A 235,997-nucleotide genomic window follows, 5' to 3' on the forward strand; every position below is an offset into this window, starting at 1 on the left:
ATGTCAGGACCCAGAGATGGTCCAGCTTATTTTTCTCTGCAGCTCTGCTTACCAATTTACAGGGTGGCAGAAGCCACAACTGAATGAATATTAAATTATATAATGCAGAACTTCTTAAAGTTTCCTCCCCGAAAAACACTCTTTTTGCCCAGACTGGATCCATTTTAGTTGCAGCTAAAACCGGACTCTGTCTCTCCCACCCACCCCTCTGTTATTAACCAGAAAGGAGCGTTTCATTTTCAATTTTTTTCTCTAGCAAATTTTTTAATCTTATATTTCTTTGGCTGCTACCAATTTTCAAACAGACAACTAATCAAGTAGCAAGTGAAGTCATTTTAGTTTTAAGCTTGAAGTATCTCTATTAACAGCCTTTTTAAAACGGGCTCACATTGTCAACGTTTTGAAAGGAATTTTGAAGCAAGCTTGCAAGCTAAGACTCCTGAGCTCTGAGTTAATGGCAAGTCCTTTATTCCTGTTGTTCAGGCCAAGAAACCTTAACGTCAGTCTTCACTCCTATTTCTTTTGCACACACAGGTAACCCATTAGCTCCAGCTGGCAAAATGAGCAGAAGCTGACACTTCTCACCACCTTCCCTGCCACCGCCCTGGCCCAAGCCACCATGCTTTCTCACGGGGATTGTGGCGAGGCTCCTCTACCTGGTTTCACTACTTCCCCAGGGCCCTTTACAATCTATTTCCGACCCGGCAAACAAAGGGATACCATTCCTCCTCCACGGCTCTACTTCTTGCTCTAGAATAAGACCTTCGGGTCTCCCCACCTTACCCCACACTCGCGCACACTATCCCCTACTTTCCTCACTGACCCGCTCTCTGCTCTCCAGCGCCCCCTGCAGGACCTTGCTTCAGCTGGAAAACCGACAGAAGTGTACATTAATCTTGTACTTTTTTATTTGCTTATCAGCTATCCATCTACCTCCTTTTGCGAAGTGTCTGGTCAAATATTTTGCCCATCTTTTATCACTTGTTTTCTTATTGTTCAGTTTTGGGAGTTCTTTTCACATTCTGGATGCAAGTTCTTAATCAGCTATGATTTGCAAATATGTTCTCCAGGTCTCATTCTCTTAATAATATCTTTTAAAGAGCAGAAATTTTTATTTTTGATAAAGTCCAACTTATCAATTTTTTCTTTTATAGATGGTGATTTTGATGTCATATCTAAGAAATATTTGCCCTACCCAAGATCACAAAGATTTCCTCTGATGATTTCTTCTACAAATTTTGTAATCTTAGGTTTTGGTCATATATCTACTGTGTGATAATGTGTAGACTGAATCCATGATTCTTTTTGAGCTAATTTTTACATCCAATGTGAGGTATGTGTCAAAGTTAATTTCTTGGCAAATGGATATATCCTATTGCTCCAACATCATTTGTTGAAAAGTCTCTGCTTTCTCTACTGAAATGCCTTTCCACCTTTGTCACAATCTGTAGTCCATAAGTGTATGGGTCTATTTCTGGACACTGGACTCTTCCATTGATCTATTTGGCTATCTCTATGCCAATACCACATTGCCTTGATTAGTGTAGCTTTATAATAAAATTTTTTTTTTTTTTTTTTTTTGGCCATGCCACACGGCTTGTGGGATCCTAGTTCCCTGACCAGGGATTGAACCCCGGGCCCTCGGCAGTGAAAGCGTGGAGTCCTAACCACTGGACCTCCAGGGAATTCTGTATAATGATCTTGAAATCAAGTAGTGTTAGTTCTCCAACTTTGTTCGTTTTCAAAGTTCTTCGCCTATTCTAGGTCCTCGGCATTTCCATATGAGTGCTAGAATTCGCTTGTGAAATTCTACAGAAAAGCCGTCTGGAATTTTGATAGAGATTGTGTTGAATCTGAGGATCAATTTAGCACAAGTTAAAATTTTAACAATATTGTCTTCCAATGTACGAAAAGGGCATCTCTCTCTCTTAGGTCTTCTTTAATTTTTCTCATCATTCTTTTGCAAGCTCTCAATATAGAGGTCTTGCATATCTTTTGTCAAATTTTTCTCTAAATATTTCTTATTGTTGGTGCTATTTTAAAAGATGTTTAATTTCAATTGTTATATCTCACCTAGAAAAACCCTTGCACAGATGCATTAAAGGATATGTATAAAGACCAAAAAAAAATGTAATTGTTGATTGGTGCTAGTATATAAACATATTTTGCATATTTATCCTGTGTCTTGCAACAATGATAAAATCCGTTATTAGTTTTAGTAGCTATTTTTAATGGTTTATTTCTGTGTTTGTGTATATATCTTCAATTATTTTTTAAAATTTATTTATTTATTTTTGGCTCTGTTGGGTCTTCGTTGCTGTGCAAGGGCTTTCCTCATTGCAGTTGCTTCTCTTGCTGCAGAGCATGGGCTCTAGGCGCACTGGCTTCAGTATTTGTGGCATGCGGGCTCAGTAGTTGTGGTACACAGCCTGAGTTGCTCCATGACATGTGGGATCTTCCCGGACCAGGGCTCGAATCTGTGTCCCTGCACTGAGAGGCAGATTCTTTTTTTTTTTTTAATTTATTTATTTTTGGCTCCGTTGGGTCTTCGTTGCTGCTCGAGGGCTTTCTCTAGTTGCGGTGAGCAGGGGCTACTCTTCGTTGCGGTGCACAGGCTTCTCATTGCGGTGGCTTCTCTTGTTGTGGAGCAGGGGCTCTAGGCGTGCGGGCTTCAATAGTTGTGGCACACGGGCTCAGTAGTTGTGGCACGTGGGCTCAGTAGTTGTGGCTCACAGACTCTAGAGCGCAGGCTCAGTAGTTGTAGCGCACGGGCTTAGTTGCTCCGCGGGCATGTGGGATCTTCCAGGACCAGGGCTTGAAACCATGTCCCCTGCATTGGCAGGTGGATTCTTAACCACTGCGCCACCAGGGAAGCCCTGGAAGGTGGATTCTTAACCACTGTACCACCAGGGAAGTCCAATTTAGTAGGTTTTGTTTTAAAAAATTGTAGATTCTATCATAGACAACCAAATCATCTGCAAATAAAAACAGTTTACTTTTTCTTTTCCAGTCTGGTAGTTTTTTATTTCTTTTTCTTGCTTGATTGAGCTGGATAGAATCTCCAGTACAATTCTGAATAGAAGTGGATAGAGGAGACATCTTGTTTTGTTACTAATCTTAGGAGTAAAGCAATTAGTGTTTCACAATTAATTATGATATAACCGCAGGTTATTCATAGACCCTCATTATCAGATTAAGAAAGTTCCCTTCTATTCTTAATTTGCTAAGAGTTTTTTTTTAAATCACAAATGGATGTTGGATTTTGTTAAATGATTTTCTGCCTCTATTGAGATGATCATAAGATTTTTCAATTTTAGTTTGTTAACATGGTAAATTACATTGATTGATTTTTGAATATTAAACCAAGCAAAAATTCCTTGAATGAATTCCCCTTAGTCATGATATGTTATCTTTTCTGCTAGGTGGTCAAATTTTGTTTATTAAAATTTTGTTTTGAATTTTTGCATCTATATTCATGTGGGATATTGATCTATAGTTTTCTTGTGATATCATTGTATGTTTTTGGTATTAGGGTAATGCTGGTCTCATAGGATAGATTGACAAGTATTCCTTTTTGAATTTCTGGAAAAACTTGTGTACAGTTTTCATTATTTCTTGCTTAAATATTTGGTAGAATGCATCAGTGAAAACACCTGGACCTGAAAATTGTATTGAGACAGTTTTAACTACAAATTCAATTTTAAAAACAGATATAAGGCTATTCAGGTTATTTATTTCTTCTTGAGTGAGTTTTGGTTTTATATGTCTTTCAAAGAATTTGTCCATTTCATCTAAGTTGCAGAATTTATAAGCATGAAGTTGTTCATAATACTGTAGTCTTTTATTATCTTTTTAATACCTGTTGACTCTGTAGTGCTGTCCCCTCTCTCACTGCTGATATTGGACTTTGTGTTTTTTCTTTTCTTTTTGCCCAATCAGTCTGGATAGATGTTTATCAGTTTTATTAATTTTCTCTGAGAACCAGCTTTTGGTTTCATTAGTTTTCTCTATTCTTTTACTGTTTTCTATTTCATTGATTTTGCCCTGATTTTTAAATTATTTTCTATTTTCTGCTTACTTTGGGTTTAATTTGCTCTTCTTTTTCTGGTTTCTTAAGATGCGATCTGAGGTCATTGATTTGAGACCTTATGTCCTTTTAAATATAGGTGTTCAGTGCTACAAATTTTCCTAGAAATACAGTTTTAATGTCACTCTACAGAATTTGGACTATTATGCTTTCATTTTCATTCAGTTCAAAATAATTCCTAACTTTCCTTTCAGTTTCTTCTTCATTGAATCATGGAATATTTAGAAATGTATTATTTAATTTCCAAATATTTGGGTATTTTCCAGTGATCTTTTTGTTATTGATTTCTAATTTAATTTCATTGTGATCAGAGAAAATACTTTGACTTGAAGTCTTTTAAATTTATCAAGACGTATTTTATGACACAGAATGTGACTATCTTGGTAAATGCTTTGTATACACTTTGTATACACAGGAACGTGTAGTCTGCTATTGTTGGGCAGAGTGTTCTAAAAATGACAATTAGGTCAGTTTGGTTGATAATGTTCATAATGAAAGGCTATAGTGCCTAAATAATATCATTTTGTTTCTGTTTACTTGTTCAATTATTGAGAAAGTACTACTTAAATCTCTACTATTATTGTAGATTTCTGTATTTCTCCTTCCACATCTATCCTTTTTCTTCATTTTTATTTTTTTGAAGTTCTATTGTTAGGTACATAAACTTTTAGGATCATTCTCTTGATAAGTTAACTCTTTATCTTATTGAAATTACCCTTTTACCTCTGGTAATATATATGCTCTATAATTTACTTTGTTTGATATTAATATCCACTCCAGCTTTTTTTTTGACTAGGGTTAGCAAATCACCCATACTTTTCCTTTTAACCAATTTTTTTCTTTATATATAGGGTGTGTTTCTTATAAGCAGCATTTAATTGGATTTTGCTTTATTTATGCACCCTGACAATCTGTGCCTTTTAACTGAGATCTTTAGATAATTTACATTTAATGTGATAATTTATATGACTAGATTTAAGTCTGTTACCTTGCTATTTATCCCATCTGTTTTTTATTCCCTTTTTCCTGTGTTCTCTCTTCTCTTGAATTAATTGCTTGTTGTTATTCCATTTAGTCTCTTTTGTTGACTTATTAGCTAAAACTTTTTGCTTTGCTATTTTGTGGTTGCTTTAGGGTTTATAATATACATATGTCAAGTGTTATTATATGACTTCCATATAGCATAAGCATGTACAATATTAGAACCCCTTGCTTTCATGCTATTGTTAATACACATTTTTACTTAAACTCCACATCTTGTAAAATCAACAATTTTTTTGTTGTTTGTTTAAAAGTTTTAAAAGTTAAAAAGTTTATTTTAAAAGTTAAAGATAAATTACTTTTGCTTAAAATGTCAATAATATTTTACACAGACTTAAATAATAAGATAACAGTTTTACATATTTACCAATGTAATATTATTATTGGTACCCTTTATTCCTTTCTCTACTGGGTGTAATTTTTGCCTCTTGGGACATTTGGCAATGTCTGGACACATTTTTTGGTTATCAACACTGAGGGAGGCTACTATTAAGCATCCAGAGGGTAGAGGCCAGGGATGTTGACAAACATCCTACAGTGCACAGGAAAGCTTCCCCACAACAAAGAATTATCCAGCTCCAAATGTCAACAGTGCCAAGCTTGAAAAGACACTGGTGTGAATCTGTATTTCCATTTGCTTTCACTTTCCTTTTGCCTGAAGAGATTTCATTAAAATTTCTCGTAATGTGGCTCTGAAGGTGAATTTTTCAACTTAGAATTTTTGTTTTAATTTTGCCTTCATTTTGGAAAGGCATTTTTTGGGAAATAGAATTTTAGCTTGAGGTTTTTTTTTTTCTCTTTCAGTCCAGGCATATCTCGTTTTATTGCTTTATTGTACTTTGCAGATACTGCAGGGGTTTTTTTGTTGTTGTTGTTTTGTTTTTGTTTTTTTGTTTTCTACAAATAGAAGGTTTGTGGCAACCCTATGTCAAGCAAGTCTATTGGCACCATTTTTCCAACAGCTTTTGCTCACTTCATGTCTGTGTGTCATATTTTTGTAATTCTCACAATATTTTAAATATTTTCATTATTATTATATTTGTTAGAGTCATCTGTGATCAGTGATCTTTAATGTTACTATTCAAAAAAGATTACAACTTGCTGAAGCCTTAGATGACAGCATTTTTTAGCAATAAAGTATTTTTTAATTAAGGTATGTACATTGTTCTTTTAGACTATTGCTATTGCACACTTAATAGATTACAATGTAGTGTAAACATAACATTTATATGCACCAGAAAACTGAAAAATTAGTGTGATTTGCTTTATTGTGGTGGTCTGGAACAGAATCTGCAATATCTCCTAGATGTGCCTGTACTTTGAAGATGTTGCTCCACTATCTTCTTGCTTGCACTGTTTCCAAAAAGAAATCTGCTGTCATCCTTACCTTTGCGCCTCTCTATATACACCATGTCTTTTTTCTCCAGCTGCTTTTCTGATTTTTTCTTTATCAGTGGCTTGTGAAATTTGATTATGAAGTAACCCAGTGTGATCTTTTTCATGTTTTGTGCTCAGGCATATTCGATCAAGCATTTTGGATCTATGGGTTTATACTCTTCACCAAATTTGGAAAAATATCATTCATTATTTCTTTAAAATAGTTTTTCTGGTGTCCCCCTTTATACTTTTCTTGCAAGACTCTAAATATACATATATTCGGTCATTTGAAGTCGTCCTATATTTTGCTGATGATTTTGTCATCTTTTTAAGGTTTTGTGGGGGGTTTTTTGTATTTTATTTTGGATAGCTTTTATCACTCTGTTTTCAAAGTCACTATCTTTTATTCTACAATGTCTAATCTGTTATTAATCACATCCCATATATTTCTATCTAATAATTGTAGTTTTGTCTCTAAATGTTTGATTTGGACATCTAGAATACAGTTATACCGTTATAATATTTCTTGAACATCTAAAATACAATTGTACAGGTATAATAACTGTTTTATGTCCTTGTTTGCTAATTCTAACATTTAATCAGTTCTGGGTTGGTTGTGATTGGTTGATTTTTCTCCTCATAGATATTGTCCTGTTTCTTTGCATGCTTGGTGAATTTTACTTTGTTTGGTGCTGAATATTTTTCCATATCTAAGTATTCTTGAGCTTTGTTTTGGGATGCAGTTAACTCACTTGGAAAAAGTTTCATCCTTTTAGGTCTTGCTTTAAGAATTTAGTTGAAACAGAGCAGCATTTAGTCTCAGGCTAATTATTCCACGTTACTGAAAAAATATGACTTTGAGTGTCCTACAAAATGACCCATTAATTATGATGCTTTCCTGTCTTGTTGTGGGGACAGGCACTCTTTCTCGCCCGGTGTGAGTAGCAGGCACCATTCTCACTCATCCTTTCAGACAGGTCTTTACCCAGCCTCACAGTTTCCTCATGTGCATGTGCCTAGCAGTACTCTGCTGCATTCTTGAGAGGACCTTCCATAGACCTCAGGAATTCTCTCTCCATGCGACTTTCCTTCTAGTATTTTATTCTGCAAACTCTAGGCACCCTGTTCTCCCATACTCTCAGCTCTGTTGATTTAATAGAGCTCTGTTGACTAAGGAAGTCCACTGGGCACCACCTGGATTCCCTGTTCCTGCACCATGGTCTGAAAACTCTCTCATGGCAGGAAGGTGGGGTCATCAGAGGGCTCACATGGCCTATTTCCCATCTCTTAGGATTACTATTCTTCACTGCCTGATGTTCAGTACCTTGAAAATGGTGGTTTGATGTGTTTTACTTGGTTTTTAATGATTGTTTCAGGCAGAAGGGTAAATCTCTTACTCCGTCTTGATCAGAAGCTGAAGTTACAAATTAACTAGATTTTATTTCCTTTTAACAAGCATGTATGCGTGTGGCTATGATTTTATATTGCATACATGCAATAAATATTTGCTGTAAGTAAAATTAATCCTGGTTTTATATTGGAGCTGAACAGATGAATAATCCATGGATGTTGTTTGCTAGGTAAGTCATACCTGCCAGGTACTGACGAAGTTGGAGAATCCTGCCCTCACTTATCTTCCTGTCACTGATGTGCGTTCAGGGACCTCTTGGCCTATCAAGGGAGTCATATCCCCTTCCCAATGAAGTCTTTTGCTCCCATCAAGTATCCACTTGAAGTTTGGTGAAGTTCACTCCTTCAAAATCCAGTTTTTGCCTCCTGAGAATTTTATGAACCAAACTTTCTTAAAGGGACCATGCCACATTTCTAGTTTTAAAATCTAAATCTAAAGTAATACACTTATAAGAATACACTTACCATGATGAGTTTCTTAAGCATAGAAGTATTGAGCTATTTTACATAGATGTTCGGAAAGTAAACAGTGGAATTTCCACACGAGGTGTTCCCATGTCTCTGATGGATGGGCACAGAGGTCTTGAAAGCAGAAATAAGAACAGTACAGCACACACCAACACAGAAATAGCCTGTTCTCTCTTGGAATGGAGAGCCAAGGCAAAGCCAGTGCATTTTAGGAAGGTGGAAACTTGTGCCAACAATTTTTTCCCAGTTTATTTTTGGCCTTTTTATTTTAAGGACTTTTAACCTACCAAGGTGCTCAAAACTCAAATAGATTTTTTTCTTTTACTTCTTCCATTGCTTTTATGCCTTGACTCTCATTACTGAGAGGGTATAAAGTTTTAAAATATGTGATTTTTATGGGGTTATCTTCCCTGTATTATCATTTAATTCATATGGAATTTATTAGGGATGTGAGTAAGAAGCCAACATTATTTTTTCCAAAATGTCAAGAAATTTTGCCAGCACCATTACTTTAAAAACTGTCCATCACCATTGATTTGTGATGCCACTTTCATAAAATATAGAGTTCTTATGTGTACTAAGAGCTGTTGTGGGTTCTTAGCTCTCTTCTGTTTATTTTTTCTGTTTATACTTCTATAAGCCTACTCTAAATCATAGAAAGGGTCTTCTGTAGATAAGACCTACACTATTCTTATTCACTGACTGTTCTTATTTATTCAGTCCATGTTCCAGATAAACTTTATGTTAACTTTTTCAAGTTCCAAAAAAAAATAAACAACCACCATTAAAATTTCCTTTGAGATCAAATAGAACGTCTCAATTCTTTGGGAGAAGAACTGCCAGTTTTACAGTACTTTAATCTCTTCAATCTTACCATCCAGAAATATTTTCTCTCTCAATTTATGCAACTCAATTATGTCACTCAGTAAATATGTAAATATTTACATATTTACTGAGATAGACATATATTCCCTGTGCATTTTTAATAAGTTTTTCCCCAAGTTATTTGTTTTTGTTGTTACTGACGTTGTGATGGGAACACCGGACTTTATAACTGAGTTTTGCTAGTTGATAGAAAAGATATTGATGTCTCTACACTTTCCATTGGTCTCTTTTAAATGTTTCCTGTAGTTTTCAGTTGGTTTGTATTTAAATCAATAGAAAGAGTTTCACTTGAAACTCTTAATATTCTCTTGATTATGATTCTGTTTAATGAATACCAGGAAGCGCTATGAAATGCTGAGTTGGGGAGGAAAGAACACTAATCCCACACTTTTAAGATATCCTCACTATCTAATGTATTTTGCTATAAAATTCTAGAATTCCTTAGAGATGAGTAGAACTTTAGGTGTAACAAATCTAATTCTTTCATGTACAGAGAATAAAACAGTCTCTGCTATGTCACTGTTGTAATGTTAGATGCTGTTGGAGAGGGGAAAGAAACATTCGTGACCATGTTATAATGAGCAGTCATCAATTTCAGTATTCTGCTAATTTTACACTTTCATTACCTGTCATTTTCCCCATAAGTGGTATCAGCATCGCTCCGTTTTGTTTCAAAATGGCACATTTTATATCATAGCAGAGGCAGAAAAGAACGCTCCACCCACTCCCCCAGGCTGTCTTTCTAAGCTGGTTTCTAAGCACACAGCAAGTCATGGGAAGAGGCATGCACTGGCCGCATCTCCGGAAGTGTGAATGGCCAATGCAAACAAACTGTGAACCTCCAAGTGGAAGCTCACTGCTTTAGAGTCTTGTGTATCTGGGGAGACGCAGGGATGCTTGGAACTCAGGGCAGCTCCACGGAGACAGACCCTGGTGGGAACTTGCATGCTTAAAGCCACCAAAAAATGCTTTAAGGAGCTCTGCAAACACACACCACTTATTTGCCTTGGAAGATGGGCCATTATCTAAATCCCCTGGAGGGAGCCAGCCCTCCATCAGAGGCTGATGCAACCCTGAAATCAGAGACAACACAGACCTTTCTCATCATTTGTCACCAGTCTGGAATAATCCTGCCCTGCCTCCTGCCATCTCTGCTTCTGTTGTGGCTGGAAAGCCCTCTGAGAGCAATTCCCCGGGGGAAGAAATGAGCTTGACGCCAAGGTCATGTGCAGCCAAGTTCCCTAGACAGCTGAGGACCACCCATTTTTGCAGCATCACCTCCAAAGCTCACTTCAAAGGGGATGGGGACCAAATCTCCAGCTTCATAGAAAACATTCATGAATTTAGTCAACAAATACAGAGGGAGTTTGTTGCGTGCCCAAGACTTTGAGTTACAAAGGCTGCTGAAGACCTGGTCTCAGCATCAGGGAGAGCATCACCTAAGTGTGGGTAGCAAGGAGGGAGAGACCCCCATGTCCAAGACAGTCTTTGCTATTTTCACCCACAAGAGTCAAGCATCACGCTGGATACGAAGCACATAGAATAGTTTGAAGGGAGTATATTGTAATGAGTACAGGGGCCCTTATATATATCGTGAAGTTATAAAGAGGCAAAAACCAATGGGACATATCAGAACACCAAGGCTGGAATCTCTGCTCTTACCACCCATATGATTTTGAACGCTCATGGCACATACAAACCACGTGCGTGCAATCCAAGAGGCCCTGACGGGTTATGTAAGGAGACCCAGGAAGACTTGCTGGAAGAGGTGGTTTCTGGGGTAGCTGAAAGGGGCAGAGCCAGTAGGAACCCTGAGACATAGACTCTCACCAGGTGCCTTTCTGTTTCCTTTTTGGGTAGCAACGCGAGCCCGCAGCCCTCCAGGGTGAAGTTGGCGTCCTGGTGACGGGCTTGTTACACAGGCATCAGGCACACAGGTGTTGCAGAAAGATCTACAGGTATATGGTCATCTGTGCCATTACCGGCTTCACTTGTTGAGCAGAGGGGAAAGAAAGTATTTTCCAATGAGAAAAAAAAACCCAAAATGTGAGTTTCAGTCACAACCAGTATTCAGCCCTTCTACCTACAAGTTTTAAAACTTTAGTGACTTGTCTCATAGAGGATCAGAAACCTGGCTTCAAGGGATCAAGGTCAAGGATTGGCTCCCCATTTAGGTCCGTTGGACTGGATTATTCCATAGCTACACTCTGTAGCCTCTAAAAGTTTTTTTAATGAATAGGTCAGTATTCCACATTAACAGGGAGGGGCATGCAAAGTGTGGGCTGTGCTCTTCTATCTGCACATCAATCAAGTATTTATTGGATACCCATGCCTTCTGTGTGCTCACCTCTCACTAGAACATGGACTCTCTAAGGACAAGGACGGTGTCTTATTTGTCTGTGGGAGCACAGTCCCCAGCACTGAGCTGAGTGTAGGGTAGATTTCAGTAAAAGTTTGAATGATTGAGAGAGCGAATCCCTAGCATGAGAAGAACATTGAAGAAATTCATAGCACATGCACTGTCCACTGTGAGCCGGTGAAGACAATTCATGCTGGCTACCACAGCTTTGCAAACTTGATCTGGGCTGATGGGCCAGTGGGACGGGACTCCCTGCCCCCCACTTTCTGGAGTGTGCTGAACGAGACAATCACGCTTGGCAGGGGGATTGCACTCAGTTTAGGGGCAGAGGTCCCGAAGATCCGCTCCCTGAGGGAGACTGAGTCGTTGACTCCACCTGGTGGTGTCTGCAGAGTATTCACCTACCTGATGCGAAGCAGAGAGGAGCCGGCAGCCCAGCGCCGGCCATTCAGGTGCGGCGGGGCTGGGGCTTGAATGAGCCCCTGGGAGCATCCGTGGGCTCCGAAAGCTGGGCTCCGAACCTCCCAGGCACGGTGGGCTCTGCTCCTGTCATCCCACCGCAGACAGCAGCAACCCTAGGCAGATGGCCTTATTTCTTACTCCCTGAAACAGGATAATAAAGTGTTCTGGGAAAATGCTGTCTGAATGCCCCTGGATGGTCCAACTGTGGAGCAGACAGCTGTGAGGTTGGCTCGTGAACCCCCATTTTCCCAGTGAGTAATCTGAGGTTCAGAGGGAGCTTCCGAGGGAGACATGTCACCCAGATCTCCCACCTCCCAGCCAACCCCTCATCTCTGCTACACACACGCTGCCTCTTGCCTTCCATGTACACGGGGCTCTGCCATTATGGAGCCCAGTCATATGTGACCTAGAACCTCACAGGCTGTCCAGTGAATACAGAAGAGGAGTGTCCTTGTCCATGACACAGGTGAGAAGGCAGACAGGTGAGGTCAGTAGCGAGTGAACAGCGGAGTGGCACTAGCCCAAGGCCAGCACGCTCTGCGCCCTCCACAGGGGCTGAACTCCCAGAATCCAGCGGTGCCTGCTGTTCTATGTCCCTGCAACCCCAGTGTCTGATTTGAGGAAAGACACCACGTATGACTGGTACAGCTCGCTCCATCTAGCAGACCATGAAGGGGAGCTTATTTCTGTCCACTTCGTGGTTTGACAGCCCATCTAGATTGATTGGAAAAAAGAAAAAGAAGAGACCTGAAGGTTTATTTGAGGTATTTCTAGAGCAAGCAAAGCACTTCCCACATCTCTGTAGGCCTGACAACACGGGAATTGAGAAGCCACAGCACCAAATGCGCAATGGATGTTCCAAAGAAAATGCAGGTTGTTCTTTTTCGAAACCAGGCTTTGGAGATGGTGTGTCTTTTCTTTCTTGAGGTGGTGTTGGACTGTTCATTCAATATGGGTATGTGGGTCTTCGTTATGAGAGAAGACAATTCCAAATGCATAGACTGAATTAGCTGAAACCAAAAAGTGTAAGGGAAAGAAAAGGAAGTGGGGAACTTCCCCACTGCGGGTGGGGAGATGAAATGTCTTGATGAAGCCACAGAACAGTATATGAGACAAAGAAATGATAGGGACAAACATATATACTCCATGAGAAGTGGAACTGTCGTGAAAAGACAGTTTGATCTCTGATCATTTGACCCCAAAGGGAAGAGGACTCTGTGTAGCATTTCATAAACATCCTGTTATCAGAGAGGATTACCCGAACCCATGTCATTTCCCAAGACTGGGTTAACCTAAAATGAAGCAACAGAATTGCTTTTGACTGGAATTAAGAAAACTCAGGAAACACACAACCCTATAAAAATATTTTTTTAAAGAGCAAGGGTCACCAAATGTCCTCAACAAGAAATTCAGAACAAGTCACAGTGGATGTTTGCTGCGACTGGGAACACACAGGATGATCGGTCTAGGCTTTTACATATACGTCCACAAACGTATACACACATACACATACATATACACACGTGTGCACACGTATATGTTCACACTGACATGGGCTGGATCAAGTCCCTCCCAAACTGCTAACCCTTAGTAGCTCAGGATGTGACTGTACTTGGAGACGGAGCCTTTAAAAAAGCAATGAAGTTAAAATGAGGCTGTTAGCATGGTCCCTAATCCAGTGTGACTGGTGTTCTCAGAAGAGGAAATTTGGACACTTAAAGAGAGTCCAGGGACGCGCATGCGTGCACATCTAGGGAAGACCATGCGAGGGAGGACCCAGCGAGAAGGCGGCCGTCTGCAAGTCCAGGAGAGGCCTCAGAGGGAAACCCACCCTGCCCACACCTTGACCTTGGACTTCTGACCCCCACAATTGCGAGAAAATAAGTCTGCGGTTTAAGCCACGCAGTCTGTGGAATTTTGCTTTGGCCGCTCCGGCAGATCGATACACACATTATTTTACATTAAGTGAATGACTGAAAGTTTTTTATCATTTTTAAGTTAGTCTTTTCCTTATTCTCCTTATGCTTGACTCCCTCTCTCTGCTCCTGGCTCCACCCAAGGTCACTGTGCACAACGTACTTCGTGGGAGTTCTTATTTCTCTCTGTACTCGTGTAGTCAAAGAGAGACACACGCACGTACAGAGGTGAGGGGCTGTCATGGCTCTACACAATTAGGATCATATTTCACGGGTTTTCAACGTCTTGCTTTGCATCACTCCTTAAATCTTATGGAAAAGTTGCAAGTACGATGCAAAATACCTGTTCATTATTTTTTTTTTGAACCTTTGATCCATTTGAGACAAAGTTGCCAACGTGATGTACCATCGGCTCTGAACACTTCGGAGTGTGCTTCCTTGTCATCTTTGGCAGGAATAGTACAGAAATGATGGGCTCTTCCCGTGGGAGCCTATCGGTGGTGCTCAGGTTCTACTCATCGTTGCTGATGACACACAGTTTGATGGCTGGTCAAGTGGTGCTGCCAGTATCTGTTTTAGCAGTCACTTTTTCTCCTTGTAGTTAATAAATAGTTGACACTATGCAAGCATCTTGTTCTTCAACTTTCAGTTCACTCATTTATTTATATTAGACGGACTCATAGATCCCTTTTGTATGTAATGGCTTATCATTTGTTAACTCTCATGATTGACTTTGATGTCCACGTCTGTGTCCTTTGGACATGTCCCCCTCATTATCTGAACACTTTCTTGCTTTCTGATACCCGATGTTACAGGCTCACCTGTGCTTTCCCTGCCCCGGCACTGGAATTGGCCATTTCTCTAAGGAGCTTCTCTTCCTTTTGCAGAGAATGATATTTAAAAGCCAAGATTCGGGCATTGGATGCACTCATTGCTATGGGGGGACGGCAAGGGCAGGAGGTGGCTGCTTTCAGTCAACAGAGTTACAGATTATACAGACATATGCACACACTCACATCTATACCCACGTACGCACACACATATATAACTACACCTACGTATACATATTCACACACATATGTATATACGTGTACACACGCATCTATACATACACACATCTGAATCTTTACTTATTACGTATATTGACAACCATGAATTCACACTGGTACCTCCCCTTCCCATTTAACCCCAAAGAGTTTATCCAAGTTCCGAGTTGTCCTTATCTGTACCTCCCACCTCTGACAGTGAGGCATCTGGGCTGTTCCCCCAGGCAGACTCCCCCTCAGCCCTCCTGGAATTCTCGCCTCACCCTGCCAGGGCTCTGAGCCCCAGCCCAGGCCCCCATAGGACCCTCCTCTCGGCTGGGCCTCTGATACCCCTCGCCGGGCATCCCCTCTAAGCAGATGCTCTCCTCGCTCACCCAGGCCCTGACCCTCCCCCTGGGCCAGCGTCCCTCTAGGCTTCCCCCTCCATGCCCTGCTCAGAATCTGACTTGTCCTGCAAGCTGCCCTCTCACCCTGACTGGCCCCAGCAGCCCGGGTGTGGCTGCCTGCCCTGCACACACAAAGTGGTTGAGTTCTTCTGGAAAGGACGAGAAGGGCAAGGGAAGGGAGGGCCATGTCTGCGACCCTCCCTGGGCAGGATCCCGGGCAAATCACTCCATGTCACTTCGTGGAGGTGGGCGTTCCCCCTTGCATGGCACGGGTGCGTCATAACAGCCCACGTGCCCCTCGTTGGCGTCCCTTTGTTTCGGTGTTTTACCGCCACAAACAAAGCTGCAATAAGCATCCTTGTGTGTGCCTGTGGACTGGGTTTTATGCTTATTTCTGTGGGACAGGGTTCCAGGGGTGGGATTGCTGGGTCAAAGGTAAAGACTTTAACAATGTCCAGCAACCCTGTGACAATTTCTGAGAAACTGTCTCTTGACACGAGGAAACCGAGGTGCTGAGAGGCATCTGACATCCTTGGTAGCCCTGGAGCCCTGGCGGGTTTCAGGTGAACCCAGGGAATGCAGGCGTATTCTTCTCGAGTAACCATACCAGTCAGGAAACTCCCTTTCAATCCTTGTAGGTCCCCATAAGGGGGCGGAGCGAACCCCGTCCCCTCAGCTTTCATAATTCAGCCCCTCCTCCCTCCTCATCGGGCTCCATGTTCAGCGGACTTGAATGCTGACTCGCTGCTGCCCCCGGGGTGCCGCCCGACAGCGCTCACGACCTAGTAGGGAGGTCGACCAGCAAGCCAGTCCTTGTCATCGCGTATGCCGAGAGCCCTGGGGACACAGGCAGGGGCGGTTCAGACGTGGGGGTGCGCAGGGAGGGAGGCGAGGCAAGGGCTTCCCAGAGGGGTGAGCTATGACCCTGGTCTCGGAGATCAGGTAGATCCCAGCCGGGCAAAGGAAAGGCAGGGCGTGTCCCACAAAGGAAACAGGTGACAGGGAGCGTGGCCCGTATGGGCAGTCAGAGAGCACACCCTCCACCGGGGATGCAGGGACCCCACCTGCTCCAGTAGCTCCCTCCGCCGGCCCGGCTCCTTCCAGCCTCGTGCTTTCCCTCCGGCACCACCCTCGCCCTTCTCCCGAGCAAAAGCCACCTTTCAAACGCCTGGTGTGTGCAGCGGTCCCTGGCTGCTGCAGCCACACTTATCTCTTGCCCTGGGAACAGCCAGGTGCCTAGCGCCTGACGCCTCGTGTGTGTCAAATCCCTGCAGCACTGAGCGCCGGAAACTTACCGCGTGCCTCAGCAATTGATCTTAGCCTGGGAAGTGGGTTTGGGGTTCCCCGCTCCCCCTGCTAGAGAGCAGCTCCCTAGGGGTCAGGTGTGCTGTACACAGATGGGGCTTAGCCGGGTGGGCACAGAGAGAAGGAGTAGCTTTGTTCCATTGTCTTTACACATCACAGAGGCCTCATTCCCTGAAAATCCTCCTCACCATCCTGGGGCTCCGCTGGGAATCTAGGTGCACAAGCAAAATCCTCCTATCTTCAGTTATTTGCAAAGTCATCCAGTGTCCAGCTTTCCCGTCAAGGGGGTGGGGTGAGCACTATGGCAGCCATGGGAAGGGGGGAGGAGATCTTCCTCATGCTTCCTCTTCCCATCAAGGCGGAGGGTGACTACATGTTGGCCAGCTGAGTAACCCCCATGTCTCATGGGCTCCTAAGGGTTTAGCTTAAGCAGTTGGCTCAGGGAGCTCTCAGGTGCAGCTGCGACATGTGATAAACGCCGCTGGTGGAATTGCACAGAGTGCGGACTAGTCACTGGAGGAAGGAGGGGTCATGAGCAACCTCACTGCCGGGGTCCTGTGGGTTCTAGCCCCTTCCCTGTGCTGTGAGGGCAGTGGCCGGGTATCCAGCATCTGACCAGCTGCTGACCACCACCCCCACCACCCCACCCCCAGCCAGCGATGGATGAGGACAGCTGAGACCCACTCACCCTGCAGAGACAGAGTCACACTGGCATTTTTGAGGTCTTTTCTTTGAAAGAGTTACTAAGTTCATCATTAAAGCTAATCTCTATTGGATCAGCTCGGTGCTTTGTGACCACCTAGAGGGGTGGGATAGGGAGGGTGGGAGAGAAACGCAAGAGGGAGGAGGTATGGGGATATATGTATATGTATATGTATAGCTGATTCAGTTTGTTATAAAGCAGAAACTGACACACTACTGTAAAACAATTATACTCCAATAAAGATGTTTAAAAAAAGTTAATCTCTAAAGACCAATTTTGATGTATTTTACAGTCTAAACAGAGTTGCACTTTATCTCAAATTGAAGTAACTAAAATAAAATCCATGTTTGGTGGTGGAAGTCAGAGCATATAAAGGGATAAGATGTTTACGGTGAGAAGTGTGTGCACCTGAGGCACTGTGGTTCAAAATAAGCGTGCTGACATGGATTAATGTGCTTCTGAAATTACTAGACATCAAAGTCCTATCTATAAGGCAGACCATTAACAGCTATGGAGTCGGGAGGGTTGTGATTTCAAGGTCTTAGCCAAGACCATGCCTTGGAAATGGCTAGTTCAGAGAGATATGATTAATTCTGGGCACAGCGATTTCTAGGAAACTGCTGTAGCCAATCTCTAAGAGAGCTCTTTATCTGAGTGCCAAGTGTCTCCTGGTTAGATTCTGAAATCAGCCAGTAAGCGTTAAGTTGATATTAAAGCCAGCAGAGGTTCTCCCAGGAATTCCTGATGGGATGGGGGTGTGGTCAATGTCACCGACCCTGACAGGAAGAGGCAGGAGGCTGTTCTTCCTGGAACCAGCTTTGTGACCTTGGGCAAGTCACTTAGCTGCCAAGACTTCTTCCAGTCCTAAATGCTCTGATTTATTAACTTTGGGGAGGTAGTTACAGGGTATTAGGTGGACAGAGGCTTTGCTGATGAGAAAAAGAGAAACACATGTTCAACAGTCTATGCTTTGTAATATGCATTGGAATCATTTCTCTGTGTTCATGCTATCAGGCTGTAATCACTTAGATTACAGTGACTGGAACAGGGTGGAACAATTCAGAAAATGTTTGTAAAGTAGGCAAGTCCTGAATTTAGAGGGAAAGGAGGAGCCTGACCCGGAACAGGAGGGATGTTCCAGGCAGGGATTAGCTTATCTGGTGCCTTGGAGGAGTGGTGGGTGGGATGAAGAGTGGGTGCTGGGGTTTGGGTGACAAGAGAAAGACTAAGAGGCTAAGGTCATGGTAAAAATGCTTTACTTGCTAAAATAGATACATGCAGACTTTTTGGAAACAAGAACTGTGGACTTGAACAAGAAATCTGCTTGTCTATCAGTTCCAGTTGGTTGTGCTTCATGGACCAAGAAAATAAATTTCAGAACTATGATGATTGACATAGTGTAGCTAGCAAGATACTCAAAAGCAAAAAACAAACCAAAGAAACAAGAACAAAATTATCTCCTATTAGTCTGATTTTAAAAAGGAAGATATGGCTACCAGAAATTGTTGGAATCATCTCAGAATTTAGACATAGAAAAAAGGTAGCTTTAAAAGAATTGAATAGGGCTTCCCTGGTGGCACAGTGGTTGAGAGTCCGCCTGCCGATGCAGGGGACACGGGTTCATGCCCCGGTCCGGGAAGATCTCACATGCCATGGAGCGGCTGGGCCCGTAAGCCATGGCTGCTGAGCCTGTGTGTCCGGAGCCTGTGCTCCACAACAGGAGAGGCCACAACAGTGAGAGGCCTGCGTACCGCCAAAAAAAAAAAAGAAAAAAAAAAAAGAATCGAATAGCATTGTTCTCATATCCCTTCCCCATTTTGACGCAAATCAGCAAAAGTTGTCATGTACCTGCACCGTGATTTAACTGACCCATTTTACAGACAGAGAGACTGAGCCCTGGGAGATAGAATCTAGAATCACAACATATGTTAACTTCCACGGGTTCTTCAGTAAACAGATCACTTTAGCAAGATCTATGAAAATAAAGTGATTTGTGTGTAAGCAGATAGGGTACGGAGTCTCTGGAGAAAGAGAACCAAGCATGGCTTTCTTGACATAAGAGAAGACATTTTTGGCCCAAGCCATTATGGGGTCTAAGCATGGCCACAATACTTGTCCTTGAACAGGTCTCAGTTATCATTGATCTTGAGGGAACAAAAGAATGAAGAAATGTACGACTGTCATCAGGCAAGGGAAGTAACAATAGCAAAGATAACATTATCAGTTGTAAAGGCTCCCAGTTCTGTTTCAATGATACAGATTAGCCGGAAGCACTCAACCACCAGATCCACTGGAACCTAGTGGATGACGATGTTGACCTTTTCTGACACTCATGACTTCAGTCAACTGAAGCCTGGACTTAGTCAGCCACCCAAGCTCCTTCATGAATGTGCGTATACCCTTCGCTTAAAGCTCCCCCAGTTTTGCTGTTCAGAGAAGCACTGCTTTGGGAAAGACCCCGGTGTTTCCCTTGGTTGTTGCAAGTAACAAATCCTTCCTTCTCCTGCTCTGTAGCTTGGTTGTGTCTTGGCTCTGACGCCGAAAGCTCAGCCTCTGTGCACCGGTGCCGAATCAAGTCTCAGAGACAGAGTTTTGGGTGAAGTAGAAAAGAATAGCTTTATTGCTTTGCCAGGCGAAGGGGGACAGAGCTGGCTCCTGCCCTCGAAAAACTATGTGTCCCAACTGGGGAGGATTTGATGAGGAGTTTTACAGCAACGGTTCAAGGGTGGGATGGCTGATAGGATTAGGGTGTGTGCAGGGCTTGCACTCCTCTATTCTGGTCTCAGGTAATCTTTTTTATAGAGTTTTTAAAAATTGTATTTTATTTATTTACTTTTGGCTGCGTTGGGTCTTCATTGCTGTGCACGGGCTTTCTCTAGTTGCGGTGAGCGGGGACAGCTCTTCGGTGCGGTGCGTGGGCTTCTCATTGCGGGGGCTTCTCTTGTTGCGGAGCATGGGCTCTAGGTGCGTGGGCTTTAGTAGTTGTGGCGTGTGGGCTCAGTAGTTGTGGCTCACAAGCTCTAGAGCATGGGCTCAGTAGTTGTGGCACACGGGCTTAGTTGCTCCACGGCATGTGAGATCTTCCTGGAACAGGGCTCGAACCCGTGTCCTCTGCATTGGCAGGTAGATTCTTAACCACTGCACTGCACCACCAGGGAAGTCCCTCAGGTAATCTTTTTTTTTTTTACGGTACGCGGGCCTCTCACTGTTGTGGCCTCTCCCATTGCAGAGCACAGGCTCCTGACGCGCAGGCTCAGTAGCTGTGGCCCACGGGCGCAGCCGCTCCACGGCATGTGGGATCTTCCCAGACGGGGGCACGAAGCCGTGTCCCCTGCATGGGCAGGCGGACTCTCAACCGCTGCGCCACCAGGGAAGTCCCAGGTAATCTTCTTGATGAGCTTCTCTGGTTACTTTAATGTAGCCTCAGGTGGTCTTTCTCTGGTATGAAGAATGCTGACATTTTAAAGAGCTTAAAGACATTGTTATGTGTATCCCTTGAGGCGAAACCAGGACTCTGCCCCAAGGCTGCACTATTGTTTCTTAGCTGCCCCTCCCTTGTCTTTGCATCCTTTCCCTTCCCAGGTTAGGGACTGTTTGAATCTGCCCTTTGGAACACAGGGAAGGTCATGGAGGCTGGAGTCAAGAAACAGGGGACAGAAAGGCTTCTGGCTTCCGTGCCCAGGAGCCCCACAGGGTCCTGCTGGGTTTCAGCTCGACACCCACCAAGAGGCAAACCAGTTTTTCGGGTAACATGTCTTGCTCTTATTTGCAGGGGGAGCTTTGGGGTTGGGGGTGGTGGTAGCAGGAGACCTTTGTGTTATACTTTCTTGCTAGATTTAAATCCTGAAATATACTCTAAGGTCTAGAACATTTAGGATTAGAATTGTAGAATTACAGAAACATGAAGTCTTCATGGATTTAGTCTTGTTCCCCAAAAACTGGGCTCACCTCTTGGTGGGTGTCGAGCCAAAAGGTTGGGAGACGGAAGGGTTTATTATTGATACTTGCAGCAAGTAAGGAGAACCCCAGGGATCTTCCCCAAAGCAGGGTCTCCCCGAACAGCAAAATTGGGGAATTTTTAAGCTAAGGGTACAAGCATATTCATGAAGGGGCTTGAGCAGAGCAGAATTCAGCATAGAACTGGGGCCAAGGTCGACGGAGTCCTAGCTTTAGTTGATTGAAGTCACAAGGGTCAACACTGTCATTCTATCCTCCTGGGTGCAGAGCTCAAAAACTGTATCCGATTGTCATGTATTTCCCTTGAGAAGGAACTAGGACTCTTTTATCACTGAACGATTGTTTCTTGACTGCTTTCCTTTGTTTCTGCACTTCCTTAACTTCCCTTAAGATCACTGATTAGTGAGACCTGTTCAAGGGCAGGCACCGTGGCCAAGCTGAGATCCCCAAATGGCTTAGGCCAAAAATGGCTTCTCTTATGTCAAGAAAGCCACGCCTGGTTCTCTTTTTTTTTTTTTTTTTTTGACATCTTTATTGGAGTATAATTGCTTTACAATGGTGTGTTAGTTTCTGCTTTATAACAACGCCTGGTTCTCTTTCTCTGGGGACCCCCTACCCTACAGTCTGTCTCCTCAGTTAACAGGTGAGTCAACTGAAGCCACAGAGACCCACATATGACTGATTCAGCTTGGTGACTAATAGGCAGCTGGACACGTATGCCCACAATGAAACTCTGAAGCCATGTGCTGACCACCAAGGTTGAAGGATGGCATTAACGTGGTCAGGCTGAATAATTGTGGGACTATCATTAATAACTGCGGGGAAGGGATACATATCTGATTGGAACTTTTCTATATAAATGTTTGTTGTAGAAATATAAGCAGATAAGGTAGGGGATCCCCAGAGGAAAAGAATCAGATAAAGCTTTTTGACATAAGAGAAGCCATTCTACATCTAGGCCACTTTGTGGTCTAAGGCAGGCCACAATCCTTGCCCTTGAACAGGTCTCAGTCATAATGATCTTAAGCGAACAAAGGAACAAACGACTCTTATCAGGCAAGAGAAGTAACAACAGCAAAGATAATAAATCAGTTGTAACTCCCAGTTCTGTATTAATGGTAAAGATTAGCCTGCAGCACTGTCTTGAGCTGTTTTGCAGAATTCAACACACACTCCCCCCCCCCACCCTGTCAAGCACTCACCTACCAGATCAACTGGAATCTAAAGGATGAGGGTGTGGACCTTCGTGACTTCAATCAACTAGAGCTTGAACTCTGTCGACCTAGGTCCCAATTCTATGCTGAATTCTCCTCCTCAAGTCCCCTCATGAATATGCATTTGCCCTTCCCTTAAAATTTCCCCCGTCTTGCTGTCTTTCCCACTACTTTGGGGAGGCTCCCCCGTGTTCTCCTTACTTGCTGCAAGTAATAAATCCTTGCTTCTCTTGATAGTTGGCTTGCTTGTGTCTTCTGGCTGAACACCCAGCAAGAGGCACACCCAGTGTTCGAGTTTTAGGGGAAAAGGAAGATGTTAAATCGGGGATAATTTAAAATTTTTTTTTCCCAAACAAACAACTCTTTATTGAAGTTTAGTTGATTTACAATGTTGTGTTAGTTTCAGGCATACAGCAAAATGATTCATTTATATACACACATACATATATATCTTCTTTTTCAGATTATTTTCCATTATAGGTTATTACAAGATATTGAGTATAGTTCCCTCTGCTATACAGCAGTCCTTGTTGTTTATCTAGTTTTTTAATTTAAATTTTTATTTTTTTATTAGGATATAGCTGTTTTACAATGCTGTGTTAGTTTCTACAGTACAGCGAAGTGGAGTTCCCTGTGCTATACAGCAGGTTCTTATTAGTTATCTATTTTATACATGTTACTGTATATATGTGAATCCCAATCTCCCAGTTCATCCCCCCTGACCTCCCCCCACCCCCGGAATTTAAAATTGTTGACAAAGCATATTGATATCTGTGGAAGAACTCTAAAACTTCCTGAAATAGCAACACTGTTCACTTTCTAACGGGGTTGGCCGAGGGTTAAGGAGAGAGGTGTGGGGAAGGCTGGACTCTCCTCGGCGGGGCTTGCCTGCTCTGTGTGTTCCTGTGGAGCGGAGAGGGGCAAAGGCAGGGGTGTCAGGCAGGGCATCTCCACCAGGCCCCCAGGCTGGGTCTGTTCAGCTTCTACAAGACAGGACACAGGAGCATCTTTCCAGGGCTCCGCAGACAGGCGATCCTTCCGCACATCACATGCTGCTAAAGGAAGCGCTGCCTTTAAAACAGGAAAGCTTAAAAAGAGCAGTCATGCCTCATGCCTGGAAAGTACCTCCGCTATGCCAAACACCATCACATCTGCCTTCTTATTTGACCTCCACAGTGAGCCAAAACAGATTACGTAGGACAAAATAAAAGATCAGTGAACTTGCCGATTGACTAATAAAAATGATAAATTCTGAAAAACAAAGAGAAACAGAATGAAAAGATATCGACTGGTAAGACAAGATCAAGCAATCTAAAAAGGTGTAATTGGAGTCCCAGAAGAAATAAAAAGAGGAAAATATGGCCAAAAATATTACTTAAAAAAATAATGATATAAGACTTCCCAAATTTGATGAAAAACCATAACCTTATAGATTCAAATAGTTCAGAAAACATATGTAAGACAAATACAATGAAACACACACCTTGGCATGTCATAATCCAACTGCTGAAAATCAAAGATAAAGAGAAAATCTTGGGAACAGGAAAACAAAAACAAAAAAGCCACAATGACTATAGAGAAGCAACAAGAAGAATAATAACTGACTTCATATCAGAAAATAAATAAATAAATAGGTGAGAATGCAGTGGAGTAACATCTTTAACGTACAGAAAGAGAATGCCTGCCAACCCAGTTCTTATTTATTTATTTAAAAACATTTAAATTGAGGCAACCCAGAATTCTATACCCAGCAAAAATATCCTTCAAAAATGAAGGGAAAGACCTTTTCAGATGTCTGAAAATTGGGAGAATCAATTACCAGCAGATCCACATTATAAGAAACAAAAATGTTCCTCAAGTGGAAGAGAATTGACTCCAAATGGAAAATTAGACCTACAAGGAAAAAAAAAAAAAAAAAGAGGACCAAGAGTAGTAAATATGTGGGCAAACATAAAAGATTACATATTTTTTATTCTCTTAATTTCTTTAAAAGACACAGTTCTGTGTAACACCGTATTGGGGATTTATAAAGTATGCAGATGTAATATGTATGACAACAGCAAAACTAAGTATGATGAGGAGTAGAACTCTATTGTTACAAGGTCCTTACATTTTCTGAGAAGTGATACCACATTAACTCTGCATAGATTGTGATAAATTAAGGATTCGTATTGTAATCCCTATAGGAACAATTAGAAGAATAGTGAAAAGAGATGAGCTGAAAGCCAGTCTTTCAGACTGATGGACATTGAGTTGTGCCTCTTAGATCCCCCTTCAAAAAAAGACTGGTTGCCCCAGCTGCTGGAGTGCCCTTGGCAGACAGCCTCCCACTGGCAGACCCTTCACGGGTTATGCTAGGTGCAGAGAACTGTCTTGCCCACCCCTCCTTGGGCAACTCAGGACAACCCTGAAGGACCATTGTAGGGGGCCTGTGGGGTTTCTGCGGGGTCTTCTGGGGCTATTGTTGAACCTACAGCACAGGTCAACTTCTCCCCCTGCCCCATTCTCCTTTCTCCTCCCTTCCCAAAGCTTTGCTCTCAAGGCCACGTCCTGACCAAGCACTGTGCATGCTTGAGTCCACCTCAGAGACTTCTCTGGGGAACCCAATCCACAGCACTTGGTAGCAAGACTGGGCTGAGAAAGCAGGTGAAAATATGGAGTTTGGGAGCCATCACACACACTTGACTGGCTGGTGACGAGGACCCCATCCCTGGTGACAGGTGGAGGTAGCCCCTGGTGCAAGGCAGTAGCCTAATGGCTTAAACGTTCTCTGGTGGTGAACCGGGATGGCCTAACGGGGCCAAGAGATGCGATGTGATAAAGCTGATGTGATACATCAGGTGCTTAAGAGAAAAAGAGAGCCTGAGATTGATGCTCAAGCAAGTGAAGGCCTCCTTGGTAGCATACAAAGATGCTCTCCTTTCCGGCAGAAGGAAGGAAAATAAAGCTGAGGATGACCCCAACTTATCGGTCAGAGTAGTCAAGCTCCAAAGGTTAAATGCCAACCAAGGCAGGTCGTGTTGCCAGAGTTGGGGCCCTTATGGGAAAGAATATGACCAGGACTCATGCAGTGGGGTCAACTGGGTCAGTGGTCTTCCAAATATGTATATAGTTAATATGTTCAAGATAAATTTCACCATCACAATGATTTTAAAGTCTGAAATTCAGTGGGTTTTAGTATATTCAAAATATCATGCAACCATTACCACTGTCTAATTCCAGAATTAGACAGTGGTACCATGTACCTCCCGATTTCCTCTTCCTCCAGGTCCTGGAAATCACTAATTTACTTTCTGCCTCTATCAATGTGCCTATTCCAGACATTTCATATAAATGGAATCTTACAAAGTGTGGTGTTTTGTATCTGGTTTCTGTCACGTAACATAAAGTTTTACAGGTTCATCCATGCCGGGTCATCCACGTGTCAGGTCACTAAGACTTACACTTTTGTTTCTTCTGAGAGTTTTATAGCCTAACTCTCATGTTTAGGTCTTTGCTTCATCGTGAGTTAAATTTTGTATATGGTGTGAAATAGGGAGCCAAAGTTAGTTTTTGCACGTGGCTATTCAGTTGTTCCCACACCATTTGCTGACAGACTATTCTTTTCTCCACTGAATCATGTTGGCACTCTTTTTTATTTTTTGTTCCACTGATTTATTTATCATTATGTTAAAATTACAGTTAAGTTACTGTAGTTTTTTTTTTTAACATCTTTATTGGAGTATAACTGCTTTACAATGGTGTGTTAGTTTCTGCTTTATAACAAAGTGAATCAGTTATACATATACGTATGTTCCCATATCTCTTCCCTCTTGCATCTCCCTTCCTCCCACCCTCCCTATCCCACCCCTCCAGGTGGTCACAGAGCACCCAGCTTATCTCCCTGTGCTATGCGGCTGCTTCCCACTAGCTATCTATTTTACGTTTGGTAGTGGATATATGTCCATGCCACTCTCTCACTTTATCACAGCTTACCCTTCCCCCTCCCCATATCCTCAAGTCCATTCTCTAGTAGGTCTGTGTCTTTATTCCTGTCTTACCCCTAGGTTCTTCATGACATTTTTTAAAATTAAATTCCATATATATGTGTTAGCATACTGTATTTGTCTTTCTCTTTCTGACTTACTTCACTCTGTATGACAGACTCTAGGTCTATCCACCTCATTACAAATAGCTCAATTTCGTTTCTTTTTATGGCTGAGTAATATTCCATTGTATATATCTTCTTTATCCATTTTTTCTTTATCCACATCTTCTTTATCCATTCATCTGACGATGGACACTTAGGTTGTTTCCATCTCCAGGCTATTGTAAATAGAGCTGCAATGAACATTTTGGTACATGACTCTTTTTGAATTATGGTTTTCTCAGGGTATATGCATGTTGGCACTCTTGACAAAAATCAATTGACCATAGATGGTCACTCCATTGTCCCAGCTGCTGCCACCATGTCTGCACTCCAGACAGCAAGAAGAAGAAAAATAAGGAAGAAAGGCACATCAACATCAACTCTCTTTCAAGGAGACTTCCCAAGGTTCTACCCAATCTACTAGCATCTCCTTGGATGGAACTGGGTCCATGGCTGCACATCTCTGCAGAGGAGGCTGAGGGATGCAGTCATTACTCCAGTTGTTAGAACTCACTGTGAATTTTAATTTTTCATTCATTTACCTCATTTATTGGGAGCTATTGATAGATTAATATAAAAGTGTAATTCTTCAATAAACTTAAAAGATATTAATATTAATTAAATATAAAACATGCATATAATATAGAGATGATCAACCAAGCTAAAAAAATTCTTTGAAGAATCTAATACAAATGGACAAAACTTGGGTTAGATTAATGAAGAAGAATAAAAGAAAGCACAAATCACTGATGTAGTCGATGAAAAGAGGGACAGAAGGACGGATGCTGCAGTGGAATTTCCTCCTGCCTTAGAGATGCAGGCAGCTCTGCATTCTGCCGTATTAACCTCCTAACATCACCCAAACCTGAGCCCTCTCCCATGCCCGGAGCCCCCTTTTCTCGGCCCTTCGTTAGTTTCATCTGTGCTCTTGCCCTGGCCCCTAACTGGACTCCCCACCCCTGCCCTCCTCCGTTCTACCTGAACCGTGCTCATCAGATGCCTGTGGCCTGCAGGAGAAATCTTCCACCAAGAACCTGGCATTCAAGCCCTTCTTCCTCTGGAGCTGATCTCTTTTCACCTCTGATTTCTCTACTTCAGTTAAAATATGCTCCGTTTTCTAAATTCACCCCTGTAACTTCCAACCTCCACAATCTCACTGATGCTTCTCCCTGCACTTTTCCTCTCCTCAGAGAGCCCAAATGTCACCCAGTAAAACTGCACTATTCCTATCAAGTCCCCAACTTGAAAACTGGACTTCTTCCACTCAACACTTTAATAATTTTGTGGATTTTTAAACTTTGATGTGGTTTCAGACATATAGAAAAGTTGCGAGAGTAATAAACAAGTCTGTGTACCATTTCTCACAGTTACTAACTACTAATATTTTGCACTATTTTCTCTCCCCCTCCGTACACACACACACACACACACACACACACACACACACACACACAGAAAGGAAGTTGGCGACGTGGTGCTTCCTATCCCTTAAATACTTCTGCATGTATTTCCTAATAACAAGGATATTTTCTTACACAACCACAGTGCAATTATCAAAATCTGAAAGTTCAACGTTGATGCAATACTATTATCTAACCCAAAGCCAGTATTCCAGTGTCTCATCAATTGTCCCGATAATGTCCTTCATAGCTGTTTTTTCCAGTCCAGGATCGGTCCAGGACCATGCCCTTCCCTTAGTTGTCACGTCTCTGGTCTCCTTTACGGTGGATCAGTTCCTCAGCATTTGTTCGTCTTCCTTCTAGGGCTGTGACCGAATGTGTCATACAGGGCTTAACAAATCGGCAACCCAGGAGCCATCTTTATGCCTTCCCCTCTTTCCCCCACTTACCTACCATCACCAGCTACTGTTGATTATAACCTCCTAAATATCTCTGGGGTCATCCATTTTTTCCATATATATCTCTCAGTCTATCCAGCTAGAACACCTGTCTCACCAGGACTCCTGGAAACCCTCCTAATTAATTGTTTTTCCTCCTCTCGTGATTGGCCCTCTCCAATCCATGCAGTACCTGGCAGCCGCTGTCATCTTTTCCAAATGAAAATTGGATCCTCTTACTCCCCCAATTAAAAGCATTTGATGGTTTCCCACTGTCCTCAAGGCAAAGGCTACAAAGCCCTAGGTGGTCCCTGCACCCCACTGCCTCTTCAGTCTCGTGCTGAACCGAGAAATCTCCCCTCGTGCTCCAGAGTCCAGCCTCACCAGCTCCCTTCAGCTCCTTCAAGCCTGTGTGCCTCCCAGTGGGAGAGACGTTGCTCAGCTTCCCCCTGCAACCCCGGGGAGCACCCTCATCTCCTTGCCCACTGCTCATCTCTGTCTCTGAGCTCTCAGCTCACAGAGCATTTCCTTCCAAGTTCTTTCCTGCCCGTCTGCTTGGGCGGGGTTTCATCATTATACCTGTGAAAAGACGAGTTTACCTTCCTCTCTCTCTTCTTCCTGAAGCCTGGCACCTTGTAGATTTAAAATAAGAGAAGGGCCCTTTTGCAACTCCAAGCCAGAAAGGAGATGGACAATCTTTTCACCTGGTGAAAGTACAGGAGATGTGCTGGCGGCAGGCTGACCTCCACAGCGCTGGGAATCTGACTGGTTTGTAGATGTTCCTCCTGGAGTTGGAGCCACTGTGGGGGAGGGCTTTCTCCAGTGTCTCAGCCTCGGGGATCTGCACCTCACACCCCCTTCCGGCAGCAGAGCGTGATGGAGAAGTAACAAGTGCCCACCCACGCTGGAGGCCACACAAAAAGAGGGGAGGCTTTGGGGATCCTGGAGTTGGAGCCACTGTGGGGGAGGGCTTTCTCCAGTGTCTCAGCCTCGGGGGTCTGCACCTCACACTCCCTTCCGGCAGCAGAGCGTGATGGAGAAGTAACAAGTGCCCACCCACGCTGGAGGCCACACAAAAGGAGGGGAGGCTTTGGGGACCAGGAAAGAATGAAGTGACTTAAAGATACAAGGGCTTTGACATATATACACTAATATGTATAAAATGGATAACTAATAAGAACTTGCTGTATAAAAAAATAAATTAAATAAAATTCCAAAATTCCAAAAAAAAAAAAAATGATCCGAGGGGCTGAGGGAAGATGGTATAAGAGGGAGGGTCCCCCCAAATCCAGAATTAAGGCATCTCTCTCTCCATGAGTGGTCTGTGCACTCAGGGCAAGTGCAGAGGATGGTGCATGGTGTAGAGAATCCAATCCCGAATTTCTATAATTGTCTCTGGGCCAAAGTATGGAATGACTGAACACTCTTGGCAACCCACACACGTGCTGCACTGGGCTTGTTCCGCCCCACTCCTGTGCCTTGACCTTCCTCCAGAGGATGACAGGGGTCAAAGAGCACATCCAGGCAGGAGAATGCTTTTGTTACTGACCTTGCCATCTTCCCTCTCCGATTGGAGGTTACATACATCCTCACGGTGCCCTGCCCGCTTGGCCACAGCTAACTGGACCAGGCGTGGATACCTGACTCATGACTCACAGATTCTCTTTTCTGCAAATCTGAAATTAGAGCTAGCAAGCTTTCTTTGATTTCTTGGTTTAGTAGGCCTTAGAGTTCAGGCAGACACATTTGCTGTGCGGATAAGGAAGGAACAAACCAGGTCTATAGAAAGTGAGAGAAGAATGGCCAGACACGCAAGAAACTCTGCATCTTCCAGGAAGGGAGACAGAATGAACAGACGCTTCAGTTGCTGCCACCTTTCCAGCTGCAGGCTTTACAGTGTTCAGCTCTAGTTTTGCATTTGGTCCCAGCGTTTCACCTGCCCTTGATCTCCATGAGCTACTCCTCTTTCTTCTGATAAAGTCTCCTTTCAACTCCAGCTAATTTAAGTGAACTTCTGTTTTTATAAATGAAATAATCTATTACTTAGAACCAATAATCTCTGAGTTGGTTTCCATTACTTATCACCAGTAATAATCTGAGATTTGTAGCCGACAATTTTATGATGTGTACTTAATTTTAATTGCTTGTAACCCATCAAAAACAACAAATTAAACAAACCAACAGACCCAGCTGGTGTGGTTAAGACAGAGCTGGAAGGTCGCTGTGCCAGGAATCTAAGAAGTCCTCAGGTTCAGTGTTGCTTTGGTGAGCAGAATCCTAAAGATACCCCAGGCTTCCCATCCCCTGGCTGTTCAATCAGACACTAATCTAGATAAGAACTTTGCCGGTGCAGTTACGGTTAGGCATCACTTGACTTGTAGATAAGATTATCCTGCATTACCAGGTGGGCCCAGTGTAATCACGTGAGTCCTTTAGAAGAAGAAGAGGCAGAAGGGGAAGGAAAGAGACATCCAAGCAGAAGAAGGACTCAATGCTCTATTTCTGGCTTTGAAGATGGAGGGGGCCACAAGCCCAGGAATGTGGGCAGCCTCCAGCAGGTGAGAACGACTCTCAGCTGACAGCCAGCAAGGAAAGGACCTTAGTCCTACAACCTCATTGGACTGAATTTGTCCAACAACACAAATGAGCCTAGAAGTGGATTCTTCAGATAAGAGGCCAAGCCAGTCGACTCCAGTGAGACCCTAAGCAGAGAACACAGTTGAGCCGCACTGTGCCCAGATTTCTGACCCACGGACCCTGTGACCTAATAGATGGGTCTTGTTTTAAGTTACTCTGTTTGTGGTACATATTATTACAGAAATAGAAAACTAATATGACTGTCATCTGTGGTACATCAGCACCACCTTGGGAATCCAACACACTCCAAGGCCAGAGGCCATCCTCTCTACCATCTGGTTCAGGTCTCTTGCTTGTAAATCAAACAAAGGGAAAAAGAAAAGGAAAAACAGAACTTTAGGCCAAGCCTTGCAGTCTCTCCTTGGGACCTCTTCATGTAGGTGTGGGCTGCATGTGCACATTAAGGAGGTTTTTTAAATCACAATAAATGATAAAGTAACTGATATCCTTAACTGAAGGTCAAAGTCGTCCTAATTCACGGGGCTAGGAATCTCCAATCGTGGAATTTATAATTAACCCTCCTCCCATGCAGGTTGGCAATACTATAAAAACAACCTCTCTCAGGATATTTTGGGAGTTATATTCCCAGTGAGAAATGAGAAATGCAGACCCACATGGAACTGGAAAGGCTATCAAGAGAAAATAACTTGCTAATCTTCATGGGGCTGGAAAGGGAGAGAGAGGATACGATCTCAGGCTTAACATGTTTAAAAAGAGAGAGAAAGGCTCAGGGGAGTCATTTGGGTATTAGACCCAGGCTCCCAGCTGTGGCCGGGAATCAGGGTGCGGACGTTCCGATCCCCACTCCTGGAGCTGGATGGGTCAGCAGAGCCCGGACTGGATTTATGTTGGTGGAGTTTATGGGGGTGCGAGAGGGGGAGTGTGAGAAAGTGAGTATTTTAGTGCTCCAAAAGGAGGAGACCAATGCCAGGGGTAGGGATGGTGCTTCTGCTATGAACGTGAGATTTGGAGCCCTGGGAAGGAAGGCGCAGCCCAAAGGCTGAAGGACCTCTGCTTGGAAGGCCTCTGCGTCTCTGAGCAGAAGCTTCACGGCCCAAGAAAACCCTCAGCAACACGGAGGCCGGCCTCACCCTCCCTCCAGCCCAGAGCCCCAGGGCCAGCTGCGCAGAGTGGGCAGCAAGAGGGTGAGCGGAGACACCTACTCACGGGGCTGCCGGCAGAAGGGTGATGGGGAAACGCCCGGTGAGCCAGAGCAGGGCCAGTCCGCAGGCTCATTTCCGAGGCGGGGGGAAGCCTCTGGGGTGGGGGACAGGCAGCACCAGGGGCCTGACTTAGCAGATAAGGTGCATGGCCTCAAAGCCCTCACCATTTAGGCAGAAATGCCAAGTGATGTCATTTGCTCCCAAAGGCTGGTGAGGCCAAGAATATTCAGTCTGCACCCTCATGCCCAAAACACGAGTGTGGGCTCCTTTAAGAGTCTGTGCCAAGATGGAAGACAGCTTTTTCCATTGAACAACAAAAGCAAAAAACCCCAACGTCCCTCAGAAGAAACCTGTGTCAAGGTGGAGCGGAGGGGCTTCTTTTAAACAGCCCTCCCTCCGGTCCCTGAACATCCCCAGGCATCTCCCCCAGGTCATAGAAAGCACAGTTCCACGAGGGCTAATCCCCATGCCCGCAGCCTCCCTCCAAGCCCCAACCTCAAAAAATTCTAAACACAGAAAATCAAGAACAACAACTCAGTTGAGCCCTGGTTTGGGCAAGAGATCCTGAGTTTGCCAGGGGAAGGCTACCTTCCCTGGCCTACTTTTAGAGCACAAAGTGGGGGTGGCGGGAAGGACTCGTCCTTCATTTTTATATCAACATGTATTTTTCCAGGTACAGGGTAGTGGGTTGAACGGTGGCCCCCCGCAAAAGACATGTCCTAAGCCCTGGACGTTGTGATTGTGACCTTGTTTGCAAAAAAGGTCTTTGCAGATGTAATTAAGGAAAGTGTCTCAAGATGAGATCATCCTGGATTGTCATCCCTAAATCCCACGACAAGTGTCCTGATAAGGGACGCACAGAGGCGAACCACAGGGCGCAGAGGACACGGCCACGAGAAGACAGAGACAGAGATTGGAGAGATGCTGCCACCAGCCAAGGGCTGCCTGCAACCCCCGAAGATGGAAGAGGTAAGGAATGGATTCTGCCCTACAGGGCAGCCTTAGGAGAGAGCCCAGCCCTGCCCACATCTTGGTTTTGGACTTCTGGTCTCCAGAACCACCAGAGAATAAATTTCTGCTGCTTTGAGCCCCTCAATTTGTGGTCATGTGTCACAGTAGCCATAGGAAATGGAGACACGCAGTTACAGGAATTAAGTCTACGTTTTAGCCTATACTCTCCACTCCTTCCCTTTCTGTCACTCTCAGTTCTGGTCAGGAGGCGGCAAAAAGCTTTCTGATGTCTTTATTTGTGACTGCCTCAAAGCTGGCCAGTGCAACAATTGAACATTGAAATAACAGTAACTGAAGGTACGGAGCATGATGTCAGAATCCTCACTATTTTGAATGCTGGCAGCCAATGCTAGGAAGACTTGATTGACAATGGACTTGCGAGGGGGACACCGAGGGTCCGCAAGATTTATCATGTGACTTAGGAATGATCTGTTTCATCGTCTACATCGGAGGTCTTATCACCTGTGACGGGGGAGGTGAAAAGGGTGGAAGATGAGGGATGAGGGATGCCAGTATTCTGCTATGGTTGAGTCAGGAGACACTTTCCAAGGTTGCTAGAATAAGAAATAAAGATTAAGGGCTTCCCTGGTGGCGCAGTGGTTGAGAGTCCGCCTGCCGATGCAGAGGACACGGGTTCGTGCCCCGGTCCGGGAAGATCCCACATGCCGTGGAGCGGCTGGGCCCGTGAGCCGTGGCCGCTGAGCCTGAGCGTCCTGAGCCTGTGCTCCGCAACGGGAGAGGCCACAACAGTGAGAGGCCCACGTACCGCAAAAATAAAAATAAAAAAAAGAAAGAAAGATTAATAACTTAATTTTTAAAAAGAAGAACTAAAAATTGTTCTGTGGTCATAAAATATGTAGAGGATTATGGGAAAGGAATGCTTACATTTTGTAGAAGAGTCACTAGACCCTATCAGGAGTTGCTAAACAAGAAATGGAGGGAGTTTCCTGGTGGTCTAGTGGTTAGGACTCTGCGCTTTCACTGCCACGGCCTGGGTTCAATCCCTGGTTGGGGAACTGAGATCCTGCAAGGTGAGCAACACGGCCAAAAAAAAAAGGCAGTTGAAAAAAAAAAAAAGAGAGAGAGAAATGGAAATAACATCCAGCAGGACTAAAGATGGAGAACAGTCAGCTCTGGGAAGTCCTGAGAATGGAATCATTACTAAACGGTTAGCTCCGGGAAGTGGCCCCAGGGACGTGGGCGGTTCATAGGGAGATTATTGACTTTCCACATTCCCGTCTGTATCTTTTTTTTTTTTTTCATGTGTATGTATTATTTTAAATTGATTTCTTAAATAAAATAATCCAATAATCCACCTTCTCTCTCCTTTGCAGTGTATTTCAAGGTAGAAGTTGGGGGCAGTGAAAAAGGAGGACAGAGGAGGCAGGGTAACCACGAAGTCGGGTCCCCTGTGGCCCTTTCTCCCACCCTGGGTATCAGGTGCCCCAGAAAGGACAACTTGTAATGAGCTCCAGAGTTCTTGGAAGGTCGCAGTGTCACGGAGGCCCTGGTTGGACTTAGGTCCCAGTGCCCACATTTCATGAAGTCAACTCTGGCAGCCCCAGGGTGCCTCTGTGCCACGCCTGGGCTGGGGTCACACATCTGTGAAGACAGAGAATAGCAGGGGAATTCAAAGATTGACGAAAGCAGCACTGAACACATCTGGGATGCTTCTTCTCCGGGAATAGCTATGCTGGCGTTGTACCACCGCTCCTGACTTCACGTGGAAGGTACCGTGAGCACTAATATCTGTGGCAAGTAACAGAGCATGTTGTCAGCACTCATGGGCTTGCAGGTCACCCAGAAGATCCTGGATAATTTTGGACTTGGGAGGGCTTTAAAATTTATTTAGAAAAGAGTCAGGATAAAGGAGTCAATTCCATCCAGTTCCACCCAGTTTTCTCTCCCTCTCTCCCACCTCCATTTAGAATTCAGTTCAAAGGTGGATTTGGGAGGCAATTTTAATTCTTTGGGGGCTATGCAGCTCTGCTTATCACAGACAGAAATTAGCGAGCCTTTTCACTAGGTACTGGAGAAGCCTGTGCTCAGAAATGCAAGGGGCGACCCGTCATCCAACACTTTTTTGGGGGGGAATCCTATTTTCTATGATCTGGACCATGTCGATTTCAGGCAGTCACCATTTACCATCTAGAGCAATAAGGAAGGCCTTTTCCATGACAGACATGGGAGCCAACAGGAGTGTGGATGGTGCCCACAGTGACCCATGGACATTCCTCGGGGTTCTGCCCAAGCCTCTTGGGCCACTGTTAACTGATTTGCAAATACAGAGTCAGGGACCTGGGAAAGTCAGCACTAAGGCTGGTAAAGACACGGAACAGGCAAATACAGAAAGGACTTAGAATCCTGGTTTTAGACTCAGAAACCGGAGTCTGAATCCCAGCTCGTTCTCTTGCTGATGGTCTATTTTTTCATGTCTGAACTTCAGTTTCCCTGAAAGAGAAAAAAGCAGCATGACCAGGTGAGAACCCCATCAGCTTTAGAATCTGACAGATTTCGAGCTGGATTCCATCCTTGCTGTACTTTGTATGAGTCAACTCTCTGCCAACCTTGGTTTTCTCTATTCAAAATGGGCATGAAGATTAAATGAGATGACGTGTGTTAAAGTGTCTGGGACATTCTAGTTTCTATTCCACTGAAAAAGGTAAGAGATGAGGAAGTTAAAAAGAAATTCTGCCTTCCACAATGAGGCAGGAAAAAGAGGCAGGGAAGTGGGGAGGACTGAGAATGGAGGCAATGGCAAGTTTGGGACCATGAGGTGAGAAGGCTCTGGTTGCTCCTTGAATGACAGAAAGAAGCCTCCATTAGCTTGGAGGCATATATAGGCTTGGGATCTATTTGCTATTAACTTTGAGGCATGTATTGTATATTCTTGGGGTACATTTGCTATTAACTTTGAGGCATATATTGTATATTCTTGGGGTACATTTGCTATTAACTTTGAGGCATATATTGTATACACTTGGGGTACATTTGCTATTAACTTTGAGGCATATATTGTATATTCTTGGGGTACATTTGCTATTAATTTTGAGGCATATATTGTATATACTTGGGGTACATTTGCTATTAACTTTGAGGCATATATTGTATATTCTTGGGGTACATTTGCTATTAACTTTGAGGCATATATTGTATATTCTTGGAGTACATTTGCTATTATATATTGTGTATACTGGGGGTACATTTGCTATTATATATTGTGTATACTGGGGGTACATTTGGCTACTAACTTTGAGGCCTGCATACACTTGGGGTACATTTGCTTCTGCAGCCACAACTACTCTCATAGTTGCCCAAGGAGAGTCTGTAGAATGAGAAGAAGAGAGTGATTTGGGCAGAACCTTGTTGAATGCCCACTTTGAGGCAGTGGTCAGAAGGAGAGAACCCACCAAGAGGTCTGAAGAGTGAGCGGGGGCCTCACAGAAGCCAAGGGAAGAAAGAGCTTCAACAAGGAGGAAAAGTCAAAGAAGAACTGTCTTACCAGTTGGATTTAGCCCAAAGGAGGTCTGTAGTGATCTTGTCCGGATAGTCTTAGAGGAGTGGTGGGTACCAGCTCCCCTGCAGAGGTTGAGGAGGGAGAGGGAGGGGGGCGGACACGGGCTCTCTGAGCAGGGTGGGTAGCGCCTGGAGGAGAAGTGTGGTTGCAGGAAGGTGTCTTTCTTTCTTCTTCCTCCTTTCCTTTCTTTCCTTTTATTCTATTCCCTTCATTCCTTCCTATCTCCCTCCCTTCTTTTCCTTCGATGAGTAGAAAGACATAAGCATGCTTAAATTCTAATGAAAGAGGAAATGGAAGCTACAGGCAAACAACTTCCAAAACTCTTATCTACTGCCCAGATGGCTTTCTCATAGAACCAGTAAATTGCCCATCAAACGCCTCCATCTGGATGTCCTTTGGGTCCCTGAAGTTCAATATTGTCTAAAACAGCTTCTTCTGTCCTTCCTCCCAGTGTTTGCTTCTTTTATCCTCTTGACAGGCACCACCATCCACCCTCCCAGTCACCCCAGTCAGGGACCTGTGGGTCACCATGGATTCTACCTTCGCTTTGTCACCCACCCAGTACGGTCCTGCTGTATCCTCAACATCCCTCACGTCCGTCAGGCTCTTCCATCCCCACTGTCCCTTCTTAGTGGAGTTGCCCACCTTCTCTCCCCTGGACCACTGAGAGTCTCCCGAAAGGCTACCTTGCCTCTAGTCTCATATCTTTGAAGCATCTTTCCTCATTAAGCAACCTCATCTTCAAAGGAATACTTTTCCTTCTGTAGGAGAAGTCTTGCATTCTTCCAACTGTGATATGTGGCTTCTTCGTCTTTACCTTTGCAGTTCATGCTCCTCCGTCTGGAATGCCACTTACTCCTTTGTCTCAGACTCAACTCAAGGGCTTGTCTGACTCTCAGACAGATCCGATGTCTCCAGTGTTCCAGCCTGACACCTCTGATGTGTTCTCATAGTCTCTCCCTAGACAGTAAGCTCTTTAAAGGCAAGGATAGTATTTTATTAATCTCTGTACTTCTAGTCCCCAGCACCATTGCAGGAACTGATTGAATGAATGAATGGCAATGAAAAAGACAGGGCTAAATGCAATTTCATGGAACCGATTCCTCATTACACTTTTTGGGTTCAGTCCTCTAACGAGTCATAAGCCGTCAAATCATATTATCCGTGTTCAGGCCACCCCACTCCTCTCAGTTACCCACAGGATATTGTCACAAACCTCATACAGCAATTTGCCGTGTTCCCTGTTTCCCAGAGTACGGCACCAGGAAATGTCAGTCCTTCAAGATGTTCTGGGACAGAAGGATTCCAAGGTCACAGTAAGTTTTGGACACAGTGCAAACCACCTTCTCCTTTTGGGGGTGCACCATGTAGCTTAAGGGCTTTGAGAAGTTGAACAGAAAAAACGTTGAATTTGGCTGTCAAGGCTTCCCAAACTTATCTGAACCTTTTCTTTCTTCAAGTCACACTTTGAAGCTTTAATATTTCTGAAAGTTGGCCTGTGGCAGTCCTTCGATTTACTCACAGTGGGGTTCTTCTAGTAACACGTGATGCTGGAATCCTACCTGATTCCTATGCAGTGACTTTTGATGCCATCTTTTGCCGACAAAATGGCCTATGGCCGTTTTAACGATGTCTGTTTCCCAAATAAGCAATGTATCTTGAGTTTATGACATGTTTTAGAGGGTAATGATTTTTCCTCAGTTAAGAAATTCTATGCCTATCTGAAAGATTCCATGTATCTTATGAGGTTTACTTTTTTTGTTTTGTTTTTGCTTTTTTGTAGAAAACTTTTTGTTCCACCTAACTGGGGATTAAAAATAAGATATACCCAAGTTACCCTTTTGATTCCTTAATTGAAACGTAAGTGAGTTACAGTGAGGTCTTGCTTCCTTTTAGGCTTCACTCCAGGGTGCTTAAGGGAAAGCAACACTGTTTTCTAACATGACCTGGATGGTGAGGTTCAAACCTGAAGATTTCATTGTTTTAAATTTGAGATTTCAGAGACAGAAACTTAGGGTGTATCGCTACATACATCCTAGACTAAAATCCAAACGTCTTGTTTAAAAGTGAATAGATACTTCATAAAAAAAAAATCCATCTGTCTAACTGACTTCTATAGCTCAGCTTGTACAGAGTGAAATGATATTTCTTTCTCTAACAGCACTTTGGATAGTTTAAGGGACGGTAGTGTGAGCAGGGAACACCGCCCAGCAGTTCATTCATGCGGCATCTGCAACAATTTCTGCCACTCACGTCCATTAGAGTTGCTTTTCCTGAAAGGATAATGTATACTAATCTCAAATCCTATTGCAGAGCTGGTATTTAAAAGCTCAACTTCACATTTTTTCCAAGCCAAATTTCCTAAATATTTGGATTAATTAATACTCTGGAGAAGGGACTTGCCACTGGAAAAATCGTACTTAGAATTATGATTCTGGGGTATTTGCATCATTTCATGTCTGGACGAGGATGATGCTAATAGTTTCAGACATCACATCTGCAAAACATTGTTTGATGTCCTCTAATGGAGATTTCTCAGTCATAAGATAGCCGAGTGGAAAGACTTTTAAAAAAATCGGTTTGTCTCCCCTGTATCTGGTGCATAAAACAGAATAAATGTCTGCCAACATCACGACCTGAGGATTTTTAGATCGTGTCTATATAATACCCGCAAGGGCAGGAAGGCATAAGTCACCCATTGCCCTGCCAAGTTTCCTTTGTAAACTTGTTGTGTTGGCATCACCAGCTCATGACAAGCACATCAGGGCACATCAGAAAACGTCAGTGGAGCAATAATTAGCAACTGCATCAGGCGCCTGGGCCCATTTTGATAATGTGAGATCATAGCTTTCTTGCTCTTGGATGAACAGGAAAGAATGGTTTCTGGAAGCCACAGAGCATCTAAATCAGTTTTCCCACTTGTATTTGGGGTAACGTATTAGACCAAAGCATTAAGAAAAAAGAGGTTCAGAATATATGAATATTTGAGACTGAGAACCAGATGAGTCACTGAGTTTCCCTAAAAGGACTCCGAGAGTTGATAGATATTGTAGACGATCTAGAAAAATGCCCAGTGTTACACTGGGAAGTACATAAAAGAGAAATACACAATGTAGTCCTGGTCGTCAATGACAAGGTTAAGAAGACAGAAATAACTTGTATGACACAAGTGGAAAGGAGTACCTCCTGCTACGTGCTGTGTTGCCGATCACAGAGTGATTTGATATGGGCGTAAGCACTCAGGAGTGAAGAGAAACAAGTCAAGTTTAGGCAAGAGGCATAGGGGAGGCATGATTGAGTGCAACTGGAAATGGAAAGAATTTTGCAAATAGTCAACGTTGATTGAGTCCTGCGAGTTTAATGCTCTTATTTATCCCCATTTTACTAATGAGGACACTGAGACTCAAAGGGGTAAGTGATGTGTCTAAGATGCACAGCAAATCAGTGGCAGAGGGGCAATTCCAGGGCAGCTTGCAGACCACTTAGCCACCTTGCTACAATAGCTAGCTCTGTTGTCATCAGAGACATGGGTATACATATGAATATGGATATAAATGCACACGTATGTATTCGATGTGGTGGAAGCAGAAGATGGTCACAGGGACCGCATTTCAGAGATGAGAGAAAGATTAAGTATAAAAGTAGGAACTGGCATGGATGTGAGGGGGTGGATGAAGATATATGACTATGGAAAGAAGGGCGTACCTCGGGAGGGTCGTGGAAGACCTCCGTGGGCAGGCTGGGGTTAGCAGGTAACAGGGAGGCTGGCTGGTCTGGAGCTGAGATTCAGGTGTGGACTGAATGGCCAATACTGACCACCATACTTTGTCTCTGTGCTTTGGGGGCAGAGAAAAAATATTTAAGGACAGATGCCCAGGCACGTCTTCTGATGTGACTGTAGCCCAAGAAACCCATGGTAAAGAGCTTGAACCCTGACTACATCTGGGGGTCAGACACATGCAGACTCAAAGGCGAGGAGCAACGGAAACCTGAGGGCTGAGGACGAAGGGAAGCCACATCCAGCCCCTTTGACCCCCACTCAACAGACACAGGTTCCCAGTGAGGGTGACTCTACTCTTCCCCGGCATTAGCAAGCCCCCCACGTGTACACACCACCATTCTCATCATACAGTTTCAAACAAGACGATGCTCCAGTTCATGCCCATCACTTCATCCGGTCCCTGCCCAGAGAAACCGTGATCTGTAATAGCTCCGGACCACTGAGAAGACTTTCAAGTAAGATTTTGGACCAAATACTCTTTTCTTTGTGTGCTCTGACTTGAAAACTTAACCCTTGAATGAGATATGATTCCACAGTGCACATGAGAGCCCCACCCACTATCATCTTAGATGTTCCTGGAAGGTACAAGAAGGAGAGGTGCAGGAAACTGTCCAAATGGATGTGGGGCACCCATAAAAGACAGTCCTGGGCATTCCCAGAGAAGCTTGGGTGTGAGAAGCCTGCAAGGGTTACAAGCCTTCCTGCAGGAGCAGAGCCGGGGCAGAGCTGCGGAGATGAACAAAGGGATCTTGAAGTGGCTGCATTTGTGAGCTTAAACTGGTGGCGTCCAGGAGAGCCACTTACCACATACAAACTGTTCCAGCGTGTCCTTAGGTGTGTTATGGAGTGTGCACACAAAGGGCACACTTTATCAAGCAAAGAAAGCACGTATTTTGCAGGAAGATCACGAACACCAATGATAGAAGCAATAACAGAGCAGAAGAAACACAGATCCTTTCTTTTCGGTCACAGCCTTCTGATCAGACTTTAGGGAAAAATGATTGATCACCATTCAGCAAATCTTCTTTGTTGCCCATCTAAAGATAAACGTTTATTTCGAGGCAGAAGAATTCCATAGCTTATGGCTTCAGTTAACTTGTCCTCTGTGCTAAACCCAAGGTCACACTCAAGACGGCACGCACACAGACGATCTCCAATTTACAAGTGGATGGGGCTCTGAGAGGACACTTATGAATTGGTTCTCTGGAGCACAGGAGCACCTCCCCATCGATTCTCAGGCCAACCCGTAAAACTCTCTGAACCCCCTGAGTTGCGAAGCTGGTTCCAAGAGCCGCCCCAGAGCAACTGTGAGACTGAGGGTGGAGCAGGGCCAGGGGGATGGGGCTGGACTTGGAGGGCGGGAACTGTCATGCCCTTGAAAGGAAGAGCTCAAAGTCACGGTGGTTTTGGGGACAAGTTTTCCAGGACTGGTTGTCATAGCAATATAGCATCACTTTTATTTCTTAAATAACTTCTTGCGAAACAGTTTAAGACTCACAAGAAGTTGCAAAAATAGTACAGATTCTGTGTATCCTTCACTCAGTTGCTTTAATAATCATCTCTTACCTAATCACGGTATATTGTCAAAACCAGAAAACCGACATTGGCAAGATACTCTTAACTCAGAGATTTGACCAGTTATCTTTTTTTCTCCCTAAACAAATATAGTGCTTTGGAATTATTAGATCATATTATTTTTCCAATGTTACGATGCTAAAAAAGTCTCAAGTTTTGCAACAAAATCTTCCATTCTTTACTATAAAATATTTAACTGATGGTGTTATTTGAGTGAAAACTGAGTAGGTTTTATATTTATACAAATCACTTTAATTTTGATATTAAAAGGCAAAGATTTTATTTTAAGTTTCTAGGCTATACAATATTTGTAGCCAAGAGAATAATTTATGAAATGACAACTTTAAAAATTAATCTAAGTCACTGTTTGATAAGTGTTTGGGCCTGGCTCCTGGACCTACTGGTGCTATAAACTGAGTGACCTCATTTTAGATGAGTTACTTGATCTCTTTGGTTCTTAATTACTTGATTGCAAAATAAGGAAATTAGACTACATGACTTCTGAAATTTTTTTCAGCTAAAAAAACCCCTATGGGACCCCCATGTCAAAAGTATCATACAGAGATTGTTATAGAAAGCATAAGATAGTTTTATGAAGAACAGACAAAACAAAAACAAAAACCAAACCCTAGAGCTAAAGCGAAAAGGGGAAAATACCTTGTATTCACCTAAAAGTTATGGAAAGAGTACAAAAGAACATTTGAGGGCAGCATCACTGTGGAGGGTGAGGACCACTGGCCTGCAGGTGGTCCTGAGGAGCAGACATGGTCTGAATTCCCCATAAACTACTTAAACTTGTGTGACATTTGGACCATCCCAAGCCTCAGTTTCCCCATCTGTAAAAGGATGATGGACACTGTTAGTGGGGCTCTGAGGAGGAAAAGGGATATGACAGGTAAGGCGCATGACAGTCTTGTCCCATGAATGTTAACAGAGCCCCTGAGTGTCACGTGTGAGTGGGAATAGAGCGCATGTTGCGTTAGATGGTATGAATGCAGTGCGGGTCCGCCTGCCTCTGACAGTGTGGGTAGCTTAAGCGGGGAGCCTCCACTTCCGGAGAACAAGTTATGGGGCTTAGATGTGGTTGTCACCCTGGGCACTTGTGAACTGAGAAGGCGGACAGGGTTTCCCCTGTGATGCGGAAGAGAGACCCCCGGTCTCAGTGGGGGGATCTGAACCGGCAGAAACGAGGAACACTAATTAGAGAGCATTCTATTTTGTTTTTAGGAAAAATAGATATGTCCCACATACTTTTTATCTCACTGTAAATTTGGGATTAGAATTTAGACTCTGGATTTCAGTCTAAGGCATCTTACTATGAAAATGAAAGAAAGATGTATTATTCTCTCCCCATCTTGCTACTCATACTAGTTTCTTATCTACAAATGCCTTCTCTTTCGCCTGGCCTTTTCTCCTATTTATAGCCATGTCTCAAACATAGCCTTCCAATTGCGATACTCAAGGTAAATGGGAAAATCATCTAGACCACAATCAATTCAATAAAAAGATAGAAAAAAATTCATTCAATAAAAAGACAAATATTTGTATGGACTCCGGTCCAGCAGCCATTTAACACTGCTATGTACATCAAAATTTCCTAGTGGGTATTCTTGTTCTCCTTATACTATTTCTTTGGGCCATATTTTTTAAAGTTTTCATTTTGAGTTTTTCAAAGAGCTTTCACCTTTTCATGTTTAAGACATAGCTTTAAAATCTTACAACATCGAATATTCTGTCTGCCAGCATTCTACAACCTGCATTAGAAAACCAGTGTTAATATATACATATATATACAAACTGCATGAAAACTGACCTGGATTACTGTAAGTTATACCTTTTATTTTTGTATTTAAAGGAAAAGAGAGCTTGAACTCATTGCATTTTACAGCCAGGAAATGGTCTAAATTATCTTAATTTCATTGTACTTTTAGAAATTATTGGCTCAACCAGAACTAGAAACTACTCTTTGACTCCAGTATAGACTGGGAAAGTAGACATTTGTAATTTGAAAAATACAAACAAAAATTAATTCCGGAAGGAAAGTAATCTACAAGCAGAACGCCTTGAAGCCATGAAATCAGCTAAGGACTCAAAGCCCCTTGGTGTGACTCTGCTAACCCGGGGCTCATCTCTCCAGACCACGTTTCATGCATAGACAGACTCTGGAAATCATTCATTGCCTACAGTGTCACAGCATCTGTTTGTGTCTGGGGTACAATAAAGAATTCTTACGGAGACATATGTTATTTTACAAAAAACAGGATTGCACAGGAGGCACTATTAGAGCCGGTCTGTGAATCCTTGTCCCCCGTCTGCAATTAGATAAGTGCAGAAATTGGCAGTAAGCACTTAGAAACTTTTATACCCATCTGGCATCGCCATGACATCCAAGCGTGTGACTGGTGTACAGGTCTCCCTGAATAGGATGGAGGCCAGTTCCGATGCTGCTGAATTCACCTTGGGGTTGTACGTGTCGTGAGCTGCAGTCTATTCGTGCCCAGTAAGACCCTATATTGATCTGCAATAGATCAAAACAGACAAAGAAACATGCCTCCTTTACCACTAATGGGTTGAGAGGCATTGATATCACACATAGTGTTTGAAACCTGTTTCTTTTACACATGTTGTGAGTATCACTCATTTCAGTAACTATGTCCATAAACCTTATTTTTAGTGAATGTGTTATCCTTCAGTGTTTAAGTTGGATTCATTGAGAGGTCACTCAAGTTTTCATCGGTGCCTGCAAATCTCCTAAGTCTGCCTTTTCCCATTTGAAGATGGCATTACTATGATTTAGGTACAATGGTACTAAGAGTCAGAAACAGTGGATCGCTCTAGAATGCTTTGCCCAGGGGGACCACTATCACACTACAGAAGGCACCTCACTAAAAGACAGTTTCATCCAGAACGAGGTCCAGCCCCAGAAACTTCTGGGCAATATTTTAGCAATTAATAGCATAGTGGCCTCTTCACCGAGACTTTCACGAATCCCCAAAGTAATAGATGTTTTAAGAGTTTTGGAGACCCACGGGGAATACTGTGTCTATTTGGGACTTCCCAGGCTACACTGACAGTAGCAGGGTGACCACTGTTTTACCCTCATACTCCTGTCCCCTTTCCTCTACCTGACATTCCTAATCAGCCATGGCCTAATTTCCACTCCACCTCAGAGTTACCCTCAACATGCTCTAGATGGCTCCTGACAGATGACAGGAGTGGGACGTAAGAAGAAACCCATTTACCATTCCTGCCCTAAACCATTTGTGATGAAAAGGTTTTCCAGGGAGGAAATGTGCTTCACCTTGCACTTGTTGTAATGGCACAAGCCTTGAAAGGAAAGTGGCAAAGGACTTGCTATTGTATATGTTCAGAGAGTAGAATACAAACTCTCAAATCTCTTAGGCTTGACTAGGTTTTTCTACTTTGTCAAAATTCAACTCTGGAATATTTTAGTGCTGTTTAGCATCTTCCTTCATGGCTACCATCTTCTCCAAAGATGTCTTTAAGTCTCATATCCTAGATGCTTCAAGTATAGGGAGCCTCTATTTCCAAAGGATAATAGTATCTGTAATATTTGTCCCCCAAACCAGAAACTTTCCTCTAAGGAAGTCCAAATTGTAATCAAGTAACGAGAGAATGGATCAGAGAAACAAATGAACATTGGTCCGTCTAAATCAATGTTAGGGTCCAGCATTCTGCCATATAATAATGGAAGTGCTCTGTGGCTTTTTTTACTATGTTCACATACTAAGGTAAAAAATAGCTACTCCGTGCCTAATAAGGTAAGAATGAGAGCGTTTCAAATACTCTTACCCATTTGTTAAAAAACAAAAAAGAAAATAAGATTCCTAGTTTTTCCCCTTAGACCTGAGCACAGGCCACGATTCACTTGCCAAATTTTCTCAGTGGATTGTTTTCAAAAGTTTTATTTCTAGATTTATTACAGCATTCCCAAGGAAACTAATCTTTTTTTGTGCTTTACAAACAGCACAAATGTCATTACGACGTATTTTGGTAACTCAGTATGTGGTGAATAAACCCTGATACCTGGTATATCCATTCCTAAATGCGAGAAAAAAAATACCAACTATAAAATTTTAGATGAATAAACCCAAGCAATTACCTTTTCAAAAAGAGTTAAAGTCAGCATGCTTCACAAAAGCTAAACGTTGTGGGCCAGTAGACTTTTATTGTTCTTATTCAACAATCATTTATTGGTCACTATGTGTGGACCAGCTCTGTCCAACAGAAATTCCTGTGGTGACGGAAATATTCTGAATGGACATAGTCCAATATGGTAGCCACCAGCCACATGTGGTTATTGAGCACTTGAAACGTGGCTCAGGAGAAACACAATCTTTCATTTCACTTAATTTTAATTCATTTAAATTTAAATAGCCACATGTGGCTAATGGCACCTTGCTGGATGGTGCAGATATAGAATAGATGTCAATGTTTTAAGATAGAAAGATGAGCATGATTTGGCTTTTCTCCCCAAAATCTACAGAGTAACAGGAAAAATAAAATGCATACATAATTTTACATAAAAATCCTGATCAAATTTATATGGAACTTAATAATAAGATAAAAGTTATATGGAAGAAAAAAGCCCCCAAATTGCCAGGGTAACTCTGAACAGGAGGAGGGTGAGGGGAGAGAAGAGGTGAGACTTGTCCTACCAGATACAAGAATCATCATAGAACTATCATGATTAATAGTAAAGTATTGTCACGGAGAGAGACAAATGAACAGCAGTAGAACAGCCCAGAAGCCTGTTTGTGCAGGATTTTTTTTTTTCTTTTTTGGCAAGAGGCAGAAAGCAGAAACTATAAAGAAAAATGATACATTTTACTATCAGAATTTAAACCTCTTGTAGTCACCAAGACAACATAAATACAGTTAAAAGACAAGCCACAGACTAAGGAGACAGAACATACACAGCTGACAAAGGAGCAGAATAAACACATATACGAATAACTTCCCAAAACGTCGGTAAGAAAAAACAAGTAACAAAGAGAACACAGCCAGAGGATATGAGAGGGTGATTCGCAAGAGATGAATCTGAAAGATGAATACGTGTCAAATGTCCTCAGTTACAGGAAATGAGCTAGATCCATATTTATCAAGGCTAATAGGTCTCAAAAATATAATGTGGGGACTTCCCTGGTGGCGCAGTAGTTAAGAATCCACCTGCCAATGCAGGGGACATGGGTTCGAGCCCTGGTCTGGGAAGATCCCACATGTCGCAGAGCAACTAAGCCTGCGAGCCACAACTACTGAGCCCACGCTCTAGAGCCTGCGAGCCACAACTACTGAGCCCACATGCTACAGCTACTGAAGCCCGCGTGCCTAGAGCCCGTGCTCTGCAACAAGAGAAGCCACCGCAATGAGAAGCCCGCGCATTGCAACAAAGACCCAACATAGCCAAAAATAAATAAATTCATTAAAATATATATATATATATATATATATATATAAAATGTGGAGTAAAAAAGAAAAGTGACAGAAAAATAGAGTATCGTACCACTTGTGCAAACTTCAAAGCACCCCAAGCACTGCAGAGGTTTCCCTCGCTGTCTGAAAGTAGAGCTTTTCTTACGAAAACTTTGCTAAGCCAAAATGGCAAAAAGCGAAGAAGCAGCTACCTGAGGACACACCTTGCTAACAGATGCAGAAAAATAAATTGCAATGAAGCACAGATGCTCAGAGATAGTTCAAAGCTATGCCGGCTTGAAGCTGAGGTGCTGCATGTAGTTTCTGGGGAAGGAGCTTGGCAGGGGTGAGCACTGCTTCTATAAGGACTTGCCGCAAAACAAGAGGTGAACGCTGTTTTCGATTTTCATCTTTTATCATAAAAGTGAAAACCTCTTTGATTTCTTACGGTTAGGAAAAACAGGTGCTAATGTAGGTCTTTCATAAAAGTAAAGTGGCATAAGGCAAACTTTTGTTTTTTATTTGTTTGTTTTGTTTTTGTTTTTTTGCGGTACGCGGGCCTCTCAGTGCTGTGGCCTCTCCCATTGCGGAGCACAGGCTCCGGATGCGCAGGCTCAGTGACCACGGCTCACGGGCCCAGCCGCTCCGCGGCATGTGGGATCTTCGCGGACCGGGGCACGAACCTGTGTCCCCTGCATCGGCAGGCAGACTCCCAACCACTGCGCCACCAGGGAAGCCCATAAGGCAAACTTTTGAAGAGCAAGGGACACTTGTCTAGTGTTTGTGTGTAGTACCTAGGTATAAAAAGGATTAAAACATGGAGGAGATGAATAACGACTTCATGATAACTATACCTGGGCAAGAGACGGCCTGAAACTTCATCAGAGGGGGCCACACTTTCGCCTCCCTCTCCCCTAGAGCCAAGGGCTTGTACCCACCTGAAGCCCATCCCCCTTCCCATCCTCCTGTCTCACACCAACACGCTGGGATCTGAGATCCCAGGTTTCCCTGCTCAATGGTCCTGAGCCCTCTTCCTGAGCCTGTGTGGCCTTTTCCCCAGGCCCACCTTCTGAAGAAAGGGTCTGGTAGCTGCTCTGGGAGGAAGGGAGGGGACAGGGGACAGGACCTGAAGGCATACGAAGGAGACTTCAGCTGTGTCTAGGAGTGTTAGTTCTTTATAACAATGTACCTAAAGCACGATAAATGACACTTGCTAATTCTGGGGAAGGGTGGTATTTTTGTACAACTCTCTTTATTAATAGTCAACTTACATATAGCATTTATCATGTTTCAAGTACTGTTTTAAGCGATTTGCATAAAAAATGAAAAGGTGTCATTGCTACTCAGTGTTACAGAAAAGGCTAAATAACTTGCCCAAGTCACTCACCATAAAGAGTAGAAGGGGATTTGAACATAGCAGGTCTGGCTCCAAATTCCATGATCTTAGCAACTGCTCTAGGTCTACTTGTCCAAATGCTCAGATTACTTCATTAAAAAAAAAAAAGGAATTAAAGTTAAAATAGCCTGACAACTGCAATACAAAGAAAAATGTAGTAAAATTCCTTCAGAAGGTTCTTAGATGTGTTAGGAGCACAGACAAGGACGGCAGACATGACTTGGGGAAGAAGGCCGTTTCGGCGGTTGGGGAGGGCTCGGCGGAGGGCATGCGGACTTTCGGCCCAGGCCTTGCTGGGCAGTGGCTGCGAGGGCAGGAGAGTGAAATGCCAGGAAGAGGAAACTTCTTTGTGTGGACAGGCACAGATTTAGGAAAGTTAAAGAAGGATTTGAGAATTAGCAAGTCGTGGTGTTTGGCTGTCACATGGGGGGACAACTTGGTGAGGGACATAGGTTGGGATCTTGAAAGGGAACGTGAGAAATGAGTATTTTATTTGGAAACCAAGGCAAGCCCTTGAAGGCAGCACCTCCGAGCTGCTCCGTGGGAAGACAACAGTGCAGCCTGGCTGCAAGGACAGCGGCCGCAGGTGAGGGGCCCCTAGGGTCACTGCGAACAAAGTTGGTTAACAAAGTTGGTGGACGAGGAGAGGAGGCCGTGCCTGTGGGGGGCAGGGGAGGAGGGAGGTGTCAGGAAGCATCCAGTTGTCCCACCATATTTATGGAGCACGTACTAGGTGGTGGCAATATAGAAATGAACAGAACAAAACTTTCTGTCCTCGTGAAACCTGCCTTCTTAGTGGAGGCGGGGGCAAAAGTAAGAAAAATAATAAATTTAGTAAACAAAGGGATAAAAATATGCATATGTCAGAGGGTGATAAGCACTTTGCAGACAGATAAAACAGGGAAGGGAGCTGGGGGCTTGCCTGTGTGTGTGTGTGTGTGTGTACTGGGGCAGGGGTGGTGGGGAGATGGCCAGGAGGGGTGAGCTGAGGGCACCTTTGAGTAAAGGCCTGAGGAGTGCTGGGTGTTGAGATGATATTGAGAGTCTGAGTCTTGGGGTGGGACCATGGTTACCCCAAAAGAGAGGGCAGAGGAGGAGTTGGGTGGGAGGAGGACAGATTGAGTCTGGGGTCCCAGGGGGCAGTCAATAATATGGACTACACCCTGGAGCTTCTGTACACACAGAAGTCGCTGCTAAGCAGGTGACAGATGAGCTTCAGTAGCTGGGAACAAGGATGATAGAACAGTGAGAACTCTCATTCAGTGAGCCCCTCATGTGTGCCCACCTGCCACCAGGTGTTTTATCCTTCCTAGTACCCAGGATCCTTAGGACATCCCTGCACAGTATTAACTCAGCAGCAAATAAGAACGACAGTAATAAGAGCTAACATGTGAAAGGGCAGACTGTGCGTCGGCAGGCACTTTATGTGTAATAATTCATTCAATCCTCACAGCGACCCCAGGAAGGTATCAGTCTCATTTGACAGATGAGAAGACTGGGCTGGCCCGGTAAGGTGCCCAAGGTCACAGCTGGTGAACGGAGGCAGCCTGGCTCCGGTCCTTGCTCTGGAAGGAGGAAAAGTCAGCCTGCGCTCTACCGGCCTCTCTACTCTCTGAGGAAAGTGAGCTAAGGGTAGAACGCTTTTCAGACGGCTGGGGTGGGGTTCTGGGCAGAAGAGCTGGAGAAATTCTCAGAAGATACGTCTTGACGGGGGAGGCTGGGCCAGGGCAGGGAGGGCGCTGTTAGGAGTGCAAGGTGAACAGCATAGCTGAAGGCTGCAGCCGCGAAGGGGCTTTTAACCCGGCCCGGGGAGGGCATCCGAGTGTGGACATGGACACAGCAGCCTGGACGCGGAGCAGAGGCCAGGACGCCAGATCGCACACAGCTCTGCGGATCTCTGGGAGCGAATAAGGGAGCTAAAAACAACGATTGAAACCAACCAACAAACACCCTTTCTGGGCGATTTCAGGGCCAAGAGCGAAAGAAACCTGTAAGGGGCTGAGGTCCGTTCTCACTTAGAACTCCAGGACTCTGAACAAGACGCCTCACACCCCTGTGGGTTGCCCAGCTGCTCTTTTGAAAAAGTTGGACGCTCTCTGAGATGTCGCCAAAATCTAATCCCCCGTGGTCCTAGCTCTGCAGTCGGTCCACTGCTCTGGGATCCGGCTGCCCGGCCCCAGGGGTGCGCCGGGCGGCTCTGCTCACCCAAGGGACGATAACTGGCGGGGTGTGGGGGGAAGGGGGCTCCCCCGGCACGGGCGCGGGACCCGGGGCGCGCGCGTCGTCGGTCCCCTAGGCGGCACCCCGGACCACCTAGAGACCGAGTCCCAGGAGCCTGGAAGTCGCTGGGTGGCCCTGGAACTTTCTTCTCTGGAGCCCGATCCGGGACCGCTCGCAGAACAGGCTGCTGGCAAGGACCAAATGGAGCTCCGCGCCAGGCCGGAGGCTATGCGCGTCACTCGCAGTCCCGGGCCGGGTCCGCGGCGCGCGGTGGCGCTCCGCCAGGCCGCGCCGCCCGCGCCCCGCCGCGCGCCCACCCCGACCCCGCGGCGGCGCCCCGGGGGAGCGCGGCCCGGGCCTCCGCGGGTGGCCCCGGACCGGAAGCGGGTGCGGCGGGCGGGGGCCCCGGGGCCGGAGGAGCGGCGGCCGCTGGCGCGGCGCCCAGGGGCGTGAGGCGGGTGCGCGGGGGAGGCGGCGGGGCGGAGGAGGCGGCCGGTCGGCCCGCGGGTCACTCGGAGGCCCGGGCGGCGGGCGACAGGACGCGCTCGGGGAGTCGGGCGGGCGGGCGGCGCGCACCATGCCCTCCTTCGACGAGGCGCTGCAGCGGGCCGGCGAGTTCGGGCGCTTCCAGCGGCGCGTGTTCCTGCTGCTGTGCCTGACGGGCGTCACCTTCGCCTTCCTCTTCGTCGGCGTGGTCTTCCTGGGCAGCCGGCCCGACCACTACTGGTGCCGCGGGCCGAGCGCCGCCGCGCTGGCCGAGCGCTGCGGCTGGAGCCCCGAGGAGGAGTGGAACCGCACGGCGCCCCCCCACCTCGGCCCCGCGCCCTCCGAGCGCCGCGGCGACGGCCGCTGCCAGCGCTACCTCCTGGAGGCGGCCAACGCCAGCGCCGCCGCCCCGGGCGCGCTCAGCTGCGCCGACCCGCTCGCCGCCTTCCCCAACCGCTCGGCGCCGCTCGTGCCGTGCCGGGGGGGCTGGCGGTACGCCCAGGCCCACTCGACCATCGTCAGCGAGGTAAGGGCCCGGGTCCGCGCCGGGCGCTCCCGCCCCGCCGGCGAAAGCCGGCCGGGAGCGGACGGCGCGCGGAGCCCTCGCGGACGCCGGGAGTCGGTGAAGCCGGCCGCCGGGAAGGTCCGCGGAGGCAGGGAGCTGTCGGTTACCTCTGGGGACCGACCGGGTTCATCCCGCGCTTGAAAGCGTGGTGCTGCGTCGTAACTGCCCTGGCGGTGCCTTTGCTTTATCTCTCTCTGCTAGTGAGGCAACGGAGTGGTGCTTCGGTTTAGGTGTAAACCAAAACCGCCCTGGAAGCCAAGTGCTAAGATGCTTCGCACACATCTCCTCAGGGATCGAAGCATCCTGTACGACGCTCGTTGACTGTGAGATGTGTGTGCGCAATAGTTGGAAATGACGGATGAACGCGGGTAGAGAACCTCAGTGTCTGGGGCGAGCGACGCTGAGCACGTCCGCGCCAGCTCGTGGTCCCCAGGGGGCGAAGGAAAGGAGAAACCAGCGTTTGAAGGCAGCGCCAACTGTCTGTAGTTGCCCAAATGATTATCTGAAATGCAAAAGTACAAAGGTCGAGGCTTTCCCGGGAGCATGATTTTGGCAAAACTGCTTTGGGGCAAAGAGCAACATTTGAGAGAAGTTGGGAAAGATGAGGTTTTGAATTAAAAAAAAAATTTTTTTTTTCCTGCTAATAAGTGACAGGAACGCAGCAGAAGAGGCTGTAAGGCATACATAGTGGACACCCCACTTATTGGGGGGGGTAGCTGCAGGGGTCGGGTGGGGACAGTCCCCACGGTTTTTTGGCTGCGTTTGAGCTCTCAGTGCCTTGGGGGTTAGGTGCCCTCACCTTTGGCGGCAGAACTGTTTCTGCGCTGCGCTGGGCTGGCGGTTTGCATCTTCATCTTGGTGAGTTCTGACTTTAGGGACTGCCTCCACTGAGCTTGCAGGGAAGGGATGAGCAGTTTTATTGAACTTTGCTGCAAGCATGGATCAATTTAATTTCTAACAAGGGATTGAATGTGCTCAGGCAAATTGGGAAAGAAAAATGTTTGTCTTTCATTTATTGTCATAAAGAATTTTTAAGCACCTACTTGAATAATGGGGGGAACACTGGCTTCTGAGTTCGCAGTGCCTCTTCTGCCTGTTAATGGTGTTCTTTGGTCTGGTGGTGACCTAGTCTCTCTGAAGCTGGGATTGTAGGTCTTTGAGGTTATGCATGTTCTGTGTGTTAGCACACTGGGTGTGGTCCTCTGCTAAGTGCTTTAGAGATCAAACCCCATGGCAGCCCAGAAAGGCCATGTGTATGGGTGTTTGGGGTACTTTAATTTCTACCTGATTTGAGGGTCATGATCGGGACTGCTTTATAAACTGTGGTGGTCTTGTTGTTAGGGGTGTCACTCTTGAAATGGATAAGGTGTGGGCTTGGGTGGGAGAGGGTGTTATCACTGGTATTTCCTTCGAGTTGTATCCATTAGGTGGCCGCTTAGTGCTACTTTCCAGGCAAACCAGAAGACGCTGCTCGGAGAGTAGATGCCTGATTTTTGAAGACGTACAGATCTCAGATGAAGAATCAAATGAACACACACTCCAGTGGGGTTTCCATGAGCAAGCATGATCCATAGACATCAGAGAGGGAGACATAAAAATCTCTAAGTTAGTGTCCAGACAGGTACTTTAAAAGCATTCTGGGGTTCCAGGGTTGTTTCAAGCATTCCAGGGTTATTTCAAAGGAGGGACAGTGGGTCTTATGAAGGTCTAACAGGCACTGTGGAAGGTGGGAGTTCCGGAGACCTGGTCCTGGCACGGTCTCCATCCAGCTGTGTGGCTTGGGTGGATAGCTTAACCCTTCTGGGCTTAGCTTTCTCATCTGTAGTATCAGGGCTTGGATTAAACCCTTTACAGTCCGACCAATGCCATCAGTGTCGTCACTGGATGGCTGTTCTCAGTGTGCTCAGAACAATGATAAAAATCTTCAAGGAAAAGTAAAGTGCTGTTCCGAATGCTCCCTTAAGGCCTCTGACAAGTTTTGGAAGTATATTGGAGAGAGGTTTTTTTGTTGTTGTTCTAAATTGTTTGCTTCTTCTGGTTTGTTGTTTTAATGTTTTGATTCTTGAGAGGAAACCCTCCATCTGTTCAGGAAGCTCAGCATCTAGAACAACTTCCCTCGCAGAGTTCTGCACAGCTAATATGTTACTGTCTTTGGTTTTGCATATGATCCAATTAGTGTTTGTTCTTTCATATGCTGTTAGCGTGACCCATCTCAGTGTGTTTTCAGAGACTTGAGACCTAACATATGAGTCACGGAAAGGGGGTGACTTGGGAGACTTCAGAACGCGGAAGGGGAGACCAGATTCCAGAATGGCAACATACGGCTGTTATATTTAATCCTTGCGCCATTGCTGGGGAGACAGCATTGTCCTGGCTTTTAGAATAGGAACCTGAGGCAGGAGATGCGAAGGGACCCACTAGCGTCCCAGACCTTTTATGTAGCCAAGGTGGGTTCAGATCCGGGGGTCTTGATTGTGAATCCGTCTCCTTTCCTCCAGGCAGTGCTCTAAGTCCTTGAAACAGGTCCACACAGCATGATACCAGATCACTCACACTTTAGAACCTGCAAGAAATCTAATTGAACCTTCCTGTTTACTTAGTTACTATCCTGGTCCTCTGGCCAGCGTGTCATTTTATTTCATTTCACGGTCCGGAACACGATCCGCTGCAGATGAGAGGCAGTCTGTACTCTCGGTGTGAGTGTTGCAGAATGGGCACTTAAACCTCATCCACCCTTTTTTCGTCTTACAAAGAGAAACAGCGCCAAGGAGTTAAGTCAGAAGTCAATGCGAAGTCAGGGCCCTTTCAGTCCAGCTCCCCCTCTGGTTTCTCCTGCTAAAGGGGATGCAGTGGATTTTTCACCTACATTTAATGACCTCAGCACAGACTTTTCTAACGTCTGAATCTCAGCCCTATGTGGTTGTCAGACATTGGGCAGAAGAAAGCATGATGTGGTGCAGAGAAGTCCAAGCCCTTACCACCCAGATGTTTCAATTCATTGCCCAGGGAGTGAGACTCTGAAATTAATGTTAAGACTTTGAAATGCTTGCTTGCGTACCATGGATGGGGAGATAAAAAAGCTCCTCACTCACTAGGAACCAGGCCTCAGAGCACCATTAAAAATAGACCGAATTGCCCTTTCTAGATAATTTTTCTCCCACACACAAAAAATGAAAGTCCATTTGAGGGAAGTGGCTGACCCATTGAAGAATGCGGAGGCTGCTTCGATCTCTGGGGCTGTCCCACTGCTTCTCATGTCTCTGCTTTGCTTCCTGCATGTCCAACCCACAACAGGAGGCCAACCCCAGACATTGTGTCATCAGCATCTGGTCCCTACTATTTGCTAAGCATGGAAACACACCGCCATGAATACTGGAGAAAGGAGTTCAGCCAGGCCCAAGTTTTGTTCTGGGCTGAGTCTCTGATTTGCTCTGAGCACTTGAGAAAGATCTTACTTTTATATTATTTTTATTTTTAATATTATTTGTGCTTTCCCTGGTTTTTGCTGAATCAACCTCACTAAGAGAACATCTGTTTTATTATTACTTCAAAGGACCAACTATGGTATTGTTCATTTTCTATTTCATTAGTTTGTCCTCTTTTTTTTTTAGTTTGCATTAGTTTTTTGAAGTATAGCTCAAAAAAAATTAGTTTATTTTATTGAAGTATAGTTGATTTACAGTGTTGTGTTAATTTCTGCTGTACAGCAAAGTGATTCAGTTATACATATATACATTCTTTTTCATATTCTTTTCCATTATGGTTTATCACAGGATATTGAATATAGTTCCCTGTGCTATACAGTAGGACCTTGTTTATCTTCCTGTTTATTATTTGTTCTGGTTTTTTGGATTTACTATGGGTGTGCTTTTTTTCCAATTTAAGTTAGCCGCTTAAGCTCAATTCTTTCCTGCCTTTCTTCTTTTCTAGTATAAATGTTTAAAGCTATAGATTTCCTTCTGCGTACCTTTTTTTGACTATACCCAGCAAGTTTTGAAATGCAGGTTTTAGTTATTATTCCATTCTTGGTTTTTTTTTTTTTTTTTTTTTTTGCGCGGTACGCAGGCCTCTCACTGTTGTGGCCTCTGCCATTGCGGAGCACAGGCTCCGGACGCGCAGGCTCAGCGGCCATGGCTCACGGGCCCAGCCGCTCCGCGGCATGTGGGATCTTCCCAGACCAGGGCACGATCCCGTGTCCCCTGCATCGGCAGGCGGACTCTCAACCACTGCGCCACCAGGGAAGCCCCATTCTTGGTATTTTTAATCTCCATTATTTCCTCTTTGACCCATGATTTATTTAGATATTGGTTTAAAATTTTTAAACATACATTGATTTTTAATCTTTTAATTGTTCTAATTTAACCTTGGAGTGGTAAGAGAAAGTGATCTGGATGATACTGATTCTTTTTTTTTTTATAATATTTGGCTTTATTTTCTAAGTATTCTATTGACCTTTTTATTTTTACCATTTACTTTTTAAGTCTCTCTCTTTTTTTTAATTTTATTTTTGGCTGTGTTGGGTCTTTGTTGCTGCTCGCAGGCTTTCTGTAGTTGAGGAGAGCAGGGGCTACTCTTCATTGTGGTGTGCGGGCCTCTCATTGCAGTGGCTTCTCATTGCGGAGCACAGGCTGTATGCGCGCGGGCTTCAGTAGTTATGGTGTGCAGGCTTCAGTAGTTGCAGCACACGGGCTCAGTAGTTGTGGCACGTGGGCTCTAGAGCGCAGGCTCAATAGTTGTTGTGCATAGGCTTAGTTGCTCCGCAGCACGTGGGCTCTTCCCGGACCAGGGATCGAACCCGTGTCGCCTACATTGGCAGGTGGATTCTTATCCACTGTACCACCAGGGAAGTCCCTGATACTGATTCTTTGAATTTTATTGGAACTTTCTTTTTGGCCTTCTAGGAGGTCAATTTTTATAAACATTCCATACATGCTTGAGAAGAGTGTGCAGTCTTTAGCTATTGGGTGTAGGGTTTTATAGATAGATGTCCAATATTTGAAGCTTGTCAGTTGTGTTGTTACAATATTCTATATTTTAATTAACTTTCCATCTGCTTGGTCTAGCAAGCATAGAGAGTATTGAAATTTACCATTATGTTGGGGGGTTTGTCATTTTCTCCCTATATTTCCAGCAGATTTTAAAAGTTGTACACATGAGATTGGATGCATGTACATACAAATTTAGAATTTTTAAAAATCTACATAGCGAATTGAACCTTTTATTATAGTGTTGGTACTCTGTCTAAAATCCATGATGTATATTGTCCCGAGGTCTACTTTGTATAATATTATTTAGCTACTCCAACTTTCTTTTGGTTAATATTTGCCTGCTATACGTTCTGTTATCCTTTACTTTCAAACTTCCTATATTCTAATAATTTAGATGGGTTTCTTATAAAGTGCATATAACTTGATTTTGCATTTAACTACTATGCTTAGCCTATTCACCATTTCTTGTGGTAATTGGTATATTGGGGCTTATTATACCACTTTTTTCTTTGTCTTGCTCTTTTTATGTTTTTTCCCTTCCTTTAAAAAATGATTTTAAATTTGTTTCTCTTATTCTATTTACTCCTTCCTTTATTTGTTTGGAATTTAGATTTTTTCCCCCAGCTTTTCTACCTTTTTTTTTTTTTGGAAGTATAGTCGATTTACAATGTTGTGCTAGTTTCAGGTGTACAGCAAAGTGATTCATTATATATATATATTTTTCAGATTCTTTTCCATTATAGTTTATTACAAAACATTGAATATAGTTCCCTGTGCTATATCGTAGGTCCTTGTTGTGGAATTTAGATTCTTTATTTCAATTCTTTTAGTGGTTACTCCTGAAATTTTGCTAAGGTTACTTAAAAAAACCTAAATTTAATACTCCAACCTCCTCCTAAACAATTTAAGATCTTAAACACTTTCATTCAGTCACTTCTCCTGTATTAGAGGCATTAATAGCCCATATTCTAGGTCTGTTCCTTTACTGTTAATTTATGGGTTTTGTGTAAATCCTGTATGCTTGGGTTTATACTTACACTTTATCTACTCATTATTCCCCCCCTTTCTTTTCCCCCCTTTTCTTTCCCCCCTTCCTTTCATATAGATCTTTAACATTTTTTCTTTAGTGTGTATCTCTAGGTGGTAAATGTTCTCAGTTTTTGTTTATATGGAAATGTCTTTATTTCACCATTATTCTTTAAGATTTTCTTTTGATGTGGACCATTTTTTAAGTCTTTATTGAATTTGTTACAATAGTGCTTCTGTTCTATGTTTTGGTTTTTTGGCCGCGAGGTATGTGGGATCCTAGCTCCCTGACCAGGGATTGAACCTGCCTCCCCTTCATTGGAAGGTGAAGTCTTAACCACTGGACTGCCAGGGACGTCCCCGCTATTATTCTTGAAAGATAGTTGTGCTAGGTAAATAGTTCTATGTTGCCAATTATTTTTCCTTAACCCTTTGAAGATGTTAGTTCTGCCTTGTAGCTCTCATTTTACTTTTGAAAAATCTGTCGTCAGTTTAACTGTCTTTTTCTCTTGGGTTGTGTCTAGATGGGTATTTCTTCTTTTTTTTTTTTCGTGGGTATTTCTTTTATTTATCCAGCTTGGTTTGCATTGCCTCTATAGGGTGTCTGACATATAGTAGGCACTCAATAAACAGCTGTTGAATGAACCAGTTGCGTTTCCTTTCCACTGTGAATTTTGGTTCTTTGGTAGGTTCTGGAAACTTCTCAGCCATTATCTTTTCATTTTCTGCTCTCTATTCTTTCCTTCTGAGATTCTACTTGGACATAAGTTGGACCTTCTTTTTCTGTCCTTCATGAGTCTTAACCTCTCTCTCGTATTTCTCATTTCAATATCTATATGATAGTTAAGATATTTTCTCAGACCTGTCTTCCAGATCACAATGTTTCTATTCAGCAGTATCAAGTCTGCTGTTTAATCCATTCATTGAAGTTTTAATTTCAGCAATTACCTTTTTCATTTATCAAAGTTATATTTGTTATCTTTCAGATATCTCTGGTCATTTATTGGTAGTCTCTTATTTTTTGCTCATTCTTGTGTTTCCATTTTTCAGTTTCTTTAAGGGTTTTACGTATGATTACTCTATATTTTATATCTGGTAATTACACTGCCTGAAGCCCTTGGTGTTTTGAATCTCTTATTTGTTGTTTGTTATGTGTTTGGCACTTGTTTGTTACATGTTGGTTGTGAGTTCCCAGCTGGTTGAGTGTCTCTGTGGGAAACCTGGCTGCCTGCAGAGAGGATTTGCACTTGCTTCTCTCTGAGCTTGGACACCCACGATCTGGAATCATTTTCTTCCTTCCAGACTTCCTGGTGCATCTACAACTGCTGAATCTGTCATTGTTGTTTGTTTTTATTAGAGGTGTATGATTTCCCCTTACTTTCTGAAACACCAACAATTCAACAAAAATTATGTTTTATGCTAAATCTCATTTTTTCAACAGGAGTCCCTTAAAATAACTAGTCCTTTCTGCTGATGACAAAAGTGTATTAATAGTTTAACAGATTTTTTTTAATGGAGTGAAAGCAAGACCTTAATGAGTGAGCAGTCACCCCACTAGGTGTCTGCTACTTGGTGTTGGCAGCAGGATGACCAGGCAGATCCATGCAGTGATGTGTGTATGAACCCCAGAGCCAAAAGGAACGAGACTATGAAAAAGCATCACCTGCTTCTTTCTGGCAACTGATTTATTAGATTATCAGCTACAGATCAATTAAAATTTCTTTAGCATTTGTTATATGCTAGGCACTGGGCTAGGCTGGTAATACAAAGGTAGATAAAATTGTCTGATGAGTTCTGGCAGAGAGACTTGCCCCGAGACAGTAATGTACTGAGAGTGGTAACAGGTGTGGTGAAGGGATGCCTTCTTATGATTGACTGGGGGTGAATCAAAGCAGAGTGTGCACTGACCTTGACCTCAGCCCCAGAGGAGAAGGAGGAGTCCAAGAGGAATATATGAGGAAAAGGATGTTCTATTCCCACATTCTCTCATCTTCAACATCATTTATTTGTAGCCATTTATTGACTGCCCTCTGGAGCAGTGGTTGATGTGTATTCCTTTGACCCACCCACACAGACATGGAATCAAAAGATCAGGGTGGGGTTCAGGAATCTTTGTTGTTCACAAGCGTGTAAAGCCCCTGCAGGCGGTCCCTAGACTACACCTGAGGAGTGTGACAAGATCATCACAAGTGGAACAGCCCATGTGTGGGTGAAGCAAGTACCACCTCCCCCAAACACACCCTGCAGACCTTGGGATGGAAGCCTCGTCCCTTTACCCAAGACAGGAGTCCCACATTTTTCTTTAAGATGAGAAGACAGCCCTCAGAATGGGAGAAAATATTTGCAAACGAATCAACAGACAAAGGATTAATCTCCAAAATATATAAACAGTTCATGCAGCTCAATATTAAAAAAAAACCCAATCCAAAAATGGGCAGAAGATCTAAACAGACATTTCTCCAAAGAAGACATCCAGATGGCCAAGAGGCACATGAAAAGCTGCTCAACATCACTAATCATTAGAGAAATGCAAATCACAACTACAATGAGGTACACCTCACACCAGTCAGAAGGGGCATCATCAGAAAATCTACAAACAACAAATGCTGGAGAGGGTGTGGAGAAAAGGGAACTTTCTTGCCCTGTTGGTGGGAATGTAAATTGATATAGCCACTCTGGAGAACAGTATGGAGGTTCCTTAAAAAACTAAAAATAGAATTACCATATGATCCAGCAATCCCACTACTGGGCATATACCCAGAGAAAACCATAATTCAGAAAGACACGTGCACCTGTACTTTTCCTCTGGGACACACAGCTAGGTTGTGTTTCCCAATGTCCCTTGCAGCTGGTGGGGGGCGGTCCTGTGATGTGTTCTGGTCAGTGATGTTGGGAGAAGCAACACACCTGGAGCCAGAATAACGTTTCTCCTCGCAATCCCCCTGCTTGCTTCCTTCCCTCATCTGCGGGCAGAGAGTCCTGAAGACCCCAAAGACAGCAAAGCCCTTAGCTGGAAGATCGGGGCTTGAAGCCTGCAGGGAGGGCACCCCCATCTTCCTCCCCTCCACCTCCTCTGCATGGGAACGTGAAATTAATGAAAAATAAACTTTCTTGTGTTAAACCGCTGAGATTTGGGGGGGTTTGTTACAGCTCTTACTGTGAGCCTACCCTGACAAATACACATTTTGGTGTGTTTCCTGGAGGCTACAGGCACCTGATGAAATGGTAGGGAAGCTGGTTCCATCGAGATAGTCCTCCCCTTGGTCTGCGCACAAGGTCACCATGACCTTGCCTGAGGCCCCTACGGGTCCCTGTCCTCTGCAGGCACCCCTGCTGCAGCCCTTCCAGGGCATGCCTGGCTGTCCTCCCTGGGCAGTGAGCGTGCTGTTTCCTCTTCTCCAAATACCTTTCCTCTTTCTTCTTGAGGATGTTCCATTTTTTTTCCCCTAAAGATGCAGCTAAGAGTTACCTATTCCAGAAATACCTTCCCTGTCCCGACTCTGGGGGTCTGCTTTCCTTCGTCTGCCCAGCCACCCTTTCTTTTTTTTTTTTTTGTGGTACGCGGGCCTCTCACTGTTGTGGCCTCTCCCGTTGCAGAGCACAGGCTCCGGACGCGCAGGCTCAGCGGCCATGGCTCACGGGGCCCAGCCACTCCGCGGCATGTGGGATCTTCCCAGACCGGGGCACGAACCCGTGTCCCCTGCATCGGCAGGCGGGCTCCCAACCACTGCGCCACCAGGGAAGCCCCCAGCCACCCTCTCTGTGTGCTGAGCCTATTACCTTCCTCATCAGACTGCAGCTTTCTTTCTTTTTTTTTTTTTTTTCAGTGTAAACCCCAACACAAATACACCAACATGATTTCGTGCATTTAGAGGGGAAATTTTTCTTGGTTAAGTGGAAAATTGTGCAGATGCCTTCCGGAAGACCTTCATTCTAAGCAGCTTTATAGTGAAACATGATATTTAGAAGTCTGGACCTTCTTTCTTCCATTTGCTGTAATCTACATTCACTGAGTAGAACTTGTACTGATCATTGGGACCCAGTGGGTTCCAGGGTTCTGGGTTATTCTTTCTGTCCCGGCTGACACCTGGATTGAACAAATGCCAGGCGCAGGTGTACAGCGCTGCGCCAGTACCTCCTGCTCCAATAAATACAAAGAGGGGGATCAAACTAGAATGCTTCTTGGCCTGACCGATGATCAGGCAGAGCGTGGTTGCGACAGAGGCCTTGAGTCCAAATGGAGAGAAAAACAAACCTGCAAGGCCCGAGACTAAATGCCTCCGCGCCGCGGAGGAGTGGACATCCAGGGTCACCCAGGACCTAGACTGCAGCTTTCTTGGGGGCAGAGACGGTTCAGTATATCTTTGTGATGAAATCACATGGCATTTAATAAATCCCGTGATTAAATTAATGAGTGAATGGGAAAGGGATTGAGTGAAATATTTGACCCCTTTTATAACTGGCTCAGCCAACCCTGAAATTGACCTTCGGAGACTCTAACAAGCTCTTTCCCCCTCAACAGTGCTGCTTTAGTTTTGCATTAATTCTGTATATTAATTTAGAGAAAATGGCCATTTTAACAATTCTGATTTTTTGAACATGGTGTATTTGATGTAATTTGAACGTGATGTGTTGCGGCATTTTCTTAGGCGTAATTCAGTCTCTCTCACAGTGTTTTGTAGTTTTCAGTATGGAGGTGTTACAGAAATTTCACAGGTTTTATTCTTAGGTGTCTGTTTTATTGATAACCTTGTACAGTGTTGCTTCTTCATAACTTAGCCAGCAAGGGCTTTTCTTCCTCCCCTTCACACCAACGGGCTCTGACAGATCACCGGGGGGGGGGGGGGGGCCACGGCCACGGCCCTGCAGAAAGTGGCTCTAGGCCTCTGGAGCAGGGGGACAGCCGCCACCGCCCGACCCCTGTCTACATGGGGACTCTGTCGTCCTCAGATCCTAATTGGGGGATGCGACCTGGAACGTGAAAGGGAAGGAGCCGGACGGCTGGCTCTTTGGGGCCATTATTTTTATGTGCTGACGTCCATTGTGCAGAAAAGGCCTTTCTCAGCTGTCCTGGCACTTTTGGCCGCGTCTGTGTCATCAGCCGAGCTGGGCTCCGGGAGCAGCAGGGCACAGGTGCAGGGCACAGGTCAGCGAGGGGCACATGGGCGCCTGGCTGGCAGCAGTTCAAGGGTGCAGTACTGAGCCCTCCAAGGCCATTGGGGGCGGGGTGGGGAGACACTGCCTACATTTCAAAACAAACTAAAACCTCTCCAATTTTTCCTCATTTTTTTTCTTAAACTATAACCAAGAAAGGAAGTTTATTTCTATTCTGTGAGGAAATAGCAAAGTTCCTTAAGGTTCTTGGTGTAGCTTTCTAGAATGGCAATGACGCAAGCATGGCCAATGACAGTTAATGCCTTTTTATGTGGGTGAGAGATCAGCAACGCGGCTGTTTAAGGATTGCTGTGCTCTAACTTCTCTGTGCTTGTAACAAAGCAAAGTAACTTCGGGGCTGGTGCTTGTGTAACACTAGCGGAAAACCACGGGGGATGCAGTGTAGGGGCTCATACGAAGGTGAATAAATAAATGTGATTAAAAAGAAGAAAATCTTGCGTTTAACTTGTATGGCTAGTACGGGCCCAGCCAAGCACGTCCCTCGAAGTGTGTGACTGATTTAGAATTTAACTTTAAAAGCTGTGTTCAGGGAAATTAAAAATGAAAGTCAGAAAATGAGTGTGGTGATTACCGTTGAATATCTTCCGAAAGCTTGGATCCTAGTCTCCGATTAATCAGTGAAGCAGACGTTGTAGTGGAAAGGGTGCTGATCCGAGATGTGGGAACCCTGGCACAGGTCGCTATGAGTGACTGGGAGTGACAGGGAACATCCCTGGACCACTGTTTCCTTATTTGAGTGGAGTAGTCAACTGTCAATGGATTTCCAAGGTTCCTCTACCTCTATCATTCTGCAGCCAAGTTCATTTTCAGGTATTTAATTCCTGACCCTGAACTTGGGGTTACCATATCCATACAACAGTGGGAAAGTGGCTTGGGATGAAGCTAACTTAAAAGCTGGAGGTGTTCAGTTCCGGAAATCAGGATGGATTCTTCCCCAGGACACCTTACTTCCTGGCGGGCGTGCTGTGAACCGTGTGGACAGAGGAGAGGGTGATGGCACGGGTGTGGCCACATTCTAGAGCAGGTGCCCGTCCCCGCCCTCTGTAGCATCTGCTGTACACCCTAGAGTTTCATGGGGAATCTGAGGAGGGGACACGCCCTGGGCCACCTACACAGTGGAAACCACCCGAGGGAGGCAGGATGGGGACAAGCTTGGACTTCAGAAACGAAGGTGATTATTCTGCTGTGAAACCCAGTCTTCTGAGACAGGGGACCTCCCTGTTGGAGGGTTATAGGCCAGAGCAGGAGAGATGAGCGAGTGACAGGTGAGGCTCTGGATTTGCATTTTAATGGCCACCACTGGGACCAGAAAGTTGAGACACTCATGAGGAAATACAAACCGGAGCCTCACAAGCCTGTCCACACTCACCCGCTCTGGCCTCAGTTATCTGATTATTAACAATTTAACATTAAACTTAACATTTAACTTAAGTGTCAAGACATTTAAGTATTTGAAAGTAATTCTGACAAGACTGTGTCTGTTTAGGGAGTATATAACCTTTCTTTTATGGGTTTTCTTGTTAACTTGTGTTGTATTGATTGGTCATAAAATCTACAAATAAGTGTGGGAGACTGTGTTTTCTTGTTTCTTAGAAAATAGTTCAGGGAGGAAATTTGGAGGCTTCAAATAAGGTGAGAAGTGAGACACGTGCCTCCTGACCGGTGATTCTGGTTCCTGTGCAGGAAACCGCAAACCATCTGTCTTGCTCTCCTCCCCCAAATGATGGGAGACATTTTCCTCTTGGGTGGATGTCAGCTATTTTAGCAGTTGTTGGAATATAATTGTTTAATTTTTCTTGGCTTCATAATGCAGACATGAGAGTTTCACTTGTCAGACGAATTTGTATATCATTGCCTGGAACGCAGTTTTATTTTTTATGCAGTGAAAAGTTAATTTTATTACTGCCTGTATAACACGGGGGCAGCTTTGGTAAAATGGTGATTTTCTATGAAATGCCTTCAGCACAGCGGTGTCCAGTGTGAGAGACCCAAGTGAGGCCATCCTAGTCGGACGGAGCTAGGGCCGCCGCAGGCCCTGCTGCCCAGAGGAAAGAACATTGTCTTGATTCTTAGGACAGGGGGACCTGTGAGACAGTTTGGTATTGGTGACTTCTGAGGGCTTTGAAAACTTTTGCCGTTGGTGTTGTGAAGTCTCTGGAGCCCACCTCCTCAGGGGGCTGGGGGTACTGCGCCCCTTCTGAGAGATGACAGAGCATCCGTTGTCTGGACGGCGCTCATGTGAAGCGGGTGAACCCACTCCCAGGTGTGTGATGAAGGCGTCCCCCTGGAGAACAGCAAACACCCTCTCATCATCCTGTCTGCTCGATAGCGTCACGTCTCAGATGCCTTTCCCAGAGGTGGCTTATGCCCCTCGGACGCACAGGGTGGCTCTGATTTCACGGGCTTCTGCCAGCTGGAAGCGTCGTGCGGCCGCCGACAGCACAAGATGAAAGACGACATGTGTGTCTCTTGCCCCCAGGGAGGGATGCTGTAAGCTGATGCCTGTCAGACATAAACAGAGGGGCCTAGGCACCAGAACCTCTTATTCTGAAGATTGATGGTAGCACATTTATGGGAATCCAAGGACCGTGGAGAAGACAGTGTGGGCTTTTAATATGGATAATTCTTTAAGAGCAATGCTTTGGAGACATTTATTGAGATGAGTGCCCTTTCATTGCCCTCAGATGAGGGTTTCAAAGCAAACCCTCATAGGGAAGTCACGTGGACAATTGACAGCCTTAAGTATCCAGGGCAGAGGAGAAAATTAAATGGAAAGTAATTAATATTAATTTGGCATCGACTTCAAAAAAATCAAATAAAGAGATAAATTTCAGAGTTTCTGTAGTGTAAAGGAAATTGTTCCAAGAACCTTTCCCACAGAGAATCTTGCTCTTTCTGTGTCTCAGCTACTTGGTAATAATGGTAATAACACCTTTACCTAAGGCCTCCATTTGTCCGCCAGCCAGCATCCCTGTCAGATGGCTGCGCTCCCCTATCCAGTGTGTATGTCTATAGGGCACTTCCAGAAGAATTTTAAATCAAACCAAGTGCATTACAGAACAACATAAAACTACCTATGTCTTTATCCACTATATAGATAATTAGATAATGACCTTGATTGTTGCAAAGTACCGTGAAGAAATGATCAACTTGTAGATAACTCGTTCATTGTGCCTATCTGTAAGGCGAGTGAGTGGCTAAGAACACAGGATTACTAGTTGTGTGAACACGGGCAGATTTCTTAGTTTGAGACTGTTCCGAGCTCAGGTTCTTACCGCAGGGGAATAATCGCTGCTGGGTGGAGCTGATGGGAAGCTTATGTACGTAACGCATGCAAAGTGCATATCCAGTTGTCTGCCCAACCTAAGTGCTACGTGACTGGTGATATTGCCGTTGTTGGTCACAGATATTGTGGAAGTCCACTCAGAGAGGCAGCTTGGGTCTGGGAATTAGGGGCAAACCCCTAGAAGCTTTTGTTGGGCAGAACACTGAGATTCCAGCCCCAAGGGACATGGCAGGGATCACCTCCCTAGAGCTGGTACATCTGCAGCCCAGTAATAAAGACTAAGAAAAGACCCAGAATAGATTCTCACAGCTACAAGCTTTGGCAGGAAGTCCCGAGCTTCCATTTCTTCACCCCCCTCGGGCCCCTATGGATCTGGGCGGGGTTACGGTCCACAGTTGCTCAGAGGCAGACTGACAGTTCTGCCCACTGCCTCCTCTCCAGCCCCAGTTTGATTGAGAGATTGTGAAAAGAACTAAAACATCATTCTAACGTGAAGCTGCCTCCATTGCATGTTTTATTCACAAGCACAAGAAATCCTTCAGTAAATCTGGAAAGCAAAAGTTTCTCTAAAGATGCTGTGGTTAGAAAACCACCGATGTGGCTCACGCCTATGTTCTAGTTGGGTCAGTTACACAAATTTGCTTCACATTTTGGGGCAGTTTGCAATGGCCATATCATGTCACAGTTTGCTTGGCCTGTCATGAGAATCTGGCCTTAGAGAAAAGACCGAAAGACTCCCCTCTGCCCCTGAAATCTATGAAATGAACACAGGGCAGTGATGGTGGGGCAGGAATTATGAATACTGAGATTCGGTTTGGGGTTGAGATAAATTTGGGCTTAGTTGTTCTATGCATTAAGCAACCCAGTTCTCGTGACACTGAATAGACACTACAGTGTAATCCATGAAAGTAGCTTAATACCCAGTAGGCACAGAAAGCCATACTATAATATACTACATGTAACCTGTTATTGACACACTTTCCTGCTTAGAAACCTGACTGTCTTTTTAATTACCGGATGACATTTAAACATAATGTTTTATGTTTTAACTAGCTAAACTATTTAAAACATAATGAACTCATTTAATCGTCACACACGCTGTGAGGCGTGGGCTGTTATCCCTGTTTTGTAGAGAAGGAAAGGAAGGTGCAGAGAGATTAAGTAATTTGCCCCAAGTCAGGCGTTACAGGATGGAAGAATTGGAAAAGATATTTTTGATGTCTGAACCAACAAGAGATTAATTGATAGCTCTAGAATATGAAAGGGACTTCCATAAATCACCAAGGAAAAGATAGCAAGCCTTGTAGCAAAATTGACAAAGGATGTAGACAGTTTTCATGAAAGGAAACCCAAAAGGCCATTCAGCATAGGAAGCCCATGCAGATTCATCATCAGAGAAATGCAGATACAAACAAGATAGTACCTTACCCTTGTTAGGCTGGTTAGAAACCAAAAAGCCCCGTGGTACCAACTGTTGGTAGATTTCAGATCTACTGCTGGAGGGCAGGTGGAGCTGTTCTCAAGAACAATCTGAAACTACTGATACAAATTAGGTGTCTACAAACATATACTGTGACACAGCAATTCCACTCCCATGCGTGAGTCCCAAAGTAACATCTCAAATCTATCAGGAGGCAGGTATGTTCACTGCAGCGTTATTTGGGCAGCAAGGAGTTGGAGACAAACCTACGCATACGTTGACTTTCAAAGGTGTTTTGTTGTATACTGAAATTTAACAAAAAGAGGCTGAACAAGCATCAGGAAAGTTGTGCGTTTTACATGAAATTAAAAATATGTAGATTCTGCAAGAATGCAAACAAAAGATATACCTTGACACATCAGGATGGTTCATTTGTGGGGATGGGATGGGAGTCGGAATAGGGACAAAATAGAATAAATAAAATAAGATATGGGTCTTTTATAACCAATGATTATAATACATTATAGTTAACCCAACCTTCTGCCCTTGAGGTTCAGAAGAGACAAAGGGGTAAAAGGAAGGAAATGGATTTTTCTACCCAAGACACTTAATGGGTCTTGCAAGATGCCTTAGAAATTACCCCAGGCCCTGGCCTATTGAATGAATTGACCTATAACCTAGAAATGTAGTTAGGATCTAGGTTAGTGGATTTCAGACTGTTTTGGTGACCCTAGACATTGCAACGCCTGCCCCCTTCAGGAAAGTAATCTTACTTTTATCAGTTTTATTTTGGTGTTAAGATTCTGTTTTTTTAAAAAATTCTTTTCTGTTTTGTTTTTAAGAGGGGAAATAGAGTTCCGCTTCTAAAATAATGTTTGAAAAGATACAGGATCAATATTCCCCAGGATCCCTTCCAGATCCAAAATTCTATATTTTAATCAAAACAACCAACTTAACAAAAATGTTTTCAAGCTCAGAAGTTGGAGTGTCAGCATCCCTTATGATTGTATATAAGATACTTTCTTGGGAAGGTGTTGGGAGCGTCTTTTCCTGAGTCTTGTTCAGCTTCTTTGTGTTAAATTTCAGTACACAACCAAACATCTTTGAAAGTCAAAGTATGAGTAGATTTGTACTTTAGAGACTGAATGCATCTGATGGTACTGAGCCTGCAGATTTCTTTATCCTCTTGTGACGGCTGACCTGAGACTTCCCCAGAGCTGTCCGCCTGTGGGAATCAGAGGCCGCACTGCTGAAGGTCGGTAGACATGACGATTTCACCTGGGGATGCTGTGTCCTCGGATGCAGACCACTGACTGAGGTGTGGATGGAGGCCTTTCCTGAGCATGTCACATGGAAGATGTCTCTCAGTTTCCATCTCAAAAGTCTCCTATAAAATGTCATCATTCAATCATCAAGTCCAGTAATGCATTCCCAGTATTGCCTTCTAGTTAATCCATAGCTTTTATTATGCTTTTATGTGATCTCAGATAGAGAATTTCAGGCATCACTTTTGCCTTCAGTGATCATATAATCTTCCTAGTTAGGAAGACGAGGGGGCAGATACTGTTCAGAACCTTCTGGGGGACTAGGTTCTGGAAGTCATGACTAGATAACTCTGCAAGTCATCCTGAAACGAGATGCTTTGATCCGTCATCTCTTTCTTTTTTACTGTGCCCTTTTCCCACTGTCCTTTGGTTCTCCAGGGAGGAACTGTCTTCATCTGAGTTCCCCACACAGCAGAGCCTGAGACAGGGCGTATGTGCTAGTTTACGTCTCTGGGCAGCCAGGGTGTAGAAGCGGGGGCAGGGAGGTGAGGTCGGGGAGAAGGGAGTGGACCCCTCACCGCTGCATCCTCTAAGCCCCTGTGCAACTGACCCCCGAGAAGCTGAGTAGAGGGTGGAGGACAGAGCTGGGGAGGGAAAAGGGAGGAAGAACATTCCCTGGGTTCTGCCTCCTCAGGGTCAGATGTTCCCTCCCAGGCATTAACTCCCTCACGCTTTCAGCTGGAGCCCAGAGGCGGAGCCCAGAGGCGCAGGAGGCCAGCAGCTGGGAGGGGCCTGCATCAGGTGATCAGAGCTCCCATGGGCCAGCTTAGGAGGCAGGTGGCGCCTAGAAGACCCGAGGGGGCAGGGAGAATGCGACATGGGACCAACAGATCGTTAGCTCCTGCCCAGACTCTGTCCCGAAACCTTAGCAGGGCCACGCCCAGTGGCTTTCTGCCTCCCTGTTTCCACACATCTGCACGCCCCCACTTTTGGTTCACCCTTATGTCAGACTCCCTATGCCCACCCCCTCCCTGTGCCCTTGCAAGGGGGCTGCCTTGCATCCCCCCTTTGTCTGCGGAGTTTCCACCTTATGGTACCGTGCTCTGCATGCCAGCCACCACTTTCGTCTTCTGCTTGCTGGTCTCTTAGGGTGACCAGCTGTCCCAGCTTGCCTGGCATTGAGTGGGTTCCCTGTGACTGAGGACTTTCAATGCTAAACCTGGGAGAAACCCCGGCAGACCAGGACAGTGGGTCATCCCGAGCACTCCACAGGTAGAAAGAATGCTTCACAAGATGTATAATAATAAAGAGCTGTGAACAACGCAGATGTGTAATATGGTTAAATAAACAGAATGTACCCACTCGATACAATATGACAGGGATGATAAAACTGGGTTGACAGATAATAATGTAGAAATGTTTATGATGCAATTATAAGTTAAAACAAGAGGCTGAGATAACAGTGTGTGCATATTACATGATTTCAGTCATATACTTAAAAACCTCTGCATGGCAAATTGACGATTGAAAGTAGGGACTGCTACACAGAGATCTTGAAGGAGAGAGCTTGCCGTTACGGCCGCTTACACTTTTCTCTTAACTAATCGAGATATTCTTTTGCCAAAGACAGTGCTAACGTAGCGATAAAGCTGAATTAACTTATGGTCGTGCTACATTAAAAACTGACGAGGAGAATGCATGCAGAGTGTTCAAAGGAGCTATAGTTATTTTGTTTAGCAAGTCAAACCTGGAAATGAAAGCATGCAAATGACAGTGGGTTTTCAGCAAAGGAAGAGGCACCAGATTCCTTCTCAGCAAGGCCCACGAGAGAGAAAGGCTGTGAAAGCTTCTAGTTAGTGAAAGAACTTTATTGATGATCTCTTACCCAAAGTTGCTTTACTAGTTGTTTACTAGTTGCTTATGTGAATGAAAGGACTCTCAGAAAAGAGGAGGCCTGTTCAGAGAAGACAGCTTGGGGGAGAATAAAAGCCTCTGGCATCAAACTCACTCAGCCTGGAAACTGTCATAAGATGACAGAAGGACTTTCCTTCGCTCAGCGCAGGATCAGAAAGCGAAGCGGGTGAAGTGGATTCGTGAAGCCTATAATTGCCTCCCTTGACCTGAATCATCAAAAAGGCGATTGCTCCATGCAGAGGAACTAAGGTTTCATCGGACCTCCCTTTTAATAGCGAGCGTCTGTTTAAATGTCTTAGTTATATTTTGCCTTATCCAGTTCATATTGTTTTCTATTAGTGATTTTTTTTTTTTACTGAGTGACAAGATACATGTACTTGATCCATGAACCATTAATTTATGTGTCTGTCTGAGATTATGTACTCTTGGGGGCCATTTTGATTACCGTATTTATTTTCGATCATAAAAACATAGTAGTTAGGTATGTTCCAGGCGCTTTGAATATATTATCATCAGCATCAAAAGAGCCTATGAGGGAAGTGTTATTTTCCCATTTTCCAAAGGATGGAATCTCTGAGGCTGGGAACACCTGTGTGATGTGCCCAAGACAGGACAGTGTGAGAGTTGGCTTTGTCCTGAGGCCAAGCTCACCCCACACCAGTGTCCTGTCCCTGCCATCTGCCTCCAGAGCAGTGGCTCTCAAAGTGTCGAGTCACCAGGAGGCCTTGTGAAAACAGCTTGCTGGACCCCACCCCAGTGCTTCTGAATCAACAGGTCTGGGGTCGGGCCTGAGAATGTGCATTTCCAGGTCCCCCCGTTGCTGCTGATGCTGGGGGTGCCGGGGTCCCACTGCGAGGAGCCCCTGGTCCAGAAGGAGGTTTGCTTTCGCTACTGACTTTTCCATTGTGATGATGATTGGCTTACCTCGCACAGGGCCGTCCTTAAGTCAAGTTCCCGTGAAGTCTGGTTCTTCGCAGAAACTCAGTTCCTTGCTCCTTGGCGGCGTTTCTTTCACAGCCGTGTTTCCCCTTCCGGTCCAGCTTGCGCGCAGCTCTAAATGGGTCTTAGGAAAACAACATCTTGGTCACGTAACTTTCTATTCAGAGAGCAAGCAAGACTCTTGTCTATGAAACCGTTCAGGTGCCTCGATCCGGCGTCGATCTCACGTCCCTGCCTGATGTTCGGATGGCATCGAACCTTCCTCTGCCGCACGGAGGCTCCGGTGCCGCGGTCCTCCGCCCACCAGTCCCCCGGAAAGCCACGGCCATCACCGGGGATGCCCAGCCCTGCCTTCGAGAGGCGGTGGCTACGGAGTGGCTGGTGTGTGCCAGGTGGGTCGTAGGCACTGGGTCGCCAGGTGAGCGAGGTGCGCAGGCCCCGCCCCAAGCCTCCGCAGGCCCCTGCGTACCCCCGCCCTGGACCCCAACTCCTCTCCAGCCCCGTCCCGCTTAGATTCCGGGTCCCGTTCTGCAGCCGGGGCTGCGGAGCGCCGTGCGGGACCCTCACCCCGCGGCTCGGGGCCCCGTGCCCCCCGGCCGCGGGACCTCAGCGCCGCCTGGCCTTCCTGCCGGGTCCTCAGCCTCTCTCACTCTCGTTCTCCACGAACTGCCCCTTGCCCCTTGCCCCTCACTCTCAGCAAAGCCCCTCCCTTTACCTTTCCCGACAACCGAAGACCCGGGATGAGAGGCTTCTTCCGTGCCCTGCCGCCAAAACAAGAAAGGCACCCGTACCCGTTCCCAGCCTTTCCTCCTGACGACACATCACGCTGGAAGTCACAGCATCCCTTCCCACAGACGGTGTGTGTCTCCCCCTGTGCTGGGTCCTGCCCGCTTCTCAGGCCAATGCTACCTCCCCGCGCCCCGCCCTGTCCCCTCCACGAGCATCTTTGCCCGCCTTGCAACGCGCTCCAGTGTGTCTGGTCTACACAGCCCCTCCCCGATGTCTGTTGTCTGCCCACAGCTGAGGACCCGTATTTCGCCTTCAGAAGCACGTTTCTTCGAAGGGTTATCTTGTCTCATGGCCTCCCCGTTCTCACCTTTCACTCTCCCCTCGGCCGGTGCGGTCCCCTCCCACCCCGCCACGGTCTCTGGAGACCCCAGGCTGCTGCCCACTGGCCCTCGCTCCTGTTCTGGTGTGGAACCCCAGGGTGCCCCCTGTGCTCCAGGGAGGAGCGTGATTCGTACTCCCTAGTGACCCTGCTGCCAGAGTCACCAGTTCACATTTCACTGTTCTGCTCATTTTGTGCGTCCCAATGCGTCTCCCGTTTCACTTGTGCAGCCCTGTCCAATGTGTGCTGAAGCCAAGCACATTTAAACAGATGGGCGCTGCTGGGCGTTCCCCCGTCTGCTGGTTCCTGCTCACTTCCAGGAACCCTGGATCCCAAATCTGGAGACGCTCTGCAGAAAATACTCTATTTAGTAAAATGTTGAAGTAACGTAGCTTAACTGTCACGTATTTCATTAGCTCCACTGTTGCCATGGTTACCCAGTGCCTACGTGGAAAGCGGGCGCTTTTAGATTTTCATCGTGATGACTTCATTTTGCCTTTGTTCTTTACTTTTGCAGTGACACTCCATCTGTAAACAACACAATCTCCAAAGCATGACAGAGTGTATTGATAAACTACCCCTGAATGCCTGTGTTTACTTGTTAAACCTTCCCAGTCAGGTCAGAATCCATTAATGTTTCAAAAAATCATGTAAATAATGCTGCTGTAGCATGCTAACATATTGCAGAGTATTAGGAAAATTTTAAACTCATTTGTAAGTACACACCTACGACTACTGTGATAAAGCAAATATTGCAATAAAGCGAGTCACACAATTTCTTTGGTTCCCCAGTGCGTATAAAATTTATGTTTACACTACACCGTAGTTTATTAAGAGTGTGATAGCATTATGTCTAAAAAAACCTAAAATGCACATACCTTACTTAAAAAATTATGCTGTTGGAAAAATGGCGCCGATAGATTTGCTTGATGCAGGGTGGCCACAAACCTTCAATCTGTAAAAAAACACAATATCTGCAAAGTGCAATAAGACGAGGTGTGCCTGTAATGGAAAACAGTATCAGAATTTACTACCGTGTAGACCCATTATCAGAGCGAGTCCTGTGATGTGCTTGTGATGTTCATCGACTACTTTACGATATTCTCATCTCCATCGTTGAATCCTTAAATGGACAAAGTAAAATACAATAGCTTTCCATGTAAGTCTCTTGGAATGCTTTCTATCTTTTTTCTTTTTTTTTGGCCACGCCCGCATGACTTTCAGGATCTTAGTTCCCCGACCAGGTATTGAACCTGGGCCACGGCAGTGAAAGCCCGGAATCCTAACCACTAGGCCACCAGGGAACTCCCTGTCTCTTCTTTTTAACACAAGCACTTAGAGATTTACTGGAAATTTCAACAATGCTGTTTTATGGTAGAAACACAAATGTATTTCATGTAAATGTTTCAATTAAAAAATATAAAATTTTTCAAAGAAAAACATAACAGATATCCACACACTCATCACCCAAGATGAACAAATGTTAGCATTTTGTCATAGTTACTTTTGATTTTTTTCTAAAAAGAAAGGAACCATTGCAGATGAAGTTGAAATTCCACTTCCTATTGCTGTAGAAGAAATTACACCAAAACTTAGTGACTTAAAACCACCACTTTTTTTTTTTTATTGAAGTACAGTTGATTTACAGTGTTGTTCCGATCTCTGCTGTACAGCAAAGTGACTCGGTTTTACACCGATTCCGTGGGGCAGGGGTTCAGAGCACGCACAGCAGGGAATGCTCGTCTCTGCTCCATGATGTGTGGCCTTGGGTAGGAAGGCTCAGGCTTTCTAGTCCTATATCTGGGCAACCATGTGAATGTCCCCTTGTAACCCTATCTTTCTAAAAACGAATCACAGAAAGCAGTGGAGATGCAGCGTCAGAACCAGGTGTTGTCAGTGCTCTTACATTATTATTATTTTATTTATTTTTTTTATAATAGTGTTTTTATTTTATTTTTACTTGTTGACAGTTTGCTTTATTTATTTGTGGCTGTGTTGGGTCTTCATTTCTGTGCGAGGGCTTTCTCTAGTTGTGGCAAGCGGGGGCCACTCTCCATCGCGGTGCGCGGGCCTCTCACTATTGCGGCCTCTCTTGTTGCGGAGCACAGGCTCCAGATGCGCAGGCTCAGTAGTTGTGGCTCACGGGCCTAGTTGCTCTGCAGCATGGGGGATCCTCCCAGACCAGGGCTCAAACCCGTGTCCCCTGCATTGGCAGGCAGATACTCAACCACTGCGCCACCAGGGAAGCCCATCTTACATTATTATTTATCAAGCTAGGTTAGAAGGGAGCTGGTATTAATTAATCAAAGCATGTACATTTGACTTAGTTATACTATACTCTCTAATACGTTCTAATCATTAGTAGTAAGTACTCACATCTTACTTCATGTCACATTTTACAGTGTTTAAAATACACTCGCATTTATTCCCTCATTTGAAGCTTCATGAAAATAAAACCTGATAAGAATCTTAAGTTCATATTTTGTATGAATCAAATAGAATACTTAATAATAAAATGCTTTAGAAACCGTATAGAGCTATCAACATGCCCATTGCTATTAAGACTCATGGTCCAGTTTTTCTGTGATCTAGTTTCGTACTGCAATCCTGCCCCATGCGTAATCCTGTATCTCGTTGGTGACCCTGTTCCCTTGGCTTCCACCTCATCTCTGTGTGTCAAAACACAACCAGATCTTCACGGCCCGGCTCCAACACTGCCTCCTCCAAAAGCCTTTCCTGGCATGTACTTCCCAGCTGGACTGCATCTCTCTCTGCTTTGTGCTTGCGTAGCATTCTGTGTTTCTCTTGTGAGATTTCAACACATTCCACCTTGTATTCTGTTTCACATACTGCATCACCGGTGCTCAGCTGGGAGCTTCGAGCAAACCGGAGCCTAGCCCTGCTCCCTTCTCGCTGCACGACAACATGCCTGGCACCGGGAGCCTCCTGGACAAGTGTTTTCACTGTGCTTAGCTGCTTTTGCTGCTCTCAGACTGGGCAGAGTACAAGATCCAGACGTGCCTTCAGTGTGGCCATATCTGTCAGGACAGAGGACTCTCCCCTGGCTTACCCAAAGTCACCCAAAGCCCCCCAGTTTAGCGAGAGGACGCCAGCCTCTGACAGGGGCGTTTCCCGGGACTTACACCATCCCGGGACCGTGGGGCTCGTCGGTGAGGGCTGCAGTATCCAGTTTGGAGCAGATGTGGATCGAGAAGAGACACAAGAAAGAGAAAAAGACTTGGCAGCGGCAAGGCCGTTCAGGCCTTTTCTAGGATGGGTGCCTACCTCTGGTTTAAGAATTAAGTAATGAAAATAAATGAATGTCTGTCTCGTGTCCAGCTTCACTTGTAAGCACTGCAGTGACAGTGGCTGGAGCATCTCTGCCTCCCAGGGACACCGGGAGGGACAGACCAAGTGGGTGCACGTTATTTTCTGAGTGGCTCGCTTTGGAAGTCTGGCACCTAACGCTTCCCCAGGTGGGTTGGTGGACAGCACTGTGAGAAAGACCACGTGGTCACCTTACACCTTGGTGGCAGCGTCTCTCTCCAGAAACTTATCAGACCAGACCTGGACCTTTGATGTGGCTTGAAGCGGGGTCTCACAAACAGCCAGGTCCACATGAGTGCAGCCAGTCGGCACCACCGCCCTTCGGAAATGCCCTGTCATTTCGACCTAAGCAGTGCAGTCTTAGCAATGATCTGTTTTCCTGCCGTTCAGCCTACTCTGGGCCAATAAAAAGACATAAACAGTCAAGGTGACACTCTACTCTAGAACCTTCCTTCCTTTGCAAAACAAACATAATTTTAGGACCAAGATGCATACATACCTCTTGTACTCAAGAGCTTGTACTCCCCCCACCCTGCCCCTGCCAAGCAATTGGTTCTAAGAGCAATATAAAACTGCTAGAGTAATGCTTGAAGAGAAAGCAAAAGTATGGTGTGATACCAACATCTTTTTAATGTTAGACCGGTAGCAGAAAATTTTACTGCAAGCATGAGGCAATATTCAGTTGGCAAAAATATGATGGAAGTAGTAGCTCACCTACTGAAAAGAGAGCGCTTAATGAAGTCTAAGTAATTATTAAACATTTGTTTAAAGAAAAATGCCAAGGGTTTAAAAAAAAACTCAGAACAAGAGAGTTTTGGATATTTGCTGCAGTATATACATCTATCCAAGTAAAAGTAGTTAAAGAATGATCACTTGCACCTGCTTAAATGAAGAACGTATATTCCAGCAACTTTTTTTTTTTTTTTTTTTTTGCGGTACGCGGGCCTCTCACTGTTGTGGCCTCTCCCGTTGCGGAGCACAGGCTCCGGACGCGCAGGCTCAGCGGCCATGGCTCACGGGCCCAGCCGCTCCACGGAATGTGGGATCTTCCCGGACCGGGGCACGAGCCCGTGTCCCCTGCATCGGCAGGCAGACTCTCAACCACTGTGCCACCAGGGAAGCCCCCGGCAACTTTTAAAAACTGCATTTCTTTGTATGAGGCTGCAAGGGTGGCAGGTCGGGGCATATGGGGTGTCACAGGGGGTGGACTCAGGAGTTAGACGTTTCAGGTCAGCCTTCTCCCCACCTACTGACGAGCATGTAACCTCCAACTGCTTTCCTCATCTTCCTAATCTCAGTTTCCTCATCTGTAAAATGAGGGTAATAATCATGTCTACCTCACAGGGTTGCTGGGAGGATTAAATGAGATGGTGTATACGACGAATTGAAAGCTTGACTCTAGGGTACTCAGTAAATATTAGGGGTCAGTAAAAATGAGTTTCAGCCACTAGATTCCAGATGTGAAGCCTGCCAGAGTACCTATGATGAGACATCATCTCTATATTTATTCACCTGGACACCTGGATGTGTGGACTCAAATGGCCAGGCTGCTGAGCTGCTGTATTGCTGTGTCCCTATATTTATTCACCTGAACACCTGGATGTGTAGACTCAAATGGCCAGGCTGCTGAGCTGCTGTATTGCTGTGTCTCTATATTTATTCACCTGAACACCTGGATGTGTGAACTCAAATGGTCAGGCTGCTGAGCTGCTGTATTGCTGTGTCCATTATCTCTATATTTATTCACCTGAACACCTGGATGTCTGGACTCAAATGGCCAGGCTGCTGAGCTGCTGTATTGCTGTGTCCTGCTTATTTGGTTAATGCATGTTCAAGGCACTACCCGCCCTGACATCTGCTTTAAGGAGCCTTAAAACAGGGTCTTCATGAAGTCCATCTACATTTTTTTTTGTTTGTTTCAATAGCTCCAAGTAATCATAAGGAAAAACAACTTGTTTTTAAAATGTAGTAAGAAGCAAAGATTTTCAGTGTGGGACCTTGAACAACTAATGGTAATGTGGTCTTGGGTCCCATGAGGAACTAGAGTGGCAATCCTGGATGATACGTTAATTGTGCCCTGGAACTAACAGCGTCAGAGTGCATCTCAGTCCTGGGAAAGGAGCTGAGATGCCTTTCAAGCCTTCCTTCTAACACCCCCAACACCTGGACAAGGGCAGTTCCGGGCATCTTAAGGACTTTGGGAAATACACTGTTTTGTGTGTGTGTGTGTGTGTGTGTGTGCGCTAGAAATAGTGTTCAGAGTAATATAGATTACAAAGTTTGTTCTGTGCTTTGGGTCAAATATTATCATTATAAACTCAGCAGTCACAATGGGGAAACACTTGCAAAGCAGTGTTCTCCAGGTGGAGTTTAGTCAATAATCCCATTGTCCCAGACTTCCTTGAAGTGCTCTAACCAAAAATCCTGGCCCAGACTCTGCTGAGATTGTTTTCTCAAGCCTCTTTCCCTGATTCTAAACAATTGGAAATGTTATGAATATAATTCTATTGTCAAATCCCACTTATTCCGGCTCTCAAATACAAACCACCGAAAGAACAAAAAATAAACAAAGTGAACACAAGACACAAACGGAGGAAGAGGCCATCTACAGAGGCTCCTGAGAAAGCTTAGTTTGGGCACAAAGACTTAAATTTTACTGAAGTATAATTGATTTACAAAGTGGTGTTAATTTCTACTGTACACAAAGTGATTCAGTTATACATATATATATTCTTCTCCATTATGGTTTATCACAGGATACTGAATATAGTTCCCTGTGCTCTACAGTAGGACCTTGTTGTTTATCTATCCTTTATATAATAGTTTACATCTGCTGACCCTGAACTCCCAGTCCTTCCCTCCACTACCCCCCTCCCCCTTGGCAACCACAAGTCTGTTCTCTATATCTGTGAGCATGTTTTTGTTTCATAGATATGTTCGTTTGTGTCGTATTTTAGATTCCACATCTAAGAGATATCATGTGGTATTTGTCTTTCTCTGTCTGATTTACTTCACTTAGTATGATAATCTCTAGGTCCATCCATGTTGCTGCAAATGGTGTTATTTCATTCTTTTTTTATGGCTGAGTAATATCCCATTGTATATATACACCACATCCTCTTTACCCATTTGATGGACATTTAGGTTGTCTCCATGTCTTGGCTATTGTGAATAGTGCTGCTATGAACATTGGGGTGCATGTATCTTTTCAAATTATAGTTTTGTCTTGATATATGCCCAGGAGTGGAATTGCAGGATCATATGGAAACTCTATTTTTAGTTTTTTGAGGAAGCTCCATACTGTTCTCCATAGTGGCTGCACCAATTTACATTCCCACCAACAGTGTAGGAGGGTTCCCTTTTCAGCACTCCCTCTCCAGCATTTGTTATTTGTAGACTCTTTAATGATGGCCATTCTGACCTGTGTGAGGTGGTACCTCATTGTAGTGTTGGTTTGCATTTCTCTAATAATTACTGATACTGAGCATCTTTTCATGTGCCTATCGGCCATCTGTATGTATTCTTTGGAGAAATGTCTATTTAGATCTTCTGCCCATTTTTCAATTGAGTTGTTTGCTTTTATGTTATTGAATTGTAGGAACTGATTGCACATTTTGGAAATTCATCCCTTGTCAGTCACATCATTTGCAAATATTTTCTCCCAGTCCATAGGATGTCTTTTCATTTTGTTTATGGTTTCCTTTGCTGTGCAAAAGCTTTTAAGTTTGGTTAGGTCCCATTTGTTTATTTTTGCTTTTATTTCTATTGCCTTGGGAGACTGACCTAAGAAAAACATTGGTGTGATTTATGTCAGAGAATGTTTTGCCTATGTTCTCTTCTAGGAGTTCTATGGTGTCTTGTCTTATATTCAAGTCTTTAAGCCATTTTGAGTTTATTTTTGTGTATGGTGTGAAGGGTGTGTTCTAGCTTCATTGATTTACATGCGGCTCTCCAACTTTCCCAACACCACTTGCTGAAGAGACTGTTTTTCTCCATTGAATATTCTCTGGCACAGAGAATTTTTTTTTCTTTTTTTTTGCGGTACGTGGGCCTCTGACTGTTGTGGCCTCTCCCATTGCGGAGCACAGGCTCCGGACGCGCAGGCTCAGCGGCCATGGATCACGGGCCTAGCCGCTCCCGCAGCATGTGGGATCTTCCCGGACCGGGGCACGAACCCGTGTCCCTGCATCGGCAGGCGGGAAGCCCCCTGATGGCTTTTAGAGAAGGGTCTTTAAAGGTAAGGTGAGGGAGAGGGTTGCAGGGTGCATGATCAGCTCATGAACGTTCTTCCAATTGGTTGGTGGTGAGGTAACGGTGGTATTTCTGGAATCATCATCATCAGCCTTCTGTTTCCAACTGGTCTACGTGCTGGTCGTCAGTATATAGTTAACTTCTTCCACCTGGTGGAGGCTTTAGTATCTGCAAAACAACTCAAGGATATGGCTCAGGATATTATCTATAGCCCTTGAGGAGGAACTGTAGCCCTTGATTTTGTTTTATGGCCAAACTATTATTATTTTGTCTCGCTTGACTGCCTTCCTTTGTTTCCTCATTTTCTCACTTCCCTGATTAAATTTTTCTTTTTCTTTTTCTTTTTTTTTTTGCGGTACGCGGGCCTCTCACTGTTGTGGTCTCTCCCGTTGCGGAGCACAGGTTCCGGACACACAGGCTCAGCGGCCATGGCTCACGGGCTCAGCCGCTCCACGGCATGTGGGATCTTCCCGGACCAGGGCACGAACCCGCGTCCCCTGCATCGGCAGGCGGACTCTCAACCACTGCGCCACCAGGGAAGCCCTGTAACCTGATTTTTAAATCTACTAAAGTGTAGGTCTCTTTCCATATCAATAAATATAGACCAATGCCTGACTTAACCGCCCCAGAGAAAGCTGAATCCCAAGCTAGGGGCAGGAGGGTGTGCGATGGGACACGGGCAGGGACAGAGGGAGGAAGCTCAGGTGCCTGTGGTGCTGAGTACAGAGGAAACACATCTTTCATCTCCAGGCCCCCTACTCACACTCAGGGGTCTCTGAAGCGAGGGTGGGTGTGGGGATTGAAGTGCAGGTATTTACAATGCAGTGGGACCTCTCCTGCCGGTCACTGGGCTCACATCTTCCTTCCACTCACAGAATTTCTCTCTGCACCTTATCATAACTTCTCCTCCCCCCTTATGGGTTCCCATTTATGGAAAAACCAGCGTTAGCACCTTGGACTGCTCTGTGCTTCTCTTCTTTTCTCTCAGGTATCTCCTCTGCCTATTTTCTCAGGTTCCTGGAAAACTTCTTCAAACGGATGTTCGAAGTCACTAACTCGCTCGTCCCCAGCGTTCCTCAGTGCTACTCACTGCCTCCGTTTGTTTGTAATTTCAGCAGTTACGCTTTTAATCTCCAGCAATTCCTTTTTGCAGATTGCTCCTTTTCCCCCGACGAACCACTCTTACTTTATCAATGTGATGGCCCCTGGCGTCTCACCGAAACTCTGAATTAGGGTTCTTAGTGATCCTGTTTCTTGCAGCCACTTATCACCGAGAACCATTTGCTCCGAACATTCAGATGGTTCTTGGTTGACTTTCGGAGCCTTGCCCCAGCCTGGGCGCTTTCCTCTGCTTGTGTCTGCAGATGGGCACGTGGCCGACTCGGAGCCTGGTGAGGAGTACGCGGTGTCTGTTCAGTTCTGCCGCTTCCCACTGACTGTGATTCTTCTCTGGTTTGCGTGGGATCAAGAGGAGGCCTCCCTGGGCTCAGAGAGTTCTAGCAGCTTCTCCTCGTGGGGGGTTGACATGGCTGCACAAGACAGCTGGGCAAGGAAGGAACCGCCTCTGCTTCCAGCCATTCAGCAGCTGACCCTGGAGTATCTGTCCCGCAGACCCCCTCTAGACATGCGTGCAACTCAGGCCCAGCCCTCCCAGCCGGTCGCCGGCAGCCCACACCGCAGGCTCCTGCACCAGCTGGATGCCCAGAACCCTCCCGCTTCCTCAAGGCTTGGCTCCAGCCCAGGAGCTGTGAGTGAGGGGCATAGAGAGGGGAGGGGACAAGGGTTGAGTGTCTTTGCTCAGCTCCCCGACAGGCTTGCTTCCCTTAGCCAGGTTCTGTGGCAGCAGGTGGTGCCCACCTGGCTGGACTCAGACCCCCTTTGCTTTCTGCTGAAACTCCCGAAGCTTTAGGTCTCTGGGCAGGACATGTCTCTAGTTTCTGTGTGTGGTTTGCAATTTTTAGGATTGTATTGGTTGGGCCCTTTTAGCTGGAAATTGGGAGAGAGAGGAATTCATAAATATATGGATCTCTGTGGCCCTTGGCAGTTGGAAGCCAATGTGGATTTCTTAAGTCTTATTGCCTGAGCAGGTCGTGGTTTCCTCAGCTTTGAACCCAACCCCTTTAGATAGACACGGCCCACCCATGACCAACTGTGCCGTTCGGTGGTACACACAGCCCCACCCGCGTCGTGAGAGTCTCCAGCATACAAGGCAGCTGCTGCACCGTCACGTGGGGCAGAGCAGCCCTGCAGGGCATCCGTCTCAGTTACCATGTTGGATTCACCTCCCGGTGCCTTCCTCTTTGTCCAGCCCCTTTATCTCACTGTCTATTTTCTAATCCCTCTTTGCTTTGTTTCTGAAGCCTCTGCTTTCCCCTCCACCTGGGTGGGCTGGGCTGTGGAAAAAGGAAAAGAGAGAAGAGAATGCAGGCGGAAGAAGGCTCAGGCGCAATGGGGCGTTGTGGCTTTATTCTTAACTGCATTCTTCAAGTGAAATCCTTTACGTTTAGGGTATCTCTTTAAGTCGTTTTACTTATTCTAACAAAATCTTATGAAGTGGTCCTATATCTTTTTTTCCAGCTTATATTCCCTAGAAAACAGACCTAGAAACAAAACTTAGGTGTTCAGTCTCTACCAGGAGGAGAACCTGCAGGTGGGGAGGGGGATAGGGGGAGTGAGGTGGGGTCCACAGCAGTGCCCAATTTGAAAAATTACTGATGTAAGTAACATGTTAGATTCTGTGGTTCTCAGACTCGAGCATGCAGCAGAATCCCCTGGAGGATTTGTTCAAACACGGATTTCTGGGTCCCACCCCAGAGTTTCTGATTCAGTGGGTTGCAGCTGGATCCCAAGAACCTGCATTTCTCACAAGTTCCCGGATGATGCTGTGCTGCTGGCCCGCGCGTTTGAGAACCACTGTGTTAAGTCATTTAATATTATGAACAGAATGATTTACCAAACTCCTATGTATTTCTAAATCTCTACTTTTTTTCTAGTAAAACATTTTCTAGTAAAATGCTCATAGAGATGCATTTCATTATGAGCTTAATCCCCCATTTAGTTGTTTCTCTACATTGTCCTTCTGAATTTAGCCATTTTTCCCTTTGAGGACTGTAAACCTCCTTATTCATTATTCTTATTTTCTTAGAAATCAGCTTTATCAGAAAATGTGGGTATGTTGTTTTGAGATATAGCTTAAGAAATCAATAGCAATTAATCTGCAACCAGAATAAATATCATTAAAATAAAGATGTTACCTGCTTGCAGTTATTTACAAAAGACCAAAGGTAAAAAGAGAGAATAACAGCAAAGCCCACTATGTCTTAATAGTAAAGATATGGGACCTGCATTAGAAAACACAAAAATCCAGCAAGGTGTCAGCAAGGCCTGCTCCCTCCGAAGGCTCTAGGGGAGAATCCGCTCCATACCTCTCTGGTAACTTCCAGGGTTGACTGCTGTTATGGGCGAAGATATAACCCCCCCAAATTCATATGCACCTCAGAACGTGATTGTCTTTGGAGATAGAGTCTGTTTTTTTTTAATCCTTCAATGGCTTCCCTAAGCCTTATTTTTTTTAATTTAATTTTTATTTTATTTATTTATTTATTTTTGCGCTACGCGGGCCTCTCACTGTTGTGGCCTCTCCCGTTGTGGAGCACAGGCTCCGGACGCGCAGGCTCAGCGGCCATGGCTCGCGGGCCCAGCCGCTCCGCGGCATGTGGGATCTTCCCGGACCGGCGCACGAACCCATGTCCCCTGCATCGGCAGGCGGACTCTCAACCACTGCGCCACCAGGGAAGCCCCTAATTTTTATTTTATATTGGAGTATAGTTGACTTACAATGTTGTGTTATTTTCAGGTGTACAGCAAAGTGATTCAGTTATACATATATCCACTCTTTTTCAGATTCTTTAAAGGGGAAATTAAGTTGGAGTGAGGTTGTTCAGGTGGGCCCTAATCCAAGTGGCTAATGACCTTGTTAGAAGGAGATTAGGACATAGATACACACAGAGGAAGACCAGGTAAAGACAGAGGGAGAAGACAGCTGTCTTCAAGCTAAGGAGAGAGGCCTCAGAAGAAACCAACTCTGTTGACACCTTGATCGCAGACTTCAAGCCTCCAGAACTGTGAGGAAATAAATTTCTGTTGCTTAAGCCACACTGCATCATGGCAACCCTAGCAAGCAAACACACAGGCCACCCTTGGTGGTCCTTAGCTTGTAGATGCATCATTCCAATCTCTGCCTATGTCTTCCCATGGTGACCCCCCCAGGTGTGTGTCTGTGCCTCTACTTCCTCTTCTTATAAGGACACCAGTCATTGGATTAGGGCCCACCCTGATCCAGTGTGACCTCATCTTAACTAATTATATCTGCAAAAACGCTACTTCCGAATAAGATCATCTTCTGAGGTTCCAGATAGACATAAATTGGGGGAGGGGTGGGGAGAACACTATTCAACCCAGTACAATGTGCAAAAATTAACTACCCGCCAGCAGGCATGTAAATCACTGATAAGCTCCATACGAGTGGTTTTCAAACTCACCTTCTTGTTAGACTAGATTCTGATTTAATTGGTCTGGAGCGGAGCTTAAGCTTGTTTTCACTTACTCCAAGTCATTTTAATGAGCAGTCAGTGTTGAAAACCACATTTTAAAACCACTCATTGGGACTTCCCTGGTGGTGCAGTGGTTGAGAATCCGCCTGCCAATGCAGGGGACATGGGTTGGATCCTTGGTCTGGGAAGATCCCACATGCGGTGGAGCAACTAAGCCTGTGTGCCACAACTGCTGAGCCTGCACCCTAGAGCCTGCGAGCCACAACTACTGAGCCCGCGTACCTAGAGCCCATGCTCTGCAACAAGAGAAGCCACCGCAATGAGAAGCCCACGCACTGCAGCAAAGAGTAGTCCCCGCTCGCCACAACTAGAGAAAGCCCGTGCGCAGCAACGAAGACCCAATGCAGCCAAAAATAAATAATACATTTATTAAAAAAATAATAAAACCATTCATTATGCTATTTATTATCATCAACATTAGATCAGTAATCATAATGCAATTGGGAACGTTTATTAGGTATTTAATATCTCGGGCATTGGGCTAAGTACTTTACATATATTACCTGAGTGACAGCATCAGTCCAGTTCTTACCCCCATTTTATAGATAGGGACACAGAGGGTTAAAGACACTAAGAAAATCACCAAGGGACACAAAGCTAGGAGTGTTAGATCGACACCTGGGCTGACTCCAGAGCCGCGGTTCCTCTCTGCCCTTAGATCTGTCCAGATTCAGAGCCTGTCATCTTCCTCTCATCTTCACATAGTCTCAGTTATTTAGAGAAATCGTAAACATTTTCAGATGAGTAATTGCTTGTCTTCACTACAAAGAAATAAAACAGCTTGAACGTTGATTTGAGGGTGAGTCACGAAGGTCTTCAGTTAATAAATGATGAGGCATTATTTGTATTATCCACCTTGGAGAGCAGCTGATATGACAGGTGATGCTCTATAAACCTTGCATCACACAGTGGTGCCTCTTTATGCCTGTGAAATCACCTGTTCTAAGTGATTGTTGCAGACTCTTGGGTTTCCTGTCTCGTCTCGGAGTCTTGCTATCATCTCCTTGGAATCTCGTTCTGTCCCGGGACCAGGGCTTCTGCTCTGGACCTCTCCATTTGCAACCTTCCAGACTCTTCCTCTAGCTTTTAGAACTTCCTCCTCCCTGTTGTGAGCTCTCTCGATGCCTCTGGTGTCCTGAATAAGAAACTCTGTCCCTGCGGGACCTACGCCCCCTTCCCCGCTGGGGGCACAGACACAGGTGCTTCTTCAGCTTCAAACCTGAGCCTGGCACCTCCACTGCTGCAGGCAGATCTGAACCTCATTGGCCCGCATGCTTCTGTCCTTGAGCGTCGGCTGCCCATCGCCCTGCTCAGTACCCTTCTTTTCCCTTTTTTTCCCGTCTAAATGCAACTCCTTGTTGAAGGATCTGTTTATGTCCCACCTTCTTCACGAATGTGACGGCTCTGGGTCCCAGCAGTCCTTTCTTTCCCTGAGGCCCTCACGCATTTATAGTCAATCCCATTCCATTCAGATCTCAATTCCTCTGCATTTGCTGCCCATGAATTGATCCTGGCTCTCTAAGCCGTATAATAAGCTCCTCACAGAGGCAGAAGCAAAGCCTGCTCATCACTGGTACTGCTCCCAGCCTCGTCTGCATGATGCCAGGCCCACCACTGGAAGCTGTAAATACCTGATGGTTAGTTTTCATACCTGCAGCTCATCATGATGCTTCATACAGATCAGAAAAGCATTAACTTTTTGGTATTAAGATACCCAGCTAATGCTATCGGATCATGTTAAAGAAATTTTCATTGAAACTAGAATTAATAATGACATCCTTCCCCCTCATGGAGACCCAACCCAAATGATTTTCTTTATGATTACACTATTTTTAACCATTATTAGGCTCTGTGGTGGCGGCTTGTCGATTAGAAATGGAATCCATCCATGGGGGTCAACGTGTGATTGTCTGGCCAGTGCTAAGTGTAGCCAGAGGCACCCTACACCCAGTGGTCAAACCGAAGGCACACTGGAGTCAAATACCGTGATGTTCCTCTAAACTTAGAATCTCTCACGTGAGAATTTGTTCAAGAAGGCTAAACGAGACATCTATGGAAAAGCCAGCTGCCGGTCATCAGGGGTCATTCCCTGTGGTTTCAGGAGCGGGCAAGCCCCCCTCCTGAGGTCCTAAGTCTCTTGCATCCCTGCATTATTTTTACCTTATTTCCTACCTTTGGCCTTTGTATTTGGAAGATATTCTGTTACTCTGGTTCTAAGGATAATTTAGAAATCAAAACTTGAGCATAGATCTGATGATGACCTGCTCCAGCATTTTATCACGACAACCCAAGTTAACATAATGTCTATTTGGATTTTAATGACTAGGAAAAGCTAAAAAAATCACTTGGTTGGAAGCTCTTCGAAAGTATCTAATTAGGCTAGAGTTGTGCTTTCTGCAAAATGAAGCAATGTGATCCCTTCCAGCATTCCATGAACAGTTGTTTGAATCTTTTATCAGATTGGCTTTCTGCTCATGCGAAGGGGAGTAATTCTCTTTGTGTAAAAATGACTTGAAATTTCAATAAAAGTGACTTTAAAAGAAAATTAACAGGATGGGTACACCTGGATTTATGAGCATTTTATGAGCATTTAAAAATAACTTGTACACTTAGGAAATATGTACACTTAGGAAAAAAAAAGGAGATGCTTCCCTTGTTCTTGGAAGATTGCCTTAGGACAGACGTAAATGCTTGTGTCTTTGATTCAAACTTAGTTAAATTTGACAAGAGATGGGTTTTAGGTCTCCCTGGTAACTACAAACAGCTTTTGGTACTTTATTTCAGGAAAAAGTCTTCAGCCTATGACGTTCATTGGCTTTGGTACATGCCAACCTCTCTCTAGACACAAAAACATATCTCAGACCCAGAGCTGTTTTGGCAGCAGACAGCGAGCTCAGAGCCGATTAGGAAGCACCAGCCCCAGGAGGCAGGGGTCTGACTCCTGACTGTACGTGCAAGAGTCAGAACCAAGCCCTTCCATCCTTGTGACTGCAGTGTCTGTTCCCTACTGGGAACCTAAATGTGTGTGTGTGTGCATTTCTTTTAAAGGTATGTAATTTGTTTATATTAATTTCTTTTGTGCTTTTGAAAGATGGCAGGCTCCCAGTCATAAAAAGAGAAACTAGGCTAGGTATTTCAAGTGGGAAGGGATTGAATAAAAGGATTTGGGTTTGAGCTGTTTTGGAAAGGCTAGAAAAGCAAGGAAGGACAGCTCCTGCAGAACCCCTGCCCTGCTCCACAGCATTTGCCCCTTTGTAGCCGGGGAGTGGTTAAAAGCACTGACTGTTGTCACTGCTACAGTTGGAGCCAGTGCTGCTGCCGCAGCCAGAAGCAGAATCCCCACTACCTGCCTTCTGATCTTGCACCAGCGCCCCCTACTGGCAGAACCTAAACAGAACGCCTGCTGGCAAGGATTCTGAGAATTGTAGTTTGCACTCCTCCAGCATCTGAGATGCAAAACAAAGTATAGAGGACTGACAATATGTGGTCTGGATGGTATCATAGTGCTTTAGAAACTAAGTTATCATAGCCCTTTAACCACTTAAACATTTATTTTATTTTACTTTATTCTATTTATTTATTTATTTGCGGTACGCGGGCCTCTCACTGTTGTGGCCTCTCCCGTTGCGGAGCACAGGCTCTGGACGCACAGGCTCAGCGGCCATGACTCACGGGCCCAGCCGCTCCGCAGCATGTGGGATCTTCCCGGACCAGGGCACGAACCCGTGTCCCCTGCATCGGCAGGTGGACTCTCAACCACTGCGCCACCAGGGAAACCCTAAACATTTATTTTAAATTAATTTTGTTGTGATACAAAATACAAAAAAATCCTTTTTGACAATTTCTTTTATGGGAGAGTGAAAAAGATCACTTTTTTTAAAATAAATTTATTTCTTTTTTATTTCTTTATTTTTGGCTGCATTGTGCCTTTGTTGCTGCGCACGGGCTTTCTCTAGTTGCGGAGAGTGGGGGCTACTCCTTGTCGCGGTGCGCGAGCTTCTCATTGCGGTGGCTTCTCTTGTGGCGGAGCACGGCCCCTAGGCGTGTGGGCTTCAGTAGTTGTGGCTTGCGGGCTCTAGAGCACAGGCTCAGGAGTTGTGGCGCACGGGCTTAGTTGCTCCACGGCATGTGGGATCTTCCCGGACCAGGGATCGAACCCGTGTTCCCCGCATTGGCAGGCGGATTCTTAACTGCTGTGCCACCAGGGAAATCCAAGATCACTGCTTTTATATTAGAGAATATCTTTGTGTTTAAAGAGTATTTCGGGGTATTTTAATTCACGCAATTCAAAAGCAGCTAAGTATGTTCATAAAAGGATAGCTCTTGCTGGGCCTTGCTGTGTCATCTATGAAAAGCATTCCTCTATCTTTAGTTAACCAAGTTATCTGAAGCTCAGCTGGAGGATTTGAGAGGTTATATTTGACACTGGCTGACATTTTTCTGTGTCAAAATACTTTCTCTGGCGGTTAAATCACCTGTTTGACCTCTGAGATTTTATATACTTTAATTGCATCCTTTATATGTTTAATTCTAATGGGAAATTATTTCAGATAAAATAATCATCTGCAAGCTTACTTAAAATGAAATTATTCTGCTTTGGAAAACCAGTACCTACATTGACAATAAATCTCTTTTAAGTTACTCCTGCTATGCATATATGTGTATATTCTTACTTCTTTAATCTCCATAAATCTTTTCAGTAAGTCTGTGAAGTGAGCCAGCTACTACTGACCCCAGTTTTTTTTTCCAGCTGTGTTAGTCGACAGGTCATTAGCTGTAGAATCAAGACAAGTCAGGTTCTATAAATAAATATTATTACAGTTTGCTTCTGAATCTGTATCTATAAGACCACTCACAACTCCTATTCCAACAGCATTCATTTTCTCATCGTGCCACAGTCTAGAGCAGCGGTCTTCACACTGAGGCAAGCATACCATTTGGAGGTGTGCAGAGAAAATCACAAGGTAGAGGGCCTGGCTACTTTGAAGGGAATCAGTTTTCAGAGCCTCAACGCACATATGTCCAAAATGGATCTGTCTGAGGATATGTACATGATGAGGATACAGGTCTTTTCCTAACGTCCTTCTCCCCCTTCGTGGAAGGACTCCTACCTCTCTTCCATCTTCCTGCGATGTATTGACCTGGGGTTTTAAAACCTGTGGGGAACCAAACAGTGGGACAGTTTGGAGTATTGGTAAGAAAGTAACCAAGAAAGAAAGTAAATGACCCTAATGATTTGATTAAACAACTTTTTGTAAGTCTGGTGGTTTCCATTTCTTTCCTGACAGCAAGACTGTAGGAGTCTTAAATGGCATGTTGGTTAATAGAAAAGTTAAAAATAATTTTGATGATAGATTATTCTGTAAATATTGGCACTGAGAAGGAAGCAAAAGAATTGAGTAACAATACTGTAACAAAACTCTCTCCATTCCCATTAATTTATTTATACAGACAAGTTTTCTTGGCACATAAATTTATAAAAATGAAAAACAGGAATAGAATTGATGTTGAGCCCTAACTCATTCTAGTAATAAAAAATCTTCAACCACAGATTACATGAACTAAGTGGAAAACCCCGGACTTTTTTAACATTCTTCTAGAAAAGGGGCAGTGCATTTCTAACAAAATTTTACTCCTGAGTAATAATTCTTTTTCAAGATTCATCATATGTTATGTTTTTGTCAATTGTGTTCTAAAAGTAACTGTTGTAACCCAATCAGAAAGGATTCTAATAGTTAGAAACATTGTCACAGAAAAAAATGTTAATTAAACGTCAATTTATGTACATAATTTATTACATGCAGAAGTATTTATTTGCCTGTCCATTAACATAATACACATTAACACAAAACACATTTTCTACAAAAAATATTAGGATATATGTATGTGGAAATGAAAATAAGAATTCAAAGAGAAAACAGATTAGCGTCAAATTTTAGGCTGTTGAAGAACTTGTTTTCACCGGATGGTGGTAGGCGTCACGTGGCTATAGTACTCTATCAGATACAGTTGAAAGAACGATTGAAAAATGTCAGCCTTTGTCGTGTACTGAAAGTTACATCCATGGCAGATAGTGAAACTGATAAAGAAGACGTTTATATATCACTGTAAAAATATCTGCGATACACTTAAATTTTTTATTTAAGGAGCATATGAGCAAAAATGTTTAAGGATCACTGGTCTGGACAGATGATCGGGTGTCTTGAGGGTAAGCATTGCCACACGTCTCTGTCTCCCATGTGTTTTCTTTGTTTTCCCAGTTTGACCTCGTGTGTGGCAATGCGTGGATGCTGGACCTCACACAAGCCATCCTAAACCTGGGCTTCCTGGCCGGGGCATTCACCTTGGGCTATGCAGCAGACAGGTAGGCATGGGTGTGGCAGCCAGTTTACATCTAGAAAATGATGTGTACCTATGGAGAGGAAGATGTTTCATGTTAACTATTAGAAAACTATTCTTGCTAATTTTGGAAAAAAATCTGAATTCCTCCACTTGGGACATTCATACCTGTGGGGCTGCGCTAATTCCTTCCTTCGTAAGCTTCGTCTCCTCACCCCTTGAACTGTACAAAAGGTTGGGGCTGCTCCCCTTGGGTGTGAATGCATCTGAGAGGAAACACAGAGCCGCAAGGCCGTGACTTCATGGCGGGGCCCACGGCTGGCTGGCTGGATGCCGTGGAGGTGATTCCATGGGCTTCGGTAACTCGCTGATCGCGGCTTGACTCGCTGATCGCGGTTTGATGAATTTAGTCATAAGGTCGCCCCCTTACAAATCTGTTTCATTTAATTAAAACAAATTTTTGTATTTATTCTACAAATTAAAAACTCTGCAAAAAAAAAAGTTTTCCAAAAACCATGAAAAGAATTTGATCCATAAATACACAAATACACCAGTTAGTGGCAGAGACAAAGTGAGTGTATACATTCAAGACAGTCGTGCTCGCTCTTCAGAGATCCCCGTTTCAGACATTATTGATGTAGGCTGTTGTACTCCTGTTTAACTGTTCCTTTATGCCAGTTCTCGGTATGAACAGACTTGCAGTGATTTAACAGTTCTCCCTGTCCCCCATGTCTGGCTCACTGTTGCTCCCAGCACTCCAGCCCAGCATCAGTGGGTCAGCGTGACCCTGCTCGCAGTGGGCAGGGCTGGGAGTGTCTCTTGCAGAGCTGAGAACGGCAGTTAATTGGAGAATTCAAGACAAAATGCCCCCAATCCTGTAGGCAGTTGGTGGTCTGCACTTGACCAGACCAGGACTTCAAAATGGGTAGCACCTTTGGTTCCTGTCCCTTCCTCTGTCGTCTTTTTCTTGTGTTGTCCCCCAGCCCTCCTCGGCATGTGACGTCCTCCTTAATCCTCTGTGTCTGGTGCTCTCTCCTTGTCTTTTATCTGTGTCTTTCCTACTGTTTCTCCTTACAGCCTTTTCAATTCATTTTTCCTTCCTTAATCTTCCGCACACAACCCTCTCTTTCCTAACTGGCTGCCGTTTGGAATTGAGTTACAGATTTTCAATATGTATTTCTTTCATTTTGTTGTTACTCTTCCTAATTTAAGCATTAGGTTTTGCTTCTTCGGCATGTTTCTCTTTCACAGCCAATCAACGTATCTTCAAACTAAAGTAACTTGACTAAAGGAGGGGGCTTTTCCTACCTGTGTTCCAGGAGGGGCTGAGCATCTGTCCTCAGATGTGACCCGGTACTTTGGGGAGGAAGACAGAGCTGTGAATAATGCTGCCTCACCTCGGGGCTGACCATCTTTCAGCTCCTTCAATCTCTTATGTTCTTGAAGGAAAGGACAAGAAGCAATTTAGTAGGTCCTATATCTGTGAGAGGAGAGTGGGAAGGGCAGAGAGTGAATTTTAAAACCTAGGTAAACCGAGACTACATGTGTCTCTGGAGACTCTGAAGCAAGATGCTGTGTGAATTTGATGGAAATTTCTATGGGAAAATGTCTTTGAATCAAATCTCTCAAAGGTCGTTGATGACAGGGCTTCACCAGCCAATAATCTGGCTCAGCTATACTGAACCACTTAGCATCAGACTCTCAGAATATTGCCCGCGGTGACCTGTGCCTTTTGCCTAAGCGCTTTAATAATGGCTACGTAAATGGTGAAAGTAAAACACAAAACTTAAGAACAAATCACATTTATTGTGAACTTGATAGTTTGTAAAGAGCTTTCACATTAGCATCTCAGTTTGGTCTCTACAACCTCACTGTAGAAAAGATAAAAGAAAAAAAACCACAAGCAAACAAACAAAACCTGCATCTTGAATTGTTTAAGGAATTCACCCAAAGTTGCATGACTTGAGCCAGAAGGCCAGGCCTCCTGGCTGTCATGACCATTTTGACTTCTTTCTGTCCCTTTCTTCTCGGACCCCACCCACAGAAATGCTAGGAAGTGTCCAAGCTGTGCCGCTGGAGTGACTGTATGGGAAAAAAACGTTGTAATGGAGAGGATCATCTCTTTGGAAACTGCAATCCCAAAGGAAGCATTCCATGCTTTAAATTTTGTAATGTCATTTCAGAGGCATATGTTTTCATTTGCCCTGGCTTTGCTTTAAAACAAAGAGTAACATTTTCAGCGATCCTTGACATGGTAATAGTGAACCTATAAAGGACACAAATTCTGTACTTAAACCTACTTTAACAACACTTGCAGTGAGAGTCTTCTCATTGTGTTGAAGAAAACGTTTAAGGTAATCTCATCCTTTCTCTTCCTCCAAAAGGTACGGCCGAATAGTCATTTACTTAATATCCTGTTTCGGTGTTGGCATTGCTGGTGTTGTGGTGGCATTTGCACCCAATTTCCCTGTGTTTGTGGTCTTCCGCTTCCTACAAGGCGTGTTTGGAAAGGGAACGTGGATGACTTGCTACGTGATTGGTAAGAGCTGGCTACGCCTCCTTGTCTGTTTGAGAACCAGGGTTAGGTGGGTGAGAAGTCCCGCTGGTCAGCCTTCCTCCAGCAAGTATGGCGAGGCTTCACTGCTGCCACGTTATTTCTGCAAATGGGAGGATGCAGGGGCAAGATGCTGACTCTTTAGAAATTAAAGTTCCATCTTGTTTTGGGAACCAAGTATGGACTCTCACCAAATACTGGGGTGAACCACTTTCTGGCACGGCCATACGGTTATCACATGGTTTCTTGCTTTGTTTTCTTAGAGACTAATCTTTAGAAAAACTTCAGTAGTTCCTTGAAACTTTTTTTTTTTTTTGGCTGTGCCACGTGGATTGTGGGATCTTAGTTCCCTGACCAGGAATTGAATCCAGGCGTTCAGCAGTGAAAGCACAGAGTCCTAACCACTGGACCACCAGGGAATTCCCCCTTGAAACATTTTTAAAGCATTTTCCATGTATTTCTGTGATACAGTTTGAGATAACATTGCTGTGCTCTCAAATATTATTTCTTTAATTCTATTCCTTCCGCACAAGTGGAGAACTTTCTGCCGTGCAGGAGATATGGCCCGAAAAGGAGAAGTTCATTTGTAACCCTTTGCTATCTTCCATACCTAGAAAGTTGGACGTCTGAGTGTGAGGAAAGAAAAACTTCTCTTTGCTCCTATTACTGGGGAAGGTCCTGGCTGCTACCTTTCCAGTAGTGTCTTGGGTGGGCACCCACTCAAAGTCGTGGTGGATTTGTGACCAGGGAAATACGAAGCCTCCTCTTTGATTATCACCCCAGATCTGTGGGCTTCCACTCACTTCTGTTACTGCTGGACAGCCCCTCTTTGGGGTGCCCACTTTGGGGACCCTTTGAAGATCTTTTTGTGGGCGAGGAAGGAGAGAGAGAGCTGGGGGGACTGACGGTTGATGGGTGGGGCAGAAGGGATAACTTTGGACTATGAAGCGTTTTTAAGGAGACCCCAGTCTAGGTGAGTTTTCCTGGTTGTGATCTTAGGGCAGCAATAAGGTAACATACGCCAGGATGATCAGAATGGAATTAGGGACAGATAGAAACAGATCAGCAGGAGGGGAGGGGAGGAAAGGATGCCAACAGTAAAATTCCTCATGTGATTTTCAAAGAAATATCACACAAATGAAAGGTCCAACACTGTGGAGAGAATTATCACTTGATAGAAACTCTCTTGTGATAGTGAAAAATTTATCTGTAGAATCTAATGTCCATGATGAATCACCTAAAGAGACTGTAATATGCAAATCTTTAAAGACTGTGATAAAATCTAGCCACTTTATTGTATTTATGTTTTGATCATTACAATTACTTTTCAAAATAGTCATCGTCTAAGCTTTCCTAAAACCAACACATATATTCTTTGAATACCCGGAAGGGTGCTGGGCTGGGTGCGTAGGAGGATGGCATATGCTTGTTGATAACGCAGAGAAGAGGGGGAGAGGAAGGGACCTGAGCTGTCTGGGAAGCACATCCCCATCAGGGCAGTGCCTAAGGAAGCTTCGGGACCTTTGAGAGTCCTGTATAGTATTCTAGCGCCGCTGATGGATGGACGTCACAGGTGTAACGTCTGTTTGTTTGTTTGTTTGTCCGTTTGTTTTGGAGCTGGTCTTGAGCTTCCCTAACCTCTCTGTTTGTTTTCCTTCAGTGACAGAAATAGTAGGTTCAAAACAAAGGAGGATTGTGGGAATAGTGATTCAAATGTTCTTCACCCTTGGAATCATCATTCTCCCTGGAATCGCCTACTTCATCCCCAATTGGCAAGGAATCCAGCTAGCCATCACGCTGCCCAACTTTCTCTTCCTCCTTTATTACTGGTAATGTGGTTTTGGTCATTATCAAATCTATTCTTATTCCACAGAAATGTAGAATCTATGCTTCCAAACCAACATGAAAACGAAGGCAAGATTTTCTAACATCTCCAGAATGGCTGTGGGCTTTGCGAATTTCTAGAGATTATTTATTGGTTTTTGACTAATAGTTATTATTAAATTAATAAAATTGAAAAACACTTTTAAAATAGAGTATGAATTATGTTTTATTATTTTGTAATCTTTTTATGAAAACTACAAGGCAACAGACCATATCTGCCAGTATTTCAACACGCAGTTTAAATGCAGTGAACAAGATTTGCTTGTCTGTATGTTTTATTAAGCAAGCTAATGTGACTCAGGAATTCTCAGGGGAATAAGAAAATGTTAAGAGCATCAGAAAATTAAGTTATCAGAAAGCTACCGGTGTATGCATTTGACTCCTGTTAGAATGAACATATTTTAATCATCCTCTAATCTAATTTTAATAGATGAGCAAACCAGTTTATGTAAATTGGGTTCTTAACCTTTTCCTAAATGTTCATTAAATCCCAGTGTTTTTCATCTTTGTAGTTGAGGACTGTATATTCTAAGACAGCCTTCTTGCAAGAGCAATGTAATATTGATTCCTTTTATCATGAGCAATAATTCAATTATCAAGTGAGCATTTTTTCCCGTCCGTTATAAACTTACAAAGATAATCTATGTTTCAGAGAGCCAGTTCTAAGCTCTCAGAATCTCCAAAACATGTATCTGATCGCAAGATCCATTTCAATAGAGAAATTCAAGTCATAAACTTTTAAGTTTTGAGATACGCAGGCATAACTCAAAAAAGACTTCTTCTCACCAGGGTGGTTCCTGAATCTCCCCGTTGGCTGATTACTCGGAAGAAAGGAGATAAAGCATTAAAAATTCTGAGGAGCATTGCGAAATGCAATGGGAAGTATCTCTCGCCAAATTACTCGGAGGTAATCTTGCATATTACTAGTAACAAGTATTGTTAAAGTGGGTGAATTAATGTCACTTATGCACATATTATCAAATATATGACTAATCATTTTTAGTTTGACTTTAAAAAAACCTTGGGAAGAATCATATGGTGTATTAAAGAAGAAATAATTGCAAAGTTGTACTAGCATTATAATTGAGGTGAATTGGTCATTTAGTCCATATTTTAATAGTTGCACCAAGTTACTTGAATTACTATACTTGAATCACCTACTATAGGCCCCATAGTAATTAATCATTCATTCATCTTAATTGGACAAACTATAAATCTTTTCTTGACATTCAATTTAAGTCTAAAGATTTGTCTTTAAATTTAGTCTTGGAAGTATTATCTCTGCCGACCAGAGCTTGGGGAGTAATGTAATATTTCAACCTTTAGACTTAGACAGGCTGAATAATCTGCCCTCCCTCCCTCCCTTCCTCCCTTCTTTCCTTCCTTCCTCCAGCAAAGGCTTTTTGGGTGCCTCTGTGTCACTGCATTAAGAGAAAAGGGGGCTGTGTATTAAAAGCTCATTCTTGTCTTTTCAAAGATTTGATATGCAGCCGAAGACATATGCATGTATTTGAAGCAACGCCTGAATAATTAGAGAATAACATATAAAAAAGATATGATTTTTGCTTTAGCTGCAAAGACTAAGTGAATGCAGAATAACAAAGGATTATTATAAAAGGAGTATTTAAGAATAATTGTTTTAAATTTATTAAATTTATTTATTTTTGGCTGAGTTGGGTCTTCATTGCTGTGCGCGGGCTTCTCTAGTTGCGGCGAGCAGGGCTACTCTTTGTTGCAGTGCCCGGGCTTCTCATTGCAGTGGCTTCTCTTGTTGTGGAGCACGGGCTCTAGGCACGCAGGCTTCAGTAGTTGTGGCATGTGGGCTCAGTAGTTGTGGCTCGCAGGCTCTAGAGCACAGGCTCAGTAGTTGTGGCACATGGGCTTAGTTGCTCCGCAACATGTGGGATCTTCCCAGACAGGGATCGAACCTGTGTCCCCTGCATTGGCAGGCCGATTCTTAACCACCGCAACACCAGGGAAGTCCATAAGAGGAATTTTTAAATGTTTAATATTAATATTGCTAACATTGTTTTCTTTTGTAGCATTCAGTTTGTCTTGCTAGAAACGTTCTGATAAAAATGTGTTTGTGGGTTGTATTGTCAACTCCCCAGCTTCCTAGCTCCCCAGAACCTGGTCGGTTATTTTCGGATTTCTACCTTCTTCTTTCACTCTTACATTAAGCGACAAGCAGTAGGCTCTGTGTATACAAAGGTTTCAACTGACCAGTTGTCACTGTTGGAAGTAGATTAATGATTTACCTTGAGGTTTACAGGTCATAAAATATATGGTAAAGATAAAACGTGATCTGTTCCAACCATGAAGACTAGTTGATCCTTGTCATTCTTTGACTGAGAACATTTGAGCTGTGCTTCTAGGGAAAATAACATCCCACTGCCCTCTCAGCTTGCTCTGGTCACACGAGCCATTGGTCTGTACAGCTGGATCAAATGAATGATACTTTGTACTCAGTTTTAATGGCCAAATGAGTATTTTTGCTATTCGTTCATCAGTATCCTGAAGACATTGCAGGTAGTCCCAGAGCTAAGCATGTGTAAGATCTAAATCAAGGTTTTAAGAGTGTAGAAAACATAGTGTGTGCTGATGGCTTATGAAAGAAGATGTTGCATTAACCATGCACATTGTGTGTTACCATGCGTGTTGCTGAGACGCCAGAGGATGATTCCCCAAATAGCTGCTATTCCACATCCTATGAGTGTCCGGTCCGACACCCACTGACCCGCTTCGAATTCACGAGCAGGATAGAGATCGTTTCAGCAGGGAAGTACTTAAATGCTCTACATCGTTGTGACTGTAAATGATCGGGAACTATGGATCCGATGGCTTCCAAGACACTTGAACTCTAGTTTTTAGCAGTTAGGTGATCTCCATTTGAAAGTCAGGTTTGATCAGACTTCGGTTTCTCCAGGACTTCAGTTGCTCTAGGATCCTAGCTACCACTGTGGGCGTACTATCCTAGTGATAGGTGTTGTGATAGGTTGATGAGCCTCTTCAGTCTTTTTTTAATCTATAGGTTTTCTTTTTCTAGCAACTTTTTCTAGCAACTTCGGTGGAGAATGCTACGGGGTTTTCTCTCTGTTGAGTTTTCTGAAGTCTAAATTTCACTGATTACATCTCTTCGGATCCTTTAACGTGACCCTCTGTCTTGTATTCCCTGTGATGGAATACAGCTAAATATAACTAAATTGGTAGTTAGATCTAGAGTTAAGCAAGTTCAGGTTTGTCATTTTGGGCAAGACTACTTCATAAGTGGCTTTGTACATTTCCATTAAGAGACACCTAGTATCTCTGTGCCTCTCTATTCTTTTGTGATGTTAGCTGCCACTGATAATCATTGCCTGGATTTATTCATTCATCAGAGATTGCAGATTGACAATATTCCCATTTTGTCATTATTTCTTCATGTGTTACTGGAATACTTACATAAAGACTAACTTATCCCATCAACTGAGATGACTCTCACATACAGTTCCTATAGGAAAGGCAGGATATAGGCATAATTCTTTCTTTTCAAATTAGCAAATTGGTTGCCTGAATTCTCGAAGTGATCAATGCATTGTGGGCTGTGGGTTTTTTAAGCCTCATTATGACCTCCTGGATTTATACATACTGTGTATGTTTCAGTCTTCTGCAGTTATTGTTATTATCCTACTGATGCTCAAATTGCCCCCGTCTTTGGACAGACGAGGCTCATCTTTGCTGGTTCCTGAGTCCCTCTGCCACACCTCTGGTAGTTTCTGAATGCTTCCTTGCTCATTAGCACGACAAGATTTTCCAGGCTTGTCTTGTAAGTTCCAGTCTCATGCTTGTAATCACCTGCTTCTCAATGGGGGCTTCAAGTTTTGAAATAAATGTCTTCAAACTGACCCTGTCCATCTCCAGCCTTTAAAAATTGTACAACCTAAGTAGAAAGGCAAAGTATTGTCTTTAAAAAGAGAAAGAATTTTAAAACGTAACGATGTTTAAAACACCTTGCTAATAGCTGAATTCAGTCAAATTATAGGCCAAACCATAGTTTTCTATTTCAGAGATACTAATGTTTCCACGAAGCATGGTAATGTGCGAAATCCCTCTTTCAATGCTCAGAAATACTGGTGGGTAGTGCAGGCATTTGACTTGAACTCAGCACCAGCACCAAGGCAGGATCCTATTATAGTTTGGGGGGTAATGCTATCAATTACTCCTCTTTTGGCAACTCAAGGAACTATTGCCCATGTCAACAGTAGGACCACCAGGAAACCTTACGGTTCCACAGTCACCTCACACCTTCAGAAACCCTCCATTGCCTTAGCTGGTATCCCTGCTCTCTGGATATAATAACATCAAGGCACCCATGCCCAAGGCTGGTTGCCCAATGCTCTCCTTACACTTTTCACGGAACCTCTCTTTGGTAAATCCTGACTTTTGGAAGAAGTTATTACCATGTAAATGACCTCATCCCCCAAGACCTCTCCAATTCCCACCCCATCCTAGGGGTGCACATCCTAGGCTGCAGTGAAGCTAGAATGAATTAGAAAGAATCTGCTTGGTAGCAAAGCGGCCCTAGGAGATCTGGCAGGTCTACCCTCCTCTCATCACAATAGCCTCAGCTACCTCCCCACACCAGCCTGTTCCATCGCTGACACCAGAGGTGTTGCTCTATTTTAGACCCGAGAAGCAGAAGCGGTGGTGGGGTACCAGTTCAGAGCAGAAGCTGTAGAGGCATCACGAGTTTCTGACAGCTCTTTTGCTCTTTCCTTCTGCTACAAGAACAGCACATCCCAAACTGGAGCTGTTCCTTCAGCGTGGGTCCAGAATGAGAAGAGCTACAACTCGGAACAGAGCTATAGCAGCTGACCTACAGCTGAGACGTGGAATGTGGCCAAGAAATCATTGTTTCCCCTGTAAACTACAGTCTGCTAAATGTGTCTCAGTAAGCTACAGAGATTTGAGGGTGTTTGTTTTTGCAGCCAAAGCTAACTAATGTAGCTGATAGTAATAGTACTGGTTCAGGTGCCAAAGTGGGGTTTGGTGATCCAACACATTTTTTGCTATCTAGATGACACTGGATTGTGGTAGATTAGATTATTGTTTGAAATAGTCACATCTTCCCCCTCGTTTCCAATGCATGAAGGTACTTCCTGGCTCCGTTGATGCGGGGCAGAGCAATGTAACCTGCTCTGGTCTCATGATGGCTGAAGTGTACGGCCTGCCCTTCGACTTCGGGCTTGGCCGTTCGGGTTGCTTTGGCGAATTAGGTGAACAGATGTGATGCAGTAGAGTCATGAAACGTACTTGGGCTTGATCTCTGGGCTTCAGCCAGCACTGTGAGAAGAATATTTCCAGGTTCTCCCACTGACCACATAGAAGACTAAGAGACATTTGGAGGAAAGCTGCTCTAGCAAAGTCTCCCCAAACCTAGATCAGCAGTCTCCCAGCCAGCCCGCAAACGTGTGAGCTCAGTGAATGCTTATTATTTTATGCCACTATGCTTGTTACAGAGCACTATTTATCAAAAGTCAACTGATATCCTGATTAAATAGCCATCGTCACTTACTGACCTGGATTCTACAACTACATAGGTAGTAACTCTGGCAGCAGTTTTGGTTTCATTTTTTAAAAAAAGGATTTTAAAGACGTCTCTCTCCCCCTCTTGTCTTCGTGTGGGATATGCTCATGGAAAACAGTAGGCTACAACTCTAGTTAACAAAGAGGCTCTGATACTACCGAACTGAATATGTCCGTATTCGTTGGCGATATTGTTATGCTCTGTTGACTCAAAAACCTATAAGGCTTGATTGTAATTTCCTTACTTGTATGATATGCTTATATAGTTCATTGTTCAGAGCTAATCACAGTTTATTGAAATGTCAGTAGTAGATGTTACACTGATAGTCATGCATGCATAAACACACTCATGGGCAGTTCCCATGGTGACGTGTTTGGGTGACATCAAGAACTGAGACTTGAGCTTTCTGATCGCAAAGGGAACATCATCACTATAAATGATCCCACTCTGATATAGTTCCAAGATTGAATATATTAAAACCTCATTAAAAAGTGTCAGGCTAATTTTTAGGTTACCTTAGTTACCAGAGAGACTTCCAACTCTTAACAGCTGCCGTGTTTCCTATATTTTAATGAACCGTCACAGAAGCATCAGTATTGCTCCAGAGAGGGACTTTCCAGCTTTGGGAATGCCTGTTTCTGACATTTGCTTTCCAAAGGGGATTTTTATAAACATAATTTTTGTTCTTCCGAAAGAGAAACCACACCATGATTCTGGCTGTCATGAAGCCCATGTGAGTTGTGTGGTATTTTCGTCCAGCTGTGCTGTCTTTGTTAGTTTTCGTGTTAATTATTATCTCAGACTTGAAACTTAAAAACCCTCCCATAGAATTCATTTCAAAAGATCCAGAGAAAGTAATTTAGGCCCAAGCAGTGACCGTGTCAAGAGTGGGAAAGGTGTGAGTCTAGAAAATAGTAAAAGACAGTGGGGAAAAAAGTCTCTGGAAACTTGTACATTACTTGCCCTTAACAGAAGCAAATCTTCATTCTTCGACTTCACACAGAATAAATGATTCCTGTTCTACCAGCAAAGCCGTCATCCTTCACATGACGTGTTAAAATGATTACTGTAATATGCCGCCACCTTAGCTTTAATTTAGAGTATTCTTGAATGCATAAAAAAAGCCAGGGCGCTTCATATGCTAAACATAAAATGGACCTTTGGAGCTGAGAAATAATTTAATAGTACTCTAGTGAAATCCATTTTTGGAAATAGCCTGGGTTCTATAAATGGGCTATATTTCAATTCTAATTAGTTCCCATGTCTTTAACTTTGTGAAAATAAGACAATATTGCATGAATAGGGAAAAATGTTTATGCTACCATTTAAAAAGCCATAAAAACAGCAGTGAAGGACTGTTGAATCCAGAGCGAGTTCCTTTCCCAAGCTGGGTGATTAAATAGTAAGTCTCTTCCACTAAAGGAAATTTGGCCTAAAATCTTCCAGGTCAGCGGGCTCTCATTTCACCTGTACAAATCTTGAGGGAGAGTGGTCCAGAGCATCATGTGGCTTTAACTGAGCTAGAAATCCAAGTGTCTTATCCCTTAAAGAAGGAGATTACAGCCGTGGAGAGGGCAAGGCAGATATTCAGGGCAGCTCCTCAAAGAGCAGCATCTTGAGTGAGGAACCCTGGGAGACAGGCCTTCTCTCCCCTTCCCTGAAATTGACCTTCCAGAGTCCCTCCTGAAATAACTGGGCTATATGCTCTTGCCACGGTCTTAAGGCTTGAGAAGTATACATCGGAACTGTGAAAGAAAAGCACTCAGCATCATTGTTAAGTAAATATAAATAAATACATATGTAGATATAGTGATACCAGTCAGTCCTGGTGTCTGATGACATCTTTCTAACAAGTAATTGGATCTACAGAACCCAGGACAACTAATGGACTCAGATGGTGACCAGTAGGGTGACCAGTTGTCCTTGTTTGCCCAGGACCGGGAGGATTTCTAGGATACTGAAGTCGCAAAGCGAAATCTAAAGAAAGTCTCAGGCAAATGGGGGTGACTAGGTCAGTCCTCCCCTTCCCAGCTATGCTTAGAGAAGGATACCAAAGATGTACATTCTCTGGCTTCAAAAGCCCCTCCCAGCCCACTGGGACCCTGATCCCTATGAGGAGACAGTGGGATGCCTGGCCTGACTAGAGGATGGGACCTGGGATTTCCCGATGTCAGATGCAAGCTGCCGGGGCCCCCAGGTGGCTGCCAGGCTTCCTCTTTCTTCCTCAATCCCTAATTCTTTAAAAAAAAAAAACACACACAAAAAAAACACAAAAAACTTTTACAGCCTTTATTTGAAGGTCTAACATGAAGTGATATTCCTTTGAAAAAACCACACACTTTATTGACGTATGATTGACATGCAGAAAGTGGTACATATTTCATGTATGCAACCTGCTCAATCCCCTGTTTCTACTATAGTTCTTAACCTGGACTTGAACCCTAGTTGTTCGACTGGGGCCCTGGCCCCCTGCTTACTTTCTGCCTGTTCTTTCTGTCAAAAGTGGGGTCCCACTGCTGATGTCTTTACTCATCTGTTGTCATAGAGTTAGATGTTGCCCCTTCTGATAACTGCTGCCTGATCTTTCTGGAGACTGCGGCTGCTGAGAACCCGTCCTCCAGGTGGGGCCCACACGGGACAGCAGTGCTGGCCCACAGGAGACCCAGGTGTCCCCTCCCCCCACTGGCCTCTCTTGGTGTACATTCTTGGTCCAGACACAGAGCCAAAGCACCTCCATTCACCTGGCCTGCTCTCCCTAAAGCTGAGATTCCAGCAAACACCTAGGCAAAATGATGTTGGATTATGACACAAGGGGAAGAGTTCCAAGCTCTATATAGTGACATTTAGAGCCATGTCAACTCCTCATTCATTAGTTACAGAATCTGGGAACAATGGACTCCTCCCTTTTTCCATCTCAAAGGCTGATCCTTACCCTTCAGAACAACAGCCCTCCTGTTTGAGCCCCAGCACCCCTGTGGTGATGCAGAGAAGCATTTGCCTTTTTCTGGCCTAGCCCAGGCCCCGGTGGCATTACGAAGAAAACTAATTAAAATATAAAACAAAATGAATAAGCCACACAGGCTTATTTTATTCTGTTAATATTGATTGCTCTTTTTTGTGAGAATTGTGAAAATGCCTACTTCAGTTATTTTAATTCTGGGTCTCTCTAATAGAATAAAAAGTGAGTTTGCTTTTGCTCTTGCCTTTTGAACACTTGCCAAGAGAATGGCCCTCTAACACCATCTTTGAAATCTTCATATTCTATCGTGTGAGAGAGGAAGATAGCAGCCTTTTCCAGTGTTTTGTTCCTGTGCCACTTGGCCCACGCTTGTGTTTTTGGCAAAAGCAGTCTCTGCAAATCCAAATTGCTGTGCTTCCCTACTGTGAATAAATGAGAAAATACTAGCTCTTTGGGAAAGTGTTCCTTGCTGTGGAGGCCATGATGGGTGCAACTTCCAGAACCCTGCGCATCCAACTCCCTGGCAGGATTTTCCGGGCATTATTCCTAATCCAGAGCTGCTGTTGCTATGACGGTGCTGCTTGCTAGGTCTCCAGTCCATTAGGAAAACTGCCTTTTTTCAAGAAATAATCCTAAGAAAAGAGATGCAGCCTGGGTGAAATCATTTAAATTCTCCAGGGCTGGTCTTCCCTGGTGGCGCAGTGGTTGGGAGTCCGCCTGCCGATGCAGGGGACACGGGTTCGTGCCCCGGTCCGGGAAGATCCCACATGCCGCGGAGCGGCTGGGCCCGTGAGCCATGGCCGCTGAGCCTGCGCGTCCGGAGCCTGTGCTCCACAACGGGAGAGGCCACAACAGTGAGAGGCCCGCGTACTGCAAAAAAAAAAAAAATTCTTCAGGGCTAGGTTGATTGTTGGAGTATGCAGACATGCTCCTTTGATGTAGATAAACATGAGAAAATTGTGCTAAATAGTAACAGAGAAAACACACTGGGATCTATTCGCTTCCATCCCTAGAGGTTCCCCCCAGGTAGATGGTATAAAGGTATCAGGTGCTAGATTTTCAAGGGCTAAATCTTCCCTTCCCTGGAAAAAATAAAAATTAAGATCCGTCTAACAGATGGCTGGATGAAGAACAGCCAGGTTGTGTTGCAGTAGCAACACTTCTTCACGTGGGTGCAGATATGAACGGGACCAAGCCCATGCAATCCAAGGATGGCTAGATTTCTTGGTTTAGAACAAGTAACGTGGGTCTGTGCTGTTTTCGTTTTTCTTTGAATCTGGCACTATTGGAGGGAAGTATAACTGAATGTACAGAAAGGGGACCTGATGGAGAGGAAGCCTTCCTTCTTCAAATAGTGAAGGTACCTTTCTTAAGGTGACTGAATAAAGGAAGCTTTAGAGTGAAGAATCCTTATATCCTTCCCAGGAAAAGGACTTAGGGAACGTTGGGGGAAATGGCCTGAACCAAGGACACTCTTATGCTAGAAAAGTAGATCTTTGTTACCATCCCTAGGAATGGGCATGGAGGGGGACCAAAGAGGAACGTTCTGGCTAACACACTCCTGCCTCGCAGCACCTGTGACCTCAGCCCCAGAGTCGATGGAAGAATCATGTGGTAGTCTGTCCCGGGGGGGCCACTGATCCTTGGGGACCATCAAGTTACTGCCAAAGTCCACAAACCATTTGCAGCCAAGTCTTGTCTGTAGAATGAATGAATACATCTTGGATACATGTATACTATTATTTCAGATGAAGGTAGATGGCCGTTGTGATGAATAATGACTAAGGAACTGAAAGGCGTTAAGTTCATAGCAAATCTGTGTTATGTTGTCGTCTCAATGAACAGAATTAAAAGCACAATTCCTATCATGTGCCAGAAGTTCTCATACTCAATTAGGACAAGAGTCAGTGATCAGTGAGCACAAACAGGATTAGTTTCCACCAGCTGGACAGCTGTTCCCTGAGCTCTCAGAGTTCAAGTTATATGACGTTCTCAGAAAAAACTGAAGGACTCCACAGAGTCTCGATAAACAGAATTCTCGACAACTTCCGAGATTTGTTCAGTTTTTTAAAATTCAATAAAATAAACTCAAGTTCATTATTTTCTGCTCTTTCACTGACCTTAAGGACAAGTTCTTCCTCCGAAGTAGCGAGAGTTGAGCAACTTGGTGTACAATTGTCTTACTGTGTCTCAAAGGTGGGTCCTCGTTTTCTTTCTTGTTCAGGTTTCAGAGCCAACACACCACTAACAGTTTAGATCTTGAGGAAGGCTTACTGAATGAATACTCAGCACGATTATTTCTATGGCCCCAAGAACGAGAGAGATTAAGTACTTGCCGCATGTGTTGATCACTAGTGGAGTCTCCAGGCTTAAATACTTCTCTTTGAAACCTGACGCGGACAAATCTTACCAAAGACAATTCAAGTATTCACTCTGCAATTCATAACCGTTAACATGCTGTATTTATACAGGCTGATCTAAAATTAGCAGGGGACAGATTGGATGGCAAGTGAGTGAAACATGGGCTCCATGCCATGTAGTGTCCTTCCCACAGTTCTGTAAACTATGTGGTACACTTGGTTGTCTAAAAACAACCGGCCTGTAAAGTTCAAGTTGATTATTAGTTACTGCATTGAAAATATTTTTCACCTGGCACACTGAATCAGGGAATATTTTATTTGGTCACCACATGTTTAGAAAAACCATTTAAATGTAATTGACATGAGGTTGTCCCACAAACGGACACACACCGTAGCAGGAATTCATCTTCATTTGTTCACCCATTTATTCAGCAAATAGTTACAGAGCACTGGGTTCAAAACATCTAGTTTTAAACAACCTCTGTGCAATAGTCACTTTCAAAAATGCCTCCCAACAGGCATTCAAGGTGCCTTACATTTTCTCTAATTCTCTATGGTTGGTCTTATTTCTTGTTGTTTTTTTTTTGAGCTGTTTTCAGGTCCCCCCTCTGATAGTTCCTTACCTATTCAAATATACTCAGTTTCATCATATAGATAAGTTTAATACAACTAAATGTAAATATTTCCTCTCATTTAAGGCTGAAGAACAGCTTAAATCTCAAGTGTGGAGTTTGGAAACCGTATCGGTGTGTTTTAATTTTGATGGCATTGTCTACAGAAGGGTATTCTAATTGGGTCTCAGTTAGTACATCTGTTAAGGCTGGAAACTCACCTATGTGTTTCTTGGAATATAATAAAGCAAGTCACATTTCACAGTTAGAGTAGAGAGTGAATGCAGTATAACATTAATACACGTCACTGTGGTCCAGAGTGAAGCCATGAGACTGAACAGGCTTCACTATCAAAAACCTCCAGAGTCAGAATTCCAGGCATGGTGTGTACCACCCACTCGTGGCTTGCACTTAAAAGCATCTCATCCCTCTCTGTAGTTCTGCCTGAACAATAAAGTACATGCCAATGAACAGTAAGTAACTGTATGCAGAAAAATATTTTGTAAATCAAGAAATAGAGAAGGGAGAAGCTTGCAAATTCTAGAACTCACCAAGGACTACGATATATATTGGGGTGCGTGTCAACTGCTCTTTTAGCTGTTCAGCTGTACTTGACTTTCTTTGGAAAATTTCTCAGCTTTCCCCAATGCACGTACATAAACATGAAACTAAGGGCTTTCTGAGGTGCAGAAGTAAGGCAAAATTTGAATAGTTGGCAAGCCTGGAAGCACTGAAAGCAGAGGAAGTTCCAAGCTGACCTCTAAGTAGCTCTGTAGCAGGTGGTTTGGGTGACCGTCATTTTTCTTTGAGCGCAGAGTTGAGTTAAGCCTGTCTCTCTGCGCGCGGTACAGTCATCGTTGGGCTGTGCAGGCCCCTCTCCTGTTTGGTCGATTTGATTTTCCCTTCCTCCACTCTCCCCACTCTGCCCTCAACAGGCCCCCAATTGAATGTGCTTGATGTATGCCCTTTGATGTTAATGTGTCCTTATAAACCAGAGCTTGTGGTATGTGTGGGTTTAGGTAACATAAATGGCGTTGTGCTGCCCTAGATCTTGTCTCATTTCTTACCTTTTCATGGAGCAATGTTTTAAAGGTCTCCCTGTGTTGCCCACACGTGAGTGCTGCGTGGTTTTCGTCAGTACCTTCTGCTGTATTTGACATCTCCGTCCTCCAAACCTGGGCTGCCTCCAGTCATCCTGACAAATGTTTCCATACATGTCCCCTTTGTTTATCCATTCTCTATATAATAGTTTGCGTCTGCTAGTTCCAAACTCCTAACCCATCCCTCCTAACCCCTGCCCCTTGGCAACCACAGTTCTGTTCTCTATGTCTGTGAGTCTGTTTCTGTTTCGTAGATAAGTTTGTTTGTGTCATATTTTAGATTCCACATATAATGATAGCATATGGTATTTGTCTTTCTCTGTCTGACTTACTTCACTTAGTATGATCATCTCTAGGTCCATCCATGTTGCTGCAAATGGCATCATTTCATTCTTTTTTTCAGCTGAGTCATATTCCATTGCATATATATACCACATCTTCTTTATCCATTCGTCTGTCGATGGACACTTAGGTTGCTTCCGTGTCTTGGCTATTGTAAATAGTGCTGTTAGGAACGTTGGGGTGCATGTATCTTTTTGAATTAGAGTTTTCTTTGAACATATACCCAGGAGTGGGATTGCTGGATCTTATGGCAACTCTATTTTTAGTTTTTGAGGAACCTCCATACTGTTCTCCATGGTGGCTGTATCAATTTACATTCCCACCAACAGTGTAGGAGGGTTCCCTTTTCTCATACATGTCCCTTTGGACATTTGAGAGGTTTCCCGTGGAGTATAATGCCTAGAAGTGGAACGACCGGGTCCTGGGTTGCATGCAAGTTTAGTGCCCTAAATAATGCCGCATTGCTTTCTGTGTACACCCATTGAGTGTCCTGTTTGCCCATGTACACGTTTGGTACTTTCCAATTTTCTAATTTGGCCAGCCTGCTGAGTGTTTTAGGTTGCACGTCTCTGGTTACCAGTGAGGCTCACCACATCTTCGTGCGTATTGCTTTGTTATTTGTGTTTCTCCTCTGTGGATTGCCTTGCCGTATCCTTGCCCACGTGTATGGAATTTTCTGGATTTGTTGGACTTACTGGATTGGATTTGTCCCCTTCTATTTATAGAATTGCCTTTTATATTCTAAACTTTACCCCGTTGTTGGTTTTAGACATTGCGACTATGTTTCCCTCAATATTTTAGCTACCCATTAACTTTGCCTATTTTTTGTTTCATTGACCAAAAATTCTTAAATCCTTAATTGATTTGATACGGTCAGATCAGTGTGTTTTCACCTATTGATTGTTTTCTGGGTTTTGTTTAAGAAATCTTCTGTACCCAAATAGGAGAATGTACAGACATTCTCCTATTAGCTTATGGCTCCGTCACATTCAGGCCTGAATCCACCTGCCCTGCTCCCTCAATGCCACTGTGAAGCAAGGATCCACCTTTATTGGTCTCAGTACTGAGCTGGTTTTCTGAGCACCAGCTAATAAGCGAAGCATCATTTATTAAGTTCCCATTTCTGAGTCTAAATTAGTTTACAGCCTAAAACCTGTCTACTATTTTTAAGGAACCCAACAACTCGTAACTTATCTATGTGCTCCTGGGCTTCAGATCGGGGCTAAGATGCAGGCGCCTTGCCAGTGTTATCAATGAATGTCCCACACCTGTGAAGCTCCATGTGGCTGGAGATACGTGAACCAGATAATGAACCAGGTCACTTAGACCTCAGATTCATATACAACCAGCAGACAATCATGTTCACGCTCTTGGCCTTAAAAGATTGATACGTGATAACACGTTTGTTAGCAAATGCCCACATATCAATACTTATCCTCTAAAACACACTTTCTGATTCTGGACTTCGCTATCTAACTGCCCATCACTGAAATGAAGGAGAAATACTCTTCAAAGCCGGAACATCAGTCATGCAAAAGCAGAAGGGGTATAATGTCCCCCCAAGATACTCAAGTATTTCTTCAAAAAATGAGGATTGTCTCTGGGAGAATGATGCCTGCTCTGCATACCTCTCAAAAGGAGGTGACAGGGTATGAACATACTTCATCAGTGTAGAACGAGATCATGATTTTCAGACCCACCAACACCTTCACTAGGTGTACTTGGGGGCTCAAATGGGACTTGTTAACTGTTCCATTCCCTAGGCAGTGGCGTAAGCTCTTAGTCACAAGCTTTCAATGGGACGGCAGGTCTACCCAGGGCTCCCTCTGCTTCTGTGTTAGTTTTATGATTTATTTCAGTGATAAACTAATTAGTGCCTGTTGATTGAAAAAGCAGTAGAAATAATCCTCATTCCTTTTTAGGAGTTTTAAAGGTGGATTTTATCAAAAAGACTTATTATTTATAAGAAGCAAACAAAATTTCATGAAAATTGCCATTTCCCCAAATTTAAGTTGAAGTCTTAGTTTAATTACTTCAAAATAGAAATATAATACTTAGCATAATAAATTCCTATGAAGAAGAGGGTATAGACCAGAGCGCTTTTTTGTAAACTTGAGAAATCTATGGACTCTTTATCATTCAGGATAAGACAGGTGTGCATGTCACAAACACTCCCCAAATCTCTGTAGATTAAAACCACAAAAGAGGGACTTCCCTGGAGGCGCAGTGGTTAAGAATCCGCCTGCCAATGCAGGGGACACAGGTTCAAGCCCTGGTCCGGGAAGATCCCACGTGCCACGGTGCAACTAACCCCGGGCACCACAACTACTGAGCCTGCGCTCTAGAGCCCATGAGCCAGGTTTACTGAGCCCATGTGCCACAACTACTGAGCCCGTGTGCCTAGAGCCTGTGCCCTGCAACAAGAGAAGCCACCGCAATGAGAAGCTCGCGCACTGCAACGAAGAGTAGCCCCCCGCTGGCCACAACTAGAGAAAGCCGGGGTAGCAGTGAAGCCCTACGCAGCCAAAAAAATAAATAAGTAAATAAAATTTTAAAAATAAATAAATAAATAAAACCCACAAAAGATTAACTCCTGTCTGTGCCACGTGGATTCACTGGGGCCTCCTCTCCTTGTCACAGAGTCCTCACTCTTTAATCCACGCTGTCCTAGCAGCCACTGCCTGGACCATCGCAGAAAAGGGGGAGTTCTAGAGGGTCTTGCTTCAGCAATTAAATGCTCACAACTCCTTGGCAAATCTGGGGAGGGGGCCCCACTCAATCACGCAGGACCAAGCACTGCAATCCTATCACGTCCCTGTGATGGGCTGGGGAGGGAGGAGAGGAAACAAAAACGTTTTGGCAAACAGCGCTCGTGAGATGAGTACCACCATAGATCTCTTTTAAAAGAAAAACAAAATTAAGAATACAGAATTCAGTCTGAGAAACACTGACTTAGGAAGATACATGCTTTTGAATGCAAATGATTACTACGAAGTAGCTTTCGCCTTCACAACTGGTTAAAAAAAATACTTTGGTCAAAGTGTAAACACAATTTCAAAAGTTCTTACTGAAAAATAGGAACTATGACGACCCATTTCTCAGAGAAACCACGGCTTCGGGGCACTGTGAGAGCAGAAAGAAGATGGTACCCAAGGCACCACAACTCTAGGAGCACATGTTAAATAGAGGACAAGGAAGGGCGGCCAGGCCTCTCCTCAGTCACAGCCAGCAGGCAGGGCCAGCTCAGCACAGGGATTTAGAGAAAACACCCTGAAAAGATGCCTGTGAACCTAGCTGATGGCGAACACCAGAGAGGACGCCAGGACCACTGCCGGCTTGCTGAGAGGCTGGTAAGAGCTGGACGAAGGCAAACAGGAGAGGGAGCCAGTCCCGGAGAAGAAGACCCACAGGAATGCAGGAGAGCTGACCCAACCCGCGGGCGCTCTGAGAATACCAACCTGGACTCGCCCTGTCACCACGGCTGGGAGCGCTTGTGCGATGGAGCTGATGTCGCCCTGGGTCGGCCTGGCTGTCGTTGGCCTGCATGGAAAGGGCTGGCAACCAGAGACAGGGTGGTAGTGCCTCCTGCTCCAGGCCCAGGCAGAAAGACACCTGCCAAGAGTCCTACTGGGCGAAGTTGCACTTTGGCTGGAATCCTGCAAACACCTGAAGCCCTGGAAAAGCTAGGAAAAGAAATGATAAGAATGCGGATGGGTGGAGATGTGGTTTGGCTTTTATTTGTGACACAGCAGATGATTTGTTTATTTCACACTAGCTTTCTCCTCTCTAGAAAAATCCTTGGCTAACTAGTTACTTACAGATACTCAATTTGCCTAGTTAGAACTAAAAAGTTGTGTATCTAGACATGTTCCTATGGTTTAAGACACTGGACATTCTTCTTTTAAATTTATAATTCTTGGAGTTTTTTATTGAGATAAAATGACATAATATTAGTTATAGGTGTACAACATAATAATTTGGTGTTTGGTGTATTGCAAAGTGATCACCGCAGTGAGTCTAGTTAAGACCATCACCATACATGCTTAATAAATTTTTTTCTTGTGATGAGAACTTTGAAGATTTGGTCATGTAGCAACTTTCAGATATGCAGTACGGTATAATTAACTATAGTCATCAGACTGTACATAGTATCCCCTTATTTTTTTGGACATCCTTTATCATTTGATATTTAGAACTTTTCTGTTTCAGCAGCAATCAGTGACATTTATTGGTGCCACTGGGGAGTTCAGTGACATGTTTAATCCCATCCACTCACATCAGATTTTGGTGTCCGACCCCTGCCAAGTTCTGAGTCTTTAGGATTAGAGTCTTAGAACTGAGAATGCCATCTGTTTTTCCCTCTCTCTGTCATGTGCTTTAACACCTCTCCTCCCCCAAATCCTCGCAGATTTGTTTTTAAGAAATGAAGCAGTGTTCCACCATGTGACCCACAGCTGCAAGCCATCAACCTTTGCTGATGTTAAGGCTGCACTTTGGATCCCTGGGGAACTCTAGAAAGATGCACTTTTGCTGTTCCAGGGAGCGAGCCCAGTCGTGGGATGGGAGGGGGACTCCCTCTCGGGCCAGACGCAATCTCTCGGAATAAATATCTCCTCAACAGAGCATCCTCACGAAAGAGCTGGCTGAGCCCGAAGTCCAATACAGGGACCACCAGCCACATGTGGCAGTGGAGCCCTGAAATGTGTGGTCTACACGGAGGTGTGATGTGAGAGCTGCACCGTGGATTTCCAAGATTGAGTGTGATGTAAACACATCAACTATCTCATCAGTAATTTCACATTGATTACATGTTGAAATGATTGTACTGGGGATAGATCGGATCAAATGCAACATAGTCTTAAAATTAATTTTGCCTCTTTTTACCTTTTTAATGTTGCTACTAGAAAATTTAAACTGACGTAGATGACCCTACAGTTTTATTGGACAGCGCTGGTCTAAGTGTCTGGAATTTGGTTTTAACTATTTTAATAAGCGTCGAATACTGATTATCATTTTGATTATGAGCTTTGCTTTACCATATGAACTCTGTATGGTGAATACTTTATCTACTCTTGTTTTCAAGTATAATGAGGTTTTTAAGATTTTTCAAGCCACTGTGGGTAATTTCGCAGATTCTCTTTTATGTTTGCCAGGCAGCATTATTGCCACCTAGAAGCCGGCCAGTGTTCTATGAGTTAAACATTTACTCCTGGACCTTCTGGTTCTGGCCTTCATCTGACTGATGGGGGTGTCCGTGAGGCAGCGGCGGCGGCGGGGATTGGTGTACCACAGCAGTCACCGTGCACTTCCCCCTGGCCTCACCCAAGCTCTCCAGCTCCTGATGCTTCTAGAAACGACCTATATAGGTGGTTGAACTTTGAGCACAACTCCTGGTCCTCCAAATCAGTGAACGCCGAATCCTCAAGTCATATTTTGTTCACACAGACTTCTTAGAGGGTAAAAGGTTCTAGAGAACAAAGCATGTTGGGAATTTGTGACAACACTTACTAAGTCAGTGTTAGGTTCAAGAAGAGATGAATTCCCCTTCTCATCAGTGGCTTCGCCTTTCCTTGTGAAATGTGACAACTGTTGAAAAATCCACCCACTGAGATCAAGCAGGTGAAACTGCAAGGCTGGAAATGCAGCCACCTGACGCTGTTCCCTCCCCTGCCGGCGCCAGACCCTACTGATCAGCTGGGTTCTTCCACCTAAACCCGGGGGACTCATGTTCCGTCTTGGCCAAGAAGAATAAATGCTAGGAGTCAGCAGGTGAGGCAGGACTTCGTGGACCATCTGGGCTTCTCACCCGAGTCTCCAGGGAAGTTGTTAATATGCAGATTCTGATCTGAGGTAGGGCATCTTTAACAAGCTCCCTGGTGACCACACTGTGGACTCATGGACCACACTTTGAGCAACAGGGTTCTCCAAGCGTCATTTACTTGTGTTCACATTTGTGAGAAATTACCCTGTCTAAGGCCTGGGAGATCAACAGTGCCAGGTGAACATTAAATATACCTGGTAAACTTAAGAAAATCTAATAAAAAAGAAATCCATTCCTTTTTTTAAAAAAGGCACAATGACAGTTGTCTTTACAAGGGGATTCATGTAGGAGTACCTTGAAAAGAATCTCCCCACCTAGTGCATTGTAGTATAAGGTACAGTTTACTAACTGAAAAGATTCTTGAAAGTGCCAAGTGAATTATCGTCTGGAAGTAAAATATCCCTGAAATGTTGTAAAAATAATATTAGTGTCAACCGCCTCCATTTCTGAGCACTCACTGTGCGCCAGGTGTATGTATTGCTGACCTTAAACAAAATTAACGGTCATTGTTATTTAGCAAAAATGAGTTTACTCGGGAATAGCAGAGGAATCACATTTTGGGACACGCAAACTATGGCAATGCATAGCCCAGTCTGAGGAGACAAAGGGAAGGTTAGCTTTAATTAGGTTCTGGGAAGAAATTGGGGAGGGGCATTTTGAACAAAAGTTCATGGAGGATGAGAGTTTGGGGTTGTGACAGTTTCACGTTGGTGGCATTGACAGGCAGTTTGCTGTTACTGAGGACTGTGGAAATCTTTCACCCTCTGCTATGTAAGTTGAGGTGAGGTGTATGTGCCATTCATATGCTACTGATGAGAGTTTAAATAATGCGTGGGTAAGAAAATGTTCCGACTAAAATACAACAGCTCTAGCTTGACCCTGGCTGGTCGTCTCTCTCTTTTTTAAAAAAATTATTTTGTATTGAAGTGTAGTTGCTGTACAATGTCGTGTTAGTTTCAGGTGTACAGCTAAGTGATTCAGTTTTACATACACATGTACCTTTTGTTTTTTCAGATTCTTTGCTCTTATAAGTTATTACAAAATATTGAGTATAGTTCCCTGTGCTCTACAGTAGGTCCTTGTTGGTTATCTATTTTATATACATAGTAGTGTATATATGTTAATCCCAATCTCCTAATTTATCCCTCCCTGCCTTTCCCCTTGGGTAACAAGAAGTTTGTTTCTTGACCAGAAACCAATCCCATGTCAGGAGAGCTCTGAACACCATATTTATAACATTGTTATTTACAATGTCTTTCTCTTTCTTGGCAATTTAAATTAAAATGTCAACTTCAAAAAGTGTTTCAGAAAGGCACCAGAAAGAATTGTAAATAGAGCTGAACTAATCAAAAAAAGATGACTAAAGTATGCTTTTAACATCACTGTTGATGTAAAACAAAAGTCTTGGCAGAATTAAAAGACACTTAAGAGTCAAATAGAGCAAATAGCCATTAGTTCAGTAAATGAGTGTCGGGGCACCAGCGTGTACAGTTTACCTGTGAGCAACCCCTTTTTCAACGAGTGTCATTACTAGGTAACAAGACTCCAAACAGACAGATGTTGCCAGGAGCATTTCCCATCTTCCTTTGCTCCTAATGAAAGCAGGCAGACACCACTTAGACGGATAAATGTGTGACAAAATACAATGCCAAGCTAGATACGAAAGATAACATTGTGCATGGTTCCATTTATGTGAAATTCTAGAAAGGCAAACTGTAATGACAAAACGGAGATGAGGGTTTGCCAGGGGCCAAAGCTGGGGGCAGGGAATTGACTGCAAAGAGACAGGAGGAAACTTTTGGGGGCGATGGAGATATTCCACATCACGATGGCAGCGGTGGTTATATGACTCCACATTTGCCAAAATTCATTGAAATGTAACTTAAAATTGCTGAATTCTACTGGACATAAATTATATTTCAGTAAAGCAAATTTTAGAATCTATCTATCTATCTATCTATAATAACCTGACATAGCATTTCTATTCTTTTGTATCTGCTCAGGCTATGCAAAATCTGGTAACACTTTGGCAATAGAAAATAAGCATGATTTAATTTAAAAATATAGAGCTAGAAGTTGTTGTAAAAGAATAAGAGCTGCAACAGTTACTACACACGAGTTGCCAAGACTTTCCTGGATGAATTCCATCCAAGATACGGCTTTTAGTCTCTCAAGGTCTTTGGACACCCAGAAAGTGGGTCATCTTTCAGAATATCTGCGTCACTGTAGAGAGCGTGTTAGTAAATCAAAGACCAGCTGGATTTGTTCTTAAACTGGCAAAATACTTGCTTGGAAGCACTATTAATCCTTTCATTTACTGAATGGGGAAAATTGGTTTTATGGTCTCGATTACCTTCAGTTGCTATCAACACTTCATATTCTGTTGGTGTAGGATATATACTAGGCATTGAACTTGTGCTTAGGAAAAGCAGAGATCATGTGACTGCTTGATTCTAATAAATGTTAAAAGTTTGAAATGAAGACTAATACTAAATATGTTTATGGAGTAAATTTGAGTAGTGAAACAATTATTTTCATTCTTTAATGCAAAATTATTTTGCCTGATGTATTCAGTTGTTATGCAAAAGCATTGTTCTGGACTGAATTCTCCAGATAATTCTGCTTTTGACAACAAGTAACAGAAAACCAACCTACATGGGCTTAGACAGTGAGCACAGCTCCAGGCTCCTGGATCTGGGATTCTAGAGATAGAACAGCATCCAGGGTTGTTTAGACCTTGGTCTCCACACTGAGCCATGGTTTCCTCCCCTCCTCCACCCTCCACTCGGCTTCTCTCCTGGGGGTAGGATGGCTGCTAAGATCTATTTGAGCCCACTCTTTCCTCATTAATTCCCTGAGGGGAGAGAGAGAAGATTCCTCGGATGCCTCTGTCTTAAAGGCAATGAAGCACTTTCCCAGAAGCCCTTTTTCTCATTGGTTCAAATTCGGTCACATGTCTATCCCTCATTGGTTCAGAATGGGTCATGTGCCCAGTCACTGACATAAAGGATAGAATTACCCTCAGATGATCAGACATCCGCCTACAATTGGACACAGAGTCAGCTTCCCTGACAACACGAATTGATGAAGTATGTGTGTGTGTGGGGGGGGATGGTGTAGTGGGGGGGTTCTACTAAGAAAAAGAAAGGGAGAGTGATACTGAGTCAACGACAAAAAAAGGTGCATAATGTCTAATTTAAATCCATTGCTTTAAAAGTGAGTTATCTTTTCTTGCTGCAAAAGTAATGTAGGTTTAAATTTTAATTTTTTTTAATAATGAAATATTTTCTATACCCCTATTACCCAGATTCAACGGTTAACTTTTGCTGAGTGTACTTAGGATATCCTTTCTTTCTTTTTTTTTTAAGATGTTGGGGGTAGGAGTTTATTAATTACTTAATTAATTTTTGCTGTGTTGGGTCTTCGTTTCTGTGCGAGGGCTTTCTCTAGTTGTGGCAAGCGGGGGCCACTCTTCATTGTGGTGCGCGGGCCTCTCACTATCGTGGCCTCTCTTGTTGCGGAGCACAGGCTCCAGACGCGCAGGCTCAGTAGTCGTGGCTCACGGGTCTAGTTGCTCCGCGGCATGTGGGATCCTCCCAGACCAAGGCTCGAATCCGTCTCCCCTGTATTAGCAGGCAGATTCTCAACCACTGCGCCACCAGGGAAGCCCCAAATTTTAATTTTAAGAGAATATTTATAGCCCAAAAGAAGAAAGTAAAAACCACCTTAATCCCACTATCTCTGAGAACCATTAATGATATGATACAAGCATACTTTTAAACAATAAAATAAATATTACACTCTGCAGACACAGTACAGCATAATGGTGAGCAATACAGACTCAGGTAGCAACTTCCTGGTTCAACTACTCCTTGTCTGTCTTTGTTGGGTTAACTACTTAGCTTTCCTGTGCCTAAACTTCTTCTTCCCTGTAATGGAAATAACAGTACCTGTATAAGTTCGTCCAGCACTAACCCTCTAGTTCAGAGGTTGGCAGTCTACCGCCTGCAGGCCAGACCTGGCTTGCTGCCTGTTCTGTAAATAAAATTTTATTGGAATCCAGCCACAGCCATCCATTTATATATCCACTTATGGCTGCTTTCACAGAGCAGTGGCACAGTTAAGTAGTTGCAGCAGAGACCTGATAGCTCACACAACCAAAAGTACTTACTATCTGGCCCTTTGCAGAAAAAGTTTGCTGGGTTAGACCATCAGAGCTCTATGGTCTTGTCAAAATTTAACATGTCATAATTCTGTGGTCATGTAGTAACTTAACTAGCCTGGAGACCTGCTCAGGAAAAAGTGACATCTACATCTTAGAAAGAGTTAAGAACCATGAAGAGCTGAAAAATCTACAAAGGTGTTTAAGTGTCAAATTATCTATCTGAATTGACTAGAGATCTTGAAATATGTGAAGTTTGAGTTCCCTTAAACTCTGGGATGTTGACGTTGGATGGACCAGAATGAAAGTAATTTGTTCAGTCTTATCTAAGACATACGAGTCATGGCTATAGGCAGAAAATAAGAAGATTGAAGAGGAAATAAAAGAGAGTCCATAATAAATTGTTTTGAATATTGCTTTTGAAAAGAAAGGATCGTCCCTATCTGTGTGCTCTGAGTGAACAGTGATGTACATGTGTGTACGTGAGCAGAGCTGTCGGCTCTCGCTGGAGAGAAGAGAACAGTCTGAGATGAACATGACCCGGGTCTAAGTTGTGGAAAAACCCTAAGTGAAAAGATGAGAATCACTAGAATAAGTGATACATTCATGGAGGAAAATGGCTCTCATATGATGAGTGGTTTTAATCTTGAATTTAAAGGTCCTCAAAATCTAAATTATTTTAATCAAGGCCAACTTTTCCATAAAACAGTGTTTTAACTAAAGATTAAATACTTGGTCAAGTGCATAATATCCTTCTTTAAAATTATACAGAAGTCACCGTCAACCACAAAGAGATTTTCTGGAATAAAAAGCTTTTATACAGTCAGCAATGCAGTGAGAGGATTAAGAACAGAGGCTCTCCATCAACTTCCTCGATTTCAAATCCTAGCTTAGCCACCTTCCTTCTAATGAATCCTTAGTGTCTTAAGCCTTGTTTTTCTTGTCTATAAAATAGGATCAATAAAAGTACTAACTTTAGAGAGTCTTGATGAGAATTAAATGAAATAATTCATGTCAAGTACTTAGCCCAGAATCTAAGAAATATTGCACACTCCATAGAAGTTAGCCATTTTAATGTGGGCAATATATAGAAACTAATTGTGAAAAACATTTTGATGACCTACCATGTAATAATATACAGTCATCCCTTGGTATCTGTGGAATATTGGTTCCACAACCCTCTGCAGGTACCAAAATCCTCGGATGCTCAAGGCCCTTCCATAGAACGGGTCTCAGTTGATGCTCTGTATCCACATGTTCTGCATCCACAGCTTCAACCAGTCACAGGTCCTACGGTTGGTTGAATCCACAGATGCAAAACCTGTGGGTGTGAAGAGCCAACTGTATTGTGATATACTAAGTTCTTTCACTTACGCTATTTCTGCTTTATTTTTTGGAGCAGCAAAGGTGAAGGTAGGGGTCTTAGAATTTCGAGGATTAGCTCAGGGAACATTTTAATAAGGATTGTATTAGTGACAGTACAGGTCGACTTGCTGCTGAAACACCGCAAAAATACAGTGACAAAAAAGAGAAAAGTTTCTTTTTCTTTAACATGCCCACCCGGCGTTGAGTAGCCCGGCGCTTAAGGCAGCTCTGTTCCATGAGGTCCTCTAGGACCCAGGTTCCATTTATCTTGTTTCTCCATCTTCGCCTGCAATAGGGTGTGTAATCAAAGCCGTTTCACCAGCATTGTCTTCTTCCATCCTTCAGGAAGGGAAGACGGTGAATGAAGAGCAAGCCATTTCCTTTTTAAAGGATGGGGCACAGAGCTTGTACGCGTGGCTTCTGCTCCCACCTCATTGCTGAGATCTTAGTCACTGGGCCACCCGTGGTTGAAAGAGAGGCTAGAAGATATGACTTTAGCTAGGCTGCCATGCCCCCAACTAAAATATCCATGGGTTCTGTTATCAAAAGGGAGATGAAAAGAATGGATGGTGGAATCAATTAGCAGTTTTCCACCGGCGTTGCTATGGTAACTACTAATATTGCTTCATTGATCCCTAGATACTGTTAATTTTGAGACACATCATCATTTTATGCAACACTCAGTAAGAAAAACCATGCTATTGAAACTGGGCACATTGCTTTCTTATCAGCCGAGTTGTAGGACACGTCCTAATTTTGAGATTTTTCAGCTGTGAAGAGTGTGTGTCTTGGTATAGAAGAAATACAGTACTGGAAAGACTTAGGAAAAGAAAGTGATCTAAAGACATCCATTTTGCAGTCTTCTTCTGTGTGTGTGCCTTTCCTTGGGGCAAGCATAGGCAGCAGATATGCAGCTTTGGTTGACCTGTTGAGCGTAATGTTTAGAACAGGTGATTGACAAGGTATTGTACTATCCGCGTGAATTTAAGTCAAATTCCTATGACTGCTGGTAGAGGGACTTTTGACTCAAAGTCTTGGGGAAAAGTTGCCTAGATTTTCAGTCATTCTGGACCGGATCTGGAGTTGAGTAAACAGACAGTGAGGGTCCTGTTTTTGCTAGCCAGGGTTCTCACTTAACAGAAGGACAAAGACCGAGGGCTATAGTCTGAGGGAACAGACGTGGCCATGGCATTTGACTTCCTGTCTCCACATTCAGTCATCACCCAAACACTGGCTGAACACCAAGCACTTTGCTTGGTGCCCTCCAAGACCTCCAGAGCTCATGCAGGGAGAAAAATAAGTAGACCCGTAAAGGCATGCAGTTGCGTATGGGCTATGATAGAAGTCTGGTAAGTAGAGGCACACACTGGGGATCATCATTTCCCAAGACCTCCCAGTGGCAGGGAAATCAGGACTGGGGAGGTGTAAGGACACTTCAAGCAGAAGTAACAGAATATGCAAGTGCATGGAAACGTGAAGCAGTGGTCACTTCAAGGGGACTGAGTTATGATCCCTTTGGCACACAGGACTAGAAGCAGTGGGTATGTCCAGCTTTGTTTCCCTTACAGTGCCTTATACATAGGAGGCAAACAACAATATTGGTTTAATCGAATTAAAGAAAAGACCAACTTCTTGGATGGCCAAATAGAGCCGAGCTGAATTTTCCTGGATCAAAAAGATGCCGGATTCCAGTAAATGGACAGAAGCAAAAAGATACCTTTGGTGCCACGCTTGTTCGGGAACTTACCGTTATTCTAGCTTATTTGGCAACTTAAGGTTTGAGGATTTAATGGATAAAGGAACTTGTTTGGAATTGCTCTCACCAGTCTTATGCTTATTTTCTCCAATTTAATAAATGCACAAGTGTATTGTACTTTAGAACACACCTTTCATCCTTGTTTACTCAGCGCATATAGTACTGCTGGTATTACCGTAAGAATAGATTCTCAATGCAGCAAGTACATCTTTGTGAATTTGACCTCTTACAAAGGCTAGAGAATCAAACTTCTTATTCTCAGGTTTTAAGATGTAGTAACGAAAGACCCTGGTCTGTTCAGTAAGATCATCTGGTAGCTTTGAATCTGGTCAATGACAAATCTATAATATGCAGATGTCTCTTGCTGTATATTGCTACTGAAATCTGCTTCTATCTTATATAGATCACTGTTACAGATGAGGAAGTTAGTAATCCATCCTTTTTAGATCTGGTGAGAACTCCCCAAATGAGGAAGTGCACACTTATACTTATGTTTGCTTGGTAAGTTTGACTTGTGATGGATTCAAAAGCTTGTGTCAAATTTACAATGCATCCCGTCCTTCAGATCAGGTTGAAGTTATCTCTTACTTGTTCTCCCTTGTCTTTCAATGTTGCTCCAGGTTCACAAGTGCTGTGGTTTATCAAGGACTTGTCATGCGCCTGGGAATTATAGGAGGCAACCTCTATATCGACTTTTTCATCTCGGGAGTTGTGGAACTGCCAGGAGCCCTCTTGATCTTACTAACCATTGAGCGTTTTGGTCGGCGCCTACCCTTTGCGGCAAGCAATATAGTGGCAGGAGTGGCATGTCTTGTCACCGCGTTCTTACCAGAAGGTAATTGTCCCCTAAGTCTTTTTGGCAGCCAAGAACTTGAAAAAAATCTTAAAATAATCAAGAATGGAGAACTTGTCTTTAGAAAATGGACCATAGCATCAAAATCGTAGTGCCAGTCGTGCTCTAGTGATGTCACTCTGTTTTCTGCCTAACCAGCCTAACTACTTTGAGTATAAAAGATTGGTTCTATAGATTTTTCTGTTTTCTCCATTTCTCAGTTCATTTGTGGATGAAATAGACGTGAGAAATCTAGCTTGGAGTGATGTAGTTTACTTTTTAAAAAATTTTAATTGAAGTATAGTGGATGTACAATACTATAAGTTTCAGGTGTACAATATAGTGATTCATAATTTTTAAAGGTTATACTCCATCTATAGTTATTATAAAACACTGGCTGTATTCCCTGTGTTGTAGAATGTATCCTTGTAGATTATTTCATACCTAATAGTTTGTACCTCTTAATCCCCTACCCCTATGTTGCCCCTCCCCGCTTCCTCTCCCCAGGGGTAACCCACTAGTTTGTTCTCTATATCTGTGAGTCTGCCTCTTTTTTGTTACGTTCACTAGTTTTTTGTATTTTTTAGATTCCACAGATAAGTGATATCATATTTCATTTAGTATAATGCCCTCCAAGTCCATGCATGTTGCTGCAAATGGCAAAATTTCATTCTTTTTTATGGCTGAGCAGTATTCCATTGTGTGTGTGTGTGTGTGTGTGTGTGTGTGTGTGTGTGTGTGTGTATATATATATATATACACCACATCTTTATCCATTTATCTGTTGATGGACAGTTAGGTTGCTTCTTGGCTATTGTAAAAACACTGCTGTGAACATAGGGGTACATGTATCCTTTCAAATTAGTGTTTTTGGTTTTTTCTTGGATATAGACCCAGGAGTGGAATTAATGTCGTTTATTTTTGATCACCTTTATCCAACTTAATTTTGTGATATCATTGACCCTGTTTCACATTTCTTCCACGTGGCCAATCCCATGTGAAACACTGAGGTTGCAAAGGGAAGGAAAACACGTCTTGACTTCAAAATATTGACAACCTAGTGAGGAATATAGACACTTCAATGCTCTCACAGCAGACTGTGATAAATGAACTAATAGAATGATTTACAAGATTTAGAAATAGGAACAAAAAGGTGCAAGAAGTGATGAATCCATGGGGACAGTCAGGAGAAGCTTCCCAGAGGTGAAAACTAGGCACGTATGAAGAAGGAAGAGAAATTGCCCTGCAGAGGGGAAGGCTAGGAGTGATTTTACAAAGGAAAGCACGGTTCTCAGAAGTACGCACCACCTTTGATGGTTCGGGAACCAAACGTTCTTTGTTATCACAGGAATATCCTGGCAAGGAGGCTGAGGGATCATCTGTCACCAGTGGAGATGGCCTCACAGCCAAGGCCGAGCCAAGAGCTTGGGCGTGGTCTTGTGAGCTTCAGGTGGAGGACAGGTGGCCTCCAAGTGGCTGTTGCAGTTTGGACAATGGCAGTGAGGAGGAGAGAGGCTGAGAGCAGGAATCAAGGTCGTGGCAGTCGGGCCTGAATGGGAGACAGTGATTTCAGAGATGTTTCAGAGTTAAATGGGGAGGGGGGCGTTTGATGACCGGTGTATGGTACAGAGGTTGTCAGTGACTCCAAATACACTGTTAATGGAAAGCCGGTTATCTCTGCCTCAGAAAACAGCGGGCACTGGACAGAGGAAGCCTTTCAAACTCCCAGGGAACGCGTGTTTTAGAGCAGATCTATTATTTCAGCATTTCAGGAGGTGTGGGGTGGGAGGTGGCTGGCAGAGCTGGAGTCCCTGTTAGTTCTTTGTGTCAGCACAAGAGAAGCTGCCTTTTCCTTTGCGGATCCTCTGCGGATCAGGGAAGAACTGATAATACTGTGGAAGTCGAAACAGTCAGACATTTACAGATGAGTTTATTAATTAAATAAGCATTTACGAAATCCCAAAACATCAGATAGACCCTATTTAAATAAAATTACAGAAATGCCCATCTTCAGAAAAGAAGGGTGGAAAAAAGATGTGAAGTCCTGTCATACTGGAATGGTTGATGATAAACAACTGACTGTTTACATTTATCTCATTTTTCTTGAGCGTATTAGTTTCCTAGCGCCGCTGTAACAAAGTGCCACAAACTGGGTGGCTCGCAACACAGAAGTTTATTCTCTCACACACCTGGAGCCTGGGAGTCTGAAATCCAGGTGTGGGCCAGGCCATGCTCTCTCTGAAGGCTCTAGGTGAGGATCCTTCCCTGCCTCTTCCTAGCTTCTGGTGATTGCCAGCCATCCTCGGCATGCCTTGACATCATTCCAATCTCCGCCTCCATCTTCACATGACCTTCTCTGCATCTCTGTGCCTTAACTTAACCATTATATCTGCAAAGACCCTATTTTGAAATGAGGTCCCATTCTGAGGTTCTGGGTAGACATGAACTTTGGGGAACACTATTCAACCTACCACATTGAGTTAACACATTATAAGAGCTGGGGAAGCTATTGGCCAATGCGCATCTATTTAGTGTCTATTAATTTCTGCCAGTAAACTAAGAATAGAGATAGTGCAGTGAACAAGACAGACATAATTTCTGTCCTCGGGAATTATGCACAATTTAGTAGAAGGTGACAGATGAGGAACATTGGAGACTTCACTGTTCTTTCTGTTTTACTTTGGCACTTTTTCGTTTTAGGTTTAATTTTTAAATGTAGTTCCCTAAGACAACGTCATCTGTTCTCATTGCATCTGGAACAGGAATCAAATATTAATTACGTATTCACTGCATATGAAGTTAGGAAAGTGGAGAGAAAGATTAATGACTGAAGTGTGGCCCATCTTTCCATTATGTAACTTTCCCCAGAAGATCTTCTCCGGCCTTAGACTGACTGGGATGACTTTCATGTGTGTTGCGTTCAGCATGATCCCAGAAGTCATTGAAGATCATATGTCCAAACCAATACTGAAGTAACTAAGGGGGTGAGAATCAAGCTATTTTATAGAGAACACTCTCATATATTAGAAAATATAAGGCAAAGAATAGATTTTTCTGTTTGGTCCGATCAGTTTTATTTTGTAGACAGAATTTCCCAATTTAAGCCTTAGAATTGTTCTTAGCAACATTGAAAATGAATTGCTCTTATTCTGGATACATTTTTATTTGTATATTCTGCAGATTCGGCCACTTTTATAGTCACACGCTGCTCATAATTGACTGCTAAGAATAAGTTCAAATCCCTAATGCTGGGAGACACAAGAGGGAAGAGATATGGGAACATAGGTATATGTATAACTGATTCACTTTGTTATAAAGCAGAAACTAACACACCATTGTAAAGCAATTATACCCCAATAAAGATGTTAAAAAAAAAAAAAGAACACTGAAAAAAAAATCCCTAATGCTGTGTGTGAATACCAAATATTAGCAGAGGTTTCTTGCTTGAGTTGACATCCTTACTTCCACTTAAGGGAACTTCGGGACTTGGTTACTTGGGCTGTTGAATTAACGTTAGAAAGACTTTTCCTCTCAGCCTTTCTTGACATCATCACCAGGATGACTGCCCCTGAAGAGAATACTGAGTAGCCTTCTAGGGGAATCAGCTCCAAAATTATCTCAGAGAAAACGGTTTAACCAACTTTCCATCCACTAAGCATGACTTTTCATGGTCTGAAGAATGAACTTCTGGAAAAGAAAGGCTTTCAGGCTGTATCCTCATCTAAGACTCACTGTTTCTGACCCCAGTTTTTTAACTCTAATTAAAACCTGAAAAATAAAGAGCTTTCGAAATCCATACTCACCTGCCATCTTTAATTTGACTTTATTCAAGATGGCTGCACACTCGGCAGTTTGGGCCTTTTTGAAATGAAAAAGTTGTCTTGGACTTTTCTCTTTAAGTAAAAAGTAAGTCTGTTTATCTTACTTACTAGGAATTTTCACTACATTTTATTTCAGAACTCAGAGCAGATGGTGCATTCAGAGGAGATGTAAAATTGTGTTTGTTTAAAATCCTGCATCCTTTCTTCAAAAATTGAGGTATTATTCTCAGTAATCCCTACCATCTTGACCAAACCCCCATCAGAGGGACTTTCTTTCTCTGTGTTCTCAGGAGTTCATGGGAGGTAGTTTCAGTTTCAATCCTCATTCTTCACTTGTTGTTTTCTGCCATTGCTACCGGAAAGATGTCTGTTGCCGCTCCAGGGTGAACTTAGCATATTCCAGGGATAATCAGAAGTTTTTATGTGCATACGTAATAGTCATACATAACTTACACCTCCTGTGAATTGCTTTCATTTTACCCTTTAGTTAAAATGAGCAGTGCAGTGCCTTTGGGACTTCTCTTTTGTTACACATTTCAACAAAATCTCTGTCCCAGTGCAGTTAGATACTGGCCTTTACTTCTTAGAAAGAGTTGAGGGCCTTGAGAAAACCTGACAGCATTTTCTTAACGTTTTACTGAATTCACTAGCTATTTATCTGTACTCATGGAGCTAACCACATACATTTCTCATGGGGGGGGGAGGGGGTGTGTGTGTGTGTTTTAATTTGGTTTCTTGGTTTTTGTTTGTGTTTGTTTTTCCGCAGTCAGTTATAAACTTAAATTGTCATTGAAGTTGTCAGTGGGACTCACTTGTAGAGCTGTCGTGATTCAGTAAAAAAAACTATAGCTTAAGAACCTAACCTGGGTAATCAAGTTCTTTCCACGGGAGCCAACAGCGTTCTTCTCAGCAGCCTGAGAGCAGCGAGAGGTTGCCTGGTCAGGCCGGGACCCAGGGAATCTGAGCGCCAGTTGCCACTTAAGTTCCCCAGCATCTGGCACCGCACCACCTGCTCACTGAAGGAGGGGGTGGAATGCATTTCCTAGTCCCCCTCCCTGGCCTTAATGAAAAAGTAAAGGCTAAATAAAACACTTGTTTACAACTGGGCCAGAGCAGATGGCGGGCCCAGTGCATCAGCACGACTCTGCTGTTGTTCAGTCCCTGGTGTGACGTTAATGTGAGTACTGCAGGTGTCCTCAGCTGGGAAAAACATGAAGGACACCAGGACGTCCTCGGCCAGTTTGCAATCAACATATAGCAAACTGGAGCCTCCCAGCAACGATCTGATTCTGGAACCCTCTTTTTCTTTGCTTGCCCTCCTAGGCAACTGTTTTATTTAATGAGTTTTAGCTTTTTTATTGGTTGAATATTCTCTAAAGAGAACACACAGAAGGGGAATTCCCTGGCGGTCCAGTGGTTAGGGCTCCTTGTTTCCACTGCAAGGGGCACGGGTTCGATCCCTGGTTAGGGAACTAAGATCTTGCATGCTGTGTGGTGCAGCAAAAAAAAAACAAACACATAAATCTACTGAGCTTCATCCTTTCTCTCGTCCTCCTCACTCATGCCTACTTTTCTACTAAAAAATTATGTATTCAGGAAAGCGTGATAATTCTAAAAGACAAGAGGACCATTTAGTGCTGAGCAAGCATAAATAAATATGAGTATAAAGGGAGAAGGTTTCCTTTTCAAAGATGGAAGTCAGGCATATGCTGAACGCCCTTGGCTTTGCTTTGGAGAGTAGATAAGCTGCTGTTCACGCGGTCATATGTCCTCACCCAAGTCTACTAAGAAAGGATGGCATAAAATCAAAACTATTCATAAAACGAGATATCGCCTCACACCCGTCAGAAAGGCCATCATTAAAACGTCTACAAATAACAAATGCTGGAGGAGGTGTGGAGAAAAGGGAAGCCTCCTACACTATTGGTGGGAATGTAAGTTGATGCAGCCACTATGGAAAACAGTATGAGGTTCCTGTTGCCGTATGATCCTGCAGTCCCACTCCTGGGTATATATTCAGACAAAACTTTTGTTCAAAAAGATACATGCACCCCTATGTTCATAGCAGCACTATTCACAGTAGTCAAGATGTGGAAACAATCTCCATGTCCATCAACAGATGAATGGATAAAGAAGATGTGGTGTATGCATACAACGGAATATTACTCAGCCATAAAAAGAATGAAGTAATGCCATTTTCAGCAACATGGATGGACCTAGAGATTATCCTACTAAGTGAAGTAAGTTAGACAGAGAAAGACAAATACCATATGATATCACTTATATGTATAATCTAAAATACAACACAAACAAACTTATCTACGAGACAGAAACACACTCACAGACATAGAGAACAGACTTGTGTTGGAGGGGGAGGGATGGAGTGGGATTTGGGGGTTAGCAGATGCAAACTATTATACAGACGATGGATAAACAACAAGGTCCTACCGTATAGCACAGGGAACTACATTCAACATCCTGTGATAAACCATAATGGAAAAGAATATGAAAAAGAATGTATGTATATGTATAACTGAAGAAACTAACACAACATTGTAAACCAACTATACTTCAATTTAAAAAAAAAGGATTGCATCAACTGCACAACTTTTCAGAAATTTAGAGCACTGACTTTTTAGAGCAAAAATTGGTTTATGCCTTCTTCCCTTAAAGCACAAAAGAAAGAAAATATTTAGTAGAGAGCATTTGGCATTTCCCACTAGTTACTATGGAGGAAAGGAGTGTTTCCTCATGTAACCAAAGCAGCCCTAAAACAGTTCATTTTTAAATGAATGAACAAATCAGTATTAAAGAATCTGGCTCCTTCTGGATGATTTCATAGGCAAAGTAGAAAGACCTGGGATGAGGGAAATGAGGAAAGACATACGCCCTGGTGATGACGCACGGCAGGGATGTCCCCTCCCGGAGATCTCAGTTCTCGAAGCCGTGCTGCGCTTTAGAAACCAAAGTCAATTTCAGGTCCAGATTGTTCTTGGTCTGTTGGGAACAGTGATTCTGTGTGTCATCACTAAGGGGTATGAACAGAAAGAGGACAAACGGGCGTCAGACTGCTGTGATGGTTTTCAAGGGCACAGGCAAAGACTACCTTCCAGACAGAAGGCCAGTGTGCTCAGGCCCTCTAGGAAAGCACTGCTTGGAACGTTGTTCTCAAGGTAGTGGCTTCTCAACAAACGCCTTGACTTGTATTTCTGTAATCCAACCCTGCTCAGGAAGGCAGCTGGTGCACTAAATACTAGCTGTCCTCCCAGTTGCTGTTGTTGTTGAATTTGGGCTACAATATTAGGAGGTATCTATCATTTGCACTTAAGATTAGCAGATTTACGGCCGGGAGAACACTAAGCAAATGCCCTTTGTTGTTTTGTAAAATTGTATTGAAAGCAGACCCTTCCAAATTTTCTGTTTTTGCAGGAATACCCTGGTTGAGGACCATTGTTGCTACCCTGGGAAGATTAGGCATAACCATGGCCTTTGAAATTGTTTATTTGGTAAATTCAGAATTGTACCCAACAACATTACGGTAATTCCAACATCCGTATCGTGGTTTCTCCTAAGTAATTCTGCAGCCGCATGTTTGAAGTTGACTTAAAAACTATGAAATAGTTTTCTTAGCTTGGCGACCTATTAGCCTGGGCTGGATTCAGCCCATGGAAAAGCTAAGTTTTGAGTTGTAGCTTCTTTTTGCATTATTATCATCAATATCTTCATACACAGTTGGGGGTTTGTGGAAAGGCACTAGACCTGAAATCAGAAAATCTGGGTAGCGTGCTTGGGTCATGGGTTACATCTTCCTTCATCAGCAGCGCTCTGTGTAAAGGCTACAGCCTCTGTTCTGACCACACTCCACAGCCGGTTATTGAAGGACAAGATGAAACAATGTGCATAGCTAGTGCAGATGGGCCTCCTTTCTTGGGGGAATATTCCTGAGCACACCTTACTGCCAATCTGGGGTGCCAAGGAGACACATAAGCGCCACAGAGCAGGCTGGGGAGTGAGCTGCTGATGGAAGATGGATTTCCACCAATACTGTGGACCCGCCCCCGCCCCCAACTAGCCTCACTGTGACTCAGCTTTTAGCCAGATGTGAACTGGTGCAGGTTGGAAACGATGCGCTTAGGGTATGAGAGAGGAGAAAGTTTCAAAGTTAAAAGCTAGAGAAGTGGGAAATATTGTTACAATTTCTCTGTTACTTAGATATCAGAAAATGTTACGTATCTTGAACTTATTTAAATACTTTTTGTTTAAAACAATTTTTTTGTTCTGCAGAAACTTTGGAGTTTCACTCTGTTCAGGTTTATGTGACTTTGGGGGGATCATAGCCCCGTTTCTGCTCTTCCGCTTAGCGGCCGTTTGGCTGGAACTACCTCTCATCATCTTTGGTAAGTTCTCCCTTTATATCCTATTCTTAAATGCTCTCATCCACATTTTCACGTTAATAGAAGCTAAAATGATCATCAGGCTGGATATCAATTTTAACCATTTGCTCTTTTTATAACAGCTGTTTCTGTTTTGAGGAACCACCATGAAATGTGGACCCTAAACCATTTAAATTTACTTTACATTAAGGGTTGCTATAAAAAAGTGTTCAGTTTAGCTTTCTTCGTTGAGGTTCTGAGTTAAAATCAAATATTATGAAACTTTTTTATAATATTGTGGAACATAACCAATAATTTTCCAAATAGGACCAAATAATAGGACCTTCTGTATGTTTAAAAACAAGCCTAAACAAATTGTATTGTTAAGTGCTCCATGCCTCTCAATATTGTATCTGCACGTGCTTTATGCTAAGCACGCCATGCCGAAAGATCAGAGACACAGAAGCCCTTGTAGACACGTACCATAACCTCTTTGATGCCCCTCAAGTTCATACCCTCCTTCCGACCTTCAATCTTCATGAAACTCATGAAGGGATAGAACCATAGCATAGGGAGGGCCCTTAGGGTAATTCAGTCCAGTGCATCTCCAGTGCTGTTTCTGCCCAGATCTCATACCCTCCTCAGCAAGAGAGGATGCCGGCTGCCCCTTGCTCACCTACCTTTCCTCCACCTCCACTTCCTTACTCCCGGTAGAGGTTTTTTACCCATTGCTCCGCAGTTTAAGCTCCAATGAAAACATTGCCTCCATGAGGGCATACATCCGGAGGAATGCAGGAGTCCTTCAGTTGTGCTAGGGACCATAAAGTCGGCTTCTAATCAACTGACACCAGTGATTCCATAAAAGATCATTTCAAGCTCTTTCACGGGATCTGATAAACAAGCTCAGCATTGATTCTGGGCCAGCACGAAAAAGCAGAGAGAGGCCACTGTGCAACCAGGACAGAGCTGCCTGACAGCCCAGGCCGTCGAGGTTTGGGGCTTGCCTGTGAGCCCGGCTGGCGGAGCTGGGCGCTGGTGCCGCAGGGCAGGCCCTTGCTTCGCAGAGTCTGGCTGGGGAGGGAGCCGCCTTTCCAAACAGTCACAGGGGAGTGTGATAAATAAGGGCACCATGAGAGCACATCGCAGGGAGCACCAGCCCCGTGGAGTCAGGGAGCAAGGGGGCCACGTGGAGGTTGAATAGGAATTATGCACGTGAGAGGCGTGGGCTGGTGCTCTAGGCAGCGGGAAGGCCTAGAGTAAGAGGAAGTTAAAGGACAGAGTGCAGTGTGTAAGTTGGGGCCTGAAGAGAGATGAAGCTGGGGAGGTGAGCTGGGGCCGGACCATGGAGGGTCTTCTCTGATGTGCAAAGGGTCTGCTCTTTATCCAAAGAGCAGTTTCAAGCCGGGGTTAACAGTGTCAGGTTTGCATTTTAGAGACATGACTCTGATGGCAGGTATGCCTGTGAGTTAGAGGGGGACAATGCTATTGGTGAGATGATTCAAAGAACGTTGGTGTAATCAGGTAAGAGATTTCCTAAGGACTGGGTCTAGGGTGATGGCACTGAGAATGTTGAGGAGTGGAAGGATCCACAAAAACATATTGGAGGTTGAATTGGCAAAAGGGGGTGATTGAAGGGACGAGGGCCAGAGGGACCAGGGAGCTGGCAGCCGGCCTCTGGGCTGGCAGCGCCATAGGTGGCAGGGCCAGCCCTAGTTTAGTGAATGTCAGAGGTGCCCGTCTGCAGGAGGACGCGGAGGGATACTGTTTGGGCTGTTTGTAGCATGAGGTGCGTCTGAGAAATCCAAGTTGAAATGGTGAGAGGCCAGTAGGTTTGATGAGCTGAGTCGGGAGCAAAGTGTGGCCCTGTGATGAAGGTTTGGAAGCCATCTGGATGTAGATAGCCACTGAAACCATGGGAGTGACCGAAACCCCGTCTACAGGGAACAGGACAGAGTGAGAGGAAAGAAGGGGGCCCAGGACGGAGCCCTGAGGAACGACAGAGCATCCAGCATAAGCAGAGGGAGAGGAACCAGCCAGGGGATGAGAAGGGATGCAAGAGGGGCAGGAGGGAAACCGGGAGCGTGGGGCAGGGAAGCCAGGGGACAGCGGGTGAGGTCACCAGCTGCCAGAGCTGCCACGAGGCCAGGCAGCAAAGACGAGAAGCAGGGCCACTGCACCTGGCGGTGGCAGCAACTGGCGACCTGGCTGGAGCAAAGCCAGAGGGGACATGGAGCAGAGCCGGATTAGGGCAGGTGGAGGTGGGAGGTGACTCTGGTCCGCCAAGGTCAACTGTCAAGTTTTCAAGAATTTTTGAGCCAGTTTAAACACATCCATCATTAAAAATGGAATATATAAAATAGATTAAAAACAGAGGTAATAAATACGCACACCTCATGAGTTCCTGATTCATTGAGTTCTACTGCATCTGTCCCCGAGGCTGGTGCGTCCACCGTAGTCCATGGTGGAGATGCTGCCGCCCATCTCCCCAGAGCCTCACTCGCGACGTCACACTGCTGGTTTGAATCGCTCGCATCCACGATGGGCGTATTTACACCACGGAAACAGGGAAATGCTGCTGCACATCAGGACTCTATTTTCTGGAGAGCTGGTTGTTAGACATTTACCAGCACAGCGCTGGGATATGAAGATGTGTAGAAAATAGGAGAGGATGGTGTTGCAAGAACTGTGGTTCTAAAGAACGGAAGAAGGGAGGATGGTGAGGTTGATAGAAGGCTCTTTAAAGAGGAGAGATTTGAATATGTTTCAAGGCGACCACTGATGGGTTAAAGGTGCTGGAGGGAGATGAATCACTACAGCGCGGAGCCCACAAAGACGCCAGGAGATGCTCTCGGGCAGATGTGGGCACAAGTCTTGGGTGTCACATGATGGAAGCAGGAAGGGGAGGGGCAGGGTGCAGTGAAAGGAGGCTGAGGGACTCCTCACTGGTGGCTTCTATGTTCCCTGTGAAGTAGGAGGTGAGGGCTTCTCGGAGTGTTTGGCACTTGGTAGGTCCTCAGTAAATTGTGAAACGAGTGAATGAATGGATGGAGGCCAAGAGCACGGGAGCGATGGAACTGTCTAGAGTTTGAGGAAGGCTGAGAACCTGTGAAATCATGACAGAGGAACGCTGGGCAGGGTGACCAGAGGGCTGCTGCGGGGCAGGATGAGCCCAGGCAGTGAGCACAGCGGCTTCCAGACTGAGCAGGGGGCCATGAGGGGGCGCTGTGCGTTCCCGGTACCGTAACGCCTTTCTCCTGTTCCACAGGTATCCTGGCATCTGTCTGCGGTGCTCTTGTGATGCTTCTGCCTGAAACCAAGGGCATCGCCCTGCCAGAAACAGTGGATGATGTAGAAAAACTCGGCAGGTACGGTACAAAATGCAGCACATCCTAATTAAAAGCAGCATTTCAAACCCACTGGGAAAGGACGGTGCTAAGAAAATCGAATATCCAGGGGGGAAAATATAATATTAAATCCCTATCTTACATCTTAAGCAAAAAGTTCAAAGTAGATTTAAAAGGTTAATGTAAAGCAAATCTGTAAAAGAATACGTTTTATTTTTTAAATGTGGTTATGAAGAGGGAAACATTTCCAAATAAGGTGTTAAAACTCAGAAGGAATCTAAAGGAAAGAGACTGATGATTGGACAAAGTAGAAATAATTTAAATGTGCATCGATAGGCAACCGATGGTGAAAATGATAATATATCTATAAAATAATTGAGATATATCTATATGGAAAGACATGGAGGATTTTCAAGATGGATTACAAAGTGAAAAGTCACAGAACAATGTGTTATAGTATTTATTAAAAAATAAAACCAAGAGTAATCCCTCTCTATAACTAGATGGGAAAATAAATGCTAGTCAGATGATGATAGAAGAACGATAGCTCAATCGATAGATAGATAGGTGAATGATAAGTGATACATAGATAGAAAGAAGATAGGAGAAGGACAGTGAGAAAGACTGAATTTGGGAAAAGGGTGTCTAAATGGTGTACAGGGAAAGTTAATATCCAACCAACATATGAATATGAAATATGTTTTTGTTATATCAAGAAAAATCCACAGTACACATATTCTAATCTCTCTGAAATCTTCCATAATAAAAAGATAGGAAGAGAGAATATGAATATGAGAATGCATAGGAAAAGATCTAAAATGATAAAATATACCCTCTGGGGATAGAAATCGTTCGGGAAGCAGGGTGTAGAAGGGAGGACATTACTTTTATACCCCATAGACTTCTGAATTGTTCGATTTTTTATTTTTTTAATTACAACTCATGGTCTTGTATCATTTGTGAATTTTATTTTTTTTAATTTTTTAAAATTTCTGGCTGCACCGCGTGGCATGTGGGGTCTTAGTTCCCTGACCAGGGATCGAACCTGTGTCCCCTGCATTGGAAGTGTGGAGTCTTAACCACTGAACTGCCAGGGAAGTCCTCATTTGTGAATTAAAAAAAAAATAATTTAACAGCTAATTTTATTTATTTATTTTAAATTTATTTTTGGTTGCATTGGGTCTTCATTGCTGGGCACGGGCTTTCTCTAGTTGTAGTGAGCGGGGCTGCTCTTCGTTGTGGTGCGCGGGGTTCTCATTGTGGTGGCTTCTCTTTTTGCGGAGCACAGGCTGTGGGCACGCAGGCTCAGTAGTTGTGGCTCGCGGGCTCTAGAGCGCAGGCTCGGTAGTTGTGGTGCACAGGTTTAGTTGCTCCACGGCATGTGGGATCTTAGTTCCTGGACCAGGGATAGAACCTGTGTCCCCTGCATTGGCAGGCGAATTCTTAACCACTGCACCACCAGAGAAGCTCCTAACAGCTAATTTTAAAAATAAAAATCCATCTTCTTCTAAACAGTGACCTAGAAATTAAGAGTATGGATCTCTTGGGCTTCCCTGGTGGCGCAGTGGTTGAGAGTCCGCCTGCCGATGCAGGGGACACGGGTTCGTGCCCCGGTCCGGGAAGATCCCACATGTTGCGGAGCGGCTGGGCCCGTGAGCCATGGCCGCTGAGCCTGTGCTTCCGGAGCCTGTGCTCCGCAACGGGAGAGGCCACAACAGTGAGAGGCCTGCGTACCGCAAAAAAAAAAAAAAAAGAGTATGGATCTCTAAATTTTTAAAAAGTGTATCAAAAGTATTTATGACAAGACTGAAATGTTAGTAACCTCATGGCAGTTTTATTCTTCACTTGACAGACTGGGAAGAGAATAGAAACCGACATTTTTTAGGTCCTTATATACGTGATCGATGGTTTCATATATGTCATTTCATTTAATACTCAAAGTGATTGTGTGCAATACAAGGTCTTACCCTTACTTTTTTGTATACTAGGAAATCCACGCTCAGAGAGACTTCACAGCTTCTACATGCTAGTACTGGGATTGATATTGTCCAGTGTACAGGTGTGACTGTTGTTTTGGGTAGTTTTATTATCTCATGCTGTATCCTACTTGATTATGAGTATTTTAATAGCAAGAATCCCCTGGTAGTATTGGAAATTTCTCTCTTCATATCCTCTTTTAATGAGGTCCCATCCCCCTCCCCAGAGATAGGCAACCATCGCTCAGAAGTATTTCAACCAGATCTTTAAAACCTATACAGTGATTTCCTAGTCCTATTTCTTGATGCTATTTTGAAAAATAAGATTGACGAATCATCTCAGAACTTTCCTAAGAAAGGCTTATCAGTGTACTCAAAACCAAACCACCAGCTGACTTCTAACAGGACTGGCCAATCAGAGCACAGGTGGACATTCGTCCCATGAAGTAACCCAATCAGATTCTTGTGCTTGTTTGTAAGTAAACTGATAGGTAATGGCTTATTCCTCAACCAAAGCTCTACCTATGTTTTACCGTAAAACAATGCTACGTGAAGTCTGAGGTGTGGTGGGAGATTCTCTTTAAGACATTGCCATTTTATAAACCAAAATTAAGTTAAGAAATTTATAAAAGGGAGGACTTCCCTGGTGGTCCAGTAGTTATGAATCTGCCTTCCAATGCAGGGGACTCGTGCTCGATCCCTGGTTGGGGAACTAAGATCTCACGTGCCGCGAGGAACCTAAGCCCACACGCCACAACTACTGAGCCCCCGTGCCACAACTAGAGAGAAGCCCGCGTGCCACAATGAAAGATCCCGAGTGCTGCAACTAAGACCCGACGCAGCCATAAATAAATAAATAAATATTTTTTTAAAAAAGAAATTTATAAAAGGTATCAAAACTGTCCTCTTGAGTGTTACATCATGGAAAGACTTGCGTCATCCAGAAAGGATAAACATGCTGTTAGCTGTGTCATCACAGATAATTATTTGGTTTGTATGAGCGTATGGGGGCCAGATCAGGGTGGGCGGTGTCCAACCCTGTCACTCCAATTGCAGTCATGCTAACAGACCAAAGGAAAGAAAGAAGACTATTTAAGGTTAGATAAAGCAGGGGAAATGGTGAGAAAGGAAATAGGATTATCTTCAAATAAGATATCCAAACTTTAAGGGCAACTTCTCATGGGCTGATGTGCCCTGCGGGATCTGTTCAGGGCTGGGGTACGCAGGAGAGCATCCCGGCCGGGATTATAGGGTCAAAAGTAAGAAGTTCAGTGCTGACTGTTGGTGGCACAAGCCTGGGAATGTGTCATTGGAGTTTTAAGACGTCTAACTCAGTGGTGCAGAGTTCTTTTCCTGCACATCTGCTGCCCTCTTTTATGAATGCCCTCTGTGCCAACCCTCCAGTGACAGGCACTGCATTCTTCTTTTTGACTCGACTCCATTTGCTGCTGCTCATTTATAGTGAGCGTGATAGACTCATTCTTGATCCCCAAACCAGTCAGAAGTCAGATTTTCAAACTCATTAGGAAAAAGTGGAGGAAGAGGGAGTGATTTGAGATCAAGACTCTTTTGCCAATTCAAACATATTAAAAATAGAATTAAACAATTGGAAGAGATGGAGTTTTGGAGGTGAGAAGGCCAGCTCAATGGTGTGCAGGGAAAATTAATATACAAGCAGTACATACACAGGAAGAATTCGACCAACAAAAATTCAACTTACATGAATTTTTTTCTGTTTGTAAATTTTCATAATTAAAAAATTGGGTAAATTAATTAATTATGCCTGGTCCCTACCCTTGAAAAAACGTCTAATAAAAGTCTGATCTATGGTTTTACAAGTTAAGCACATTGATTGCATTCTATAATCACTTACTCAGGAACAAAAACTACTTAGCCCCAAGTTACGGAAACCTGTTAGCATTTTCCCTTCTACAACAGCACTTAGTCATTTTCTCATTTCTGCTTTCTTTTGTTCACATCAGCAGCCCATTTCCAAACCATCTGTTACAGAGTAGAAATTCATAAAGAATTTATATGTGCTATAATGCTAATTAACCCCTGCCTAGGGATTGAGGGCAGGCCAAAAATGACTTGGAGACAGTTAATTTTGTTCCCTTTGAGTTGGGTTTTTATGAGCAGTTACGCGTGAGTGTATTCGATCAAAACCAACTATGAAATTGAGTAATAACAAAAAGACTTCCTTCTCACTAGTTGTGTAATCTTTTATAAGGACTTTCTCTTTTCTCCTTTGTTTTGTTAGTCCACATTCCTATAAATGTGGCAGAAAAAAGAAAACTCAAGTTTTGAGCTCTCACCTTTGAGCCCCCTGCCAACGATGCAAGGGAAGAGCTATTCAGGCTGGTCCCCCCAAGGAACCGACGTGCCTTGCAGAGACGTGTGTGTGTCCACTTCAGCTGTGCAGCTCCAAGTGTTTTTAATACTTTACATAGACATTCAGACTATCCAGAGTATTTTTATACAATGTCGGATGAATCAAGACTCATCGTGCTGTCAAAGTTTCTGGGAACATGTAATATGTGACCGGTTTAGCCAAGAGCCCGTTGTGTGCACAGCTCCTCCTGAGGTTTTTTCTCACGCTGGGGCAGTGTCTCTGACCCACTGGGTTACAGAGAGACAAGAGAAGCCCCACCCAGTTCTCAATGACGGTTCCATCAGGAATGCAAGATGTGCAAACCAAGGATCTGGGGCAAGTGTACAGAAATGGGCTCATCAAATCTGATCAAGACATGGAGGCTGTGAACTGAGGGATCTGATGATTCCAGGGAAGATGAAGATGTGGGAATCTTGTTAATGCGGAGACTGAATCTAAGGACCTCGGGCCACCTGGCTCTGGGCCTTTGCTTTCTCTTCTCACCTTGAGCGCCTTAAGCTCCTGGAGCATCTAGGGTTGCAGGCACTTTTAGGCCTTGTTCCAGAAATAAGAACAAATCTGCTGGACAATCCAAGGATTTGGCTCTATTGTTTGTAAAATCAGATTGGTCCTGAGATGATTCAGGGTAACCGCGGTCCTCCTTTAGTGGACGCCTAGAGCCACATATTCAGTGTTTTACTGGTGAAACCCATGGACTATGACTTCATGGGTCTTCAGATTTTAATCATACAGGGATATTTATCTTATATGTGTGAGTTCAGCTCTATGATGATGCCCATGGTCAAGAGTGAAAACTATGGACAAATCTCATTCAATCTTGACACTTTTGCCTTGTCTTGGGAAGAAGCTTACATTTTAGTTTGAAAGAAAGGTCAGTTATATCCATGCTTAAAAGAATGAGCAGAAGTTTATATTGTACATGACTTTACAGGTACTAATAAGGGATTGGATCTTTCTTTTTTGTTACTGAGACTTTTTGAAATGTGGAGTTTAAATACAAATATGCTGTCTTTATGATGTCCTGCTTTCTATGTCACATTTGTTATATTTTCAGGTTCAGTATGTATCTTATGCAGAATTGTTTAATGAATTATTTTGGGTGGACAGGTAAAATGGGAGCCAAAGGGAAACCTTGCCAGTGAGGAAGAAAGTTTCTATGTGAACGTGTGACGATATGTACGGTGTACGTGCTAATTGTAAAATAAGTTTTTAATCCTTAAAGCACATCAGAATTGAATATGAATACTTTATTTTTCAATGAAATAAACACAGTTCTTTAAGGGTGTAATGCTGCACTTACCCTTTATTCATACACCCTTGCATTTTTGTTTCTTTTGCATTTTTCTCTTTGCTGTGAGATGACTGTTGCTTCTTGATACTATCACCTTGGAATTGTATTTTGAGTTGACATTTGGGTTCTGATAACAATAAAAAAATGTAAATTGTCAAGAAAAATCAATTGGCATCCTTTCTCTTCTTTCTGAACGTGAGTCACTGTAAAACACTCTTCCCATGTGACAAAGTATGCTACATATCCAAGCAGCCAATTACTGATGGAAATTAAATAGTCCACCTTCAGTATATGTTCGTTGCTCCTTTCCAGGCTCTTGGCACCATTCCTAGACTCATATGTGACCCAGAATACCATTCAGACTCTTAGCTGGTCTTGTGTTACGACACTTCCATTGCCCGGTTTACTTCTCAGAATACAGCTGTCTGCCCAGGGTCTCCTGTGCTGGGCTAGAGTCAAGTTGTCAGTAACAGATTTCATTCCCAAGAACAGAATTTGCGCTCATGATTCCCCATGTATGCTGCAGCTTTGAAAACATTCATCCCAGTGCCAAAAATAAACACGTTAGAGATGTGTGACAAGGTAAATATATAGGTGACTTACTAGGGCTTCTCTATTCATCTTACAGGCTTCTCGTTCCTCTCTTCCTTATGAGAGGGAACGAAATCACTCAGGTCTGTAAGAGTTACACCATTTACAATTGGTAGGATGAACGAAGAGCATGAAAACAGTGAAAATCAAAAAATTAAGTCAAAGGAAGTACAGAGTTTATTTTCAACAAATGTCATAGCTGTATTGCCTCATTATTACAGAATCCAGCAGTCCATGGACAGGAACAAGTTATCCACAGCAATACAAACAAATGTTGCGGTTGGCAGTAGCTGGTAGCTAAGTACAGTGTCAAACTTAGTTTGATTACCATCAATTAGTTTTGAGTACGCTGAATTCCCTACCCAGGTTCCAGCTTCAGATCTGCTGATGCTTCACTCTGCCTCCCATCTAATTAATTCTTTCTCATTGTTTCTTCAATCCAAGTGACAAACTTTGAAACACGAACATACACACCAGGCTTATTGGGGCGTGCACAGCCAAGACCCCACGAAGTGACTCCTTGTAAAATGTATTTGTCCTTCTCAAAGCAAACCAGAGGCCCTCCACTGTCACCCTACACAGAGGAAGGGAAAAAACCATGAGAGGATTAAGCTTCCATCCTTTTAGTATGGGATGTCATCCTTCTATTACCCAAATGTAGGTTGTTCCCAGTATTTGAACATCCCTTTCCAACCAGAAAGGAACTTAGTAACATATTATTGGAACATCTGCTGTGCTTCAGTACTAGGCAATGTACGTTTAACGAAACCGTACCATTTAGTGTTTCCCGGGGGGAAAAGAAATCCCTTGTGAAAACTGTATTCATCCCTTCAAGCCTTGGGGTTTCTCTTAGGAAGGGTAACCCCAGGAACAATCTTAAAGGAGGTGTGGGAGGGTCTTTGTCTTATACCAACCTCCCTTTCCTACTAGAAAGGCCACGTCCCGAGTCCCACCCAAGATCCCCCTCCCAGAGGTGTAGGGGCTGTTGCCGTGATGGTGCTTAACTATTCCCTTACAACCAGTGTGGAACTCAAGGCCGAAGAAATCACCCTAGATGACCTGAATCAGCCTTCAGAGACACACTTAAAAGGTTTCTGGGCAACATTTAGACTGTGGCCTTCGACTGACAAATCCTTCTCGAATTTGCTGCTTTGGGGCTGAAATGTCTAAGGGGCCAAAACAGGCCAACACAAGATGAACTTTGACGTCTTTAGTCTTTTGTTACCTGGCAGCTGTCAGCACCTCCAGTCAGATGCCCCGCACACAGCTCGGTGGGTTTGACTCTCCCATTCAGATACTCATAGCGATTGCACACCTTGTTTTCAATCACAGGCAGCCGGGCTTCCTTGAGCAAGCCAGCGCCGTAAGTGCCTGTGTTTAAAAAGATGAAACGCATGGTGACTGGATCGAAAACGTGTCCGCAAGGAAGCTTCCAGAACAACAGAGCAGCAATGATAGATCTCATGTTCATCGTGAGGTTGGATAAAACAAGAAGTCAGTTCCCGGTACTAGTAGAAATCTTTCTTTTTTCTTTCTGACCCTTGAAAGTATAAACATTACGTAAGATTTCATGTTCCCAAGACCTAGACTTAATTAACCTGGGCTTCTTTATGGGATTTTGAGGTTGGTTTGTGTTGTTATTTTTTGGTTTCTTTTTTTTTTAAACTATAAAGAAATTTACTTTTAATGTATAAAGGGAGATTGAGAAATAGTAGTGCTACTGTTTTCATATATTCCCTTCTAGGATTTTTATACGCTCCTTTTGCTACTTATATCATAGTGCACATTTTTTCCACACAAAGTTATATCATAAAGACTTTCATAAACCTACAATCTGTATAATTAATATTTTAGTTGGGAGTGACTGATGAATGGGTTCGGGATTTCCTTTTGGGGTGAGGCAAGTGTTCTGTAAATAGTGGGGACGGTTGCACAACGTTGTGCAGGTGCTAAATGCCACAGACTTGTACTCTTCAAAATAGTTAAAAAAGTAAATTTTACGTTACGTATATTTTACCACAATATTTAAAAAAAAGAACAACTGTCATTTACTGACAATTAACTTTTTCAGGCACAAGCTCATTATGTGGTGTAGCTCATTTCATCCTTAAAACAGTCCGATCACCGAGGCACTTTTGTCGTTCCTATTGTACAGTTAAGGAAACTGAGGCTTAGGAAGGGTGTGTCGTTTGCCCAGGATCACCCAGCAAGTACGGTGGAGCTGGGATTTGAACTTGGGTCTGCAACATCATGGCCCAAACTCTTCACCACCACGTTCATTGGCTACAACAGCTGCTCTCAACGTGTCACTTCTTTGTTCCTACAGGTTATTCATATTCCTTAGTATTTTCTTAAGTCTAAGTTCTGAGGGATTATATAGACATATTTATGGTTCCCAATATCTTTGCCAAATATTTTCTAAACAGGTGTGACAGTGTAAACTGTCACTAGAAAAAAAGCAGCGCACAACAACCTTCTGAGCGTGTGGGGTCTAATAATTTTCAAATGCTTGCTAATGTGATGGGTGGACATCGTCTTAATTTATTTCCTAATTTACATTTCTTTTCCGATTAGGGCCAGTAAAGATTCTTTGATGTGCTTGTTTTCCTCACTGTACTTCTTTCTTCGTGAGAAAAACTGCTTTTTCTTACTTTGGCAAATGGAAATAGAACCCGTGCACAATCACAAGAAGTGATGATGTTTTCCAGATGGACACACCCAGGTACGTCTCAGCATTTTCACAAATAATCCAGTTTTCCAATTTTGCAAGCCCAGCTTTCATGAGTTTTGCAAAATCTTTGCGTTGCCAGCGTGAAACAGCCAAGAAATAAGGTACTGCTTCTTCTCCAAAGACTTTTAATAAAATCGGAAAATTGTCTTGAGTTCAGAAAACTTATGCTGGAGTTGACGGGAGCACCTAAGAGAACCACCATCTGGAAAGAAGAGGCGAGTCCCAGCCCTGGGCAGGCAGAGCCACTGAGGACGAAAGTCCTGACCACAGAAGCATTGGGTAGCGGATGCATTTTCTGAATTGGGTGGATATGCAGAGGGTGCGGCCTTCTCAAAAATTTTTGCTGAAAATTAATTTAACTGAGTGTCCTGCTCTTACATCTGCTTTCTGAGCAAGACAGGCATCCCGAGGCTAGGGACAAATCCACTGCTAGTTGACCAGACGCCTTCGTGGTCTGTGCAGAGGTGCTGCCATCGTGTGGCCACAGGAGAGATGGCGTTTCTGAGGCTGAGGGTGACCTAGGGACCTGATGGGGTGGTGGGGACGTCGAAGCAGGTCCCCGAAAATACCCAGCGATTGCTGATGAGGGGCTGACATGAATGACCCCCTCGACATCAACCCTTACCTTGCTTTGGAATACGGAAGTCAGGGCAAGTCTGGAGACTAAAGGGGAGAATTCTGACCTCACACGGAGAGGCTGATGGATCTGATGTCATTACTGACACATAGAAAATCGGTAAACAGACCTGACTCATGTTTTGTGACTCCTGATCCAATGAATACATTGAGAATCATTTTCTCCAGTTAGACATTCAGACGAGGCCTGGAGAGACAGGGGAACCCAGTGCAGGGTGATAGTTAGAAAAGTGTGGGTGCTGGGTGAGACAGAAGAAACAGTGAATGGGCTTGCGGGGGTCTGGCAGGCCTGGGTTCCATCAGGGCTCAGCTACACACAGGTTATGTGGTACTTATTGACGACAGTGACAGTGGTGATGACGGGGAGGGTTGAGGGCCGACCATGACGGCGATGGTGATGATGATGATCCTGAGATGGTGAGGGTGATGGTGAGGACGGTGGTGGTGAGGACGGTGTCCATGGTGATGGTGGTGGTGATGATGGTGGTGATGGCGGTGGTGGTCGTATCATAGGCACAGGAGCTGCTGAAATACCATCTCCAAAGCACTGAGCTCTCCCTATGCACTATCTCAATCCTCACAGTGACCTCATAGGGTGGCACAGATGAGGAAACCAAGGCTAACATGTAGAACGTAATTTGAAAACACGGATTTTATGGATGAGGGCTTAGATGCCAAATGGTACAAAGAGGTGAGGTGACTTGTCCCGTTCGCCCAGCTGGTGGCAGAACCAGAACTACTTTCCAGGGTTCCTGACTCCCACTCTGGTGCTCCAACCAATGCTTCTGAGAAAGTGAGGCAGAGATCTAGGACATTCTTATAATGTTCCTAGGCCCGAGTCTGAAGAGTATAATAATAATTTTTATTATAATATAATGCAGGGCATACTGCAAAGAGAAGACGGGATTCCCAAAATATAGTACCAGCTGCTGAGCCAGGATCCTGCAGAAACGTTTCCTCTGTCATCCTCACCCCGTCAACCAATACCAAATACCATCCTAGAATTGGGACCTTTCTTTCTTTTCCCTGCTGTCAGTCTGCCCTACCCCCAACAACGTCTCCACACAGAGCCAGGCAAGTGGGTATTGGGGGAGACTAGTTTAACTATAATTTTTGTTGTTGATTTGCACCATGTTTGGGAACTCTGTGCGCTTAATTCACATGAACGACAATCTAACACCCTTAATTTGTAGCTTGTGTCAAAACCCTACTTACCTGGGGACACAATATTAACCTTGGATTTTTGGGGTCAGAGTCTCAAGGAAACACTACCCTTCCCCTCATCCATGTCCCCTGATGACTGATTATAGAGACGGAGGCAGATGTCCAGACAAAGTCAGGAAGGGAGTGGACCTCACTCACTGATAGAAATTGGTACACATGCTCATTTTCCCATGTAGGTTGCAGGTCAGAACAAGTTCATCATGTGAGTCACAGAATTTATCTTACCTTGGGTTTCTCCCCAGCCAGTGATGTAACATACTGTCCGGTCCGCGACCACATAATTCGGGGATGGCAGACAAGCTGGGATTACCTTTTCGGTGATGATGGCAGGGCTGAAAGGAAAACATCAAAAGTTACATTTGACTGCCCTGCTGGGAGACTTCTGCCATTCATCTGTTGGTCGCAAGACCCCACCTGCCCCAGAGCCCCAGAACGCTCTGAGCTGGTATTTCTTTCTTGCTTCACTGACACAGCGCAATGTAGAAAACAACTTTTCATCCCCACATTTGCCTGTAGTATCTTATGAGTCAAAAAAAAAAAAAATAGAACATTTTGTTTTAAAGGCACCAGTTGTGGACAAGAAACTAGAGGTGGGAACAGAGATGACAGTGACTTTTAAGGTCTATTCTCGCACTATGGGAATTTTATACCAGGTGCACACTTCTAGATGAAGTTAAGAGGGCTGCAGTCAGCAGGTGGACCATTCGGCTGAAATACAATCACAGGGCTTTAATAATAGCAAGGGCCTTGTGCCACTGGAGCAGAAGCTGCTCTGTCTTCGGGGTCCTCAGGTTCCTCACCCATGAACGTTACAACACCATGGCTGGAAGAATCCAATATAATGCAAGATACCAAGTCAAAGAGGATTAGAAGTAAGTACCTTGCATAAGCAAGGTAGTGTTGTTTTCCAAAAACTTTCACGTTCGAGTTCCAGAGAATCAAATAGTAGAACTTTGATTTTTAGACTTGATTCTATTTTAGTAAGTTCAGGAGGAAAACCCACTGAAGATGAGAAATGCCTGATTCTGATTAAGAACCATCATGGCCTTCAACTTTGAAGCAGACACACGCTGTCAGAGCTACCAGAACAGATTGGCGTCTCACGTGGAGCGGGGGCCACAGTCATCACGGTATAGGTTCCCCTCGCGGAACGCCAATGCCTGAGACTCTTGGGGTTTGGGGGGCCTGGGGGTGGGTACCCGAAAGCCCGAGCATATCAGTCTATCGGAGAACACATCCAGAACCCACGTTCACTAAATGACTTGCTCGAGGATCACAGCGTTCCTGATGGCCCCAGGGGACCATGGAGAAAAGCGAATCAGCTCCTTTTTTAGGCTAAGCGAAGAAGGCCCTTTCTTTCCTTTCCAGAGTGTCCAAATACCCCAGGGAGTCACTCAGTTTACTGACCCGGAAAACTTGTGAAGTGTTTTCTGTCCAGACCCAGCGAGCCTCACTCAGACTCTTGACCCCTGGGCTGGCCACATCCTCGTCACCGTCACCGTCGTCCCGCTGTCATCTGGAGCCCATCATGCATGGCCGATGGGCTCTGCGTGCCTTGCTGACTGTCCCAAATGTGCCTATTCTCAAAATAGCAGTCTGTTTATTTAGCTCTCTCCCTTGTGACCTATTTCCAAATACTGCTCACTTTAAATGACGTTAACAAATTTATCATTTTGTCAGACTTAATAAAACCCCATTTCAACAGGAAACATAAATCCAGAGATAGGAAGAAGGAGAATCTGCACTTGTGAATTGTGAGTGTGCGTGTGTGTTTACATCGCCTTTTATGAAGTGCATCGAAATATACATAATCCCATTGGATTTCCCCAAATATATTATTACATTGAAAAGAGAGTGTCAGCCTGGAATAATTGAATAATTCTCTGATTATGAATGTATATTAGCTGACTGGGGAACATTAAGTGAGAGAGTTTGAGGGGTAACCTGTACCTCATGTTTCAACTCGCTCTTTTTCCGCAAGAGGAAACTGTGTCCTGGTGCCTTTGTCATGACCACGGCTAGTAAGAGGCAGGCGGGGCTGAGCCCAGGTTTTCTCACTTGAAGGTCAATGCCTGTCCCAAAGCCCCGTGCCTTTGGGGTCCTAGACGGGGCTGCCCACACACAACTCTGTTACGGCTCATAAACCCAGCGATGAGCAGATGTTCTCACTGCTCACAGGGTGAGAGTCACGGGCGAGCCAGTACCTGCTCAGCTTGAGCAAGGCCACGTCGGCCCGAGTGGGCTCCGGGAACAGCTTGGCCACTTGTATTTCCTGGACACTGTCTTCAACGGCGGTCTCTTGGTGTGCGCCCAGGATGACCTTGTATGATGCCGGCCCTGAGTAGCTAGAGAAGACAGCAACGTTAGGAACAAAATCTGGGCCAGCCCTTCATCGGGTGCCCTTCTGAGCCACAGCACTGCGTCTTCTCCCCACTGGGCTACCTACCATCAGAGACCTCCGAGTGGCAAGAAACAAGTTCACGGTTTACCTGAACCTGGCTGTTAAGGAATGTTCTCGGGGCTGCTTTCGGCCTGACCACAGAGGAAGAATGACACCAACACTGAAGTTGGCGCAGGGCAGATAGGGGTCTGTCTGCTTCGTTTCTCTCTAGAAACACCTCCTCCTCTCTCGTCCAATGGCCCTGGCAATTCTGCCTCAGGCCCTTCTCATCCACTCCCTGGTCCCCAGTGTCACTGCCATGAAAGGAAGGAGGGAAGGAAGGGGAGGGGACAGGGAAGGGGAGAGGGGAGGAGAAAAGGTGAAGGAAAGGAGAGAGGGGGAGGCGGAAGTCTTTAAGACGAGTGAGTCTTTGTGTCAGGGGTCCCCTAAACATACCTGTCCAGGCAGTGGGCAGCAGTCAACACCCACTCTGGGGATATTAAAGTGCCTCCACAGAAGTGTCTTCTAGGAGGAAATCTAGAAGGAAAACGTGCCAGGATTTTAGTTCAAACCTGATGATTTATTCCTCAGAAAGCCCGGAAGTGGTGCTCACTCTGTTGTGATATCGCTGACGTTCCCAAAGGACAAGGTGACCAGCCCGTCATCGGGATGGTGGGAGCTTTGAGCTGTGCTCCTGTGGTGGGTTCTCAGGAGGTCACTACACCACTCTGGAAGGTGGCTGGCGCGCAGGCGAGGCCCAGCAAAGCCACGCGACTCCAACAGGGGGTCCACGCCCATGGCTTTGACCCTTTGACCCTGGACTCCAGCTCCCTGTCCCTTCTTTTTGACAAGATCTATGCAAGACCCGATGAGTCATTCTTCAGGGAACTAAATGGGATCCTGAGTAGCCGTGATTCACGGGCATCTGCTAATCTTACCTGAGAAAGTTCGCTCTGGGGGGAACGTCCCCTAAATCATTTACTTTATAGGACTGCTTAGGCACGGGGTTGCTCATAAAATTTGTGTGAGCCGCTCCGAAGCCCATCATAATGAAAGGGACACAAATAGTAAGTGAATGACCAGCAAGGCGATTATCAATCTGGAAATAGACCACAGCACATCTTGGGAAAGAGGGAATATGAGATACGTGAAAGGTGAAGGCTCTGTATCTCAAGCAGTTACTAAATGATAAGACAAATAAAAGAAAAGCCAACTCAACCAGGGAATGAAATAGACTGTTTTCATTCATCGATAGCATCTCACAAGCGGAAGGAAGGAAGACCACTGAGCACAGCGATTGGGCACATGCGCTCTGGTGCAACATCAAAAGCAGATCAGCCTGTTTCCCGTGTGTGCTTCGAATGAGACCAAATGGGCTTATTAAAGGCGAGCGCCACTGAAAGATAACCTGAACCTTCTGGGTCATGTAGGATGGGGACTGATCACTCTTAAATTACGGCGATCCTGAGCTACCCTTCACTGAACAAGGTGCGTTTTGCAAATAGGTGAGCACCCTTTGATTAAATTCAGTAGTTCACAAAACTGTGGAAGGAAGGAAGGAAAGAAAGAAAGAAAAAAAAAGAGAGACTCTGTATCTGTGATATAGTATAGATAATTTAATCTTTACCCTCCCCCTCCAGGTGTCCCATTTCTAAAAATATCCCTTTCTCTTCATTTGACAAAGTAACAGTGGGTATCTATCTAAACCCTCAAGGCATCTTCCATACTTTTTCAGCAATATTGGAACTTAGTGTAAATTGCTACATTTATCAATTTTGATGATAGCTGCCCAGATCAAAAAAAAAAAAAGGTTCTAATTCTGACTATTTTCAAACTGAAGAACATAGAAAAGAATATAACAAAAAAAGAAGCAGACTCACAGATATAGAGAACAAACTAGTGGTTACCAGTGGGGAGAGGGAAGGGAGGAGGGGCTATATAGGGAGGGGGAGTGAGAGGTTCAAACTGTTAGGTATAAAATAAGCTACAAGAATATATCGTACTACACGGGGAATATAACCAATATTTTATAATAACTATAAATGGAGTATAACCTTTAAAAATGGTGAATCACTATATTGTACAACTGTAACATATTGTACAGCATCTATACCTCAACTAAAAAACATAGAAAATATTTTTTATAGTTTTCCTTACCCCTTTGCAGAACTTAGAGGCAGGTACTGATACTGAGGGTATGTGGATTTAGTGTGAATGTAGAAAGGTTTTGCAAGGAGTACACAGGAGGATGGAATACACTGTTTCTGGAAATGGTGTTACCTTTTTCGAAGGCTGACTTGCCAGGGCCAGGAGTGTGGGGTGGACACGCACCCACCTACAACCCTTCCGGGACACTTCTTCGGCTCTATCTGGGGCTTTCCACAATCAAATGAAGAGGAAGCTGTGGCACAAAGTGGGAAAAATTTGCATTTGAAGACGTGAGAGAGCAACTCATGATAAATTCATGGCTCATGGCTGAAGCACTGAATTTTTGACATCCCAAAGCCCAAACTAAATAGTAAAATCATAAACAACTTTTGGAATATTTTTTCTAAGTTTCAAGAGTGGTAGGGGACAACAGCATTTCCTTCTCCTTTCAAGAAAATACAAGTACTTTTTTTTTTTTTTACTGCTTTCTTAAGGAAGTGATTAAATAAATTTGGAAGAGTTAGGCATTAGAATGAGAGCTTTTTGGAGAGGAGCTTGACTGACACAAATTGTTATTCTGACTTGATGTGAATATCTAGAGAGTGAACCATCGTCACCATCATCATCTGAACCATGTAAAGTTTACTGAAAACCATAACTGTCATCCCCATTGAAAGGCACTAAGAGTATTTTTAAAATGTGAATCTCTGTGTGTGCACGTATGTGTGCGTGTGTTTGTGTGTGCACGCATGTGTGCGTGTGTGTGTGTCTGTGTGTGTAGCAAGGATAACAGTCCTAAACTGAAATAATGGCTTCTCTCAGCCAGTTTCAGGATGACTTTTCCAGGGAGCCTCCCAAGACTAACCCAATGCCATGGGGATGACTTCCGTTCGCTTGCCTTCCTCTCTATTCACTCTCCCACCTGCTTTCTCTCTCCACCTGGCTTGCAGGGTTCCTGGAGATTAGGGTTAATGCTCCATCTCTGGTTGGTGCCACTTACTAATGTCTAGAACAGTTCAGGGGCTACACAAGGTATTCAAAAAGGGCTTCTCCACTGTCTGGAGTCCTTTAAGATCTTCAAAAACAGAAGCATAAATCATCTTGATAATGACATTACAAGGAGAAATTTTTTGCTCTTAATCAACCAAGAGATTCTATCCTCTAGTGAATCTGGAATCTGAATTTTCCAAATACCTTTCCAATTGTCTTGGCCTATTCTGAGAATCTATATACAGAAGTTGTTTTTTTTTTTTTAAAGAAGCATGCAATATAATGAAATCCTACTCTCTAACACTGACCTTAATTTCTCTTACTGTGTCTTACACAGAATAGACTTACAGAAATGGACTAAGAAAAGAATAACTACAGATATTATGGTACCCCGGTCTTAGTATTCAAAACAAAACTGAAGTTCTATTTATTTTTAATTACTTACTATTTGTACTGTTAGTGTTGGTGGAATTGAAATGAGTTGTTAAAACCAATTAACAAAAATTTACAATTTAAAATAAATGAATATAAATAAATAAAATTATGTTTAAAATGGGCATCTTTCAATTTTTATTTTATGTTATTTTATTTTTTTTTTTATTTTATTTTGTGATACACGGGCCTCTCACTGTTGTGGCCTCTCCCGTTGCGGAACACAGGCTCCGGACGCACAGGCTCAGTGGCCATGGCTCACGGGCCCAGCCGCTCCGCGGCACGTGGGATCTTCCCGCACCGGGGCACGAACCCGTGTCCCCTGCATCGGCAGGCGGACTCTCAGCCACTGCGCCACCAGGGAAGCCCACATCTTTCAATTTTTGAGGTTAATATTAAAGAGAAAAACAATACAATCCCTTGATAAGATTGAGAAGCAGAATACTGGGCTGAATAGAATATAGTTCTGATTTCAAATTGTTTGACTTATGCTCTTACTTATGTGCAGTTTGCATGGTGCCATTGTTTTCATAACACGGAATATTTACACACATTTTTCAGGTGAGTTGCTTGAAGAAGCTTACGTGTAGCCTAAAGAGTTAATCAGTGTTACTTTTTCATTTTAAAGATGTTTTCCATGTGAATTACAGACAATGTAAAGTTTGGACATTTTAAGGAAAATTGCTATTAGGAAATTTCTCACTTACATAAAGGAAATCCAAAATCTCCCAGGAATAAGCAATAAAAATCTTTTTTTAAAAAACAGAGAAAATGAAAATGACCTAAAAAAACAAAGTCATACTTCAAAGAGATTTCATATTCTGTAAAATCTGAATAAACTTATCGAAAGCCATCCAAGCACACACACAGGAAGTACCCTTAACCTGGGATAGCCACCCTTTTAAGCACCGACCTGACATGGTGGAGGAACTGTGATTTGAGATTTCGTTCGTTTATTTGAATACGTATTTGCTGAATTTACTCATTCAGCAAATATGTATTCAAATATGTATACGTAGTGCCTGGCATGTACTAGGCATTGCTCTAAGCACTAGAAAGAAGGAAACAGCTGAGGTTTGTAATCTTTACCTTCTGATGGTGGGTACATAAAACGATGTTGCACTGGAAGATTCAACAGAGGCCCCAAGGATGCCCGGGGATGTGTAAGGTAAACCTCCATCTGCAGACTTCAAGGCAAATAGCCTCTTCTACAATGCTGGTACTCTTACCCAAGTCAAGGATGGAAAAGAATCAGGTTCTTAAGATGGAAGAAAGAAGAAAGGATGGAGAGAGGGCTGTTCCAGCAGACTGTGAGGTCCCCGCTTCCTCATGATGTGGGCACGTTATCAGACCACGTGGTCTGATCTTGAGACATATTTCCTGAGGAAGGATACCCAGGCCTGCCTCACACCTGAGAAGCTGATAGCGTCTGGTGGTGACTGAGGGCTGCACCTGGGACGTTACTGTACTTCCCTTCAGGGGGAATCAGAGGTGCATGAATCCCAGGCACAGCTGTAGAGGCCGGGGCGGGACTGTCAAGCTATACAAGTTAAAGGCAATCGTGCCACGTAGGCAGCCTGTCCAGGATAGCGAGGCCACGTGGTAAGAGGCAGTGGGGTACCAGAAAGCTGCAGGGTGGCAGGGAGGAGTGGAAAGGGAGGCGCTAACCCCACCAGGGGCTCTCAGATGGAGGGCCACCGAGAGAGCTTGTGCACAGCAAACACACACTGGAGAACGAGGCAGCTATAAATTCCCCAAGTCCAGAGAGCACAAGGACAGCAACCAAGTAGAATCTTTCCTGTCACCCTGACCTCTCCCTCCTCCCCCTGCTCTACCCAGCAGTGGCCCCAAATCAAAGCCCGACAGTGTGGCTCCGGAGCTCTCAACCCCTTCCCCAAACTGCCTCCCAAACCATCTCCGGACGTGGACTTAAGTGGCTTCTCTGCTCCAGCCTGTCCCCGCACGTGGCAGACACAAGCAGATGCAATCAAACGGTGCAAAGGAGAAGTCCAGACTGATTAGCGGGAACCAGGACAGATGGTGTTTGCAAAGATGGGTCAGCGGAAAGTAAGGTAGGGTCCAAATCAAAGTGGTTTACATTGTTCTCCAGACCTATCTATGGATTTGTTACCCCAGACTTTTCAGAACTAACGTCAACTCCCCTTTCCCTGATCCAAGCTTCTCACTCCCTAGAAAAGTCTCAGAGAAATGAGGAAAGAACCCAGCAAGCTTCCTCTACGTTGTCTGACTAATGCGTGGCTAGTGCATAGTCATCTTAGGATAAAGAAAGCTGGGGCTTTGTAAAGAGCTGTGTTACTTTTCATTGAATTCTTAGGATGACAGTTTATAGGTTTACAATGTATGTTGTATGTTTAGCAGTTTCCTGCTGTTTGTACTTTCTTTCTTCTCAGCTGCTGAAAGAGAGAGTTTCCTATCTGGGTGACTCTAAGTTTGTGTTTCATGCCTCCCACCCCAGACACTGGAGAGTTCAGTGGAACTGTCTGGAGGCTGATTAGATCACCTCTGAAGTTGCTCTTTTGGAGAATTTTGCATTTATTTTGTTTACGGAGTCAGAGGAGGGGGCGGTGCCTAACAAAGGGGGCCACGAGTAGGACAGATTCAAGAGGCCCAGGATGAAAAGAGGGCTCCCAAGGAGAGGGGACCCTCTCTTGCCCAGAAGCGCTCAGCCCAGACTCTTGTCTTGCAGATCTAAGACCAGGTGATGCTGCATTTATTTAGAAGTCATTTCCTTCCAAAAAAGAAAGAAGCTTACCACAGTGAGGGACATCACAGTAGTCAAAAAGTTTTCTTGGGTTTGTCGTGTAGCACCAGGGACCATTGACATCACCATCAGGATTGCGGCAGTACTGGAAAAAGAGGCTGGCATATAGGGGGTGGCGCACACCGGGGCGGGAGAGGGCAGAGAATGTCACGTGAGGCTGGCATATAGGGGGTGGTGCACACCGCGGCAGGAGAGGGCAGAGAATGTCACGTAAGGCTGGCATATGGGGGTGGCACACACCGGGGCGGGAGAGGGCAGAGAATGTCACATGAGGCTGGCATATAGGGGGTGGCGCACACCAGGGCGGGAGAGGGCAGAGAGTGTCACATGAGGCTGGCATATAGAGAGTGGTGCACACCGGGGCAGGAGAGGGCAGAGAATGTCACGTGAGGCTGGCATATAGGGGGTGGCGCACACCCGGGTGGGAGAGGGCAGAGAATGTCACATGAGGCGCAGACACTGGTTTCACTGCTGTCCTGAGAAGATGAAGGGTTAGTGCTCCTTTCGGGGGGAGGCAGGCAAAGCTACCATTTCAGGATGCGTGTCAAGCCTCTGACTCACAGAATGCCATCCGTCACTTCTCCTCGTTCAAAAGGAGCTCCAGCCTTGAGGCCACTCCCCTGGGGAAGGGGTGAAGACCCTGAGGCGTCTTGAGGTAGAGACTGTATAAAGGGGCCTCCCCGCTCAGCAGCCTGTGTCCGTGGGGACCGTAGGGACCCGACAGTAGGGGACTGTAGACGTGGATGACTCGTCCTGCACCTTGTTCATGTCAATCTTCTGCTTGATGGTGCCTGTTTGCTGTGGCTTCAGAATTGCTTATTCCCCTGGCCTGGGCACCCTCTGTGGGTCAGCTGTGGAAAGACTGTGTCTTCCTTTTCCTTCCCTCTACACACCTATACCCCAGAGGAAACCACCCCAGAGAATGTGTGGGACTGGGGGAAATCCTAGTGGAGTCCTAATTATGCATCCAGTTTTTTTCTAGAAAAATGCAACTACAATGTCATGAAGGTCATCTTTGATCATTGGAAACCATAAACCAGTAACAAAAGCAGACAGGAAATGTCACACATGGAAGTGATAAAAGCAGGGAGGTTGGCTTGCCCGTGCTAACCCTCCCTCCCACGCGGAGGCTGGTTAGATCCTACGCTTGGTCCCCTGAAATCTCTCGCACTGAACCTGTGTCAGGCTGACTTTCTGTAACAGAGAGTCAATTCAGTCTGCAAAGACTCGTCAACAAAAGGCAAACTCGAGTCCAAATCGAAGCGGCTTACATTTTTTTCCAAACCTGCCCGTGGGTTTGTCTCTGGAGTGAAAATGTTGTGTTTGTGGGGCTCCTGGGCAGCCCACTCCTGGCAGGGGACACCGGCCACCGTGGTCGCCTTCTTGCCCCGGTATCCTTTACCAGTGCCGAACATGCAGTCTGTAGGGGAGAGAGAATGGTGGTCTCCTGTCATTACACAGAGCCGGGTGACAAGGAACAAACGCAGCAGTGCTAGGTTTCTCTCAGGACAGACTGTGGTCACATCCTTCAGAACACAGGAGTGCCGAAGACTTCAGTGAGCTCTGCGGAATTTGACAAGTTACCAGAAATGCTATTGGCTCAGAAATAGTCACAAGCCGAGATGTTAGAATGGGAAGTTTGGCCAGGACACTAAGACAATCAATTTTATAACAAGCTGAGTGGTAACACAGATGCCACCGTGAACTGTTAGATGATTCTTGAACACCTCAACAAGGATGGAGAGAAACAGTGCGGATTGAAAAGGATTTTATAAAAAATATTATTTTGGCCAGAGCTGTGCTGTGAGTTCCCACCTTCTGGGATGAAAGAGGTAATAAGGAGATGACTAGAGGCCCCTTCCCCAAACTCATCCCTCACCTCAAGCCTTGTGGTTGGGGGATTCGGCAGAACCCCTCAGAGAAATTGATGTGTGTTACATATGGGGACCCAGTGCCCAGTGCTCTGATGGCCACTTGGAAAATCCACAAAGCAAAAGCTGGGCCAGCTGGCTTCCCAGTCAAGGAGCAGGGCTGGGCTAGGCAGCCTCCAGTGTTTTCCAGGGCCAGGGTGTGTGAGTCATTGCACCAAGTCATGCACCAAGTGTGGGGCATCACGTGAGGCCATGCGAGGTCTTATCAGGGGGGATCCCCAGCTGGAGCACGGCACTCAGAGTCTCACCAAGAAAGAGTGGGGAGAGATGAGCTGGCCCTGTGTGTACAGCAGCTGTACAGGTGTACAGGTGTACAGTAGGGAGCAGTAGGTGAGGTTTCTCCAGCATCCTGGAGGAGGCAAGTCCACCTCCAGAAGGAGAGGGGGTCTCAACTTGAAACCAAGTTCTCATTTAATCATTTCTGTCTGATTTTGGATTATCTGAAAGTGGTCAGACAAGCCATGGGACCCCTGAGTTTTCATTCCGGGGCAGGGGGAGAATCAGCCCCCTCTGTTTCCTTACCCTGCAGGGGTACAGAGCACTTCCTGCCACCTGACAACCACAGGACCAGGGGCTAAGCACTTAGAGCGACACGCGGGCGAAGGGCCAGGGAAACAGAGAGGACTGTGATATTTTCACGTCTCCCACCTCAGATGACAACGACATTCTTATGCTCAGGCCCCGAAACCCTTGGAGCTACATGTCCGCTTCGCCAGGTGTTTGTTGGAGATGATCTTTGACGGTCCTCCTAGCCCTCCTAACTCTGTACATTCAAAACCAAATCAGCCATTTCTATCCCTCCATGCAAAAGGCAGAGACTTGCTTTTCTAGAATGTCCCATCTCGGCCACCATCATCAACCTGTCAGTCCACCCAGGCTCAAAATTGTATCCATCCCTCACAACCAACTAGTTCTCAAATCCTAAAGAAACGCCCTACCCCATCATGCCAGCAAGAGCAGCTCTGGCTCCTCCAGGTGATACACTGAGGCTTCCTTCCATATCGCAGACTCAGCCAGCGCTCCAGCTCCCTGTAACAACGACGCCTCTGCAGCCCAAAGATTTTCCATCTCTTATCATCCCGATACCCAACCATATAGATGTCTGGCCACAGACTTCTTACCTGCTTCAGAAGGATCCTGTATACTTGGAGCCTGGGGAGCAGTTGGAGATTCTGTGACCTGCTCTTGTGTTCCTGAGCATTTCTTCAGGTTACAGAACTCCCATCTGACGCTCGGATCAGTGGTATAACACCAAGGGCTTTTATCAGCATCTGGATTTCTGCAGTAGTTCATGGTCAAGCCACTGTAAATTCCACAACAGTATAGGTCATGAGAGGTGAGCGAATCTTCAGGGGCACCCCAGCACCCTCTGAATTTTGTTACAGCAAAGTGACTGATATATTTCCTTTAAGATACCAAAGGTACCAATTATTATTATGATGTCACAAGCACAGATGGTCCTCAACTTCTTACAAAGTGGGTAAGTTTTTAAAAATAGGTTATAGTTTTTATTTTAAAAAAATCAAGGGACTTCCCTGGTGGTGCAGCGGTTAAGAATCCGCCTGCCAATGCAGGGGACACGGGTTCGAGCCCTGGTCCGGGAAGATCCCACATGCCGTGGAGCAACTAAGCCCATGCGCCACAACTACTGAGCCTGTGCTCTAGAGCCTGTGAGCCACAACTACTGAGCCCACGAGCCACAACTTCTGAGCCCACACACCACAACTACTGAAGCCCACACGCCTAGAGCCCGTGCTCTGCAACAAGAGAAGCCACCGCAGTGAGAAGTCCGCGCACCGCAAGGAACAGTAGCCCCTGCTCGATGCACTAGAGAAAGCCCGCCCGCAGCAGTGAAGAACCAATGCAGCCAAAAATAAATAAATTTGTTTAAAAAGAAATCAAAAGTAATATATGCTCCATATAAAAACAGATCATATATAAATTTATAAGAGAAAGTATCAGAATATCTTCCTTTCCCTGGGAATGTCAAATACATTCCCCAGGGATAACCAGTATGGATTTTGAAGCATGTATTTTAGAGGTTTTTAAAGGCACATACAAATATATCTATATCTCTGGCTTTCTCTCTCTATGTGAGTACATAGGGCTACGTAAGTTGGAACCAAAACATATTTATCCAAGGCAGAAAAGACATACAAGATGATACTGATAGTCCCAGGCCCGCTCTCTTATTCTATTTACGCATACTGTATTTTACGATGTAACAAAAACTCATGACAGTAATATTACTGTAAATATCATAGGTAGATCAAGTGGGTTTGGGGATTGGAAGGCTTGTGGAAGCCTTCCTGGAAAACTAGCTCCCAGGCAGGATGAGGTTTCCAGAGGATGCATTCTGGGGCATACGGGGAGGAACCCCAGACCCCTCTAGCTGGAGCCACTCGGGGACTGAGGGGAGGGGGCGTGACTAAAGGACAGTGGGATCAAAGGGATGAAGGGAGACGTCTGGATAGACCACAGGGTCTGTGGGAGCTGAATCAGAAACAATTGGATAAGGACAGAGCAGACGAGCAGCCTGGGGCTCACTGGGCAACTTGGATCCCCAGGGCCGGAACTTCGCCCCAGCCTCTCAGAAGCCTCAGCCTTGGACACCCCTTTGCAGCTTAGACCCATGGCCTGAGGCTCATGAGATAGTTTGAAACATATTATGGGAATCCAGCAACTCTGTGTCTGTGGGTACTATAGACAAGTGACAGTCTCAAGCCCAGGCCCACAAATTGAGGAAGCCCGTTAGCAGGTTTCTGAGCCCTGGATGTGTTAAAATCTTGTCATGTGAAACAGACTCCTGCTCTTTTTTTTTTACATCTTTATTGGAGTATAATTGCTTTACAATGGTGTTAGTTTCTGCTTTATAACAAAGTGAATCAGTTATACATATACATATGCTCCCATATCTCTTCCCTCTTGCGTCTCCCTCCCTCCCACCTTCCCTATCCCACCCCTCCAGGCGGTCACAAAGCACCGAGTCTGTCATACAGAGTGAAGTAAGTCAGAAAGAGAAAGACAAATACCGTATGCTAACACATATATATGGAATTTAAGAAAAAAAAATGTCATGAAGAACCTAGGGGTAAGACAGCAATAAAGACACAGACCTACTAGAGAATGGACTTGAGGATATGGGGAGGCGGAAGGGTGAGCTGTGACAATGCGAGAGAGAGGCATGGACATATATACACTACCAAACGTAAGGTAGATAGCTAGTGGGAAGCAGCCGCATAGCACAGGGAGATCAGCTCGGTGCTTTGTGACTGCCCTTTTTTTTTTTAAGGTAGTTTGACGAGTTTTGATGAACACACATACCTGTATAACCCACACTCCTAGTGCAATAGAGAACATTTCCATCAGCCCCAGAAACCTCCCTTGGGTCACTGCTCAATCAATCTCAGCTGCTCCCCAGACGCAAATACTATTGATTTCTTTCACCATAAATTAGTTTTGCCTTCTCTGGAACTTCATACGAATGGGCTCATACAAGTATGTACCTTTTACGTGGCTTCTCTCCTTAGGATAGTGTTTATAAGCTTTATCCGTGCTCTTTGAGAGTATCAGTAGCTTGTTCCTTTTTATTTCTGAATAGTATTCCATGGTATGAATATCCCACCAATTGTTCATGTTCTTATTGATGGCCACTGAAGTGCTTTCCAGTTTGGGGCAATTTTATGACTGAAGCTGCTAAGAACATCCTGGTAGATCTTTTTGGGGGCTTATGTTTCGTTTCGCTTGGGTGAGTATTCACAAATAGAATCGCAGGTTTGTAGGCAGATGCATGTTTAACTTCATAAGAAAATGTTGGACTGGTGTCCAGAGTGGTCGGTCCATTTTACATCCCTACCAACATGTGTGAGGGCTGCAGCTGCTCCGCAGCCTGGGCACACTTCTTATTTTGTGGTTATAATTCTTATTTCTGTAATGGCTAAAATGTTGAACATTTTTTCAGGTGCTTATTGACCATTTGTATATCTTTCCCTGTGGAATGTCTATTAAAGTCTTTTGCCCCTTTTTATTAGGTTGTTTGTCTTCTTACTAGTGGGTGGAAGGGATCTTTACACATTCTAGATACAAGCCGTTTGTCAGATATATGGATTGAGATTATTTTTCTCCCAGTCCCTGACTTGTCTATTTTCTTTCTTTTTTTTTTTTTTTTTTTGCGGTACGTGGGCTTCTCACTGTCGTGGCCTCTCCCAATGCGGAGCACAGGCTCCGGACGCACAGGCTCAGCAGCCATGGCTCACGGGCCCAGCCGCTCCGCGGCATGTGGGATCTTCCCGGACCGGGGCACGAACCTGTGTCCCCCGCATCGGCAGGCGGACTCTCAACCACTGCGCCACCAGGGAAGCCCTTGTCTATTTTCTTAACAATGACTTTTGATGAGCAAAGTTTTCATTTTATTAAAGTCCAAATTGTAATATTTTATAATGCTTTCTGGATCCTATCCAACAATGGTCTGCCTTCCCCAAGGCTTGAAAATAATCTCATGTTTTTTTCCAGAAGCTTTAAATTTCAGCTTTAGTTTTAACCTTTACTTTCAGGTCTAAGAGTTTCCTCAAGTGAATTTGACATGGCAGGTGGGAGTCAAGGTTTTGGGTTTTTTTCCTTTATGGACACTCAGTTGTTCCAGAACAATTTGGGGGAAATTTTCCTTTTCCTATTGAATTGCTTCGCCAGGTATATTGAAAATCAACTGACCATACATGTTGCGGGTCTGTTTCCAGACTTTCCCTTTTTCCATTTGTATATCTTTTTGCCAGTATCACTTCCTGGCATTGCCAGTACCACTTCCTGAATTCCTCTGTGATTTCTTTTTTGACTCATGGGTTATTTAGAAATGTGTTCGTTAATTTCCAAATATTTGAGAATTTCCTAAACTTTTCATTATTTATATCTCATTTAATTCTGTTGGCTCAGAAGACACCTGTATATTATTTTAATCCTTTTAAATTTATTGGGACTTATTTCAAGGCCGAGCATATGATATACCTTGGTGAATGTTCCATGTGCACTTGCATGTGTATTCTAAAGTTGGGCATATGTTGTATTGGTTCATATTTTCCTCCAAAACTTCTGTATCTTCTCTGAATCTTTCATCTACTTGTCCTACTGTATTGTTTTGGGAGAAGTTTTAACTATACAAGAGAGAAGTGAGAAAATCTCCAACTGTAATTGTGGACGCATCTACTTCTCTCTTTAGTTCTGTCAGTTTTTGCTTCATACATCTGAGCCTCTGTTATTAGGGTTAACACATTTAGCATGGTTAACGCTTTTTACTTCAAAAATGGACTTTTTATCTCTGGTATGTTTCTTATCCTAAATTAATCTTGTCTGTCTGATGTTAAAAACCATTCTAGCTTTCTTTTGATTAGTGTTTTGTTTTTACATCTTTATTGGAGTATAATTGCTTTACAATGATATGTTAGTTTCTGCTTTATAACAAAGTGAATCAGTTATACATATACGTATGTTCCCATATCTCTTCCCTCTTGCGTCTCCCTCCCTCCCACCCTCCCTATCCCCCGCCTCTAGGTGGTCACAAAGCACCGAGCTGATCTCCCTGTGCTATGCGGCTGCTTCCCACTAGCTATCTATTTCACATTTGGTAGTGTATATATGTCCATGCCACTCTCTCACTTTGTCATGTGTTAGCATACGGTATTTGTTTTTCTCTTTCTGACTTACTTCACTCTGTATGACAGACTCTAGCTCCATCCACCTCACTACAAATAACTCAATTTCATTTCTTTTTACGGCTGAGTAATATTCCATTGTATATATGTGACACATCTTCTTTATCCATTCATCCGATGATGGACACTTAGGTTGCTTCTATCTCCTGGCTATTGTAAATAGAGCTGCAATGAACATTTTGGTACATGACTCTCTTTGAATTATGGTTTTCTCAGGGTATATGCCCAGTAGTGGGATTGCTGGGTCGTATGGTAGTGTTTTTATGGTATTAATTTTCCATATTTTGATTTTTAACTTATTTATGTCTTTATATTTAAAGACCATGTATTGTAAAGAGACCATAACTGGGCTTTGGTTTTATTCAACTTGACAATCTCTGCCTTCTAATTGCATTGTTTTATCCTTTTTATATTTAATATACTTATTGATAGGGCTGGGTTTAAGTCTAACATCATTCTATTTATGTTCTGTTTCTACCATGCCTTCTTTACTCTTTTTCTCTCCTTTTCTTCTTCCTTTTGGATTAATTGAATATCCTTATTATTATCTATTCCTCTGAGTTTTCATTTTCAGTGGTTACTCGAGGATTTACAATATCCCTCTCTAACTTACCACATTCAAACGTGTATTAGTATGATACAGCATCATGCATACTGTAAGAAAATTAGAACAGTAATGTCTACTGTAATGTCATGTCACGTCATGTCATGTCATGTCATGTCATTTTAACAGTAATGTCTTCTGTATTGTCTACCTGATGGTAAAGACATCCAGTGAATTTTTCATTTAAGATATATATTTAAATATATATATTTAGTTCTTAAATATATATATATATTTAGTTCTGTCTTTTCCATTTGCCTCTTTTACAGTTTCCTTTCTCTTTAGCTTATCCATTTGATTCTTTCATGTTCTTATTTTTCTTTAAATCCTTAAACACAATTATAATATCTTTCAGAATTTTTTGTCTGCCAATTCCATCATTTCTATCATTTCTGAGTCTGTATTGACTGATTTTTCTACTCATTATGGATCACATTTAAAGATCTTTGCATGTCTAGTAATTTTTAAATTTCTGCCAGACGTTGTAGATACCACATTACTGAGTGGCTTGATTTTGTTATTTTCCTCTCAAGAGTGTTGACTTTTCTTCTGGAAGACAGTTAATTTACTTGGAGATCATTACGTTCATTTTAGGATTGCTTTAAAGCTTTGCTAGGGTGTTTTTCTAGAGTAACCTTTATTCCAGGAATACACTAATCCTACCCCTAAAGTGTGACTTTTCTGGATTCCTTACTGAATGCCCAAGGTGTCCCATGAAGTCTCTCCTCTCTGGCTAGTAAGAATCTCAACTCTGCAAACACAGAATCTCCTAGTGCTGTGTGAGTTCTATAATCTCCGTTTATCTCCCTGTTCCCTGGTAGTTGTTCTTCATCCCACTAACATTGTGGAATCTCTCCCTGTGCGTTTGCAGTTTTACATTCAGCCAGAGACTTCAGGAGAACTCTATACATATTTCTGGAGCTCTTTCTCTGCACGGATCCTTCCTCATGATTACCCAGCCTACTAAATCCAAGCTGCCTCACTAATCCCCAACTCCAATCTCTGTGTCCTCAGTTTAGCAAGACTGTCGTGGTCTGCTTTGGTTCCACCTCCTTTAACTGCAGTCCAGGAAGTATCTCCAGGAAGAAAACCAGGGTACTTGTAAATTTATTCTAATTTATTTTCTTTTCTGAAAAGTCTGTCCTGTGCTGCCTGTTGTCCATCATGTGAAAACAGTTTTTCCGTATGTTTTACAGCCATTTATCGCAGAAAATCTGGTCTGACCAGACCTAGCTTTCGTCCATCTGTATGTCCATTTTGCCTCTCAGTATCTGTATACTTTCTGACTCTAATCTGCCTTCTTGCTTTTGCTCCTAATGTTCTGGTAACTCGTATCCCTTTAGACCACGAGTGCTCAGGACCCAATGTATCTATACAGGTCAGGTGAAAAATACTTATATTTATCACCCGGTGGTGATAAGTATTTATATTTATTACTCAATGACAAACACAAAACCCCTTCAGGAGTTGGAGGATGAAATGATAAAATTCCATAGTTGAAAGACGACACTGATCTTTAGCAGGTGCTGTGGAATGATGCTATTTCTAAGCTCTTGATCATTTGTTCTTCTCAGCTTTTTACTACTATGACCTCAGCCCCTCTATATCTCCCACCCTGCTTCTGCAAAACTACTCAGGAAAGATAGCCAGCCTCTAGCTTCTCTTCTTTCAGAAATTTTGCTCAAAAGCAAAAGCTGCCTGAGATATTTTGTCTCATAGTCTGGAGCCAAAGGAAATTTGGTCCTAAGACGTTTGTTTAAAGCATGGCCCTTTTAACAGGAATTTAAGTTGGCTGTTGCTCCTCTAATGGTTAAAAATCAAAGACGTACGCATTTGGGTAGTTTCCTGGGGTCTTCTGGTGCCGGTGTGGAAACATTGATGACCAAGATTGACATTTCCTTCCTGTGATAGTAGTGGATGATGTCCCTCGATAACTCTGCCCATTACCCTGGTAGCAGTCCTGGGCTACAGGAGTTTGTTCAGGTGGTGCTGAAATTGAAATAGAAGAAATCAGTAAATAATGACTAGAACAGAGAAATATGTGAAATAATTTATTAAACAAACAGAATAGTCGTCTCTGGGAATTAACACTCTTCTCTTTTTACATATTGGCAGGCAGATGAACATGCAAAGAAGACAATAGATCCATAACATTCTAAAACTTTAAGGACCTAACTTTTCGGTAAATATTTAATTTAAAACTCAGAAAAAAATAAGCAGGGCAGAGTGCTTATAACTGGACATTGCACTTGTGTGCAGGCTCTCTTCTATGGATCTCCATTGGGAGATCATGAGAACAACTGGGCAGGTCTCCAGAAAGAGACACATTCATTGGTGTAGGCTGCCGGTGACGACAGGGTGACAGTGAGGAAGACATGAAAACCTTGTGCATTCCCCAAGACTCTTTGCTTATACAAAGCCAAAACCTCAAGCTGCTGGGGAGTGGGGCAGGAAATGGTCCTGCAACCAGGACCAAGGCAAAGATCCACTGCCTCTCGGGGAGGTGTAGGACGAAAATCTTATTACCCTGGAGGAGGGGCAGAAAATTCTCTTGTGCCAGGATACTTCACCAACACAAAACAGAAGTCTGCTACTCTTCCACCCAAGACTCACCCCACATACAAGTTAGAGTTTAGCTCCATGGGAAGAAGGGGCAAGAATACTGAAAAACGTTACCTTCAAAGCCCAGGTGCACAGAGTCTATCTAAGGCTGAGGGTAAACCAGGAAGATAGAGAACGCCTACCTCCACCAAAATCTTAGCAGTGAGTAACAAGAAACAGTAGTCTATCACAAGGGTCAGGTTAGAAGTGTGGCATGACCCACGTCTGTGGTGCAGGCATGCAGTGATTGCTAACAATTGAGAAGGGATTAGGAATACTGAGAAGACTCTTCAGCACCCCAGACCCTACTCCAAGCACAAAGTGATTGCACCCCATCACTGCAGGGATTTGAAACCTGTGGTTCACTTAAGGTAAAAGCAGCAACAAGGAAACTCAAATTCCTTTTATCTGTTAATTGTATCAATTCAATTATCCACATAACATACTGATAAAAGAAGAAGGGTGCCCATTTCAAAGTGTAAATAATATTTGCTTCAAGAGTTATTGTTCCTCTACATATATATCCAGCATTTGATTAAAAATTACAAGACACACCAAAAAAAAAGGAAAAATTAAGCCACTGTTGAGTGATAAACAATCAACAGTGCCAGACTCAGTGATGACTCAGAGCCAGACAGAGGTGTGGAGACTATCTGATTGAGATTATAAGGTAACTGTGATTAATATGTTGAAGGATCTTGTAGTACCATACTACAATATGCATGGATAGGTGAAGAATTTCAGCAGAGGTGGAAACTCTTTTTTTAAAAAAAAAAAAGAAGAAAATGCAAACACTAGAAATAAAATCCATGTTATCAGAGATGAAAAATTCCTTCAATGGACTGATCAAGAGATTAAACACAACTGAGGAAAGTATCAGTGAACTTGAAAATAGATTGATAAATATTAAACTGACATACAAAGAGAAAGAGAAAAAAACAGTGGGGGAAAAAAGTAGAACAAGCATATAAGAGGTATGAGGCAATATGAAATGGTCTAATATTTGGGTGATTGAAGTCCCAAACAGGAAAACAGAGAGAGAGAGAGAGAGAGAGAGAGCAGGGAAAAGAAATATTTGAGCAGTAATGGCTGAGAATTTTACAAAACTAATGAAAACCAACAATCAGCAAACACCAGAAGCTCAGAGAACTTCAAGCAGGATAAATACCATAAATAAATAAGTAAAAAAACAAACAGACTGACTTAGATACACCGTAATCAACTGCTGAAAACTGAAGATGAGAGAAAGTCTTAAAGGCAACCAGAGAAAAAAGAAATATTAGATACAGAGGAACACAGATAAGATTTCCATCAGAAACTACTCAGAACAGAAGATAATAGAGTAACATCTTTAAAGTGGTAAAAGGGGAAAACAATTGTCCACCCAGAATTCTATACCCAACAAAAATTATTTTTTTAAGTTGAAGGCAATATAAAGACTCTTTCTGACGTACAAATGCTGAAAGACTTCATCATCAACAGACTTGTATTACAAGAAATGGTAAAGGTTAAGTTTTTTACAGGAAGAACACGACATCAGATGGAAACAAAAAGAAACGAAGCACAGCAGAAATGGTAGAAATAAATAATGAAAGTAAATATAAAAGATTTTTTAAATTTATAATTGCTTTAAAACATGACTGTTCAGGGCAAAAATAGTATCAATTTATTGTGGGATTTCTAACATAATAGAAGTAAACTCTTTGAGAACAATAGCACAATATTTCGGGAGGGAGGAAATAGTACAATGTTGTAAGGTTCTTACATTATACATCAAGTAAAATAATATTATTCGTAGGTGGAATATGAGGAGTTAATGATGTATATTGTAAACATTAAAAAATACTAAAATCAGTGGTAATGAGGCAATACAAAATACTCAATTAATGCAAAGGCAGAGAAAGATGAAAAAAGGAACAAAATTCACATAGGACAAGTAGAAATAACTAATTTGATGGTAGATTTAAATCCAACCAGGTTAACAATTACATTAAATGCAAACAGTCTAAACATCTCAATTAAAAGACTGAGGGAAAAAAAAGTTATATCGGGCTTCCCTGGTGGCGCAGTGGTTGAGAGTCCACCTGCCGATTCAGGGGACGCGGGTTCGTGCCCCGGTCCAGGAAGATCCCACATGCCACGGAGCAGCTGGGCCCGTGAGCCATGGCTGCTGAGCCTGCGTGTCTGGAGCCTGTGCTCCGCAACGGGAGAGGCCACAACAGTGAGAGGCCCGCGTACCGCAAAAAAAAAAAAAAAAAAAAAAGATATATCATCCAAATGCTAGTAAAAATAGAGCTCTTACGGCTGTATTCATTTCAGCAAAAGTAGACTTTAGAACAAGGACTATTTCTAGAGATAAGGAGAGATATTACATAATGATAAAGGGGTCATTTCTTCAAAAAGACAACAATCCTAAGTGTGTCTGTGCCTGACAAAGAGCTCCAGAATATATAAAGCAAACACAAAACTGAAACGAACAGCTGAAGCTGGAAACGTCACCATTCATTTCTCAGTAAGCAATAGAACAGGAGACAGAAAATTAGTAAGGATTCAGAAGAGCTACACAATACTAACCAACTTGACCTAATTGGCTTTTGTAGAACACTCTACCCAACAATAGCAGAAGCCAGATTCTGCATGTGAAACAGTCACCAAGAGGACCTCATTCTGAACCACAAAACAAGCCTCAACACATTGAAAATAAATGAAATCATAAGGCGTGTTCTCTGACCACAACACAATGAAACCGTAAACAAAGCTACTGCGTATTGTGCTACTCCTGGAGTAGAAAAATACAGAGCGCATTGGAGCTCTCAGGAAGCTCTCATTGCCCTTGCTTACCTGGGGCATCCAAACGTTCCGTGGATAATGGAGAGGGCTCACAGGATGGTATCGTGCAGTATTCCCACCTCACTTCACTGTTGGTTGTATAGCACCATGGACCTGTTTCTCCATCAGGGTTACGACAATAGTTTTCTTCCAAATTTCTGAAAAAGAAGCGACTGTGAGTTTGGTTTTCCAAAAAGGCTAAAGATATAACAAAGTGCACACATGCTTGTTAATAGTGATGCTGGCTATGTATCCAGCTAATTCTCTAGAATTATACAAACTGGATAATGGGTGGGAACTTAAGCAGAGCAGGATTCCAGAGAATTATGGCACAGATGCTTCTCTTGGGTGAATGATTGAGATATATTCCTGGGCTATGTCTAATGGAGCAAAATCGGTCTTTTCCCATGGCTTTGGGCGCTGTGCTCTATGCTGGAAACACAATGGGTATTTTCTACACTGCTTTGCCTCCAAAAGCGTATAGCATGGCCCTGGAATTTAAATGTTCTCAAGCCTTACTGTACGTTTAGTACAAACGTCAAAATGTTGCTGAAACCCACTCCGAGGTTACTGATTTAGTAGATCTACGATAGGGTCCAAGAATTTGCATTTCTAACAAATTTCCTGATAATGCTGCTGCCGCTGGCCTGGGAAACCACATTTTGAGAACCAGTGTTCTAGGAGAATCAGCGCTAAATTTCACTTCCCTTGCATGTGACTTGGACAGTTTTCATTCCCAAATGCTGTAAGCCTAGGTTTCTATTGTCACTGACTCCAAGGCAAAGTCAATGGGATTTCACTTTCCATCCAGCTGCCCGGGAAGAGACCGGAGCAGACTTACCTGCAGGGAAAGTTTTCTGGGGTCCTGTTGTGCTTGTGGGGTGTCTGCTCACCCCAGCGTTGACAGGTGTGCCCAGATACGGTGACAGCCACTGTCCCTCTATAGTTTTCGCCTCTTCCCTTCAGACACTGATATGTTGGCCCAGAAGATGGTGGCGGTGTTGCTTAAATGGGAAAAATACATGACAAGTGAATGTTTTTTAAGCAAAGGATTCACAGATGGATATTATGGGGGAATGGATGGATGCAGGGAGCGTCAGCCTGTCTTCTTTTCCACTCATCCTCCCAGATATTGGCATGTGAAAATTTTTTATCATTTTTCAGAAGAAGTTGATGTGGTAGAATCGATGTTTCCAAGACCATCTCATGAGGAACTCCTCCAGGGACAAGACCCTTGGAATAGATGCTGCTTTCTGTATTCTGTTTTCTCTATATTCTCAGCTCATCACACAAGGTAAGGATCAACATGTGTCACATCCCACCCCAAATCTGCATGTGTACCAACAATCCAACTTCCTTTATGAAAAATAAAGTATTCATTAAGTAAACATAACTGGACCCCCAATATTCTGCAAAGCCAAACAACAGAGTCCGTGGGAAGAAAGAAAATAGTGTCTCCAAGGAAAAGGGTATGCAGTGAGAAGTCAAGAAATTCTTAAGACACACTGCCATATATAAAACAGGTAAATAAAAACTTACTGTATAGCACATGGAACTATATTCAATATCTTGTAATAAACTATAATGGAAAAGAATTGGGTGAAAAAGAATATATATATATATGTATATATATATCTATATCTATATCTATATATCTATAACCAAATCACTTTGCTGTACACCCAAAACTAACACAATATTGTAAATCAACTGTACTTCAATTAAAAAAAAAAAGTCTCAAGAAAAAAAAGAAGATGACAGAAAGAGAAACTGCTGCTCGTCAGGAAGGAGGGTACCGAGGCACCTCAGCGTCCCGAAGGGTGACCTTCAGAGCGAAGAACAGGAAGCCGGCCCTCACGGCCTGCTAAGTCCTTCTTAACGGTCTCAGGTGCCCTTGTTCAGTGCCTTGCTTCAAATTCTCATAGAAGGAAAATATTATAAAATTGTTTTCTCCAACTCATTCCTGCGAGGTCTACCATTTCATCTTCTCTCCCGACCTCTCTTCTCCTCTTGCTCCCTCCCAAGCTGAACATACTGAAAAGCTGGACATCCAGAGACACCTCTGTGCTTACAATTAAAAAGAACTCTGGTTGATAATGAAATCCATGTACCAGAAGGCATGGGTCTGATTTGCCTTTAGCGCTAGAGAACCATAAGGGTCAGAGATGGCTCCCAAAAGCCTACATTCATCTGTACTCAAAAAAGGCAGAAGTCTATGTTACGGGACCAAAAAAACCCCATAGTAACTAGATACTCTGATCAATTACCTATAGTAACCAATAAATTGTTCTAAAAGAGTAATCACATCCCACGGAATTTATAGGGCAATTTTCAGGCATGGCACTCTTGTTACCAAGAGAGGGACAGGTGAAGATCCCTGAGGACTGGGTATGAGCATACTTACTACATCTCGGGATGTCACAGAATTCCCAGCGTTTGCTGGGATCGGTGGTGAAACACCATGGGCGGGGCTCCCCATCAGGGTTACGACAGTAATTCATCTTCAGATTCTTGTTTGGAAATCTGAACGTGCAAGAAAGATTTTAACAGCACTGAACATTTACATCCACGGATGAGAATCATTTCAAATGAGCAAATATTGAGCACCTGCTGTGTGCTAGGCACAGGGAGGCAGCCAAGGAGGTGACTGGGTGAAGGTTATCCTCAATGTGATGACAATCTCATAAGAAAGATTAGCCGAGTATTCTAAGGATTGTTTTTCTAACAGTTTACATGTGCAAAAGTCATAGAATGGGATCAACTTTATCATTTTGGCCATCTGTAAAACCAACGTAAGCCAACTCCAATTATTCAGCTGCAAATAATAGCAATTTTTAAAACACAAAGTACTTACTGGCTAGAGATAGTCATCTAGTAAACAGTACAGCTGAGAAGTTGGTGCCTTCATAGTTTAAGGGAATTGTCCTCCTGATCTACCCAGTTCTGGTCCTGCTAGCCTTCAAGCTTATAGAAACTGAGGCGGATAAGCTATGCTCCCGTGTGCAGGCCAGAGAGTCCCCTCAACCACAGGGACCCAGTGACTGAGGCTGCGAGTTGCACGCCACGCCTCGTGCCCCTCTGGGCTCATTTCACGTCCCTTCCTGAGACCGCAAATGCTTAGTCAGGATGGACAGAGCAACCAGCAGCGGCTTAAGCAATCCTCTTGCAGGATTGCTTTCCTGAAAGTAAATTTACCCAATTCTGAGCCTTGAGGCTTTACTGTATTTCTTCTTTGGAATACAATAGGGAAAGGAAAATGCAAACAGCTGTGTTTTAAGATAGCTATTTGGAATAGAAGGTACAGAAATTCAGTGGAGCTGTTTTCTACACTGAAATATGTGACTTAGTCTCTTTGCCTATATGTTTTTATAAGCCCCGTTATAATCCTATAGTAGTCCTAGAAAGAAGAGAAAGACCGAAGCAGCTACAGAGAGGGAGGTGTTTTAAGTACAATTAATGCGTACAATTAAGTACAGTTAATTAGAAGACGTAGAACATTGTACTGTAGAACTAATCATTATTTTCTAGATCAGAGACTCTTATTTCTATTATAGATTCATGATCCCCTTTGAGAAGCGAGTGAAAGTTAGGAATCCTCAACCCCAGAAAAATGTACTGATATAAATACACATAAAATGTTGAGGGGTCCACAAAGCCCTAAAGCCCATCCACAGATCATAGGCTAGGAAGCCTTGACTCTCATCACTATGAAGGAAAAGGAAAGGAAGAAAGAGAAGAGGGAAATATTTGGAAAATACACAAGTGAGATGTATCTGTTTTTCTTAAATTTTTTTTTTTTTTTGCGGTACGCGGGCCTCTCACTGTTGTGGCCTCTCCCGTTGCGGAGCACAGGCTCCGGACGCGCAGGCTCAGCGACCATGGCTCACGGGCCCAGCCGCTCCGCGGCATGTGGGATGTTCCCGGACCGGGGCACGTACCCACGTCCCCTGCATTGGCAGGCGGACTCTCAACCACTGCGCTACCAGGGAAGCCCCTCTTAAATTTTAATGCGCCTACGAAGTAGCCGGGAATCTGGTTATAAGGCAAATTCAGATTCAGTGGGTCTGAGATTCTGCATTTCTAACAAACTCTCAGATGATATCACTCTACCATGGACCACATTTTGAGTAGTAAGAATGTATCCTTCATTTGCAGTCATGTGGGAAGATTCAAACTTTGAAATTCAAAAACATCAGGTATGTTCACTTTTTGAGGAATGCTAAAATACCTAAATAACATTAAATTACCCATAACGCTGCAGAGTCATAAACATCTAATTCCACCCCCGGTGAGACTTACTTGGCAGGAATGTATCCATGAGCATGGGGGCTCTGAGAGTCCCACGCCTGGCAATCAAGTCCAGACACGGTCTTGGAAATTTTGCCCTCGTAATGTTCTCCACTGCAATGCATACATTCATCTGGGCAGAACGGACAAGAAGGAAAGGAAGAAAGAAACTGAAATGGACGAAGCGAAACGGAGTAAAAACTAGAATTCCACTAGACATGTCTAATACCTTTGCCGCTTGTTCGAGGTACTTTTCCCACAATCACTTGGCAACAAAACTGGCAATAAAGGCTTAACTTTCTAATACAATCTATAACGTCATTCTCTTTTTCAAATGGGAAAATTAGTATATTTTGGTTAATACCTTCTCAACTATTACAGTCTTGACCAAATCCAGAAACTCCATGATGCCATGTCTTCAAAGTGGGATGTGTGGTCCTTGGTGGGTGGGAAGGGGGTGGGGGAGAGGTTGAACATAACCTCAGGAGTCTGTAAGTTCTCTACTAGAATTTTTTGATATTTGGGGTCCCCATTCCAATAGCGGTCTTTAAAAATTTCTATGAAATTATTCTGGTCGTGTGGATAACTGCCAAATAAGCCAGCACCCTCTCAGGATTTTAGTGCTAGGGTTCCTGCTCGTGTTCATGACCTCACGTGGGAACAATGTGGTAATAAGGAAAACAGAAGCAGACTTGATGCAAAAATGATGCTCTCATGTCAGTGAAGGGCCAAATGACCGCATAACAGAGTGTACAGGTAAAGGATCCCCATGGTTGGAATAGAAAAAGTGATGGGGAAGTGAGGCTTCACGTGGTACATACACTATCCATGTGGTTACACATATCTCACCCTTGTTCATTCCCCCATTGCACCAATAAATAGAGCAGGAAATGTGAAACGAAGATTTTTCAATAGGATGTTTTAAATCTTTAGCATTGACTTTTGAGGTGCACTATTAAATTGATTGGTCCATTAAAATGATACAATCCTGACTTAAAAACGGGTTCATTGCTTGGTTTCAATGAAACAACAAAGTCTACCGTGTTAAATTAATATTGTGTATTTGAATTGTATTGATTTTGTGATTTTATTTTAATGATTTAATTGCAAATATGTTTTTGGCTTTATACTGTGTCAGAGCTTTAAGCATAAGAAGTTTGCATCTAGAGTTTATATCTAGTTTTATATTAGTCCCTGTTGAAGTACATTTTAATAAAAATAATTTAGATCAATCACGGAAAATGTGCAAAATTGGGCCTTTCCAAGAGGTCATGTGTTACTTGATTCTGTCAAACACGGCACTGATTGATTATTAATATCCCTGTAGAACATTGATTTACAGCAAATTACTCCACAGACGAAGGGCAGATAGGAAAGCATTTTCTAGAGCCATCCCTGACCTTCACATTGAGGAATGTCGCAGTAGTCGTATCTCGTGCCTGGATCTGTGGTGTAACACCAAGGTCCCTTCTTATCATTGTCTGGGTTCCTGCAGTAGTTCTCATCCAATCCCGCTAAAGGATACTTTTCAGGTGAAAAGCTGTGGAGGATGAAAAAGAACCACTTTGACTATATTTTTAAGATCAGCATGTCATCAGCAAGGCAGGATAAGACACCCTCTCTTTCCCGTCTGTGATTCGAGGTGGCGTCATCCAAATGCATTTCGGCTATGTGCTAGAGCGTTCGTGTCACCCAATTCTCAGTATCTCTGCTGATAGCCTGCTTCAGTAGAGTAGCTAATATTACTATTATTACTATGTGGACAGCCAAGTCCTGGAAGTAGAGCCAAAGTGTCTTTATGCACAGTAGAAATACAAAGCCCTCAGAAGCCTGCCAAATTCACGATGCATTCCTAACACCTGCTTTTGTCAGTTGCCCTTCTCTCTGTAAAAGTAATAGAAGTTAACACCCTTTTATCTGTGTGAACTCTGCACGAGGTATTACACTAAAATTTCTCTATGCATTCTCTAATGTAGTCTTAATAAAAATCCCTCTCAGGAAGGTGTTATTATCCCCATTTTACAGATGAGAAAACTGAGGCACAGCCATGTGAAACAAATCAAATCTTGCCTAAGCTTGAGCAGTTCATAAGTAGTATCTCAAGGGTTTAAAGTCAGATCTGTCTGATGCCAAATTCTACATCCTCTCTGAGATGCATCCAGAATTAATGGGAGACTGGGAGGATGGAGTGAAGCTCATTTTCAGAGATGAGTTGCTGTATAGCGATAAGAAATTAGATTAAAAACCTAAGAAATTAGATTAAAAACCTAAGACTTGGGACTCCCCTGGTGATCCAGTGGTAAAGAATCTGCCTTGCAATGCAGTGGATGCAGGTTCGATCCCTGGTTAGGGAACTAAGATCCCACATGCTGTGGGGCAAATAAGCCTGTGCGCCACAACTACAGAGCCCTGGAGCCTGCCCGCCACAACTAGAGAAGAGAAAAAACCCACATGCCACAACCAGAGAGAAGCCCGTGCACCTCAACGAAAGATCCCGCATGCCTCAACAAGGATCCCGCGTGCCTTGACTAAGACCCGATGCAGCCAAAAATAAATTAAAAACAAAAACAAAAACAAAAACTAAGACTTGAAATCTGAAATGGTAGCTCTTGTTTCTGGTTCTTCTATGTACCTGTGTTTGGTAGATTTGGTCCTCCCAGGATCTCAGTTTCCTCATCTGCTGGGGTAAAGACGGCCTATATTATCTCTAAGGCCCTTGACATTCCATGATTTGGCCATTTGGTTTAATCATTTTAACCTCAATAAGCCTTAATGTGCTGGAAATATGAGACCTGCCCATCTCATAGGGATGCATAAAGGCAATTTGCTTGGGTAGGTGAGGGGGAAGGGTCATAGACACTAAATTCCCACTTGATAAGCATTGTTAATGAGAACTTAATCCACCTAATACCATATTGGGCAAAGCCCCAAAAGGATGACACTAAAATAAATAATAGGCAAGTTGCAAGATAATCTGTTTTTCACAATGTTGAGGTGAACACATGGTATATTTGATTTAGACTAATTCACTTCTAAGCATAGTCATCTTTGGTCTTTTCTCAGATTCAGCCTAGAATTCATGGTTTTATAGTTCTTTTGTATTGTTCTCAGTCTTCCAGAAAAGCATATATGTAAGAATGAATGGAAAGCAGCCATTGTCTGCTTTTATTCCATAAATAATCGAACGGTTCTGCCCCAGCATCAAGAAGTTTCTCCCCATACCTGCTAGTCACATGATCTGGTTTGAGTCAGAAATAATGGAATCACTCTGAGTATAAGAGGTGAACATGGAGACGAAAGAGAAAGTCTTACTTGGGTACGTGCGGAGAATTGTCACTCCATTTTTGACAGGCGACACCACTCTTTGTTTTGGCCATGGTCCCCCTGTAATTCTTCCCAGTTCCAGTCTTGCACTCTGAAAGGTACACTGTAAGGAAGTCCAAACAGTGGTCAAACCCTTTCACAACAAGAAGAATCATGAAGAAGCCCTGCACTACTTGAACACATTGAGAGAAAGGACGCCATTGCCTGCTATCTAAAAAGACAGTCTTTTACATCTAAGAGTTACAGTTAACTAAGCCACGTGGGGCATTGCTTCCTTTACTCAAAACTACCGCCCCTCCCTGTGCCGGGCAGATGCTGGGTGCTGGGGATGCTGGGAACACCAAGAGTAGGAACCGCACAGGCCCTGCCCTCGTGGAGCTTACATTCCAGTGGAGTCATGGGGGCCGGTTACAGAAAGTAATCAAGAACACAGATTGTGAAATAGACAACCTTGTGGTGACACATGTAACAGAGAAAATAAATAGCATCATGAGAAAGTGGATGGGAAAGGGGATGGGGGCTTCTTCACAAGGTGGGCAGCAGGTTTTCAGAGGTTGAAAGAGATCCAAGCCACTTCTACTTTTGGAAGGTCCCAGTAGTATTTTAAATATGAAAAAAGTGTCAAACAGGTGATATGACTGTGGTCTACTTTCAATGTTTACAGAAGATGCTCGCAACCAGCCTCCACTTAACCAACGCACCGGTTGCCCAGTGGGCCCCATCCTGCCTTTAAACACGCTGCCAGGTGCCCACCTATGGCCCACTTGTGGCAGGGTGGGCATCTGCGGCTGGCAGGCCACTTTCGGGTGTGCCCACCCACTGTGTTCCTACCAGTTTGGTTATATGCTTACCAAGAATCAGTTGCTTTTATTTCCAAAACTTTTTATACAACTCTATTTGATTACAGATGATCTAAACTGAGAAATGAATGGGGGGAAAAATGGAGCTTTTTAAAAAAATTAAGTTGAATGGTTTCAAGGATTTGAAAGAGTTGAATAGTATTTTTTTTTGAATTTTATTTTATTTATCTTTTTATACAGCAGGTTCTTATTAGTTATCTATTTTATACATGTGAGTGTACATATGTCAATCCCAAACAATAGCTATTGTTGATTGAGTACGTGCCAAGTGCAGGGCTCAGTGCCAGCTTCCTTACATTTATTCATCATAATCCCTGCAACAAATCTGTAAGGCTGGAATAAGGTCAACACGCATCTCTGCACAATGCTTTGTTGCCTCTTGTTCCATTACAAACTCTCAGCAGGAAAGAGTAGTGCGGATGGAACAGGCAAAAAAAAGAGAAATGGAACCCGTGGTGTAGTAGGGAAGAACAAATCTGATTCCATATTGGATCTGTGTCTTTCACTTTTGTATTCTGTTGCTTTTGCTACAAGTTAAGAATGTTGCCTATAACCTGAAATACATAGGATAGCCCATTCTCAAGGCTCTGACCTCTAAAGGTAGAACACTTTCCCATTCATATAGAGACCAAAGGTTGCAGAACAGAGAATAACACTTATCTCGTTGGAGGTTTATAGGAACATTGTGACAGGACTTATGTGGCCAGCTGCAAGAGCAAAGGATTCCTACACCAAGAAGTCTGCAGCAACCAACCTCAGCCCAACCTCCCCTTTTAGTATAAAAGAAGCCTGAATTCTAATCAGGGAAGATGGTTCTTTGGGACACTAGTCCACCATCTTCTTGGTTGGCTGCCTTTCTGAATAAAGTCTCTATTCCTTGTCCCAGCAAATCATCTCTTGATTTATTGGCCTGTCCTGCAGGTAGCAGGACTCGAGTTGAATAGTTTTAAAAATTGTCATCATATCCACTGAGAGCAATCCATTCATATAGTTGATATGAGTTTGAAGAGAAGGACACTACTTATCGTAGACAAGTCACTAGAGTGTGGTTTATGCAAGAAATGTACCAGATAACTCCTGTTGGTGGCCCCAGGTTCAAAGAAAAAAAGCCTCTGCTTTACATCAAAAGGTGCCAATGTAAGCTTCTGTTTTCGGTGAAAATATAAAATATTTAAGGTATATTTGTGTCATCTTTTACGATTCCCCACTTTAGCCAAGTTTTTAAATTAATCAATCAATTATCTGGGGAAAGGACTTCTAACACACCTACAGCAGCTACTGCTTTAAACCCAACGCTCTATATAAAGATGACAGATATATCTTCATTGAGATATATTATTATAGTAGATATATTACACTTATCAAAAAGGTAAACTCAAGGCACTTTGGAGGCCAAGGGTCAGGGGAGACTTTTCAAAGGAGGTGATGCTTGAGCTGAAATCTGGGAGATGAGAAGGAGCTGGAAGAACAGAGGAGGGTCCAGGGTGAAGAGGTGTGTGCTTGCCCTGCTGGAGCGGGGGCAGATGTAAGCCCCGCACATGAGGTAGGCTTAAATAATACAGGGCCCTGCAGCAATTGGTGGGTATTTCGACTGTCTTCTAGGGCACTAAAGGTTTGAAGCAGGGAAGTTACAGACCAGCCGCCGCGGTGGTACAGCCAGTGATGATGGCGGCTTAGACCCAAGGGGCAGCAGTGGCCATGGTGGCAAAAGTAGAGATGTAACTAATTTGACACTGACCATTCCCAGAAAAACCCTGGCAGGTAATTTAACAGTGGGTCAATATTCCACAGTAAAGAAACAAGCACCAAAAAATGACTGACTTTTGACCTCTCTTTTATTTGTATGTACCCGCCAGAGTTTATATAACCTTTTGCTCCTTTCCATCACCTTGAAAACAGGCAACTCTTCAACTATCCAAACTAAGCCTAGAGGTCACCCCCATGATCCTCTGGTTAACAATTTACAAAGGGCATGTTTAAATGTTAGCATTTTGCAGAGAGTATCCCACCAGCCTTTTTAAAAATCTGACGAACAGTGGGATTGTAAGAACTAGTAACGTCAACGGATAAACTTCAGATTTAATCTGCACTTTAGACTCAAGGATTAGAGCTAAACAGTGGGCTGGAAGTGTGTATAGCAGACGCACAGGTAATTAAACCTAAGAAGATGAACCAATGTGTAGATAGAATCCTAACCTAAAAAAACACTTCTCAAAATCTTATTTAGAGTTTTGTGGGGAAACTAGAATGTTGTAAGCCATTGTCAAGAATCAGTGAGATAGGATGTTTCTGGTTGAGTTCAACACCTCTGATACAGAATATTTGGAGAGCAAAATTGTTATCAGAATAGTCTTACTACCTCGCCAGCAACAGAGAATAGGAAATAGTTTTGAAAGCATCGTTATTCACTTAAATCTTCGTACAGACTTAATGAACTTTTACACATCTCAGAAGACATGCAACTTCCGTAGGAATCTAGGCCACCCGTGATCCTAGACAACGAAAGATCTAGAGTTTTCAAGGAAACTATGGAAAAGGAATTGCAACTTCTGCACATTTTCAAAGTCTAAGGGAAATACAGACCATGCCTGAAAAAAAGTGGAACATGTAAGAGTGAAAATAAGGATATTTTCTCTATTTAAATGTTACTGCAGATTGAAAACACCTCAGTTTTGCTATTTCTCCAGGTTTCAGACCAAGGACTGTGGTCCCTGCAGAACAAAACACCAAGATCATAAGAAACTTGTAGACTCTCCCTCTTCTCCTTAAAAATAAAATAAAATCTTCAGTATCTTATTTTCAGGGTCATAGAGGTGGAAGTGATTTTGTAAATCCAATCCCTTCGTTTTTAAACCAAGAGAAATGAAACTTAAAAGGTAAAGTCATATATACAGGTTGACGTAGTGGGTTAGTGGCCAAATCTTCTGACTCCAAATTCAATTTCACTACGCCATAGCGCCTCCATTCGCTGGTCTGATAAATTAGACATTAAACGGGCTGGGGGAGGGAAGGGGGAGGGGAATGGGGAGAAGGAAGAAAACGTTGTACGTACTTCTCTTCTCAAATAAAACGACATCCCTCATCCTAAGGACTGGGGAAAACTTGCTGTTTTCAGCCATTATCACACATTGTTGTTCTTTACTGTGATACTGGAATGCCCTGCAGAAGAGAACCAGAAAACACAACTCTTTTCCTTTATTTAAGGAAAGCAAAGTTTTATTCATAAGGAAGAGACTAAAGATAACTCTCTTGGTGAATCAAGGAGCTCAGAATTTGTTACTTCCAATTCAACCTGGCACTGTATCGATGAAGTATCGTCAAAGGATGCAGCAACATGGTAGCTCCTCTTGTTTTCTTCTACCTTTACCTTCTCCCCCTGCAAATTTTCGCGCTTTTTCCCCCCTCTGTTTCAACTGCTTTATTCTTTCTTCACTAGTTTTCTTAATGAAGTACCAGAATATTTGCTTTGTGCTGGAAAGAAGCAACTGAGTGCTTTAAACCCACTCCTGAGAGGGCCCACGTGGACTCCTGTAACTTCCCCTTGACCATGTCTCTGCATTCTACTCCCTTCCCCTCACACCTCCCTGCACTGTACCTCAGTCCTGCATGGATGCTGAGTCTGGCATCAAAGCCGTCCATGGCTTCCTTTCCTGCCCCGTCTCCTGTGTGAACCTTTGCTTCAGCTGACTTGGTCCTTTCATCGTCCCTCTCACAGGTGCCCAGCCGCGCTGCCCTCTGCCTAGAATCCCTCCCGCATGGTCACTATTTACCAAGATCTCACCCTTCAAAGCCCAGCTCAGTTCCCACCTCCTCCCCAGGCCTTCCCTGGTCATCTCAACTCTTAGGATTGTTGTTTCCTCTGAATCTTCATAGAGCACGTATTGATTACGTCACTTATCAATGTCTCGCATTGGCTGTTTTTTTTTAAAATTTTTATATTTTATCCAGTTTCTGTGACTACAGCATAAATTCAAAAGGGCAAGCACTGGCTTTTGTATCTACACAAAAATCTATCATATATACTGAGATATATATATATCTCCCCATGTACCGATCACTGTATCAATGCTTTGCGGCTCCTTAGGCTCTAGGACACTTCTAGTCACATGATCCTCAATAAATATTTATCGACGATAATGTTAGAAACTAGAGCTCAGAACAATAGCTGCAGATGTCATGTGTAAAAATAAATAACTTCCTTTGGGGGCATTTTTCTAAAGGGGTCACTAATTAACAAGAAACCGTATGGTTTCAGATACAGAGAGCAAATACAGATTCCAAACTCCAATCCCATGAAATTCCTCTTTCCTCTTAAATCCTATTTTCGCTGATAAATCCCTGAGCAAATTTCTCGTGATCAACATAATAGCGTCTCAAGCAGCAGGATTTCTGCGTAGGCGCAGTGACCAAGAAAATACCTGCAAATGAAATCTCTTTCCTCCTCACAGTTTGTTGCACATTCGTCTATGCTTCCTGTCACCAGCTGCTTCCGCGTCAGACTAAACAGGGAAGCTCCCTGGGTATTTACATAGTCATCCAGGGGGTCTCCGAGACCTACAATTGGAAGATAAAAGTGGCACAACTGGTAAATGCATCAACACCATTGTTTAATTCTCATGAATTTGTAAACTATTCGCTTTCCATCAACGAAGTAAAACTGGCTGCTCCATTGGAAGCAGAATGGGCGGCTGTGAATAAAAATGTTTAATTAGGAAAACAGTTCCATGAATAGATGGCACTATGTTAAAAGATCAACTGGATTGTTAGGTTAATAGATTGGAACTATTTATCAACTTCCGTGTTACTACGTTAATGGGTATGAAACGTTAAATAAGAAAAAATTTGATCTGTTTGCTAGTAATTGCATATCATGATGGAACAGTAAGAGACAACCAAGGGCAACTTTTGATGGTGATTTGTCCATCCTTGGGTATAAGTAGAAACTGGAGGCCACTATTCGATTTCCTACAGTGCAACCTTTAGTTGTGGCACTGTCGCTTAAACTGATGGGACAAGCACACTCTGAATGGCTCCGCCACAAGATACAAAAACTTTGGTGAGTTGATGATGTCGAGAATAAATAAGAGCTGGACTAAATCTTGACCACCATACATGGTCATTTTTATACTGGACTTAGTAGAGTGACACCTCACTATTTATTAAAGAGAAATCATTTTTGCCAAGATGATGACAGCTTTCTGGCATTTCTGAGGAAACAACAGCAGAGCCTGGGACAAACAATGGCCTTGATTTTCCTCGGACATAAAATCTGAGGCAAAGAGTCTGTTTGAAGGTCGCTCTGCCCCCTTGCTACTGCAGAGGGTGGCCAGGGATGCCTCAGCCATGTTCCCACCGCAAGGCTACAAAGAGTACTCCTGAGACACGTGGCGCCTGAGACAGCTGTGGCAGCTCTACTCCAAGCCTGGAGACTCAGCCTCTATCCTTTTGGGATGGAACACCAGCCGTTTCCATAGGGTGAGGGGCTAAAAGAGGTTAATTTCATGGAGACAGCCAAGTTTCCTAAAGTTTGCCTAAATGGGATTAGGCAACCTGGCAACTTTGACCACTTTGAGGGGAGGGGTGGAGATCGAAGCCAGGGTGAGCGTGTTGAAGAGCGATCAAGAGAGGCGGTGGGAACAGCAGGGAAGACAAGTCTTTGCAGAAATCTGGCTGTGAAAGGAGCATTTCCTAGAGGCCATATGAAATCTCAGAAGTTTTTAAAAAATTTTTATTGAAATATAGTTGATGTACAATGTTGTGTTACTTTCAGGTGTAGAGCAAAGTGATTCAATTATACATATATATTCTTTTTTAGATTCTCTTCCATTATAGGTTATTACAAGATATTGAGTAGAGTTCCCTGTGCTATACAGTAGGTCCTTGTTGGTTATCTATTTTATATATAGTAGTGTGTATTTGTTACTCCCAACCTCCTAATTTATCCCTCCCCACTCTTTCCCCTTTGGTAACCAGAAGTTTGTTTTCTGTGTCTTTAAGTCTATTTCTGTTTTGTAAATAAGTTCATTTGTATCATTTTTTTAGATTCCACATATAAGGTATATCATAGGATATTTGTCTCTGATTTACTTAGTGTGATCAGCTCTAGGTCCTCTCAGGAATTTTTGAAGATGAGACATTCTAGAGCATGTTTGGGTACTGATGAAAATTATCTAGTAGGAAGGGTCATAAAGGGTCACATCCTCATTCTCAGAAGGGCCATCCCTTAACACCTGAAAACACACACGCCACAAGGGTGCGATGCACGTTCCTAGATTAAGACAAAGCTGTTTGCAGAGCCCACCCTCTCCCTGCCTCTGCTCTTCCTTCCTCGACCTGAGATTCTCCAAACTGGAAGGATGGATGGTTCCATCCTTAAATAGGAAGTTGACTGATGTTGTTTAATACACCAAAAAAGCACTTGATACATGTGTCAAGAGATTATAGATAAATAGATATTTTAGACCCATACCCATGTCGTCATCCTGTATTTTTCTCTCAATTGGTGCTCTCATTTCCAGGAAGAGTTGTGCTTTGGTAAATTCTATAGATCAGGATGTGACTTTAAAAACAAACACAAGAACTCTATAAAGTATATCCTATAAAGACTGAAATTAGATCTTTTGAAGAGTTCTTAGAAAGTAGAGCAGGCCGGGGTGTAAATGATATCAAAACAAGAAAATTTCCATTTTTATCACCCTTTAATTATGTTATGTTAGTATGTTTCATAGCATATAGCTGCTGAGACCCACCTTAGGAGCTGATACACCAAAGAAATATCCTAAAAGAGAATAAATTTTATTCCTTTTACTTTGAAAAGTTTTCCCCCAATAATTTCTTTCTTTAATTCCAGGGAACATGTGACAATGTGGTATAATACACTTTATTTATTGACCAAGAAATATTAGACAAATTTTTTTAGTAACAAAAGTATTTTTATATTCTATGCTGAATGTAGATGTATATTGGTACCAAAACAAGTATATTTTATTAATAATGTAGGTTTGTATTTTTTTAAAATCATGGTAGTGTGTATATGTACACCGTGCTTGTGTGTTTGAAAAAAAAGGCTTTGTGGTTTGTGAAATGCAAACTGCGTTTCCGCCTGTCACTGAGAACAGCTCTAAAAGGAGATTTTTGTTCCTCTCCCTGGTCATTTCAGTGCACTGGAAAGATGAAACACTTCCACGGAAAGACAGAGTAAAGGCCTTCCTTTCAAAAAGAGCTTATGCAAGTCTTTTTTTCCCTAGGTTGGTGAAGACGTATGTTAATCCTGCCACAGAGAAGTCTGTTCTAACATTTGGGTGTGTCCCACTGTATCCAGAGTTCCAGGTCCCGCTTCCCATAGACTAAAATAGAGTGTGCCCAAAAAAATAAAAAATAAAAAAATAATAAAATAGAGTGTGCACCCCTGTGCCACTCCCCACAAACATTTCCCATGAAGACCTCTTTATGCAACTTTCTGCTGTTTCTTCTTTGATATTTCTTTAGATGGCGCCACTAAATTCAAATGCATTCGACTCTGATTTAAAGTACAGCTCGTAAAATTTTATCTGGCTACTTATAAATTGAATTTCAAGTATCTATACATTGTTTATATGAAGAACAACTAACATAATGTATGATTCCGCTTATAGGAAATGTCCACTGGACATATATACACTACCAAGCGTAAGATAGATAGCTAGTGGGAGGCAGCCGCATAGCACAGGGAGATCAGCTTGGTGCTTTGTGACCGCCTGGAGGGGTGAAATAGGGAGGGTGGGAGGGAGGGAGATGCAGGAGGGAGGAGATATGGGAACATATGTATATGTATAACTGATTCACTTTGTTATAAAGCAGAAACGAACACACCACTGTAAAGCAATTATACTCCAATAAAGATGTAAAAAAAAAAAAAGAAAAAGAAATGTCCAAAACAGGCAAATCAGAGGCAGAAAGTAGATTAGTGATCGCCAGGGGCTGGGCGGGGATGGAGGTTAGGGAGGGGGGAGAAGAGGGGTTGGAGGTGACAGCTAAGCGGTGTGGAGTTTATTTGGGGGGGTAATAAAAATGTTCTAAAAGGTACTGTGATAGGTGCATAACTCTGAATACTGAAAACCTTTGGATTGCATGCTTTAAATGGATGAATTGTATAGTATGTGAATTATATCTCAATAAAGCTGTCAAAAAAAAAAAGAACTACAAAGACATGCTTAGAATATTTTAACAAAAGTTTAAGCAAAGTTGAAAAAGTGGGAAGACGCATCAGATTCCTTCTCAGAAAGGCCTGGCTAAAGTCCTGGTTTCTGGGAGTTTGGTCAATAGGCAAATAACGTGATTTTCCTAAGGACAGATTTCCTCATCTATAAAATGGGTATAAATCTACTACAATACCTATGGTATCAGCTAAATAAGCTGGACTTAGTAAAGGACACACACATATGCATGTATGAATAAAAATGTGCCCGGCCTACCTCAGGTATTCAGTGAGATCTGTTGAATTATTGTACGGACATCATCCTGCAGATCGATGCCTGTGATTTCTCCAGGCATAAGAAGCAAACTTATATGTATGGAAAGCCTTCCTTAAGTCATAACAAACAGAGAACAGGTCAACACAACCACAGACTGGTCAAAGAATATGGTCAGAGAGATTTCATTGTTTACATTTGAAAGTCAGAAAAATACGACACCTTAACAAAAATGGTCTACGTTAACCAAACTAAGAACCAGGCAAAGAGACTAACAACTTTTGGGGTTGTTAGCTATCTGGGCTATTTTTTTTTTCTAACTAAAATAACCATCACATGGGCTCCATCTTTTAGACTGAAAACGTCATGCATCATTTTCTCTGCCCACTTGTCTCCAGTATTCCCATGAGGGAAACAAAACATTTCTTGAAGATTTCCTCATTCTTAGATCGTGACCTGGGAATCTCATGAGTCAAAAGCTAATTTCAACAAGTTGCACATGAAACCATCATGGATCTATTTTTAATATATTGCTAGGAAAAAATATATTGATTAAAGTGGAAAAAATCTCCATGTCTTACCTGATTTCAGAAATAAAAGAAGTAGAAGGACCACCTCCATATGTACCATTTTGGAACTGACCAGCAGTGTCCGGAAAACAGTGTGTCCCAATCCCAAGATGTTATTGACTTACATGAGAGGAAATGCACCACAAACAAGATAATCAAACGAGTTAATTATTCTCTCGGAGGCCCATTGCCACTGTGCTCTGAAGTTTTCAAACATTACCTTGACAGGAGGATCTTACAAAATGTTTGAGAGCGGAGTCTGCAATAGATGCTGGGAAGCGGTGGAGGCTGCCCGCCCCCTCGGCTGCCCCACACTGCCTCCTGCTTCCCTCCTTGCCCCCAGCCCATCATCATTCCCACTTACTCTTCTTTCCTTCCCTCTTATTTCACTCTCTTTCTTTTGGGTGAAAAAAAAATTACAACAATAGCTAACATTTGCTGAGGACTTTCCTATGCCAGACCTTCTGCATAGTTTCATCCAACCTTCCAAACAGGCAATATTATTATCATCCCCACTTCAGATGAGGTGACTCAGGCTGAGAAGGTTTAACTTTCCCAAGGTCACTTAGCTCACAAGGGATGAAGCCAATGGACAAAATCTATTTGGCCTCAGATTACAGACTTAAGCTAGAGCATCACTATTAACATCTCCACATTGTACCAGTGTAGAAATCACTACGTAAGTTACAATATTTCATTATTATCAAACTTTATGTCCAATGGACTCATATGGCTTCCATGATTATAGATGATGTTATAAAATGTCGATCTTTTCCCCCAATGAATTCACAGTGCATTATAGTCTCATCCTCATGAAATAAAGCAAGAGTGGGAAAATTAAGTTTAAAGAATGTCTTGATTTTAAGTGTTGATTCTGTACTTTGCCCTGGCTTAAGGCTAGAATGACCAGGTAGTACATGCTTTAAAACTCTTACATGAGTGTTCAATAATATTCAGGAATTGGCTCTATTTTAATTGTGAAAGAAGAACTCAAAACACTCCTCTCTCCATGCTATGAAATTCCTTTCTATAAATTAACCAGCAAAACGTAGAGGTGGGCACCAATCGTCTTGGATGGACCCTCCTGCAGAATTGCCTGGGGTCGAAGTACTGTGTGCAGAATTCACAAGAACAGAATGTGCTGGAGAACAAGATGGTAGCACCATCATGAGGGGCTGGAAGGACCTGGCACATTTCCTGTTTTTCCACCATGTCCCAGCTTTCTCTCCTCCCTCTCACCTAGTGGCCCAGTTTATTCAATGGGACACAAGGTGGAAGCAAGTTGAGAAATCAGTCTTGGGAAGACTTTTTGTCTTAACGTATCTGAAATGTCTCTTAGGGGAATTATGTTGGTGTGTTTCAGAAAATACTTTGGGGGAGAAAACAGGTAATACATGATGTTGCCACTACACGTTTACTTCCACTTAAAGTACTGTAGTACCGCCTCATGGATAAGGCACCTCAGGAACAATGCTATCAGAAATGCTACGTCTACATAAACGTCCTTTTCCTGTTTTGTTTTGTTTTTTTGATATGGATGGTAGTGGTATGCACTTTGCCCCCTTTCCTCTTGGAAGCTTCTAGAATATATTTGGTTCTACAAATGTTATTTTGTTTATTTTTGGCCGCATTGGGTCTTTGTCGCTGCGTGCAGGCTTTCTCTAGCTGCAGCCAGGCGGGGCTACTCTTCCTTGTGGTGCGTGGGCTTCTCATTGCAGTGGCTTCTCTTGTTGCGGAGTACAGGCTCTAGGAACGCGGGCTTCAGTAGTTGCAGCATGCGGGCTCAGGAGTTGTGGCTCGCGGCTCTAGAGCGCAGGTTCACTAGTTGTGGCGCACGGGCTTAGCTGTTTCACGGCATGTGGGATCTTCCCAGACCAGGGGAAGATCGAATCCGTGTCCCCTGCATTGGCAGGCGGATTCTTAACCACTGCGCCACCAGGGAAGCCCCTACAAATGTTATTTTGTGAATGAGGTTGCCCTCCAATGGCCTTCTGACTGTGTATTCTTCACCACCTTCTCAATACATCAGCATCACGAGAACACAGGTAAACACAAAGCAGCGTTTGGCTATTGTGCCCCCTATTCTGCCGTGCGTAAAGAGAAGAGGAAAGAGGAATGTGTTGCTTAGGTGTAGACAGTGTGGGTGGATACAGACTCCCATTACGGCCCTGCCCTACAGGGTTCAGCTTCATAGGTGCAGGGTAGGCACAAAGTGACGGACTATTCTAGGTCGTACGTAGGAATATCCCACACTGGCACTCTCGGGGGGGGGGGGGCGGTTTGGGCAGTGGTTTTGCCCAAGGCTGTAAAGACAATTAATTCAATATAAGTCATTTTCTATTTGAAAGAATGGCAGAAACTGAGGAAAGAGATAAAGATCATCTCGGTATAGTGTTAGCAGGTTGAATAAATTCTGAGATGTGTATTCTCCTTGAGTTCAATTCATTAAATATTTATTGACCAAATAGTAGGTGTTAGATTCTTCTAGGATTAGAGAAAAGGTACAACTCACAATCTCTACCTTCCCCCAGCCTCCTCCTAAAGGAACTGCAGGAAACTTTTGCACCTGAGATGCGTGGAGTCTGCTGCTGCACTTGTAGTGGGCGTTTGTGGGGGCGGGGGGGGGGGGGGGATAAGGACACCAAATAAGCAAGAGGCTCTTCCCAGCATGGGGCCTGCAACCAAGATCCACTCAGGACTCAGGTTCCCACAGGAAGGGAAGAATTAGCTACTTCCTCCTCTCCTGGCATTGAAGTGGTGAATTCCTCGCAAGCACCTTGAACACAAGGTAAGGCCAAGCTCACCAGGGGAGTGGGGTAGAAGCCCCTTTGGTCTCACTTGCACCCACCCTGCAGGTGAGGTGGAAACTGTGGCCATGTGACATCTTCCCAGGTGAGATTGCGTGGACCTCGCGTTGCTGGCCTGATGTCGGCACCTGTCACCTTTCCCCCACTGACTTTCCACCTTCCTGCAGCCCTAGCTCTTCTCAGCCCAGGCTCTGCCATCTGGGAACTGTCATTCTAAGGCAGCTCGTTTCTTTTTAAAAACTTAAAAAAAATTTACTTTATTGAAATATAGTTAATTTACAATGTTGTTAATTTCTACTCTACAGCAAGTCATTTCTTTATCATGAACGTCTCTGAATCTTCCCCGCAAAGACCATGTCATTTCAAAAAAAAACAGCACAAAATTAATTCATCTATTAAGGGCTCAAAGTAAGCCTTCATCATTGCAAAGGTTCATAGCAAGTTTATCTTTGCCCTCAATGCCAATTTGCAGATTGCTTTCACTGTGTGAGTTTATTAGGGCGTATCATCTAGGAACCGTGTTCTCATTCATCTGAAGGTGGTGTACCTTTCTTCTTTCCGCTCAGAAACTTGCCCAGGGAGAGTCCAAAGTTACAGAATTTCTAGATCGGGGAGCCTAAGCCAACCTCTGGCTGATTTCTGGGAGCTCACGAGTAGTGTGAGTGGGACGGGAGAGGCCCTCTCCCCCGCCTCCACGCCCCCCTCCCCAGCCCGGGCAGTTCTTCAGGCCTGATTGACGCCACCGGCTTACCAGCCGCTCCTACACGTCGACCTGAAATCCAGAGGCTGGAGGAGCCCAGGCCTGCCCGTGCCTCCCGGGTGCTCGGGGAGACCCACCACCTCTGCACGCAGGTAAGACACCGGCCAACAGAGGCCGCCGCATCACACCTGGACCCCAAGAAACGACCCCTTCCTCGTCGCCTGTTTATCCGCTGCCAGACCCGCCTCCGGCGGCGGAGGCGGCCGAAGGTCCCCGAGGGAAGCATGGGGTTGGCGGCGTGAGGGACGGGCAGAGTTTCAAGGAAGGTGCGCACTAGCCTGGGCACCATCCTTCAGTAGACGCCTCTTCCGTGCCTTCAGCGCGTCTAGCGCTGCGCTGAGCGCCGAGCGGACGAGAGGAGACTCCCCGCCCTCCGCGAGTTTCCCACGTGACCGGGTGGGGGCGGTGCGCGTCCGCCAGTCGGCCTGTGAGGCAGCGCGGCCAGGCCGTCCCGGAGCGGAGGGACACGCCCTCGGCTGGAGGAGTGAGGACACGCTTCCCGGGGAAGTGAGGCCACGCTTCCCGGGGAAGTGACATCGACCCTAGGTGACAGGCAGGAGGGGTGAGAAGCAGGAGAAGTGTGTTCTGAGCAGAAAGAATGAATGTGCGAAATCGCAGAGGCGAGGGTTCCATCCAGGCGACTGAAAGTCGTTCAGGCTGAAATCGGAAATGATGGAGAAGAGACCGAATCCCATCGACACTGCGGCGAGAACGGCAGGGACCCTTGAAGGGTTTTAAAATGGAAGAGTGGCCTCATCCTTCTGCCTGAAGTGTGGTGAGGGGATCATAAGAAGCCTGGAGGAAGGAGGTGAGAGATGAGAGGTGTCTGAAAGGAGGCAATGGGGACAGAAAACAGGGCTGGATTAGGGAGATGGTTAGAAAGGAGAGTTGACAGGATTTTGTGACTGAAGCTGGTGAGTGAAATCAAGGCTGGGGCCGGCATTTATGTCTTGGGTATATGATAGAGAGCGGTATCTTCACTGAGGAGGAAAGAGTGAGATGAGTTTGCTTGGAGACATGTTATGTTTGGGAACTTGTGGAAGTCCCCAGGTGCCCAGAAGGCAATTGGATATTCGGGTCTAGAGCAGGCGTTGGCAAACTGTAGCCCATCAGGCAGCCTCCTGGTTTTGTAAATAAAGTTATATTGGCACACAGCCTGGCCTGTTCATTTACTGCTGGCTACGGCTGCATGTGCATGAAAATGAGTAGTTGAGTAGATGTGACTGAGGTTGTATGTTGGCCAGCAAGCCCATAAAATATTTACTACCTGGCTTTTTGCAGGAAATGCTTGCCGATTCCTGGTCTAGGGCCCAGGGAAGAGGTTTGGGCTGGAGATGTAGAATCAGGTACATAACGCTGAAACAAGGGACGTGGATGAGGTCACCCTGAGAGGAGAAAAGAAGACCTGAGATGGAACAAGGGAAGTCTTTTTTTCTTCTTCTTTTCTCTCAGTGTTGTGTTAGTTTCTGGTGTACAGCAAAGTGATTCAATTATATATAATATATATATATATTCTTCATATTCTTTTCCATTATAATTTATTACAAGACTTTTTTTTAAGGTTTTTTAAAATTTATTTTATTTTTTTGGCCTTGCCGCACAGCATGTGAGATCTTAGCTCCCCGACCAGGGATTGAACTCACGGCCCCTGCATTGGGAGCGCAGTCTTAACCACTGGACCGCCAGGGAAGTCCCACAAAATACTGAATATAGTTCCCTGTGCTATACAGTATGACCTTGTTGTTTATCTGTTTTATATATAGTAGTGTTTATCTGTTAGTCCCAAACTCCTAATTTATTCCTCTCCCCCTTTCCCCTTTGGTAACCGTAAGTTTGTTTTCTGTGTGTGAGTCTGTTTCTATTTTGTAAATAAGTTCATTTGTATCATATTTTAGATTCCACATACAAGTGGTATCATATGATATTTGTCTTTCTTATTCTGACTTACTTCACTTAGTATGATAAATCTCTAGGCCCATCCATGTTGCTGCAGATGGCATTATTTCATCATTTTTTATGCCTTTTATATATAGATATAAAATATTATATATATATATATATATATATATACACACACACACACACACATATATTACATCTTCTTTATCCATTCCTTAGTCAATGGACGTTTAGGTTGCTTCCACATCTTGGCTATTGTAAATACTGCTGCAGTGAACACTGGGATGCATGTATCTTTTCAAACTATAGTTTTCTCTGGATATATGCCCAAGACTGGGATTGGTGGATCTATCTTTAGTTTTTTAAGGAAACTCCATACTGTTCTCCATAGTGGCTTTACCAATTTACATTCTCACCAACAGTGTACGAGGGTTCCCTTTTCTCCACACCCTTTCCAGGATTTATTGTTTGTAGACTTTTTGATGATGGCCATTCTGACCGGTGTGAGGTGACACCTCATTGTAGTTTTTTTTTAACATCTTCATTGGAGTATAATTGCTTTACAAGGGTGTGTTAGTTTCTGCTTTATAACAAAGTGAATCAGCTATACATATACATATATCCCCATATCTCCTCCCTCTTGCGTCTCCCTCCCACCCCTCTGGGTCATCACAAAGCACCGAGCTGATCTCCCTGTGCTATGCGGCTGCTTCCCACTAGCTATCTGTTTTACATTTGGTAGTGTATATATGTCCATGCCACTCTCTCACTTCCTCCCAGCTTACCCTTCCCCTTCCCCGTGTTCTCAATTCCATTCTCCACATCTGTGTCTTTATTCCTGTCCTGCCCCTAGGTTCTTCCATTTTTCTTATTTTTAGATTCCATATATATGTATTAGCATAGGGTATTTGTTTTTCTCTTTCTGACTTACTTCACTCTGTATGACAGACTCTAGGTCCATCCACCTCACTACAAGTAACTCAATGTGCTTTTCTAAGAATTTGTCCATTTCTTCCAGGTTGTCCGTTTTATTGGCATATAGTTGCTTGTAGTAATCTCTCATGATCCTGTGTATTTCTGCAGTGTCAGTTGTTACTTCTCCTTTTTCATTTCTAATTCTATTGATTTGAGTCTTCTCCCTTTTTTTCTTGATATGTCTGGCTAATGGTTTATCAATTTTGTTTATCTTCTCAAAGAACCAGCTTTCAGTTTTATTGATCTTTGCTATCCTTTCCTTCATTTCTTTTTCATTTATTTCTGATCTGATCTTTATGATTTCTTTCCTTCTGCTAACTTTGGGGGTTTTTGTTCTTCTTTCTCTAATTGCTTTAGGTGTAAGGTTAGGTTGTTTATTTGAGATGTTTCTTGTTTCTTGAGGTAGGATTGTATTGCTATAAACTTCCCTGTTAGAACTGCTTTTGCTGCATCCCAGCAAAAGCAGTTTTGGGTCATTGTGTTTTCATTGTCATTTGTTTCTAGGTATTTTTTGATTTCCTCTTTATTTCTTCAGTGATCTCTTGGTTATTAAGTAGTGTATTGTTTAGCCTCCATGTGTTTGTATTTTTTACAGATTTTTTCCTGTAATTGATATCTAGTCTCATAGCATTGTGGTCGGAAAAGATACTTGACACGATTTCAATTTTCTTAAATTCACCAAGGCTTGATTTGTGACCCAAGATATGATCTCTCCTGGAGAATGTTCCATGAACACTTGAGAAGAAAGTGTATTCTGTTGTTTTTTCATGGAATGTCCTATAAACATCAGTTAAGTCCATCTTGTTTAATGTATCATTTAAAGCTTGTGTTTCCTTATTTATTTTCATTTTGGATGATCTGTCCGTTGGTGAAAGTGGGATGTTAAAGTTCCCTACTATTATTCTGTTACTGTCGATTCCCTTTTATGGATGTTAGCATTCGCCTTATGTATTGAGGTGCTCCTGTGTTGGGTGTATAAATATTTACAATTGTTATATCTTCTCCTTGGATTGATCCCTTGATCATTATGTAGCGTCCTTCTTTGTCTCTTGTAACAGTCTTTATTTTAAAGTCTATTTTGTCTGATATGAGAATTGCTACTCCAGCTTTCTTTTGATTTCCATTTGCATGGAATATCTTTTTCCATCCCCTCACTTTCTGTCTGTATGTGTCCCTAGGTCTACAGTGGGCCTCTTGTAGACAGCATATATATGGGTCGTGTTTTTGTATCCATTCAGCCAGTCTGCGTCTTTAGGTTGGAGCATTTAATCCATTTACTCTTAAGATAGTTATCTATACGTATGTTCCTATTACCATTTTCTTAATTGTTTTGGGTTTGTTATTGTAGGTCTTTTCCTTCTCTTGTGTTTCCTGCCTAGAGAAGTTCCTTTAGCATTTGTTGTAAAGTTGGTTTGGTGGTGCTGAATTCTCTTAGCTTTTGCTTGTTTATAAAGGTTTTCATTTCTCCGTCGAATTTGAATCAGATCCTTGCTGGGTAATCTTGGTTGTAGGTTTTTCCCTTTCATCACTTTAAATATGTCCTGTTATTCTCTTCTGGCTTGCAGAGTTTCTGCTGAAAGATCAGCTGTTAACATTATGGGGATTCCTTTGTATGTTATTTGTTGTTTTTCCCTTGCTGCTTTTAATATTTTTTCTTTGTACTTAATTTTTGATAGTTTGATTAATATGTGTCTTGTCATGTTTCTCCTTGGATTTATCCTGTATGGGACTCTCTGTGCTTCCTGGACTTGATTGACTATTTATTTCCTTTCCCATGTTAGGGACATTTTCAACTATAACCTCTTCTAATATTTTCTCAGTCCCTTTCTTTTTCTCTTCTTCTTCTGGGACCCCTATAATTCAAATGTTGGTGCATTTAATGTTGTCCCAGAGGTCTCTGAGACTGTCCTCAATTCTTTTCATTCTTTTTTCTTTATTCTGCTCTGCAGTAGTTATTTCCACTATTTTATCTTCCAGGTCACTTATCCATTCTTCTTCTCAGTTATTCTGCTACTGATTCCTTCTAGAGATTTAAAATTTCATTTATTGTGTTGTTCATCATTGTTTGTTTGCTCTTTAGTTCTTCTAGGTCCTTGTTAAACGTTTCTTGTATTTTCTCCATTCTATTTCCAAGATTTTGGATCATCTTTACTATCATTACTCTGAATTCTTTTTCAGGTAGGCTGCCTATTTCCTCTGCATTTGTTTGGTCTGGTGGGTTTTTACCTTGCTCCTTCATCTGCTGTGTGTTTCTCTGTCATCTTATTTTGCTTATCTTAATGTGTTTGAGGTCTCCTTTTTGCAGGCTGCATGTTCGTAGTTCCCGTTGTTTTTGGTGTCTGCCCCCAGTGGCTAAGGTTGGTTCAGTGGGTTGTGTAGGCTTCCTGGTGGAGGGGACTGGTGCCTGTGTTCTGGTGGATGAGGCTGGATCTTGTCTTTCTGGTGGGCTGGACCATGTCCAGTGGTGGATTTTGGGGTGTCTGTGACCTTATTATGATTTTAGGCAGTCCCTCTGCTAATGGGTGGGGTTGTGTTCCTGTCTTGCTAGTTGTTTGGCATAGGGTGTCCAGCACTGTAGCTTGCTGGTCGTTGAGTGGAGCTGGGTCTTAGTGTTGAGATGGAGATCTCTGGGAGAGCTTTCGCCATTTGATATTATGTGGAGCCGGGAGGTCTCTGGTGGACCGATGTCCTAACTTGGCTCTCCCATTTCAGAGGCACAGGCCTGACACCTGGCTGGAGCACCAAGACCCTGTCAGCCCCATGGCTTTCGGGAAGTCTAAGGTTTTCTGCCAGCGTTCAGCAGGTGTTCTGTAGGAGTTGTTCCACATGTAGATGTATTTCTGATGTATTTGTGGAGAGGAAGGTGATCTCCACGTCTTACTCCTCTGCCATCTTGAAGGTCTCGCCCTCTCATTGTAGTTTTGATTTGCATTCCCCTAATAATTATCTATGTTGAGCATCTTTTCATGTGCCTATTGGCCATCTGTGTGTCTTATTTGGAGAAATGTCTATTTAGGTCTTCTGCCCATTTTTGATTGGGTTGGTTCTTTTTTTGTTATTGAGTTTTACAAGCTGCTTGTATATTTTGGAAATTAAGCCCTTGTCAGTCGCATCGTTTGCAAATATTTTCTCCCAGTCTGTAGGTTGTCTTTTCATTTTGCTTATGGTTTCCTTTGCTATGCAAAAGCTTTTACATTTAATTAGGTTTAGGTTTAATTAGGTCCCATTTGTTTATTTTGAGTTTATTTCTTTTGCCTTGGAAGACTGACCTAAGAAAACATTGCTACGACTTATGTCAGAGAAAGTTTTGCCAATTTTCTCTTCTAGGAGTTTTATGGTGTCATGTCTTCTATTTAAGTCTTTAAGCCATTTTGAGTCTATTTTTGCATAGCATGTGAGGGAGTGTTCAAGGGAAGTCTTTTGAGGTGACGAACAGTTAGCTGGAGGGGACTGCCAGTAGGGGTTCAAAGAAGCCAAGGAAAGTGAGACTTTTTTTGAAGGTGGGAGTGGTCAGCAGTGCCCAAATGCTTCTGAGAATTCAAGTGAGATGTACCTGTGTGTCCCAGCAGGTGAGAACAAATGAGGTCACAACACCTTGCTCAGCCAAATCTCAATGGCCCAGGCTCCTCACAAAGTCTTCTCTGCCCACCACTCCCACCAAATACATATGAAACCCAGGAAAAGAGCATATTTTATTCAACAAATTCCTGACCCACCTCTGTAGTACTTTTGCCCCAGCATATCTGGCTGTGTGTTCTTTGATTGAATCTCCACATAACAATGATTTTGTAACGTCATGGTCTATGCGAGAAGAGAAAAATAATTCATTCTTTCTCTACCATTTTCTTATTGGTAGATTTAAAAACTTTCGGCTTCATATCTTATTATTGATAATGAAAGACAGCTTGTAAGGATTGTTGTCAAACTTAGGGAAACTTCCGTCAAGCTACTATTATGTATGAGCTGTAGGATTTGGAATACTTCCCAAGACTCTCTTCTAGCTTGGTACATTTCACATCCACATATCACAACACATTATCCTGATTCAGTCCACGGTCCTGCCCATTCCTGTCAGGTCAGTCAGCACGGTGGATATTAGGAATGTTCTGGAAGCTATTTTGCACTGGGACGGCCAGCAGTAACTCACACAGGAATGAATCCATGCCCCATAAATGTATTCCACCGAACCCAAACTCAATTCACCTTTAGCTGAATCCCCAAAATGCCCACACCCACTCCGGTGCCATTTAACCTAAAGAGATGGAGGGAAGGTCAGTGTGGAAAGAAACAGAGGTTTTAGCCAATTTTGTCTAAAATAGTTTATTTTGCAAATTTTACAAAAGCATACGACCACATGAATACGTTGCTAGTGTACCCGAAAGTGGCGTCTGGCTGCTGGCCGCTCCAGAGCCAGTAAGGAGGCCAGGTTGGTGGAAAGGAAAGTCTGCTTTGTTTTGGATGCTTGCAACCAGGGGGAAGGGCAGGTGCCTGTCCAAAGGCCAACTCTGCCGCCCTCACCCCAGCCCCCCACCGACAATTGGTGGGCAAGAGCTTTTATAGGCAGAAGGAGGGGGCCACCTGCAGAAACAGCACAGTCAGGTCTGACGGTCATCTTGAAATGAATCATCAGGTGGTCTGATCAGCATCATCTTGATTGTTTTAAGTACAGTTAATCTTCAGTTCCAGGGTCGGTTTGTTCCCATTTCCTTGAGGCCAGTTTTCGGAACTGCGGCAGCTTATGTCACAGCTACAGTCTGGTCATCATGTAGTTGACGTCTTCCACCTGGTGGGTTTCAGTATCTACAAGACAGCTCACAGGATGTGGCTCAGAATATTATCTGTAGCCCTTGAGGAGGAACTAAGGTCCTTGACTCTGCTTAATGACTAAACGATTATTATTTGGTCTCCTTTGACTGTTTTCCTTTGTTTCTGCATTTTCTCATTCCTCTGATTAAACTTATTCTTTGGCTAAAGTTTTCCCACAGACAAAAGGCAGGCGGAGCACATGGGGGGCATAGACCATAGGGTCCTGCTCCGTTTCACTAAGACCCTTCCAGAGCCTCAGAAGGGCTGTTGAAGTGTCTCTTGCTGTGGAATGAATCACTGCAGAACACGGTGACTTAAAATAAGAATAATCATTTCATCATCTCACAAGATTCTGGAGGTTGACTGGGCTCAGCCAGGCGGCTCTCTCACTCGGGGTCCCTGGGAGGTCGAGTTCAGATGGTGACTGGGTCTGGGATCATCTCACTCGCGTGTCTCAGGGTGGATACTGCCTGTCGCTGGGACCTCAGGTCGCATGTGGGCTAGAGCACCTGTGGCCTCTTCATGGATCCTGGGCTTTCTGGAAGTGTAGCAGCTGGGTTCCTATCTCCTTTATGACCGAGCCTGGAAAGTCCCAAGCATCACCCCCACCATAATCACAGGCTTGCTCAGACCTCCAGGGAGGACACATAGACCCCACCTTTCAGTGGGAGGAGTGTGACCTCACACTGTGGGAAGATCATGTGTGATGGGCGGTCCTGTTGCTGCCATCGTGGAAAACACCGTCTGCCACGGGGCCCGTGGAAGGGTGGAGCCCTGCCACTTAAGCTTTAGTCACTTCTCTGTATCTCGATCTATTCACATGTGTTCCCTAATTCAGCCTTTTCTATAGCTTCTCAACAGTGCTTCCCTAAAAACCTCTTCCTTCTCCTACCTTAACACAGATCAAATCCTTGGAGTTTGCCCAAGCAGCTTCAAGCACGTCAGCTTCTACTGAAGGTCAAGCCAGAGATTCGTCTTCCTCCACCACCTCTGCTAGTGGTGTCAGAACACTCCGACATCACTGTGTCTTTGCTAGGTAAAGGGACCTGTTTATTCTGGGTGGCCTCTCACCCAATAAGCTCCAGTCTGTCCTTGTACTCAGAAAGGGCAGCTTTTGTTAAGTGGGAGGATATCCTCCCCATTATGTTCAATCAGGGCTCTAACAACACAAAGTTGCTTGGGGGTCCAAACTGTTGCAATCTTGAATTGTCATAGTCACGCAATCCTTCTCCCACAAAGCATACAGAAGTGTGCTTTTTGCACAGTGGCGTCAGGGTCGGAATGGATTTCTCGAATTAGCCCCATATTCTGTCTCAAACCAGTAGTCCGTCCCACCTGACGTCATGGTGTTGGGTAGACCTCTGTGTGTGAGGGCCTTTTTCCCTTAACTGTACGTTTTGTCTCAGGAAGTCTGGGTGGTTTCCCACAAGTCGTTCACCCCTTTATATCCCCTTGCTTCGACAGGCATTAGAGTGTCAGCATCCTCTGTATCCCGGTCAGTGAGGGGAGGTGGAGGGTTCTCCCAGCTTCGTAGCAGTGTTCAACCCAGACAGAGCATCCGTTGGGGGACACCTGAACTCTGTTCATCAGCCTGCCTGAGCTCCCTTTCTACTCAACCAAAACGTCACTGTACAAAGATAAAGACTGAAAATGTTCCTTGACCGTAGCAGCAAGGGGGTCAGCAGCATGGAGGGAGAAGAGAGGCCACAGCTGCAAAGCACCTGCTGATAGATGGCAGGGGCAGCGGGGGAGGGGCCCGGAGGCAAGCGCCAGAGGGAGGAGAGCCCTGATCCAGCAGCGGGCAGCTTGCTGTCCCCCAGGCAGGAAGCCGAGGGAGTTTCCTTCAGGGTCTGTTTCCTCCCCAGAGCAGAAGGTGTGTTCATCTTCAGAGCATGGCCGGGGGCGGGTTGGGATACTGGAGACGGAGGAAGTAGGGCAGTCTAGAACCAGCACCCGAGGAGATTCACAGAGGGATGGGACGGAACACCAGGGGCTGGCTGCCCAGAGGTGCGGTCTGGACCCTGGAGCCTGGCGGCCCCTCCAGCCTCTCAGGAGGATGAGCTGGGACCTGGTTTCATCAAGTTCTCGTGGGCGCCTAATCCCAGGGCACAGGCCAATTATTTGGCTGGCTTCCAGCACCTTCACCCCTGCTGGAAACATCGCCTGTCTCTGATGGTTGGAGGGACACTGGCCCCACCTGGCTATGTATTGAATGCCTGGGCTGCTCTGGCTAAATCCGAGTGGAGAGAGTGGCGGGAGCTCAGAGGAGAGAGGGACAGTGAACTTGGCTTTGTATGCTTGGCAGGAGTCGCAGTGCTGAGTGACAGTGATTCCGTTTGCTAATGACTGTGTTTTAAGAATATCATATTTGGCTTTGTCACCAAGAATTCAGTTCACCTGCCTGGCACTTGGAGACATCTGAGTTTGCAACCCCTGACTGGACCAAAAGAAGCAGGTGAGGAGGGGCTTCCCTGGTGGCTCAGTGGTTAAGAATCCGCCTGCCAATGCAGGGGACACGGGCTCGAGCCCTGGTCCGGGAAGATCCCACATGCCGCAGAGCAACTAAGCCCATGGGCCACAACTACTGAGCCTGCATTCTAGAGCCCGCAAGCCACAACTACTGAAGCCCACGCGCCTAGAGCCCATGCTCCGCAACAAGAGAAGCCACCGCAATAAGAAACCTACGCACCTCAACAAAGAGTAGCCCCCACTCACCACAACTAGAGAAAGCCCGCGTGCAGCAACAAAGACCCAGTGCAGCCAAAAATAAATAAATAAAATAAATAAATGAAAAAAAAAAAAAGAAGCAAAGTGAGGAGCTTTGGGGGAGGAGAGATAAAAGTGGAAAATTAGGGGCTTCCCTGGTGGCGCAGTGGTTAAGAATCCACCTACCAATGCAGAGGACACGGGTTCAAGCCCTGGTCTGGGAAGATCCCACATGCCACGGAGCAGCTAAGCTTGTGCACCACAACTACTGAGCCTGCGCTCTAGAGCCCGCGAGCCACAACTACTGAGCCCGTGTGCCACAACTAGTGAAGCCCGTGAGCCGCAACTACTGAAGCCCGCACACCTAGAGCCCGTGCTCCGCAACAAGAGAAGACACCGCAAGGAAGAGTAGCCCCTGCTCGCCACAACTAGAGAAAGCCCTCACGCAGCAACGAAGACCCAATGCAGCCAAAAATAAATTTATTAAAAAAAAGTGGAAAATCAGATTGGGGCCAGATGACTGGGGGCTGCGGGGAGAGGGTTGATTGCTTATTAAATATGCAATGAATTTTGTGGATTTTAACGTAAAGAGCATGACAGCAAGGGGGTCAGCAGCATGGAGAGAGAAGAGAGGCCGCTGAAGGCAGAGTGTACCACAGACTCAGGGAGCTCCAGGCTCCTTGAGAAAGAAAAGGCTGCCATTTGTGGAGAAGAGGAGGTTTTCCTTTTCTAGGGTCATTTGACTTCCATGGCAGCAGAAAGTAATCCCCTGGATTTTACAAAACCCTCTTCTGAATCATTCCCACCTGGTTTCCTGAGTCCCCTGAGAGTGGCCAAAGGGAAAAAGATATCTGCTAAGTTGAGATTCCAGTTCAGTGAGTTGGATGGATAGAGTTCTAAAAGGCTACATAGGCAAGGGTTAGCCAAGCTATACCTCACTGCAAGCCTCCTGCCGGGTTCTCTACCTCAGTTCCTTTCAGAATCCTCCCCCGTCGCCCAAGGAGTGATGGATTATTATAAACATTGTTCAGTCTTATTTGACCTACTTTACAAAACCAAGTTCCACCATCTGAATAACTATGGAAGCTAAAGGGTTACTGCATTTAGTTCCTCAAGATGCCTTTCCACGTACCCAGGCCAAAATGAGCAGGAATCCCATGGAAAGTCCTGGGGGACCCTTCTTTGGAAATTACTGCTTGTCAGACACTGCAGGAGAGACACTCTGCCTGAAACAAAGAGCTGCCGACTGCCACACCTTCGTCGGAAGGAATCACAGGGTTCAGACGTGGGCGGGAGATTCACTAAGAACCTGCTGATAAGCAAATGAGTGGAAAAGTGAAATAAGGTAAAGACATTATTAGCTCAGGGGCAGTTTTTTACTTCCAACTACCATATTTTGCAGGCTTGTCCACTCTGTGCCGGGCACAAGCAGCATGATGAGTGAAGTACAGTAAAAGTCCGTATCATGCTATATAACCAGCAGCTTTGTCTCCATTATCATTACCATCTTATATATCAGGAAATTGGAACTCGCCTGCCCAAAGTTATGCCAATGGAAAGGATCCCAAGTATCTGAGTCCCAAGTGACAGCTTTCAACTACTGCCTTGCAGATTTCTTCTGGGGAGAAGGAATAGCGACAACAACAAAAATATCAGCTACACTTGATTGGAAAATGGCTGCGTACGAGGCCCTGTCCTTAGGACTTTACGTACTCCTCCTCATGACCCTAAGGGGGAGCTACTGTTATTATCATTCACATTTTACTGATGTGAGCAAGGAGGAGAGGTTCCATAACTGGCCAAGCGTCACACAATTATGAGGCCGGATGGGGCAGGGACTGACGGGGCATCCAATGCCAGGGTCAGGCCCTTCAGCTTCCTATCATTGCCATAGTCATCAACTGCAGCACTCAGAGTGAGCATTTATTGAGCACCTACTGCAATTGCAGAACTGTTATCACCCTGGAAGCCCCAACAAGGAGGCAAGGGCAAGCACTGGTAGAAAGAGCAAAATTCAAACCAGAGTCCAGAGCCTGAAGTGTGCTGCCTGGACGGGCACGAGCGGGATGCTCATCCTTGGACCGCTGTCCAGGGGCTCTCTGCCTGGGTTTGCACATTTCAGTGTCTTGCATCGAGCTTGCCGCTGAATTGTGCAGAGTTCTTCTCGCTTTCTGTTTTTAGGATGAACGTCACCGAGCAGAGGTTAAACACCAGGACATTGTATTGCCCATTGTATTTCCATTGTATGTCCCCAAACCTGCAGAGGGTGTGTTGGTGCTCAAGATGAAATTGAGTGAAACCTCCCCTTTTTGGTCGCTCTCTTTATTGATTGTTCATTCATAAATGCCTTTAAGGGCATCAGCTTTCGATGCAGTCAACAACAGGCAAAGAATCAGGACCTCCACCGCTTTCTTCTCCTAAGAAAACTTTTCACAAAGAAGCCTGATTCTGCAGAGGCTTGCTCCTTTGTAGAGATGGGCAAACTGTAGGGGATAAAGTAGATTATGTTACATGGTTAATGTGGAAAGTGGGCTTCATGCAAGAGCTTGGAGTTTCCAGCAACGCTGAAACTGCCTCCCCTTGGGCGATCCCAGCGCCTCAAAGCAATAGCTCTGACGCAGTTAAGACTTCACTAACCCGCAGAAGCGCAAACAACCTTTATTTTCAGCCATGCCTTTGAAGCGCTAGGCTTGGCGGAGAACTTAGGAGCCAGTTAAATAGAAGCGGATACCGATAGCGGCCGGCAGGGGGCAGCAGACCCCAGCCTTTTCTGCCGCGGAGGTTGAGCGCCCGCGCCCCCAGGAGGGAATCCCCAGGTCACCAAACCTGTCGCAGGTTTTTATCCTCAGTGACTCCACCAGCAGATGGGTTCATTCTCTTCCGAGGCTGCAGGCTCGGGCTGCAAGGGAGAGAAGAATTCCAAGGCAGGGGCGGGAGCTGGTGACGGCACGTGGCCAATTCCCGTGGATGATTTCTGCCTCGGATAGGAAAACTGGAGATGCTGGCCAAGGCGGCAGCTGCCTGCATTCCGGCAAAGTCACCGGGCGGCGGCGGCCTCGCGGCCAGGGCCCGGGCGGCGGGAGCCAGGACCCGTCCGGGGGAAGGATGCGCAGGCGGGGAGCAAAGGTAGGGAACCTCTCCTCCGCCTCGATGCTGGGCTGCGGTTTTCTGGCGCGTGGCCCGCCCGGTCCTGGAGTTTGGGGGTGGCGCGGTTGACAATCTGTGTGGAAGAGGAGGGGTGGAATTTTCACTTTCCACGAGTGGTGATGCATAACCCTGGTGCTCCAGACACTGAACCTGGAATTTCGAAACTGGCCGGGGTAGGAGATGTTTCGGAGGAGGGCAGGCCCCTGCGTTTCCCTGTTTTAACATCTTTTTGCTGAGGGCATGTGAAGAGACTGGGACAGGCTAGGTTAAGAAGAGATGGTCGAAGAGCGTCTAATACCTGTATTTCTGAGCAGAGAAGTTCGGAGCCCCCTTAACATGCCCAGCGTGGCTTTGTCATCTTCCTTCTACAGATTTACCTTGTTTTATGCCGTAGCTGTGTTCCTAGAAAGCCATGCAAAACAATTCATTTTTTTAATTGACTCATTTAAAAGACAAGAAGTAGCTTATTGTAGGGTATATTGATCCTAGGTAAAAAGGGGATTTATATGTTCTTAACTAGGAGTATTCATGTGCTCTGTGTATGCTTCATGTTATGTAGAACTACAGGTGAGATGACCTTTTCAGAAGGTGATTTTCAGAGATGATTTTCAGAACTGTGGGTTGCTTCATAGTCATGGGTGGGGGGGGGGAATGACTTCCTATTTTTCTCTTCAGTTCTCTCTTTCCTTATTTGCAGAATAAGGAATAAAGCAGAAACCTTTTTGTTTAGATCAGTTTGACATTTATCCTCCACTCTTCTGAAGTTTAGGCTTCGATAAATTAATATAAGTACAGTAAAATTAGTACTCTAAAACTAGCTAATGTGCTTAGTAATCAAAAAAATTCCAGTTTCTAAAAATTCTATTCCATTTAGTAGTTTGACCCATATGACATATATGTGTATGTGTGTGTAAGTAGATAGCTACCTTTGTAAGAAAAAGGTGTATTATACATTGTACTGAGTTTATATTTTTACTGCCCATCACTAAGACCTCCTTTAACTTAAAGTAGTGGATTATATAGATTTGTGAAATAAGCAACAAGAACAAAAACAGTGTATGCTTTTGTGCTTACATAAACAAAAAACTGAAAGTAACAATTTATGCTGCTGGACCAGCATTAAGTTGTTGTCAGCGATTGTCATAGTCAGTTAAAGTGCTGATAAGTGGAGAAGACGAGAACTGAATTCCCTGGAGGTCGGACCTTGGAAATTGCTCTTTTGAATTGATTACTGGCAGTTCGTCTTTCGTACAAAAGTAGAAAACAAGTATACAAAACCGGATTTAGGAAAGTGGATATTTAATCAGTCACAGCACCCTACTCCTAAAGGTGATCAACTAATGATTTCAGTGACTCTTGTGCTGGGCTGGTCATCACTCACTCCCTCTTCTAGATGACGGTCCTCCACATTTCTGCAGTCAGCTCCCATGTTCCCAGACCCAGCATCGCCTGGTGCTGTAGGACTTCCCGTGTCCCCCAGCAGCATCCCAAGAAAATGTGACACTTTAGAAAGGACCCTACTGTACCCTCTAGGTGTGGTCCAGAGAACTAAGACAGAGCCCTGGGGGTCCATCATTATGCATCCCTTGATCGGGACGCCTTATTCCTATTAATTCTGCAAACAGTCATTTGTTAAAAGACCCTTCATTTTAAACTAGCAGCTCATCTATCCTGCGTGTAAACTGCCCTGAAGCTGGCTCTCCCCTCCTCACCTGTGTAACTGACCATACAGTTCATCTAAGAAATGGAACTATATGGAAAAAGGCAGATTGAACAAATACTGAAGCAATTTACCAACTTTCCCACAACTTGGAATTAACAACTGAACATTTCATCATTTTAACATTATTCTTAAAAAAAAAAAAGATGAAATCCTCTCTATTCTCCCCAGCCCATAACCCAAGCCCGCACAGCACTATCATAACTTAGTAAGTACCCCTCCCGTCGATTTTGGCATTCTAAAATTCTTTTGACTTAATTTAGCTTTTTAAATCAACCTGCGCGTAGTTCAGAGAGTCAAAAAGTTCTGTGAAGTGCCTGCGCTTCCCTCCCCAGAGGCCGCCACTTTGAACTCCTTAAACTGATTCTACGGTTCCCGGGCCTCTCACTGCCGTGGCCTCTCCCGTCGCGGAGCACAGGCTCCGGACGCGCAGGCTCAGCGGCCATGGCTCACGGGTCCAGGCGCTCCGCGGCATGTGGGATCCTCCCGGACCGGGGCACAAACCCGTGTCCCCTGCATCGGCAGGCGGACTCTCAACCACTGCGCCACCAGGGAAGCCCGATTCTATTTTTATTTACCTTCAAATCTCTAAACAACATTCTGGTCCTGGTACTTCTTGATTTTATTCAGTTTTAATCGTTATCTATTGCCTTCCCACTGTGGAATGTTAGGATTTAATTCTCTTTAGTGCACCTGTCAACATCACATCACATCTCACACACACACACACACACACACACACACACACACGCACACATCCTTTTCCTTTAGTTACGTAAATATTCAATGCTCATATTTTTAATGACTGTGAAATGCTATTTATAACTGAGTCATGTAGCATACTTTTACATTTTCCCCTAGAATTAATAATTGCCAATTTTGAAAGCATTTTATCTACTTCCACAAACTCCACTCCAAATTCTCTACCAGTTTTGCAGATCTTTTATGTATGTCCAAATCCATTAGGCAGTCTAGCAATTTTCTTAGCGATCTCTCCTCTGGAACCTTCTACCCTGCTCCAACCTGGGCTGGATGGATGGGCGACAGGCCTGCTGCACAGTTGTCGTGTGATCTCCATCTACTGTCATCCAGCAGGTCCCTCTGCCTCTTTGATATTTGATCCCCTGTTTCTTGAGTCCCACATCTTCCTCTTTTTAAAAAATGTGTTACTTCCTCATTTTGCTGGAGCAAATCTTCTGGTATCATCCTTAGAAAAGATACATGGAACTTTTTAAAAATTGAGGTTAAATTCACATAACAAAATTAATCATCTTAAAGTGAACAGTTCGTAATCATTTAGTACATTCCTAATGTTGTATAACCACGCCCTCTATCTAGTTGCAAGACATTTTCATCGCTCCCAAATTAAATACCATACCTATTTAGCAGTTACTTCCCATTTTCCCCTCCTCCAGCCTGGGGCAACCACTCAGCACAAAGTTTGCCAGGTTCAACCATGTAGTAGCCTATATCAATACTTCATTCCTTTTTATGACTGAATAATATTCCATTGTGTGTATAGGCCACAATGTTTATTCATTTATCCACTGATGAACACTTGAGTTGCTTCCATATTTTGACTGTTGTTAACAGTGCTGCTATGAACATTTGTGTACAAGTATTTGAGTACCTGTTGTCAATTCTTTAGGGAACATATCTAAGAGTGGAATTGCTGAGGCATGTGGTAATTCTTTTTTTTTTTTAATTAATTAATTTATTTTTATTTTCTGGCTGCATTGGGTCTTCGTTGCTACGTGCGGGCTTTCTCTAGTTGCAGCGAGCGGGGGCTACTCTTCATTGCGGTGCATGGGCTTCTCATTGCGGTGGGTTCTCTTGTTGCGGAACACAGGCTCTAGGCACACAGGCTTCAGTAGTTGTGGCACTCGGGCTCAGTAGTTGTGGCTCACGGGCTTAGTTGCTCCGCGGCATGTGGGATCTTCCTGGAGCAGGGCTCGAACCCGTGTCCTCTGCATTGGCAGGTGGATTCTTAACCACTGCGCCACCAGGGAAGCCCAAGACATATGGTAATTCTATATTTAACATTTTGAGGAACTGACAACTGTTTTCTGTGGCCGTTGAGCCATTTTATATTCCTACCGGCAATGAACAATAGTTCCAGTTTCTCCATATCCTTACTCACACTTGTTATTTTCCATTTTATTAAAGTATAGATATCTTAATGGATGTGATGTAGTATTTCATCGCAGTTTTGATTTGCATTTCTTTCATGACTAATGATGTAGAGCATCATTTCATGTACTTGTGAGTCATTTGTGTATCTTCTTTGGAGGAATGTCTATTCAAATTCTGTGCCCATTTTAAAAATTAGGCTATTTGTCTTCCTGTTGTTGAGATGTAAGAGCTCTTCATATATTCTGGATACTAGACCTCTATCAGATGTATGATTTGCAAATATTTTCTCTCATTCTGTGGGTTGCTTTTTACTGTTGATTATGTCCTTTGATGCACAACAGTTTTTAATGTTGAATAAGTCCAATTTATCTATTTTTCTCATGTTGCTTGTGCTTTTAGTGTCATATCTAAGAATTCTTTGTCAAATTCAAGGTCATGAAGATTTACCCTTATGTGGTCTTCTAAAAGGTTTATGGCTTTAGGTCTTCTATTTAGCTTGTTCGTACATTTCGAGTTAATTTTCATGTATTGGGTGAGGTAGGAGTCCAACTTCATCTTTCTGTGTGTGGATATCCACCTGCCCCAGCACCATTTGTTGAAGAGACTGTTCTTCCTACTTGAATGGACTTGGCTCCCTCATTGAAAATCAGTTGATGCAAATAACTTTTTAATATCTTCCCCGTCTGAAAATGTCTTAACTCTACTTTTGCACCTAATTGACGATTTGTCTGGGTAAAACGTTCATCTTTCCCCAGAATTGTTTTCTAGTTCCCAGTGTTGCTGTTGAGATATTTGATATCATTCTCATTCTTTATGCTTCCCATGTAGCCTGTGTTTTCTCTCTGGTAATTTGTAGAATATTTTCTTTATCCCCAGTATTTGAATACTTTGTTAAAATGTCCATTCACATGGGTTTGTGTTTCGAGTGGGCCGTTTCAACATACAAAGCCATGTCCTTCAGTTCTGAGAACTTTTCGTTGTCTTCGTTACACACACACATATGTGAATATTATTTTACTTTAAAATTGTTAGTAATATATAACACTGAAATGTTGTAATGTATGTGTGTGTGTATATATATGAACAATTTATATATGTGTACGTATTTTATGTACATATATATATATACACACACATATTTTGACATTTTACCCCAGAAAATAAGGATATTCTTTTATATAACCATAATACCCTTTCAACATACTTTTGAAAACTAAAAGTAATTCCCTATTACTTAATACCCTGTCTATATTCTGATGTCCATAATTGTCCTCAAAATGATTTCTACAGTTGTTCCTAATTTTTAGAGCCAATCAATGATCACATGTTATATTTGATTGTTGTGTTTCTTAATATACACACACATGCACTTTTTCTTATTATTATTTAAATTTGATTTTCCTGATTAGCAGAGACTTGACATTCTTTCTTTTTTTTTTTTTTTATTTTTGGTGGCGTTGGGTCTTTGTTGCCACGCGGTGGCTTTCTGTATTTGCGGCAGGTGGGCTTCTCATTGCAGTGGCTTCTCTTGTTTTGGAGCAGGGGCTAGACACACGGGCTTCAGTAGTTGCAGCCTGCAGGCTCAGTAGTTGTGGCACATGGGCTTAGTTGCTCTGTGGCATGTGGGATCTTCCCGGACCAGGGCTCGAACCTGTGTTCCCTGCATTGGCAGGCGGATTCTTAACCACTGCACCACCAGGGAAGCCCTTGACATTATATCTGCTAGATTTCTTCTTAATAGTCTGTTGCAAACTTTTATATTCTGACTGGTTAGTAAAACTATTACCTATACCTCCCAATGTTGTTCCACTTCCGAGTCACCGATAAAAGCACTGAGTAGAGCTGAGCCAATGCCGGGGCCTTGTGACATGCCCCTAGAAACCAGTCTTAGAGTGGAAGGTGATCTATCCATCCAGAATTTTCAGATACAGAAACTTAACGTGCTATAATTTCACTTCATGTTTCTGTTTTTGCATAAGGCCAGCATGAGCACCTTTGTGAAATGACTTATTGGGAAACAGGTATGTATTGTACCTGTAGCAGGCTTCTGGTCTACCTGCTAAATCCTCAGACTGAAATTGGAAATAATGGCTACCATTTATTGTGTGGCTGCCAAGCACCCTGTATGTTCATGTCATATCTCTAGAGCTCACAACGCCCGCTGAAATAGAACATTAATATCTCTAGAGCTCACAACGCCCGCTGAAATAGAACATTAATATCTCTAGAGCTCACAACGCCCGCTGAAATAGAACATTAATATCTCTAGAGCTCACAACGCCCGCTGAAATAGAACATTAATATCTCTAGAGCTCACAACGCCCGCTGAAATAGAACATTAATATCTCTAGAGCTCACAACGCCCGCTGAAATAGAACATTAATATCTCTAGAGCTCACAACGCCCGCTGAAATAGAACATTAATATCTCTAGAGCTCACAACGCCCGCTGAAATATTACCACAATTTTAGAGATGAGTAGAATGAAGCTTAGAGAGACGAAGGAGCTAGTCTAGGTTACAGTTTTATCTGATCCCCAAATCCGTTCTCCCTCTGCTGCTGCCCATTGCTCATCATGAATAGCTTGTCCTGACTTTTCTGAGCAATCACCTGTTGCCTTCTAAATCCTCAGTAAGGCATTTAGCAGCCTAATTCTTAATGCCGTCATCATGAATAAACTGAATAATCAGAATTAGTGAATGGTTTCTACCTATCACCCCTTAGGGAAACGTTCTCCTGAAATCTACCTAGGCACCAGCTTCAGCCCTGGATTTGAAATAATCGTCAATAAGAAAGAACGCAGAATCCTTAATAGTAGAGGTTCTGGGTTGTGGTGTTTTTTTAAAATTGTAAACAAAAGATTTTAATTGTCTTCCCAGCCAACACACACACACACACACACACACACACACACACACACACACACACACGAAAATCATGGAGGCAAGGGAGAACCAACTATTACTTTTATGCATAGTTATCTGATAGTAAGAAAAAAAAAACAGAAAAAACCCACATTAGGTATGAGTCTCTTTCATACTTTTCTTCACCTTTCACATTTTCTCCCCCTTTCAAGAAAATACAAAAATCGTTTTGTATAAGGAACCCTGGCCGATAGGCTGAAATCTGTACCTTCATCTAGACGCCTCACTAGAAGGTGTCACCCCACTAGAGGGATGTCAAGACCTATCTCCCAGCTCCCAAACCGTCTCTGTACCTTTGGTGTCTTCCCATGGGACGTCACCCAGGAAAGCCATAGAAGCTCTTCCTTGACCCCCCTGGGGCTTCACTGGTTAGGGCCGCTCTCTTCCTTGGTTCAGTCACGTAAGGCAAGAATTGATTACATTGGAATACGTAAACATGCCAACTTCCAACTAAAAAAAAAAATTAATTAATCTTGGGTAATTTTGCCTTTTGAAAGCAATATTTATATTTACATTATAACTATTGGGCTGGCCAAAAAGGTCATTCGGCTAATGAATACATTGTTCAATGAAGCTCTTGGTGAAAACGAAAAAATGTGTCCTTTGTTTTTACTTAAAACCGAACAAACTTTTTGACCAACCCAATACTTTACATTAGAAATCAAAAGTCATTAGAAAAGTAAAGATTTTAATGCAAGGCAATAAAATATTGGTTATGTTTTCATGTAATCATGCGACAGATGTGTATGGATGGTGTACCAATGTCTTGGGCCTTGGGATGAAACAAAAGTGATAAATAGGCAAGCATGGTCATTGCCCACCCCAGCTGTTTAGCCGAGCCCCCTCCTCACCCTTTTTTTTTTCAAGGTTACAGAAGTACAAAGTGTAGATTCAATTTGTTACTTAAAGGATGTACTTTGAGAAGACTGAAGTTACTTCTAGTTAGCAAGTTCTTTGCCATGCAGGTAACAATTTATCACAATTTGACAGGATACACTTTTTAAATTTGAGGTTGAGGAGGACTGTAGAAATAGCTCTGGGCAGAAGAGGACGGCTTGCGTGGAAGTATATAAGGTGTTGTGATGTGATATTTTACTCCACACCCATATTATAAATAAACACAACTGGAAAAAAAAATCCTCCAAACACTCGCTGTGCTAAACGAAAGCGTGTGTGCTATATTAAGGAAAGGGGGGTATATGTTTGCATGGGTAGGGATGGGCTGGTGGTTTTCATGACAAAATGCTTTCCTTGTGCCCCCCACCAAAAAAAAGGCTACAAACTCTGTCATAGTGATTGTGTAGTTTGTAATTTGAAGTTCAGAGTTCAGATTCTATGTAGTTAGAGAAGTACAGTCAATTTTCATTTGTAAACATTCTAGATTATGCATAGGTAGTTTGCTGTCTTTGGTAATCATTTATAAAATCTGGCTAACCTCTCTTTTCCCTCCCAACACCTACTGAGGCTTCTCTTCTTCCAAAGACCTCCTTAAATTTCCCATCAGTGTTTACAGAATAGTAACTAATTTTGAAGATAGGTCCGTCTTTTAGGAGAAAGCATAGGTATTTGAAGGTAAATGCATGCCATTTTGGTAATCTGCTATTTTGAATGGTGACATCACCAGGCCGTGCCACCCATGGAACCCTGCCCAGGTGCTGGTCTCCTCCTCCTCAGACTATTCTAGAAACAAGTTAGGCTATGACTCAGGACTAGTGTTGTGGTATTTTGTAACACTTAAAATAATTCACCAGAGTATATAATGATTTTATATTTCTTTGGCAACAAAACAGTGTGGACCATTGTATTTTGAAAATACAGACAAGTTTAGATATTATTATTACCTGTCTTGCCAAAATCAGTAATCTTCAGGAAGCTTGAATCAGTTATTCCTTTTCAGGGAAAAGCAAAGCCCCGTCATTTCACTTCCACATATAATAACTTTTGATTGCTGGGTTGAGAATTAGCCACATGTAAGATCTGCAATCACCATCCTTTCATTAAACAAACATGCATTGACGTCTTGCCGTGGATCAGGCCTGCGCAAGGCGCTAAGCTTGCACAGCTGAGCGAGGCCATCCTTGTCAGATGCTGGGGAGGGAAACAGCCGTAGACACGTGATTATAATTTAACGTGGGACATGTGACTTTTAGGATGTGCCCAGGGTACCAGGTGAACACGGAGAAGCAGCAGGTAGCTCGCGGGGTGACGGGAGGGGCACCAGGGAAGCTTCCCTGAGGTCGGATACCTGAATGGAGTCAGAGAGGAGGACCCTCAGCAAGGGGGGAGGGCGTGTGGCAGGGGGTGGCAGTCGCAGCAGAGACACATGAGTGACAACACAGATGCCTTAAAGAGCCTGCTGCCCTCATGGGAAGTATGAACGGTTGGCGTATGCAGTGAGGGACAGCTGGAGGCAAGGGAGGACGTTGGAGAAGTAGAGACTGGGCCGACTCAGGGAGGCTTCGGGGCTGTGTTAATAAACTCGGACTTTATGCTTAGCCAGTGGGGAGCCATGACGGGTTTTTAAGCAGAGGGCTCACGTGGGCAGAGTTGCACTTTAGGCAGATCCATCTGCAGAGGAAGAGAATTGAAGAAAGCAAGACTGAATCCCGGGAGGAGAGTTGCGAGACTCGGCCAGTAGTCGGGCCGAGATGAACGGGCCGGTGTTAAGAATGGAGAGGGGAGACAGCCTCGGGAATTACAAGCATCAGACGGCCAGAAAGTGATGGCGGACGGGTGAGAGGGGTCAGGAGCAAGAGGGGTCAAGGGTGGCGGCAGCATCCTCGCTCGGGCCGGTGGGCAGATGCGGCGCAGGACAGCAAGACGGACGGGAGAGCGGGGCCCGCTCGCGGCGAGGCTCCCCTCCCCCTGCCACGCCAACACACACACACGCACACGCATGTGCACACGCACACGCGCACACTCACACACACTGCCCCCTCTCACACACACACATGCACACACACATTGCCCCTCACACAAACACACACTATGCACCTCTCCCTCTCTTTCACACACACACAATATACCTCTCTCTCTTTTTCACACACACACACGCAATGCACCTCTCTCTCTCTCACACACACACACACACACACACACCTGCACCTCTCTCTCTCACACACGCACACACACTGCACCTCACACACACACACACACACACATACTGCACCTCTCACACACACACACCATGCACCTCTCTCTCTCTTTCACACACAATACACCTCTCTCTCTTTTCCACACACACACACAATGCACCTCTCTCTCTCTCTTTCACACACACACACAATGCACCTCTCTCTCTCTCTTACATGCACACACACACATTTTTATTATGTAAGTTTCAGGTGTACAACATTATAATTTGACATCTGTGTACACTACACAGTGATCACCACCAAAGTCTAGTTACCATCCATCACCTTACAGTTCACCCCACACAGACTATTTAGATTTAACTTTTTAAAAAATTTTATTAAAGTATAGATGATTTACAGTGCTGCGTTAGTTCACACACGCTATTGAAATTTCTCTATCTTGGGCTTCCCTGGTGGCGCAGTGGTTAAGAATCCGCCTGCCAATGCAGGGGACACGGGTTCGAACCCTGGTCTGGGAAGATCCCACCTACTGCGGAGCAACTAAGCCCGTGCGCCACAGCTAGTGAGCCTGCTCTCTAGAGCCCATGAGCCACAACTACTGAAGCCCACGCGCCTAGAGCCCGTGCTCTGCAACAAGAGAAGCCACTGCAATGAGAAGCCCGCGCACCGCAACGAAGAGTAGCCCCCGCTCGCCGCAACTAGAGAAAGCCCGCGTGCAGCAACAAAGACCCAACGCAGCCAAAAACAAATAAAATAAGTAAATAAATAAATAAATAAATTTATTTTTAAAAACGTCTCTGTCTTACTCTTGTAGTGCACCGTGCTTCCCCTACAGGGTCACCGCTGCTCTTCACTTTAATTGCATGTTTCATCGTCTGTCTTCCTCATTCAACTGCAAAGCTCCTGGGAACAGGGATTGTGGTTGCCTTCTTCATGATTCACTCCCACGTTAGCAGCCTGCCTGCCACGTTGTAGGCATCAATACATATATATTAAAGGGGTGAATGCAGTTTTCAGATCATAATTAAGAGTCAGCCATACATTTTCAGTTAGTTTTCTCTGTGGATTTTTCTCTCTTCTTTTGGTTCTGTTTTGTTTTGAACAACAGCCCTGCTGAAGTTATTGGCTGAAGAGCTGGAGCTGTCACACCAGTGAACCTGGCTCCCAGTCCCTGCCCCACCCTTTGCCAGATCTGTGATATTGGGCAAGGGGCTTACGCCCTCCTGGGTATCGCTTCTCCACGAGTATAGCTAGGAATAGGGACAGGTCTGATCGCTGAGGTCCTGCCAATCCTGATGTTTTACAAGAAAGGAGGACATTTTATACGACTGACCAGAAAGAGAAAAATAATAGTAATACCTCAAATACTTTATTGAGCAGAAAAAAGCCTCAGGAGAACAGAAAGCCCAGACTCTTGCCATTAACACGTCCACTGTGTTCCAACTTGGTTGATGATACGGACTTACTAAATTAAAGAGAAATCAGCTCGCGTGATATATGCTGCGTATTTCCACGTGGCATCGCCACTGTCCTAAGGTCTGATGGTCCCAAGGGTTGTTCAGGATGAGTAATAGGTTAAACGAGACGTGCCCGTCTGCGGTGAGCTCCGCGCGTGCCCGCCTCTCCCCAGAGCAGCTCCCTGTGTGCTGCAAACTCTCTTTTGTCGCCAATGTCTCTCTGTCCCCAAGAAGCCCTGCATTTATTCTGCTTCTAAATGGGCTCCCCTTCTTGTAAAGCATCATTATACCCGGTAGAAAAGAATGTGAGCTCGGAGGCGTCTTTGTCCGAAAGAACTTTGAAGGCAAATTCCTTGAACTTCTGAGACATTCAACAGACAGTAGCTCCTTTCCTCGGGGGTGCATGTGTTTAACTCTGGCAGGAACCTTTGACATGTTTTCCCACAGTTCTGTTTATTGTGACTTCCTAGGGACATTTCCCTGCTGAAAATTTAACTAGAAAAGAAAGTTTGCATTACTCTTGCTGGGTTTTAGGCAAGGATGAGAAACCCGTTTGTTTTACACTGATTGATAATAACCTTTTTTCAGAAATTTATTTTCTTGAAGTGTAGTTGATTTACGATGTTGCATTAGCTTCAGGTGGACAGCAAAGTTATTCACTTATACGTATATATACATTATCTTCCATTATAATTTATCAGGATATTGAATCTAGTTCCCTGTGCTATACAGTAGGACCTTGTTTATCCATTCTCTATCCAATAGTTTACATCTGCTAACCCCAAACTCTCAGTCCATCCGTCCTCTACCCACTCCCACCCACCCCTTAGCAATAACCTTCTTAAGACAACGATGGGTCTCCCTTGCTTACATAAAAATGTGCGCTGAATGACGTGCACAGGTTAAGTTTCTGTGAATTGAAACCTACATGGTAAGCTAAAGGAACTTACCATGCTTTTGTTTGCATTGAAAAGTCTGCTTTATAGAGAGCAGTTTCCTAACTTACCTGTTTGCTAATTCTATTTGTTATTACATCGGAATAACTGCTTCTACCCCGATCCTAGCCAAGCTCTTTCTCCATCTGGGCTATTGTCATGATCTAACTGGCCCCTCAGTTCCACCCTAGTTCCCAAAACAGAAGTCAGGGCGATCCTTTTAAAATGTAAATATGTTTTAAAACTTAACGTCTGCGTTCAGAACAATCCAACACCTCCGTTGCTCTCCGAGTAGAACCCCAAGTCCCTACTGTCCCACTCACCTTTCTAAATACGCCAAGCACGCTCCTCCCCCGGGACTCCGTGCTGCCTGGTCCCCACACCTGGAATCTCCTGCCAGACACACCATGTGGCCGCCGCCCTCTCTCCTTCAAGATCTTCCTCCACTCAGACCTCAGTGAGGCCGAGGGACACCACTCAATTGAAGACCGTGGTCTTGACTCCCACCCTGCACATCTCATCCCCCTTCCCGGTTCTGGTTCCGCCCTTACCACCTTCTGACGTTCCCTATATGTGCTTGTTTATTATGCTGTTGTCTTCATCATAGAAGGTAGCTGAGTGAAGGCAGAATTGTTTTCTGTTTTGTTAGCTGCTGTATCCCCAGTGCCTGGTGTGGTGCTCGCACACAGTAGGGGCTCTGAAAACGTGTTGAATCAATGAGTGAATGAATAATTGGGTGTTTCTCAGGTGTCATCTAAACAAAGTCAAATTTTTCTTTTCTATAGAGTTTAAGCCTATAGAGTAAGGGTAAAGTCTATCAAAGTCTATATTTTTAAACTTGTTTGTAACTAGCTGACAAGGACATTATAACGTAAGGAATTGTGATGACAAGGACTAAGCGTAGGGAGGCCCAGAAGGTGGTCAGAAGGGAGCAGGACTGAAGATGCGGTCCATATACACAATGGAATATTACTCAGCCTCTAAAAAGCATGCAGTAATGCCATTTGCAGCAACATGGATGGACCTCAGATTATCACACTTAGTGAAGTAAGTCAGACAGAGACAAATATCATATGATATTGCTCATACATGGAATCTAAAAATAAATGATACAAATGAACTTATTTACAAAACAGAAACAGGCTCACAGACTTAGAGAATGAAATTATGGTTACTGGGAGGAAGGATGGGGGGAGGGATAGATTGGGAGTTTGGGATTGACATGCACCCACTGCTCTATTTAAAATACATAACCGACAAGGACCTACTGTGTCGCACAGGGAACTCTGCTCACTATTCTGTAATAACCTAAATGGGAGAAGAATTTGAAAAAGAATAGGTACATGTATAACTGAATCACTTTGCTGTACACCTGAGATTAACACAGCACTGTTAATTAACTATACTCCGAAATAACTGAATCACTTTGCTGTACACCTGAGAGTAACACAGCATTGCTAATTAACTATACTCCGATATAAAATAAAAAATTTAAAAAGGCGGGGTGGGAGCAGGGCTTAAGGCTTAGCCTGAGCTTTTGTGCTCAGATCTGGCCTCAGGAGCACGTGCATTGTTGTAAGGATTTGACATAATGCATGTAAACTGCCTGACCCACAGGGATGTTTACTACACAAAGGGAATAATCGTGAGCTTTCTGTCATTATTTGGAACCATTCTGGAGATTGCCTCCGCTGTATTGCCTCCGCTGTCCCAATGACTTAAGACTTCTAAGGAAGCCACCAAACAAGGGGATTTCCTGCTGGAAACCCGTGGCCCACTGCATCCCGTCAGGGCCCCTTTGGAGACTGGAGCAACGCACAGCAGGAGAGCTGTGCAACCGTACTGCTCTTAAGAATGAAAAATGAGGAAAGGAATCCATTTGTCCCTTTCCCAGGACAAAGCACACGCCTCCTGCTGTTGACTTTATACTTCCAGCCTCGCGCCTTTGATGTCTTAGTGTCTTGCATGTTTATTGGTGCTTCGCAGTGGGCCCATGGAATAGGCAGGGCAGCTACCCTCATTCTCAGTACCAAATTCCACATGACTTGTTTGTGGCTACAAGGTGGCCTGAACTCCAGGTAAGGGTTCTTTATACCATTTGTTGCCTTTTTAAAATGTATGCAACAATTATTGGACTGCTCCTTATATGCCAGGCACTGTTCTAGGCACTGGGAATACAGCAATGTCTCTAATCTCATGGAGCATACATTCCAGTGGAGGAAAAAAGACAGTAAACAAAGGGCAGGTAAATGTGCAATGTGCCAGGTAGAGATTTTTGCTGCACAGGAACATGAAGCTAGGTGAGGGGCATCGGATGTTGCTCTGCAATATCAGGAAATCAGGTAAACCTCACCGAGAAGGTTACATTTGGACAGAGACCGGAGCAGGCCTTGCAGATACCTGGAGAGTGTTGCAATGAGGGAGCAGCAAGGGCAAAGGCCCTGAGGCAGGACCATGTTTGGCTACTCGAAGCATGACAAGGAGGCCAGAGTGGCTGGAGCTCGGTGAGCAGGTGGGAGAGTGTGGGCGAGATGGTCAGAGAGAGTGGGCAGAGGTCAGGCCATTGTAGGACTCTGATTTGTGCTCCAAGTGAGATGGGAAGGCTTGAGGGTTTTGAGGAGAAGAGTGATCCTTGTGCTGCTGGGTTGCGTTGAAAGGACACAAGGGGAGCCAGGGAGAGCAGATGTTGCAACAGATCCAGCTGGGAGGTGCTGGCAGCTGAGACCAGAGTTGTACCAGTGGAGGTGCTGAGAAGGAGTTCGATGATGGATATTATCTTGCAGGTAGACCTGGAAGATTCTGTGAAAAGATTGGAAGTGGGGTTTGAGGGAAATAGAGGCGTTAACAATGAACTCCAATCTTTTGGCTCAAACCTCTGGAAGAACGGGTCTGCCATGTCCCCAAAAGGGAGAGATTACAGGTAGAGCAAGCTTGTGTTGGCTTAGCTGTGTCTGATTTTTTTTTAAGGATGCAGTTGAAATTAGGGGTTCAATTTTGGGTATGTGAAGTTTATTAAACATCCAAGAGAAGATGTCCTGTAGGCACGTTGACAGGCATGAGTCTGAAAGGAGACCAGGACCTGTCTGAGCTGGAGATGCGAATGCAGATACATCAACGCAGAGACGCTGTTTAAACCTGTGCAAGTAGATGGAATCATCTGGAAAGTGGGTGTAAACCAGGAAGCATCCAAGGTCAGAGACCTGTAGCACTGCAACATTTGCCATTTAGGGGATGCCAAGGAACCAGCAAAGGAGGCTGGGAAGATGTGACCCACAGGGAGGGGAGTGGAGAGAGATTTGGTCCAGGAAGCCGGGGAAAAAAGTGGAGGGTGAGATCCCCTCTGTCAGGTGGTGCCGCTAGGTCAAATGTGTAGATAGACAGACAGACAGATACGTACAAAATACGTACAAAATATATCTATGTAGTACAGTATATGCCTTCTTAACTTGACGTTACTTCATGAACCATTTTCCATGTCATTAAATATAATTTCCACGTGTGGCTTTTAATGACCCCATAGTATTTCATGTCATGGATGTGCTATAATTTATTTACTATCCTCTGACTGTTGGATGTTTGTATCAATTTTTCAGTATCATAAATAATGCTTATATATACATCATGCTGTACAGCTTTTGATTCTTCTATATAAACTCCTAGAACTGGAATTATTGGGGTGGCCATACAGTTCGTTCCGTAACATCTTACGGAAAAACCCAAACGCACTTTTAGGCCGACCCAATACAACCCAGTCAGAAGTGAATATTTATTATAAATGTCCATCCAGAAAGACTGTAGCAACGTTTGCTTCTACCAGCTTTGTGAAAGAGGAGTGCTTATTTTACTGTGGGCTTCACCAATACTGTGTATCAGTTGTTTTCAGTTTTTTTGACAATAGAGTAAAAATGGCTTGTCGGTGATGTTTGTGTTTTTTTTTCATGAGATTACTATGGCTTCATGTAGCTTTTGCGCCTGTCTCTTGTCAATGTATCTGTTGGAATCATGTACTTTTCTTAGTTACTTGGTAAAGCCACGCATGCAGTAAGGATATTGATATTTTGCCATAACTGGGGTAAATATTTTTCCCAGCTGTTTGCACTTTGGTTTTATAATGACATTATATGAGTTATAAATTTTAACATTACATTTAGAAAATTCTTTGCAATTTTGAAAGTAATATATATGTATATAGTTTCAAGATTTCTAAATTTTAAAGTTATTTATTTTTATGTATAGTTAAAGGTAAGGCCCTAACCTGCCTTTTTTTTTTTTCCCCAGAAGTAATCAAATCTACTCACCCAGGTCAAGAATTTCTACTCTATGTTCCAAATTCAGCCTCTCATTGAACACTTGTAGAACAAGGCAACATAATTAGTAAAGAACCCATTAAACAGTTCTAATAGTTTAAGCTTCATTTGGTCTCAAAACCTGCTGCCATGTAATTCCTATATCTGTGAGGACATGATAGGCTGTGCTGCTGTGATAAACAGCCCACATTTCTTCTCTGCCTTGTCCAGAAGGGATACCTGTCACTTCCCTCCAAACCCCATTGGCCAGAGCTAGTCACATGGTCCTACCTAACTGCAGGGGTTGGAGAAGATGGGAAGCAAATGGAATGTTTCAGGAGTACCCCTCCATCTGCCATAGATTCTATCTAGCGTTGTCCTCAGGAACGCAGGGTAAGACTTTTCCACATACACCTTCAAATAGTTGAAAACAGCAGTCACATCCCACTCCCCCCAATATGCACACTCCCTGTGCACTCAGAGTCTTCTGGTTTTCAGAAGAAGCCTCACTCTTTTGATCATTTTTTCTCTTAGTTTCTTTCTTTTCTTTTTCTTCTTTTTTTTTTTTTTTTGGCCGTGCCACAAGGCATGAGGGATCTTAGTTCCCTGACCAGGCATCCAACCCGTGCGCCCTGCATTGGAAGCGCAGAGTCTTAACCACTGAACCACCAGGGAAGTCCCATCTAACTTAGTTTCTTATCCCGTTGCCATCCTGGAAACCCTTTCCTGGATGCATTACCACTTATTCATATCAGTTATTAATACCCCAAATGTCTTGTGATTTAAACATTTATCTTCCATTTCATTAACTTCCGGTCTTATATTCTCGAAACAGAGTCTTCATCCTCCTCTGCTTGGTGTTCCCTGCTTACGACACCTTCCTATCCTACCAGCATGAGGCTTGGCTCATAGCTACCCAGTTTGCCAAATGGATTGTACAGCTGTAGTTTCCATCGACCTAGGATCGTGATGCTAACCAGTTCAGGAAGACATATCCTAAAGCCATGACCTGTCATCAGTTCATTAAGATGTACAGCTGTTTTACGATACAATTTGCTCAAGCCGTACATCACATCCAGTTTCTGTGCTTCAGCTTTTCAGTGCTTCCAGCTGCTACATTTTCCCATTGGGTGTGGATGAACCACTGGAGTTTGAGACAGTAGACAGCCTAGGAAAACAATGTCACTGAACTGATAATGCGTGTGAAAGTCTTCAAGTCTCTGCTGACTTAGAATGAGGAAGAGGGAGGGACTTTTGATAGCCCTATTCTCCAAGTGCTCATATTACTTTAGATCAGAAAATATACCTTGATCCATGTTGTACTTCTTGAACCAAAAGGCTTTGCCACCCTCCCCCTTCCCCTGAGGGTGCTTCATTGTCCCATGGAGTCAGGTGGTGACAGTGGGCCTGAAGGGTCTATAAGAGCTAGACCTCTTACAATGCTTCTGCCAAGAAAACTAGCCGAGGTGACATTTGAGGTTTACTGGGCAATATAAAGTTGACTTCCGCATTACCCATCATCTAGGCCTTGTTTGTGTTCAAAACCTATTTCAAATGCTAATAGCCAGTTGTGCATATGATAGCGTCACGTGTGTGAGAGCCAGTCATACATGTCTGTTAAATCCTTGTGTGGACCCAGAGATGCTGTTACTTCTAACAGTCCAGATTCAGACGTTTACTGGGACACTCAGGTATATGAAAGCTTACGCTTAAACATGCCCTTTAACCTACCTAATAGTTTCCAAATACCCATTCAGCTACCACCATCTCCCGACTTCCTTCACTATTGTAATTGAGTACTAGGAGTCTGTTTTTCCAGAGTGAGAATACCACGAAGCCTCTTTTGAAACCAGTGGAGTCAGACTCATGTCAAACTGCCACTCATTAAATGCACAATAAGCACATCTTAATAGCCTGACAATTCCATGTGCTACCCTAAAGGTATTTGCAAACATTATTTGCAAAACACGTTCTTGTTCCAAGTAACGTGAGTAGGCCTCACAATTCACTAATTTCCAGCCAAGTCCGAAATATCAAAGGTTAGTGTCCAGAGATCGTAGTGTGTGAAAGAATGGGAGCTCTTGTTTTCAAATTCAGCTGTGTTGGTTTTACAATTTCGGGACTGGAAAACGGCCAGAAGACTGTATTAACCTTCTTTTCAATCTTTCTTAAGAATTCTCTCATGTCTAGGATGCCAACTAGACTCCGAGAATTCATGCTTATTCTGTTGTGTCCAGGGGATGCCTTCTGTTATCCGTAGTTGCCTGCAATGGCGAGGGGTTAGAGATTGAAAGAGTAAAAGTCAAGTTTTTAACCCAAGAATAGGGTATTTGTTTCACCGGGCATCACAGTCAAGTTCAGGGCCACCGGGAGCTCACGTGAAGCCTAGAAAAGAAAGAAGCTTCCGTGCACATCCACTGTCTGAGGCTTGGGCCCTGGTGGCTTGATCCGTACTGAAGCTTGGTTTTTAGTCCATTCCCTTGACTGCAATTTTAGTTCCTATTTCCTTGGCCCTCAGATTTATAGGTTAAAATCTTCATAACTGTAGCTTTGCTTCCCCGTTTCCCACCTCTGAACCTCCTATCCTCAGACCCTAGGCCCCTGTCCCTCAGTCGGGGTCTGCAGAGCTATGCTCCCCAGGTTTAAAATGCTTGTTCTCATTACTCAGGAACATTGCAGAGAAAAATCCAGATACGATATGTTTATGATATGATTGAATCTGGTTTGAATATATTTCAAGAAGAGCATAGTTTCAAGTAAAAAAAAAACTGAAGTTTATTCAGAAATAGATAAGTTAGTAAACTTTTGCATGCAATTTCACAATATGTAAAAATAATAACAGAATTTTGTAATGACAGTGGCCCCTGCATAGCATTTTTGTTTGTTTGTTTATTTTTTGTAGCACAGCAAAAAGCCCAGGTATCAAATAGACTGGAGGCTGGGAAGATACGTACACTACGAGCCTATACATTTAAAAAAAGTAGCCTAATCCCCACCCCCACCCCACCCCGCAGAGTTGTCTCTTACATTCATTTCTCCCTAGCAGTGTTAAATCTGGTAAGGATTGTGTTCATCTTGCCACAATTAAAAGTCTACAAACTAAAAACTTTCCATAAAAGCCAACCATCAAAATGTGTGAAACATCTAAGATGTTGATATAATTGAAACCTGTCTTCAGTATTTGCTAAATACATGTTTTCCCTCCCTTGACATCTAATGAACAGTTGTAGAGCTATGTCTGAGTTTAGCATTGTAAGATCCGGATTCAAAGTACCACAGGAGAACAGTCAACTCTGGTCTTCTCTGGATTCATGGGCTATTTTTAAAATAAATACCAGCTACATAACTAATTTTTAAAAAATCAAAACTTTGTTATTGGTTGGTTATTTGTGATACAAAACTTTCTACCTGCTAGAAGATGATAAAAAAAATGATGATCAATTTTCCTTGCTCAAGAATTCCAAATAACTTAGCTAGATACACACACCCCCAACTCAAGTGGGGGAGCGTAACACCCCTCACCTTAGATGTGGGCTTCCATCCCACATCTATGGATGGAAGGCGGGAAGAGAAACTTCCCAGTGGAGAAACCTGACAAGCCCCAGTCAGCCAGTGATCAAGGCCAACGTCGACAGTGATAAGGACCCTTGCTGTCCTGTTCACCTCTGTGGTTGTCTTCCGCAAAACCCATAACCTTCGTCTAACCATGAGAAAACCATCAGACAAAACCCAGTTTTGGACTTTCTGCAAAATACCTGATCACTACTCCTCAAAACTGTCATCAAGAACAAGGAAAATCTTATAACCTTTAAAAACTGTGACTCACTATGTTGTACACCTGAAATACAAAATACTGTGTACCAACTATACGTCAGTACCAATATTTTTTAAAACGAAACAAAAACAATTAAGTCTGAGGAGTTATTCCAGCCAAGAGGTACCTAAGAAGATGTGATGACTAAACGTAATATGGTGTCCAGGATGGGACTCTGGAACAGAAAAAGGGCATTCAGAAATCCAAATAAAGTGTGGGCTTTAGTTAATGAAATGCATCGATGTTGATTCATTACTTGGGACAAATGTCACATACAAGGGAAGATGTTCATTAGAGGGGAACCTGGGTGTGGCGGTTATGGGAACTCACTGTACTATCTTCGCAACCGTTCTGTAAGCTTAAAGCTATTCTAAAAGAAATAAAAGTTTATTTTTAAAAAAGGCTATTAACAGACCCTCCAACTGGGCCAATAGGGTTCTCTCTACAACCTGATTCCAGGACACCCCTGCTTCTGTGCTCAGAGACCCCCTACCTGGTGACCTGTCTGTGGACCTTCTCTAGCACCAAAACATCTCCTAAAACATCTTTTATAAGTCGTTCCACACATCTGGCACCAGGGCTGAAGTTTCCCGGAGTCATCTGAATCAGTGTCTGCACCAGAATGAAATCCTGCGCACATGTGGTAGAAGACACTTGCCTTCTCGTTACCCATCCAGTGTCTGACTCTTTCCTGCTCTTTGAGTCTCTGTGTGGTTTCTCACTACAGGAGTTGAAAATTCCAGACAATGGCCCCAAGACTGTGTCCTCTGCTACATTCATCAGATGCACCCATGGCAACCTTAGGATCAGGAGGCGAGGTGGCGGGGAGTCTTCCCAGGGGACAGCGGTGTGTTGGGGGGTGATGGGGGGAGGCGCAGGGACTAGTGGAAGGGTCCTGCAAGCTTCGGGGGGTCTACTGTCAAGCAGTAGAGTCCTACCAGCCATGCTGGGCCAACCAGTTCTGCAGCAGACTTTGTTCCCAGCCTGGTTCTCCAGCCCGCCTAGCAGTACTGAAGCTACACAGTGTTCTTTATGTAAAATTGTTTGTTGAAAAAAAACATGCATACATAACACCGCACAGATCATAAGAGCACAGTTCGATTCATTTTCACAGAGTGAACCGATCTACTAGGACTCATATCAAGAAACAAAACCTGGAAACCCCTCCCACACCTTCACATCCCGGCTCAGAGGAAGCTGGCCAGGCAAGACCAGCCACGGGAGTGCAGGAGGCAGCGAAGCCTGTGAGAAGACTTGCGTCAGCCCACAGGCCTGCCTGCCATCTCAGCTTCCATTTCCATGTCTCTTGCGTCCTTATGATAAGTCCCATTTTCTTGAGTTAATTAGAGCTGGCTTCTGTTCCTTGCAGCCCAAATGGCCTGAATAGCAACTGTTTCTACTTAGGCGAACAGAAAACATATAACGGTCCGATGAAAACCATGACTCACTCATGCCAATATCTCATGGGAAGGAATGCCTTCAAAATTAGTGGCTTTGGAGGGATACTTGACACAATAGCATGAAAAATAAGATGTCATTTAAAGGGTAGGCTTAAAACAGTGATATTTATAGAATTAGATATAATCTCAGAATGGGGACTAGGGCGTTGGAGTACCAACAGCACCCCACTGGTTCCTGAGCAATGATCTTTAGTAAATCATTGCTCTGCGTTCCTGCTTGTGTGGTCATGGAAGAGAGCATTAAGAACCTGGGCTAAAAGATGCTGCCCGGGGGAAAGTATAATGATTTTAAATGGCAACGAGTCTCATACGTTAATTTCCTAGCAAAGTCTGTGTCAAGCCCAGATGCTGGGGAGAAAGTGAAAATGACAGCACCAAACAAGACAAGAGTACCTTTTGCTGGTGTGTTTGCTGATGGCCTGTATGTGTCAGACTTGATGAAATGCACTTACAAGCCCCTGCCAGATGTTAAAGAAAGCAACTGTGAGTTCTCGTCCCTTGAACCCTACCAGCCACCAAAGCAATTTAGCTGGTGGCGCTGGGTATCAGTTTATGCTGAGACAGGGTGTGGGCTATCTCCTCTCGTGGGCATTTTGCCTTTTGGACAGCTTGTGGGAACACGCATAAAGACTCTGGAGGACATCCAGGGCATTTTAGGAGAACTGGGTGGGTGGCAGTCAGCGGTGACACAGTCATGCGTCCACTCTAAGTGCTTTGAACTATTTTTACTAATTTATTATTTTACTCATTTAGCCTTAGCTAGATGTGTTTATTTGCAAATATTTGCTTAGCACTTGCCATGCAGAATCCACCAGAGAATTTTCAATTGTGACAGTTTTCTTCACTTTGCATCTCTTCCATGACAAACTCTGTAAGGCTAGAGATCTTCCATTTGTGAATCCCCAGCATTGGGGTCAGGGAGGGAGACAGTGACTGGCTCATGAAATGAGCTCAAAATATAGCTATTGCATGAATAACTTTGTGATGTGTTGAGCTCCGAAAGGGACTTGATCCCTTAAACATTGTGGCTTTACATAATTGAAGCAGAGAACATTTAGAAAGTAAATGGACTTAGAACCTGAGTTTATATGCTGGCTCTGGTATTTATTAGCTGTACCTCAACTAGTGAACCGGACTGCTGAGCCTCGATTCTCACCTGTACAATGGGAACAACATAACTGCCCCACAAGTTTCTTCTGAGGATTAGAAGATGGAGTATATGCACGGTTCGTGGCGCAAAGTGCCGTGGTCATTACTGTGAGCATCATAAGAGTTAAATGGTGGAGAATGAGGGCTTTAGAATCAGACCTCAGCTCTGGTCTCAGCTGTAGCATTGCCTTGCTGTGTGACACATGTAAATCATATGGCCCCCTGCCTGGTCCACGGTGAGTGATTGATAAATTATTATTATTATTAACAATAGAAGGCAATTATCCTTATGGTTGTATTAATATTAAATTATTCCCCTAAAAGGACACACAAAACAAAGAGTTTCAAATCCGTTTAGAAGGAAGAGAAATAAATGTTAGAGGCACTCTGGATGAGAAAATCTCTGTAATTGAGCACCAAATTTAGCCTTGGGTTTCCTGGTAACCAGGGTAATAAAAAGAATCACAACAGTTTATATAATTATTATTATCAGTTGTAATTAGTCAACTAGAGCTGCTCTGTCCAATATGCTTACCAGTAGCCACGTGTGGCTCTTACCGAGTCTTTGAAATGTAGCTCATCTGACCTGAGATGTGCTGTAGGACTAAAATGCACTGGATTTTGAAGAGTTAGTGTGAAAAAGTAAAATATCTCATTAAAAAAGTTTCGTATTTGCTACATGTCGATTACGGTGTTTTGGTTATTTGGATTGAATAAGATATACTATTAAAGTTAATTCCACCTATTTCTTCTTACTTTTTTGGTGTGGCAACTAGAAAGTTAAAAATTCCATACATGCCTCACATTTTTGACTTCCGTTTTGTCCCTATTGGACAATACAACTCTTTAAACCTCTCATTATTCTAAATGGAACTTATATTTTATTTATATAAAATATCAATATAATTCTATAGCATAATTATAATAATTATGACATCGATAATTATGATATATTATAATTATGATATAACACCATATGATATATAATTATGATATATTATATAATTATATATAATTATAAAAATACAAAGATATAAATATATAACATCAACATATTATAAACATACAATGTAATAAAATATGTAATATTAATATAGTATAAATATATAATTACGACAATATAATTATTAATAAAAATAATAGAAATATAAAACAATATGTTATATATTAATATATTATTATATACTTTATATTATTTATAAAAGAGGCTTTTGATATCCATATAGGTAACATCTTCACCTACAATTTTAAAGAAAATTTGATAGATCCTAAAGGAGCAATGTTATGATAATTACATGAAGAAGAGACATAATGATAATTGTAGTGGCTACCGTTTCCTGAATGCTTGCGTACATGCTAGGCACAGTCCTAATTTCTTTTCAGATGTCAATCATTTAAAAATTCATAAGTGGTATGATCATTTTTGCATTATGCCAGGAAATTATACCTTAGTAACTGGTATAAGATATAAAGACGTCCGTCTTCTCTTCTTTCCTTCCTCTTTGGTACCATTCACAGCTGCAGACAGGTGCTTGGCAGCAAATGGTGCTCAATAAATTGGTGTATATAAATAAATACCTAAATGGTGTCTCTTCTCTCCCTGTGTCATTCAGCTTCTCTGTGAGATCTAGTTCTTTTAAATCTCAGTAACAGCAGGACATTTAAAAGTCTATAAAATTTGGGAATAATCTGTCACCCGAAATCGTCTTGTGGCTTGAAGTCTACAGGAAAAACTTGGCAAAGAAGTGATATGAGTCCACTGATAGACCCCCGGGCTCTGCTGTGCTCTGGTCGGAGCCTGGACGTAAACCGAATTACAATAACTAAAGAATTAGCTGTTTCCTGTGGGTACAAATCATCTCTAAACTTTCCAAACTTCTTGTATATTTTGAAGAAATTTATTTAGCTTTTTTGGAATCTGAGTCTATTAAAAAAGCAAATATTTCAAAGAATATGTGGTTTTTACAAGAGGCAAAAGTGTAAAAAAGAGTAAATGAATCTTATCTCTTAAATCCAACCCTGTATACCCCACTGAGACCAGGAGAAAGAAACTGGAATTTAGGATTTTAAAATGTAACTGCAAGTAATAGAAAGATGTGCTCAGCTCTGCGAAGGGCCAAGGGCCAAGAAAAAGCTGTCTTTACTGTTTCACAATATACAGAGAAGAGAAACTTGGAAATCGTTAGAAAAAGAGTGTCAGGGGTCATGACAGGTTTGGAAAATAGGTCTAATGAGCAAAGAATATAATAGTTGGTGTTATTTTTCCCAAGGAAAAGAGAAGAGGTTAGTCGTGATTGAGAATCCAGGGACAGCGTTGTACAGGCACTAGTACACAGTAGAATCCCAGCTGCATTGATGGGCACAAGTGTAGATTTCAGTTTAAAGCTAAAAGAATTTCTTCACAGTCGGAGCTGTAAACCAATGGTCTAGCCAGCAGGGAGAGGTAAAGAATCTTTCTGGAAGTCCTTCAATAGGCTGATCTCTTGGCTACCTGTGATAGTTTGGGGTGTCCTGGATTTACCGATTGTGGAGCAGAATAATCAACACAGTTGCTACGTTCACCTTAGAAAAAGTGATCTGCCCCAGATATTTAGACAACAGCTTTCTCAAATCAGACACTTCATTCATAGCTTCGTCATTCTCAGAAGACCCCATACATTGAGAAAATGAAATACAGAAGTTCAGAGACTGGTTCTTAGTTGCATAAGTGGATCCAGGCTTACAAAGAAAACCCCTCACATTAAATCCAAAGCTTTTCCTCGAGACCATGAGGCTATTTGCAGGACTACACTTGAATGTCAAGCTTTCTGAATTGAGGTGTTTATATTCTAATTCAAAACCCCTTTCACTTAACTAGTATAAAAGTACCTGTAGCGATGAGGCGGTGTTTCAGATGTCCACGTGGACACTTTTCAGCAGCTGATGGAGGCGCAAGAATGCACTGTGTTGGGTCATGAGGTCTACAGCCCGGAGGACACCCACACCCTAATGCAAATCAGAACCTGAATTCTTCTGATCATAGTGGCCAGGTTCTGCAGCTTAAGAGCCACCACGGTTGATTCCTTTCAACAAACTACAGTATCTTATTCCACTACAAACATCTCAGTAAAGCCACTACTGCTCAAAATTTTAAAACTATGAGGAATTGAAGCATTTACCGCTCAGACATTGGTGGGTTTTAATAACTGCTTATGTGGAAGATCGGTGGAATTTAGAAACCCATTTCCAGCAGACATAATGACCTGCTACTAACACCTCATACCCATGACTCAACTTCGATTCATGAAAGTAGAAATGGCTCTTAGGTACTTTCAATTGAGGTAAAAGTTGATTTTTAAGACACACATGTTGAATTAAGGACAGAACATTGTCAACATCAGAGCATAGAACAAGTAACAGTTAAAGATAAGCATTAGAGACCTGGCCTTGTCATGATTATATTCACTGAAATGTTTCCTGGAGAATAACAAAGATTTCAAAGATCCCTCATGGCCCCTTCCTGCAATGTTCCACTGGATAGTCTGGGCGCCCTGGGACTAGTAATTGGGGTGCTTTCTGTTTATTTGTCAGAAATTAGTTCAGAACACACAAAGCTGGTTACGATTGGTTTTGATGTGAAAATAGATAACCTACTGACCTTGGCCTTTGGAGCCTCCAGCTCATAACTGATCACAATTATTGACATTGATTACTTCCTATTCATTCTCATCTCTGAGATGCCGGGGAGTGGGGCCTCGTGAAGCCTGAACCCTGCACTTTATCACTTGACTGTTTATTGAGTCTTGTCCATGTGCTAGTTGCTGAGAAGAATGCAGAAAAAATGTAGATCCTTGTCTCCCAAAAGATTGCCGTCCAGCTCAGGGACAAATGCGGCACACACAAGACAAGCAATTCACAAGTGAAGGCTGTGCTCCCGGAAGTGGCCAGGTGGGCTGAGAATGCTGAGCCCTGGTAGGGAGAGACCTGGCGAGGCTGAAGACTTTGTCACAGAGGAGGTAACAGTCTAGATCCAGAAGGATGGGCAGAGAGCAGGGCAGACACTTAACTGCCTGACATTGTTACTTAAATGTTACCTTATCTCCCAACCAGATCCCACACTCCCAGGTGAGCTTGACCTCTTCCTCCGTGACTAGCACAGAGCCTGTATACAGTAGGTGAATAATAATCTCGCCTGAAATGAGGGTGTCCTGAAAGTGCTCAGAAATAAAGGGGGGGCATTAATTTGCAATTATTGAAATTGTTAATGTTGATAATGAAGCATCTTTTAAGATCTCTTGTTTTTCTCCTCTAAACATTTTAATGCTTAGGATCACGATAAAGCCAGAGGTCTCTAACGCTTATCTTTTGTTTTATGCTCTGATGTTGACAGTGTTCTTTCTTAAACTCAACACGAGTATTTTTTAAAAACCAACTTTCATCTCAATCTAAAGTGTCTAAGAGACACTTCTAGGAAAGGGAGGCTGATTTGCAAGCCACATCCTAGACGAACTGGCTGAGGAAGTTTTTTTTTTTTTGGCTGCGTTGGGTCTTCGTTGCTGTGCGCGGGCTTTCTCTAGTTGCGGCGAGCAGGGGCTACTCTTCGTTGCAGTGCGAGGGCTTCTCATTGTGGTGGCTTCTCTTGTTGTGGAGCATGGGCTCTAGGCATGCGGGCTTCAGTAGTTGTGGCACACGGGCTCAGTAGTTGTGGCTCACGGGCTTAGTTGCCCCGCGGCATGTGGGATCTTCCCGGACCAGGGCTCGAAACCATGTCCCCTGCACTGGCAGGTAGATTCCTAACCACAGCGCCACCAGGGAAGTCCCATGATTTTCTTTTTTTAATGTTAATAATCAGGAGATGAGACAGTTGAATTTGGAAGCCTGAGAGCTGTGGCAGTGGACTCTGGACCGCAGATGTAAGAACGCCCCTGGGTGGGGTTACAACGGGTACATGGTGTCCATTCAAGCAGGGATTATGCAGGGGACAGACTCGCCGTCCCATCTACTCTGTTGGACTCAGGGAATAGAGGAGAGACAAGGAAGGGGACCAAGCCTGTATTTGGAGGACAAGGGCTGTCTCCACACTCAGGCGTTATTCCTTCTTTTTCACTTTCAAAGAGGAAATGGGAGCAAACCCAGAACCCAGATAAAGTAACCAGAATGCTCTCCCACACATCCGCCCTCATGTGGCCAAGGTGTCTGGCCACTTTGCAAACACCCACAGTGAAGGCCGAATCCTAACAGAAGCGTCAGGCAGGCAGTGGGGACAGGAGAAGTTTGGCCGGAAGTGCTCTGACATGTCCAAGCCACCCGCTTGCCTTCTGCTTTCACACAGCTCCCCAGCGCCCAACGAAACGGGACCTGGGGATGTTCTGACAGACTGGAGATCTGGGATGAGTGAATCACACCAGGCTGCCAGCGGAGAGAGAGATTCGCAGTCCCTAGGCCTCAGTCCTCTGTGGTTTTAGCCATGGATGGGGGCTAACAGTCTCTGCTGGAGTGGCCCAAGCACCTCAGGCTCAGGCCCCTGGGCTGCTGCTGGGGAACGGTGGCAACTCCCACATGCATTTTCACCTGCCCTCTCGTTGTGACAGTTTGTATTGCACTAAGAATCTAAAATTAAGACTCTAAACTGGTATATAGAGAAAAAACTAGTTACCAGTGGCGGGGGAGAGGGGCAACATAGGGGGTGGGGGGTAGGAGGCACAAACTACTGGGTGTAAGACAGACTCAAGGCTGTATTGTACAACACGGGGGACATAGCCAATATTTTGTCATAACCAAACGGAAAACAATCTTTAAAAGTTGTATAAAAAAAAAGTTAGGGCTTCCCTGGTGGCGCAGTGGTTGAGAGTCCGCCTGCCGATGCAGGGGACACGGGTTCGTGCCCCGGTCCAGGAAGATCCCACATGCTGCGGAGCGGCTGGGCCCGTGAGCCATGGTCGCTGAGCCTGCACGTCCAGAGCCTGTGCTCCGCGGTGGGAGAGGCCACAACAGTGAGAGGCCCGCGTACCGCAAAAAAAAAATAAAAATAAAAAGTTAGAAACCATAACCCCTCCCCAAACCCTCCAATTGTACATGAAGCAAAATCTAAAATATGCTAAGAATAAGCACATATAAAATGTAAAATGTAATACATTAAAAAAAGAAACATTCCAAAATCAATAAAAATCACAATATGAAAAAAGAAAAACCACTCTAAACTGAGAAGAATAACTTGGGGGCCATCCGGGAGCCACTGCGGGTTGCACACAAAGTAGAGAATGACATCTGAAAGGCTTCACTTCCTAAGCCCCACCCGTCCCACCCTTATCACCACATCATCTTGAAGTGCGTGCGCCTTTGCTCTCTGTCCTTCTCTCTCCCTCAGTGCCCTCCCAGCCTCCTACCTGTGACAGCCCACTGGTCTCTTGAGGCCCTGCTCAGATGCCACCTCCCGTCCGAAGTTGCCTCTTATCAGCCTCCCTCCAGAAGGGCCCACATATGTTGCTTTATGACAGTCATGTTTGAGACACAGACGATTCTAGCTCTGCAGTCAGTTGGTCAATACAATGTCTTAAACTTCCTCTGCTGCACCATGTGTAAAATTAGAAGAAAGATGCAAAGAAAACCAAAGATCTAATGTGACTACTGGCTCTTGTTCTCACACTGATTTATATGATTTCTAATATAAATACATTATAATATAATATTTCTACAATAGGTTTATATCACATTTATATGTAAATATTAATTTTATTATAGTATAACGATATTATATATGTATAATAAATATACAGTATATTTTATAATATTTATAATATACACGTATTACTTATATTTATTAACAAATATAACCCAGGAATTTGTTGAAAAGATGCCTGAGTCCTAACCCAGGGGTCTGATTCACTGATTCCTGGGTGGGAACTAGTGATTTGCATTTCCGTATAGAGCTTGCGATGCCAGTGGCCAAAGGATCCTGCTTGGAGAAACACAAAGGTAGGATGTGCCAACCTGCTGCTACCCCCCTCCTTCCTCCTGCTACTCTCTTATTTAGCTCTCAGTGCTGGACTTGGTGAGTCCCTGTGTGATGGTTAATTTTGTGTCAACTTGGCTGGGCTGCATTTTCCACATATGTGGTCAAACATTATTCTGGATGTTTCTGTGAGGTTTCTTGGGATGAGATGAACATGAAAAGTGGTGGATGTTGAGTAAAGCAGATTGCCCTCCATAATGTAGGTGGGCCTCGTCCAATCAGTTGACACCCTGCATAGAACAAAAGCCTCCCTAAAGCAAGGGAGAACCCTGCCAGCAGATGGCCTTTGGATTTCGTCTGCACATTGGGTCTTCCCTTGTCTCCAGCTTGGTAGCCCACAGACTCTGTAATCTTGTGAGAGCCAATTCCTTAAAATGAATCTCTTATATATATTTATACATAAATATATATGTATCCTATTGGTTCTGTTTCTCTTGAACCCTGACTAATACACCCTGTGAGAATCTGAACTCACCTCCCTTTTACTGCAAAGCATATGCCGTTGAACACCATGTCAGAGTCTCTCGGTGTGGAGAACAAGGCTCAACCCCATCAGAACCACCCAGGAGCCCTAGAAAATGCAGGTTCCCAGTCTGCATCCCTCGAGACACTGACCCAGCAGGGACTGGGTGGGCCCTGAAACCTGCACTTACAGAACACTTGGTTATTGTTTAGCATAGGACTCTAACTCATTTCAAAATGTGAGTCGCACTAGTGGAGAGTGTGGTGAATGGCACAAAAGGACATAAGAACCAATCCTTCTGGCAGGGAGTTTGCAATTCAAGTGAGGACTTCGATTCTGGAATATTTGGGGAGTGACAGGAACCACACTGACCCATTGTACTGGATTGAATAGCGTCACCCTAAAATTCACGTCCTTCCTGGGAACCTCAGAATGTGACGATATTTGGGAATAGGATGGTTGCCAGTGTAATTAGTTAAGATGAGGTCATCGTGGAGTAGGGTGGGCCCTTTATCCAATATAACTGTGTCCTTATAAGAAGAGACACAGAGACAGACAAACAGAAGACGGCCATGTGATGACTGAGACAGAGATTGCAGTGATGCTACTGGAAGCCAAGGAAGGCCAAGGACTGCTGTCTGCCACCACAACCCAGGAGGGAGCCGTGGAACAGATTCTTGCTCTGAGCCCCCCAGAAGGAGCCAACCCTGCTGACACCTTGACTTTGGACTCCTGGCCATCAGACCTGTGAAAGAATAAATTTCTGTTGTCTTAAGTCACCCAGTCGGTGGTACTTTGTTAGAGCGGCCCTAGGAAACGAATACACCCACCCACTATAAACGACTAGAAAATTGGACAAAACATATCAAACAATGTTTGCAGATATTGGACAGCTGGCAGCACAGGCCTACTCTCTGTGGGGAAAGATAACATAAATTGCGTAGGGGCACCCATGTGGACAACCAGTGCAGTCAAGGCTAAGCTGGAAAGTTCTGTGTTTGGGCGCCTGGATCCCTACTGGATCGCACCTCCCGTGGAGTCGCCAGCTGGTTATCTAGACTTCTGTCTTCCCACCTCTAGCCCGTGCAGTGTTGTTCCGACTGAGCCCTCGGTAAATAAGTGAGGCATCCTCTTGGACCGTGTTTCCCAAGGTCATCCTGCAGTTGAAAGTTCGGATCTGTAACAGTGGTTCTAACCCTGGCTGGAATTTAGAATTACCTGAGGAATCTTCTCAGTGTATCGATGCTGGGGCCCCATCCCAGACCGGTTCAACTCAGGTGTAGGAGAGGGGCGGGACCCTAGCATTAAGGTTTTTTAAAACCTCCCCAGGAAATTCTGTCATGCAGCCAAAGAGAAGACCCACTGATCTGTATCTTACTTCCCAGACTGTTTTGAACAACGCTCCTAAAACGTAATGTAAACAGGCGCTTCTTCGTGTAGGCGTCTTCTAAGTTACTCCTCTACTGTAATGTAAGTGCACCCATCCTCGAATTCGCCCAAGCAGGTGGATGTTTTGTTTCATGCCTGTTGTTGTGTTGGTGTCCTCCCAGCCCACTCTGGGAACTTTTCCTCAGAGGAAGCACAGCTTCCTGATGCTCCGGCAGTGATTCCCTGGAGTGGCTGTAGGTCCTCCTGGCCACTATGTGAAATCTAGTGTATTAGTTTCCCAGGGCTGCATGGCAAAGCACCGAGACCGAGTGGCTTCAAGCAATAGACATTTATGCTCTCACAGTTCTGAAGGCCAGAAGTCCAGACTCAAGCTGTCTGCAGGGCCATGCTCTCTCTGAAGGCTCTAGGTGAGGATCCTTCCCTGCCTCTTCCTGGCTTCTGGTATTTGCCCGCCATCGTTGGCTTGTAGATACATCACTCCAATCTTTGTCTCTATTGTCACATGGCCTTCCCCCGTCTCTCCACGTCGCCTTACCCCTGTGTGTGTCTATCTTTGTGTCGATTCTACTCTTCTTATAAGGATGCCACTTGCATTGAATTAAGGCCAATCCTACTCTGGTAGGACCTCATCGTAATTTACATCTTAAATGCATCTGCAAAGATCCCATTCCCAAATAAGGTCACATTCACAAGTGCCAGGGTTAGAACTTCCCCATAATCTTCTGGAAGGACACAATTAACCCACACCACCAGGATTACCACATGTGTGCTGACTGCACCTGGCCAGGGAGGCTTAGTTACCTTTGCTTGAAATGAACACCTCTGTCTTTTCTCTTGGTCATTTTCTTTAAGCACAGGTCTGTTGGCTATCCAAGCAGAGTGCTCTATCCTTGCAGTTCAAAGTGTGGTCCACCTTCAGGCAGCTTCCACAGCACTTGGGAGTTTGTCTGAAATGCAGATTCTCAGGCCCCACCTTAAACTCCCTGATTTGGGAATCTGCAGTTTAACAAGATCTCCAGGTGATGCATACACACGTCACATTTTGAAAAGCAGTGCCTAAAAACCAAAGGCTCAGATTCCTTTTACACTGTTGAATGATTCTGGTTGCTATGAGCACATAATGTCCTTTGCTTAAATAGGAATGAACCATTAAACACTCTTTTCTTAAATACCTTCTAATTATATTTTGAAATGTATTTGAAGTAAAACTGTTCTGAGGTTATGATTTCAAGTGCTCTGATTAGTTTAATCAAAACGAACCAAATCTGAATTATCAAGTGAATCATTGTAAGAAAAATCTTCCAATGGAATTATCTCCAGCCTATATCACCCACGTCTGGATGGAGTGAGGGAAGAGGATGATTACTCTGGAAATTAAAAGAAAAAATTTTTGTTACCATTTTGGAGGAGAACCACAAAATAGCTGTTCTCAAATGTCAAACGTTTATTTTATGTAGCCCTAGCTAGAACACTGGATAGACG

General features: G+C 43.8%; 2 protein-coding genes and 1 pseudogene across 6 annotated transcripts; 1 reads left to right on the forward strand and 2 right to left on the reverse strand.

The window, feature by feature from the left end:
- The first annotated feature begins 51,603 nt into the window (after positions 1-51,603).
- Positions 51,604-140,363, forward strand: SLC22A3 (solute carrier family 22 member 3). Of its 2 annotated transcripts, none has more exons than XM_073789806.1 (11): positions 51,604-52,327; positions 91,939-92,042; positions 94,402-94,556; positions 96,232-96,400; positions 97,245-97,362; positions 122,901-122,998; positions 123,118-123,332; positions 130,580-130,688; positions 131,435-131,547; positions 134,789-134,888; positions 136,856-139,083. In XM_073789806.1, exons 1-11 carry the CDS (start codon positions 51,893-51,895, stop codon positions 137,112-137,114), a joined length of 1,875 nt encoding a protein of 624 aa, XP_073645907.1. In that variant the 5' UTR covers positions 51,604-51,892; the 3' UTR covers positions 137,115-139,083. The 2 variants fall into 2 exon arrangements, with proteins under 2 accessions (XP_073645907.1, XP_019807004.2); XM_019951445.3 differs by lacking the exon at positions 136,856-139,083 and adding an exon at positions 139,104-140,363 and having other exon boundaries at positions 51,612-52,327.
- On the reverse strand, positions 62,343-66,506 carry LOC101337849 (cytochrome c oxidase subunit NDUFA4 pseudogene; annotated as a pseudogene).
- Positions 140,364-141,286: 923 nt separating the features above from the next.
- PLG (plasminogen) lies at positions 141,287-185,661 on the reverse strand. 4 transcript variants are annotated; one of them, XM_019951459.2, is made up of 20 exons: positions 185,613-185,661; positions 181,000-181,135; positions 179,634-179,740; positions 175,710-175,824; positions 173,798-173,937; positions 172,410-172,530; positions 170,515-170,633; positions 168,952-169,114; positions 168,123-168,268; positions 164,510-164,669; positions 157,493-157,674; positions 155,712-155,860; positions 154,432-154,525; positions 150,369-150,489; positions 148,541-148,625; positions 148,143-148,146; positions 147,913-148,045; positions 145,934-146,040; positions 142,343-142,488; positions 141,287-141,691 (listed from the first exon to the last, which is right to left on the reverse strand). In XM_019951459.2, the coding sequence occupies exons 1-20, from the start codon at positions 185,659-185,661 to the stop codon at positions 141,530-141,532; spliced, it is 2,439 nt and encodes an 812-aa protein (XP_019807018.1). In that variant the 3' UTR covers positions 141,287-141,529. The 4 variants fall into 4 exon arrangements, with proteins under 4 accessions (XP_019807018.1, XP_019807016.1, XP_019807017.1 ...); XM_019951457.2 differs by lacking the exon at positions 148,143-148,146 and adding an exon at positions 166,416-166,421 and having other exon boundaries at positions 147,913-148,053; positions 148,545-148,625; XM_019951458.2 differs by lacking the exon at positions 148,143-148,146 and having other exon boundaries at positions 147,913-148,053; positions 148,545-148,613; positions 154,435-154,525.
- Between the last annotated feature and the right edge of the window lie 50,336 nt (positions 185,662-235,997).

The sequence above is a fragment of the Tursiops truncatus genome, chromosome 12 (assembly GCF_011762595.2).
Source record: "Tursiops truncatus isolate mTurTru1 chromosome 12, mTurTru1.mat.Y, whole genome shotgun sequence".
In the NCBI taxonomy this organism is placed as follows: Eukaryota; Metazoa; Chordata; class Mammalia; order Artiodactyla; family Delphinidae; genus Tursiops; species Tursiops truncatus.

Bases quoted from the DNA above. Each gene is read 5' to 3' on its own strand.
- SLC22A3 (XM_073789806.1), top strand. From the start codon at position 51,893: ATGCCCTCCTTCGACGAGGCGCTGCAGCGGGCCGGCGAGTTCGGGCGC. The intron at 52,328-91,938 runs GTAAGGGCCCGG...TTGTTTTCCCAG, and splicing joins ACTCGACCATCGTCAGCGAG to TTTGACCTCGTGTGTGGCAA. The intron at 92,043-94,401 runs GTAGGCATGGGT...TTCCTCCAAAAG, and splicing joins TTGGGCTATGCAGCAGACAG to GTACGGCCGAATAGTCATTT.
- PLG (XM_019951457.2), bottom strand. From the start codon at position 185,661: ATGGTACATATGGAGGTGGTCCTTCTACTTCTTTTATTTCTGAAATCA. The intron at 179,741-180,999 runs GTATTTTCTTGG...TCTCTTCTGCAG, and splicing joins GAAAGAGATTTCATTTGCAG to GGCATTCCAGTATCACAGTA. The intron at 148,626-150,368 runs GTAACACCATTT...TTTTCCTTCTAG, and splicing joins CAAGTCAGCCTTCGAAAAAG to ATTTCCTCCTAGAAGACACT.